This window comes from Lepidochelys kempii, chromosome 5 (assembly GCF_965140285.1).
Source record: "Lepidochelys kempii isolate rLepKem1 chromosome 5, rLepKem1.hap1, whole genome shotgun sequence".
Classification (NCBI taxonomy): domain Eukaryota; kingdom Metazoa; phylum Chordata; order Testudines; family Cheloniidae; genus Lepidochelys; species Lepidochelys kempii.
The window spans coordinates 101,733,475-101,954,018 of NC_136384.1; the positions used below are offsets into that span (position 1 = coordinate 101,733,475).

The window sequence follows — 220,544 nt, forward strand, 5'->3', positions numbered from 1 at the left end:
GGATAAATTGTGGTGTGGGGTCTTGTTTGAGTTCTTTGTAGTAGATGGTGTCAGAGAATTGTCAGTTGGCCTCGTCAATGTAGACATCGTGGTTAAGGACTGTGATGGCGCCCCCCTGTCCACTGGTTTGATCACTGTCTGGTGGTTGGATTTCAGGCACTGTATAGCTATCTTCTCACCAGTGGAGAGGTTGTTGTGGATGTGACGTTCGTTAAGGATTTCAGAGTCAATTTTTTTCTTGGGGCAACCAATGTAAGGATCGCAAGTGTAGTTTTGTCTCCTGTGGGGTGTCCAGTCAGATGACTCTTTTCTCTATTGGTGGAGACATGGTAATTGTGAGTGGTGTCATCACTGTCGTGAAAGAATTCTTTGAGGCCGAATCGGCAGAAGAATTCTTTTAATTCTCCCCATGTTAGTATGGTATCAGATATCCATCCAACATACGGGAGTCCCCATAGTCTCAAATAAAATCTTCTGCTGTATGAATTCTCACAAACAAAAGTAATCAGTGCATTTACCCCTAACATCAGTTGAACATTTTATTGTGCCTGGAAGATTAATTTCATATTATTTGCCCTCTTTGTATCTTTTTTACTGAAAAGAACGACCATTTGTTTTGATTTCTCCTGAGTTCAAGGCCAATGCAGGTGAGCTGTCTTGTATGTGAGCTTCCCCCCAGGCAAGACTTGTTTTCTCCTCTGCAGAGATAAAGGGCAGAAACAAAACACCAGTCCACTGCATTTGTGGTGTTCTCCTCCTCACAAGGGTGTTAATTTTGTTATCTCTAAAATGCTGGATTGTAAATCATGGTCAGAGACACAAAGCAAAGATTTTGATGTCCCATTTTAATTAGATTAAAATAAAGTTAACATGTACATTTATTGAATATTTTATCCTTGCTTTTCTCCTACCTACTTACAGCTTCACATTTGCATTGTGCACTACCATTTCACTAATTTTGTTCCCAAGTAAGTCTTTTCTGTATAGGCAATGTTGAAGCTTATGACAATACCAGCTTCCTCTTCTGAGGAACAACTTTTTTATTGGCTATTTGAGGCTTAATACTGATTCTCTTTGGTGCAGTTATCTTTTATCATTTTGATACTCATGAACAGCTAAGGAGCTGAAGTTAATGATCAAGTAATAAGATCTTGGAAAAAACCACAGAATCAGCGATAATTAGCATTGTATACCCAGCATTATAATCAGGCAGGCCAGTGCTGATCTGAATACTACCAGCAAAAGTCCACCCATGTAAACAATACCTGTCACTTAATCCATATGGAGCACGTGGTACAGTCCCATCGTTTCAGGTTCTTAACTACTACAGCTGATCACTAAGACCAATAAAGGACCTGCATTTCAAACACCATTGCTCAATTATATAGTCAGTAATTTTAATTGTGAAATTTCTCTTAATATAAGATTTTACTTCAGGGCAGAAAATAAAGTCCCCAACCAAACAGTTGAACTGCACTTGGAATGCCTAATTCAGACTATTACATTACAAAATAAGGAATACATCAGACTTTTAATATCATCAAATTGCTTTAATTTTAAGGGTCAAGCATCCACATTAGTCAGGGTTTATAATAACAGGCCCAAAAATTTAACAAACAAACAACCTTTTCATGTATTCACTACATAAAAACAGCTTATCACTGCATAAAAACAGATATTTTCTCTAGAAATATTGTGATAGATTTCGCAAAAAGAAAAGGAGTACTTAGAATCATAGAATCATAGAATATCAGGGTTGGAAGGGACCCCAGAAGGTCATCTAGTCCAACCCCCTGCTCGAAGCAGGACCAATTCCCAGTTAAATCATCCCAGCCAGGGCTTTGTCAAGCCTGACCTTAAAAACCTCTAAGGAAGGAGATTCTACCACCTCCCTAGGTAACGCATTCCAGTGTTTCACCACCCTCTTAGTGAAAAAGTTTTTCCTAATATCCAATCTAAACCTCCCCCACTGCAACTTGAGACCATTACTCCTCGTTCTGTCATCTGCTACCATTGAGAACAGTCTAGAGCCATTCTCTTTGGAACCCCCTTTCAGGTAGTTGAAAGCAGCTATCAAATCCCCCCTCATTCTTCTCTTCTGCAGGCTAAACAATCCCAGCTCCCTCAGCCTCTCCTCATAACTCATGTGTTCCAGTCCCCTAATCATTTTTGTTGCCCTTCGCAGGACTCTCTCCAATTTATCCACATCCTTCTTGAAGTGTGGGGCCCAAAACTGGACACAGTACTCCAGATGAGGCCTCACCAATGTCGAATAGAGGGGAATGATCACATCCCTCGATCTGCTCGCTATGCCCCTACTTACACAAACAAACAACTTGTGGCACCTTAGAGGCTAACCAATTTATTTGAGCATGAGCTTTCGTGAGCTACAGCTCACTTCATCGGATGCATACTGTGGAAACTGCAGAAGACATTATATACACAGAGATCATGAAACAATACCTCCTCCCATCCCACTCTCCTGCTGGTAATAGCTTATCTAAAGTGATCACTCTCCTTACAATGTGTATGATAATCAAGTTGGGCCATTTCCAGCCCAAATCCAGGTTTTCTCACCCTCCGCCCCCCCGCACACAAACTCACTCTCCTGCTGGTAATAGACCATCCAAAGTGACCACTCTCTTTACAATGTGTATGATAATCAAGGTGGGCCATTTCCAGCACAAATCCAGGTTTTCTCACCACCCCACCCCCTTTTCAAAAACCACACACACAAACTCACTCTCCTGCTGGTAATAGCTTATCCAAAGTGACCACTCTCCTTACAATGTGTATGAAAATCAAGGTGGGCCATTTCCAGCACAAATCCAGGTTTTCTCACCCCCCCCCCCACACACAAACTCACTCTCCTGCTGGCATCCAAACTGACCACTCTCCTTACAATGTGTATGATTATCAAGGTGGGCCATTTCCAGCATAAATCCAAGTTTAACCAGAACGTCGGGGGGGGGGGGGTAGGAGAAAACACGGGGAAATACGCTACCTTGCATAATGACTTAGCCACTCCCAGTCTCTATTTAAGCCTGAATTAATAGTATCTAATTTGCAAATGAATTCCAATTCAGCAGTTTCTCGCTGGAGTCTGGATTTGAAGTTTTTTTGTTTTAAGATAGCGACCTTCATGTCTGTGATTGTGTGACCAGAGAGATTGAAGTGTTCTCCGACTGGTTTATGAATGTTATAATTCTTGACATCTGATTTGTATCCATTTATTCTTTTACGTAGAGACTGTCCAGTTTGACCAATGTACATGGCAGAGGGGCATTGCTGGCACATGATGGCATATATCACATTGGTGAATGTGATTATTACCAGCAGGAGAGTGAGTTTGGGGGGGGGGGCGGAGGTTGAGAAAACCTGGATTTGTGCTGGAAATGGCCCAACTTGATTATTATACACATTGTAAGGAGAGTGATCACTTTAGATAAGCTATTACCAGCAGGAGAGTGGGATGGGAGGAGGTATTGTTTCATGGTCTCTGTGTATATAATGTCTTCTGCAGTTTCCACAGTATGCATCCGATGAAGTGAGTTGTAGCTCACGAAAGCTCATGCTCAAATAAATTGGTTAGTCGCTAAGGTGCCACAAGTCCTCCTTTTCTTTTTGCGAATACAGACTAACACGGCTGTTACTCTGAAACCTGTGATAGATTTGTAGGTTTGCATTAGACTGCGGACCAGGTAAGTGTGGGGAAGGGGAAACACCACCTACATAATTAAGTTATCTCACCAGCATATAAGGGAGCAAGTATTGCAAGTTTTAAGGGTGAAAGGCAGACAGAGAGAGGGGAGTTAACAGAACTACACAATTTACTCTTCCTGTCTCTAAAAACCAGATCCACCCCCAACTTCCCTCCTAGCACAGTTGCAGCCTTTTTACATGCAGATTACATCTGATGAACAGTTTAATAGCTTTTTCCAGACCAATGACAAAACAACCCCCATGTCATCTTGAAGGAATATTTAGTAAAGAATAGTATATCAGGGCTGGTGCTACATCTTCATTAACAGGCATTTGGAAGTTGAAAGCCCAACTGATTGACAGACAGATTTAGCTGGAATGTTCTCTGCAGCCTTCCCCTTTTCACAAAAGGAAGGTCTATGATCACAGATTAGGAAGGGAATAAAAAGTTTCAGCATGCATGACAATGCCTGGCGGTGCCCTTTAACAACAAACAAACACCAGGTACAACAAATAGCCTTCAGATCTCTCCTCCCAGCCCTCACCTCCCCCCCTCTCTCTGCAGGCGTGCACTGGCAGGCACAGTTAAATTCCAGCACCTTCTTCACCTACCCCCCAAACTACTATCATCGCGATTCCTACTACACAGTGCCTGTCTCTCACACTGGAGCCCGTCAGTCTTTTCTGCTCCAACCCAAACAGATGCCAACAGACCAAGCGAAGGGGAACGGTGCAGGAAACCCGGCCTGCCCCTGCACCCCTTATTGAAACAGGCACAACCAGAGGGGGGCTCTAGCATGCACATTTATAGACACACGCACGCATCGCTCGCTCTCCCTCTCTCCCCACATTCTTGTACATCTCCTCCGCCTCTGGCGGCAGGCTGAGTGACAGGCCCCAGCCACCAATGCGATCGGCCTCTCTGCCGGCGAGGCGGGAGCTCGCTGCGAGCGGAGCCAGTAGCAGCGCCGCTTCCTGAGCCGTGGTGCAGGGCTGGGGGAAGCAGGGGGAGGAGTCAGGGGGCAGGAGTTTAGGAAGAGGAGGGAATGGCTGTCATCAATGAAGTCATATTCATAATCTAGTCCCTCTCTCTCCGGTGCTGTACTCTGGGTCACTCAGAGAGGGAGAGGGGAGACCTCCAGCGCGCCACGTTTCTGGAGCAAGGTAAATATAACTTATAACTCCCCTCTGACCCCCTTTCTCCCCTGCACCCCCGCCGCCTCCTGCTAACGCACTCGGAACCTGCACCATTAGTCAGGCTCCTTGGGAAAGAATGAGTTATTATTTGATGACACGCACGCACCTAGCCACCTTCCCCCCTCCCTTAAAAAACAACAACAATAAGCATCGCTACCGCCCCCAGGGACCAGTCACGACCCCCCCCTCCCCCGTTTTCCCCCAGAGGAGAGAAATAAGTTTTGGATCAAAACAATTCGGAAATAATCATTAAAACCTTTCCTAAGCCCGGCTCCTGACTTCGGAGTCAGCTGCACCGAGAGGGAGCCTGGCGGAGGAGGGGACAGGGGACGTTGCTTGCAATCTATTGCATTTTAGAGGAGGCGACTGGAGAACCGAGCCAGCAATAAATAACAGTAATCAGCTGCTCTCGCAACCTTTGGTGGTGCTGCTGAAGCGAGCGTTTAAAAAGGCTCCGGGCAGGCAGCAGCAGAGACAGAAATAGATCCCAAGAAGCAACAGCCCCCTCCCAGGAGCAGCTCAGTGGCTGCGATGGGGTCGGTAGGCTAGGCTGGTCTTCTCTTCCTCTCCCCATTGACTGTGTTTTGGTGGCTATAAAGAGGGGGTGGGGGAAGGGAGATTTCCCCCCCTCCTTCCCCGACCCGGCAGCGGCAGGAGGGTTAGATTTGGTGCATGTGGCGAGGGCGGCTGCAGCTGAGTGGTGCATGTTGAAGTTCACTGTGTCCTGCCCTGGGGAAGGAGAGGGCAAAGCGTTGCAGTTTGTAGGTGTTTTGCAGGGGCTTTGTTGCCTGGGGGGGTCCTTTTCTTTTAATGCAAATATTTAAATAGACGTGGCGGAGGGTGGGGTGGAGGAGGAAAAAGATTGGGGGGGGGGGAAATGCTTGTTAGAGTAGCAGCGTTAACCAGCAAAGCCAAGGAGGCCATGATCCGGATAATCTCCCTGGCTGACTGTCACAAACATTACTCTCACACACACACACACACCCGGGAGAGCGGGTAGAAAAGAAGATTGGGGCCCGGACTTCACGAGCTGCGGCTGCAGGTCCTGTTGCCTTATAGTTTAGTCACAGGGTCTCTATGCCATTAGAAACAAAACATCAACGCTTTAGTCAGTCGCTCCTCTTCTGCTGAAAGGTGTCGCGATTCACTTCCTAAAATAGCTTCTCTCCCCCCCCCCTTCTTCTGCAGCCCCCCCGCCCCCCTCCTTGCAGCAGCCTAGGAAGCAGAGAGTGGCATAACATGCGCTTCCAATTTTTATAATCACCTTCAAAGCAAAAAAACATTTTATTTCCGGTATGCACAGAAAAATGTGTCAGTCATTTTTGGGGGGAGCTGGGGGTGGGGGGCGTTGTGCATGCACATTCATGTTAGCATACATTTGTGTTCGGTGGGGAGAAGGGAGCCTCCTCGCTACACCATGGGAGGGGGGATTTTTTTTGGTTACCAAAAAAAAAAAAAGTTTTCTGTTGACGATTAAGTGAAGGAGTGGGGGGGGGGGGAGCTAGCAGCAAATGTTGCAGTTTGTTCATGGTCGCTGTGCGTTTGAGTGAGTCGAGCAGGAGAAGGAGGGCAGCTTGAACTAGCTTCTCTGTGTCTGCTTGGAGAGAGGAAGAGGCGAGGTTTAGTGGTGGCTGGGGATTTCCCCCCCCCAGTGTGTGTGATCAGCAGCAGAGAATCAGGAAGTCACAGCCGCCAAATACAGACTCGCTCTCTCTCTCACACACACACAGACATGTTTGATCAGCATGACATGATGACGGAGAGAAGAAGGGGAAAGACAGGCCTAGCTTTGCCATGAAACATGCTCTCAGTCCGCGCATCTGGCTTCTAAACCCCCTTGTGCGTGCCTAGATCTGTTGTTTGGTGCCACTTCATTAAGGTAAAGGTCTCTTAACCCAGCAGGGGAAAGCTCTGACTGCAGCCATTGCTCTGTAAAGTAAGAGAAGGAAATGGGGCTGGCTCCTGCAAAATGGATTTTTAGGTCTTGTCGATCGGGTCTAAAACTTTCCAGAAAGGGAGGAGGGAAAATATGGCTCTACTAAATGTGCTTGCTAGTGCCTGTGTCTTTTCTGTGTGTGGCTTGAAGCACCGATGTGTGTTGCCAGATAGAAACTTGAGGCCTATGCAAAACTCCCGGAAGATTCACTGTGGGGTTTTAAAGGCAAAAGCTTACTATTTAATGAAGAAAACCCGAGTGAGAAAACTTGTATTCTCCAACTATCTCAAGCTCTAGGGTTCGGGGACAGTTCAGTTTGGATTCCTTTTCATATTTTTAATCAGAAGTTTGTATGTGTGTATAATGCTTGGTGCTTCTCCCCCACACTCCACGTTAGATTAACTCTTGAAAGCTTTTACTTCGCAAACAGAGAGGAGGAAATTTATAATGTTGTTGGTTTTTGTTTTTCCAAACAAAATGATAGTGTTATAACAAAGAGATGTTGGTGAATTAGGTTTTTACTACAATAAATAATTAGGTTGAAAAAAATCAATGCCACTAAATTTATTATTAAATGCATATTTTGATTAAATCTTAGTTGTTATGTAGAGTGTATTTGAGCTGGTTTTCCTTTGTGCTTGCAGTTTTACCTTTCATTTTTATGTATCAAAATTTACAAACGTTTGAGAGGGTTCCATTCTCTCATAGTTATTTTGATTAAGATTTTAGATAACTGGTTAGTAATTTGCATGAAGAGTTAGATACAAAGGTTTGAAAATTATAGCAAACTAAATAATGAGGTCATTTTTTTTTCTTAAAAAGGCATATTCCAGGTCTCTCATATACAGCATTGTTCTCCTCTGCATTAAAAAAACAACAACCCTTTACTTCAGTATCCTTTAGTTCCAGCCACTAACCCCGGAGGTCTGGAGTAGGACAATGAATGTTAAGCCAGAATTCCATTCCTTCGGTAGTATATACCAATTACACGTTAGGAGGTGGGGCAGCTTTTGCTGTGTGAGTTAGTGTATTGTTATGCAAATCAAGGCACACTTTCTCTTTGGGAACCTAATTGCCCTATTATTCTCATTGACTTTTTTTCTTTGTTAATCAAAGAAAAAAAATGATGTACCAAAAGGACAGGATTAGAGACAGGTTTTATGCCCATATGTAACAATCAGCAGTATGAGGCAAAAAGATCATACCAGTAATGAGCATTTTTAAATAAATTCAAAGTTAGGCATATCGTGAGACACATGTGGACTTGACAGAGGTGAAGGTAATGCTTTGTTAAATACAGTATCTCTCTTATGAGTTATGTCTCAGCTTCAGGACTGGCATTACTATGGTATTTCATAGAAAATATGCTCCACAAGAATGTGTTCAAAGCAGTCTTAGATCTTTTTCTTTTATTCATTTCTAAAGTGGTCTATGAGCATTTTTCGTCAAGTTTGAAAAGTGCTTTGACCAATACCTGAGCTTCAGATTGACAAGAAAGAAGTAACCCAGCTAGCACTTTTATATTGTGAATGTTGGAATTCTATTTAATATATTCTTGACAGAAGTCTAACTAAAATTAATATCCGAAAATATCTTATTTTCAGTTTTTGTTTGAAGTTAAGATCAGAAGGTGCACAGTAATAACTTAAAAAAAAATGTCTGCACTCTTTCTCAAATTATGGTCCTGATTAATAATATTGATGTGATCCCTTTTTAAAGGGGAATTGTCACTAGAGAGCAAATGAGTATGCCTGCCACAAATCATTAAACACTGTTTTTGTGTATTTTTTTGCTGCTATTGATGGGGATTGCATGAAAAGAGAGCCTCCTAGACCTCCACCCACCTCAGTGCAATTTCTTCTTTCTGATTGATTCCCCCACTGAAGTAATAAACACAGGATTGTGACATAAAGATCACTTGTCATGAAAATGGTGGCAGGCAGAAGTTTATGACTCATTAGCAAGATAAAATAGAGAATGGAACATTGTGGAGCAAGCCCTCATTTTAACACACAAGTTTGGTAGTTTGCAAACATGACATGACAATGAAATTGGGGATGTGAATGGAATTTTTTTGTCTGACACATTTAAAGTCCCCTCTTCCTCATTCAAAAGTCTCTCTCTTCCCCCTCCATCTTCTTTCTTTTTTATCCTTGTAGGGTAGAAGGGGCTATTGCAAAACCAGATTTTCAAAGCCTGGGGTATCTAACTATAATGTTAAAAATATTTGGGGGAGTACACATCACCTCAAACAGCCTATGTCTTCACTAGGAAAGAAGGTGTGTTCTTAACCTGACTCAGGTAGCTCAGTGTGTGAGTTAGATATTCATATGAAAACTACAAACTGCCTTGTCTTCACTAGGATTTTACCTTGAGTTAGATAACTTGGGTTAAGAACACACCTTTTTCCCCCCCCCCCGTGAAGACGAGGTCAATCTGTGCCCCTAAATAATACAATGATTTGTTTTTCCTCTCCCACCGCATAATGGATAGTTTGTGTTCTTCAGAATCTGACATGAAGAGGACATTCAATAACTGTGATTAATGCCTGTAGAAAAGGTCACAGTATAGTAATTTAATCCCTAACCAATCAGCAAAGCCTTGAGTCAGTCTTCAGTCCTCCTAAACAGAGTACAATCTACACGTGTAGCGCTGAAGAGTGCTACTAACTCTACATGCAGACTTGTTGGGGAGAGAACTTGATCTTATGGCACCTTAGAGACTAACAGATTTATTTGGGCATAATTTTTCCCCTTCTGTTACTCAGACCTTCTTGTCAACTGTTTGAAATGGGCCATCCTGATTATCGCTACAAAAGTTTTTTTTCTCTTGCTGATAATAGCCCACCTTAATTGATTAGTCTCGTTAGAGTTGGTATGGCAATCCGCATTTTTCATGGTGTGTGTGTGTGTGTGTGTCTCTCTCTCTCTCTTCCTGCTGTATTTTCCACTGCATGCATCTGATGAAGTGGGTTTTAGCCCACAAAAGCTTATGCCCAAATAAATGTGTTAGTCTCTAAGGTGCCACAAGTACTCCTTGTTCTTTTTGCTGATACAGACTAACACGGCTACCACTCTGAGACCTGATCTTAGTTAGCATCAGGATAGGCAGTTCAGTGGGACTTATTTCTCACTCCTCTGGTTTGTACTCCAAACTGCAAGTTGCCTTCCAAAAGTGTTCTTTATCACGAATTACTTAAATATGTGAAGCGAGATCCTGAGCTGGTGTAAATGTGTCTAGTTCCACTGACATAAATGAAAATACACTTGTTTCCATGAGTTAATGATCTGGTCCTTCACCTTTACTGGTTTGTAATGTTCTGTGTACCCTTTTTTCACAGAATTGCTCACTTGTGATTAAACAACAATATTAGTGTTCTATTAGATGTTGTCTAATGCTGTGGTATTTTATAAGAATTTAACAGATGCATAATTCACTGGAATTATTTTTAATCATGGTTCATTCATTTTATTTTGTAATGTATTACCTTCATTACTTCCTGATTTGAATTTTCGGAATTTTTTGGTTTCAGTTATACAATGTGACTTTTTTACTTACAAAAATTAAGCAAATGTTATGAAAAGTTAGTAATGTAATTCTTTTTTCCCTGTTGTCACAGAAAGGGTGCACCCCTGTTTTCTGCTTTCAGTAACAAAGTATCCTGCTTTTCTGTTGTATCTTTTAAAAGCACCTGCTGGCCATGACTTCAATCTGGAGATGGGTTGAATGGTCATTATATCCCAATAGATAACATCAGAATATTGTAACATCCTAACATTGTGAGGCACTCTGGGCTACAGTGCTGTCAGCATGCTGCTGTCATTCAGCTCTGCTTTGTCTTTCCATGAGATCCTCATGGTCCAGATACCTTGCTCTGCGTTATCTGGATGAGACCCAATCTAGGTTGACTCAGTCTGGAAAAGATCAAGGTTCTGTTTGCTGGTGAGAGGCAACAACTAGAGGGATTGAAAATATGTGTGGTTGCTTTGTCTGTTGCTAGAGTATAGCTGTCCTATGAAAAAGTGGTCTGCAGTCTCTGGGTCCTTTGGGGTGCCCAACTATTCTTGGATACCCATGTAATAGCTTTGGCATGCTCTGCTTATTTCATTTGGATCTAGCCAAGATGTTGCAACCTTTCCCTGATGTGGAACAGCAACAAGCACCCATGCCTCTGTTAACTCTAGGTGGTAATACTACGTTGTTCACTATCTATGGTTAATGTTAAAGACCACCTCAGAGCGTCACCTAGGGTAGAATATAGAAGCATGCCTTCTTTGGGCTTGTTTGCCCAGGATGTTATAACTCCCCAGGTAGACACTTATTCTGGTATGAGTGGCTTTTTCTGGTTTAGCTTACACTGCTTAGAAAGCCACATAAGCTAACCTGGAAAAATGCCCTCTTGTACAAGAATAAGTGTGTCTACCTGGGAAGGTACACCAGTATAACAACTATAGTGGTTTAAATTCATACCCTACCTTATCCCAGAATAAGTTCATGTGTAGACAAGCCCTTAGAGTGGATTGCATACTACACTTTACAAGCCCATACTACACCTCTATTCTGTGAACTATAGTAGCTTCCACTCTGCTTCTGGAGTAATTCAGTGTTGTTTCTAATAGATAAAGCCCTAAATGGTTTAGATCTGGCTACCTCAAAGGCCATCATTCCAAATGAGATCAGCAGACAGATATGTTGGGGATTTGGAGGTAGAGGCATTCTTGGCTAAGGATTTTTTTTACTTTGGTCCACCAGATTTTTTTACCTTCAGAGCATAATGAAACACCTATATGTTGGTCAACCATTTGCTTAATATGAGTAACTCCAGGTTTATGCTTGGTTAGGGCACTAGGGGGTGAGAGCTATTTGAGACATTCGGTGTGGACTATTTAACTTAATGTGGTTCTGTATGCATTCTGCAATGTGCTCAGCTGCTATCGGTGTTTAAAAATCAAACCAGTGGGCACGCAAATACCAATGAAACTTCTGCATTGTTCTTTATGTATTGTTTAGTAATATTTAGCAACCAAGAGCACTTGTAACAGGGATGACTGTGTGCCCCCCTCGTGGCTAGAGGTGCCTCTGCTGTGCCCTGCCCTTGTTTTCCCCTTCACCAGGGCTGCTGTAACAAGCTCCACGCTCTCTCTTTCAGTCAGAGGCCTTCTTAAGGCCTGGATGTTTTATTAAATTAACAAAGTTCACACGCACACACAATATCTTCCACCCAAGCTTAAGATGGGCACAGCCCCTTCATCCTGAGGAACTCTCTTTTCCTCAGGGACCACTGGAGGAGACCCTCTTTCCCTGCAGCTTCACTCTGCAGTTCTCTCACTGTAGGAACCCCCACTCCTGTGGCTTCCTGCTGACTTTTGCATTGGGATCACTTGACTCAACCTAGGTGTCCTGTAATCAGGCCAGGGGTAGTCAATAGACGGACTGCAGGCCAAATCCAGACCACTAGACAATTTTAAACAGATCCCGAAATCTTTTTATTTACTTATTATCATTATTATTCTTTTCTCTAGATCTTGACTTATACCTTGACCAAGAAATTTGGACCTTGACAAAAAATAATTGACAACCCCTGCCCTAGGCTTTCCCAGCCACCGTGTTACAAACACCTCAGTGAAGTCTTCTGGACACACACAAAGCAGTAGGGTCAAACATTTTGTGGTCAAGGTATTTATCTGGCCCTGATAACGCATTCAAATTCTACAGAATACGAGCATTCTGCACCCCATTCAACAATGACTGGTCCAGAAAAGGCTGTATGATCTTGTCACAAAACTAGCAGATCCCCAGGAGGTCTTTTGCCTTAGCTCTGGATCCCATGGGCTTTCCCTCATCTCCCATCCCCATGTAGCTTAATTGGAGCCACACTGACATGAAGTCCTTCCTGGGTCTGCCTGTGGCAGATTCAGATAATGTAATATCAGGAAGGAGGATAGCATGCTTCCCCAGGATGAGCCCAGTCACCACCTGCTCCCCCAGTATAGACTGCAGACACAGAAAAGGATCTCCTAGGCCCATATAGGTGTGGGAAAGAAAGCCAGATTGCTTTCTCCCTCGGTCCGCATACGGAGAGATGCCACATGCCATTCTATCCTCTTCCATACACAAGGGGGACTCTCTCTCCCACAAACATATGGACCCAGCAGAGCCCTTCCTGTGTCTGCAGTCCATGCAGTTTTGTGCTCTCCCTGGTAGGAATTTGAGGACCCTGATGCAAAGGTATCGTGGTTGAGTGGTTAAGGTGCTTGACCTCAATCCTGAAGGTTGTGGGTTTGTGTCTCACTCAATCTCACACTGAAAGGCCACTTCCAGTTCACATAGCTGCAAAATAGGTAACTGATCCATTAGGGTTGCCGAAGGCAGTCGGATGTGATGCTGGCCACATCACTAGCTGGTGTACTGTTGGTTATGAAACTGAAGTGCCTTACTCATTTCCACCTGATGAGCCATTGGCTCAGGGGAACTATCTCTTTGATGTAAAGGGATTCTATTAAAAAACAGATGCAAACTTTCCTTGAAGCCACTGTAATATTTTGGCTTGTGAGGACTGCAAGATTGGGCACTTAGTTCTGACTATATGGGTCAGGGGAAACGTGTTGATTTTTTAATATAATTCTTAAAACACTATTGCAAATGCTCTTCTCATTTCTGTAAGTAAGTAAATTCCCCGTCCAAACTAATTGACCAAGACTGACTATGACAGTGTTCTTTTGTTTACTTATCTAAATACACATGGCCAAATGCTAGCCAGAGATATGCTGCTGTAATCTGGACATAATTTGACCCACACTCTGCCAACATTGTAGTTGGTATCTCTTGGTGAAATTTTGCTTTTGAATTGAGTCTGAGATTTTTTCAGAGGAGTTTAAAGTTGGCCACCTAAGTCTCTTTAAGCTCCTTTGATGATCCCACTAAACATATACCCCACATATTTTTGAAACCTATTAAGCCATAATCTTTTTTACAGTTCTGCCTTATTAACAGATCCTCATTTGATAGAATAGTGTATAAACTCCTCTGGTTTATAGAGTGGCACACTGCTTTTTCATTTTGTAGACCACTTCTGACGCAGAAAATAGTTTGGACCACCACCACTATTAAATCCTGTGGACCCTCAGGCAGAACTTGCTGCTGGCTCATAGCCATAGTTATTTATTTTTTTTACATTCCTCCAAGAAGTTAGCTCTTATAATTTACTGCTTGGTATAGAAGAATTGTGTTCTTTGTAAAATAAAATCTCTGAATATAAATTGGTTTAAGAAGATTCCACAATGTTATCTTAGAAGATTGGGTGAGTTTATCCCTCTTAACAGAAATAAAACTAAAGGGCTTGATCTGGAGTAAGGCAGGCAGGATTCACCCCAGTAGTGATTGTATTTACAGCTTAGGCAGTTGGTACCTCATTAGAAATGAATCTTAAATCTTCCAAGTTCGCTTACATGAACTTTCTAATGTACATATAAATTACCTTGCCGTTTACATGAAGCTGTAACTGAGGCCTGTTAATTTTTATGAAAACTCAAAATTAAGTTTGAAATAAATGTGCATATAAAGGGAGTGTTCAATATCTCTTCTAATGAACAGGTTTAGGTACAAGTAATGCCTGAGATATTGGATTTCAGGATGTTGTGCAATGAAAATATTTATTGTACTTTCACATTGATTGCATAGTTTCTGTTAAATGCAGCCTTAATGGTGGTGATGCTGCTAGGTTTTACCTTGTTAAAATGTGTTTGACTTCCATGATATAGGGGGACAACTATAAAAGGGTCTTTGTAATGCTGCTCTACATTTCAGCATGGTAAATATCCCTTAAAAACTCTTTTTGCTGTGTGGAAATGTCTTTGATTCCAAGAACAGTCTTATTGCAGGCCTCTGAGAAGCTGTATACAGTTGCGATCATTTAAAAACATGATTCCTTTTGTGGGGATGCCAAGGGATTGCAGGGGGACTAATTAGGCCCTGTGGTGTTCTGTTGTTATCTTTTGTTTTGAAGAGTAAAGCTTCAGAGGTATCACTGTCTCATTCTGCAAGGAGTGGGCTCCCAAGATAGTTTATTTTAAGTGAGTTCAACAGCACTTGTTCCAATTTGTTGCCTTGACTAAAAGTAGAGAAATAAATAAATAATGAAACATAACAGTAGAGAGTTTATAAATAAAAGCTTGTGAAAAGTTTTTTGACTCCTGACAACACCTAGGTTAATGGGGAGAAATCAGGGAATGCTCTCAATGTAGAAGACCTTTTTCTTATTTGCAATATTTGGTTTTGTGAACACACAGCTTGTTGAAAGGAGCAAGATTGTCAATACTGTAAATTTCAAATTCCATGTGCACAGAACAGAAGCAATAGGGAACAGCCAGCAGTATATCCATCCCCATCCTGCCTTGCCTTCAGGCCTCCTGTCTAACCTAGTGGAATGACTGTAGGGTAGTTTTCTTTTTTATGTACATTCAGTCCTTGGCAACCAACTAGCAGAACCAGTAGAGAAGCCAGTTATGATGATGGTTTACACCTGTCCTCTAGTAACTGGGTCGAGATGACTTATTTCATATACATCACTGAACAGCCACTAGAGGATAATGAGGTTGTGTTATGGCTTAGTTTGCATGTCTTTGGCTCTAGATCTGGGAGATGAAAGTTTCTGTGTCCCGTTATCAGTCCCCTGACCTGTCCACTCTTTCTGCAGAACTCTGTTAACTCTACTGTATTTTGATGCCATACGGTAAAACAAGAATTATTATTTTTAAAGCACCTGATTTAGAAATAAGTAATTTTTTTTGTTGTAGTTTTAGTTAATTATTATTATTTCTTGGCAAACCATGAAAGGGAATGACCTATAATTTCCTTTCATTGACTTAGAGGACATCCATGTTCTTGCATTACATGAGTCTTTCATTGACATTGGTGAACTAAAAGTTCTAAATGTTGGACAATGACAAAACTCTTAAGTGTGAGAGAGATGAAGAATGATCCCAACTTGTATCCTGTTTCCATTTATTTTGTTAAATACACAGAAATAAATAAAATGGTTGGCTCTCCAGCGAGTTTGAGGGCTTCTAATTCATTCTCTGGGCTCTTGTCATTTTATAAGTCATATGAGCTGCATTCTCATGGTTTCTGACATCAACAGAACCCCTCAAGTGAATTACAACTCTCTTTTCACTCCAGAGCAGTCTGTCCTTTGTGTATTTCACTTGATATCACTATTGCACACTGAGGTAATAAAAGTCCTAAATTAATGTCTTGTGTGTGTGTTTTTTTTTAAATCAGTCTAATGTAAAGATTTTATATTCATAAAATCCTTAATTTTTTGTGCATTATTATTTTTATAAGTAAGAATTTCACCCCAATCACTTCTGAGGCACGTAGGGAGAGATTTTCAAAAGACACAGATGTGAGTTAGATGCCTAAGGGCTTGTACATACTAGCATTTACTTTAGTAGAACTTATGTTGCTCAGAGTTGTGAATACCCCCACCACCACCCCGCCACCAGTGATGTAAGTTACACCGACCTAAGCATGAGTGTGGCTAGTGCTGTTTCGGCGGGAGAAGCTCTCCCACCAACATAGCTACCGCTGCTCGGGGAGGTGGAGTTACTATGCCGATGGGAGAGATGTGGCGATTTTAGTATAGACGAGCCCTAAGTGTCCTTCGTGCCTTTAACAATCTTCCCTCTAACTCCATGAGATATAAATTGGTGTTAGTGATTTAAGTTACTTATATTTGTATTCTCCAGGTGTTGTTTCCTGTAGCCTATCAAATACGCTGTTCTGTGCAGGATGGAATGATTTAAGTCATTTTGATTTAAGTTACTGATTTTAATTATGATTTAAATCAGCAAGCAGGAAACATTGATTTAATTTATCAGTTTTAATTGTGTTTTGCATTTGTACTTTTCAGTTATTTTCCTAAAGGTTGATTCTTATTGGTTGATAACCGCTCAAACATGTTGATTTACAACTAAGTATGACATTACACTGAATTTAGTGCTGCTTTTTGCTAATCAGGAGGATAAATCTATATCTATACACATTTAGTTGAGCAATTATGTCACTTAACATTATATTATTTTTACAATTTTTATACTTGTTAGAAAATAGTGAATGGTGCAGTATCTAGTAAATCACTGTAAATAAAAAGGTAATCATTTTGTGTCAAGGTTTAAATTTGAATTTCCATCCAAATAATTTAAAATGCACATTTTTTTCATGACATAAAGTACCTTAAATGTGCTGGATGCATAAAAGAAAAGTTTATGAAAATGTGTTTTGCATTTAAAATTAACTGATTTATTAAATAAAACTTATCTGTAGTTTGTGAATTGAACTGATTGTTTCTAGTCACCCTGTCCTTGAAAATTTTAGAACTAGTAGATCTCATCCTTTCACACTCAGATTTTATTTATAGACTGGAAGGAGAAAACAAGTTCTCTTAATTTTTCAACTCCAAATTGGTTTCTTAACTTTGAAGAAACTAGTCATTGAACTGAACTAGTTGAATAAACTGGAGAAAATATTCTGTCTGCACCTGCAGAAGAGGCTACTGCTGTCAGAAGCTGGTTTAGCACTTCAACAAACTATGGCTCTGGGTGCTTAGCCAGTGACTTTGATCAGTTCAGTATTTTTACTTTTTTTAAATGTTGGCAGCAAACATAACCTGCTTGATATTTTTGTATTTAAATGATTGTCAATTTAAATTAAATTGTAAATAGGTTCATTTTAATAAACCTGTATTTAATTTAAATAAATAAAATCCAATTTTTAATTTAAAAAATTGCTGATTTTTATCCACCTTGCTTCTGTGAATGATTTATAAATATATCCAGAACCTGCCTGAACTGTCTCATTTTTCTAGTCTTCCAATGACCGTTCTGAAGGATGGGCAAATTGCTGCATCACACTAAGGATCATTGAAGCATTTTCTGCTGATGACAAGTCACCTGTATGTCTGATGCTAGTCAAAAAAATTGTTTTATCAAGCATACTTTCTTACTGACTATACTCCACTAATCCTCATGTTATATAAGAAATACTGTTTTGTTTCTTTTTGAAATTAGAGCTGCTCTGTTGATCGGAAAAGGGACGGAATATAGATGTCCACGCCAACAGATCCTGGCGCAATGCCTCATCCTGGCCCTTCCCCGGGGCCAGGCCCATCACCTGGACCAATTCTAGGACCTAGCCCAGGACCAGGACCCTCTCCAGGTTCAGTACACAGCATGATGGGACCGAGTCCTGGACCACCTAGTGTTCCACATTCAATGCCTAGCATGGGGCCCACTGATTATCCACAGGAGGGCATGCACCAAATGCACAAGGTAATTGTATCTGCAAGTGAGCACTATGTTTCTCAGAGTTACAGCTACTGATAAAAGCATACTTTTATATTGTCTGCAGCCCTGTATTCTATTTTGTGGCTCACCAGTGAAACTACCAACTAAATTCTGATTCCATCTTTATTACTGGAGATGATGCACAATTCAGATTGCGCAGAGCATGTTTTTATTTTTTTTTCAGACATCAGTTCAAGCCTGCGGTTGCTGGCAGTTAAACAAATAGTCACCTGACATGTAAACAGCACACATTTTGACATGGTAGAGTCCTTACTAGAGAATAAATATGGAGCATCACAAGGCCAGCCTGGCAATCTTTCTAATTATACCACACATTACATCTTAGAGCAGACTCCTTATTTAAAAGTCCATTTGGAAATGTTTTGCTTCCATAGTGCATTTTAGTGGATTTTTCTCCCTTTTTGTTTTATTATTGCAGAAGGAAACTTCATGAAAATGGAATTCTTGCCTCTTAAGGGCTTATGCTTAAAGAACTTCCACACTGATGAAAATTTTTATTTCCAAGTTAACTTACATAAACTCCAGCTCATTAAAACACTTGAATGTATGTGTAACTTAAAGCAGGTGACTAGTCTGACCTCAGTGGGGATTATGAGCTTATAGTTATACATGTGCTTAAATACCTTGCTCAATCATTGCTGTCTGAAAATATTTGTGTCTGAGATTTCTTCCTGAAACTTTCTCCTATGTGTTCCAACTTCTAATTATGCAGCGAAGTTATTATGGCATTAAGGTTCCAATAAAGCTTCACCTGTCAGGCTTAGTTTCCCATATAGAGACCCTATGTTTTGCTCCTGTAAAATGTTTTAAGTATGACTTATTTTGGTCACTCTTTCTGAGGGGAATTAGAATTGTGCTCTCAATTAGGGGTAGATAGAACAGTTTTCAAATTACAACTTAAAAAGTTACCCCTTTAAAGAAAACTTTTAATATTTTTTTTTAAATTCTCCAGAAGTGGAAACCTCTTCAGCTGCCCCAATTTCCATGTTTGGATGCTCATGACAGTGCATGTGATAGTTTTGAAGGAAAAACATTTTGAAGTGAAGTTATCAGCTTTCATGCTGACTGGATCATTGTCAGTGAGGATGCCATTTAAAGTTATCAACAAGGACATGACATTGGCTAAAATCTTTGGCATGAAAAACTGTCATTAAAACATTCATAAAACAAACACCACCTGGGGGGAGAGAAACCCCAGGGCCAGGGCCCTGTGGAGTTTAAGAGCATGGCAGGTCACCGGTTGCTGGAGCGTCCTTGATTGTAAAACCTTCTGAAATCTTCATGTTTGAAGAGGCAAGCTGATGTAGGGCTTAGTCAGTTCAGTGCTTACATTTTATGCACATAAAACTTGAAGCATTAAATTAGCTGAGCTCTAATCTGTTTCTCTCCACAAACACTGTTTACAATCTTGTGTCTGTAGTGTCAATGACTGTAGTGTCAATGTAGTGCCCCTTGCTGTCAGTGTCCTGCTGAACTCCAAAGGGCTCCTGGGCTGCTTGCCTAGCTTCCCCCCATCTCTGATTGCTGCTTGTCTCCTGAGAGGTCCTGAGGCACACAAAAGAGGGAAAGCATCTGCAGTTCAGCAGAAGAGCAGTTACAGATTCCATTTCCATCAATTTTTTTGGTTCACAATGTGTCTCTAACTTCTAAATTTGCCCCAACCCCCTCCTGGTCGCCTAGTAGTGGCTTTTTAAAATGCTGAAAGAGCATTCACCACACAAATTCCATGCTCTCCTCTTCTGTAGAGCTCAGGAACTTCACAGGAGAGGAAGGAGTTTCTGTTGTTTTTTCTCTTCTGGACCACAGTAGCAGATCTGCTGTCCCAGGCATCTTTAGGCTTGTCTTTGCTAGAAAATTTTATTGTGTGTGTGATCATGATTGTGGAGAGTCTAGATAGCTGAAACAATGGTGACTGATTGGCACAGACCAGGGGTAAAATTTTTAGAAGCATCTAAGTCTCATTTTTCAAAAGTGACTTAGGCACTTGGGAGCTGGAGAGGATGTCTAAACAGCAAAGACTGTCCTATCTGAGCTATCTTAAATCCTGCTAGCTTTGGTAACAATAGCTGTACAGACAGTACAGCATGGGCTTCAACATGGGTAGTGTAAGCCTGGTATATCTCCTGGCTACATAGTTGGCTCACTAACCTGCTCTGAAACCTTGCACTGTGTTCACTGTTACTGTTACTCATGCTGGCTAGATCTGAGCTAGCTTGGGTAGACTGCTAGCCCGTATACAGTTCTCGATTTGTGCACATACCCTGAGTCTCACTGCAAGCCAGTGAGATTTGGGCTCCTTAGGCACTTAGGACCTGGGATAAAACTTCCAAAAGAATATCATATCCAGCATTGTGCCAGCTAATTCAGCATCATGTCACCTATTTGTGATACCAGTCAGTAGTGGTTGGTATTGTGTAAGCTAACATGACTCTTCACAGTTATGATCAAATGCAACAATATGTTACTAGTGAGAAAAAGTGGCATAGAAATGTGCTGCTGGAGAACGTGTGCCTGGCCCATCCCTATGTGGAGATTAAAAAAAAAAAACTTATACACATAAAATATAAACATACAATTGCCATTTGGACACGTCATTAACTTGTGATGAATAATAGAACCCTCATACTAAATTAAAAGAACATATTAAAGCACATGTTAATATTGATCAGTTATTTAAGTTGGTGGTAATAAAGCATAACTCTTACAGTTTGTATATTTAATAACAATGCTGATATGAAAAATAACAATTATGCATTCTAACAACTAGAAATCCTGCCTACAAGAAAACTTATTCTTTCTATAAATCAATAATTTACATATAATACTTATGGTTAAGACTGATACAATAAACTAACTTCTCTGGAACAGTGGGGAAAAAATAACTTATTACTGTCAACCTTGAAGAATCAGACCTCTGGAAGAGTGAAATGGATTCTTCTTTGGCTCATATACGATCAACAAAATTGTTGGCAAAGACCCAGTGGCCAGGGCTACGTTCGCATCGCCATTGTCCTCCATTTATGCCCTCAATTATTCCAGTGCAGTTACATTGATGGCACGTATATAACTGAACAACATTTAGCCTGCAGAAAATTTATTCACTAGTGACAGTGTATAAATAGAAATAACTCAGCTTGACTCTCAGATCCCAGGCTGAGGCTGCAGGTCTGTCAGGAAAAAAAAAATTCTTCATTTGTAAACTAAGGAGATTTGATCTTCAGGTAATTGTGATGCAGTGTAACTTGTGGATTAATGTGGTTACTTAAACATACAATAAAGGCAGTGTAATTAAGACATATTACATAAGCTTAGTCATTGTCTAAAATATGAATTCTGTAAATGGGAATGTCATGTGGCCCTGCATGTAATTGAGGCCTCCCCCAGTTTTCAGAAGAACAATTTGTGACATACAGTCTGTCCCCACAAATGCTTATCCATATAGAACAATGGAAAGTGACTATGTTTAAAAAGGATCATTTAATAAAAGCCTTAAATTCTAATGCTCATTATTTTCTATGATAATTAGTGAAATATTATCTCCATCCCCAAAACGCGGAGTAGCACCATTACATTGTTATAGGATGTACTCTTTTCCTTAACAAATTCCTTGTGGAAAAAAGAGTCTTTATATAATTTAATGGGTATGGGACCAGTAGGAGTGAGGTAGGGTTAGAGATCCTTTCTGTAAGATATTTTTTTAACCATTATATGGAGTTGGTTATATTCCTGCTATGTAACTATAAAATGATTCTATAGAAAAGATATGTAACTCTACTTAACTTTTGTAGACCCCAATTGGGTTCTTCTCCTGTTACATTTTCTAGGACTTTTTCTTAAGGGTTGCTCTATAAATAGAGGCTATCAGGTTGAAAACTGTACTTAAAAGTACAAATTTCTCATTTACGTTAGGAACACCATAATTGAAACTAACCTTTTAAAAATGTTCATGCTGTTTTAATCTTAACTTCTCATAGTTTGGACAACTTAAAAAATAGACCAATCAGATTCACTGGTGTTGGTAATCAGTTTCTAGTAAATTTCACTTTCATAATGCTTGGTTTTCTTACATTCACTCAGGGCAAATCCTCTGTCATTTGTAGATTTCCCCCTGCCCTGGTGTTTAAAAGTTGTGGAAATATTTGTGTTGGCCTTAGGTTTTGTAAAAGCTTTTCTTTTACCAAAAAAAAATATAATAAAAATCTTTGGGTCACTTTACCCCAAAGCATCCTTTTAACTATGAAGTTACTTTGCAGTTCCGCAGGTGAATCCCCCACTCCGTAATTGACATAGGGGCATTCTCATTTGTATACATTTGTTTCTCCCCTGGTACCAATCCTCTCTTTCTGTGTTTTAGTACTTTTTTTTTTAATTAGGGATGGGGAGGGAACCTCTTCAAAGGGCCCTTGGTTCTGCTCTCTCTTCTTAACTGACCTTCTAACTGTCACGGAACCTTCCTCGCTGCTGCCTGTTAGCATAATACAGTGAAATCACTCGAGTCACGCCAGAGTATATGCTGTAATAGACCCAAGTGTTGCAGATGAGACCAATTTCCGGTATAAATCATGTTTTGTCCACCTGAAAAGTTGGGACTAGAGCTTTGGTTCTTCAGCATCAAAACGCTGTGGCTCAAATTCAACCACAGTGTGACTCTGACTCTAATGTAGTTGCACCAGAGATGAATTTGGCTCCAACTCTACACGGGTCAATGTAGCAACTGTATGCAACATGTGGACTACCTACAACTAGAACTGTGTCCTCTTCAATGTTGGTGAACTCTCCAAAACCAGAAGAGGGTGCCTCATAGCATGGGAAGGGGCTGCACACTTCAGAATGGAGAGGGGCTTTGTGTTTTTTTTCCCCCTCTTCTGCTAGAAACAGCCAAAAATGATTTTTAGACTTAAAGATTAGTTGAATTTTTTCCCAAGCTTTTTAATGAAAAATAGCTTTAACTACTTTTTTTTTGCAAGAGATATTTTCCTCATTCAAAATTAAGAGATTTAATTCAAAATAAAAAAAAAAATTTTTTTTCCTTCTGTCATTTTTTCCTAAAATCCCATTTTCAGGTGAGGGTTAATTATGTGAAAATGTAAGTGAAATGAAAGTGGCTTCATTTCCTTTGCATTTTTTGTGTGGAAAATATTACTACTTTTGGCCAGCTCTATTAAACACATTGTATATAAAGCAGTTTTTCTATAAAGACATGCTTACACTGTCTTTTTCTTTCCTTTTCTCTCTTTATAGATTACTGCACTTTTTTCCTACATTCTTTTTCAGTAGTCTGTTTTCCCTCAGGTTAATTTTTCTCAAATTAAAAAAAAAAATTACCCACAAATCCATATACATTTTGAGAGTTAAAAATTGCAGATGGCAAGAGCTGTGTCCAGGGTGGCTCCTACAAGAATTGCAGGAGTTCAGCCCATGAGGAAAGAGAGCCTCTCTCTCATTCCGGGAAGGTGGGGGACAGAGCAAGGTGCCAGCCTATTTGGCTGGTGAATCTTGCCCACATGCTCAGGGTTCAGCTGATCGCCATATTTGGGGTCGGGAAGGAATTTTCCTCCAGGGCAGATTGGCAATGGCCCTGGGGGTTTTTCGCCTTCCTCTGTAGCATGGGGCACAGATCACTTGCTGGAGGATTCTCTGCACCTTGAAGTGTTTAAACTATGATTTTAGGACTTCAATAGCTCAGACATAGGTGAGAGGTTTATTGCAGGAGTTGGTGGGTGAGATTCTGTGCATGGTGCAGGAGGTCAGACTAGATGATTGTAATTGCCCCTTCTGACCTTAATATCTATGAATCTCTGAAAAGGTTTGCTCACCCCAAGCCCTGCACATGCAGTTAAAGATTGGAATACATCTTTTTGACTGGTGACCTGTTTGATTTCCTGCTTTCAAATGTCTAATTTTGCTCATAAGCCCCTTATCTCTGATTTGGCCTTTCTTCCATGACATGGAGCTTAAAAAAAGAGGGATTTTTCTCCTCTATCCCCTATTACAGTCTCTCCCCTAGCATTATCTCTCTGACCCTTAGTTGACTTCCCTGTCTTGGCCAGTTTGGGATGGGGCCAGAACCCTGGCCATGCTCACCCTCCAAATACAGGTGAGAAGTGTTGTGAAGGTGAGTGAGTGACTGATTCTTGAGGGCGCCACCATTTGAAAAAAGAGGTTGCTTTCTGCAGTGGAATCTTCATGTTCAAAGAGAGACAACATTTGGGATATTCCATTACAGCAGTGACTAAAAGGAAGAGAGTGGGTTAAAATAATTAGTCTTATTCCATCCTGAGCTACAGAGTTTACTTTCATAAGTGGCCTTTGTTTCCCAGCTTTATAAGCAAGGACCACCGAGATCAACTCTCTGATTGGATGGTACCAAGTACTACTTGCCTTCAGTTTGTGGTGCTTGGAACTGCCCAGATGTCTCAATGAATACTTGAAAGGGGAAAGAGAGGTAGGGAGGGGTCTTTCAACGACCAACATCCCTGAGTTATGGTCTCTTGTCCCAAGAGGTCTACCTCTAGAATAGACTAGGGCAGGAAGAGTCCGCCTGTACCCTTTTGCAGTAAGAAGATGTAGAGGTTTTTACTCATTTTAGTCTATTTTTTATATATTTATGTAAGCTTTTAACTTCTCTTACTAGTTTGAAAGTTCATAAAGAAATATCTCTGTATAAATCTCTTTTTAATTTTGCAGTCCATTGATGGCTTGCATGAAAAAGGAATGGTTGAAGACATGCATTGTAGCTCCATGAAGAGTGCAAGTATGAGACCGCCTCACCCTGGAATGGGCCCACCACAGAGTCCAATGGATCAGCATAGCCAAGGTTGATACATGTTATTCATGTGATATGTTTTTCAGCTCCCTAGAAGACATTCAGAGCCACAACTCCCTTGTGATAGGTTTCCCAGTTTTCTTTTTGCCTGTTTTGACATGATGAATTGTGACCTTTTGAAAACTACTTAAAATTCTTGCTCCCTTGAATGTTCACCTAAGATACATACTGGGGTCCAGTGGTTAGGATACAGTCTTGGAACTTTGCAGTGGGTTCAATTCACTGTTCTGCCACAGCTTCTTGTGTGACCTTAAGCATGTCCCTAAGGCTCTGTGCCTTAGCTTCCTCTCTGTAAAGTAGGGTAGTATTACTTTCCTACCTCATGGAGATTGGGAGATCCTAAGATCCTTGGGTAATGGGTGCTGCATAATACCTGAGAGAGATATTGGAACAACTTTTAATATCTACCAGATGAAGCCAAATTCTGTCAAGAACTGGTTATAGGCAGTTGCCAGAAAATCTGTGTTCAACAACAGGCATGCAGAATGGAAGTTAGCTTCATCCAAGACCTGCAGAAGCACTGCATTATGAGTTGTGCTGGGAAAAGAGCCAAGGGACAAAAAACATGGTTGGTGTGTTTTGTACACCCACCTCTCCCTTCTAACCTGGCAGTGGTCCTACCTAAATACCCCGTAAATTGTACTTGATCAGAAAGTGGGTCCATATGTTATTGATTTTTTTATTATTATTATTATTTTTTTTTTTTTGGCAGTGCTCATGAAATTGCTTGGGGGGCCATTTTGCCTTTTGTCAGAGTTTGTCTTGGTATCGCCAACATTTGATTTTAGAGGCTGTTATGGTGGTTTCCCTCAGCCCTGCCAACTCCTCCAGCCCCATCAACTTGTAACAGAGAAAGGAGACTCTGCTTACATGTTAAAGGGGGACATATTATATAAGCAGCTGTATGCAGTGATTTAGTTGGCAACACCTGTTAGGACCGTAGCTGCTTAATAATGTGTCATACAACTACTTGTATTACAGTAGCGCCTCAAGATCAGGATTGGGGCCCCATTGTGCTAGTCAATGTACAAACATAAGAGATGGTCCCTGTGCTGAAGTGTTTATAGACCAAATGGACAAGACAAAAAAATGATTCGCTAAGTCAGACTGAATCTTCTGCTCTTTTTGGTGTATGTCACAGGGGAAACAGAATGCTGAACTTCTGGTCTTGGCAGTTTAAGCTGTTCACTCCATCTTTATTTCAGAAATCCTCTTTAAATCTGTTCTTATGAACTTCTTTAACTTTCTTTGCTTACATGTCCTCTCTCTTCACCTCCACAAAAAGAAGATTGTGGTGGTAGAAAGTGCCTCATATACATGTGGGGGAAGGATTCCAGATGGGTGACACAGTAAGATTTTTGGAAGCTAACAAGTAGCGGGGGAAGTATCTCTTTTTTTCATTGACCATTTGGCTGCAGGCTTTGAACTTAAGTAGGCAGTAAGAACATACGTATTAGCTAATAGCATTTTATCCGGAAGTTGTGTGGCAAGTAGCTGGTTAAGTTAGAATTAATTTGGTATCCTCCCAAATAGAGACCCAATCCTGAAAATCATGTTGACATTTGTTTAAGCACATGTACCACTGAAGTCAATAGGAACTATTACAACATGTGTAAGTGTTTGTTGTGGAATCTCCCCATTGGAGGTTTTTAAGAACAGGTTGGACCTGTCAAGGATGGTCTATATTTACTTAGTCCTGCCTCGGCCCAGGGGGCTGGACTTGATGACTTCTTGAGGTCCCTTCCAGTCTTACATTTCTATACTTGGTCCTAATACTGGAGAGGTTAAAGTGATCTGAAGATTGTCCATTTTCATTGTACTTTCCTCTGAGGACATTTTAAGGGTTCTGAAGCAAGTATGTCCACTTTCCTTCATTATTTTCTAGCTTTGGTCCCTGAAATACTACAGGCCACCTATTCCATACATCATGTGATCTGATGTATTGTTTTACTCAAAATGTCCATTGAAGTTAGCAGGCATTTGAGGTGTGCATGAAACTGCTTGACCAGATAACTTGCACCCAAGAGCATTAAAAATTGGCAGAGAAGCTATCTGAACCATTAATGTTGACTTCCAATAAATCTTGGAAGACTGGGGAAGTTCAAGGACTGGAAAAAAGCTAATGTCGTACTGATCTTTAAAAGAGGGCAAACAAAATGAACCCAGATAACTGTAGGCCGATTAGCCTGACACTGATCCCAGGCAAAACCATGGAAAGACTGATATGGGGTATAGTCAGTAAAGAAGTAAAGTTTTGTAGCATAATTAATGCCACTCAGCATGGTTTTATGGAAAATAGGTGTTGTCAAGCAAACTTGATGTTTTGATGAGATCAAAAGTTTGGCTTAGTTCCATGTGACACTGATTTAAAAATATCTACACAAAATAAAAATAAAAACTGACTAATTGCTAGCTCATAAATGTTAATTGTGAATGAAACCCCATGCTCTGGGTGTCCCTAGCCTCTGATTGTGAGAAGCTGGGAGTGGATGTCGGGATAGATCACACAATGATTGCCTGTTCTGTGCATCCCCTCTGAAGCACCTGGCATTGGCTTCTGTTGGAAGGCAGGATACTGGGCTAGCTGGAGCATTGATCGGACCCAGTATGGCTGTTTTAGTGGGTAGTTGTCCTCTAATGGGTTGTTTCTCGTGGGGTCCCACTCAGCCCAATGCTATTCACTATCTTCATCAATGATCTGGAAGAAAATATTATTGCTAGTAAAATTTGAAAATAGTGAAGTGATAAATAATGATGGGAAGAGGTTACTGATACAGGCCAATCTGAATTGCTTGGTAAGGTGAGCTCATTTGAACAACATGTGACCTTGCACTTGGCTGTCTAAATCAAGGAACAAAGCAGGTCAATGTAGGGGGATACAAGATGGGAGGGAGGGCGAGGCTGTATCCTGGAATAAAGCGAGAGCACCCAGTTGAAATTAAGCTCTGCTGTAGCAAAGTATAGGGCAAAAACAATCCTTGGATATATAAGCAGGGAATATAAAGAAGGAGGTATACCTTTGTATTCAACATTGGTGTGACCAATACTGTGTCCAGTTCTGAAGTCATCACTTCAAAAAGGATATTGAGAAGTTGGAAAGGGTTCAGAAAAGAGCTACAAGAATGACCTGAAGGCTGAAAAACATGCCTTTATACTTGGAAAAAAACTTAAACTACATTGTCTATGAGAAGGCTAAGAGGTGACTTGATCATAGTCTACAAGTATTTAACTGGGGAAGAGATTTCTTGTAGTCGATGGCTCTTTAATTTACCAGAAAAAAGCATAATGAGATTCAGTAGTTGAAAGCTAAAACCAAACAAATTCATACTGTAAATAGGATTGGCAGAATTCCGTTTTTTTAAAATAATTGACATATCAATGTTTATTTGTAAGCTTTTCAATTTTTTTCTCTTTTTACGATTTTGGGAAGTTATGGGGAGCTTAGTTATGTAATGGCACATGACATTCAAAAAGTAAAAGCTTTATCACCATTAAGATATAATGTGTCAATATCACAAGTCAAAATATACAAAGTAAATATTCTTAAATCAAAACTAAGTTCTTAAGCAGCATTTTTTTGCTTATCTGTAAATTTCTGTCATCAGTGGAAATGTCAGTTTGTATGTATAGAGAAGTTGAAGTTTACTGACATTTACTGATAAATCTAATTCCTCCAAGCCTTACTATAAATAAGGCACTTTTTTTTTTTTAACAGTGAGAGTAATTAGCCATTGGAAGACCTTGTGCAGGGATGTGATGGATTCTCCATTACGTAGTCTTTAAATTAAGACTTGGATGTCACTCAAAAATGTTCTGTAGCCCAAACAGAAGTCATGGGGTTGGAGAAATTATCAGATGAAGTTTTTGGTCTGTGCTATGCATGAGGTCCAACTAAAATGATCATAGTGGTCCTTTCTGGCCTTAAAATCTATAACCACAAACTGGGAGTGTAAGAGAGTAAGTGTTCAGACACAGGCATATACCACATGTTTCAGATTTTGAAAGTGGAAAATAAATAGATTTTATCCAATGTTTCCCTTCTCCGACAATTTTTGTATTTGTTGAATGTGAACAGTGACAAACACATAGGATGTGGTCCTTACCCAAAGGAGTTTACAGTCAAATCACACACAGACCATTTATTTCCAACTAGACTAGTTTAAATGTCCAAACTTCAAGTAATACAGGGGATTTTTTTTAAAGTGCATTTTGTTAGTTGAAAAGCCTTTCAGAAAATATGCCAATGGAGTATGGAGAGAAGGTCTGAATTTCAAAGATATATAATTCTGCACTGAATTATAGTATGCAATTGGTAGAATTGTGTAAATAATTAGGTATATGCAGATGCAGGAGGATGGTTAGAAACATAACAGGTTGCTTGCATGTGCAGTTGTGGCAATTACATGCCTAATGCAAGCATGTCATTGAGAGCACGGTCTTGAAATGAAGTCCAGAGTATTTATTGGCCAGCAAAGATTATTTTCAAGGCAGCTTGGTACAGTATCATGGGAGGAACATTTATTGCAATAGGAAACAAGGAAAACTGCCTTTTTTGCGTATTTTTGATGAGCAAATCAAAACCATTCTAAAAAGCTAAATCTGCAACTACTTTGTCATCCTGCTGATAAATGTCTATCCACTGTCTCAAAGGCATTTGCTCTTCTGGGGTTTTTTTTAACTAAAGATAATTACAAAAATAAGTTATGCAGCTTCATTATTTAGATTCTGTTTTTCCTTCGATTTAGTGGAATGCTAGTCATGCAGAAAAAATCTCACTAGCTGAGACAGACTGTCACATTTTTAATGCAGTCATACTGCGACAGGATGATTTTACAAAAATCTGACATTAATTTGGTGGGGAAAAAAGACTCTTGAATTGGTATCTCTTTCCCCCACAGTTCCCCCTTCCTTTCCTGCTATCTAAAGTTAAGTTTGTTTCCGTAGTATTTCAGATTGCTGATTTGCTTTTGAAGGTTTGAACTTATTGTGCTTACATGATGCTTCTGTTTAATCTCAGTAGCTTTGTTTTTGTTCTATTTGACTTATTAATATAACAGGGAAAATGCATTTATCTTGCTTCATATTAAATGAAATTATATAAACAGCTACATTTAACTGAACTTAGACTGCATTAGCAACAACATTCAGCACAGTATGTTAATGTAAGCAGACAGTATTAATATTAGCATTAGATGTACTGGATTTTGCTGTAGATTGTTAAACTGCTAAGCGGAGATATGTACAGAATCAAAATTAAGTCATCCCAATCCTACCTCTTCTCCACCCCTTCCCCCTCAGGAGTCAGGGGAAACCTGAAGACATCGAGAGGATTCAAATAATTGTGGTTTTTTGATGGGAGAGAAGTCAAAAGGCAAAGAATGGACTGAAACACCCAAACTATGCATGCCTTGGATTTTGAACACCATATACAAAATTATCCTGGTGTCAGTGAAAGCTAGGCCAGTAGAAGAGAATATTTCTCAAGTGCCCTGCTCAAAGCTGATTAAATAACTCAATTGCAAACATAAGCACTGTGACACTTTTGACATTACCCAAGGGATACAGGGTGAATCTCTACTGCTTGCTTATAGTGCAAGGGAGCCATGTCTGTGTGTACTGGAAGGAACTTGCCCAAAGATGCCAGCTGCTGACAGTATAAGGGCCCCACTCCAGACTCTGCAAGCTCCGCTCTTTCACTGTGCAGGCCAGCAGTTTGCACACCCCAGCCCTTTGGCTCCCTAAGTGAGTCCTTGGGTCAGAGCCCAGATAACCTGTGGCTAAGTTTTATGGAGCTAGTTAGCCCTTAGAGTTCTGCTCTGGCCCTGGTGCACATGTCCCTCCCGCCTGTCTGTACAGCCCACTTTTTTATGCTGGATTGCCCAGTCCCTCATCTTCTGGACACCCACACGGCACACAGATTTGCTGCCTCCATGGAAGCAGTGCTCTACAGTTCACTAGCTTCACATCAGTTCAACACTCTCCTTACCACACAGCGCTTAGTCATGTTTATCGTAACCCAAATAGAAGTTTATTTGGCAGCTCTTAAGATGAAAATAGAAGTATAAGGATTGGAAACATATGGTTACAGATAAATACAAAATGCAGTCTAGAGCCTATACTTATTAACAAGTTCCTTTCCTGTCCAATAAGGTATTTCTCAACCAATGGTCACTCCATACGGTGCTTGTACAGTCAAGAGAGCCAGGATCCACTTTTCATGACACTCATGCTGGCAGAGTATCACCTTCTTAATGGACACCACCATGTGTCCTTCATAACAAGGGTGTTTTGTTAACTTAAATTTGCCTTGACTTTTCCCCAGTTCAAGGTATTGGTCTTGGGCTCTTTTGTGCTTTGTAAAGGTCCAAGCTCATACATTGTCTAGATTATGAACACTTGACTGGGGTGGGTCAAAAGAGGTCAGTTGTTCCCACTCTTGATTGAGTTAGCTTTGAGAACCACCTCCAGCAGGTTCGTAACAATATTTTATGTTACATAAGTCTTTAAATATTTTGTGTACATACTGCAATAGTCACGACAACTAGCGAGTTCTTAGCTTTTGGCTGAGACCTCATATGGCCCCCTTCAGTGAAATACCATGAAGATGGTGATCACAGGGGAAACATACCTGTCTGGGCATGACTAGGCAAGTTCCTGGGAATAGATTTATAACTGTTTAGCCCCTGTTTGCTGCCAGCACAGGACTGCCTAGGTCACAAGCACCAAAGGGTTTTTAAGGTGCTAGGACTTAGTATCTATGTTTTTAGTCTCTACACAGAATGTGCTGGTTTTTTTGTTAACCTACATTTGGGTAGATTTAGAACAACTTAGTTCACCAAGTTACCTGCACTTCAGAGAATATTGATATTCACCTGCCCTATTCTTAAATTAGCTACATTTTTCTTTTGTGATCCTTTTGTTTCTTATATAGAGATAGGAAAAGAGCTATTAGGTCACATTATCCATCTGCCTCCCAATGTAAGATTATCCACTACATTGTATTTCTCCAGTCGTAGTTTTGAATGACTCATACACTTGGGACTTCCACCCCTGTCCTTCAGCAGTTTCACAAGAGTCAGTGTTAGCACCAGTATCCTGGCCACATTCCAGTTGGGAAAACTTATATGGTGCTGACCAAAAATTCTCCTTGTAGCTTTAGTTGGCTACGGGCATGGTTACACTTGCAGGTGTAGAGCTCTGTCAGTTAAACCCGCCTTTGGAGAGCGCAGTAGGGAAAGCGCTGCAGTCTGTCCACACTGACAGCTGCAAGCGCACTGGCGTGGCCACATTTGCGGCACTTGCAGCAGCATTGGGAGTGGTGCATTATGGGCAGCTGTCCCACAGAGCACCTCTTCCCATTCTGGCGCCGTGGCTTGTGGGAAGGGGGTGGGGGGCATTCTGGGTCCTGTCCCAATGGCTCGTGATGCATTGGTTCGCATCCCAGCAATCCCTGTGCTTCCGTCCACATTTGGCGCCATCTTTCAATGTTTTTTGTACTGCGCACTCTGTCTTCCCTTTCGGTCTGCGGGAATGGAGCCCGAACTGCTGAGGAGTATGCTGACGAGTCTCACCACCACGTCACGTTTGGTAGTCGAGTTACTCCTTATGATCCACCCTGCGGCGCAAGGACATGAGATTGAGAGCTGCCCTGCCGGTGGAGAAGTGAGTGGCTATTGCAATCTGGAAGCTGGCAACTCCAGACAGCTACCGATCAGTCGCTAACCAGTTTGGAGTGGGAAAGTCGAACATTGATGCAAGTTTGCAGGGCCATTAGTCACATACTGCTCAGAAGAACCGTGACTCTGGGTAACATGCATGACATTGTGGATGGCTTTGCACAAATGGGTTTCCCTAACTGCAGAGGGGCGATAGATGGCACGCATATTCCAATTCTGGTACCAGCCCACCTAGCCTCTGAGTACATTAATCGGAAGGGGTATTTCTCTGTGGTTCTCCAGGCGCTTGTGGATCATGGTGGGCGTTTCATTGACATGAACGCTGGCTGACCTGGAAAGGTGCATGACACATGCATCGTTCAGAACACTGGCCTGTTCAGGAAGCTGCAAGCCGGGACTTTTTTCCCAGACCAGAAGATCACCGTAGGGGAAGTTGAAATGCCCATTGTGATCCTTGGAGACCCTGCTTACCCTTTAATGCCGTGGCTCATGAAACCCTACACAAAGAGCCTTGACAGCAGCAAGGAGCAGTTCAACAACAGGCTGAGCCAGTGCAGAATGACTGTGGAGTGTGCTTTTGGCCGTTTAAAGGGCCGCTGGTGGTCTCTGTATGGGAAGCTGGACCTGGCCGATGACAGCATCCCTGCCGTTATATCCGCGTGCTGTACCCTCCGTAACATTTATGAAGGGAAGGGTGAACGATTCACTCAGGCATGGAACTTGGAGGTTCAACATCTGGAGGCTGAATTTGAACAGCCAGAGAGCAGGGCTATTAGAGGGGCCCAGTGCGGGGCTGCAAGGATTAGGGATGCCTTGAGGGAGCAATTTGAAGCTGAAAGCCACCAGTAATGTCTGGTGCCTTGCAGGGGAGTGAAGTGCAGTGGTTCCAGTGTTAGTAGGAATCTGTGTTTGCTGCACTGACTTGCAGTGCTGTTTCTTTTCTGGGCTAAGGTATCTTTTACTGCATGCAATAATAAAGAATATTTTTAAAGGCAAAAAATCCATTTATTGAAAAGAAACACAACTGCTTGGGAAACAGACAGGGCAAGGGGGTGGGGTGGGGAACGGTACAATCACAGATTTGCGTATGTCCTGTTATCATACTCAGCCTTCCTGGCTGGAGTGCTGTGCAATGAGTGCTGCACTTCAGGATGGCTACAGTGCATAGTGATGGGGGTTGAGTGCAGTGGGTAAGGGTTGTAATTTTCAGGGCTGGGTGGAGAAGCTACAGGTGTTGGAGGCAGCGGGTGGTGGTAAGAAGCCGGATGTTGGGGAAAGCGGGTTGGAGGTGACATGGGGGCACAAGGGGAAAGAGTTTTGGGACAAGGGCTGCGGGTGGGGGGGGAGCGCGGTAGTGTTCCGCCTGCATGGCTACGAGCACCTGGATCGAGTCCGCTCGGCGCTCCATTGTGGTTATCAGCTGATCCATGCTTCGCTGCCAGAGCACCGCGCTTTTGTGCCGGCGCTCCTCGTTCGGCTGGCGGATCCTCCTTTCGCTGTCCCACCACTCCTGCGCTTTTTGATTTTCATTACGTGAATGCTGGATTACTTCATGCAACATGTCTTCCTTGCCTCTACGTGGCCTCTTTCTGATTCTTCGGAGTCTTTCGGCCGGTGATAACATGGACGGCTGAGATCTCAAGGTTGCAGCTGGAAAGGCAAAATGGAACACATAACAGCGGCAGCATTGTTCACGCCAGACAGAGCAATGATTCCCCCGTACTTAAGGGCAAGCGCAGTCTACACAACAGCATAATTTGCCCGTCCCAAAGTGAGCGCTCATAACCCACAGGAGCCCCAAAATGGTGAGTAAGCACAGGGTCAAGTGTGACTGATTGTTTCACGGCTGTACTGTCCTCTGGGGATCTGTGCCTTGGGGAGAGCCAACAGCAGCAGGGGGCTCCTATACTGAACACTGTTCTCACATTTTCCACAGGAGTTGGTCCTGGAAGATATCTCACTGCTGAGGGTGACCAGGGAAGCAAGGGAGGGTCTTCTACCGCCATGCGACTTCCGCCTTGTCCCATATGCAGCTTGCCTGTGTGCAGCAGTGGTCCCCCCGCCCCCTCACGGCACAGTGGGGTGGACAAGTTAGCTTTACTGGGACAAGGACCACAGTGACTCTCCCAGGAAACCTGTGAAAGTTCTGGATGAGACCTTTGAAGAGATCACTGAGGCCGATTACCTCAATGTGAGAGAGCACATCAACGCCCTATTCCGCATCTAGGCATGCATTCAACCCTAGCCCTCCTCACCCCAAGAGCCCACACCATAACTTCCTTCCCAAAATAAAAGCCGCTTACCGGGAACCTCTCCTGGTATTTGTCCTTCCCCAAGCACCGGCCGCAGCGACTGGCTACCTTCTTCCTGGCTTGAGAACAGCTCCTGGCTGCATGCATCTAGGGATTCCTGGGTGTCTTCCTCTGCCTCAGCACCCTCGCTCCCGCATTGCTGTTCCTCCTCCTCCTTCTGCCTTGTTGAACTGGGCTCTGAAGTATCCATGGTGGTACTTTGAGTGGAGGTGGGGTCGCCCCCAAGTATCGCATCCAGCTCTTTATAGAAACGGCAGGTCACGGGGGCAGCACTGGAGGGGCAGTTTGCCTCTTGGGCTTTGTGGTAGGTATTCAGCAGCTCCTTCACTTTAACCCTGCACTGCAGTGTGTCGCAGTCATGGCCCCTTTCCATTATGTTCCTTGATATCTGCCCGAAGGTATCATAATTCCTACGGCTGGAGCGCAGCTGGGACTGGACAGGTTCCTCCCCCCAAACACTGATGAAGTCCAGCACCTCGCCATTGCTCCATACTGGGGATCACCTGGCACGTGGAGGCATGGTCATCTGGAAAGATTCGCTGAGAACACTCCACGCCTGGCTGAGCAACCGGGAAGGGGATTTTCAAAATCCCAGAGAATTTAAAGGGCGGGTCTGACGGTTGGTCACCTGAGGGCGGGGCAGTAGCATTCAAAGTGATGACCAGAATGGTTACAACAGGCATTGTGGGACACTTCTGGAGGCCGATCAGAGCGCACTAACAGACCAGGGTGTTCACACTGGTGCCATGGTGCTCCAGCGGGGGCACACCAAATGTTATTCCACTCGCCGAGGTGGAGCATCAGGAGTGCTCTAGCCACGGAGTCAGAGCGCTCTACGTGCCTTGCCAGTGTGGACGGATAGTGAGCTAGTGCGCCCCTGCCTGGCTCCTTTAATGCGCTCTAACTCACAAGTATAGCCAAGCCCTAAGGCATTCTGCACCACATGTTCTAAGCTGTTAGGTAGTATTGTTGTGTATTGTGAAACACCGGTTTTCTGCACCAAAGTGGCTGCATTTCAGTGGTGGGTGAAGTGTTATTCATTCAAAGTTAACCCTTTATTTGAGTAATCACATTACTTCCTAGAGCAACACTCCCTTTACCCTAAGCCTGATCTGCAGTGAGCTTTTTTTGTAAAAGTCTGCCATTGCTGTAGCACTGATGCAGTCCCATCAGAGATAGCCAGGATGGGAGGACTAGTGTCAGTGGCCCAGAAGCATTTTCATCACCATGTTATGTGGATGACACAGTGGTAACAATGCCTGCTCCAATGTACACTAACGTACCCACCATTGCTACAACTAGTGGAGTTGCGCAGTTGTTAGAATGACAATGGGAAACTTTAAGAAAGAACTCAATATAGACACAGCCTCAGCCCATACTGAATTCCTTCCTTCCTTTGGCATTGGCACCTTTCACATATCTGCACATATCCGTTGTATCTTGTAATCTAGATAAGCTATGTACTCAGTTCATCCAGACTTTCCTCAAAGTCCGTCTCTCTGGTCTATTACATTTATTTGTATTACTACGTTGTTGTTAATAGGATACAGGTAGGGTGCATTGATTTTAAAGTGGTGATTTAAATCGGCAAGCAGGAAATCATTGATTTTTTTTTTTTTAATCTTGTTTTGCACATTTGTACTTCAGTGATTTTCCTAAAGAATGGTTCATTCTCATTGGTATAACTATTAAAAGAGCTTGATTTGCAACCATCTATAGCCTTTACGTTAAATTTGTTTTTGATAAGCAGCAGGATAATCTACAGCCATATATAGTTATTTAAACAAAGTTTAATATGCATTTATTCAGAGTCTTAGTTCAGGGGTTGGCAGCCTTTCAGAAGTGGTGTGCCAAGTCTTCATTTATTCACTCTAGTTTAAGGGTTCACGTGCCAGTAATACATTTTAATGTTTTTAGAGGGTCTCTTTCTATAAGTCTATAATATATAACTCGATTGTTGTAAATAAGGTTTTTTAAATGTTTAAGAAGCTTCATTTAAAATTAAGTTAAAATGCAGATCTTATCGGTTTAGTGTGATCCTTGCCCTTGGTTTTCCTTGCTGAGTTTCCAGTGTCTGGCACGTATTTGCATACTTTAAGCTGCACACAGGCTTCTGAGTGATCAGTTGTTAGCTGGCTGCAAGAGGGACAGAGGACAGATTTCATGTGTGAAAATACCTGTTCACACAAGTATGTGGATCCAAATGCTGAAAGCATTGCAAACGTAATTTTCTTCAAACAGTTAAATTTCACTGGCAGGGACGTCCGGCAGGTCAGAATAGAGGCCCCGTGATCTCTCTTGGTAGCTTCAAGTGCACTCCGCAGATCTCCAAACTTTGATGCCTACAATTCTGAACTTTTTAATTGAATGAGCTTCATTTTGAAATCTTCAACACCCATCCACTGAAATACAGACAAATTCAAGTCGCTTTCATTGAACTTTTCAGGTTTAATTAGAAAAGAAAGCATTGGGCCAAATTGCTGGAAATTTTGAAATCTGTCAGAAAATTCTGATTCCAGTTCTTGGATGTACATTCTAATCTCAACGTCAAACGCAGTGCGTTGTTCCTCATGGCGTGATAGTGATGTAAGCAGCAAATCAGGACTTAAAAATATCCCAGTACAGTGGCTCTGGAACAATTTTTAAGGTGGGGGTGCTGAGCTGGGCCCCCTCTTGCCCCTGTCTGCACCCCTCACTGTCCCAGGCTGGAGGCAGTGGGCTACAGCTGGGGGTGGCTGCAGAGCCACCTGGTCTGGTGGCTGGGACCCGGGGCCGGCAGACAGAACCCTGACTGGCAGGGGGCTAGTGGCTGGGATCCGGGGCTGGCAGACAGAACCCTGACTGGCAGGGGGCTGGTGGCTGGGACCTGGGGCCGGCAGCGGAGCCCCCTGGACCAGTGGCCAGGACCTGGGCAGTGTGAGTGCCACTGAAAATCCGCTCATGTGCCGACTTCGGCATGCGTGCTATGGGTTGGCTACCTCTGGTCTTAGTTTTTATGTTTTTAAATGGTGAATGAAGCTTTTCATTTACTAGAATATTTTTTTCCTCAGGGTTTGTGTCAAGTTGCATTTGGACAGAAATTTGGAATTCATTTAAAATGTACAATATCAGCATTTTAAAATTGTTGTGTTCTTTAAATGTACTGATACATAAGAAAAAAATAAGTTTAGCAAAACCTGATTTGTATTTACAAGTAACCAATTTATTAAACGAAGGAAGTGTAGCAGTTTGACTACTTACTGCCTCCTGAGCACCCCCTCCTGGGGTCATCCCATCTTTACTTCCCTTTCCTCCAGGTCCCTTTAAGAACTCTCTCTCCATTGACCTTCTAAGCTCAAATCCTTTGATTCACTCTTCACCAGTTCTCCTCAGGGTGGCAAGAGAGTTTGTCAAAAATAGAACTCAGGAGTTCAAAACAACCATGTTTGTCTTCCCTTCTTAAACTCCCAGTCACAGGCTTTGCCTGGCTAGGGTTCTGCAAGTGCCAGACATGCTCCTCACAGCTGCTGCTTCCACCAGCTCCACACAGCCTCCTATCCTGAGCTTCCCCAACTCACTGCCAGACTGCTTGCTTCTGACAGTCTTTCTCCTCCCCTCCTCTGCTGCCTTTTATATTGTAATCACCAGATTCCTTTCATGTGGCATTTTGTAATCTGGGCTGGCCTAGCCCCAGGCATTCCTGCCCATTGGCAACTCACCCTATTACACCAAGTATTAACGGTAGTTAGAGAATTGGCAAATTGTTTCTGGTCATCATGGGCCAGATTTTCAAAGGTATTTAGGTGCCTAAAGATGCAGAGGGGAGCCTAGTGAGATTTTCAAAAGAGCATAAGCAGGGTAAGTGCTTCACTCCAATGAAATCAAACAAACTCTGCCACCCATTGTTTTACATATAGGAAAGCTGGGGTTTAGTGATACTTTTCCACTTTGCAGAGAGATGAAAATAAATAATACTTGTACAATGCAATCAAAATTCACACTGATAAACTCAGGTGGGAATAAAATACACAAGATCTGCACCTTTTCCCTAGCACTGTGCTTTTTTTTACCAGAACTTTCACAGAGCACCAACACCTCCACTGGCTTTTTCAAAAAATGTTTATGTTCAGAAATGGCTCTTACAATTTCTCCAATGTCCAGATAGTGAAGGATATTGAGTATTATTTAGTCAAACTTCAGCCACTAATCAGTATAAGGTGGCGCAATTGTAGCTAATTACTGAAGGGTGACTTAAGAACTGTCTTTTTTATAGCTTTATTTCGAAGATATTGTCAAGGAATGCCTAGAGTAATGGGCAAGTGCTTCTTTTCAGGGGAGATATGTATACATCAAAATAAATAAACTTACAATCTGGATAAACTGTGTAGTAGGCAAACTGCAAAAATCTGCCAGATGAAAATTTCCCACACCTCTTCAGTGAGCCAGTGCCCCATCATGGTGGTTGGGGTTCCCAAGCTGTTTGGAGGCACTGGGTTTAAGATGGACAGTTTGGTTTTAGATGCCTTACCCAAAAAACGTGGGAGTTATTATTTGAAAAGAACCATGATACCTGGTGCAAGATTGGTTCTGGTAGCCTTCTAGTTGTTCCAAGGAACTCCAGATCACCATTTCTGTCTTCACAAAAAATATTATTGCTATAATAACTAATGAGAAAATGTGTATGATTTGGGTCTTCATAAGAGACGTTCTGTGGCTCATAAGACTTAATTAATTGGGAAAGTAAATTTGTGATCCTCCTGACTATTCCAGGTTATATGTCTCCTCACCCATCTCCTTTGGGAGCACCAGAACATGTGTCCAGTCCAATGTCTGGAGGGGGCCCAACTCCACCCCACATGCCACCAAGTCAACCAGGACCCATGATACCAGGAGATCCACAGGTCATGAGCCAACCCAACAGAGGTCCTTCACCTTTTAGCCCTGTCCAGCTGCACCAGCTTCGGGCTCAGATTCTAGCTTACAAAATGTTAGCTAGAGGCCAGCCTTTACCTGAAAATCTGCAACTTGCTGTTCAAGGGAAGAGGACATTGCCTGGGATTCAACAGCAACAGGCTTCTGCTAACTACAGCAGACCACCTGGTAAGTAAATGTGGGCTATGAAGCATGGGTCATATTCTGCCATCAGTTACACCAATGCAAAACTTTCAGCATCAGTGGTGGTGTGTGCATGCATGTGAGGGCCAGATTTTGGCCTCAGTATGAACATCGAGCTTCAGCTTTATATAAGTTGGACTAAGAGTGGCATAAAACCACTGCATTAAAAACACACTGTAAACTTGAAATCCAGTTAATTAAAAAAAATTGAGACTAAAGTATTTTTATGTACTTCAGCTGCCCTGGGTACCCTCTACCTTTTTTGTGGTGGTAAAAAATCATCACATTTTTACTATTCTCTTTTAAGTGCTTATATCCCACCCTGTACATAAACACTGACTAACAAAAAACAGGAGAAATTGACTGTGTAAGTGAAACAGTGAAACTGGCCATATGCAGAGTACTGAGAAATGCACTAAGTAAACTGAAAAATATAAACATTTTTTTCTTTTTTTCTGTCATAGTGATCTTAGATGTTACAAGCAACATAGTAGGTAAACACTTTTTAGACAGAAGCATGCTTTTTGTTTCTTAAACTGTGAACCTTTAAACACCCTTTGCATTTTCTGAACAGGTCTTTGCTTAAAACTCCTCAAGTTTGGGGTGTGGGCTCTTTTGTTTTGTCTGTAATTCACATACAGGAAAAATGTGTGGTGATGGTCCATCATGACCACCCTTCCCATCCTCGTCCCCTGGGAAAAAAGTTTATCCATCCAAGTTTATGCGCATTTTTTCATAATAGCTGTATCCTTATGGAAGTAACCTGTATGTATTTTTAGCTATACATCACTTTTTGGGTTTAGAAGCCCTTAAGACTTGATGATGCCTTATGAAAAAGAAAATACCAAATTATTTAGAGACCGTTTTAAATATCATTTATCTATTGCTTTTGTATCTCTCTCCCTTGTTACTAGGGGCTATGAAAACTTAATCTTTGTTTTTAACACTTAATCTCCTCCTGCTGTTTATTACCCACCTTAAGAAGTAATCCTCTGTTGGTGACATCAGAGTATCTACCAAACAGAGGATTATGATTTTAAGCAGGGAATAAGCAGCAAGAACAGATTTCAAAATATGCAGTTTTTTTTAAAGAGTTAAAGATTTCCATGAACTATCTGTGGATGAAATATGTTTGTGTTTGCCTTAAGTGCTAGTCAAGTAAAACTGATCCCAAATCACTTTTCTTTAGTTAAAAATTGGGGGTTAAAATGATTCTATTTTTCTTGTTAATAACAATTTTAATAACACTGCTGGTCACTTTATTTCAATGCACATGGCTTTGTCTTCCAGTCTTTTTTTTAGTAGATTTGATTTAAATGCACTTCATTACATTTCTTTTTCACACAGCAGAAATCCACTTAAATCTGTATTTAATTGCATATATAGACTTGTGGGCTGTATTTGTATATATAGACTTGTGTGCCAGAAAGTGGAGTGATTTCTGGAGCATAGAAGTGGAGCATAGGAATGCTGCGTATTTTAATATGTTTCTTTTCTCTGTCGAGTTGCAGGTATTGGGGTACATTCAATTACTGGTCCCACAACTGGGCCAGGACCTGCTTCAGGAGTGCCAGGACATGCAGCTGCTATGACCCCTAAACCTTGGGCAGAAGGTAGAGGAGAATACAACAATAATTTTGTACTACACAGTTAAGGTTAAACTCTGTAGGCAGGGCTTTGGGAGTAGGGACAGGAAAGGAAGTGGGGAGACAAAAAGGCATAAAGAAGAAATAGCATAACCTTTACTTTGCCTCACACATAAATATGAATGAGTGTCCTACAAATGATCAGACCGTGAATGACTTGGGCAGATGAAATTATTGTTGCTGTTAGGCAGCCTGAACATGAAACCCCTCTCTACAATCAGAATTAAATATATAAGCTGTTTGAGGGACAAGCATAAAACCTAATAAATAGGTAGTTACATTCTGAGCATGTTTAATTGCAGCAAGCTGTTCTGACCATTTTTCTGGCTACTGTAAACAAAAGTTTTCACACAATGGATAAAATTAGGCTTGCTTTTTAAAAAAATATACTAAATTTTAAAGTAGAAGTTAGTCTTCAAGGATTAGAGAACAATGTTACATTGTTCTTCTAGATAATCTGCTTTATAATCCGATATTCTGGGAATACATTTAAAAACGGTTGTTGGTTTTTTGAAACTTGAACTTGGAGTAAAAGAAGCAAGGTGATAGGACGAATTAAGAATATCAGTTTAATAGTAAATGTTCCTTTGTCTGGAACATTTTTGTTCAAAGATTAATTTTTTTTTTTTAATGCAGACACTGATATGATACAGATTTCTCCTATTAAAAAGGTCCTTATTCTGTGTCAGTACTTAAAGAGAATTAAATCTTGGAGAAAATGGGGACTAAATGATGGTTCGCTATCCTAAAAAGAAATGTCGTCAGATGACATTTATCGCTCTCTTTAAAAAAGATACGAAATATCACTGTCTAATCCATTGTAGCGTTACATTCCTTTGAGTGCTCCAACAAACTGAGCCCTGAAGATGAGCCATTTTCTCCAGGTGGGTTTCGGATCCTGGATCTGAAGAAAACTGATCCTGGGATTGAGGACAGATTCTGAGATTGTGTTTCATCAATTGAATTATTATACACCAACCTCTGCACCCCTTCAAAAAATACAGTGACAGCTTTATTGTTGCAGATGTCTGTGCTGTTGTTTTCAATGTCTCTCCCCCACATCTCCATCAAATCAGTAACTATTCGTCCATGCACAGTGGCCCATAAACTGCAACTCCCTATCTATCTCTATTAGATGCTACTTTCATGTTAAGTGATGCATTAAACTTTTGAAATTAGGAGAGTGCTACAGTTCAGAAGAAAAACCAAGTACCAAATACTTGAAATATTTACTAATATTACTATCTTAATCTGGGGTAGTGTGTGTTTTTTTAAAAAATGTAATTTTACAAATATATTAAGATATTGTAGAGTATATAAAAGTGGATGTTTTAATAAAATGAATACTGCTAACTTTTTTTCTGGCAGAGCTGTGGAAAGAAGCTTGCTCTTGGAGCTGGCCAAATTCTACTCCTGGGTGTATTTTCATATTCTACATGGGGACAGTGCCCACATAAGAGAGCAGAGTTTGACCCTCTGCCTAGATCTACCCAGTGCTAGAAGTCTCTTGTTGATACAAACACTACTCTTAAACCACCCCTTCCCCCAAATTAAATGAAAATATAGCCCTAATAAACTCTGTTGCCATTACTATTTTTGGATTACTTTCTGTATATTCTATATATACTACGGTATATTGTTCCTCTATGGGAATTGAAACCAATCTCAGTGTGTATTTTTGTTAACTTTGAAAGTTTGCCTCAGGTGCCTAGCTGCAGGTTTTTATGTTCAAAATAAAGCTGCTCTGTTTTTCACATGGCCACATTACTTGTTTTGCAGGTCAAGGCCCAGATATGAATGTTGCCAGTACCCCACAAAAGCTTGCTGTACCACCTCCTAGTGGAAGGCCTTCACCTGCCCCTCCTGCTGCTCAGCCTTCTGCAGCCATGCCTGGTCCTTCTGTACCACAGCAAACCCCTGGACAGCCTTCACCTATCGTCCAGCTGCAGCAAAAACAGAACCGTATCAGCCCCATCCAGAAGCCACAAGGACTGGATCCTGTTGAAATACTCCAGGAGCGTGAATACAGGTAAAGAGGGATACATGAGACTTAAACCACACATGCTTCAGTGTTGTATTTGTGGACACTTGCTCTGGTCTCTCTTGCAATTGTGGCTCATAATGGTCATAATTAAAATCATTCTTTTGAGAGGGGCCATAGTGAAAACTAATATAGAGACATCAAACTAAAGGGTGATTCTAAAGTTTACTTTAAAGTTAAACATGTGCTCAAGTGCTTTGCTGGATCAGGACCAAAAGGACTCAGGTTGTGAAACTAAAATCCTTAGAATCAACATGGAGGCTATTTTAGCAAAGATTATCAATCACAAGAAGTATTCAGAATTATAAACAAAGGGGAAAACAGACAGCTGGAATCCAGGGGCAGAGGAGGGGGATACTTAAGTGCCAAGAACTCAAGTATATCTTCCAATAAGTGGGCATCCATCCCAAGTGATTCCAATAAAAAGGAACAAGGTTTAACAGATGAAATGTAAAATGGAAATTAGGAGGGCCAGGATGGAAATCAAAGAACAAATAGCCAAATAAAAAACAGGAAGTTTGTCCAATGTAATGTGAGTTGGCTGATCTACCAGGAAGTAAAGGGCACAAGCAAGCAAGCCAAAACAAAGATTTTAAAAAATACCAAAAATGAGGTCCTTATGCTCATATTTAGGCTCTTAAATAAAAGTGTCCTGACTAAAAAGTGCTGAGGACCCAGGAGTGTCTGTTATAATAGCATATCAACCTTCATACTTAATTATTAATATTTAATTATTTGTGTTACTGTAGCACCAACAACCCCCAGTCGTGGACCAGGACCCAGTTGTGCTAGGTTCTGTACAAATACATAATAAAAGTTGTCCCTTGCCCCGAGAGCTTACAATCTAAGACAAGAGACAACAGGTGCAGACAGACCAACATACAGGGGAGTACAAAGAAACAATGTGACAGTATTGGTCAGCGTGATAGGCAGGTGTCTGCAGGGCCTACCTAGGGTTAAGAAAAAAATTCCCCTTTGGGACAGTGGTGGTTATACAGTTGCCCATTTTATAGGGGTTTGCACCTTCTTCTTAAACCTCTCATATTGGTCACTGTCAGACTAGATGTTCCATTTGTCCAATCTGGAATGGCAGTGCCTATGTTCCAATTACTGAAAAGGTAGAGGCCTAAGGAAATAGAAATGGGAAGCAGGATCTAATGACATTTGTTTCAGGAACGTGCTCAAGCTTTACAAATTTCTGAGGGAGGATGATTGAGATGAACTTTTATAGAATATGAAATGTTTAGCAGCAGTGTGCTAGAAAGGGCGTCTAGTAAGTGGGTGAGATGTGTACAATAAAATGATTTGGACTCTAATGTTTTGCTTAGAAGAGACCATTACAGTGTAGGTAACTTAGTTTTATCCAGAGTGTCATAACTCCTCTTTTGTGATGCAGTTCCAGGATTTGCTTCGTTCCAAGCTTTGTTTTCTGAGAGACAAAATGATCAAATTCAAATAGCCCAGTTTTGGTGGGCAAGGTAGTGTGATTACAGTACCCTAAGCAAAACTAGAAAATTGTGCAGAGATGGGGAAGGTCTTACCTAGGAATACCCTGCAGAGGACAATATCTGGCATGATTCTGCATCATTGCATCTTAACTGCCTTGAAGGATGTTTAGAGGTACTTCAGTATGCTGTAAATAAGCTTCTAAGACAGAACTGCCCTGTCAACTAAGAGTTATGATGCTGCTCAAAGATCTACTTAGTATCTGTAGTACTTTGCATAATATGACACATTTGTAATGGCAAAAAGTATCTTACTAATGATTAAGAACAGGCCTAAAGGTACACTCTCTGTACTACTTTTGAAACTCTTTTTTCAGGCCCTGATCCATCAAAACAGTCAAGCTTTTGCTTCAATTAAGTGTGCAATTTGCTGGATTGAGTCCCTAGTCACTAGCATCGTTTTTACCTTAACTTGGAATGGCCTTACCTGTTTCATTGTGTACGGTTATTGTAGTTTAACAGCATTTTCAGAAAATATATATGATACACAAAGCTTAGTACAATTTAACTTTTGTTCTTATGGAAGGGGATATAGCTATGACATGAGCCAGGAATCCTATGGGCCAGTGCCACACGCACTTTCATATATGACTGATGGTGCCCCTCAGCCTTCATCTGTAACTGCTTCTTCTCTTCTAACCCTGCTTCTTCAAGGATCAGAGATTGCTATTTGTGCCGGATTGTATGGCTTAGGGATGTATACAAATGGGGACCTACAGGAGATCACATAGCTATTCTTTTTCCTGAATTAATCCAGGGTTTGAATGTGGATCTCTTAGCAGTGCATTAACAGACTGTGTCTACCTCAAGGCTAAAGTATAGTGTTCTTTGGATTCAAACCATGTCTTTAAGGCTCTGGCCTGTCTTGAAGATGCTGAGTAGTCACAGGACCCCAGCAGGACCTTAGAGAACCTCAGAGAGGCATTGTGCCTTGGGAACTCCCCAATGTGAATGGGAAGACATGAAGGGTGTGACACATTCTTCACAGCTAGTCAACAATGTTGGCTGGTAGAAGTTCGGAAGAGGGGGGCGTGATCCCATTCTCCCCCATTCACTGCCTTTGGGGTGGCTAGTGGTTCTGGCTCCACACAGGTTTTAAGCTTGGAGTGCAAGGAATATGACTGTGACTAGTCCTTGTGCAAGGATCAGAAGAGTGTCTTAGGAACCTTGAACAACTGCTTCATCTTATCCATTGTATGGCTGCTTGGTTTGAAATACCCTCACTTTGTATCTTTTGGGCAAGCTGCAAAGACATATTGTATAGGTTTTTGGAGAGGGCTGAGGGTATGCTGCCCTGAATGAGGAGAGGTTGGAAAGGATTTTTTTTTTTTTTTTGGTAGGTGGCAGGCTGGCTGAGTTGTGTTGTTTTTTTTTTCTTGACTGCTGCAGCGGATTTTGTTTTGTTGTAGTAAATTTGTTGGTACACTTTATCTAACAGTATCAAATTTATGTGCCTTTTTGCACAATGGGAGCAGGACATGACAACTATAGTTAAGGTAGTATAAGCATTCCCATCCTCAGAACCCATCGTAGTTGCTGATATGTCTCTGAAATGGTCAGGTATTTAGTTTGGTCTGTGCCTGAAGTTTAAATGTGTTGTAAATGTTTGAGTAAAAACCAGATCATCCATCTTTTTTTGGTAGTAAGAGAATGGAAAAATACTTTCCTTATCATAAAAAAGATTCTTGCCACTTCTTTACCAGTTCTACACTCCAGACATCAAGTACCAAAACTTTAAATTTGGCATATAGCCCTCATTGTAGAAAAGTATCTGAATATTTCAGTGGAACATAAGAACATAGGAATGACCATACTGGGTCAGACCAAAGGTCCATCTAGCCCAGTATCCTGTCTTCCGACAGTGGCCAACGCCAGGTACCCCAGAGGGAATCAACAGAACAGGTAATCATCAAGTGATCCATCCTCTGTCGCCCATTCCCAGCTTCTGGAAAATGGAAGCTAGGGGCACCATCCCTGCCTGTCCTGGCTAATAGCCATTGTTGAACCTATCTAGTTCTTTTTTTTTGAACGCTGTTATAGTCTTGGCCTTCACAACAGTCCCTGGCAAGGAGTTCCACAGGTTGACTGTGCATTGTGTGAAGAAATACTTCCTTTTGTTTGTTTTAAACCTGCTGCCTATTAATTTCTTGTGTTATGAGAAGGAGTAAATAACACTTCCTTATTTACTTTCTCCACACCAGTCATGATTTTGTAGACTTCTGTCATATCCCCCTTAGTCGTCTCTTTTCCAACCTGAAAAGTCCCAGTCTTATTAATCTCTCCTCATATGGCGGATGCTCCATACCTCTAATAATTTTTGTTTCCCTTTTCTGAATCTTTTCCAATTCTAGTATATCTTTTTTGAGATGGGGCGACCATATCTGCACGCGGTATTCAAGATGTGGGCATGCCATGGATTTATATAGAGGCAATATGATATTTTCTGTCTTATTATCTATCCCTTTCTTAATGATTTCCCAACATTCTGTTTGCTTTTTTGACTGCCGCGGCACATTGAGTGGATGTTTTCAGAGAACTATCCACAATGACTCCAAGATCTCTTTCTTGAGTGGTAACAGCTAATTTAGACCCCATCATTTTATATGTATAGTTGGGATTATATTTTCCAATGTGCATTACTTTGCATTTAAAAACATTGAATTTCATCTGCCATTTTGTTGCCCAGTAACCCAGTTCTGAGAGATCCTTTGGTAGCTCTTCGCTGTCTGCTTGGGACTTAACTATCTTGAGTAATTTTATATCTGCAAATTTTGCCACCTCACTGTTTACCCCTTTTCCCCAGATCATTTATGAATATGCTGAATAGGACTGGTCCTAGTACAGACCCCCTGGGGACCCCACTGTTTACCACTCTCCATTCTGAAAACTAACCATTTATTCCTACCCTTTTGTTTCCTATCTTTTAACCAGTTACCAATCCATGACTTCCCTCTTATCCCATGACAGCTTACTTTGTTTAAGAGCCTTTAGTGAGGGACCTTGTCAAAGGCTTTCTGAAAATTTAAGTACACCAAATCAACTGGATCTCCCCTGTCCACATGCTTGTTGACCTCCTCAAAGAATTCTAGTAGATTGGTGAGGCATGATTTCCCTTTACAAAAACCAGGTTGACTCTTCCCCAACAAATTATGTTCATCTATGTGTCTGACAGTTTTGTTCTTTACTATAGTTTCAACCAGTTTGCACGGTACTGAAGTCAGGCTTACTGGACTATAATTGCCAGTATCAGCTCTTGAGCCCTTTTTAAAAAGTGGCGTCACATTAGCTATCTTCCACTCATTTGGTACAGAAGCTGATTTAAATGATGTGTTACAAACTATAGTTAGTAGTCCTCCAATTTCACACTTGAGTTCCTTGAGAACTCTTGGGTGAATCCCATCTGGTCCTGATGTCTTAATACTGTTTACTTTATCAATTTGTTCCAAAACCTCCTTTAATGACACCTCAGTCTGGGACAGTTCCTCAGATATGTCACCTAAAAAGAATGGCGCAGGTTTGGGAATCTCCCTCGCATCCTCAACTGTGAAGACCGATGCAAAGAATTCGTTTAGTTTCTCCACAATGGCCTTATCGTCCTTGAGTGCTCCTTTAGCATCTCGATCATACAGTGGCCCCACTGGTTGTTTAGCAGGCTTCCTGCTTCTGATGTACTTAAAAGAAAAAATTTGCTATTACTTTTTGAGTCTTTGGCTAGCTGTTCTTCAAATTCTTTTTTGACCTTCCTAATCATATTTTTACACTTCATTTGCAAGAGTTTTTGCTCCTTTCTATTTTCCTCACTAGGATTTAACTTCCACTTTTTAAAGGATGCCTTTTTGTCTCTCACTGCTTTTTTACTTTTTTGGTTCTCTTACTATGTTTTTTAATTTGGGGGTATACATTTAAGTTGAGTTTCTATGATGGTGTCTTTAAAAAGTTTCCATGCTGCTTGCAGGGATTTCACTTTTGGCACTGTACCTTTTAATTTCCGTTTAACTAATTTCCTCATTTTTGTATAATCCCCCTTCCTGAAATTAAATGCTACAGTGTTTGCCTGCTGTGGTATTTTCCCCGCCACAGGGATGTTAAATTTAATTATAGTATCGGGGTGGCCAACCTGTGGCTCCAGAGCCACATGTGGCTCTTTGAAAGATAATATGCGGCTCCTGATAGGAGCTGACTCTGGGGAAAAATGGTGAGTGCTCAGCTCCCCCTTCTTCCCCCAGTGCCTCCCACCTGCCAGCGACCCCCCACCCCAATCAGCGCCTCCTCCTCTCTCCCCTGTGCCTCCTGCCTGCCGCGATCAGCTGTTTTTTGATATGCAGGAGGCGGGGGGGGAGGAGGGGGAGGAGGAGCGCAGGAGGCTCGTGGGGGCAGGGAGGAGTGAGGACACAGCTCACTTGGTGGAGGGGGTGGGAAGAGGCGGGGTGGAAGTGGGGACTTGGGGAAAGGAGTGAAGTAGAGAGTGGGGCCTGGGACAGAGCCAGTGGTCCAGCATCCCCTTGCCAGCCCCAGTGTCTCCTTGAATAAATCACACGGTGACTAGCTGGTGTGGAAAATTTTAATCTAAATTTTTCTTACACCATCTTACAATGGAAGGCAAGTGCAAACAGAAAAGAAAATACACAGATGAAAATTGAGCCTTCCAACAGGAGTGGGAGAATAAGTACTTTTTCGTTAAACATAATGGTAAGGTCATGTGTCTTCTTTGCCAGGCTTGTGTCTCAAAGTTCAAATCTTCAAACTTTCAGCGTCATTTCGCTTTGAGCCATGCACATATGAATCAAGAATTCCCACAAGGTTCTGAACTCTGCTCATGGTGTTCATGTTGGTAGTTGCGAAAAGCCACTTCCTTTACAGAAGCTCACTGCCATTGCAATGGATGGGGCTCCGTCCCTGGGGGAACTGCAAATGGATTAGTAGGGATTTGTAAGTCTGATGAGAGCTTTCCCGAATTTTGGACATTTCACTGTATTATTCATCGGGAGCAACTGGTGTCTAAAAATCTCTCAAATTTGATCACATCATGAAACCTGTCTTGCATATTGTGAAATTCAGTCTTTCAAATACACTCAAGCACAGACCATTTCAAAATGTAATTGAAGAATTGGATGAAGACGACTTCCCTGCCGATTTGCCATTTCACTGCGCAGTTTGATTTTTCGAGCTCCTGGAACCAGTAAAATTGTTTATGGAGGAGAAGCACAGAATATACCCGAGCTTACAGATCCTGGATGGCTTCTAGACTTGGCATTTCTTGCAGACATGCTGCTGCATTTGGATAAACTAGATGTGGATTTACAAGGAAAATTCCAGTTGCTGTCTGATCTAGTGCAAGGCATATTTGCATTCATGAACAAACTGCAGTTGTTTCCCAGACAAATGCTTGAGGGAGAGCTGACACACTTTCCCTCAATGTCACAACTTCGAGCCAGATCAAAAGAAGATGCAGCAGACCCCCTAAAATGGAGCACAACTAGGTATACGAGCGTGATTAAAGATCGTAAGCACAGTTTTGAGGAAAGATTCCAAGATTTGCTGCAGAAAAGACCTCAAATCAGATTTCTGATTGACCCTTTTAGTGCTGAAGCGGATTGTCTGAAGCCGCCTTTAGTCACTGACGAAGAAACATCCCAGATGGAAATAATAGAACTGTTAGAAGATTGAAATCTGTTCAGAAGTCAGAGGGGACCCTTACTTTCTGGAAATCTGTACCAGAGGATAAATACCCCAACATCAGAGGTGCAGCCCTAAAATTAATCTCGATGTTTGCCTCGACCTATCTTTGTGAGTCTGTTTTCTCGACACTCAAATATGTGAAATCCAAGCTCTGATCCGTTTTGGCAGACAGCCACTTAAGAGAACTGCTGTGTGTGAGCACAGCTGAATAAAAACCAAACTTCAAGGGAATTGTTGAAAGCAAAGATTGCCAGAAGTCCCACTTAGTAAAAGATTAAGTTATTATTGTTAACTATACATTATAAATGTATAATAAATATACATGATCAACTTATGTTATGATTATGTGCATGCATATATATATCTATACACACAAATACATATATGTGTATAATCAGTACATATTACTGGGGCTCTTTGGCAATGTACATTGGTAAATTCTGGCTCCTTCTCAGGCTCAGGTTGGCCACCCCTGATATTACGGTCACTATTACCAAGCAGTCCATCTATATTCACCTCTTAGACCAGATCCTGTGCTCCATTTAGGGCTAAATCAAGAATTACCTCTCCTCTGGTGGGTTCCAGGACCAGCTGCTCCAAGAAGCAGTCATTTAAGGTGTCAAGCAACTTTATCTCTGCATCCCATCCTGAGGTGACATGTACCCAGTCAGTATGCGGATAGTTGAAATCCCCCATTATTAATGAGTTTTTTATTTTAATAGCCCCTCTCATCTCCCCAAGCATTTCACAGTCACTATCACCATCCTGGTCAGATGGTCGGTAATATATTCCTACTGGATATGTTCCTGTGGTGTAACCAAGTTATAAGCTTTGAAAATCGCCTACTGTATATGTGCAATAGGCTCAGGTACGGGCTCTCCTTGCTTAGGTTGTGAAGTGTAACACTAAGGAACGTCATACTGCGCATGCATGGCTAATGTAACTGCCTAGGGAAAAGTGACCTGAAAGTATGTGTGGGTAGTGCACCTCGGCACATGTGCACCCTGTGAGAGGTTGATGGAGTGCTTTTGCAGACCTCCAAAGTTGCACAGGATAAGATGTGTACTGCTGTGCACGTCTTTCTTGTCTTAAAGGTGCAGCATGGCGTTCTTCTCCATTAGCCATTTGTTAAATGGACAACTACAGATGGAGGAGCAGTAATAGATCTAGTAACATATTGTTGAGACTGAAGAAGCCTTGGAAACTGATGACATGTCAATGGGAGACTTTCTACATTTAATAGATTTCCCCTTCCTCCCCCAAAAGCACCACATTTTGACATTAAAAAGCTTTAGCTTAAATCAACAAAAAAGCAAGAAAATTTAGAATTGATGTTGCCCCTGAATTCACTTGGTTGTGCCTCGCTGCTCTTGCAGCATATGTTGCTGTGAGATGAAATTAGGGTATAATTGTTGTTAATCCCTGTGTGACTAATGGTAGATTAAAAGAAACTTGGATATTTAAAATACTCATTGCTATAAAAAGTTTAAATTACTACTAAGTGTTGAACTTTTAAATTTGCTGTGCTACTTGATATATGGCCAAAGTGGTAAATTCATGACATGCTTTTATAAAACTCCATTTTAATACTTCCTTGGAAATAAAGTGCTACTTTAATCTTAATAAATATGTCTAAAACTAATAATGTGTAGTGTAATTTAATGTTGTTCCACTAGGTGGAATGGCTCTCCTCCCCACCAGCATTAATTAAAAAAAATGGCACTTTCCAGCATCTTTAATTTATGATTGCTGCAAACTATGTCCTTTTATTGTCTGAAAAGGGTCTCCCTTTTATAAAGCTTTCTTGCTTGCTGCCTGGTATCCGTTTCCTACAGCCTGCAGTGATCTGGCATAATTTCCACAGTTACCCTCAATTGGTGAGGGAGAGGTAAGTATCACCTACTTTGCAAGGAGATCTCTATCTTCAGTTTGTAATGCGATAGCCATGTTCTGATTAGATGAAGATAAAGTGCTGAACTGCAGAGATTAATTAAATGTTCCTTTAAATAGGGTTAGTAAGTCCTTCAAGCACTTGAAAAAGGCATTTTTCTTCTTGACCCTCTATTATCAATGAATGACTTAATAGCCTTTAGCATTTTCCCCTGAAGAGAGGAATAGTTCAACATATTTTTATCAGTTTGAGGGATTAGAAGATGAGCATGGTCCAAAAAAGTCTAAGTGTTCGATGCATTTGCTTTAGGTGAAAAGTGGCTGCCATAAAATTCTTTAAAAGTTAATATTGCAATACATGGAAAAATAATTACCATCGAACTGACACTGTTCCTTTTTTTTTCTTTTTTTCTTCATTATTCCTACGTGTTGGGAAAGGACCTGGGTATCATTGTGAACAGCTCAGTGAAAATTGCTTAAACTTCACCACATTAAGCAGATAACATTAGAATATTTAAAGAATGGGATAGAAAATTATGATGAAAATATTATAATGCCATTAATTTATATAACGGCACACTTTACCTAGAATAAGTTCAGTCTGTTCAACCTATCTAAATATACAGAATATATCAAAATAGTATCAGGCCCAGAGAGCAGCAAAGAAAGTGATCAGCAAATATCCAAAGAGCCACTCCCACCCCTTTTACATCTAGGGTGCAGCTAACAAGCCAGGCCTGGCAGAAAGAATTGGTCTGAATCAATCAGCGTCTCACTACTGTTCCAACAACCTGGTCACAAGAAAAGTCAACAGAGAAACTCTGCCAACAAGTTGCAGTTATACAAAATCATTAGCGATATACAATGACGGTAAATCAGTGTTTTTTGTTCACCCTCTCATGTAATGCAAGAACAAGGGACAGTCAATGCAGCTAAAAGAGAACAGATTTAAAACTAATAAAAGGAAATAAATTATGTACTGTGTTTTTAAAAAAAATAAACACCCCCCCAAAAAACAAACAGACAAACAAAAAGCCACCAAGAAATCCCCAGCGTGTGGAATTCATTACCACAAAATGTCAGTGAGGCCAAGAACTTAGTGGGATGCAAGAAAATGAAGATGGTATGGATAATGAAAACATTCACAGTTACATTAGATAGGATTGGTTTTTTAAAAAAAATAAAATGTATAAGAGATATATGTAAACTCTTTCTGAAGCATGTGATATTAGCCACTTTTGGAAATGGGGTACTGGACTAGATGGACCACTTGTCTGATCCAATGTGGTATTCCTGTGTCCTACTTGAGACATGGGTTACTACAGCCCTTCCAGAGAAGGTGCATTGGGAGGCATCCATTGATAACTGCTCAAACCATTTTTTGAAAAATTGTGTTTCCACCTAAGTGCACTGGCTGGCCCCATTTCTGGGTCTCACTTGTCAGAAAGCAGGGCAGTAGTCCAAATACTCAAAGATTTAGCAGATTAGTATTTACCTTTCAGTAAATTGAAGATGCATCTAGAGGTCTGGCTAAGCTGGTGCATGTAAATACTCTGTGGTATCAGTTCTCTGGTTTCCCTATTGGTTTCTGTAGTTTTAAGCTTGTGTTTTAAACTAAAAGTTAAGCATCTGGGACCTGATCCTGTAGCATCAAACTCAGTAGGAGTTTTTACATTGACTTCACTGAGCATAAGATCAAGCCTTAGCCCTCATGGCTGCAGACAACACTGTTCAGATGCCTTACTGAGTAAGTCAAAACAATAGATGTCATTGCACACATAGCAGAAGTCATATTGACTCCAAAGAGAGTAAGATTTGGCTTTAACAGTTTCATAGGTGATTGCCTCAGCAGAAACATTCCAGCTATTTTGGGACTGGGAGATTGAGAAAAATCGTAGCTATGATCTGGACTCATCATTATGAGGATAAGAACCAGGCATCTCTGAACTTCTCAGAACTATAGACCTGGTCTACACTAGGAAATTAGGTCAATATAATTATGCCATTCCTGGGTTTGAAAAATCCACACTCCTTGGCGATGCAGTTAAATTGATCTAAGCCCCGCATTAGACAGCACTAGGTTGATGGGCGAATTCTCCCATCGACCTAGCTATCATCTCTTGGGGAGGTGGATTACCTACCCGTCAATGTAGTCAGCATCTTCACTCAAGTGCTACAGTGCTGCAGCAGCTCTGTTGCAGCATTTTAAGTGTAGACAAGCCCTAAGTCTCTTTATGCATCAGTCAGCTGCTAGTCTGTGTGGATGTGCAGTAGTCAATCTAATCCTCCTTTATAAGGGCAGGAGGTAGGGAAGCCACTAGACTTCTCAAGTTGTTTTGCATCTGTAACGGCACTGAAATTCCCTCACAATCACCAAGTCCAATTAGAGATAGAGTTGTACAAAATGTGGATTTTTGTAGTGTCAGATTGTTACTTGAAAGAACAAAATCTCCCAGTGTTACTTTCTGAACAAATAACTCTCCTGTAGGAATCATAAACTTCTCCTCTGGACCTGAACAAATATCTATTGCCGTTAATGGAACTCTTTCTTGCCAGAACAGTAACTCCTCTTGATTTACTGTTCAATCTGTATGAAAAACCTGACTGACCTAATTCAGCTTCAATTTTCTGTACTCTTGAGGACACTAAATGAGTCTCCTGCAATTATGCAGTATTACAGCCTTTTTGTTGTTTCAGGAAGTTTCAAATCTTGTATCTCTTTCTCAGACTACGTATTGCATCCTATTGATGTTGAGACAAAATAGTATGTAGAGGAGCAGTGCTTAAAATACAGATCACTGTTCTAACTGGTAACTTCTTTAAGGAATGTACGTGAAGTAGTGCTTTGCACAGAGTGATTTTGCCAGGGCCAATTTAATTTCATGTGCCCTCGGTTACCATTTGTATGATTCTAGTCCATTTCATATAGAAGCAGGTATTTTGGGGTCAGCATTGCTCTTGTATATCCCAATAGCTCCAGTAATCTAACAGATTACTTGTTTTCAGGCCTTCCAAACTGAGACATCTGCCCTCCTGTTCTAATGGACAGACTACCAGGGTTGGTTCACTATACCACAGAAATGAAAGTGCAAGATTAATGGTCAGTGAACTCTGTGGATTGTGGTAATTTACTGTAACAAAAGGTAAATTTAACACCAGTCCAGTGTTCAAGGCCCTCAAAATATCTCAACTACTTCCCTATGTAATGTTAAAGTTCAGTGAGTGTCTGCCACTCTAATTTAACACAAGATACAGCAAAGGGACTAGTTAAGATCTCTTAAAGGGATTTTTTTAAAAAGAAATCTTCTCTGGTGACATATTTATGAACGGCAGCTTTGTAGCATGGTAATGCAGAACTGTACTATGAATAGATTATTCATTCTGTAAATTCACTCTTCAACAGAGAATTAATTTATATCGCCACTGTAGCTGCTTCCTTATGCAATACTGTTTTCATTGTTTCCATTTTTAAATACCATAGACGTCTACATAGCGTTGTATAGTACTACTACAATGAAAAATTGCCCAGGCAACTATTAGGTGACCAAAAAAAAAAGGTGGGAGGAGATTTACTCTGTTTTTTTTGTATTAGCACAATATTGCAATGTTTAGATTATATACACGTCAGCAGAATATTTTTTCCTTAAAAACCTTTCATCAAAAAAATTTTTTTTGTTTTGCTTTGCTTAAGTTTCATGGAAACTGGGACCTGCAGAAAATTGACCTGTCAATATGTCCAATCCTGCTCTCATTAAAATCTTTGGTAAAACTTGCACTGACTTTAGTGGTACATCAGTGTGCCTGTAAAGTATCATAGAGGAGCAGTGATAAGCAGGCCTTTTTACATCAGTGTGCCTGTAAAGTATCATACGTGGGGCTGGTTGCATCACCTGTTATGCAGCTTGCGGTCCAAAATATTTAATGACTGGATTACTTAGAATTCATTCAGAAATTCTTGCTGGTTATTGATTATAATCCATTTTTATCTAGTTCCTCTGTTTGCCAGAAGCTGGGAGTGGATGACAGGGGATGGATCACTTGATGATTGTCTGTCTTGTCCATGCCCTCTGAAGCACCTGGCATTGGCCACTGTCGGAAGACAGGATACTGGGCTAAACGGATCATTGGTCTGACTCAGGATGGCTGTTCTTATGTATTATTTTGGAGCAGAGGTGATGTGGAATAGGAATGGGTGGTGTATGTGGCTTTAAAAAGCATAAGTTACAATTGCCTTTTTAGGTATAAGCAGTTCTCTAGTTTGGTTGGTATGACATGGCCAATATCCTTAACATTTTGCTTTAACAAATTCATTTACCATGTTGCCAACTAGTCTATTAATGCTATTATCAATTTCTTACCTGTGTTATATTGTGATGGAGAGAAGATGAGTGATAGTATGGGTTTGGCTGTGAGTCTGTTATCCTTTTCAGGAGAGAGTAGGATCAGCCTTTTAATTTATGTAATCAGACTTCCCTTATAAATCTCCAGAAGTGTGTATGTCACGTGTAGCATGGGTAGACTAGATAAATTCTCATCTCCATGGCTTTGTAAAAAATGGGGACAGAAATTCTCTCCTCTGGCTCCTATTGTTGATTCACTTGCATTGCAATGCAGATCATGGCCCAAAATGTTTAACAACTGGACCACTTAGAATTCATTCAGAAATTCTCACTGGTTATTGGTTATAGTCCATTTTAATCTCGTTGTAAGAATTCCATGGTTGAAATTACACTGAAGTTAGACAGCACTGTATTTCAAAAGTACCTAAAAGCCAAAAGGAATATTAAACCACACATACATAGTGTCATTAAAAGTAGCATTTTGGGGTTCATGTTTGTTTGTCATTGACTGCCTGATCAAATATGCTGAGTTACAAGTAAAACAAAACAAAACAAAACACCAGTTTACAAAGATTATATAACTACCAGCACTACAAACTCACTTTGGAATTTGAAAGTGAAGCTGTATTCTTTCTGGCTTGTGCACCATGGTTGGTCTTAAAAGAGTTTGCAACTGGAAATTAATTTTGTGGGGGGTGAGTGAGCCAGAATAGAATCCTAATAGCTCTGCAATGCCAACAGTTTGTTTAAAGAATAAAGAAAGTGAAAACTTAAATTTTGTCAGTAGAATAAGCACGTAGGGTTTTGATCACCAACAAGAAACAGTTCCGCTAAATAAGAATATTGCATTCTTACACAATCACTATTCTGACTGCAATCACACTTTAAAGAGACCTAAAATAACACCCAGTCATTTTATAACATTTTTTATTTGTGCTTAACAAACTGGCCTGCAGACACAAAGTGCTTGAAAGCATGAGTAGAATAAATGTGCTGAGTTGCTGTTCCCATACAACTAATAGCTAAAATTAAGAGGAGGGAAGAGAGTCTTCATTGTTTGGTATCAAGGGTATTCCTGCAGAGTAAATGTAAGTCTGATTTTTTTCTCCATTCCTAGAAGTGCATGTTAATTCAGAATAGATGGGTATTAGAAATTGACTGGGTGTATGAGATCTATTGCTGATATTACCATATAATATTGATAACTACTGACAGATCTCTCCTGATATCTTTCCCACATCCTTTATCATCTTAGACTTCAGGCTCGAATTGCTCACAGAATCCAGGAACTGGAGAATTTACCTGGCTCTCTGCCTCCTGATCTGCGAACCAAAGCTACAGTCGAGCTGAAGGCACTTAGGTTACTGAATTTTCAGCGCCAGGTAATGCCTTTTGCTGCAGGGACATTTTTGCCGTGATCACAATTGAAAGTGATCTTTCTTCAGCACAGGATGTGTTAGCAATAGACATTTATGAAAGTACTGAGTTTAAAGAGGAATGTCAATATTTGAGCAAACTTAACTGAAAAACGCTATTCATAGAAAATCAAACTTACATGATCAGTATCTTTTGCGTCCTTTATTACTGAAGATGTATGTGTTCTCTCTCTCTTTCCCCCCTCCCGCTCCTTCCCTCCCCACCTCCTGTTTAATCCTGAAGTGTAGTCCTTAAAATCCAAATTTATGATCTCGTCTTTCAGGGAGATCATGGGGATGGCACAAACTGAGATAAAAAAGGAGGACAGGATAGGCTGAGAGTCCACAACCCCTTGTTCAAATACAAATACAAATCAAAAGAAGTGCCTCTTTTCTGATCGTCTCAAAACCTAGTGGGTCAAATTTTTCTAAGACCCAGTTGCATGTTCTCAGTGATCCACGTGTATGATTGTTGTGTGTTCCTCACACTGACCCCTATTATCAAAAGGCCTGTGGTAATGTGCAGGCTGTGCAGCGAGGCCCAACAAGAGCATGTCCAAGTCATAAGTTTGCTCAGATCTTGGGTGCAGGCACAGCATAAGAATTTTGCAAAGGGGCTTTGCTGTGCTGGCCTCCCTAGACCCTTGCCATTTGGGTCTCTCAGCTGGCCTGAGAGCAGCAGGGGTGTCATTTGGTTGCTCTTGACCCTGCCCCTATTGGCCAGGCAAAATTGGTTCCTGGGAGAAATCTTGGGGACTAGTACAGTTTAGTAGTACGTGTACCAGGCTAGGTGCATCCTCCTCCCCACTGCCCTAGTGATTCCTTTATGGTAGAACCTTGTCTGAAGCCAGTTCTAAGAAGCAGCATGCTATTCATGCTGTGCATTTAGAACTGGGTGGCTCTGCCCCTCTCAGCCTTAGTAATTCCCTGCTGCTTCCGCCATTCCCCAATCTGATGTTGAAAATGAATGTCCCTTGGATGTGTGTGGGGTCAACCACGTTCAACACCTGATTTAAAACAACACACAGGTCATCTTGTTCTACCATACTTTGTTAAAATGGATTTTCATCTTGGTTGGGCCCTTCCGTGCCAGCAGGACAATCATTTTGAACACCAGCTTGTGAGGGAGGAAGGATTGTGATATCTGTCATGTTTGACCCCTAATGTCAGACACACCACTTGTGGAGCTGCTTATATAAGTGGCGTTCATACCTCTGCGTAGAAAGAGGAAGATCCTACAAAGAATGAAGAGCTTTTTAGGATGATGATCACCTTCTTGCTGCAACTGAGGATTTCAGGATCCAATTTTTCAGTATCTCAATGGAAAGTGAAAGGGAGAAGCAGGATTGAAGAGCCCATGAAAAGTTAACTTTCTACCTTCGTAGGCTGTATTGATGACTAAAATTGTTCTTCTGTGTGTGTAGAATGATGGGTTTTTTAAGTTTGTCTCTTCTTGCTGGTAGCTAAGACAAGAGGTGGTGGCCTGCATGCGCCGTGACACAACACTGGAGACAGCACTGAACTCCAAAGCCTATAAGCGCAGCAAGCGCCAGACTCTGAGGGAAGCCCGCATGACAGAAAAGCTTGAGAAACAGCAGAAAATAGAACAGGAGAGAAAACGTAGACAGAAACACCAGGTATTTTAACCTCCGCTACTCCAGAATTAATGTATTCCAGATACAGAGAAATGCCATTGAGTTAAGTGGTAGACCTTGCTTTGCTTGGCCAGCTATCACTGTTTTATATTTAGGGATCCCAGATTACAAAAACATGACCTACCAGAGGCCATACAGTAAGCAAGCGGAAGAGTCCAGAATTTGGGTGTTCGTAGTTTCAAATCCTGTGTTCTGTCAGTTAGACTACGATGTCTCAGCTGATTTATTATTTTCTTTCTTTAGGAATATCTGAACAGCATATTGCAGCATGCTAAAGATTTTAAAGAATACCACCGGTCTGTGGCTGGGAAAATTCAGAAACTTTCTAAAGCTGTGGCAACTTGGCATGCCAATACTGAGCGTGAGCAGAAGAAGGAAACTGAGCGAATTGAGAAAGAAAGAATGAGAAGACTGATGGTAAGGGGTCTTTTGGTAAAATGCCAACTCTGGCATGCTCTACAGTAACAATTCTAACAATGGGAGAGTGGGGCGGTGGTAATGTGGTAGATTAAGATGTAGCATATTTTTTTATACTATTGGAAAGAGTTCAGAAAAACAAATTTGTGGGCTTCTGAGGATTAGGAAGGCTGCTGTGTAAGTTACTTTGTAACTGGGCATTGCTGATCAAACTTTGCTCTAAATACTGAATGTTGCACTCTTCAGATTTGACTGCCAAACAGCCTGTTTGCTAAGATCAAATTCAGTATCTGTTTAATACCTGATATATACTTTCAAGGACTCGTATACTTCCTTTGCATGATAAGGGCTCTCTGATCAATTAGATTTTGACTAATATGAATCTAAACATACCTGGGAGATTAGTTGTATGTGCTTTATAGTCGTGGTAGTGACATTATTTGTTTGACTTTGTTCACTTTGAGCCATATTTACTTTCGTTTGTGGTTTCAAATAATATTTGTAACTATACTGCCGCCCATGTGTATATTTGTCATTACTAGTAATCTGCTCATGATAGTATAACTGCTGTTTTGTAACCTCCATTAAATCACCTAATCTTTCTAATTTCATATTTCAAAAGTTTTTTTACAACAGTGCAGGTATATTGCAAAGTTCATTAGTATATTCACCACATGAAGACCATGGATCTTGTTCTAATGTTTTCCTTATAGTTCCAATAACTATTTATGCCTATACTTTTTTTTTTACAATACTCATCAGGAACTTAGTTTGATTATGATTTATGTGTCAAAGAATACATTTGCTGTGTAAATTATTTTTGTAGAAAAGTTAAAGGGAAAAAGGTTATTTCAGTGAATAGCAGTAACTATCTCTCCTCTCTTCACATTGTTTCTTCTGCCCAGTCTGGCTTTTTAAAATATACGTATTTAAGCAATGATGATAAATACAGTATTTTCTGCTAAGAGCAACACTAATTCCAGCTGACCATTAATCGTCGGAGTTATGGTCCAAAGAAAGCTAGCAGCAAGAGTATCTTTCTTCTTCTCTCTCTCCTCCCCACCACCTCCCAATAATACTACTTATAGTTTCTTTTGAGGGGAATGTGTGCTGGGAAGGCTTCCCATGTTACTGTGTCTCTTCAGAGTGCTGTCGAAGTGATCGGCAGGCATATCTAGATTAGGAAAATAGCTTGTGTTTTTATAACATCTTAATTAACACATTTTAACTAAGATAATTTTACATAGGACTTTGCACCAAACGTAGACAAGGCAAGTTGTATTTAGAAGTGTGTTAGCTGGTTATGGTTATCACCTTAGAGTAGGCTAATATTTTCTTTTTAGTATTAGTAGAAATCTGGTAACTTTGTGATCTAATTCTGTTTAACAGTAGGATTCACTGAGATCTACCAACAGTAAATCTAATGACTGGGAAACTAGTTATTCTCAATTTTTACAAGCATATGAGTGACACACTTTCCGTAAGGCACAACACTAGTGAAAGAGCAAGTAAATGTCTAATTTGGGTGCAGATGTGGCGCAAAGCCTAAGTGCTTGTCCAAAATCTGTCACTACCAACTATAAGGGCCAACTAGATTGGTTTTAAATCACTACATGAAAAATACAAGTACATGCAAAATACAAATGAAGGATTTGCAGAGGAAAAGAACAAATCTTTTGGCCCTGAGGCCTTTCTAAAGGTTATATACCAATCTACATTATAGAGATCCTTTAGACTAGCAGTAAGTAGAGACAATTGCCAGTAATCTAGCTGCTCAAACTGTTGCCATGTTAATTATCAGAAATAAAACATGTAGGTTTAAAAAGGTACTCTTGCTGTTTTAAAAATATTTTTACATCCTGAGGTGAATGAGCTGATGTCAGTCCAGAGTTCGTATGTTAGGAGCACGTAGGTCCAAAATCATTGCTAATAAAAGTGAGGAGCAGCATGCCATCTTGATGTACCTTCAGACATGCCCAGAACACTAATATCCACAGCTTGCTGCTGAGTTCATCTACCTGTGGACTGTGAGTTGTCATCTTTGTTTTCAAAGACAAATCACTTGAGGATCATCTTCTGTCAGATTTGCTGTCAGAGGCACTTCAGGTATTACTACCCCAGTGCTTACCAAATTCACAGTTGAATTCTTGTGAGGACACAACTGCATGTTGAGTAACTTGGACTGTGTGTGCACTACAGAGTTTGTGCTGGCATAGCTATACCGGCAAAGCTGCCTAGCATAGACTGAAGGAGTCCTGCTGGGGTAGGAAGACTACCTTCCCAAATGACGTTAGCTAGGCCAAGAGAGGCCCTCTTCTGTCAGCCTAGCTGTGGCCACACTGGGCTTTTAATCAGCATAGCTGTGTTGCTGGGGGTATGGTTTTTTTCATATCTCTGACCCATAACTATGTATATAAGTTTGTGTCCGTCAGGCCTATGCTATGTAGTTATTTCATTCCTCTAGTGAAATGTAGCCCAATTCATGTTTGTAGCCCAATGGCATGTTTGTTGCAATTTTTATTTATTTTTCACCCTATATACCAAGAAGTTTGTCTTTTGAAAAGTAAATCTGTTTAAAGATCTCTTCTCCTCTCAAAGATCATGTCTAGAATAGGAAAATGGTCATGTTTGAAAACATGCTAGCAGGAAATCCTCCTCCTAATTCATAATACCCAAAGATTATTATTTATATTGGGTGAGATTTCTAAAGGCACAGTTCAGAATTAGACATCCCGCTCTCATTACCTTTCAGTAGGAGTTGTGTACCTAAACCTAATGTGGTTTGAGCCTTTGAAAATCTTTGCAGCCTTCTATAAGGCTGTGAGTTTCCCAGGGCCTTTACCCATTCAATGTATCAAAATGTATACATTTCTTCCCTTCCTGACCCATTTCTTTTGTAGAAGGTCCTCAAGTTATCCTGCACCTCAAAAATGGGAGTCAAAGACCTTTCAAATACACTTCTATAGTTCCAGTGCTAATGGTAGTGGTTCTTCTCTGTAAGTGTCTATACCATGAATGTTGTTTTTCTGTGTTGGTAGGCTGAAGATGAAGAAGGCTACCGTAAGCTGATTGACCAGAAGAAAGACAGACGTCTGGCATACTTGCTGCAGCAGACAGATGAGTATGTGGCCAACCTGACTAATCTGGTGTGGGAGCATAAGCAAGCACAAGCTGCCAAAGAAAAGAAAAAGAGGAGGAGAAGAAAGAAGGCAAGTAGAAAACTGAGCAACAACTAATACCTTTCCCTCCCCTTAGTGTAACTGTTGGTGGGTGAGGCCAGAAGATGATCTTGTCTGATCTCCTGCATAACACAGGCCATAGAACTTCCCCAAAATAATTCCTTTTGAAATAGAGCATGTTTTAGAAAAACATTCAGTCTTGATTTAAAAATTGTCAGTGATGGAGAATCCACCACAACCCTTGGTAAATTGCTCAAATGGTTAATTACTCTCATGGTTAAAAATATACATCTTATTTTCAGTCTGAATTTGTCTGGCTTGGGCTTCTAACCATTAGATCATGTTATACCTTTTTCTACAAGATTAAGAAGCCCACTATTAAATATTTATTCCCCATATAGGTACTTATAAACTGGAATCAAGTCACCCCTGAACCTTCTCTGTTAAGCTAAACTCTGCATTGGTCTTATGCATATGAGCGTGCTTGAAATTTTATGAACTACGAAATTGCTAACATTAATTGAGTATAATTTTTTGTTCCAAAAGTCTGGCATAAGAAATCATGTGGTTTATGCTATACAAATACTGAATTAGCTCTTTAAGTGTCAGTTTAATAATCAACATGAATAATTCCATAGATTGGAAGGGACAAAAGATTAGAAAATTTCACTGGGTTATAAATTTGGTTTATTGATAAACATTCAACAAGCAAACATTAGCCAACCTACTATCAATTAGCAATAAAGTGCATGTCTCTTACATTCTGTAGATTGGGAAGGTGAGAGAAGATGCCAACAGAAATTGGTCCAATAAAAGATATTACCCTACCCACCATGTCTCTTGTAGTCACATAGGATTTGTCATAGTGTCAGGTGTCCTGGCTTTAGCAGTGGATAATGTGCATCAGAGAGAGACTGAAAACACCACCATGAAGCGCTTGCTAATTGTGCAGTGTTTAACTTGGAGGCACAAAAAGTGATTATTCCTTCTTGACACCTGCAGTCAGCCAGTTTGCCCTCCGAACAGTTATCTTGAACCTTCCAATTCTGAGCTCAGCTCAATCCTATACATAGTTGACAGGGGCAGTGGACAGAGCCAGAGAGAGATTATTTTGTTTATGCCTATTTTGTGCAAATAGAGAGAGCCTGGAAATAGTGTTGTTTTCTATCTGCATTCTTACCATTTAGTATAAGCCTTTTTAAAATTCATTTTGGATGCTATGAAACATTTCTTTGTTAGTCAGTGAGAGTATGGGTGGGAGTTAAGCAATATTATTTACTTAATAAAATAATTCTGTAAGAGAAGTCGTTAAATAATAGTTTGGTACTTTCATGACACCGCAGTTCCTTTCATATCTCGAAGGATGGGCAAGATGACCTTCTAGGTCATGTCTATCTGTAATTCTCATGGGATGAGTCTGCTTAATATGAGAGAGAAGAAATAATGGCTCAGAACTTTTTTTCGCTTGTTCTGCATAAACAAAGAGTGCACCTGCTAATTTTCCTGGCTGTTTAACCTTACAGAATTTGAAATGCTTGCTTAGGTTTCTCCACGTAGAGTAAGAGCATGTTAAGTACAGTATCAAACACCAATCTATAATAACTGGACCATGTTAAGGACGACAGACTTCAAAAGTACCCTTTCCTCTCCTCCAGCCCCCTCCAAAAAAAGTCAGCTGTGCCTCTTTAAGAATATGTTGTAATACAGAAAGGGCCAACGGTCAGTCCTCCAAAATGAGGGAGGCAATATCTTAAAAAAAATCAAAAAAAAATCTCATTTCAGGGTACTTGGCCTACAATTATGGCAAGAGCAGCATTTGATTTTAACACCCCTAATTCTCCCTACAGATATCACACAGCATCAGTGTGCTTGGCTTATACACTGGTATAAACATAATGTTTCCTCGTATTTCTGTTGACACTCTTTTGTGTCTGTGAATGAACCTATTCCAGTATTTTCTTAGTGTAAGTCTGTGCTCAGATGAGAGCATCTTCTGGTGATGTCAGTGCATGCATAAGTCTCTAATGCTGAAAAATTGTGTCCAGACAGACCATAAATATCTGATGCAATGTGTTCTGCCCCACTCAAAACGTAAGGGAAAATTAACAGTAAAATTTTGTGCTTTACCCTGATCATTTTCAGCTTCTTAATGCTAGTGAACTCTGCCATCAAGCCATTTTGTTCATCTATCAAGAGAGAGATGAGTACTAATAAATATGGCTTGTGCTTTGATTTATAACTGTGATTTCATATGTTACTTAAGTTTGACCCACAGCCACCCAGCAAGTTGTCATTGTGCTACTCAGCCATATACTTTGGATACCTCTGTTCTTGTATTACCTAATCAATTGAAAATACGGTTTAATCAATTAAAAACATAATTAAGTGTTCCATTCTTACATAGGAGCAAGACAAGAGTCCTTTAGGCTTGCTCCCAAGGGTGAACACTGATAAAGTGGATGGTGCAGAAGTACTTCTCCTTTTTAGCCTCACTATTTATAATTAGGAAATGAAGCCTATTTACCCAAGGGGCCAGACTGGTTATGAAGAATCCATTTTGTGCTCTTGGGGAAATAGGGTTTGGGATTTTTCTTCTGGCTATAATTCTGCACTTGTCTGGAATAGCTCCTTTTGAACTGCTCTGGTCTCTTGAACAAGCGCAAAACTGGGCCACTCGCTTTCAGTGGAGTTGCTTCTGATAGGAGCCCAAGATTTTTTCAAGTTCTATAGATAGTTCGTATTGTACAAGTGGTAGGAAAACAGACGGGTGACGTTCATGATGTAGTCCTTTGTTTAGGACTATAGCTGACTTTCTCAAATACTCCAAGCACATATGTAATGTAGACAGAATATGTCTTCAGTATTAAATACATGAGTGTCAGTGTTTTGCCCTCTCATATTTTTGTATGTACACAGCTTTCTATTTGTATTGTGAAGACACTAGCATGTAGAGTAGAGCCAGAATAACCAGGAGCGTAGCTAAGATGAGGCATTACTTTATGAAATAGTAAATGAGACATCTGCTCTGTAAGCACATTGATGTCTGAGATCAGCTGAGAAGCACCTCTTTATAAACAGTCCATATCACTCACTGTCAAGGATGGACATTGTTTCCAAGTCCTTCTCCTAGTCCCACTTCACCTTCTCAGCCATAGATATGAAGAAAAAAGAAAAGGAGTACTTGTGGCACCTTAGAGACTAACCAATTTATTTGAGCATAAGCTTTCGTGAGCTACAGCTCACTTCATCGGATGCATACTGTGGAAATTGCAGAAGACATTATATACACAGAGACCATGAAACAATACCTCCTCCCCCCACTCTCCTGCTGGTAATAGCTTATCTAAAGTGATCACTCTCCTTACAATGCATATGATAATCAAGGTGAGCCATTTCCAGCACAAATCCAGGTTTTCTCACCCTCCCCCCCCCCCCCCCCCCACAAACTCACTCTCCTGCTGGTAATAGCCCATCCAAAGTGACCACTCTATTTACAATGTGTATGATAATCAAGGTGGGCCATTTCCAGCACAAATCCAGGTTTTCTCCCCCCCCCCCCCTTTCAAAAACCACACACACAAACTCACTCTCCTGCTGGTAATAGCCCATCCAAAGTGACCACTCTCCTTACAATGTGTATGATAATCAAGGTGGACCATTTCCAGCATAAATCCAAGTTTAACCAGAACGTCTGAGGGGGGGAGGGTTGGGGGCTGAAGGTGACGGCTAGTGGTGTTCTGTTCCCACCTGCAGAAGTGAAGAAACAGATTGATAGAGCCAGAAGAGTTCCCAGAAGTCACCTACTACAGGACAGGCCTAACCAAGAAAATAACAGAACGCCACTAGCCGTCACCTTCAGCCCCCAACTAAAACCCCTCCAACACATTATTAAGGATCTACAACCTATCCTGAAGGATGACCCAACACTCTCACAAATCTTGGGAGACAGGCCAGTCCTTGCCTACAGACAGCCCTGCAACCTGAAGCAAATACTCACCAACAACCACATACCACACAACAGAACCAGTAACCCAGGGACCTATCCTTGCAACAAAGCTCGTTGCCATCTGTGCCCACATATCTATTCAGGGGACACCATCACAGGGCCTAGTAACATCAGCTACACTATCAGAGGCTCGTTCACCTGCACATCCACCAATGTGATATATGCCATCATGTGCCAGCAATGCCCCTCTGCCATGTACATTGGTCAAACTGGACAGTCTCTATGCAAAAGAATAAATGAACACAAATCAGATGTCAAGAATTATAACATTCATAAACCAGTCGGAGAACACTTCAATCTCTCTGATCACGCTATCTTACAACAGACATGGGGGTCGCTATCTTACAACAAAAAAACTTCAAATTCAGACTCCAGCGAGAAACTGCTGAATTGGAATTCATTTGCAAATTGGATACTATTAATTTAGGCTTAAATAGAGACTGGGAGTGGCTAAGTCATTATACAAGGTAGCCTATTTCCCCTTGTTTTTTCCTCCCCCCCCCCACCCCCAGACGTTCTGGTTAAACTTGGATTTAAATTTGGAGAGTGGTCAGTTTGGATGAGCTATTGCCAGCAGGAGAGTGAATTTGTGTGTGTATAGGGGTGAGGAGGTGAGAGAACCTGGATTTGAGCAGGAAATGGCCCACCTTGATTATCATGCACATTGTGTAGAGAGTTGTCACTTTGGATGGGCTATTACCAGCAGGAGAGTGAGTTTGTGTGTGTGTTTTTTTGGAGGGGGGTGAGGGGGTGAGAAAACCTGGATTTGTGCTGGAAATGGCCCAACTTGATGATCACTTTAGATAAGCTATTACCAGCAGGACAGTGGGGTCGGAGGAGGTATTGTTTTATGATCTTTGTGTGTATATAAAGTCTGCTGCAGTTTCCACGGTATGCATCCGATGAAGTGAGCTGTAGCTCATGAAAGCTCATGCTCAAATAAATTGGTTAGTCTCTAAGGTGCCACAAGTATTCCTTTTCTTATTGTAGGGAGAGTCGTCACTTTGGATAAGCTATTACCAGCAGGAGAGTGAGTTTGTGTGTGTGTGTTTTGGGCGGGGGGAGGGGGGGGTGAGAAAACCTGGATTTGTGCCGGAAATGGCTCACCTTGATTATCATACACATTGTAAGGAGAGTGATCGCTTTAGATAAGCTATTACCAGCAGGAGAGTGGCGTGGGAGGAGGTATTGTTTCATGGTCTCTGTGTATATAATGTCTTCTGCAGTTTCCACAGTATGCATCCGATGAAGCGAGCTGTAGCTCACGAAAGCTTATACTCAAATAAATTGGTTAGTCTCTAAGGTGCCACAAGTACTCCTTTTCTTTTTGCGAATACAGACTAACACGGCTGTTACTCTGAAATATGAAGAAAAAATATTTCAGTTCTATATAGCTGTCATCGCCCCTCAAGTAATTCTCTATTTGTCTGTGGCATAACTGAATAACCAATGTGGAATACCCTCTTTTAGGTCCATTGTTGTTTCTGTCCCTGTCTGGAGAGTTTTCTAGTTAAGTAGGCTGTAATTTATTGATCCTGAATGTGCGCATCTTTGCCATCTGATAATAGTTTGGCATGTGTTAAGTTATAATTACTGCTGCTGATTGGCTACAAGTTGTGCACACAGATAGTCTGTGCTAAAAAATCCTGTTTGTGTTACCTCATCTTGCTAGTTTGCTTGTTTCATCTACCTGTTATGTTAGACTGCAAGGTCTTGAGAGGTAGGGCTCTCATTTACTATATGTTTTTACTATGCCCACGGGGACAATGACGTGGCTGAGAATTCTAGATGCTACCACAATATAAATGTTAAATAATAGATTTGCACAGTGCTAGTAATAAAAATTTTTCTTCCAGTGCATTTGCATATTGCTTCCTCCACTCAGCATCCAAATCAATGGGAACCATTTATTGTAAATGGCTCTGCTCTCTTGTGCACAAACTACTCTTTACACAGTGTATGACGCTGAGGCTTAGTGACTGATCATTTGTTTTGCTGTGCAAGGCCTCCTGTTGGAGTTAGTGGGTCTCTTTTCATTGGCTTTAATGAGTTGATCAAGACCATATAAATATTAAAGCGTTTCTTCCTAGGTAAGATGATGGATTCCTATCTACATGTCTGCTCTTATCTCTTTTTGTTCACACTGTTCATTCCCCCCAAGCCATGCATTTAACCACCATCTTTGCCTTTCTCTCGCTCTGGTCTCCGTCTCTTTTTCCATGCAGGCACTGATGCCAGGCAACCACTCCTTGATTCTCTTTTCTCTCAGTAACTCCTTAAAACATGTCCAGAGAGACTTGTAGAGCTTGGTCCCACTTCAGACAAATGTTTCCCAGTAGTCAGTAGGAAATGTATGTAGGTTGGCAAAACTCATGTTTAACTTCACGGGGTGTCACTTTTCAGTTTATTGCATTCCATCCCTCCAATCTGTGCATTTGTCTCTTGACATTGTAGGTTCATTGGCACAGGGACCATGTCATCTTGTTGTCTGTAGAGCACTTGCAAATTTCTGGTGCTACATAAATAACATAGTCACAATTTTAAATTTTCCATTTCATTGTTTCCATCCACTCCAATCTACTGATTCATCTTCCTCACACAGTTGCCATCAAGCATTTCCACTCCAGGTGTACCCCAATACACTGTTTCAAGGGGGTGGGGGAGAACCTAGTCAACCAGTGCAGTTTGAGCAGTCCAGGTCAAACCTGTGCCTCCATGAGTCATCCTAATGCTATCATGACTCACCCTGTTCCCTGCTTTCTGTAAACTCTACTCTTTGTGCGCCGTCACCCTGTTCCCTGCTTTCTGTAAACTCTACTCTTTGTGCGCCGTTCACATTCTTCCTGTCAACACAAATAGCCACTGCCCAGGAGGGCTGAACTGAGCTCCCTCCAGACCTCTGTTAATACTGCTCTTGTCTGGTCATCAGGTATTGCTGTTGAGCCACTCACAGGGCATGACTCCTCTTCCACTGTTCTGAAAGAGACCTCCCCTTATCTTTGCCAGCTTAGGAAGGGAGGAATGAGTGACTTTTTTTAAAAAATGAAACCCTTGAGTTCCTAGGTCATCTGTGTGAAGATTAGCATATTCTGTTTGGCAGTATGCCCCTTTGGATCTGTCCTCAAGGCATGAACTTCAGAGGAGTGTGCAGCAGTGGATGTGTACAAATCTACATTTTCAAAGGCTTTGCTCTATCCCTAATTCTTTTACATAACAATCATACCCCTGGGACACAGGTTTCCAAACATCCCTGGCAATGCTTAACCAGTTCTAAAACCTTTTAGAAGTTTCTGAAGTACACTGTTCCTCAATAGAGGAAGAACTAAAATTGAGGGCGACAAAACGCTATATCCAAGGTTAGCAGCATTAGTTACAGGTATGATGGGTATATCACGGTTATAATGACAATCTTTACACTGTCCTTCCTTTACCTAATTTATTTGAGAAAGATCTGATATATGAATGAACAAATTGCTGGTTACTGCCTTTTTCAGGATAGTTTTCAGAAAAGAATTAATATCCTAAACTAGTTGGATTTAGGGGGTAGATTACTTTATACAAAATCAGTGTTAATCACCTGGTCTGTTTAAGCAACAACCGTCACAACTGACACAATTTGTTATCCTACTCACAAATCAGTCTGACAAAATGAAGCTTAGAGACACAGACACTTTACTTTGGTTGCAGCCATTCCTCACCCTCCCTCAAGTATTTTATCATACTACTTAATTAATATATGTAGGCTTGGCAGAATTCAATTTTTTTTTAAAATAATTTTGACATAACATCAGTGTATTTGTAATATTTTTTTTATCAATTTAAGAATTCACAGTTGCACAAAATTATGGGTTTTAACCGCTTTTTTCCTATTTTTATTCACTTAATTTTTCCCAGTTTCAGGAAATTATGGGTGTAAGAGGGTCAGAGAAAAGTTATTTAATGATAGTAGATGTTGAGATTCAAAAACTTAAAGCTTTATAGCTGTTAAAACACAAATTGTCAATATCATATGTTGAAATATACAAAGTAGATATCCTTATCTAAGTAGATCTACTTATCAAACTAATAAAGTTCTCAAGGAGCTTTCTTACTTTGCCTACCTGTAAATATCAGTTATCATCAGTGGAAATACTTTTTCATCAGTTTCTGTACGTGGGGTGAAATCGACATTTACTAATAAAAATCTGATCCTTCCAAGCCTAAATATATGCAAGATTCTTAGAGAATTGCCCCAATAGTTCATCTATATAAGTTTGCATTGCTACTTTCACTTTAGAGTATTTTATGTAGACATCAACTGATAAAAGTGAATCTGAAGACATTCAGATACCTTGCTGGCAGTCACAGTATGAAAAAACAAAACCCTGAAATGGTATAGAAAGATGGAGATCCAAGGGGAAAAAACTGTTTGCAGCATCCAGAAAATAAATCACCACAAAAATAGTTTGTCAGAAAGGGACACCCCCACCCCTCCGTACTTCTGCCGTATTGAGAAGAATAAAGCAATGGTATTATTTTTCTCTATGGAAAGAAGGGAGAAGAAGCTGAAGTCTAAGAAATGCATGTAGGTATGCAGAAAATGTGATTCCCACCAGTGGGTGCATATATATTTCCTTTGTCTACTGTCAACACATTGACTAGCTGGATTTAGGGGTTAGATTTTCCAGACTTAACGTACCTCAAACTAAAGTCAATGGAGTTACCTTGGCTTTACACTGGTGTGAGAGCAGAATTTGCCCCACATGGTATTAGCTAGGTATTTCTACCATTATTTCTTTCTTCGAAGTTTCTACTCCTTTGAAACACCAGAATCTGCTGAACAAACAGGCTTGATTTGAGGATACGATGGGTAAACATAGTGTTCAGAAGGATAGATAAATCTTGACTATCTTTATAATTATAGATTTCAGAGTAGCAGCCGTGTTAGTCTGTATTTGCAAAAAGAAAAGGAGTACTTGTGGCACCTTAGAGACTAAAGAAAAGTTAGCTTTTCTTGTTTTAGCCCACATTGCCATCTAAACAAACGCATTACTTAAAGTATGGTGCTAGCCTATAAAGAGTGACTGTCAAAATAGCCATTTTTACTAAAAAGACCTTCTTCCTGTACATTTTAGGTCAAATCTGCTTTCTGTAGTGATAAAAGTAAAATTATACTCCTGTTAGCAGTGCACAGCCAACATTGCAACAGGAGGGGGAGCTGGATTCTGTTTCTTCTTGCACATCATGAATAGAATTGTTAGCCAAGTTCTAAGTGCAGGGGAAAATCATGCCTTTCACTTACCCTCATGCTGCCCTGTTGCCTTTAGTTGGCATAACCTAAGGCATGATTTGACTTTCAGAATGCTTATTACTGGTGGTGATGCATGGGAAGAGTAGATTCCAGTTTGACTTGGGAATCAGTTTTTCTATCTGCTAGCCCTACAGTCTTGTTGTTGTAAACTGAGTGACTCTGATGTGGAATTATTGAGACATAATTAACAGAAACCCCACAATACCATTTCTAGTCACTTTTCAGACTGAAATAGCTCTTGCTAAGATCCCAGGATGGAAGCCAAAGCTGTTTTAGGAGCAACAAACAGCAAAACGTATGAAAATTATTTTATAGTTCATGCTTGGTTATACTCATCTTAGTTTGAATGTAACATTTTTGTCTGTGTTTTCATTTCAGAAGGCAGAAGAGAATGCAGAGGGAATGGGATCTGATCTTGGTCCTGATGGAGAGGTAAAAATTTTAAAAGCCTTTTTCTCAAAGGAGTAGATACTACTAAATAAATCACATTATTTATTGCTGGTTGGGAGCCAGATCCCAGAACCTTTACTTGCCCAAATAATCACATTAACTTCAAGGGACTAAGTACAATGGAACTACTTGCATTGGTAAGGGTCGGAGGATCAGGCTCATGTGTATTTGCAGATATAGTTTATGAATACACATTGACACAGTTTATAATATTTCACAGTATAAGTAAAGTGTGTTTGGAAGTCATACTGTAGAATTATGATGAATATGTCATCCCAGGTTATCTTTATAGAATATGATCTGGTCATTTTAAATGAACATCAAAATGTAAAATTAGCATTTATTTGAGAATTTTTAACTTATTATAAAGTAATTTGATTTCCTGTATTTTTCCCAAAGTTTGCTATGGCTCCTACTGGCAGTAATAGACTAATCGGTATTCTAGACTTGTGACCCACTCCATTCAGGTACCTGGAGCAGGGATTTTGGATGAGATAGGATGCACTGTCACTATAACTTTCTTCTTAAATTATGCCCTTCAGTGCCTAAAAAGATCCATTTTTATAACCAGGAGAAAATATATCCAGATTAACTATCCTCCCGTACAAGCCATTTTTTAAAGAGATCTGAAGCCTAGTCTTTGGAGCATTGTATATATCTCTGAGTATTCTGAAAATCCCTTTCAGCTTGTCCACATCTATGTGTAAAAGTGGATTTCTTGAGAACCAAGTCTTTGTGTAGTACACAGTTTATTTGTCAAATATGGTTGTAAGCATAGCACATTATATTATCGCATCGGTAGGAAATAAGCCTACATCGGACAAGCACATCTGTTCCCTTCCTAGTATGGGATCAAATGTGCTGTGTCATGATGGCTCCTTTGTCTGTCAGAAATAATTGTAAATGAAAACTTCTCCCATCATGTTCTTTGGACACTAAACTCTTCAGAGAAGCCAGTAAATATTTCTGGCTCCATAGTCCCCTCGTTCAGTTACACTTAATATTGGGATATGCCTTTGCTTGATACTTGTGGAGATATTGTGACCTACTGTTGGCCCAGGTGCTGACCAAGACACTTTTGCTGTGGTTTTCAGTTTCTTTGTTTTTCTTTTGAAGCTTTAACTTTGCAAACTCTTGTTTGCTGTCTTTGTCTCTGTGGGAAAGAAAGTTCAGATGTCTTACACTGTGACATTGGCTTTCACTTTTAGCCCATTGATGAGAGCAGTCAGATGAGTGACCTTCCGGTCAAAGTGACTCACACTGAAACAGGCAAAGTTCTTCTTGGACCAGAAGCTCCAAAAGCAAGTCAGCTGGATGCTTGGTTAGAAATGAATCCTGGGTAAGTAGCTAAACAAACTAACAGGATTTTTAATGACTACTTTCACTTCTGTTGATACTTATAACAAGAGAAACATTGTTTCATTACCCACCCTTATTTCATTTAATTTATTCAGCTCTTTATAAAATGATTTGGAAACATATTGAATCTGAGTGTGTTTTTTTTCTAAACGCCTATTCTTTTGTCTTCTGGACCAGCTATGAAGTTGCTCCTAGGTCTGACAGCGAGGAGGAGAGTGACTCTGAATATGAGGAGGAGGTATGTGTACTTACTTATTTCATGTCTAAGAGCATATGAGGGGGAAACCTTGTTTTTCTCTCTAGTGAGCAGAGGGGGAAAAAAAAATCTCATAAAGGAAAGGAACTACATGTGAAAACAATTGGAAGGACTGTTAAGCCAACAAGAAAAACTAGCCCTTAGTGGAATACAGGAGGAGAGAGGAGTATGTGTTCCATTTCTGGTTATTTATAATCATGATTCAGAACAAACAAGGAGATTCCTTTTGATAACAATATTCTATGACAGGAGATATGGTGACTCTGTTCTGAATAAACTGATACCTTGTATCTGTCAAATCTGTTTTATCTCCATATGCGTAGATTTGTAATTCTATTGAGAGACATACTTTCTTAATCCTTCTATTATTAAAAAGCTATCAACTTTGGGGGAGGAGGACAGAAGAGACAGATTTGCTGTTTGTGGTAATCAAGTGTTTGATTCAATAATAAGCAAAACTGTATTAAAAACATTTGGTAGAAGACATACACAGATCTTGGTTTTTGTAGCTACATGTAAGCTTTTGACAACTTAGCCCACTTTTTTTTTTTCTTGGTAATCTTTCAATGAAAGTGGTTGGCTGTGACCTTTCAGGCAACAGACTGTAAAAGGGGGCTGATTAAAGCAATGACTTGTCTGTATATGTTAATTTGTCTACCTTGTATCACCAGATCTTGGGTGTGCTCTAGGGATAAGGAGGCCAATGCGACTGCAATTACTGCAAATGGGATGATGGGAGCAGAGAGAAATTCACCTTAGAGTAGTTTTATTTATTTATTTTTTAAATTAAATACTTAAAAATAAGCCGCATGTGTTTCTGGGGGCAATTCTAAATATTTTCTTTTTAGTCTGTGGGCTGAAGCAGTGGTGAGAATGGTGGAATTTTCACTCACCACTCAGCATGTTAGTTCGAATATTGTTTTTATCCTCTTTTAATCTAGAATCAGAAAATATTGGCAGAGTCTTAAATTAAATATGTCAAGATGCAAAGATTATACTTAGTTGATATTTCTTCACATGTTGCAAATAGAATTGCATTGTGCACCTTTTAAAATAATGTATGTTTTTACAATTGATTTAACAATGCACACTAAGGTGTGGCTCCTGCAAAGGCTTGCACAACTACTTAGTTTTATGTGCTATGAGTAGTCCCACTGAAGTCACAATATGGCCAATTAAGCATGTGTGTAAGGCTTTGCTGATCGAGGCCTAATGACCTAACTCTGTGGGGTGCTGACAGTGATAACGCCTGTTGACCTTAGTAGGGTGGTAAAGGCTGTCAGCACCTTCAAATAGTGGGCCCTGAGTGTAGTGTAGTGTAGATATAGATGTAGAATTAGATAAGATCTTCTACTCTCTGTGTACAGTACTGGTACAGTTTTGTGGCAAACAGAAAGAAAGGGAGAAATCATTCTAAAAGTAGTTTGCATACAGGAGGCATAGGGATATTTGCTTTAGCTGCTAAGAATTTAAGTTGTTACAAAATAGCATTACTTCAAAGGGAACCGAGATTCTTGGAGAAACCACAATAAGATCTGAAACCCTTTCATCCATTTATCAGCATCTGCAATATTAATTGGAAAGAAGGTAAATAATAAATAAGGAACAAAAAGTTTAATCTATTTAAAGATAATTTTAATAAATCAAAACACTAAAACAGCTCAGACCTAGTGGATCTTGTCAGTTTGATTGGCTTTTTTGTATGAATAGAGTGTATGTTATGAATCTTCAGTACGTTTTGAAGAAGGGTATATATATGATCTTCTCAATGAACAGGAAAAGAAGAGCTGTTTCAAATACGATGGAATTAAAATGGGAAAATTCGTTTTCTAAGTGTTTTGCAGTTTGACCTTGGTTCACTTACATCACAGCAAGAAGGTTGCAGTTGACAGAAGAGAAGAGATGCCAATAACTCTTTCTTGTTAGGATTTCTTTCGTTGTAAAGCGGTGTCCAGTGAAAACTGTTGATAAAAACCTGAGTGAGGTCTGGCTGATGTTATGACCAAGAAAAATGTTACTATTCTATTTTTCTGTCCCCGCTCCTGTTTTTCTGTTGTCTCCTCTGTAGGATGATGATGATGAATCAAGTAGATTAGAAGCGGATGAGAAAATACTTCTGGATCCTAACAGTGAAGAGGTTTCTGAGAAGGATGCTAAGCAGATCATTGAGTGAGTATACACTAGAATGCCTTCTGTGGGGGAAGGAGGTGGATTTCTTACACCATCTTTAATTTTAGCTGCGTTACCTAATTTTATTAAGAGCACTTGAATAAAAAGTTACGGTTCAGAGCACTGAACAAATTGGTATAGTGTGAATAACATCATAACTCTTCTTTACTTATCTTCTAGGACAGCCAAACAAGATGTGGATGATGAATACAGCATGCAATATAGTGCTAGAGGGTCTCAGTCCTACTATACAGTCGCTCATGCAATTGCTGAGAGGGTGGAGAAACAGTCTGCTCTTCTTATTAATGGATCACTAAAACATTATCAAGTAAGAAACCGAGTTGGAGTTTCCTTCTCAAGCTGTAAAAACCAGTTTATGGCCAGCTATAATTCTGCAGTTTAACCCTTGCTTTATACATGACTTTTGCACTGTTGCATAATGATGGCCAGGTATTTGTATAATATACTTTTATTGAGTAAAGCATATTATAATATAATATAATATTTAAAAGTTTATGCTACGTTAGGAAGGTATGTAGGAATGAATGCTGCTTTCATCTCTGAGTGGATCAGATTTGTGTTGCACTGAATTGCAAGATCTCCATTTGGGTAGAAAATGATTGTCTGGAAAAGAAGGTTGTATTCTGCCTTCCCAATGGAAAAGTCACACATGTCACCTGTATAATAATATCAGCTCTAAGTGTACCTGTAATTGTCATCTTCATTGGAGAACAGTAGTGATCCAGTTTGGGTTTTTGCTTATTGTTTTAGTGACATACTTTTTATAAAATGCCACCCTAATATTTCAGTGCACTAACCAGTTGAATCCAGAAACCTCTTTATTCTGGATGCTGTTGGTTTGGCTATGGAGAGAATTGTGCTCTGAGGATAGGACTGGGGGGTGGGTACCTTTGCGTGGCCTGTGGCCACTCACTCCCTGTGGCCTCTGAAAAGTCATTTGTGGTTTCTTTTTTTTTTGGGGCACTGAGTATCTGTAGTTCCCTAGCAGATTACTGAGAACTGCAGGTGCTCAGCATTGTTTTCAGTCTGACCACTTGGCTCTTTCTCCAGTTTCCTTGTCTGAAAAATGGAGAATAATACTTTCTTATCGAAACAACAAGGATGATGTGAAGATACTTTTTTTTTTTTTTTAAGTGTTCATAGAACACTAGAAGGAAGGGCAACCTTAATTCTTACACATCCTAACTTTTCACCGATTGACTTTGCAACCCAAAAATTCTTTTTTTGTAGTTTTTTTAAAATGCAAACTAAAAACCCAGAAATTCTAGCATGTCAGGCTGGGGCCTAGATCCGTAGCACAGGCCTCTACTGCTTGAGTTAATGGTGTCGCTGGCTGCTGTAGCAGGCAGGGTGTTATTCTCTGTGGGGACCAGCACAAGTGGGGGATGAGGCACACTTTGCCCGTGAGTTTCACAGGGATTTGCTGACAATAGAGGAATGGTGAGACTCAGGAATCCTGGGTTCAATCCCAGGTTCTTGAGGGGAGTGTGTCTTAGTGGATATAGAGCCCTCTGCCCCAGTCCTTTCCCCTCCTCTTTTTCTCCATCTGCTCCTCTCTGTCTCTCTCCCTGAACCACTCTGCTCCTATTTCCCTCCTCCCCTGCCCTCTCCTCACCTCTCTGCATTCCAGTCAAGCTACTTCCTCTTTCTTCGTGCTGCCTGTGGGCCAGCATGGAACATTCATAACACAGGAGTGAGTCTTTCTGTTCTTTGTTCTGCTGTCACAGCAGCCACCTGCAGCTGGGCAAAGAAATTACAAAGTCCTGCTCAGACTTTGCAGCTCTTGGGCTCAGTAAAGACTGGAACTTCTGAGAATTTAGCAGTTAAACTCTACTAAGTCTCTACAGAGCATGTGTGAAGTGTGAATTTTTTTTCCCCCCCGAGACTTTTTGGTTGGCCAAATTTTGGTGAATTCTCATGGGGACAAGAAAAGATACATCCTTACACCAGGGTGACAGCCCCCATGCTATAACCAAATTTCAAGTCCTTGCTCCATCAAATTTCTAGTCCCCTCTCCAGAGTATGGAGAATGGTAGAGCTTCTCAATGAAGCAGCTGTAAGAATTTTTTATGTGGACAACACAGTATATTTTTCTGTAATCTCATTCTTACAAATATTTCAGCCTGAACAGTTCAAATTTGACTAAGTTATACATAGAATCCTGTGAAACTCTATATATTTTTCTAATTTTTCATTTTATTTTTCAGGAAATTTGTTTGATTTTGTTTTATCCATTTTAGCCATGTGGTGGGGGAGTTGGGTCCTGTCCCTGTGGAAGGAGAGCAAGAGGCCCTGTGGGTTGGTATTGCAAAATGAGCCCTCCTCACACACATGTCGCAGCAGCAGATCCTGTCCTGCAGGGCGGGGCCTGGCTTCCCACCATAGGCTCTGACTCTGTGGGTGCTCCAGCTCTGAAGCACCCATGGGAAAACATTAGTGGGTGCTTAGCACCCACCGGCAACCAGCTCCCTCCCCGCACTCCTCCCACTGCTGGTGGCCCCGCCGATCAATTCCTCTCCCTCCTTCCCCGCACCTCCTGCCTCCCACGATCAGCTGTTCCGAGGCATGCAGGAGGTGCTGGGGGGAGAGGGAGGAGCCGGGACAGGGTACGCTTGGGGGAGGGGGCAGAGTGGGAGCAGGCAGAGGAGGGGTGTAGCTTTGGGCAAAGGAGTGGAGTGGGGGCGGGGCCTGGGGCTGAGCACCCACGGGGAAAAGGAGGAAGCCAGCCCAGGCATTGTGACTTGGCACACTGGGTCTCAGTGCTGCTCAGGTTTGGCCTGACCGCCCTTGTGTCATGGTGACATAGGGGCAGCTGTACCAATTTTGGGTGCATGGCATTGTGACCTGGTGCATGCACTCACTCAGATTTGGCCCAGCTTCCCCTCTGCTATCGTGATGGAGGAGTGGCCGGGACAAACCTTGAGTAGAGCTTTGACTATGTGCTGGCTCACAACACCTGGAGTAGGGAGCCAGGCCCGCCCCACAGGGCAGCAGCTGATGCTGTAGGTGAGTTTTTCAGACTTTTTTCATATTATAGGTTTTTCTTTATTTTATGTTGTTTCATATTTGCAAAAAACACCGGATTCTAGTTGTAAGCAAATGAAAAACAGCATCTTGTAATGGAAAATATTAGGCAACTTCAACTATAGGCATTGCTACCAACTCTGCCTATAATATAAAAAATCTTCTGCTTGTACAAAACAAAACTCTGAAGCTTGGTCCATATTGGACCTAAATATCAGCCGTGACTTTCATGCAGATATGATGGGATATTATGTGCTGGTGGTTCCCAGTGCATCCACTGTTGAAGGAAACCAAGCACCAAAGCAGTAAGTGAAGTGAAAGCCTGACTTCAGTAACACTAGGATTAATTACGTGTGCAGCTCTCAGATAATTGAAGCGATTATTCTTCATTTCAGATCCAGGGCCTGGAATGGATGGTTTCACTTTATAATAACAATTTGAATGGAATTTTAGCTGATGAAATGGGGCTAGGAAAGACCATACAGACTATTGCACTCATCACTTATCTGATGGAGCACAAAAGACTCAATGGCCCCTATCTCATCATTGTTCCCCTTTCGTAAGTAAAGAAATTCATTCCACTGTTATCTTTCTATGCATTGCAAATTGGCTCATTAGCAGCACGCACTTGTTTTTCACTTAATGGTAAGATGAAGCACGCAGTGGGACTACATTGAGTATGTACTCTGAATCTAGCCTGTGATTACTTTGCCACAGTGATTGGCTGGCATTGTGAGGATGACCAGATGGATGATAAAAACACTTGGTTCCATTAGTTTTGCTGTCCACTCAGCAGGCAACTGTATAGTGTCTCTTATTCAGTGTAACTTATTCCTGACATGATTAACAAAAGAGGAAATGTACCTTTCTTTTTTTTTATATTACATGCTGCAGTTTTCCCTGTTCAATTTTTAAAGTGCTACTTGCAGCCTATTATTAGATCTTTAAAAGGCACCCCACCAAATATTAGGTAGTTGTCCTTTAACGACACTGGATTTTCTTGTAATTATAGTATAAGTAACTGTCTGATGTGGAGTTGCTTATTGTCCCTAACCATTGATCTCCAGCCTCTGCCCGGTGTATTCTTCTTTGTCTTATTTTGCCCCCTTTTCCTGCGGTTCTGCACAGCATCCCTTTTATTGTGATTTTTCTGAATGTGCTCTACCCTGGTCTCTGCAGGAATTGGTTGTTGGTTTCTTGAAACAGATTGCTTTAAAGAGACATTATCAAGTTGCCCTAAATATAAAGGGAAGGCTAACCACCTTTAAATCCCTCCTGGCCAGAGGGAAAAAACGCTTTCACCTGTAAAGGGTTAAGAAGCTAAAGATAACCTCGCTGGCACCTGACCAAGATGACCAATGAGGAGACAAGATACTTTCAAAGCTGCGGGGAGGCGGGGAGGAACAAAGGGTTCTCTCTGTCTGTGTATTGCTTTTGCCGGGACCAGAGCAGGAATGCAGGTCAGAACTTCTGTAAAGGGTTAATAAGCAATCCAGTTAGATATGCGTTAGATTCTGTTTTGCTTAAATGGCTGATAAAATAAGTTGTGCTGAATGGAATGTATGTTCCGGTTTTTGTGTCTTTTTGTAACTTAAGGTTTTGCCTAGAGGGATTCTCTATGTTTTGAATCTGATTACCCTGTAATGTATTTACCATCCTGATTTTACAGAGGTGATTCTTTTACTTTTTCTTCAATTAAAATTCTTCTTTTAAGAGCCTGATTGCTTTTTCCTTGTTCTTAAGTTCCAAGGGTTTGGGTCTGTGTTCACCTATGCAAATTGGTGAGGATTTTTATCAAGCCTTCCCCAAGAAAGGGGGGTAGGGCTTGGGGGGATTTTGGGGGGGATAGACGTTTCCAAGTGGGCTCTTTCCCGGGTTATATTTTGTTAGACGCTTGGTGGTGGCAGCAATAAAGTCCAGGGACAAAAGGTAAAATAGTTTGTACCTTGGAGAAGTTTTAACCTAAGCTGGTAAAAATAAGCTTACGGGTTTTTTCATGCAGGTCCCCACATCTGTACCCTAGAGTTCAGAGTGGGGAAGGAACCTTGACACGAGTACTGTAAAACTTCTGTAGTGTTGTTTTGTCCCTAAGTGATACATATCTTACAACTGGCTGTGGAGTGGCTTTGGCATTCTAATTAGAAGGTTGCTAAGAAAGTTACCAGTTGTTTGGGGTCTGTAGGTGTTAGCACAATATTATTATTCCTTATGTGGTCTACTTTGAAGTGCCCCACCTTCTGGCTCTGCTGCAGCAACCATTAACTAACTTCCAGAGATGTGCACAATCCTACTGACACTAGTGATGCCGGGATCAAACATAAAGAGAAATGCATGACTGGAGACCGAGCCCTGTTACTAATACAGGGTTTCCAAGGGGAAGGAAGTTGTACTATCGATTTTCAAGAGTACAATGGAGACTCGAAACGTGATGTTTTTAAAGTACTTGATATTGTCTTTTTTTAAGTTTTATAAAGGGGAGGAGCTGAGACCTGAAGTATTTTACCAGTTCCTTTCGCCTTTCTTTAAGACTATTCAGTGTGTTAGTATAGTTAAAATGAAGGTACATAAGTGGCTGACTGACACAACAGTAGTGCTGGATGCTAATAGCGCATCATCACAAGTTAACAGCACTGATACCTTTTACCTTGGGCTTTGTGGGGCTATATCTGAGAAGTTGCAAGTTGCGTCCGATGAAGTGAGCTGTAGCTCACAAAAGCTTATGCTCAAATAAATTTGTTAGTCTCTAAGGTGCCACAAGTCCTCCTTTTCTTTTTGCGGATACAGACTAACATGGCTGCTACTCTGAAACCAAGTTTTACTTGTTACAGCTGAGCAGCATGAGATGACAGATATGTCTTTTCTGTGCAGATTCATCTATTCTCACTTTTTTAGTTGGTGTGTTAACATGAACCTAAAGTTAGGCATGTGCTTAAGTGCTTTGCTGAATCAGGGCCAAAACAGATTTCTAAATAAGACTTAGACATTTTTCCCAAATCAGTTCTTCCCTCACATCTCAAATGAAGATGGCTCATATAGCGTATCAAAATCTGCAAGTTTCCTTTTTAATATTCAATCTACATGTTCAAGGCAAAGATATGGAAGTAAGTAAGAAGTTTGTTGGGGACTCAGCTTTCATTGTGAAAGAGGTATTAAGGTGACAAAGTTATAAATAATACCTTATATTTAAACATAATTAGATATGATACTAAATTGTTCATATTCTTCATTTCTTACCTAGGACTTTATCTAACTGGACATATGAATTTGACAAATGGGCTCCTTCTGTGGTGAAAATTTCTTACAAGGTTTGATTTGCTTTCTCTATTTGTATAACATTGAAAGAGTGAAAAATAGACCCTCCTCTTCCACATTTCCCAAGCTAATCTGTAAACTCTGTTTGGCTGTAAAGTTTTGTCATGTGCATCATGTACTAAACAGTGACAGTTAATCATCCCAAACAGGTTACTATAATAAACCATAATTACTTTCAAATAGTGAAATGCAGAAGAAAATTGTTAATTATCATATTGCAAGGTTTCTGATGAGAGTAATACAAATGATAAATAAGACACATTTTGTATATTGCTGAATACTTTCATGTTAGACTACTGTATTTTCAATTGTTCCTATAAAGTCAAGCAGTTACCAAGGAGACTAGATAGATTGACTGCTGCTACTTCCATATAAACAGAGCTTTGCAGTCCAGCAGCTAGTTTCCTGGTATGAGGTTACTGTAATTTTTCTCTTCTCTTCTCCCTCCCGTGGTCTTCATTGGGGAAACCATTCTGAAGGGATCTGGAATATGTCAATACATTGTTTGATTTTTGCTTTTTAGCACACTTATACAAACACCTTTTCTCTACTTCCCATGACTGTAAGAAATAGCAGAGGACTATAAACAATTATTTTTTCATTCTTTATTTTATTTTCTCTTCACTTTCAGGGGACACCTGCCATGCGTCGCTCACTTGTTCCTCAGCTTCGAAGTGGAAAATTTAATGTTCTTTTAACTACTTACGAATACATAATAAAAGACAAACACATTCTTGCTAAGGTAAAAATTAATTTCTGTCATCTCTTAACTGCAAACCCTCCTCCATGTCACCAGATTGTGTCTTGCATGAAACTTCTATTACGTTGCCCATAGAAATCATAGAAATGTAGGACTGGTCATCTAGTCCAGTCCCCTGCACTGAAGGCAGGACTAAGTGTTATCTAGACCATCCCCGATAAATGTTTGTCTCACCTGTTCTTAAAAACCTCCAATAATGGAGATTCCACAACTTCCCTAGATAATTTGTTCCAGTGCTTAATGACATGTACAGTCAGGAAGATTTTCCTAATGGCTAACCTAAATCACCCTTGCTGCAATTTAAGCCCATTACTTCTTTTCCCCTCCTCAGTGGATAAGCGGAACAATTTATCACCCTCCTCCATATAACAACCTTTTACATACTTGAAGACTGTTATCATGTGTGTGTGTCTCTCTCCCCCCGCTGTCCCCCTCAGTCTTCTCTTCTCCAGACTAAACAAACCCATATTTTTCAATCTTTCCACATAGGTCATGTTTTCTAGACCTTTAATCATTTTTGTTGCTCCCCTCTGGACTTTCACCAATTTGTCCACCTCTTTCCTGAAGTGTGGTGCCCAGAACTGGACACAGTACTCCAGTGGAGACCTTCTCAGTGCTGAATAGAGTGGGAGAATTACTTTTTGTGTCTTGCTTTCAACATTCCTGCTGATACATTGCAGAATGATGTTTGCTTTGTCCAACAGTATTACTTTGTTGACCCATATTTAGTTTGTGACCCACTATAACCCCCAGATCCTTTTCTGCAGTATGCCTTCTCAGGCAGTCATTTTCCATTTTGCATTTGTGCAATTGATTATTCCTTCTTATGTGTAGTATTTTGCATTTGTCCTTATTGAATTTCATCCTGTTTAATTTAGACCATTTCTCCAGTTTTTTTAACATCATTTGGAATTCTAATCCTGTCCTCAAAAGTGCTTGCAACCCCTCCCCGCTTGGTATTGTCAGCAGACTTTAAAAGTGTACTGTCTATGCCATTATCCAAGTCATTTATGAAAATATTGAATAGAACCAGACCCAAACCGATCCCTGCAGGACCCCACTCGATGTGCCCTTCCAGCTCAATTGTGAACCATTGCTAACTACTCTGAGTACTCTTTCCAGGTAGTTGTGCACCCACCTTATAGTAGGTTCATCTAGGCTATGTTTGTCTAGTTTTGCTTGTGAGAAGGTCATATGAGACAAATATCAAAGCCTTACTAAAAGCAAAATATATGACTTCTACCATTTGCCACCACTCACAAGGCTTGTTACCCGATCAAAGAAGGATGTTAGGTTGGTTTGACGTGATTTGTTCTTGACAAATCGGTGTTGAATGCTCCATATTTCCTTCTAGGTGCTTACAAATAGAATGTTTGATTATTTGCTCCATTATCTTTCTGGATACTGAAGTTAAAATGATTGGTCTATAATTCCCTGCATTGTCCTTATTCCTCTTTTTATAGATAAGTACTATATTTGCCCTTTTCCACTTCTTATGTCTCTCTCCCATTCTCCATGAATTCTCAAAGATAATCCCTAATGGCTCAGAGATCTCTTCAGCTAGTTCCTGAAGTATTCTAGGATGCATTTCGTGAGGCCCTGCTGACCTGAAGACTTCTAATTAGTCAAAGTAATTCTTAACTTGTTCTTTTCATGTTTTAGCCTCAGATTCTGTCCCATTTAAACTGATGTTCACTATGTTAGTTATTCAATCACTGCTATCTTTTGTGTGTGTGTGTGTGTGTGTGTGTGTCTGTGTGAAAACTGAAATAAAAGAGGCATCTAACACTTTGGCCATTGCTGCAGTTTTTTGATATTGTCCTCCATCCTCATTTGGTAATGGGACTATGCTGTCCCCAGTCTTCCTTTCGCTTCCCATGTATTTATAAAATGCTTTCTTGTTACCCTTTATATTCCTACCTAGTTTAATCTTGTTTTGTGCCTTTCTAATTTTGTCCCTACATGCTTGTGTTATTGTTTTGTATTCATCCTTTGTAATTTGACCTAATTTCCACTTTTTGTGTGTCGTCTTTTTTTGAGTTTTAGGTCATTGATAATCTCCTGGTTAAACCAGGGTGGCCTCTTACCATACTACTGTCTTTCCTACGCATTGGTATAGTTAGCTCTTGGACCCACAATAACGTCTCTTTAAAAAATTACCAACTGTCTTGAACTCTTTTTTTCCCCCGAAGGTGTGATCATATTTGTTTCTCTGTTCTGTAAAGCAGAGTCCCTGGATCTTCTCTACGCTTTTTAATAGTATTTATCCTGATCTTCAATCTGTGACCTCTGCTATTCCAGTTCTGTGTTTCTGGGCAGAGACTGACCCCTATTACAAAATTTCTGGTTGCGTGGTGGTTTTTATTTGTGGCCACATAATAACTTATGCCTTAAATTTTATATCCAGAAAATTTACATCACCTAAGGATCCAGTTTTCTTAATCTAAATGTGTCCTAAGTATTGTTGTTTAAAAACTCTCAAACAGATATGAATATTGATGCCTCAGTGGTAGTGGATGTATTTTTAAAATGTGCAGCTAAGGTATTAGTAGTACTCTCGATATACATAAGCAGACCAACAAGAGAGACCTGGTGATCTTATTGTCACTCTGTCATTCCTTTCCCTTCCTCTCACTCTTTTGTTAAGACTCTGACTTGTCATGTTCAATGTAGTTGACATGCTTTTTGGAGCGTAGATGCTGCCTGGACTCGTTTGGGGAGGCGCCTAGTACATCTCTGAATGCATGAAAAAATAATTAATACTAAATCCCAACAGTTGGTATTGTGCATGCAGTATTTTTCTCTCCTTTTTTTGCCCACCTTTGTTCCTTGTCTTCAGCTCTTCGGCTGTAGATGGCATTGGTCTCCATGTTTCAACATCTGCTCTGACTCTGCATTAAATCTTCCGTGGGGGAGCTGAAATTTCCTGGGGTGACATCCATTGCTGGCTTCCTTCATTAAGAAGTTGCAGTGCCTGAAATGGCCCTGGTTACATTGCCCTGTTTTGTTTCCTCACGCTTAAGTTAGATGGAAGGATTTGGCTGAACTAAAGGAATGTGTATTGTTGCTGTTTTATGTGCCTGTTTGAAAACGTATATTTGCTTCTTCTGAGTTTTTACTTGTGATGACTTCATTTAGAGTTCTTGGTTTTTCCTCTTCCCCTAATAACTCCTACCCTGACCCTACAGTATTAGGGTCTCGTAAGGACACCACCCGGTGAAAGATCCTAATGTGGGGAATGAGCTGTTAGCAGTTGCAGGCTCAGATAGAGTTGTACCTTAGCCTCCGTTTGTTCCTCCTCCATTACGTACAAGGTCACTTCTGCCTGGATAACACTATATTGGACTTCTATCCCTAACAAGAACTACCCTTAAAGCTAAAATAGCCAAGACCCAGCCTCTCTTTCCTGTTCAATGCGGGTGGGAAGCACTTAGCACTAATTCTGGCAGTGTCTCATCTCCATGTCAAAGGGTCGCTTTTCTGAGTTCACTAACTCGGCCAGAATTTTTTCCTGTTGTAGATTCGATGGAAGTATATGATAGTAGATGAAGGCCATCGAATGAAGAACCATCACTGCAAGCTGACTCAGGTCTTGAACACCCACTACGTGGCCCCTAGACGGATTCTGTTGACTGGGACACCACTGCAGAACAAGTTGCCTGAACTTTGGGCTCTCCTCAACTTCCTCCTCCCCACCATTTTCAAGAGCTGCAGTACCTTTGAACAGTGGTTTAATGCTCCTTTTGCCATGACTGGAGAAAGGGTACTGGAATGGTTTGCTTAAATCTAATCAGAAATAAACAATAGGATGAAAACAAAATGGAACCCATGATGTAGGAGTAGCATCTGAACTGTCCCTTGTACTCACAGAATTATAATCCTAATGTAACAGTTACCTTCATTACAACTTTACAATTCTTCACTTAAATTTCTCTTTCTGGACTCGGAGTCCTGTTTAATAATAAAATACAAGAGTACAGCATGGGGTAAATATTGCACATGTATTTGTAATGAGGTATAATCTCCCACATAGTCATAATATGACACAGTTCGCTGACTTATGTTGTAGTAACTCTTATAATTACATTTGTGAAGGTGGACTTAAACGAGGAAGAGACTATTCTGATCATCAGACGTCTCCACAAAGTGTTACGACCCTTCTTGCTGAGGAGACTGAAGAAAGAGGTTGAATCTCAACTGCCAGAAAAGGTTTGTGGGGGGAGGATTTCATGAAAAACTTGTTCCCCAGTGTCTGAAATTTTTGTACAATTGTTTTTCTTTTTTAAAAGCACCATACAATATAGCTGTTCAGGTGATCCTACAGAAGGAAACTTCCTAGAGCCACCAGTTAATTTTTAAGAAAAATCTTTAAATTAACTAAGATTTCCCTTTAAAAGAAGAAAAAGCTACAGGTGAGGACTTTGGAAGTTGGCAGAGGATTCCTGTGTGTTCAGTCATTCATCCAAATCCTGTGTTTGACAGTTTTGCTAAAACTGTCAGTACAAAAGTCCACAATATAGTTTTAGTACAGCTTAAAGCTAACTGTGTCTGCTAAAACTGGTTTACATAAAATGTTTGTTTCCGCAGTATTTATATTCAGGGCATTAATAAAAACCAGCCTGACTTATTACTGAGGGTCAGATTCTGCCGCTTTTACTCTCTTAAATAGTGCTTTTACTCTCTCTGGTAGTTGCATTGAAATAATTGAAACTCATAAAGTCCCATGTTAGTAAGGGTAACAGACTCTGATTCTGCATTAGGGAGTCAGAAACTTTCCAATACTGTCTTGTGGAGTTTTTTTAATCTTACACACAACTTTTAACCAGGTTATCATGCATCTCAGAATTTTTCAGAGCCAGATAACTAAAAAAATCCAACTTGGCTCCTTCTGCAGTTGGAAGGGTTTATTTCACATTTTACAAGAGACATATATAAACCCTATAAGTTACTTCATCTTTGTATAAATATGCAAGTGCCAAAGTTTACACCCTGTTAGAATCCCAAACTGAATTTGGAGGATACAGGAATCCAACCATTTGTGCCTTTCTGACACACCAAGTCCTTGCCAAATGCTGATCCTATTTCTGTCTTTTCAGTTATATACAGCTAAAATTTAAGCCTAAAAATAATGTATTGCAAAAGAAATCAATTACTCTTGACTTTCTCCCTTCCCCTAAACCTGTTCTATCAGTGTGAGTGGGCAGATGATTGAAATATACAACCCAAATTCTGCTCTCTGAAACACATTCAGAAGTCAAATCAATGGAGGAGAGAGATGGAGAAAAAGGAACAGCATTGCACTGATATTAAGTGAACCTTGAAAACTATTTTTTGCCATTCCTGCATTACACAAGATCAATGTGGCAGATAGCAGAGGATATGTCACAACCAAACTTCACAACAGTTAGCAATATGTGGACTACTATCTCCATTACCTTACTGAGAAGACAGAACTAACCTGGACTTAATTAGAGAGAAGCAGTTTATAGGCTGGCTTTGCTTCCTCACGTTTCTTTTAAAATACGTGAAGCTCAATTTGATTAGAACATGAATCTTAGGCTCTTACAATTAAAATACCAAGGGCATTTCAAGGTAGAGTGTAAAACCTCCGTTTACTTCCTTAGTAATGATCACACACACAGAGAAAATTAGGTAGCAATATGCGGTAGGTGGATCAAACTCCTGGAAAGCAGACAAGTCACAGGCAGTTCCTATATAAACCTTCCTACGCTATGTGCAACCTGTAAATATAGGATGTGATTCAGAAGAAATGCTGCCCTAGCAATCTGTTATACTGTGCTTGGGATGAGAGAGCTCCAGGACCTGGAAGCCAACCTTCAGGAGGACACAATATGTGCCAGGTAGCCTGGGAGCATAAGGGAGTCCTGAATTACACCCATTTTGCTCGCCGGTTCTGGCGTGACTGTCTGGCACAAGCTTCTCCAGGCCATGGTCAAGATACTAAGAGGGGTACTCCTGCCTATATTGCTTTCCAGCCTCCCAAGATGTAACTCTGTAAATATAGAGGCAAATGGATGAATTCAATCAAAACAGAACATAAAGATTTTGGAAAGGTCTTCCTGTTAATTTTCTTTGTTATTCCGCCAGCGTCTCATGTTTTAAATGTGACACAGTGGGTCCTTGCTTACTGTGGACCCAGTTCTGTTCTCACTGAAGTACATGGAAAAACTGGCAAGATTGAACTTTGATTCCCAAATAATCAGCAACAAGGAGACTTCGTATTTAGTTATGTTAGATCAATTTCTTGGCACATTTATTTCCGTACGTACTGTGTTAATTACAAGAAATAGTCAGAGCCTTTATGGATCTCTGGCTACGAAGTGAGGCTTGCCAGTGCTGTGCAAGTGTGGGGAAGATGTTTCAGTCAACCTCTTCCTCTCTGGCCTGCGACAGTCTAACGATCTCTGTCTTATCAGAACACAATGCAAACAGCACAAATGCTGAAAGATAAATAGGTGAGAACCACAGCATTCAAGTCCAAATGAAAGTTGTGCGGTAGGAGGAGTCTGGGGTTTTAGTTTGTCCCACTGTAGACAGAGGGGGCAGCTGTAAAATTCAGCTCTGGCTTCAAATATGGAGTTTGGGGGATATTTGACTCCCCAGTGAAACCCAAAACAATTAAAGGTAAGTAGTAATAGGGATATTTTGTTACATGATTTTTATTGTGATATTGTACTAACATTGATCGGGATCAGCATTTTGAAAATATAAACCAGCTCACTAGTACAATTTATTTAATGAAAGGGGCATATAATACACATCTTTAATTAAGTGTTGTGAACGTTATTGCTATTATGCCTTCCTCCCTCCCAACATACAGTGTTCATACCAGCCCCCTTTGCAACATTTTTGATTAATTTTAGCTTGGAACATACTCAGATTTGAGACTTGACTGAATTGCTACCAGTACAATCCCATTATTTACATTTTTGTTGCAGTTCAGATTTCTCCCCGTTGACTGTCAGCGAGAGCCACTGTATTCGGTAGCTTTATTAAAAAAGAGGGATTGATAAAATGCTTAACTGTGTTTGTTTAGGGGAGTTGTGGTTGTATCCCCCTATTTTTAAAAAAAAAAAAAAAGTTTTCAAGTCCAGTGTGGTGCATTGGAATTGTTGACACAAGATGGCTATTGACAGTTCCATCTTGTCTGACAGGTTCTTGGTAAGGAAGCTACTAAATGAATATTCAGTTCCCTCTCATCTGTGACCTCATCCTCCTGATCCTCTGAGCTGAAAATAATCCAATCATATTTTAATCAGTTTATTAAACGTTAGGTGGCTTGCTGATTTACTTTTAATCACATCCTGCAAGATTTCTAGCCATTAATATGGCTTTGAGTGCATATTATGATTTTTAGTCTAATTATTAAAAACACAGAGAGCATATACCAAGCCAGATTTTATGCATGAGTTATTTTGTAGAAAAGTGTGTGTGTTTAAAATTATGTAGGAAAAAAAACCTATCTGTATTACTGGCTTTGATACTGATACATGATCAGAACAAACTAAAGACGAGTTAGTTCAGCCAGTGTTACCTGAGTTGAATTTTTGGGTTTACACCACACTTTACTATAATTGCGAACAGTTCTCTCATTCTTTCCTGTCTGTTTAGAAAAGAAAATACATATTTCCATCCAAACGTTCTTAAATGGCATTATACTTAGGGCTGAATGTGAATCTCATTTGTTTTGTGACAGGTATACAACCACAACTGATCTTTTAAAAATATTTTGCAAGTGTAATAAAGAAAATTCACAAGTTATTGGCCGTTCATTTTGAGAGCCCTTATACAATTATAAAAAGAGAAAATATAAAAATCTCTCTTTTTGGCTTCTTTGCTGAACATCATTGAATTCTCATGCTCAGAGAGACCAAACAATTTACAGCAGACAGGGAACCCAAAGAAACTTTGGAGACGACCATTAAAATGAGTGGATCTGGATTCCAAGAGTGTGGGTGACCACTTTGCAATTCTCTCTTTCTCCCTGGGAGATGTAAGATGTTGCTGGGATACAGGTGTTCCTATGAGGGGAAAGACCTGCAGTTAAATCATCCTAACATTATTATAGCCTGGCAAAACTCTGTGCTCCATTTACTTACTGTTATTTTTCACACTAGGTTGAATATGTGATCAAATGCGACATGTCAGCTCTTCAGAAGATTCTCTACCGCCATATGCAAGCGAAGGGAATCCTCCTCACAGATGGCTCCGAGAAAGACAAGAAGGTACAATGGGAACTATAATACTTAACAACAATACATTATGGCGGTGTGTTTACTGAATGTATGACTGCCAACACCAGCCTGCTTATTAAAAAAATAAGTAAACTTTTTGGGATATCCTACTGCAGATGTGTCAGTTGGGAAAAGAATTTGCCCACAACTGAAATGTTTGTGCAAAACAAAAAAAGTCTTTGTTCTCCGGTCACAATGCAAAACCTAACCTTGTTTTTGATATATAATTGTAAAGATGCATTTCTGGGTGCAGTGTTACAAAACCTCTCTCAATGGCTGAAACCGAATAGGGAATCCTGAGTAAAATAACTGGGATTGTGGCACCATGGGCTGCATCAGGTTATTTATCAAAAGTGCTGAAAAGCACACCAAAAGTCCTATTCTCACTCCTCTGGAGTCTCTAAATCCTCCTGCTTCCCACCTGGTTCCCAGGCTTCTTGTCCAGTCAGTGCTATCTCCCCACTCCAATTTCCAGTACTAGTTTCCCTTCCCCACCCAAGACTCATCATCCCTTATTAGCTACTTCTAGAACATTTTAGCTTCTTAGAACCATGTGTTGTTCTTGTGGTTGACAGAGAAACAGATAGATTCAGGTAACTGCCAAAGGAAGGCACTGCAGAAATGAGAAACAGCTGAACAGAATCATGCCCTACTTGTAGGGTTTAGACATCACATAGTCTGTGGCCTCATAAATCTAGATGGCAGACAAACATTGCCTCCCAATATGACCACTGTAATTAGATACAAACCCCAGGCCCCAGTACACTTCCATGGCTTTCAGGTCTTCCATACCTTTTTCTTTTAGATCACACCCCCTCTGATAATGGAGGTTGCACATGGACTTGAGGGGACAACCAACTTCATTTTACTATATAGCTTCTTCAGGGAGTTTCCTGTGCAACTCTGACATTTCATTGCACAAGATGGCCTTCAACTTTGGTGTAGAAATATAGAATGCCCCTCTAAAAATTCAGATTTTAAACAGTCTTCAATTAACTAGCAATTCAGTTTTGCCATTTGACTTGTATTTTTTCCTCCTTTAGGGAAAAGGTGGGGCAAAAACTCTTATGAACACTATCATGCAATTGAGAAAGATATGCAATCACCCATATATGTTTCAGCATATTGAGGTAAGGCTGTCATGTTCAGTTTGCTTAGTCTTTTCTGTATAAATGGCTAATGTGATAGAAAACCAGGGTTAGAGGATTACATATGTATGAAAATCTAACCAAGGCCATATTCAAGTCTTAATTTTTATGTATTCTTTGCAATTTACTAAAGGAGGAGTGGTTCTGAAACTTTCTAAAATTTGGTACTTACTACTGAATAAATACACTCTTCTCTCTTAATTTTGAGGCATATGTGGTAGGGGAAGTCCCTGCCACTGTCACTTGTTCTGGAAGTGGCAAGTTTGGGGAATGTACTCATTTGGTTACTGCTATGGCTGGGCAGTATTTCTACAGTGTCCTTAGAGTCCTCTTAACTTTAGAGTTCTTGCAGATCTCATCGTTATTAGTTGAGAGAAATAAAAACGGTCGGGGACCTGTATGTATATGGTATATCTGCCTGGCAGGATTCAGTTTCCGAGCTCTGGCTAGTTCCTTAAAAATGTGATTGTGAAGGCCAATATATATATTACAGCCCAATTTTCACACGGTACAAAATTAAGTGCTCTTAGCCAGAGGGCCAAATGTCCATCTGTCCGCTCAATTTTTCCTCCTCTCTGGATTTCTTTTCACACATGATTGTGTAGGCATAACAGCATAGGTGGATGTGGATTCAACAGCATGCCTATCAGCAGTATAACTGGGAAGAGAGGAGTCACCAGATTTTCAGCTGCATCTTTAAATGACTTATGAGGGGCTTGTTCTTTTGGGGGCTATCATCTTCTTAGGGGGAATTTCTGTGTTCAACATGACTCCAAGACTTCATTCCATTAGTTATATGTCGTGTATATGTAAACTTGCCTAAAACATGAAATATAAATTTTGGTTTTAAATGCCCTTACTCTGGAACCTCACTAATTCTACTCTACTAATCCTTCATAAGGCACACCAAAAAAGGTGGTCTTTCCCCATTGTTTGGCAAAAATTTAATAGGCGTGCAGCAATAAGGTGTCTCATTACTGCACCTTTGTTGTTTTTACAAAACATAAATGTACTAGTACGTTATGAAGTATTATTCTAAATAACTAAAATGAAGCTACAGTTCACAAAGTAAATGAACAAAGTACATCTTGTCGATACATTATCATTTTGGGTTTTTTTGTTTGCTCACTTGCTAATTCACAAAATTCAATAATTTCCAAATGAGTCTCCCAGTAATTAGTGCAAATTAAATTCTACTGTAGTTGTAATCTGGTAAAGTGCACACTGAGGGAAATCATTCCTACAGGCCATGCATTTTAAGCAACAGTGGAAAATAACAGCGCACTTGTACCATAAGGCTGACTTCAAGGTGTGTGAGTGGTAATGAGACTTGAACCCTAGCATTCAACAGATAATTATAGTGCTGTTTTTGGATTACAGTATAATCTCAGTGTCTAATAATCCACTTATATTATTTGCAGGAGTCCTTTGCTGAACACTTGGGCTATTCAAGTGGTGTTATCAATGGGTAAATCCTTTTTTTTTTCTTCATTGTATATTTGTAATGAAGCCATTGGGCAGGATGCTGTGTTAGTTTCAATAGTCATGTTATCAAAACTAAGCAGTTTGCAAAACAAATTCAATCTTACAGTTAGAAGTAATGTATTTTATAGACCCTAATCAATTAAAAACTTTCTCTGTACTCTAAATGGTTCTTCACATCATCTGCAGTTATGCAGTCTCAGAGGCTGCTGCTTATTCCAAAGGGATGCTTCCTTCTTGGAAGCAGCAATTTAAAGCTGCTTTGGTACTCGTGTAGTAACTAGAGACTTCCCAGGCTCCAATTGGGCTTTTGTGACTATTGGGGCAGGCTCAATGTCTACTCCAACATCTAAATAAGGAGCAGGTTTTTCCTTGGCTGACTTTTTAAAGGAGCCTCGTGTTTTGCAGATAACTTCTAGTGGCTAGGTACTTGATGGAGTTTAGCCTGGCAAATGATTAAGAGGAGCGGCTCATGGCAATGAGTGTGTGTGTGATTTCCATCGACTTCAGACAAGTGATTGGGAGTAGGATCGCTTCCTCCACTAAAATCCCAAGGATTGAGTAGGGTGGAAAGGATTTCTGCTCCCTGCTGTATCTGTTTACAAACATTCTTCTTTGAGTTTGTGTCAGTCTGGATCTACTCTGGTTGTGCATATGCCTCGTGAATGTGAGATAGGAGTTTTTTGAATAGCATAGAATCATAGAATATCAGGGTTGGAAGGGACCACAGGAGGTCATCTCGTCCAACCCCCTGCTCAAAGCAGGACCAATCCCCAACTAATTCATCCCAGCCAGGGCTTTGTCAAGCCTGACCTTGAAAACCTCTAAGGAAGGAGATTCCACCACCTCCCTAGGTAACGCATTGCAGTGCTTCGCCACCCTCCTAGTGAAAAAGTTTTTCCTAACATCCAACCTAAACCTCCCCCATTGCAACTTGAGACCATTACTCCTTGTTCTGTCATCTGCTACCACTGAGAACAGTCTAGATCCGTCCTCTTTGGAACCTCCCTTCAGATAGTTGAAAGCAGCTATCAAATCCCCCCTCATTCTTCTCTTCTGCAGACTACACAATCCCAGTTCCTTCAGCCTCTCCTCATAAGTCATGTGTTCTAGACCCCTAATCATTTTTGTTGCCTTCCGCTGGACGCTTTCCAATTTTTCCACATCCTTCTTGTAGTGTGGGGCCCAAAACTGGACACAGTACTCCAGATGAGGCCTCACCAATGTCAAACAGAGGGGAATGATCACGGTCCTTGATCTGCTGGCAATGCACTTACTTATACAGCCCAAAATGCTGTTAGCCTTCTTGGGAACAAGGGCATGCTGTTAACTCGTATCGAGCTTCTCGTCCACTGTAACCCCTAAGTCCTTCTCTGCAGAACTGCTGCCTACCCATTCGGTCCCTAGTCTGTAGCAATGCATGGGATTCTTCCTCTAATTTGTCTAGGTCCCTCTGTATCCTATCCATACCCCCCAGTGTATCTACCACTCCTCCCAGTTTAGTGTCATCTGCAAACTTGCTGAGGGTGCAGTCCACGCCATCTTCCAGATCATGAATGATAAACCAGCCCCAGGACCGACCCTTGGGGCACTCCGCTTGATACCGGCTGCCAACTAGACATGGAGCCATTGATCATTACCCTTTGAGTCCAACATTCTAGCCAGCTTTTTATCCACCTTATAGTCCATTCATCCAGCCGATACTTCTTTAACTTGCTGGCAAGAATACTGTGGGAGACCGTATCAAAAGCTTTGCGTAAATCAAGGAATAACACATCCACTGCTTTCCCCTCCTCCACAGAGACAGTTATCTCGTCATAGAAGGCAATTAGGTTAGTCAGGCATGACTTGCCCTTGGTGAATCCATGCTGACTGTTCCTGATCACTTTCCTCTCCTCTAAGAGCTTCAGAACTGATTCCTTGAGGACCTGCTCCATGATTTTTCCAGGGACTGATGTGAGGCTGACTGGCCTGTAGTTTCCCCGGTTGCTCCTCCTTCCCTTTGTTAAAGATGGGTACTACATTAGCCTTTTTCCAGTCTTCCGGGACCTCCTCCGATCTCCATGAGTTTTTAAAGTCCATGTACACTGTCCCTCCTTGTGCTTCTGTATGAGAGCATGAACAGTGGGGCAGCCATAACCCTCCCTCAGTTTTCTTACCATCCATGGCAGAAAGACAGGACCTGGCAAAAGTGCAACCCACTAGTTCTTAGCTCAGGCTAAACTTCTTTGGTATCTTCCAAAGTCTTCAGAACCACTTCTAATGTACTATGTGCCACTGCCATGAACTGATCCAACCTATCTAGACCAAACTCTACTGGTCATGCCCCACTGTGCAGAGCTCCTTATTATGACCAATTTAAAACCTGCCAGCTTCAAAACTTGTCCATGCTGCAGTATCCTAATACCCCTGAGGAATGGACACGGTAGATATCTCTTCTGCCTGAGGGAATTGCATATTCTGAGCAGGTGCCTACACAGAAATCACGAGATGCGAGGTTGAAACCTCATCTTCTGGAACAATCCATGCATGTCTCATCAGACCCTGAGGAAATGAGTTCCAGAACCCTACTAGTGGAGAAGCCAGCATCATCGAATGTGCCATCGAGCTGCTAGGCAGTGTCTAATACTAGCACAGAGAAGACGACATCGAGGAATGTTCCAACATCAAAGTTGATCAACATTAATGTTGAAGCCAGAACGAACACCTCTGGTGTTGAAGTCAGTCACAGAGAGGACTGCTTAAAGCAGAAGGTTGAGAAGGAGCTCAGTATCCTTTCATAAGAGCAAATATCAAAGCCTCTGGGGAGGAGTCTACCAATCCTTGCCCGGTATTGAGGGCTCGGGGAAGGAGCAGCTTGTGATGCAGCAAACTCCAATAGTACCAATGATGCAGTCCTTAGCCTTGACCCCAGCCTCATGGAGGGGATAGGACTGCAGCTGAATGTGACCCACCAGTGGTACTGAGTCACCTGCATCCATACAGACTCTCCCACCAAGAGCACCTTACCTGTTGGAACGACCCCAGGAAGGGGTTTACTCCGCACATCACCGGGACACATTCATCCCATCATCAAGAAGAGAGCCCTCTCCCTTGAGGTCCACAACCCTGCAGGCTTCTCCTGCAGATCTCTACCTTGATCAGTCCATTGAGGTTGGCACTGACTGGCCGACACCCAGCAAATCAACCATACTCCTATGGTATGCCAGCATGGCCCTACTGTGGGGGCAGAGGGAAGGGGTAGCTTGCCATTGTAGGCATGGAGGAAAAGGAATATCTCTCTCCCTAGTGATATCCCTACCACAGGCTCCTCTCTACCAGGAAGAGCCAGATGCAGGCGCAGAGCAACATCAATGCCCCATCTCACACTGAAGTATATCTGCTCTTCATCAACAGATGGGGTGGCATCCTTGGTACCGGTGCAAGACAACTTTAAAGCATTTCATTAGCTCCTTGTGAAGTTTACTGAAACTCTGGAGATTGAGGCATGGATCATCCCGGAGAAATTTCATAAGCTGTTAGACGTCTTGTCAGCCTCTGGTCCAGCTAGGACGATCCTCCCTATTAAAGAACTGCTCGATTCAGACAGATCCTTCTGGCAGATATCAGCTGAAGTAACACCATGGTGAAATGAGTTGAGAAGAGATACCAGGTACACACTTTGAGGTTGAGTTCTACACTCATCCCAACTGGGGCTCCTTAGTTGTATTGATCATGCAAGAGAAGTCAAGGTCAAGCAAAAACACACATAAGGCAAGGAACCCTAACAATTTGATCTGTTTGAGAGGATGTTGTACTCCTCAGCTTTGCTATGGATGTATGCTAACTGCCACACCGTGTTACCTTGTCCCATGTTAGAAGTCATATTTGGCTAACATGCCTCCTCACAAAGCTCCCTCATGACAGCAGAAAGATGCTTGGACATAATTAAGGAAGGCCAGTTAGTGTCAAGATGTCTTTGCAGGTGATGATGAAAATATTGGATACCAGCCATTTCTGGTGATCATGTGCTGAGCATTGTGACTCCAAGCATTGGGCATCATGAGAGATATGTGGGCCATGATTGAGGACTTGCCTTTGGAGGGCTGACAGCTGTGAAGTGAGAGGACAGACAGTGCTCTGTATGGGCTGAAGGACTCCAAAGCTATCCTGCACTCTGGGGGTTTACACCTTGGCTCCCTGTTGCCCTTCACCTCAAATGAGACAATGCACACTGTCTTACCATCCCAAACAGACAGAATATGATGCCAAAAAGCATCTGAGATCCAAACAAGAGGTGCCAGCCTCTCTTTTCCTTGGCAACACACTTCACTACTTTGATGCATCAGCAAATTTGACAAAATGGTAGAGTGCCACATTAGTCCCAGTCGAGAGAGCATGACCTTCAGAAGCCACCTCACTCCATTCAACTGAGTGTGGTCTGCCCTGACATCACACAGATGGGTGTTAAAGATCATACACTGTCTCAGTTTCAGGACGGGAACACTTGCCTCCTTCATTCCATCTTTTGAAGCTCAAGACTGGTTTTTGGCTCTTGATTTGCAGCATGAATACTTCCACATAGCTATCCACCCTGGCCACAGGAAGTACATAAAATCATGGTTGGGTCCACTGGGAATCAGTACATGGTTCTACCCTTTGGAGTCTACACTACACTGAGAACGTTCACGAAATACCTGGCGGTAGTGGCAGTGCCTTTAAGAAGACAGGGAATCCACACCTACCCGTACCTGGATGGCTGGCTGATCAGGGCAGGTTCAGGAAACTGACAGGCTTACAGTATATATTGTCCCTGTTCTCTTAACTAGGACTCCTTGTAAACTATGATAAATTGTCTCTCACAGCATCACAGGCACTAGAGTTCATTGAGGCTTTAATAAAGTCCAGATTGGCAAGAGTCTACCTGCCAGAGGACAACCAGTGATGAACGACCTACGTACAAGTCCACTGACAGCAATAAGCTTGTGTCTGGGACTTTTAGGTCACATGTCAGCATGCACGTATGCAACACCACTTGACAGAGTTCATATAAGGACTTCACAGCTGTGACTGAGGTCTGTAGACACGCCGTTCAGACATCATGTGAACAGGAGGATCACAGTGTAGCCTCAAGTTCTGTGGGACGTTGCTTGATGGTTAGACCTGGTGAACCTGAGAAAAGGGGCATAGTTCTCAATCCCCTCCCCAACAATGACTCTTATCAGGGACTCATCAAGGACGGGCTGGGGTGTCCACCAGAACAATCTGCAGATGCAAGACACATGGTCTTGGGATGATCTGAAAACTCTTCTCCATGATGTTTCCATGTAGAGCCGTCAGACTGGCCTGCATAGCATTCCTGCGCATCTGTGAAACTCTGTGATGCAAATCTTGGCAGCACACCTGGGATGCAATATACAAACAAGGAAGGGGTGCTCGATTGTCCCCCTCTTTGCCAGGAAGTCATTAAACTTTGGGCATGGTGTCAACACAGAGTGATCCCAACAGTTCTACATCTTTCAGGGGTCAGCAATGACCTAGCAGACTTCCTGAGCGGGCATATGGCGTCCAACCACAAATGGTTGATACTGAAAACCATTCTAGACCCAGTATTACATCTGGGGCAGACTCGTGTCATAGACTTGTTCACCACAAAGCTCAATACCAAGTATCTGAACTAGGGCTGTTAAACAATAGAATATCAATTTAAATTTATTAAATTTTTTGGATGTTTTTCTACATTTTCAGATATACTGATTTCAGTTACAACACAGAATACAAAGTGTACTGTGCTCACTTTATATTATTTTTATTACACATATTTGCACTGTAAAAATGATAAAAGAAATAGTAATTTTCAATTCATCTCATACAAGTACCGTAGTGCAATCTCTTTATCATGAAAGCGCAACTTACAAATGTAGATTTTGTTGTTGTTGTTGTTACATAACTGAACTCAAAAACAGACTGATATAAAACTTTAGAACCTACAACTCCACTCAGTCCTACAGCTGTACAACTGTACAGCCAGTTGCTAAGAGAAACAAGTTTGTTTACATTTATAGGAGATAATGCTGCCCACTTCTTATTTACAATGTTACCTGAAAGTAAGAACAGATGTTCACATGGCATGGGTAGCCAGCATTGCAAGGTATTTATGTGCCAGATATGCTAAACATTTGTATGCCCCTTCATGCTTTGCCACCATTCTAGAGGACATGCTTCCATGCTGATGATGCTTGTTAAAAAAATAATGCATTAATTAATTAAATTTGTGACTGAACTCCTTGGGGGAGAATTGTATGTCTCCTGCTCTGTGTTTTACCCACATTCTGCCATATATTTCATGTTATAACGGTCTCGGATGATGACCCAGCATGTTGTTCATTTTAAGAACACTTTCACTGCAGATTTGACAAAACGCAAAGGAGGTACCAATGTGAGATTTCTAAAGATAACTACAGCACTCCACCCAAGATTTAAGAATCTGAAGTGCCTTCCAAAATCTGATCGGGATGGGGTGGTGGAGCATGCTTTCAGAAGTCTTAAAAGAGCAACAGTCAGATACGGAAACTACAGAATCTGAACCACCAAAAAAGAAAATCAACCTTCTCTGGTGACATCTGACTCAGATGATGAAAATGAACATGTGTTGCTCTGCACTGCTTTCAATCGTTATCGAGCAGAACCCATCATTAGCATGGATGCATGTCCTCTGGAATGGTGGTTGAAGCATGAAGGGACATATGAATCTAGCGCACCTGACACATAAATATCTTGGCGACGCTGGCTACAACAGTGCCATGCGAATGCCTGTTCTCACTTTCAGGTGACGTAAACACGAAGCGGGCAGCATTATCTCCTGCAAATGTAAACAAACTTGTTTGTCTGAGCGAGTGGCTGAACAAGAAGTAGACTGAGTGGACTTGTAGGCTCTAAAGTTTTACATTGTTTTATTTTTGAATGCAGTTATTTTTGTACATAACTCTACATTTGTAAGTTCAACTTTCATGATAAAGAGATTGCGCTACAGTACTTGTATTAAGTGAATTGGAAATTACTATTTTATTTTTACAGTGCAAATATTTGTAATAAAAATAAATATAAAGTGAGCACTGTACACTTTGTATTCTGTGTTGTAATTGAAATCAATATACTTTAAAATATGGAAAACATCCAAAAATATTTATATAAATGGTATTCTATTATTGTTTTACAGCGCGATTAATCGCGATAAATTTTTTTAATCATGATAAATTTTTTTAATCGCTTGACAGCCCTAGTCTGAACATCTGCCCCAGGAGAGCAGTGAACCCAGGTACACAGCCTAACCCTTCTTTCCATGGTGGTCTAGAGGACTATATATGCTTTCCTGCCAACGCCCCTGGTCCCTAAGGTAATAGCTAAGATTAGACAGTCCAAGACTTTGATCATCATGATAGCTCCATGGTGTCCAAGACAGTTTTGGCTTTCAGACCTGCTACAAATGTCCCATCTACCGCCTGGCTTTCCCAGATGTAGTATTTCAGAACCAGAGTAAGATACTTCACCCAGACCCACAATTGTTGTACCTTATGGTTTGGATGTTGGCTGGCAGACACCTAATGACAGACTATGATATCAAAATTCTTTATGGGCCTCCTTCACACTTGTCCTCTGGTCAGAGATCCAACTCCCCCATGGGTCCTCAATGCTGTCCTTTTAAAGCTCCTAGAGTCTCCCTTTGAACCACTGTCGAAGTGCTCAGCACCTTACCTTACCATCAAAACGGTCTCTCTTGTCACCATCACCTCTGCACAGTCAGCCTTTATAGCCTTACACATCCTAGGACACTAGATGGGGTGGGCTCTGTGGTACTACAGAGAATTCTTTCCCAGGTGTGTGGCTAATGGGTCTCGCCCACATGCTCGGGCTCTAACTGATCACCATATATGGGGTTGGGAAGGAATTTTCCCCCAGGTCAGATTGGCAGAGACCCTGGGTTTTTTTGGTGCCTTCCTCTGCAGTGTGGGGCATGAGTCACTTGCTGGTTTGAACTAGAGTAAATGGTGGATTCTCTGTAAGTTAAAGTCTTTAAATCAATATTTGAGGACTTCAGTATCTCTGCCGGAGGTTATGGGTCTATAACAAGAGTGGGTGGGAGAGATTCTGTGGCCTGTGATGTTCAGGAGGTCAGGCTCGATGATCATGATAGTCCCTTCTGGCCTTAGTCTATGAATAGCCCTTTATTGGGGATATGGTGGTGCTGAAATCACATCCCAAGTTCATCCCTAAGGTGGTCTTGGAAGTGCCACCTAAATCAGTTGATTACTTTGCCAAAACAGCACTGAACAATGTATAGTTTCGACAATTCCAGATCATTTCTGTGTTACCTCAATGGGCCAAGTCTTTCAGGCTGTCTCCCCACTTCTTTGTGGCCATATCTGGTGCATCAAAAGGCTAAGTTTCAGAGTAACAGCCGTGTTAGTCTGTATTTGAAAAAAGAAAAGGAGTACTTATGGCACCTTAGAGACTAACCAATTTATTTGAGCATAAGCTTTCGTGAGCTACAGCTCACTTCATCGGATGCATACTGTGGAAAGTGTAGAAGATCTTTTTATATACACACAAAGCATGAAAAAATACCTCCTCCCACCCCACTTTTTTCATGCTTTGTGTGTATATAAAAAGATCTTCTACACTTTCCACAGTATGCATCCGATGAAGTGAGCTGTAGCTCATGAAAGCTTATGCTCAAATAAATTGGTTAGTCTCTAAGGTGCCACAAGTACTCCTTTTCAAAAGGCTAAGTGATCTTGTTGCAGAGATTTTCTGCAACAAGTAGACCACACATATTTCCACCTGCTGTCAACTGGCTTGTGAACCTTTCCCTCCACACATCAAGGTGTACTCCATCAGGGCAAGAAGCAGCATCTTCAGTCTGTTTCTTGAGATCTGCAAGGCAGCTACATGGAGCAACCCACTAACTTTTGTTAAACACTTGACATGCAGCCAGGTTTCAAGACTGCACTTGCCGTGGCAGCCAGGCTGCATGCCAAATTTGGGAGAGTGGTATTTCAGTCATCGTTCAGCTAATACACTTGATGCCCACTTTCCTGAGGAGATACTTCTTGCCAGTGGGCTACAGTTGGATCTACACTGAAACATACTTGAAGAATGAATGTTTACTTACACTACTTACACTGGTTCTTCGAGATGTAATCAGTGTGGATCCCATGACCCACCCTCCATCCCTGCTTTTCAGAGTTTCCAACAACAGGGGCTTTGGATTGCCAAAGAATTGAGGGAGGATGGCATCTTTTTGCCCTTGTATAGAATCATGAGTCAGCACAGGGTGCAAGCGTGGCTCTCACAGACACTCCGATTCAAAAAAACTCCAGTTTTGTATGCAAGAGGTGCATGGGCTCCTACAGTAGGATCCACACAGAATACAATGTCACAGTGGGCTAGGATAAGTAACTGTTCTTTATCGTAACACAAAGAGTGTACTAACGTTTATGCCTGGCATATCCCCAGCAGAGGAGCAGACCCAGAACATGGTTTACTACTGCCTAAGGGTTGGGGAGCTCATTTACATTCTCCACTTGACTCCCTCCCTGTCCCAAAAAGTATGTGTGATTCCTGCTTATGCATTGAGTGACATTTGGCTTTTCCTGTCTTGCACACTGGTTTCATCTGCCTCCTAAATAGATAGGAGCTGTGCAACAGGCCAATATGCAGGCCTCAAAAGACCTGGTAACTTGTGGTCTGCATTGTAGTCTTAAAAAAGATGCAGTTCCTAATTGGAAATTTTATTTTAAAGCTATATGGCACATTTAGAGGGGAGTTGTGTATCATTTTCGTCTATCATGTGGCTGTTAACCTAAGTTAGGTTCCCTAGTTAGACTCTCACCCTCTTACTGACAAGTAGCTTAAACCCCTCTTACACAAACTCTGGATTCAGCCTGCTGAATCTGACTTGCAACTCACTTGCTGAGGGGCTTGACAAAAGGAGTCTAGTTATAAAAGGATGTTCAGGTTAAAGGAATCTGCCCCCTTTTTTAACTTACATCTTCCTCAGCCCTTTTGCAGCTCCTCTGAGTGTAAATTACACCAGTTTGGACTTATGCTTGATTACACATTGGTATGTTGCTATTAGGATGACTAAGGGAGACAGACTAATAGTACCTTACACATTGCCTGTGAATTTGACCTATGACTCCAGGCTTGTCAGTGACTGAAAGCAGATCCAGCAAGCACTTATTTACCTATAAAACTATATTACCTACTCAAGAAATGTCTCTTGCTTGAAGAAAAATTAGTTAAAGTACTGGATTTATATAAAGGAAGATACTGGATGTGACTGAAATTTTAATGAGCTTTGAATTTTTAAAAAAGGGAAACTTCTTTTTTTCTAAAAATTCACATAATTCCCCCCACTCCATTTTTTTAAAACAAATTCTAGAAAACATATATTGGAATCTCGGCATTCATTCAATAACAATTTTAGAGAGAGAAAAGTACTGTTAATTCTGCTTTGGCAGGATAAAGGAATCTCTCCAACTCAACACCTGCCAACATTATTAGAAACACAGTTTTAGAAGTCGGCTTGTTAACGTTTTTATTGTGTTTTATTTTTCTTTTAAACAGAGCCGAGCTTTATCGGGCCTCAGGGAAGTTTGAACTACTTGATCGTATTCTACCAAAGTTGCGAGCCACTAATCACCGTGTGCTTCTCTTCTGTCAAATGACATCCCTCATGACCATTATGGAGGACTATTTTGCTTTTCGAAATTTCCTTTATCTGCGCCTTGATGGTAAGCTGAGAGAGGAAACAAAGCACTGACAATAATCTGGGAGGTGGTGTGAGTCAATGGATAGGGCACTGGACTGGGATTCAGGAGACTTGGGTTCTCTACCTGGCTCTGCTACCATCTTGCTGTGTGACTTTGGGCAAATCATTTCACCACTCTGTGCTGCTTTTTCTCCTCCCATTCTTTAGTTTTATCTGTTTGGACCGTAAGCTACAGTTTGTACAGCACCCAGCACAAAAGGGCTTCAGTCTTGGCTGGCATCTCTGCTCACTAGCCTAATAATAAAAAATTAAAATACTTAGTCTGTACGCACTGAAAATACCACACTTGGAACATATTTGAGGCCATTACCAGGATGTAGTTAATCTAGTGATCCATCAGGTCTGGTCCAATTAACTGTTTTTCAGATAAGATGTAAAATGAAGGTGTGCACCATTTGTCAGAAATGAAGTCCCTGTGGCATTTTTCTCATGAGTAGGGGTGTTAACTGCACTGTTCTGGCCAAATTCCAATTGAAGAAATTACTTTCTACATTTTTAAATGCCCATTCGTATTTATCCACTGGGATTGCTGTATTTTTGTGACAGGTAAAGTGATACCTAGATAACTTTACCTTACAGGAGAGTTGGGAAGGTTAATTAGTTAATGTCTGTGAGTGTTTTATGATCCTTGAATGAAAGCTGTTACAGAAATGTAATGTAGTAGTATTAAAAGAACATAAAACTAAAAATTGCCTGTTTTATCCACTCAGAGGATGAAATGCATAATAATCAACTTAAAATTAGAAAGATGCTTTTTTTGTCAACAGCATGACAGTATTCAGGATGTTTAGAGTGACCTTCAACCTTCTGCAGAAGTAACAACCTCTGTCTCTTACTAACAAGTTGAGTGTTGGCTCTTCCTTACTTCCAGTGTCAAATGTGACAATATTTAATGCAGTGTTGTAGCCATTTTGGGCCCAGGATTTAAAGAGTGGATGGGTGATATGTAATATCTTTTGTTCTTCTCACCATTTCAATGAATGATTACTTCACCCATTTTGTGTCTCTAATATTTAATGGGACAGTGTGTTCAGTCAAATAAAATATCCATAGAAAGATAGCAATTATAGGAAAATATAACGAACAATGCCAACAATGCTCAAGTTACTTTTGGGTACTCACATTATCAAATTTTAAGTTGATTCAAAGCTTTTCATCCCTCAAGTGGGGTAAGTATTATTAATACCAAGCACTTCTTTAGTACTTTCCATCTAATGATACATTAATGAACATAGCCTCAAGATACCCTGCTGGGTAAGAAAATGTTATCTGGTTGTACAGATAGGGAAATTGAGGCACAAAAGTTGACTTGCCGAATGCATCAGAGGAAATCTGGGGCAAAGCTGGGAACAATACTCCGTTCTGTGCTTTTAACTACACGACTATCCTTTCTCTATGCAATTGACTTCAGTTTTATCTTTGACATAATAAAACCCAACAAAATACTGTGGGCATCCAAGACAGCAGACTTAGCTGTGACATTTTACATCACTGTATACTACTTACTTTAGAATTAATCCTTCCTTATGCTAGAATGTTGCTGAAAATACATACATGTGTAAATACCTCTTATTCCTGTCATTTTGCAGTGTGGTAGACAGCATATTAGAGAGACATGGTGGGAGAGGTAACATCTTTTATTACACCAACTTCTGTTGGTGAATGAGACGAGCTTTAGAGCTACACAGAACTCTTCTTCAGGTCTGGGAAGGGTGCTTAAAGTGTCACAGCTAAATACGAGGCAGAACAGGTTGTTTAGCACACACATTCTAAGGGACCTTTCAGTGCCTCGGTGGCCGGTGCAGCCACCGCCAGCGGTCCCCACGTGGCCAGTGCAGCTGGTGCCATGGCTACCCCCTCCCGGACAGCAGCAGCCCCCCAGGATGCCTCCCCCAATCCCCCCCCCCAGCAGCGACCCCTCCACTTCTCCCTGTCCCCGCAGCAGCGACCCCCACCCCCCTTAAGATTTAGTCAGGGCTATTTATAGTAAAAGTCATAGACCGGTCACAGCCTGTGAATTTTTGTGTATTGCCCGTGACTGGTCCATGACTTTTACTAAAAATACCTGTGACTAAATCGTAGCCTTACCTATATCTGGCCATGGCGTTCTTACTGAAGGAATATCTCATAGAAAACCCTCTCAAAACACTCACCACACTAAGGGCCAGCTTCCTCCAGGACATAACCAACTTCCTCCAGAAACCTGGCAACGTGAACAACCTCCCTCATAACACCTTCCTTGCCATTATGGATGTCACCTCCCTATACACCAGCATCCCTCAAAATGACAGTGTCACGGGATACTCACTCACCGCAGGTGGTGCTTCCTTCTGGCTGTTCTGGGGAATGGCTGTCTTTATTCAAGGCTAATTCAATGGTGTCCAGTTTGCAAATTAATTCCAATTCTGCAGTTTCTTGTTGGAGCCTGTTTTTGAAGTTTTTTTTTTTTTGTTGGAGAATTGACTTTTAGGTCTGAAATTGAGTGACTGGAGAGGTTGAAGTGTTCTCTGACTGGTTTGGATGGGTCATTACACAAAGTAAAAACTATTTCCCCATGCTAATTTTTCCCCCTACTGTTACTCACACCTTCTTGTCAACTGTTTGAAATGGGCCATCCTGGTTATCGCTACAAAAGGTTTTTTTTCCTCCTGCTGATAATAGCTCACCTTAATTGATTGGTCCCGTTACAGTTGGTATGGCAACACCCATTTTTTCATGTTCTCTGTGTGTATATATCTTCCTACTGTATTTTCCACTGCATGCATCCGATGAAGTGGGCTCTAGCCCACGAAAGCTTATGCCCAAATAAATTTGTTAGTCTCTAAGGCGCCATAAGTACTCCTCGTTTTTTTTTAATGTTGTTATAAACTCCAGTTTTCCTTCATTTTCAGTTCCATGGCAAAAAAATTCTTGCAGGCTAAAATATGGTTCAAAAGTAAATCTCATCTTTCCCTCCTTCCCCCCGCTCTTCCTGTATCACCTTGTTCACATCCACGTTGTGTTTCTTTATGACAAATGTTTTTGGTCAACAGTTTGTGACTTTACGAGGGACAGATTTTCTCCTCTTCATGTGTGTGTATTGGATAACTAAATAAAAATCTCTCCTCCTCTCTCTTTGGTTTCAGGCACAGAGAGAGATGTACAGGCATAAAACCAAGAGTGAAGCTTATTGAACATACAAAGTGGTCACAAGATTTACTTTGGCTTGGTGAAATTCACCTTAGTATATGCATGCTAAGCACTTAAGTGGCACATGGGGTTTCATATAGGCCTTTGGTCATGGATTGATTTTCATCCCATTGTGCACTGTTGCTTTAGACCTTGAAATTTAAACATTAGTAAACCTCAGGTATTAGTTTGGTTTTGAGGCAAACAGTGAGATTGTTAGTATAAATATGTTTATGCATTCATATGATTATATAATATTCAGATTCTAATAATGTCCAGAGGGCCTCAATCAAAATCAGGGCTCCATTGTACTAGGCATTGTAGAAAACATAGAGGTGTCCCAAAGAGCTTACAACCTAAGCTGAGCAATGTATAAAAAGTGTGGTGGAGGGAGGACAGATAAGTATGTATGATTTTGTATATGTATATTTATGTTTATCATAGCCATGAAATGCTGGCTGATTGGTTGAAGCTTCCTTTTGAAATACATTGTATAGTTAGATTCACTGCTTATTTGTGGAAACCTTTGTCCAGTAGTCTAGCACTTACGCAGCTGGCCAAAGCGCACATGTGCAGTAATGAGTCTACACAATGTGAAGTGCAGGTGGGATGGCTGAGGGCAAGTGAAGTGGTTTGCCTCCCTCAAATGATGACTTCCTCATCAGCTTATGTCTTTTGCGGATTACTTCTGTACAAGATCTGTGTCATGGGATTTCTTTGCATATCTTTTCAGGTACAACAAAATCAGAGGATCGGGCTGCTCTGCTGAAGAAGTTCAATGAGCCTGGGTCACAGTACTTTATCTTCTTGTTGAGCACAAGGGCGGGAGGCCTGGGCCTGAATCTTCAGGCTGCTGACACTGTCATTATCTTTGACAGTGATTGGAATCCTCACCAGGTTATTTTTATTTACTTATCAATGATGCAATGTACAAAGAGAATTGGAAATGCTTTTGAGGCTTCCTGTTTTACATAAGAACATAAGAATGGCCATACTGTGTCAGACCGAAGGTCCATCCAGCCCAGTATCCTGTCTGCCGACAGTGGCCAATGCCAGGTGCCGCAGATGGAGTGAACCTAACGGGTAATGATCAAGTGATCTCTCTCCTGCCATCCAGCTCCACCTTCTGACAAACAGAGGATAGGGACACCATCCCTTACCCATCCTAGCTAATAGCCATTAATGGACTTAACCTCCATGAATTTATCTAGTTCTCTTTTAAATCCTGTTATAGTCCTAGCCTTCACAACCCCTCAGGCAAGGAGTTCCACAGGTTGACTGTGTGCTGTGTGAAGAAGAACTTCCTTTTATTTATTTAAACCTTCTGCCCATTAATTTAATTTGTGGCCCCTAGTTCTTATATTATGGGAACAAATAAATAACTTTTCCTTATTCACTTCCTCCACATCACTCATGATTTTATATACCTCTGTCACAGGGGTCCCCAACACAGTACCAGTGGGCACAGTGGCGCCTGCTGGGGCAGTTGTGTGCGCCCGCAGGACACCGCGCTGCCAAAAGGCCACTGCCAACCGTGGCCGCAGGAGAACTGCCCGCCCGCCAAGAAGCACTGCCATTTCTCAGCAGCATTTTGGCGGCGGCGCTTCTTGCCGCTGCTGCTTCTTGGTGGCATTTTGGCTGCGGGGTGTCTGGCACCCACCACAGTTTTCTGGGAATAGGTATATGCTATTCCCACAGAAAGGTTGGGGACCACTGCTCTATCATATCCCCCCCTTAGTCTCCTCTTTTCCAAGCTGAAAAGTCCTAGCCTCTTTAATCTCTCCTCATATGGGACCCGTTCCAAACCCTTAATCATCTTAGTTGCCCTTCTCTGAACCTTTTCTAATGCCATTAAATTTAAATTTGCCGTTTTGTTGCCCAATCACTTAGTTTTGTGAGATCTTTTTGAACTTCTTCACAGTCTGCTTTGGTCTTAACCATCTTGAGCAATTTAGTATCATCTGCAGACTTTGCCACCTCACTGTTTACCCCTTTCTCCAGATCATTTATGAATAAATTGAATAGGATTAGTCCTAGGACTGACCCTTGAGGAACACCACTAGTTACCCCTCTCCATTCTGAAAATTTACCATTTATTCCTAACCTTTGTTCCCTGTCTTTTAACCAGCTCTCAGTCCATGAAAGGATCTTCCCTCTTATCCCATGGCAACTTAATTTACATAAGAGCCTTTGGTGAGAGACCTTGTCAAAGGCTTTCTGGAAATCTAAGTACACTGTGTCCACTTGATCCCCCTTGTCCACATGTTTGTTGACCCCTCCAAAGAACTCTAATAGATTAGTAAGACATGATTTCCCTTTACAGAAACCATGTTGACTTTTGCCCAACAAATTATGTTCTTCTATGTGTCTGACAATTTTATTCTTAACTATTGTTTCAACTAATTTGCCTGGTACTGACGTTAGACTTACTGGTCTGTAATTGCTGGGATCACCTCTAGAGCCCTTTTTAAATATTGGTGTTGCATTAGCTATCTTCCAGTCATTGGGTAGAGGAGCTGATTTAAAGGACAGGTTACAAACCATAGTTAATAGTTCCGCAATTTCACATTTGAGTTCTTTCAGAACTCTTGGGTGAATGCCATCTGGTCCAGTGACTTGTTACTGTTAAGTTTATCAGTTAATTCCAAAACCTCCTTTAATGACACTTCAATCTGTGACAGTTCCTTCAGATTTGTCACCTACAAAGGACGTCTCAAGTTTGGGAATCTCTCTAACATCCTCGGCCATGAAGACTGAAGCAGATAATTCATTTAGTTTCTCTGCAATGACTTTATCATCTTTAAGTGCTCCTTTAGTATCTCGATCATCCAGGGGCCCCACTGGTTGTTTAGCAGGCTTCCTGCTTTTAATTTGGGAAATTTGATTGTGAAACAAATAGGCTCTGTACCTCCAAATGCCACTTTGTTAAAGAATCAGTCACCAAACTACTACCTGTAAATAATGATTTGTTTTAAATCAGTAAAGTGTTATGGTTTTTTCCATCTGCCATGGAGCCCCCCATGTCAGAGCTCTGTGGATGCTGTCTCCTACTCCCACAGTGTAGCTATCTCATTCTCTTAGTCAGGGAGCTAGTAAATTTCTGCCTTTGGAGCACATGAATCCTGGTCTTTTAAACAGCTAGAAGTGTGGCAGTAGAGTGGTACAAGGCATTCCCTCTCTCAAGAGGCTAATTGCAATACTTTCACAGCAATTTTGCAGATTCATAATAAGGGTGGTGTAAAAGATTCCTCTTATGTTTTTCTCCCAGATGGCGGGAGACCCTGGTCATGTCCAGTTATTTACTCCAGGTGGCTTATACACAGGCCCCAGTTCCTTATTTCTTGCAAGAGAGACCCTTCCCTTTGTGGAGCTTCTTCAGTCCCTTCTTATAGGGGATCAAAAGGAAAGTTAAATATCCAGCCCACCTGAAAATAACTTCTTCCCAGAGCCCCTCAAAGGGGAAGAAAGGCCAGCAGTACCTTCTTTCTTCAGAGGCCATCTGCACAGCGGTTTTTGAGAAGTCATTCTGGCTGGGCTGCTGAATCAGGCTCACTTTGTCAGGCTTACGGGGAGTGCGGTGAACTCCCAGGGTAGGGTCGGGGTGGAGATCTCCGCCTGGATGGGAGTTCCCCCTTGGCTCCAGGATTTGCTCCTGAAGTCTCCTGCTCAGGATGATCTCTCTTCCCAGTTGACTGCAGTTTCCTCCTTTTTAAAGTCCGCCTCCCTACCATACGTGATTGATGTGGCCAGAGCGGTGGGACTAGCTCTGCACACAGTGCCTATCTGGCACCTTCCTCATCAGTGTGGGGTTTATACATCCTGTCACAGGTGGCCATAGTAACTAGAGATGGTAGTAGTGAGTACAGATAGAGGATGTTCAAATTAATACCTCGGGGTGGCCGAAAAAGCAAGTAGAAGCAAGTGTGTTCTGTGCTTGTCTCTTAGTGACACATTTTTAAAAAGTAGAGGCTATATGTGAATGGAATCACAAGCCTATATTTATACTTTCATAATATGTACAGCTAGCTAGTGAAGGGCCCCATGCTGAACTAAGTGGAGGGATTCCTTGAGAGAGGCTGAAAAGATCTTCTTTATTTAAAACTTTAAAACAGCACTATCACAAATGCACAAAGATTAGGATGATCAGAGACATCAAGATCCTGAACAGGAACTTGGAACAATCCATAGCTTGTGTGTGTTGGTTTGGGGTTTCTGAAAGCAATGCAAAATGTACCTTTCTCTTGTTTCACATTTCCATTGGGTTAGTTGTGTGACATTTATAGTACAGTTCACTGTATGTGCAGCACCCAGGTAGCAATATGCACAAACAGTAAATATTATTTTGCTGGAATGCCAAGTAAACAAACTGATAAATTGTGATTGCATTCAATTTCTGTTTTTCTCTTGGGGATGGAAGCAATATGTTAACTTTAATGAGGCATGTGCTAAAAGAAAGATACTAATAATATTTGTTAGAGCCAGGCATAGCACTTATAGGAATGGAAGCTTTCACTTTCCTCTTTTTGACATCCCCAGTCTATAAATGAATTGCATGAATGTGTTCATACTGTGACTTTATGTTCACTTTTGTCCACTGCTGGCTGCAAATATGCTTTTAATTCAAAACATTCTATTAATTTTAAAGTGCCCAGAGCAAAAAATGTCTAGGCAGGGCTTTGTGATTGCAATCCCGAACAGCTGGATTGAAACAGGCTGGTTTTAAAAAAACTTTTAATCCTTATTTTAAGAGGCCTACTTCATGTAAAATAACACGACATTGTGATAGTACAATGCTTGCACTTTTAGATTAACTGCCCTCCATTAGTATTGTTTGTATCTGACTCTGCTGTAGTAAGATTATGACTTCTGGAAAGCTGATAGGATTGCAGTATCTTAATAGAATTCTAAATAAATAAAATTAACCTCTACGCTTGACCTGCTGTGTTCTCTCGGGGACTGGGACTAGTGCCCATCAAAAGGCTACTTTAGAGATGCTGACAAATGTCTACTAAAAACTAAAAACATGAAATTCATGTCACTTGAGGCCAAATGTAGACAATTTGAACCCAGATTTCCAAAGGTAAAAGACTGGTGGCCTAAGCCACTGCACTACTTTAGTCATCACTGTGTTTGTTTACCAGTGCCCATACTATTGTCTCAACAGTATTCTCTCTAATATTCATGCCTGGATTTCACTCTCTCACCCTTCTGCCCTCATTTTTGCACCCAAAATTTGGGGCAGGTAAAGCGTTGTTCAGTTCAGGATTTTGGTTCAGACCCATTTCTACTAATGTATTTTATTCTTATAGATATTTTTAAAGATAATAGTTTTCTCTCTCCAGACAGCTGGTTTGCATAGCAGACAGAGGCACTGTACATAACACAGTGTATTTTTCTCAAACAGGATTTGCAGGCACAAGACAGAGCTCACCGAATTGGTCAGCAGAATGAGGTTCGAGTCCTGAGGCTGTGCACTGTAAACAGTGTGGAGGAGAAGATACTTGCTGCTGCCAAGTATAAACTGAATGTGGATCAGAAAGTTATTCAAGCCGGCATGTTCGATCAAAAATCTTCAAGCCATGAACGGAGGGCTTTCCTACAGGCTATATTGGAACATGAGGAAGAAAATGAGGTAATGTACTTGGAATATTGTTTAAGTGCTCAAAAAAGAGAAGAGGTTGTTTTCAAAGTAAATTGGCTAGAATATAAGAATATGAGACATGTTCAAAGAAACCAGGCCCAGTTTGCAAATTTGGCTTCCAAATACTGCATTTGGGTGGTCATATTATCACATGGGTACCTATAATGCTATCAGAGCACCTCAATTCAGAATTAGGTTGTAACTTACATTAATTCCCCTCCTTCATGAAGTTGGGGAAGTAGACACCCTATAACTACAGGCTACGCTTTTCAAATGTAGGTGTCTAAGGTGAGGCTCCTAAATCCATAGTTATGTGCCTAAATAGCCTGATTTTCAAAAGTGCTGAACACCTGGCAGCTTTGCATGTTCTTGAATCCAGGACCCTGCCTCTGCCCATAGCTGCTTCTGTCTCCTATGTTCCTGAACAGAATTAACAAACCCTACCTTCATGTGTTTCCAGGGTGAGCCAGCAGAATAGCTCTTCTTTTTGCAGGGCACTAGAGTGTGATACCTTGTCACATTGAAGCTTCTGTATTCCAGAGCATTTTGTAAATTTCCTTGTCAGCAGTGCCTCCACAAGGACCAATGGGTTGCTGCAAAAAGCTTCCAAAACTTTACTTTTAATGGATAGAAGTGTAATAGTAAATTAGAAGAAAGTTGCCTCTGCCCTCACCTCACCCCCTTTTGAATTGTGGCAACACAATGGAGGAAACCTTATTCCACCCTTCCCTTTAAGTAGGTTAGTAACCACTGGACACAGTAACAGAACTCTGTACAAATACTAGATCTGTGACACTTTTTCAAATAATTCCATTCTGCGGTGACTTCTTCCCCACCAAAAACAACCTCCTACGTGGTCAGAGACTGTAGGGCTCTAAAAGCCTAGACTGTCCCTTTAAATATTCTTACTAGCATCTGAGTTTGGGTTGTACTTGAGTAAAGAGCATCTCCTGTAGTCTGTGCTTTCATTAACATGCAAGTATGGTTCTCCAGGAGGCCTCATGGTTTCTCAAAGGTCAGGGAAATTACTTCTTGAATAATTAGACTTTGTTTAATAAACTGTTATCAATGGTACATTGATTATATACCACTTAGACAAGGCTAGTATGTCATTAAGTGGGAGTAGGTTTTTTGTGGGGGTTGTCAACAAACTGATTACATAACCAATATGAAAGGGGTTGCACACAACGACACTGTTTTGATTAATAATCCTTTGTTTTCTATTTTAACTCAACAGTGCAAGTATAGTTTGGTTTAACTCACAGTGAAGTAACAATATAGTAGTCACCCAGTCAACAGCATCCACCAAAGAAGCTAAAACTAATATGAGTAGAGTAGATTGAAATCAATAGAAATCTTATAGTTGGGGTTTGGCTGCATAGCTAACGTTCAGGGTTCCTGGATATGCTTCGTTTGACTGATGACCCTAACTAGTACAAGAAAATGACATTCAACAATTAATAACTTGTTTTAAAAATGATCTACCTAATATGTTATTGTGTGAAGATACTATATATCTTCTGGTTTTGCTACACTTACTTCCTTTTACTAACAGAAAATGATTCTAGTAACTAGTAATCCACCAGTGTGCCGGTTCCCGTCCATAATGGGTCTGATTCTAAAGTCCTTACTAATTCTGAAATTCGAGACAAAAGTCAGTAGGAGTTTTGTGTGTGTGTGTGTGTGTGTGTACGCACGCACGTGTTAGCTTTTTAACCATCCCACAATACATACATTTTCTCATTATGATAACTTCTCACATGTCACGCAACAGCAACTATTAACCTGTTATTTGCAACTGTTTTTAATATTACGCAAAAAGCGGCTAAGCTTAATAGTAAAATTGAGGTTTGTAAAGTACTGTGGTAGGAAATCCTGTCTGACAGCGCGGAGGCTGGAACTTCTTGAGCTCTGTTTATGTTGGGTTATAGACAGTATCGTGAGGTCAGTAAAGTCAGTCTTGCTGTGAGGTTGTATTCATTTTCCAATTTATTGGCATGTAATTTACAGTTTGAACCAATTGATCTAAAGCCAAAAGAGAGATGAAACTGTAGAGAAGTTCATTCACAAGACTATGCTTGGCTAGGTTATATAATTTTGATGGATTTTTTAAAATAATCTAGTTTATTGACAATGTAGTTACAGATATGAAGATTGCAGCTGTGTTTCTAAAGTATTTTGTTGAGTTATCTAGAATCTCTAGAACATAACTGGGTAGCCTGAAATCTTTATTAAAATCGCTCATTGACAACTCATGCCAAAGACTTCCCTCAAGTGAATTTTGTAAGATTATCCAACCTTCCCCTTTCTTGGGCTTTTTCTTGCTGCCTATGAATAAAAATTAGAGGGATAAAAATTGAATTGCAGTTTCAGTTGAAATTATTTTTGTGGTGGATGGGCAAACCTAGTAATCTCACAAAATATTGTTTGGGCCCAGAACAATATCATTATGTTGTGATGTTACTTATGTAATGAGTTTGTCTTGCAGGATAAACTTTTAAAGACTGCACCCATAGGAGGAAGGAGGCTGGAAAACAGTCATGTTCAGTTAAATAACTGCTATAGCAGTTGCCCATACAGACTTAACCCTAATGTGCTCCACTGTAGCCAAACATGTGATACATATGTGGGCATATCCTCAGCTGGTGTAAACTGTCATAATTTCGTTAGCTTCAATAGAGCTATGACAATTTAAACCAGCTGAGCATCTGCCTCGTGGACTCTTTTTTGCAAACTTACCTCCGCATGTTCTTCTGTTTTATTTTGTTCTAAATTATGATTCCCTTTCTGTAAAGAAGTTCTTCTGGATTCTGATTTTATTAATAATCACTTTGACCAGCTGTTAGGCATTAGTACTAAAAGAGTGAGGTACACACCAGCTGCCAGTCCCTCAGGGTTAGGCGTCTGGCACATAAACAGAAATCTTAGACAAATGCAGTTAGCGTGCATACACACTGTAAAATGTGTCAGTATGGCAGTCTAGCTTCATGGAAGCCTTAGAAAAAGAACTGACTGAGAAGTAGTTACCAGAGTCCATAATGTAGATATGTATGTTGTTATAATGAGAAAAATACTTGAATGAATAGTTCAGATCAATTCACAATTAAAAAAGAAGATGAAGTGGGGGGCAAAACAGTAAATTGTCTTTCCTTGTATTAACATAATTAAGAAGGAAAATGATAATCTGATGTAACAAAATATAGTCTGGCCCCTTTAAAGAATATGGGGGTCAGGTCTAGTCCATCCTGTTCCCTGACATGGGAATAGGTGTTTAAGGGATCAACAGACAAGCTGGTGAATGGTGGCTAGGTGGTGATCAGGGAGCTACCTCCTGGATATGCTAAAAACCCAGCTGCTAGTTGACTCTGGGGGAGAGAGAAGAGAAGCTCCAGGAAGCAGAGCTGGAACCTGGGTACTGTGGGCTGGGGAAGCTGGCTTGAAACATTGTACAGCCCCAGAAGGGAGGGCTGTGGAATATCTTAATGGGGGAGGAGGGTTTGGGCCCCAGGGGCCAAAGGAAACTGTATATTTATAAAGTCTCAGTGAATGGAACCCTAGGAAGGGAAATACTAGTTTAAACGCTTTTGGCTGCAAACAAGTTATTTGGGAAAAGCAAGAGGACACTGAGGTTGGCATGCCTGCAGGGCTATGCTGTGCTACGAGAAGGCATGCTCTGTGGATGCCGTCCTGCCACACTGTTACTGTAATATCTGGAAAATGTACAGGGAATGGATGTTTTAATAAGAGCCCAAACTACAGTCCAATACTTAACAGAAGTCGTTGTGCAAGTGCTTAGAACAGTGGTTTTCAACCTGTGGTCAGCGGACCCCTGGGGGTCTGCAGGCTATCTCGAAGGTGTCTGTGAAAGGTGACGTATGAAAATAAAGTTTCAGATCCCAGAAAAGACATTCCATTTTTCTAGTCAATCAAAAGTATGTGAATACCCCCACCTACAGGTCAAAACCCAGGAGTGTTGTCATTACCATAGATGCTCACAGCTTAGTGCCCTTTCTCATGCTGTGTCAAATGCTGTGCTAAGCACGTGCAACATTTATACTTAAATTCTGTCAGGTCAGTTTTCAGTCTAAGACTTCTATGGTAGGGGTCTGTGGACCACAGGCTGAATTTCCAAAGGGTCTGCACCTCCAGCTGAAATTTCTTTAGGGGGTCTACAAATGAAAAAAGATTGAAAACCACTGATTTAGAAAATAACATTTGGGTAGGACATCAACTTTAGCTTTTTCTCCTTTTAATCTGGTACTGAATGTTTCCTTGTGAGTACAAATCTCAGACCGCCCCCCAAAGTCAATACCGTGGCATAATGAATTGACTTATGTCACAGCAAGCATTAAACTTCCTGCATTTCTCAGTCAGTGTGTAATCATCTTTTAAAATATTGATCTTAACTGTATTTAATCAAATTTTAACAAGGATCATTCCCAAAATGCTACCATAAAAATATACCAAGTGACCATAAGGTTGTATCATTAAACACTCAAAAGTCAGGAAATGCTGAAGTTTATGTACGCAACTTAAAGTCTGCCACTTGTGCATATTCATTTAAGTATGGACTTGAATTATATGATTACATACTGTTTCTCAAAATTTACTAAATATATTCATACAACAACTTTCACGGTCTGAAATATATTAAACTCAATGGCACTCCTCCCATGCATAAAATTACACACATGCCTAAGTGTTGGCAGGACTGGGATGAGATGTAGTCTGAGAATTCCTAGAAACAGGGCATTGAACATCTTATCCTTGGAAAACTTCCAGCAAAATGTAGCATATGTTGGATAAGTACCATTTACTGTATATTTCTCATATAAATCACTTTCATGGATTCTTTTTCGGTCATCGCAGAATATACCTGGACCATCTTGTGGTTCTGTATATCTGTGGACATGGCGGGAGGAACTACAATAAAATTAAACAAAACTTTGAGAAATAGTATGTCATTGTAGAATTCAAAACTATTGTAACATATACATGTGGAAGCAGAGTTAAGGTTTGTCTTTGGTAGATCCTGAGTTTGAGTGCTTAACTATGCAACTTTATATTTCTCTAAACGTAGGGGTTTGTTTGTGTGTATGGTTGGGTTTTTTGTTTTGCGTTTTGTGATTTTTATTTTTTTTTCCAACTCTCAAACATCTCTTTTCTCCCCCTTCCTCCGCCACCCAAATTGCTCAGACTTTCCACTAACAGTTCCCTTTATGCAGAGAATAAGCATGGAGAACTTCAGACCAAAAGATTAAAGTTTTGGAAAGTTATGAGTGACTGCAACTGAGGTGAGAATGGAAGCTACTGGGCAACATGCACTGTATTGGTCACCATATCTCCCATTAGAACTACCTAGAAACATTTAATGAAAAAAAGACATTTTCCTATTTCAACAGAGACTACCGGTGGGGGGGAGTCTTGCATATAGATGATAGTTAACACCAGTACCATTTTGTCTTGCAGATATGGATTTGCAGACTTAATAAAATGCAAATACCGAGCAATTTCTTAATGTATTTGAGTGACCTAATTCATATTCCCAGTGCTAAGCACACTTAGCATCTATATGTGGGATCCTTTCTAAGTTGCAGCAGAAGCACTGTGCTCGGTGTGTGTGGTAATTGTCTATTAATGGTATCCCTAAATTTACCACCATAGCTATTTTGTATTTTATTTGACCCTTTACTTCTGTGGCCCTATTCACTATAGTGCATGGCTCACTTTACTGTTGATTTAAAGAACATAAATTTGAGAGATGTGGATATATAATGGCAGAAGGGATGCTTTTTATTGCCTGTTAATACTTCCTTGCTTAGGGAGGCAATTTCCATGGGCAGTGGTGCTTTTAGGTTTTGTGCCTAGAACAGGTCGGCAACCTTCGGCACACGGCCCATCAGGGTAATCCGCTGGTGGGCCGTGAGATATTTTGTTTACGTTGACTGTATGCAGGCATGCCCCCCCCCCCCCCCCCACAGCTCCCAGTGGCCACAGTTTGCAGTTCCCAGCCAATGGGAGCTGCAGGAAATATCTTAAAGCTGTTTAAGATCACGGGTTGGAATCAAACAGTATTTCCTAGCTTCGTTTTCCAATCTGTGACATTGTAGGCGAAACTAACATTCAGTACAAGTGTGTATATCTGTGCTAGTGTCCTTGTTCTGGATGTTGCAGATGGAAACTGTGACTGGAAGCGTTGTTGCTAAATGCACAGATTTTTTATAGCAATGCCATTGGATTAAACACTGCCATTTCCAAGGTCTGTGAAGGAAATTGCACCTGCTTCCTGTTGAAGGAACTATGCAGTTGTTACTAGCTCAGCCATGAAAGTGCATAAAGGTGTAAACATAGTTTTATATTTTTAAACATACCACTTTTGAAAGCTACCATGTTGACAGCTCTTGAGAATGACGTCCTTTCTCTGGAGAACAGGTATAGCTTGGGCAGGGCAGTTCAAGCTTCCGTTGCAGTGCTCTGCGAACGTTCTTCCGGCTTAACTCTGAGGCCCCATCCTCATCTGTAAGAGGGTAGTTCGGGCTCCAGGCCTGTTCAGTCTGTGGCCTCTCCTCTGAGACTGCTGTTAAAGTTGCCAGTTCTGATGTGGAGACTTGTCAGCCAGTAAGTGGACTTAGAACACCAACACCTTTCACAACAATAAATATATTTAGAGAGAAAACTGAGCACTGTAGAGCCTGATCATGCTGAAACATGTACATTCTACTGTACAGAAGCAGACCATTTTGAATGGAATACTAGATTCTAGATTTATTTTGCCAGTGAACAGTGTTTGAGGTTTTTCTGTACGTTTCTATAAAGGAACATCTTTGTCAAGTAGCAGAAGGCAAAACTTAAAGTTAGAGCTTGTGATGGGGCATTGGGTTAAAGAAACAAAGCTCGTCCAGTTCCTTTCTGTGATTAGCAGTACTGTTATGTTAGGATTCTCCTCCTTCAGCCTTGCTAAGGCAGCAAAGATAGCATGGGAGAGAAGTGGCATCTCTGGGGAGTCCATGAAGAGAATATTGTACATTAGCAAAAGGGAAATGTATACATTAACTGAAAAAATGAGCTGACGACGAGCTGTGCTTGTGATCCAGGAAAACCACAAACCAAAATTTCCTGACTGCACAATTGCTCATTTCTTCATACTACACTTATGAAGATGGTAATAAGTCCCACCTGCATCTTTGATGAAGTCAAACCTCTGTTTCCTCAGAGTGGCCTATCAGCTAGAGGCTTTCAGTTTTAGTTTTGATTTGAGTGTTTTTCATGTGTCATCCTCAGGGAGAAGGAAGGTCACGGCAGCCCTGACCTGGTGAGAACGGATGCATCAGAGCAGCCACTGCTTTTCAAGTCCATAAATCTTTTTCTCTCTGTCACTAGGAAGAAGATGAAGTTCCTGATGACGAGACTCTGAATCAGATGATTGCACGGCGTGAAGAGGAATTTGATCTCTTCATGGTAAGGGCACTCTGACAATAAGTAGTACAACTTCTTCCGTAGTCCTTTCCTGTTAACATTTTATGTGGCTAGAGCTGCTACTCTTTTGGGATTCAAACTATAGAATGGTATTGTGGGAGGGGGAGGAGCATTTGCTTATTTTGCTCCCCATTTGAAAGGGAACGTAATCTCCATTGAAAAGGGAGCAGCTTCACTGGATGACTAAAAAGGGGTAAGTCCTGAAGAGTGGTAAGGTGAAAGAGTGTCCACTGCATGCTAACTCACACACTATAGGGGAAAGAGGATTCAGAGTTGCCTTGGAAGAATTCAGTGCCTATCAGCTGGTCACTATTTCTGGCTCTGATTTTTTGATACTATACATTTTTAAATGGCTCTACTCATGTTGTGCTCTACTGGGTTTCTGCCATGGGGAAATATAGTTTAACCAATGGTATGTTAGAAGCTTATGGTGGTGCTCTTTTCTTCTATCAGAGTAGCAGCCGTGTTAGTCTGTATCCGCAAAAAGAAAAGGAGGACTTGTGGCACCTTAGAGACTAACAAATTTATTTGAGCATAAGCTTTCGTGAGCTACAGCTCACTTCATTGGATGCATACTGTGGAAAATACAGTGAGGAGATGTATATACATAGAGAACATGAAACAATGGGTATTAACATACACACTGTAACGAGAGTGATCACTTAAGGTGAGCTATTACCAGCAGGAGAGCAGTAGATGGGGGGAGCCTTTTGTAGTGATAATCAAGGTGGGCCATTTCCAGCAGTTGACAAGAACGTGTGAGGAACAGTAAGGGGGGAAATAAACATGGGGATATAGTTTTACTTTGTGTAATGACACATCCACTCCCAGTCTTTATTCAAGCCTAAGTTAATTGTATCCAGTTTACAAATTAATTCCAATTCAGCAGTCTCTCATTGGAGTCTGTTTTTGAAGTTTTTTTGTTGAAGAATTGCAACTTTTAGGTCTGTAATCGAGTGACCAGAGAGATTGAAGTGTTCTCCAACTGGTTTTTGAATGTTACAATTCTTGACGTCTGATTTGTGTCCATTTATTCTTTTACGTAGAGACTGTCCAATTTGGCCAATGTACATGGCAGAAAAGCGTTGCTGGCACATGATGGCATATATCACATTGGTAGATGTGCAGGTGAATGAGCCTCTGATAGTGTGGCTGTGATTAGGCCCTATGATGGTGTCCTCTGAATAGATATGTGGACACAGTTGGCAATTATCATTAGTTGAGGTTGCTGCGGGGTGATGTCAAGGGTCCGGTTTGCCTTGTCTGCACTGAGAAAGTTTAGCAATTCTTTAAGCAGGACTAGATAATACAGAGGTACAGCATCTGGTCTACATTAGCACTTCCATCATTGTTAGCAGTAGGGAAGCTGTGCTGCTGGGAGAATTTAAGAAGTCTGCCTAAGCACAGCTATTGGATTGGCCATTTTGTGAGCACGCAAGGCAGGGATTGCTCAAGGGAGCCTCCACACCGTCACACGCAAGGGCCTGTCACAATCCCAGACCTTATGTTCATGCAGCCCCTGGAGCACACACCCAAAAGGGGGAAGCGTGGAGGTGGAATCATTGCACTCTGCCCCTCCCGCACTGGGGGAGCAGGCCACTGCATTTTCTAAGATGTTAACAGATAGAGACACATATCCGGAAAGCTGGGAGGGACTGTAGTAGCTTGAGAGACAATCTCAGGGGTAGTATAGCTGCACACCACCTCTTGCTCAGGGATGTGTCTTAAAGCACAGTCTGTACACAAGTGTGAATTGTCACTTGTACCAAACTTCAGATGGCAGAGGCAACATTTCCCCCAGGTGGCAAAGCATCATATTGCTATTAAGCTGCCAGCCCTACTCTGCTGTGCTCTACTGAATGTTGCCTGAGAAGCATTTAAGACTTGAAAGAAGTGATATATGGGAGAATGGGTCTGTTCAGGAGTTCTGTCATTTAAACATTGCCACAATAGGAGTCAGGTGTGAAGAGTTTGGCAGGCCAGGAACCAAGAGGAGAATGTTTGATTTGCCAGCACTGCTAGTCAAGTGTATAGTTACAGACCATGGTAGTAAACTAAATGGCTCCTTCCTGATCTCCATCACAGATACACATTTTTGCACACCCGGTGCAATTTCCTGCTGCTACTGTTGTGTTCAAGCTGAGTAGTTGACTTTACAAGATACATGGTGATTGACGTGGGTGGTGTTGTATCAGAGATAAAGACTGAAATTTAAATATCTATTTTTTCACTGTGCAACACAAGTAGATTTGTTGTCTGAAACAGCTTCTTAATTCCAGCAGCCCCGAAGGAAGGAGCCAGATTGCAAGTTGAACCTCATTGTTGAATTCATGGCTAACTTCAGAAAGGTTCTGAAGCTCTCTCTATTCGGATTAAGCTTGAGCATCATCACAAAACAACCAATAAGGAGGGGATCAGGAGTCATGACAGTTTTGCCATTGTTAGTGCTTAAATCATGCTCTCTATATTAATGCATCAAAAAACCTCTAAAGGATAGTAAGGTGGGTTAATTTAAATCAAGGCTATTTAAATCACTGATTTAAATCACCAAGTGAAAAGCCTTGATTTAAATAATCAATTTTAAATCAACTTTTCCACCTGTACTTCAGTTACTTTCTAAAGAAAGGTACATTCTCATTGGTTAATATAACCGTGAAAATGTGTTCATTTACAGCTAAACATAGCTTCCATCAGTTAGCTCGGTACCGCTGCCAACTTTAGGGTTGACACAGCTTCCAACTCCAGAAGCATACTTGGTAGCATACTCGGTGCCACTGGTACGGTGTCCAACATCAGAACCAACTCCCTCATCATGCTGGGCTACGAATTAGTCAGACCAGTTGCTCACACACTCAGGGCTGGCTCCACCTTTAGGCCTTCAGGCTCCACCTGAAGGCCAGGACTCTTTGGTGTCCAGATTGGAACCATCTTCCTCTCACTCTCCATCGCCTGACCTGCATCAGGGGCTGTTCATGGAGCGCTATGGGTACCAGGATTGGTGCTTGTCTCGCGGTCGGGCTGAGGGGCCCTGGCCTGGCACCTACTGGCCACCTATGCCCTATCCATGCCAGTGGCCTCCATGAATGTGTGGGATGCTCCTTCCTGCAGAAGTCCCACTCCTCATCTTGCTTGAAGGTGAGATCATCAACCAGGTCTGTGGCAGTGACCATCAATCTGGCACTGGCCCAGGCACTGGTGAGCCTTTCCCTCGTGGAGCCACCAGAGTCATTCCTTGCAGCTCCATCAGTTCTGAAGCATGATCCAGCCCTCGTGGAGTTAACCATTTCATCTTTGTTCCCAGGCAATTCAGTAGTGCCTGGCTCTTCCTCCCCTTTGGTACTAGAGGATTTCAGGGTGTACCAGGACCTTAGCAATGTGTGGCTGCTCTCCTGGGTATTCAAGCAGAGTTCCTGCAAGAGAACACTCACAAGTTATTGGATATTCTGCAGCTGTCTGCCCTCCCTGTTAATGATGCGCTCCTTGAGCCTGCAAAAGTCCTCTGGAGCATGCCAGCTTCGTTACCACTTGCAGAAAGTTACATGGAAAACTGCTACTTCATTCCAGTGCAGGGATTTGAGGGTTTATACTCCCATCCGGCCCCAGATTCCTTGGTTGTATCTGCGGTGAACAAAGAGCCTGGCAGGGCAGTGTTCAGTCCATTCCCAAGGATAAAGACTCTAAACAAATGGACCTGATGGGCAGGAAGATTTATACTTCCTTTTCCTTGCAAAGGCGGATAGCTAACCAGCAGGCATTGCTGTCCCAAGTATGACTTTGTGAACTGGCCAGCTATCTCTAAATTTGCAGACCAGCTGCCCAAAACATCGAGAGAGGAATTTGGGGCATTTGTCACCGAAGTCTGCTTGGTGGCTAAGACTTCACTGCAGTCCATGCTGGATGTCGCAGATAGTTTGGCCAGAGCGATGGCCTTGAGAAGAGCTTCCTGGCTTTAGAATTCAGGCATTGCTCCTCATGTGCAGCAGGCCACAGAGAATTTGCCCTTCAGTGGCCCAGCACTGTTGTGGGAAAGACGGAGAAGACTCCGCATTCCGTCAAGGACTCGGACACCACCCTAGAGTCCTGTACTTGCTGGTGGTGCAGAGGCCCCACTATGGTAGTCAACAGCGACAGCAGCATGTATTTGAGGAGCCTTTCCCTCCCCGAGATAATGCGACTACCCCAGGAAAGAGCATAGATCCTCTAGGACAGGGGTTCTCGAACTGTAGGTTGGGACCCCAAAGTGGGTCGCAACCCTACTTTTCTGGGGTAGTCGCATTATCTCGGGGCGGCAGAGGCGGCTCAAATATGTGCTGCAGACGATATTCCTGCTGCTGCCGCTGCCACCACTGTTGACTACTGTCATGGGGCCTCTGCACCACCAGCGTGTGCAATCGCCAGGGCTGCTGTTAGACTTGCTGGCGCCCAGGGCCGAACCCCAAGCCCTACCACCTGGGGCCGAAGCCGAGCCAAGGGCTTCAGCCCTGGGCTGCAGGGCTCAGGTTACAGGCCTCTTGCCGGGGCTGAAGCCCTGGGCTTTGGCTTTGTCCTCCCAACCCCAGCTTGGGGTAGTGAGGCTTGAGCTTTGACTTTGTCACCCCCACCTAGGGTGGTGGGGCTCAGGCTTCGGTCCCACCTTCGGGGATTGTGTAGTAATTTTTGTTGTCAGAAGGGGGTCATGGTGCAATGAAGTTTGAGAATCACTGCTCTAGGACAAGACAGTCAGGTCCTGGGTTCGGACAGTCCACATGCCCTCCCAGCACCCATTTTGACTTGTTGGTCCAGAGCAGTATTCCAGTCACTGCTACTTTCTCCCCATCTACTCTATTTGGGCACAGGCTGGCCTGCTTTCACAATGCTTGGGGCTCACTCACCACCGACAGCAGGCTGTGCTATCCAGTTCCTCTCCATCACTCCCCTCACACTTCCACCCTGTTCCTTTTCAGGGACCCCTCTCATAAGATACTGTTCCGGGCGCAAGTTTCTCTCTACTGGCTTAGGGAGCACAGGAGGAGGTTCCACCAGTACACCAGGGTCACTTCTGGTGTCCAAATCCAAGGAAAGAGTAAGACCCATCTTGACCTTTGTGGCCTCAACAAACATCAGATACATGAGGTTCTGAGTAGTCAGTCTATTGACTATTCTCCCTATGTTGTCCAAGAAGGACTGGTTTGCTGCTCTGGACCTCCGGATACCTACTATCATGTGGCAGTTTTGCCATTTTTAGTACATGGTGCTTCCATTGGTCCTCTCTTCTGCCCCTTGGGTTTTTACTAACTACATGATCATCGTGATAGCATATCTCAGGAAGAAAGGAATCCACACCTTCCAGTATCTGGAAGGCTGGTTACTGAGGGGTAGTCACAACAAGGAAGATCTTGCTCATGTCAATGCTACACTGCCCTTGCTCGACCCTCTGGGTCTCATCTTAAACACCAGAAAGTCAGTTTTGGTTCTGACTCAGAAAACTGAGTTCATGGGGCCTTAGACTCTTTAAGTTAGAGAGCATTTCAGCCATTCTCCACCTTAGCCTCAGTGTGCAGTCTCAGCCTTAGCTCGGATATGCCTAAGGCTCTTGGTCCGTATGTACTCTTGCACACAGATGGTCCAGTTTGCACGGCTGCATCTTTGCCTACTCCAAATTTGGCTCAGGACAGTTTACTGTATGACTCTTCACCCCCTGGACAGATTGGTCTGTCTTCCTCAACTGGTCCTGGACTCCCTGCAGTGGTGGATGTGTCCAGAGCATGTTTTGCCAGGGTGTTCCCTTCGTCCGGCACTTACCTAACAGGTCTGTTGTCACTGATGCTTCCCTTATGGGTTGGGTAGCAAACTGGGGGTTGCTGATAGTTCGAGGTGGGTGGTCAGAGCAGGAGTCTTCACTGCATATCAACATGCTGGAGCACTGGGCCAATGCATACCACACTTTTCTGGACCATATTAGTGATCCATACACTTACTGACAATACCTCCATGATGTATTCTGTGAACAAGCCATGGGGAGCATGCCCCAGGATGCTCTCCCATGGCGCAATCAGTTTGTGTCAGTCCTGCATCAAGGAGAGTATCACTCCTATAGCAGACCACTTGCCTAGGGTCCAGAATCATCTTGCAGACCACCTTGGCAGGAATTTTTCCCTGAGTCACAAGTGGTCTCTGAAGACAATAATTCTCCAGGTCATTTTCACAGCTTGGGGCATGCCAACGGTCAGTTTGCTACAAGGGGCAACAGGAAAGGTCATTTGTTCTGCTCATGACAGGGCCTCAGTGTGATGCTTTCCTTTTCAGCTGGCATTCAGCTCTTGTGTATGCTTTCCCCCCCCGATCCTGATCATCCCACAGGTCATCCTCAAGCTGAAAGCAGATTGGGCCAAGTTAATTCTCATTGCCCCAGCATGTCCAAGTCCCATGCTGGTTCTCTGACTTTCTCACACTGTGAATTCAGCTTCCCATACGCTGCCTTCTCCATCCTGACCATCTCACAGAGAATCATGGTGACACCTTACATCTTATGGCGAAGCTGTTCATGGCTAAATGAGGAGGAAGAGGGTGTTCGGTGGCTGTTCAACAGATCCTACTCAACAGTAGAAAGGCCTTTACCAGAATGGCTCAGTAAGCGAAATGGAAGTGGTTTTCAGTGTGGTCACTGACCTGTGGAATTCAGCCGATGCTGGCCTCAGTGCAGGACATCTTGGAGTATCTGGTGCACCTTCAGTCATCAGGACTTGTACTTAGCTCATTGACAGTGAATTTGGCAGTGATATCGGCATTTCATCCCCCATTCATGGAAGATTGGTCTTCTCCAGGGCCACGCTAGCAAGATTCTTAGAAGGGCTTCTTTGTCTCCATCCTCCAATCTGACAGCTGATTCCTCTATAGGACCATAACTCAGTCCTAGCGGCTTTGATGGGACCTCCGCATCAGCCCTTGGCATCTTGTTCCTTTCCCTTTTGTGTCAGAAAACTGTTCCTGTTAGCAATAACATCCACAAAAGGACTGTACGAGTTGCAAATTCTTTCGCACAGTTCTCCATTTCTTGCTTCACCTCATCTGCTTGTGTCATATGCAAATCACACAAAGGGTCAAGCAGTCTCTTCAGAGATAACATCCTGTATGAAGACTGCATGTGAAATAGCTTCAGCTACACCTCCTCAGTGGGTCTGTCACAAAGGGATATACTCTGTCAGGGTGATGGTCCTTGGATTACGGGCAGTATGGCCCTAGTGGCCAGAGCCGGTAGGACCGCCCTTCCGCACAGGGCAGCAGAGCCTAGCAGCCAAGAAGAGGGTGGGCCATCACCTGGGGTGAGTTGGCAGCTGGGGTAGGGAGACCCAGCCCCTCCCAACTCCACCGGGTCCCAGCCCAGGGCCCTATCAGTAATGAGAGTTTCCACCACTGGGTCAGTGGGGATCTGTCCGAAACATGCTGACCCTGTTCCCAGTTCCATAACCAGATCAATGTCTAGTCCCCAAGAGCTACTTCCTACCTGCTCCATAATCTGTAGGCCCTCTGTTCCTCCAGGGCAGTTGGCAGGCTAAGCTCCTGAGGACTCCTTGTCCTTACGGCTTCTGTAGGTAGCCTGGTATTTGCCTGGGTCTCAGCTCACCTGACCTCTGCAGTCTGGGGCTTCAGCAGCTTGCAACAGGCAGCCTCTCTCCTCAGCAGTCAGCCCAGACTGAGCTGGGCTGCTCCCTTTTATACTGTGGTTCCAATTGGAGCATGCAAGGGTGAGGGGGCATGGCTTCCTCAGCCCACAGTATGAGGTTAACCCCTTCCAGTGCAGGGCAGATATAACCCCTCATAGGGTGCTAGCTCATTCTACGAGACTGCAAGCAACATTGATAGCATTCCTCAGTGACTTCTCAATATTGGACACTTGCAGAGGTACTGTGTAGTAATCCATCCATACATTTATGAACTATTATGCCATTACTGCATCTTCCAGGGTGGGTGCCGAGTCCCACCTCCTGGGGTGGGTACTTCTTGTGAGTCACCTTAGTGGACTCACAAGTGTCCACTGAGGAATGCTATTGATGTTGCTTGTATATAAAATTTATTTTTATTAAACAAAACAAGACCATAATATAGTATAGGACCTACTGTGCCATAAAAGCTTGACCTCAAAAGTTGAATGTTTTCCCCATATTCTTTCTTTATGTAGAAAAGGAGCCTTCTATTCAAAGTTTTTTATAGAGGCTTATGAATTCAGCATTTTTTATTATTTTAATATTTTAAGAGGTTATAATAAGTTTAGACCACCATATTTTGTATTAAATTCAGATTTCAGTTAAAGTTCATTTTTAAAAAGAAAAAAACGTATTAATTTTATTATAATGTAAATAACAAAACCAAAAAAGTGATTTCAGTAATAAAAATCAGATTCTCTTTTTCAAAAATTCATCAATTTTTATCCGCTGTGAAGGAAAGTAAGGAGCTGACACTAAGCGTTAAAAGTCTGGAAATGAAGTTAACACATCCTTCAAAACCCAAGGTGTTAAGGCAAGCATTAGTGGATAGGAAATGCTTTAATTGTTAATAAAGTAACCTATTATAGGTAGACACATTGAAATGCAGTTTTAGTCTGAAAAGTTATGGTCATATTAGCATTGGGGATGAGGGTTCCATGTTTCTCAGTAATTTTAATATCAGGTGTACTCTGTTAACAAGGAAAAAGTTGTTTGTTTTCTGTCTGCCAGCCCTGTACAGTCAGCCTTGAGATCTCAGTCAAGTTGGGAAGAAGAAGGTTTCCTTCTCATGCATCGTCACCAGTAATAAAGATTCTGCTTTCACTGATACCTGTACAATCCCGTTCCCTTCAGTGGGGTTGCACAGGTGTAAGTAGAATTTAACAAACTATTATATTGATACATAAGAAGGAATAGAATTTAATTGTCTGTCTTAGCTGAGCTAAGAGGAGTGAAAGGCAGTAATGTATTTTAGTCATGAATGTGAGCAGACTGAATAGAGATGGGAGCTGATTGATTTAGCAAGAAGGCATCATTTGTACACTCGATTTTCAGATTATAACTGTTCCTTGGTCTAGATCCTCATATGCAGCTGGAGAGCATGCAAAACCACCCAGGAAAGGATGTGCAAAAGTGGCTTTGGCTTCCCTGATTAGCGCCAATTGTGTGCCAGGCCAGCCCTCCAGCATAACTTAGAGAAACCTGAAGGGGCTGATATGACAGCTAGTGATCAGTGAGATGTAAAGAAGCTGCAGCCACATTACTTTCCTGGCCATGCCTCCTGTGCTGGCAGTGGAGCACAGGGATGTAGAAGCTACTTAGCAAACCAAATGAGCCCCCTGCATTGGTGTGATTCTCTCATAATCAGTTACGCTACAGCACATCTGTGCCAGCCACATTGCATCCCAGTATCAGGCCTTTATGTTGAAAATACTCTTTGTACTGGTATTAAGTAAGAATAGATCATAGTCTCTTAAACGTGGCATTTACAGCCAAGTCATTAGCACCAGAAAACAAGATACTTGTGTCTGAGATATTCTTAGCTTACCGTACCTTATTCATAAATACTTCTCCGTAGTATACTATCACTGTAGCAAGTCTTACAAACATTTCTGTGTGCTGTGATAATCAATGGAGTGCCTCTCCCTCTTTTTATCCCACAATTCCATCCTTTTAGAATCTTTTCAACTCCTTATTCCGCATACAGGTGACACTGCCTGCCCAGAGGCTCAGGACATGAATTCCAAACAGACTCACCTGTTGGGTCTTTCAGATTTAGTATAAGCCTCTCCACTCCACCTGGATCTCCTAGTCAGCAGCAGGAAGCACTTCCCATTTCTAGGCCAAGAAGTATTGCATTTAATCCTCCTTCAGTGTTCAGCATAAAGATTTATAGGCAGGTTTCGAGGCAAATGCTTGCTTCTTGTTGAAAGGTAGTAATAAATTGAAATTCTTTCTTGCTTTTGGGTGCTTACTTGTAATTCTGTCATACAAAGGTATTTAAAGGACTTGTACGTATGGACAAATAAAAAGAAATCCCAGCATTTTGTCAGATTTCTTTTCAGACATGGCATTAGATATTAAAGAAATTGCCTAGGGCAGTGGTTCTTAAACTGGAGTTTATGGCCAGCAAGGTGTCAGCCGGAAATCTTTTTATTTAAAATAATAATAATAATCCCAAAGTCTTGTTGCTTTTGCGTGTGTACCATTTCAATAAATAAATGGATACACACATGCAGTACTCATTGAAGGTCTGACCAGCCTTTAAGACAGGTGTCTGTGAAACTAAATGACTGGATCTCTGCATTCCCTACAGTTCTTTCCAGTTATTTAACTTTCAAAATAACTCTTTCATTCCCTCCCACCCACCCACTCACTAAAACTGCTCCTAAATCAGATCCAAACCTGCCCTGAATTTAGGGAGGAGAAACAACACAGAGGGAATGGACGTTTTCTACCTAAATTGGAATAACTCTGGCCCTATCAAATGATATCACTGGATGCGTAGTGATAGTTAACAATTGTGAATATTGTGGGCAACCCCTAACCCTCAGCTATTATTGACTTTTCTTGTGACTTGCTGCAAGTGTTAGCAACCTTATTTTCTGGTTGCACCACAACAATGAAAATTAGCTATGTCATTAAAATGTTTATTAATGTGTTGCAACAAATCTTTAACTTTTCCTGCCTTACTTGATAAACAAAATAAGGGAAAATATAAACTTGTTTCTAGTTAAAGTATAATATAAATAAAGCCGTGTCTAGTACTATTTTTTAACTAAAGTAAGGACTCCTAATCTAAAATCATCCTTTGAAATAGGATCCTAGCACCCAAAAAGTTTGAGTTGATACTTTATTTGTGCTATTTTAATTAATTCTCCTCCTCAAAACCAAAACGGCAGTATATTATTATCCTTATGCTAAAGATAAGTAGTTGTAAGCTCCAGATGAGAGCCATCCCCCTTGTTGCTCCTTTTTAGGACCAACACAGTTATAATAGAGAAGGTATAGGCTGCCTGTTTCATATGTCAGCAATACAGGATATTTTTGAAGCTGATAGTTTTAGACCCTGATCAGGCAAACAAGTACATGCTCAACTTTACTTACATGGACGTGTTTGCAGCATAGGGGCCTTAAGTCACTAGATTAGTTTCAGGCATAATCGACGTTGCTGTGGGTGCATGTGTATAACCTCTGTATAGTACCAGAGTTACAGTGAAACAAGGTAAAATCATTCATTGTTTTATCTGTCTGTCACTGACATATAGGAAGATTTGATCACAGGTATCCCAGTAATACAAGGCTTTTTATGAGTAACTTTTGGGGAAACAGAATCCAAACTTGTAATCTTTTGTAGTCAGGCTCAAGGAGAGTGGCTTAACTTTTTTCCTCTCTCATTTTCCCTCAGGAAAGAAGCATTATTAATATGCATTTTGACTTAGCCTTTCAATCCATGTCTTGCAAATAGCAAATCAAACACTTCTACAAGGGTAAAAAGTTAATTATTTAAAGGATGCTGATCTATGCAACTTATGGAAATGGTGTACTTTACTAATCCTTGCTACTAAGTAATCAAAACAGGCCTGTTGAGGCCTTTTCTCCGATTATACCTGTACATTCTTTGCCAGACCTGCCAACAGTTCAAACCCATGCTAGGTTGCCAGTTAGTTAATACAGAAATTGTCATATTTTAAAAGGGGAATAGAAAAGTCGGTGTAATATAGAATTATATTTAAAATGCATGCAATGTAAGGAGGTTCAAGACAGCAACTTGATCACTTGTGCTTTGGTTATCCTAGAGCTGTGAAAGGATGATGCTCTTCAATTTGCACTAGATATAGTACAGTGTGTAGCCACAACAGAATTAAGAATGGATTGTTTGTGAGTAAAAAGGTTTGTAACAAGTCAGTGACCACAGCTGTAGCAGCTTTCAGTGTTACAGTATCTTGGCGTTTTTAACTTTTCTTATTGTTTTTTTCAAAATATGAAGTCCACAAATTTTGCAACCACCTAATGGTCATCTACTTAGTTAATGGGAATTGGGAATCCAAATCCCATAAGCAGCTTTGAAAAATCTCAGCAGTGTACTCCATTTTATGGAATAATCACTTGTCAAGTATGAAAATAATCCAGACATCTCTTTGAGTCATAAAAACATTAGTGCTGTAACACAATCTGATACTTCTAGGATTCTTAGCTTTTTAAGTAGCATAATCTGTGGGGGTGGGGGTTAAAATGTGTATGTGGTGTTCCAGTAAACAGCTATCAACATTCCAAGTGGATAGCATTCAGGCTTTGATAACAAAGAGACAAGGTGTCCTCTGAATAGGATTGAGGTTTAGGAACTTCTTTATTCCATCTTAGAGAATTCCCTCTGCGGCTTTGGGCATAGGTTCCCCTTCAGTAAAATGGGAATAAAACCTCAAAGAGTTGTTATCAAATAATTTTAGTTTTTGTAAATCACTTATATCAGCGATAATAGACTAAAAAATATGTGCAAAAGTAGAGACAGCATTTTAAACTGTAACTATCCCACTACCGTTATGACCTGATTTTCAGGGGTGTAAAGTATCTGCTCCTCCCATTTACTTCAGTGGGAACTGTAGGTTCTCAGTACCTCAGAAATAGAAGCCACTGTGTAATAACAAACCTGAATTAAAGATTCATGACTAATTATCATGTATGGGCTATTCCTCGTTTTAAATACTCCATAGAAATATGGAGAACTGGGGACGAAATGTAGTCAGACTGATTTAAAAAGAACATTATGTAAAACTTAATACAGTATTAAATACCCAGCTTTCCCACACTGGTCTTAACAACTGTACTGACTGCCCTTGCAGCGTATGGACATGGATCGTCGCAGAGAGGATGCCCGAAACCCCAAGCGCAAGCCTCGCTTGATGGAGGAAGATGATCTGCCATCCTGGATTATTAAAGACGATGCTGAAGTGGAAAGGCTCACCTGTGAGGAAGAGGAAGAAAAAATATTTGGGAGGGGGTCCCGTCAGCGCAGAGATGTGGACTACAGCGATGCTCTCACAGAGAAACAGTGGCTCAGGGTATGTGCCACGTTTTTCCTTTCTGACAGCTGGTATTTGTGGGAGTTTGGGTTTTTTGGGGGAGGTGGGGGTTTGTCAGTGATGATTACAAAGTTGGAGTTAGAGGAATGTAGAATTAAAAATATAAGTTAAGTTGCTGGAGCCAGGCACTTTTGCTAGACCTGGAATCATTATTCCTCTCTGTGTTGCAAATATTCTATTGCCATAGATCTAGCTATTTTTTACTCACATACTGTTGTAATTTTTCAGTGATGCAGATGCTTTTTCATGTTGTCTATCAAACCACTGATTACTGTGGGATAAAACAAGACACAAAAACACACTGAGCTTAATTAGAAATCCAGAAAACTTTGGAAAAGTCTTCTCTCTCACGCTTTCATTTCCATGTGTCTGTGCATTTCCTGGTTCCAGTGAGATCAGAAAACTTCCGAAAGAGACTGTTCATGGAAAGATGTCCAGGCAAGAGAGCCTTGACTCAAGAAGCCAAACTTAGCTGGTTATTCACACCAAACTTCTGATTCTTTTGAGATTTCCCTATCATCCTGTGCACACACTAATAATCTTCAGTGCATATAGCCTTTCAGTAGGTTATTATTTGTCTGAGGGTGGTAGGAAGTTGATGTTTAATCTTCAGAAAGTGTTTCCAAAACTATGTAAGAGACTTTTAGCATTCTTTTCTCAACTAGAATTTCCAGAAAGGATTGCTAAAATGTATATTTTACTCAGCAATCTGCATATACATACCTACTGTACTTGAGTAAGTAGGTGGTGATCTATTAAAGTATCAAAATTGCACGCCTATGATGGACAAGAGCAGCAGTGGACACTGCCAGCATGAACATATATTCAGAAGCTAACCAATTAGCGTGAGTGTGTAGAGGAAAGAGAGATTGTGGTGTACAATCACTAGGTAGGTACGTGGACAGACCCAGCTGACCTACATGGCCTCCATCCTAGCATGTTGGATTTAGCTAGAGCTTGTCTCCATGAACACTTAGTTCACAGCAATCTAGGGTGTGAATCTACCCCACAGCTAGCCTGCTGTAGACTTACTGTCCATGTGGCCCCTGCTGATGCACTTGAGAGGACTAGATCAAAGCACTTCCACAAACTATTAATGTGTGTTAGCAGGGTCCATACGGACAGTCAGTCCATGGCAGGTTAGCATGGGGTAGATTCACATCCAACTTTGCAGTAAACCATTTGTTCATGTAGACAAGCCCCTAGACTTCATTGTGAGACATGAGGCTAAAGAGCAGAGCCAAATTCAGAAGTGGTGTGCAAAGAGGATGCAAGTTACAGGAGATGTTGCTAAATGAGTGTAAATCTAGGCAGTTAAGGAAATCTAATGGCAATTGCACATTGAGAGGATTAGAGGAAGATGAACATAATGTCATCTTAGCCTCCCTTTAGATTCCCCTAGATTCACCCAGATTTCATTTCATCTCAGGAGTGCATGTTGCAACCTGAAAAGTTAGGTTACAACAGGGCACACCTGGGGAAGTGAGTTACTGCAAGTATTAGAAGGCAAGGCTGACATGTAGACTCTGGTAATGATTTCATGACTATTCTGACAGACTTATGGCATAGCAAAACACCTGTGCACCTGCTGCACGGTAAGAAGACTTTGCCATCAGGTGGATATTGGGAAACTGAATCACCTGACATTTGACACATTTTATTTCTCAAGTGTTTCATTACTACAAGTTTTGATTTGACTAGTTACTATTTGTCATGTGGGGGATGGCAGGGAGAGGGGTGCGTTGTGTTCTCCACTCAGTTTTGCCTCTTACTTGAGCAATAAAGTTTTCCTACATCTGTGCATTGGAGTACCTAGGGGATTATAGATGATGAGATGACAATCTTTAAATATATACAACTACCAGAGTTTATAATTAGCTTCACCCCCAAGGCATTGCCATTGTAACATGATCACATGCACACTGGACAAAAATTTTGGATCAACCGTTTCTTGCTAATGAGAACATGTGGACAGTAAGTTGCTTTAAAGTAGCACTAAGGCTTTCCAAAAATGCTCACGATCCAGTAAATTCTAAATTAAGAAAAACATTTTGTCTTTAATTCATGGCATTCTTCCCTCTCACAGATCTGTTACAATAAATACTTCAGTCTGCTTGCAGTATGGGGGCAGAACTAGACATGTCAATCACTGGCAGCTGAAGAATACCCCATAGTTCCCTCCAGTTTATCTGCCTCACCAATGAGTGTGGCTCCCCAAGATCACCCTTGCTTTAAATCAGGCTGTGCAAGGGCTTATTTTTATGTGGGATCTTTGTATAGGTTACTTTTACATTTAGTCAGAATAAGGTATTTTTAAGGTATAATTTTATAGCCAGCGGCCAGCAGCCATTTTGTAGCCAGGGCTCTTAATTTGATTTATAGTGGTTTTGATTAGGTAATACAGTTTTGCTCAGTGGGTTATCTTCCTTATATTCATTATTCATTCCAATTTAGCCTTTCTTCTAATGGCTCTTATATTTATCTAATCTGAATATTTATCTAATCCTAATGTTTTACCCAAGCTTTGTTGGTGGTTGTGATATAGGAGATAAAAGATAGATATCTGTAAAATTGGGTAAAAGCTGTTATATGCAGAATCCTCTCACACTCTATGCATGAATCTTTTTCTGATTTCCATTCTTCCTTGTTCCTCTCTCCTTTCTAGTTCTAGAGCATAACTTTCTTTTGTATCACAAAGTTCAGTGAATTGCTGAATATCTACTTAATAGTCACATAAGTGATTATTTGCCCAGGGCACTGGAAGAAAAATGCATTCCAAACTAAATGGAGTGCTGTGAAGTACTTTATTGCATATCCGATTGAATTTAACCTTTTTACAAAAAAATTGTGTTTCAAAAATGTATCCCTCTGACCCAGCGTCCTGAATCCATGGATACCAGTTACTCCATGATAAAGGTCACTAAATCATAAGCACCAAACCTGCCTTGCTATGTAGGAATCTGAGCCTTTTGCCTGTGGGACTACAATCTGTCAGAGCAGCAGAAATTGGGTGTGAGTTACTTCCCACTGGCAGAAGGGAATATTGAATGATATGTTGAATGATCTGGTGGAGAGTACTTCAGGTCTTCTCCCATTACGGTTCTACCGATAGCAGATTGAGGAAGGAAATTAAGCTAGCCCATGGCTTGCAAGTTTTCATAAAGCCTGAATAGTTGTTTATATTACTTGTACTGAAGTCTAGCTGCAGTTGAAAGAAATTCAAGAAAATCAAAGAAAATTAGGTGTCCTGGCTGTTACTTCTAAGTTACAATGAAATTAAAACTAATGATACACTTCAGATGAAGCGAGCTTTCCTTCATTAGAAAATAGTGAGTTTGAAGCATGAATGAGAGCCAGAGAAGTTTATCCACCCAGTAGTGGCTTTTAAGCAAATAAACTGTCTGCTGGATACCTTCTGTAGTAAGTATTTTGAAGCAGTACCAAAAGTAAAAATGTTGGGACTTAACAAACAAGCCTTGAAATACTGCTTTGTATTTAAGTTGTGCTCTCAGGAAACAGATCAAGAGTCCCAGGAATTGGTTTTGTGGAGGGAAGTCTTGAAAGAGAAGTTCTGAGTGACCATTCAGGAGAAACAAAAAGCAGTAAAACATTTTATGGTTTGTTAATGGGATTTTGTTTCCATTTTCTTTTTGGTCTGTTTCTCCAAAGATTTTTAAAGAATATCTGAACAAATATGACTACAGTTTCGACTGGTGCCTTGAATACATTCTCCTCTAGGAAACATTAGGCTAATAATGTGACATAAATGTGTAATGGGGCACACAAGCCTCCATGCAAGGCAGGAAGGGGTTAATGGGCTACTGAAGGCCCAATTAATCAAAATTAAGACACCCTGGATTAGGAAGCAGGCTTCCAGGGAAGGGCTTAAAAATAGGCGACCCTCCAGCTGGAGGGGAGCAGGTGGAGAGCAGATGTGGAAGGTTTACTGGGAGAGAAGGCTGGCTAGGTCTAGGAACTTAAAAACTAGTGCCCAGCAGATCTTCCAGAGCAAGGGGAGTGTTTAAATTTGTGTTATTGTATACTTGTTTCTGACTTTGAGTGCCCCAGAAAGGGTAGAACTGTAAGAGGCCTAGCTGGAGGGCTAAATCTGTGCAAAGCCAGAGGGCACTGGAAATTGGGCAGAGCAGTGGAAGAGCAACTGGGAAACTGATGCTGAGTGGCTGCTACACTGCACAACGCCACAGGGAGGTGCTCGGGTAAGGAATGCGCAATAACAAACATCCGCTGGTATTTTTAACAACAGCATTGTGAGCAGCAACGTTGAGGACCCTTAGCCAAAATGAGCTGCATACTGTTTAGAACAAGGTTTTTAAGATGAATTTCCAAAAGCCAGCCAACGTGAACTGAAACTACAAGTTCTATGTTTCAGTGACAAGATTTTCACTGTCAGTTCTTCTCAGGCAAAATTTTGAAACCCTCAGTTATCTAAGCCTTAGGTTAAGTTACTGAGATGGTATTGCTTACACTGAAATTCAAAACAGTTACTGAAACAGTGGTAATTATTGTTAAACCTTTCCCAGACTTGCATAAAGAGAAAATCTGCGTTAAAACCTTAAAAATTACAAAGATGGAATAGTATTTGGGATCTGAGTCAGAAAAAACAAACACTTGAAAACTAGATTTGCAGAATATATGTGCAAAACTCTTCTAAAAAATATTTTAATTAGTTCATCTTTGTGCTTGTGAAAAGTGCTGGGTTTATGGCATTGGAAATTAAGATATGTCTGCAGAATAATGACAGCACAAGCAATGGCAGTGCAAGCTGCCTCACTCTGTCTGCAAATGGACCTTGATCAATACAGGAGGGCTTCCTCTTTCTCTGTATCATTGGATCTTTTGCTTCTCTGAGATTGCAAACAGTACTGATAATTATGGTGGTGGGTTTTATAATGTAATAGGATCAGAACTGTCACTACCGATTCTTAGGGTTCTGATCAGTGATTGAATAGTAATGGGTTTCCTGGGCTGGATTTGAATTTTTAACAAAGATTACATATAACCTTCCAAGCAGCTTGTCATGTGTTTTGGCCACAAATACTCATTCAGGCCTTGCCAAAAGAGATGTAGTTTTTTGTGTTGTTTTTGTTTTTCTACTCGAGGTAACTGCCACGCATGCGCTACCCCAAGATAAACAGCACTAGAAGCCTCCAGGCTTGGCCTTTCTGAGTTTATCTCATGGAAAACTGAAGTGCCTGGTCTTCTGTGTTTTTATCTCAGAGTAGCTCATGCATATTAGTTACTTGGAGGTAAAAAACTTCACTCTTTCAGCAGTGAATACAAGGCCTCAGTCTGTAGCAAAAAGAGAAACGTTCAATATTTTACTTCACCATTAGTACCAACTTCTATGGCTTTCTTTTTTTAATGGGATGAGTCTTGAAAGCAGACCAAAATAGGCAGTAGACACCCTTTATACCTTTGTTTTCCAAGCAGAACACATGGGCTCCTGACCGGGAAACGTGGGTGGGACTCTGCGCACAAGCAGAACCCTATGGACTTCAGTGAAACCTGAAAAATACAGACATTTGTAAAAGTATGCACATTCTTGAGACTTTGCAGGATCAAGGCCTTACTGGGTAATTTAAATATAAACAAGATTTTTTTTGTCCTAGTATATAACAATAAAAGAGACACAACTGGCAAACATGTATAAACACTGTTTAAAAACTGGACTCCTCAAGATGGTTTTGCCAATTGTATCCATCTGGTGGCAAGTAAAAACTGGGAGAGCTCTTAAAAATGTAACCTCTAACTCACCTTGAAGTACTGAAAATGAATAGAATGTTCTGTCTATTGTACCCTGGAAATGTGGTTTTGTTTATAAAGAATTAAAATTCTCCTCGAGTTGTTCCAAAGATCAGCAAAATTATTTTTATAATTTTATGTTGTAATTAAAATTGAGAGACTTCTAACATCTTAGAAATGGTGGAGAAATGGAAGACTAGTGTGTTGGACATTCATTTTAGTTACCTCTGGATTAAACATAATGAGACATCACAAGATGGAGCTCAAAGCGTTGGTGCTCCTTTTTGGCTGCTTAGTGCAAGGACGTTGGTGCTCCTACTGGACTTTGTCATCGCACTGTGCTCTCTGTTCCTCTGAGAAGCAACCCCGTTTAAATTCCTCATAGGCCATTGAGCCTGTGGCATCTTGGATTGCTCTGTCTGTTCTTCACCCAGCACCTGACTGGATTAACTGTAAAGTGGTAGGATCTTTTGGATACTTCTATCATTAAAGGAATAAGATCTACTGTGCCTCTCTCAGTGTTCCTTATTGAGAAACACAGCAGTAGAAAGGGCCTGGCAATGTGGAACTCGCTGTCTGACTGACAGAAAATAGCTAGGGCTGTCAATTAATCTCAGTTAACTCATGCAATTAATTCAAAAAAATTAATCGCAATTAATTGCAGTTTTAATCACACTGTTAAACACCAATTGAAGTTTATTACATTTTTTTGATGTTTTTCTACATTTTCATATATATTGTATTCTGTGTTGTAATTGAAATCAAAGTGTATATTTTTATTACAAATATTTGCACTGTAAAAATGATAAACAAAAGAACTATATTTTTCAATTCACCTCATACCTGTACTGTAGTGCAATCTTTGTCATGAAAGTGCAGCTTACAAATGTAGATTTTTTTTTGTTAATAACTGCACTCAAAAACAAAACAATGTAAAGCTTCAGAGCCTACAAGTCCACTAAGTCCTACTTCTTGTTCAGCCAATCGCTAAGACAAACAAGTTTGTTTATATTTACAGGAGATAATACTGTCCTCTTATTTACAGTATCACCTGAAAGTGAGAACAGGCATTTGCATGGCACTTTTGTAGCCAGCACTGTAAGGTATTTACGTGCCAGATATGCTAAACATTCGTATGCCTCTTCATGCTTCAGCCACCATTCCAGAGGATGTGCTTCCATGCTGATGACGCTCGTTAAAAAAAATAATGCGTTAATTAAATTTGTGACTGAACTCCTTGGGGGAGAATTGTATGTCCCCTGCTCTGCCTTACCCGCGTTCTGCCATGTATTTCATCTTATGGCATTCTCAGATGACGACTCCGCACGTGTTGTTCATTTTAAGAACACTTTCACTGCAGATTTGACAAAACGCAAAGAAGGTACCAATGTGAGATTTCTAAAGATAGCAACAACAGTCGACCCAAGGTTTAAGAATCTGAAATGCCTTCCAAAATCTGAGAGGTACGAGATGTGGAGCATGCTTTCAGAAGTCTTAAAAGAGCAACACTCTAATGCAGAAACTACAGAACCTGAACCACCAAAAAGAAAATCAACCTTCTTCTGGAGGCATCTGACTCAGATAATGAAAATGAACATGTGTCGGTCCACGCTGCTTTGCATCGTTATCAAGCAGAACCCATCATCAGCATGGATGTATGTCCCCTGGAATGGTGGTTGAAGGGACATATGAACCTTTAGCGCATCTAGTACGTAAATATCTTGCAGTGACGGCTACAACAGTGCCACAAGAACACCTGTTCTCACTTTCAGGTGACATTGGAAACAAGAAGTGAGCAGCTTTATCTCCTGAAAATGTAAACAAACTTGTTTGTCTGTACGATTGACTCAACAAGAAGTAGACTGAGTGGACTTGCAGGCTTTAAAATTTTACATTGTTTTATTTTTGAATGCAGTTTTTTATGTACCTAATTCTACATTTGTCAGTTCAATTTTCATGATAAAGATATTGCACTACAGTACTTGCAATAGGGGAATTGAAAAATACTATTTCTTTTGTTTTTACAGTGCAAATACTTGTAATAAAAATAAATATAAAGTGAGCACTGTACACTTTGTATTCTGTGTTGTAATTGAAATCAATATATTTGAAAACACCCAAACATATTTAAATAAATCGTATTTTATTATTGTTTAACAGTGCGATTAATCGCAATTAATTTTTTTAAATCGCTTGAAAGCCCTCAAAATAACTGCAGAATGTTGCAATTACGAGGTTAAATTAATTCCTCTCTTACTGTTTCCTCTTTGAGAATGAAATGGTCCACTGAGTTTAACTTTATTATTTTTAATAAGCGGTTAAAACATTTGCTTAGTTTTACGTTGACCTTATTCTTTCTCTCCAACTCGGACAAAATTTTAAATGGATATTGCATGACTCTTTCAGCTGCTAGCTCAGGGTAGAGTGATCTAAATCATGGTGAAAATCGGTGCTTAAATCACATGACTTAAAAAAAAATCAAATTAGGTTGAGCTTTGTAAAATTAACTTGAAAACTTGTGCTATTGCAATTTAAGATTAAAATTTATCATGAACTAACTTATAAATGCTGTTTATTGTGCCACAACTAATAGAGGGTTTGTTGTTTGCCGTTTACAAAACTGTTTTAGACAAAACCAAAATATTGAAAATTTAAGGCCCTGATCCTGCAACCATTTAAGTGGGTATGTAACTTTATTTATGTTAACCCCACTGATTTAATGGGATCACTCGTGCTTAAAAGTAAGCATGTGCATAAGTGTTTAGCGCACCGAGGGCTAATATTGTATCTCTGTTAAAAACTTTCTCTTCATGGTATAAAATCTTTCACTTCAAAGCAAAATGCTTCAGCGTTAATACTGAAAAGTTATTTAAACTTTCAGTACACTAATAAAGTTGTTGTGAACTTTTATGTACACACAAGACAAATTTAGGAGCCTAAAATTAGATTTTAACCCATATTTAGGCACCTGTTGGTGGAATTTTCAAAAGCAAAACAACCCAAAAAACAAACCAAAAAAACCCCAAACACAACATAGAAGCACAAGTCCTATTGTCTTGAAACTGCTAAACCTGATGGTAGAGTATAGCCTGGGTGAAGTATTTCAGCTTTCTTGACTTCTAAAAGTTCAGCATACTTGAAGAAGGTGACGTGGGTTACAGATATAGCTTATGCATTTGCTTACCAATATTGTCTTTGTAAAGGGGGAAAAAACCCTCAAACTCTTTCCTCCCCACCTACCATAGTTTTTGGAAGGAGATTTCTTAAGCAATTCCGTGATCTGGGATGTCTTTGCTCAGTTTAGCTTATCCACAAAAGGGTGGGGTCAGCAGTAGAAGCAAGAAAAGCCTAGGTTCATCCATCAAAACTTTGCTTGTGATAGAATTAAAGCAATATTGTGTTAATTTACTCCCAGCAAAATCAGTCTTACTTAGTCATTGCAGGATGCCATTCAACAATAAAGGCAACCTAGGTGAATTTCAGTTAAAATAATCCTTTCAATCCTTATATGAACTTTAGAAGTTTATTCATAGTACTAGGCAACAGCATATTTTATGTGTGTTGTGTTGTCTGGCTGTGCCTGGAATATGGTGACTTTCTGAGGTCACTACTCCCCTCATTTGATGTATTAATGTAGTGCCATATATGTAAATAGAATTTTCCAAACACTTAAGACAAGGGCACTGCCCCAAGGAGTTAACGAATTCAGAAATATACAAACAATTACATTAAGCACAGAAAAGGGTGCAGACATCATGTGGGAGAACAAGTAACAGAAGTGGATTTTAAAGAGAAGAAAGCCATTTGGCACATAAGCTGGAGGTGTCATTATATGGCATAGAGGACAACATGAACAAAGACATAAATGGAGAGGGGAAGTAGAAAGGGCCTATAGGGGAAAGAGTGGAGGTGTAGGCATTGGGAAAGCCGCACTGGGCTTGGAAGATAAGACGTGATATAAACTTGATGTGGAAAAAGAGGGTGGTCTTATATTTTGGCATAGGGCATTCCCATAGCTAGGAAACTAGCTCCTCTTCCCCTGCCACCTCTTCCAAATTGGTAATGTGAGTTCTGTTTTCTGAAGAAATAACTTCTTGTTCAGTACCTTCATGCCTGATGCTGGCATTTGTCATGCTGTTTTTGAATAAGTGTTTTAAAACCATTGTCAAAGTGCTTAGTATCTCTGTGCCAGTATTCAGATTAGCAGCTGTGTTAGTCTGTATCCGCAAAAAGAAAAGGAGTACTTGTGCCACCTTAGAAGTGAGCTGTAGCTCACGAAAGCTTATGCTGAAATTTGTTAGTCTCTAAGGTGCCACAAGTACTCCTTTTCTTCTCTGCCAGTAGGTGGTGCAATACATGGATAAGTTTCAGAGTAGCAGCCATGTCAGTCTGTATTAGCAAAAAGAAAAGGAGTACTTGTGGCACCTTAGAGACTAACAAATTGATTTGAGCATAAGCTTTCGTGAGCTACAGCTCACTTCATCGGATGCATTCAGTGGAAAATACAGTGGGGAGATTTATATACATAGAGAACATGAAACAATGGGTGTTACCATACACACTGTAACGAGAGTGATCACTTAAGGTGAGCTATTACCAGAAGGAGAGCGGGGGGGGGACCTTTTGTAGTGATAATCAAGGTGGACCATTTCCAGCGGTTGATAAGAACGTCTGAGGAACAGTGGGGGGTGGGATAAATATGGGCAAATAGTTTTACTTTGTGTAATGACCCATCCACTCCCAGTCTCTATTCAAGCCTAAGTTAATTGTATCCAGTTTGCAAATTAATTCCAATTCAGTAGTCTCTCGTTGGAGTCTGTTTTTGAAGTTTTTTTGTTGAAGAATTGCAACTTTTAGGTCTGTAATCGAATGACCAGAGAGATTGAAGTGTTCTCCAACTGGTTTTTGAATGTTATAATTCTGACGTCTGATTTGTGTCCATTTATTCTTTTACATAGAGACTGTCCAGTTTGACCAATGTACATGGCAGAGGGGCATTGCTGGCACACGATGGCATATATCACATTGGTAGATGTGCAGGTGAATGAGTCTCTGATAGTGTGACTGACGTGATTAGGCCGTAAGATGATGTCCCCTGAATAGATATGTTGACACAGTTGGCAACGGGCTTTGTTGCAAGGATAGGTTCCTGGGTTAGTGGTCCTGTTGTGTGGTTGTTGGTGAGTATTTGCTTCAGGTTGGGGGGCTGTCTGTAAGCGAGGACTGGCCTGTCTCCCAAGATCTGTGAGAGTGATGGGTCATCCTTCAGGATAGGCTGAAGATCCTTGATGATGCATTGGAGAGGTTTTAGTTGGGGGCTGAAGGTGATGGCTAGTGGCGTTCTGTTATTTTCTTTGTTGGGCCTGTCCTGTAGTAGGTGACTTCTGGGTACTCTTCTGGCTCTGTCAATCTGTTTCTTCACTTCAGCAGGTGGGTATTATAGTTGTAAGAATGCTTGATAGAGATCTTGTAGGTGTTTGTCTGTGTCTGAGGGGTTGGAGCAAATGCGGTTGTATCGTAGAGCTTGGCTGTAGACAATGGCTTGTGTGGTGGGGTCTGGATGAAAGCTGGAGGCATGTAGGTAGGAATAGCGGTCAGTAGGTTTCCGGTATAGGGTGTTTTTTATGTGACCATCGCTTATTAGCACCGTAGTGTCCAGGAAGTGGATCTCTTGTGTGGACTGCTCCAGGCTGAGGTTGATGGTGGGATGGAAATTGTTGAAATCATGGTGGAATTCCTCAAGGGCTTCTTTTCCATGGGTCCAGATGATGAAGATGTCATCAATGTAGCGCAAATAGAGTAGGGGCATTAGGGGACGAGAGCTGAGGAAGCGTTGTTCTAAGTCAGCCATAAAAATGTTGGCATACTGTGGGGCCATGTGGGTACCCAAAGCAGTGCCGCTGATTTGAAGGTATACATTGTCCCCAAATGTGAAATAGTTATGGGTGAGGACAAAGTCACAAAGTTCAGGCACCAGGTTTGCCGTGACATTATCGGGGATACTGTTCCTGATGGCTTGTAGTCCATCTTTGTGTGGAATGTTGGTGTAGAGGGCTTCTACATCCATAGTAGCCAGGATGGTGTTTTCAGGAAGATCACCGATGGATTGTAGTTTCCTCAGGAAGTCAGTGGTGTCTCGAAGGTAGCTGGGAGTGCTGGTAGCGTAGGGCCTGAGGAGGGAGTCTACATAGCCAGACAATCCTGCTGTTAGGGTGCCAATGCCTGAGATGATGGGGCGCCCAGGATTTCCAGGTTTATGGATCTTGGGTAGCAGATAGAATACTCCAGGTCGGGGTTCCAAGAGTGTGTCTGTGCGGATTTGTTCTTGTGCTTTTTCAGGGAGTTTCTTGAGCAAATGCTGTAGTTTCTTTTGGTAACCCTCAGAGGGATTAGAGAGTAATGGCTTGTAGAAAGTGGTGTTGGAGAGCTGCCTAGCAGCCTCTTGTTCATATTCTGACCTATTCATGATGATGACAGCACCTCCTTTGTCAGCCTTTTTGATTATGATGTCAGAGTTGTTTCTGAGGCTGTGGATGCCATTGTGTTCTGCACAGCTGAGGTTATGAGGCAAGTGATGCTGCTTTTCCACAATTTCAGCCCGTGCACGTCAGCGGAAGCACTCTATGTAGAAGTCCAGTCTGTCGATTCGACCTTCAGGAGGAGTCCACCTAGAATCCTTCTTTTTGTAGTCTTGGTAGGAAGGTCTCTGTGGTTTAGTATGTTGTTCAGAGGTGTGTTGGAAGTATTCCTTCATGTGCCAGCAATGCCCCTCTGCCATGTACATTGGTCAAACTGGACAGTCTCTACGTAAAAGAATAAATGGACACAAATCAGACGTCAAGAATTATAACATTCAAAAACCAGTTGGAGAACACTTCAGTCTCTCTGGTCACTCAATTACAGACGTAAAAGTTGCAACAAAAAAACTTCAAAAACAAACTCCAACGAGAGACTGCTGAATTGGAATTAATTTGCAAACTGGATACAATTAACTTAGGCTTGAATAGAGACTGGGAGTGGATGGGTCATTACACAAAGTAAAACTATTTCCCCATGTTTATCCCCCCCCCCCCCCCCCCCGTTCCTCAGATGTTCTTGTTAACCGCTGGCAATGGCCCACCTTGATTATCACTACAAAAGGTCCCCCACTCCCCCCCTCCTGCTCTCCTGCTGGTAATAGCTCACCTTAAGTGATCACTCTCTTGTTACAATGCGTATGGTAACACCTATTGTTTCATGTTCTCTATGTATATAAATCTCCCCACTGTATTTTCCACTGAATGCATCCGATGAAGTGAGCTGTAGCTCACAAAAGCTTATGCTCAAATCAATTTGTTAGTCTCTAAGGTGCCACAAGTACTCCTTTTCTTTTTACATGGATAAGGCATTCTCTGCTTTTATGAAGGATTTACCCTTTAAACTCAGACAGTTTTAAGATCCTACCTACCTCCTTTATGTTATCTGATTATTGATGTATACTTGAAATATCTATTTTGGGTACTTTCTCTGAAACACTCTTCTGACTGATGTTTCATTTACTTTCAGAATATACCAAAGTATATAATCCATGAATAGCTGATTTTTATGGATGGTATACCCTTTTATTTTGTTTTAAAATATTATAAATTAGAAAACTTAATAAGAAAAAACAGGGGAAGCCCATGAAGGGTTTCAAGTGGGATATTTCTCCATTAATATCCCACTTTCTTGTTGAACAGTCACGTCTTCAGTTTTCTCTAAGTCCCAATTCAAAACCCTAGAATTTCTTATTAATTGAAACATAGGATCATATCAGATTTCTGATGGGCCTCTGAAAAGTTTTAATTTTGGGGCTTTATTTAAAATAGTGTTCTATGAAGAGTTTCTCTAGTGTACATTGTCAGTCAACTAACACTCCGGGGGGGGGGGGGGGGTCTGTGTCCTGGCCAGCAATGGTTTACCTTGGATTAGATTGTCCTCTTAGTACCCCAGTTTACTTCCTGGCATCCTAGAGGTTGTTGGGATTATTAACAAAACCACACACAAACAAATGAGAAAAGAAGCTTTTAATGGGGTGGAAGAAAAAAAAATACCTTAAGCAGCACATTAAGACCACAGCAGAAGAGGAATCTCTAGGACCGGTCAATCATTGGCATATCGATATTTGGAAGGAAGCGTTTCCCTGTGCTTCCAGGCTAGATTTTTGGTTTTGGCCTGAGGACCTGACAGTTTTTCTGTTTTGCCTGTCCTTTGGTAAACCTTCAGTGAAGCAACAAGGAGTCTGGTGTGGCACCTTAAAGACTAACAGATTTATTTGGGCATAAGCTTTTGTGGGTAAAAAAACCCAGGTTTTTTACCCACAAAAGTCTCTGCCCAAATAAATCTGTTTGTCTCTAAGGTGCCATTGGACTCCTTGTTGTTTTTGTGCATACAGACTAACACGGTTACCCCTCTGATACTTGGCACCTTCAGTGAAAATATTTAACTGGACAACTGACGTTCTAGCATAGCAGCAGGATTTCTTTATGTGGTTTTAAGAGATGTCAGGCATTGTGTCTGGAGGGAAAGGAGCCAACTATAGCAGCATTCCTGGCAGAGACTGGTTAGGGTTAAGAGTGAATGAGAGTGGGACATTAGAAGAGATACTTGTTCCCTGCAGTTTTCTCATGTAATCCCAAAAAGGCTGCCTGATGATCAGTGTGTTCAGCATTATCAGGGAGTCTTATCACAGTGGTATTTAGCCATGACTGAAGTAGACTTTTGAAGGTTCTCACCATTTCAGATTAGGCTCATGTGTTTTTGTGCCACTTAATTTTCTAGTACCTATGCCTAATGGTGATCTCAGAGCAAAGGAAGTTACTATGTATCTTGGTCCATGACAAATCTCCTATGAGGTAGTGTCCTTTAATGATGAGAGAAAGGGATTGGAAGTCAAGCTACTGAGTTTCATACTCAACTCTGCCTTTGATTCACTGTGTGATTTCAGTCAAGTTACCTGATCTGTGCTTGACCTAAAATGAGTCTAACCACTACCTAAAATTATTGCTCTAAGTTTTAATTAATGTGTATGGTGCTTTGAGAGCCTTTCATGAATGGTGCTATGTAAATACAAAATATTTGGTATTGTCATTACCCACTTTGTTATAAGATACAACTTTTTAATTTGTTTAATGTAATATTTTTGATAGTCTCCCTATGGTGTGTGTTTGTTTTTTAAATTCTGATTTTGCCTGATGGGTGCATCTTGTTATAGCAGGATTCCCTTGAATATTATGGGGGTGACCTAAGGAAAGCATCAGGACTATATATGTTACTGGCTGTTGGTGCCATAAGACTTAAGTGAAAGCGTGCACCCGTTTTTCTCAGCACACTTCACATGTTCAGATTTTCCAGACTCTCAACTAAGTGAATGTTGAGGATACATCTATAATGTTCATATTGTCCAAAGGGATGAAACAAAATGTAAACTAGTTTGACCTTCCATATTTTGCTTGTAGGCCATTTGTGGGGGCAGGCCCACTCTTCTAGCACTCACATCTCACAGTGTTTTCTGAAGGCAACCAGACAGAAGTATCTGGCCAAACTTTCCATAAAGGACAATTTTAACTTTTTTCCCTTTCATTCACTTTCAACATCCACAACATCATATCTCCTTAGAATTCTGGTGCCTGAGCAGTCTCAGGGTCTTGGCTCCCTAACAAGGAAATGTTTCTTGCCTTGGTATAATAAGTATGCAGTGAACCGATATACTTCAGAAATGCACCGCCTGCTGTAATAAGTACATGGTTAATAACAGTGAAAGGTTTTTCCTCGGTATGAGCCCAGCTGCTGAGGTCCTCACAATTTCTATTGGCTTTGTTGAGAATTAAGAGCGCCCTGTGCCTTTCAGGAGGTGCTCAGCTCTTTGCAGCGTTGGGATCTACATGAGCTTGGTGCAGCTTTCTTTTATAATAATAGGGTCCAAGCTTAATTGTAGTCACACATCTCGTTTTCTTTAGGCAAGGAAAGTGTTAAACTCTTATTTGTACACTATTTTCCTGACTCCCTTTCTACTTAACTCACTAATCCAGAGGCAGTTGAGCATGGGAGATGTCTTTGTGCTGTGTCTTGCACTCTTGCGCAACACGTCATCAGTCAGAAACTGGGGATTTGCTTCTGGGATTTGTTTCATTACCGTGCTGGTAAAGGTTTGGAAGGGCATTCTGTTTGGTGTGGCACTCTAGCCCTGTGTAGTAAGGTTTTTTAGCACAGAACTCAGTCAGCTGCACTGGTTTAATCAATCTGTCCTCATTCATATATAATATATATTTTAAAATATTATAATATCTCTGATATTTGACTTACGTGTAGTTGTATTCAACTTTTTGGGCAGCATAAATCATAATTTTAGCTTTGAATTTTACTGTATAATCCAAGATATTAATTTACCATTTGTAAATTAAAGTTAGCTGTCACTTGTATGTTAACGACAGTATTTGACTGTTCTTAGTGTAACACTGGTTTCCTGGTGCCTGCACTACAGCTTGAAATTAAGGAAAAGAGTGTCTGAATTTACATGTCTTTGCACATGATTTTGAGAACTAATTTTAATAACATATGTCTATACATTAGTACTGAAGTAATTTTTTAATATTCATTTGCAGACTTGTGATGTACTGGCTATTAATTTGCTGTCCTTTGTCTGCTAATCACAGATTTACAGCGCATAAGACCAAATGTCAGCTGGCTTATTTGTGTTTTTATTTTTTGGTTTTGATGGGATTGAAAATGTATCTTTAAATATACTGAAATGTTCTTTTTAACGTTACCGTTTATATCGGCCCGTAAAAAGTAACAGTAGATACATTTGCGCCTTTAATTGTTGCTCAGGGTAAGTGAGGTATGTGGAGACTCTGGGATGGACGTAGTGCTTTTGTTTGGGGGGTTTTAAGAGAGGGCAGAGGGGGGGAAGGATTGGCAAGCAAAGTCCTGTTCTAGAAGCAAAATATTCATTTTTAACAAATGCCCATTTTCTAAAGCAAATTAAATTAGAATATTTACCTTGTTTTTTTTTTAAATTCAGAGTAGTTTTCATAGTAATCTGTCTCAATAACCTGAACCTATCTGTTCATAAAAGAACAATAAAATTGCATTGTGTAATAAGTACAGTTTTAAAATGCACATTGTTTTTAAATTATATATGAAATTGTTCAGTTAGCATTTTAATTATTACGAGAATCAATAACTGCCCAGCTAAAAATCTATTTGGATGCCTGGAATAATAAGGGAAAATATGATAAGTAGTTGTCAATATTAAAGCAGGCTGAAGGAAGAAGGCTTCGGGCCTTGTAGCAGGTAGAATGAAACAGCAGATTTGAGTATCCACAATTCTTTCAGTATTAAATTTTCAGTAAAATAAAATTACTTGTATATGAAAACATAGCCTTTCCCCAGCTCTCTTTTTTTTCCTGATCAGCTGATGAAGAGACTAGCAGCTCGCTGCTTTGCTGGCTTGTTAATTTTATCCCCACTAACTGTGATTTCCGATAGCCGGCCTGCTGATAGTGGTAAGGTAAATATCCTTTTTCATTGCCGTCTTGAAGATTCAGTAGAACTACATCACAGGCATGTGTAGGTGTGTAACACATCAAAAGCCGGTGTTCTCCGTATTTCTGTGTGCAACTGAGTGCTTAAGGAGAGCAATAACATTAACTGTTGACAGCCTTGCATGCTGTATTTATTATTAGCATTTCTAGCTTCCAAGATTTACGGAGAAATTTCCTTTTCGTAATCTTCGCTAGATGCAGTGGTATATAGTGGGTGTCCTGCTTTAGCCAAATGAATATTAATGAATTTGTGTGCAGATTTTTTTTCCTTCCTTTTTCTTCCTAACTCATCAGATCAAGCCTCCTTCATAATGGTTATCTGAACGCTGTGGAAGCATGATGGAAATTGTCTTTTGATTATTAAGGCCTAGTTTCAGGCTGTCCCTCAGGATTCTGTGTTCATGTTTGTTCTGTGGATTTGCACATCGGAGGATGCATAGGAAACAGATTTTGAAATCCCACTGGCGTTTTTAACATGCCAGGTTGTTTTGTGTTGTGCACCAGGTTTTGTTCACAAAACGTTTTTCAAGATACATTGTACACAAGTGAAAGAAATTATGTCTGGGCTGTAATCACTTTTTTAATATTGATTGTTATACTCACATGATCATAAATATTAGCCATGTTTGGTGCTGTGGAAAAATGAAGGTAATTGCCTTATGATTAGAGCTCTTTCAGCTACAAGAAAGAATTGATTAGCATTTGCATGTACTCAAGGCAATATTGAGAGGCAAGAGAGACAAATATCAACATCAGTTACGTTCTGAGAGAGCATTAATCCTAAAGCCTAATTTTAAGATTTTGAATATTTTTTGTAGTCTCTTTATACTTTCTTACTAATTTCAGTTTTCTTATAACCGATTTATGTTTAGATATTTTGGAGTTATTTTCCCGCTCCCCCTCTCCATTGGGGGTTTGTTTTCTGGGGGCTTTTGAGTTTTTTTCAAAAGCAAAAAAAAGTTCAGCTTGTTTTGTCACATGGATCTGTCAGTATATGAGCAGGTTCTCTTTATACCTGATTTGTTTTTGTAGACACTTTATTATCTCTCTGCATAGTGCTGCTGGCTCTGGTTAAAAGCACACATTTGCAGGTAATTGGAACTAGTGTTTATTGTTTGTGACTGTTCTTTTGTTTTTCTTTTTCCATGCCATGATACAAGTGCTCTTTACTATAAAACATCATATTGTCACCGCTTCTGCCTCCTCACTTGTTATTATACTGAATGAAAATTACACAACATTTTAGAGGTGGTTTTAATTCTTAGGAGATTTGTAAATTAATTTGAAAATTCTTTTGGAAGTGAAGGCTGAATCTAGCATGCTCCTACTTAAAAAGAATGTATAGAAAAAGCTGTGTTACTTTCTTACATTGATACCTAATGTGGACTGTCCTGTCTGCAAACACTCGCATTAAAATCTTTTTTAGAACATAACTGTTACTAAAACAAAGAAATTAATGCATGTTTTGCTGTGTACTTACTCGCGTAGTGGCATAGGCCCTCAGATATGGACTTGTAACTTGCAAGATGGAACTGAGGGTTCAGTTTAATATGAATCCATCTGTGGTAAAGGTGTTTTTATAATTACTTTTAAGTTTAATGTCTTATTGATTGCTACTCACGGATTTTTCTGTTGAACTCTTGTTTATAAATAGACTTATTGTGTTGAGTTGTCTACATCTGACTAGTCTTTTAAAATATGATTTATTTTCTTTGCATCTTTGGTTTTTTTTAAATATAATTTTTCTGAATCCATGATTGACAGGCAATCGAAGACGGCAATTTGGAAGAAATGGAAGAGGAAGTCCGTCTTAAAAAACGAAAGAGACGAAGAAATGTGGATAAGGATTCTGGCAAAGAAGATGGAGAGAAGGCAAAGAAGAGGAGAGGCAGACCTCCTGCAGAAAAATTGTCACCCAACCCACCAAAACTGACAAAACAGATGAACGCCATTATCGATACTGTGATAAACTATAAGGACAGGTGAGCTCTCAATTTTGTAGATTCGTTCTTTGTTGTTTCCCAGTCTTTTTAGGGTTGCTGACAAACCATTTCTAGGATTTCAATGGTGTGTTGTTTTTTAACTGTAAATAAAAATGATCTGACTTTGGGGCTGGTCTTCCATGTACATAACTTCCATTGGTACACACTGGGACTTGTTGAGAATTTTATTTACAAGAGAGGCATATAATCTCTTGGTTTGGAAATTCCACTGCCCTGTACAAGAGAAGTATTTCTTAGTACAATGCGCTCCATTAACCAGAAGTAGATAATCCCAGCAAAACTGCAGGGGTTTGTTTGTTTGTTTGTTTAATAATCAAATAGCACAAACCAGATACAAAATATTTTCATTTTCTATACTCCATTTGCATCCCTGACCGTCTCCCTTCTCTTAATTTTTGTTTCTCTCTTCAGTCCTAACTTCTTGACTCCTACCCAAAGCCAGGGGGTCTAAAGAAGAGTCTTCCTGATGGCTCAGACTATTCCTTTAGCCTAATGGAGCCTCTTGCCTTAATGATTTAGATATAAATCTTTCCAACACATGGCTACTGTTTTATTAGTACAGGTTCTCATGTTGGCACTTAAAACCATTCTCCAAACTCTTTAGGGATGGAATGAGGAGCACTTGAACTGACAAAGAATATGCTGTAGAAATATTATATGGTACTATAACCAACCATCAGTGAGCTTGAAGCTAGCTTCTCATTATAAGCTAGTATTCAGTATGCCATCTCTGTTAACTGCCGCAAATAACTAAAGCCCTGAAATTTCACATAACACCTCCTCCTAAGATAAGAATCACTTTTTATTCAGATTTTCAAACTAGCTTTGCCTACAGATTCCAGATTTGTATTTGTTATTTTCTTTTATATAGTGTTTTTGCAGTGAAATTACAAAGGTTTATAATAGAAATAGCTTTTTAATATAAACCGCATGCTAAAATAGGAAGAAGAGGTTAACAAAGAGTAATTGGAGCAGGGATATGAATAGAAGGCACAGAAAGGCAGAAGAGCCCTAAGGCAAAGAGGAAGTGGTTTTTTTTCTGTTTCCTATGTCTGGTTTTGGCTGAGAATTGGAAAACCAGCGATCTTGCTATATTGCTTAAAGAACCTGTGTGTTAGACAGTGTCTGTCTGAGGAAGTTGTACCAATATTTAACCAAAGGTTTTGCGATTTGGTTAAATAAGTGCAGCCCTCTTGTGTAGATGCTCTGATTTCGATTTTAATGCTTTGTATCAATTTATCTTAAATCTGTAAGGAATTTAACTTAAACTATAGCAATATAAAGCACTGTCAAATTATTTAAGAGGGCTAGATTCACAAAGGGGACTTCAACTCACTGTTGCAGTGCCTAGTATTTTGGTTCCCTGCCGCCTAATGTAATCCACAGCCCTGAGTTAGGCACTCAGCCACCCTGTTCAATGCCTGGGGAGAGTTAGGCACCTTGGAATTGGATACACAAAAACCAGCATGTTGAGCAGGGAGCTACCTACACTAGCCAATAAGAAACGCTGAGGAAAGGGCTATGAGCTAAACCCTGTCTTCGAAGGGAGTTAGGGGCCTATCTCCACTTGGGATTCACAGCCATGAATCCTCTTCTGGAGCTAAGTGTGTAAGCCCTTTCTCAGAAAAAATGAAGGAAATCCTACCACTGCACTTATAACCTTTAGCCCAGTGACTAGCTTACTCACCCAGTGTGTGGGAAACTCAGGTTCAGTCCCTCCTCTGCCTGAAATGTATTTTGAATACCTATCTCTTATCTTACAGGGCTATGGGATATTCTTGAGTGAATCTCTCCTGTTGAAGCCATTCCACTTTGTATTCAATAGTGGGCCAGAGAGTGACTCTCTAGCCTAGTTATTGGGGCAGTCCCCTCAGTTATGGAAGACAAAAGTTCAAGTCCAATGATTCTTTAATTATTTATCTGCAGTGGAACAGCTTCAACAGGAAAGATTGAGAGAAACCCATCCCAGAATATTCCATAGCCCTCTGATGTGGGCTGTCTGACCACTCTCTGGTTCCAAGATGGGATCAATTGAACACCATACCACCAACTTTGGTACCACGTGGGGGGTGACCACTGAGTCCGGTACTGACAACATTAGCACTGGCACAGGCTTCTGCATGCCATTTGCATTCCAGGCATCATTGGACTTGCTCTGCCTCTCTCTTCCTGATGCTCCAATAATTCAGGAGCATTCAGCTGCTTTGGCTTTTCTGCTGAGTCTGCCTCCTGGACTGGTCACAGAATTCTCTCTGTCATCGGCACCATCTTCCACACTGTCTAAACTTTTGAGTGCAGAATTGAAGACAGCCACCTCCTCAGTACCAAAGGGCCTGTCTGCACATGTAATACCTTTGGTACCAACGATGACTTTGGTGCAGACCACATCTGTCAGTGCCAGCAGCAGCTTTGATGTAGAGGTCTGTTCTGGTGCTGAATGGGAGTGCGATGCCCCTTCCAGTACAACCTGCCTATTGGCTTTTCAGTGAGTCTGGACATTTGCTTGCTCCTTCTGTTTTGGCAGCTTCATTGCCACTGGACAACTTGGAAGGTTTTTCAAGCTTGGGGACATCTTTCCCCTCTGTCGGTTTTGAGGGACTGCTCTTCAGTCATTGAGACATCCTGGGTATCACCACCAATACAGAGATCAGCACTGCTCCCACAGAAGGGATAGAGGCTCTTGGCCCAGTGCTTATGGGCCATCAATGCCATATCCTTATTCTCACTGGCCTCCTTGGAACCACTGGAATGTTTCTTGATCTGCAAAGTCCCAGTCCTGAGCCCAATCCTGAGGTGCTTGGCCTCAGCCTTGGGCATTCAGGCCAAGTTTGTGTGAGAGAATAAATTGGTAGACATTCTCCAGTCCTCTGCTTCTGGGAGAGTAACTCTCCCTATAATGAAGCACCTTTGGAACCTACAAAGATTTTTTGGTATACCCCAGCTTCCTTACTACTCACAGCAAAACATAATGATAAACAGTATTATGTCCCAATGTAGTGTTTTGAGAGCTTCTACTCACATCCAGTCCCAAACTCTCCCGTGGTAACCGTAACAAATGAGAGATTGTCAGGGAAAGTACAAGTCCATTCCTAAGGACAAAGAGTCTAAGAGGCTGGATTTGTTGGGGAGAAAAATGTATTCAGTTTTGTCATTACAAATGCTTATTGTGAATCAGCAGGTTCTGTTAGCCTCCCAATTTACAAAATCATATTTAGATATGACCAAATTTGTGGATAACTTGCTTCAATCCTTCAAGGAAGAGTTTAAGGCATTCATTGCAGAAGGCCGTCTTGTGGCCAAGATGCCATTGCAGTCAGCACTGAATGTGATGGACTCATCTTCCAAAGTTATGGCCTCCACTAGTACAGTAAGAGCCTCATAGTTGCAGAACTCTGGCATAGCTCCTAAAGTCCAGTGGATTATAAAGGACTTACCATTCCATGGTCAGTTTTTATTTAATGACAAAGCTCATGAGATATTACACTCATTTATGGACTGCTGGGCCACTAAAACCTCATTGGGGGTTTACACCTCAACAATAAATGACATCTCTTTTGGAGATCAGCAACAGTACCATTCCCACTGTACTTTTGACAGTCATCCTAGCCTGCTGAGCAGCAAGACTTCCCCAGGAAGGAACGTAAGTCACAGAAGAGAAGGCCTTCTCGGTCCAATTTTAAACAGCTTGCCTGTCCTTTGGCCAAGCAGCCAGTTTGATGGGCAGATCTAGAGCAGCATTCCACTTGTGAACCTCCTGGCCATATCTCCACCTTTTGGGGACAGGCTGTGCTTGGAAAATGATAACCTCAGACAAGTGGGTCCTAAGCACTGTGGGATCAGGTCATGTCATTCAATTTCTGTCTCTCTCTCCTTTCCACCCTCCTACTCTGTCCCTTCTCAGGGACCTCTCTCACAAGTCACCGCTCCTCCAACAGGTCCAGACTCTGCAGGCTTCGGGAGCTGTAGAGGATGTTCCCCTGCAGCATCAAGAAAACAGATTCTACTCACAGTATTTCTTGACCCCCACAAATCAAAGGGAAGTGTGAGGCCTCAATCATCAAGGTCTCAACAAGCACATCAGATACATGGCATTCCAGGTGATTACCCTAGCTGCTGTTCTTTCTGCTTTGAATCACAATGACTGGTTCAGATCAGAACTGTACTTACTGATGTCTTCAGAATATGTTGAGGAGCACATCTGAGAACAGAACAAGAAGCTTCCCTTCGTATCAATCTCCAGGAACTTTGAGCCATTTTTGCCAACGCTACCACTTCAGTGTATTCTGTGAACAAATGGGGAAGAGCCCACTTCAACCAGCTTTGTCAGGAGGCAATAAAATGTTGGCAGTACTGCATCAAAAAGAACAAGATTTCCACAGCTGTTCACTTGGCGGGGGTGAGGGTCCTGCTGTGAATAACTTCAGCAAGAATGTCTCACAGAATCATGAGTGGTTTCTGAAGAGCAGTGTGCTGAGCTCCATTTTTGGAGAATGGGGCATTCTGGTTATTGACCTGTTAGTAATGATAGACAACAAGAAGTGCCATCAGTTTTGCTCTTGATCAGGTCTCAGTCCAGGCTCCTTAACCAATGTGTTCTATCTGAATTGGGGATTGACGCTGATGTATGCCTTCCTCCCTCCCCCTTTCACTCTATCCTCAGGTTATTCTCAAACTGAAGCTGGATCATGACAAACTGATTCTCATTGCACCAGCTTGACGAAGACAATGTTGGCTTTCCAGCCTTCTCAGTCTGACCTCCCATATCTTCCTCTTTATCCTGATCTACTGACTCAGCACCAGAGTCAGATTTGGTATCCAGTGCTGAGCAGTCTGTATCTCACAGTGTGGATGCTGCATGGATAGATAAAGAGAAATGGTGTTCAGAAGCTGTTTGACAAGTACTACTAAATAATAGAAAGCCCTCCACTAGGACTATCTATTTGGCCAAGAGGGAATGTTTTTCAGTTTGGTTAGTAGCCAGGAAAATTCAACCAATGCTAGCCCGCATTCCAGACATTTTGGAGTATCTGTTACATCTTCAGGCCTCTGGTCTGTCTTTCAGTTCAGTGAGGGTCCACCTAATAGTGACGTTAGTGTTCAATCCTCCAATCCAAGGGAAGTCACCCCTCTCCAACTCTATGGTAGTGAGATTTCTCAGAGGATTCATTTGTCTCTTTTCACCAGTGAGAGAGGCAGTTCTTTTGTGGGACCTCTATACTGTGCTGGCTGCCCTTGTGGGACCTCCATTTGAGCCCTTGGCAACCTGTTCTCTGTCCTTCCTATGCCAAAAGATGGCCTTTCTTGTTGCTATGAAATCTGCAAAGAGCGCAACTGAGCAACCGGCCTTAATGGGCCCCAAGACTGCACCCAAAATTTTTGTCTGAAATGGTTTCACAGTTTTAACCTTAACGAAATAATGTACTTACTGGTACTCTTTCCTAAGCCACACTCAACCACAGGTGAGCGGCACCTTCATATGGTGATTGTGAGACAATGCATGTTCTATTTGGAGAGGACTAAACTATTTCATTCATTGCCTTGACTTTTTTTTTTCCCTCCTATGCAGATCAGATGAAGGGTAGGGCAGTCTTCAGGTGAATAATTTCCTACATTACAACAGCATACAGAGTAGCTCAAATCACGCCTCCACGGAGGCTACAAGCTCATTCAACATTGATCACATTCCTCAGTGTTATTTCTATGTTGAATGTTTGCAGGGCCGTTACTTGGTCTCCCTACATACTTTTACCAAACACTAAGCTCTTACGGTTGTATCTAAATCAGATGCAAAATTTGGAAAGGCAGTTCTGCCATTCTTGAAGTAGATTCTGAGCCCCACCTCCTACCAGTACAGCTTGTGAGTCACCTGAGTGGAATACATGTCTGTAACCACTCAAGAATCAAACTGTTACCTGGTTGTACGGTAACTGTTGTTCTTTGAGATGTGAGTGCAAATGTATATTCCATGATCTACCATCCATCCCCTCTGCATCAGAGTCTCAACTCTTGACATTTTTTCTGAAGGACCTGAGGTGGGATGAGGCAGCACTTCCCTTAAATGACCATGGGAGGCCCAGAAGGGCACAAGCACCTCCCCATTGGTACTTCTGAACAAAGATCTCCAGCTTCAGTGTGCTGGGTGTATGCACACCTGAGTGCAATACACGTCAGCCCCCCCATTTCAAAGAACAGCAGTTACAGTACAGGTAGGTAAGTGGTTTTTTAGAATGTTCGGCAGTGTGCGGTTAAGTTATCCAGTGAATCTCCCACTGTTTCATAATCATTCGTCACTGTCATCCTAGCTGGCTAAAGTTGTACACCTAGCTTTAATATTGTCCCCTTACATTTGCAAAAATATACGTAGAAAGGCCAGAATAAAGTACTAGGAGATTGAAAAAGTCCATTTCTTATCCAAGGGGCCCATTTTCTGTATATTATAATGCTATAGTCAAGACATTTCATAAGACCATGAGAGTCATTATTCATTAAAATATTCCTCTATTCCACTAGTACATACCATAACTTAACAGACCTTTGGACTGTATTCATTTCAAAATCTTGACTAAACATTCAGTAAACAGTGTATAAAATTATATGTATATGTCCAACAGCATATTTCCACTATGGACCAAAGAAAGGAGCAAAGTTAAGTTTGAGTGTGTGGTGTAAGTCACTAAAGATGATAATAAATGGTGAAGATTTACATGTCAGTGAGGAACTGGCTGGATCCCTTGATAGGTTATTTCTGGATAGTCTAATGTGTAGGGTTTTTTAAAGATGTAGAATTTTTGTAAAGGAAATGTGATCTAACTTTTGAGTATTAGCATGACTCATTGAAACACTATTTCAACATTAAGTCCTTTGTACATGTTTTTGTTTGTGAATATAGTAAATTAATATTTTTGGAAACATCTGGGCTACAGTGTTGTGATAAATTAAATTAACTGAATTTTTGGGGCGTCGGGTGTAGTTCTGCTTGAGTAACAATCGGACATAGTTTTAAGGTTACAGTATGGTCTCAGCTTGTTTTCCAGTGGATAAGTGTTCTCTTTAAAAAAAAAAAAAAAAAAATTACCTGTCTAGTTTGACATGCCATATCACCTTTGGCAGTTTTAGCACAGAAGAATTTGTCTGAACCTGCATCAAAGCTCTATGTATGAGAAACATGGGGTCAGAACCATTATGGGGAGAATGAGTAGTCTCCCAAATATTAAAGAATAATTGGCTGTTCCCATTAACTATTTTGAGCTATTTGTTAAAATGTGAAAATGGGTGGAAGTGGTCACAGGATTGTGTAGTAGCATTGTGCGCTCCCTTTATTTAGTTCTGTGGCAGCAGCTTTTGAGATAAGGTGTGGTGTTATGGACTTGTCTAACCAAAATGTCAGAAAAGTGTGTTCCTCTTTCTGATTTTGTCTTCATCCTACCCCCCCACCCCCAGTGGACATCTATGGTCTGTTTTGCTTTCTAAAAGAAAGCATTGGTTTCTATGGGGGATGGGCCAATTGGGCAGCTGGTTTTGTTATTAACTTCATTAGATTTTCCTGGGTTTGAGCATTCCTTGCCTTTGGGAGAAAACACTTGGACAGGGAGAAGTGGAGAAGAACTAATGCTGGAGCATCATCTAACAGAAAACCACACTGTGCACATACAGTTTTCATAATCCACATACTGCATGCATAAACTGTTGTACACGGTGAAGGAAACCCTAGATGAATGCTTGACCAGCTCCTTACTCTCTCCCCTCGGCTCATGGCCTCACTGTGGACAATGAAGGGTTACTGTCTTCCAACTAGTGAGACATCAAAATAAATGTTGCCTGTAGCCCTGTTCTTACTCCTTCCACTAATCCATACTTTCTTTTGTCCAGGGCTTAATTTGTGCCAGGGCTTGCTGCATTAATTATGAATTTAAAAAAAATTGCTTAAGCCCCGGCACCTCTTTCATTACAAATTAAGTACTGTTTTTGTCAGTCTTGTGTCTGATGGGTTGGGTTCCCCCAGACTGTGTCAGACACATCAGAGCTAGGATACAGGAATCATGTTTGCTGTCCCCCACTGCCTGGTGCTTTTTACAGCTCCTCCACCTTGCAGAGGGTTTAGGGTAAGTAAGTAAGTAGTGCCACCCCCATTCTAGGTAGGGGGGAAGAGAAGCGTGGAATGAAAAACCTTATTTCACAGACGCTGGCTTCCATTTCTGAATGTTCAGTTCTTCTCCATTTGCATGCACAAATCCATTTGGGCAAATAGTGTTTATACACCCAAACTCCATCTGCACATGCAGGGGTCAAAATAGAATTGTCTCTTTACCTCACCTGCAGGCCCTGACTCTTTTTGATTGCTTTTAGGATATTAATATACTGTATTATAAACTGATAACTGCTAATAAGAGTGTCATTCATTTAAAACGTGAAAAACAAAATCAGTTTACTTATCCCTCTGAATAAATTTGACAAGTGATAAATCCTCAACACTGGGAGTTGAAAAGTTCCATCCCAAAAAGAAAGCAAAAGGTTCACTTGGTGTAGAGCTTTCCAGGAGTGGTTTTGAAATGGACATTCTAACTACATTTTTTTATATGCCTCTTATAAAGTCAGAGAAGAGAATTGTCAGTTTGAAATCTGTAGTGCTCTTTTTTTCCGTGAAAAATTTTTCGTTTGCACCGACCCAGACTGTTCTCTGATCCTTCTCCCTCTCTTCTTGTCATTTACAATCCCTGTAGGCCAGCACTCAGCTTCAGCTCCTAACTCCAAGCCAGCTAATCGACTGCTCCACCGGCCACTTAGTTTCTCAGTTTCCCCCTTCTCTGATTCCCAGTGCCTGTGATTCAGGATTGCAGCTTAGATAGGTGAAGAGTTTGGGAGTACCTCCATTTACCAGGGTCGCAAAGCTGTTTTTATGGTATATGAGCCCTTTCTTATTCCATGGTTCAGAGAGCTCCTCTGCTATAGTCATCAGGATGAGGCCCCAGGCAGAACTTGGATAAATTTCGATATTTAAGTAATAACTACTTAAATAGTCCTTCCATTGTACACGTTGCTGGCACTTCCCTAGAACTCTAATTTGGGATTTTTATTGTTTGTTCTCTTTCAGCTATTCATCTTTATCGGTAGTTCATATCTTTTTTTAAAACAATATTTTCAAGTGGTTGAAAAATGTTTTAGATTATTAAGGCAGAATGAAAGTGATGGTGATGTTTGGCTTTTCAACATTATTAATGTCATTGAACAAGCCAAGACTGGGTGTTCCTGTGATTCATGTACACGGGGGTGGGGCAGTGAAGGGTGGGGAGGGTCAGTTTTCTGCCTTATCCACACATACATCTTTCCTTAGTGTATTTAGTGACAGTTAAGCATATGCACTGAGAGAATAAACCTGTGACTTCCTGAGAATACTTTCCATTTCAGCTATTGCTCTCTACATTAATTGGCTTCCAAGATTCCTTCCCTGATTCCCAACCTCTGCATATGTACCTACCACATTTGGAGAAAGGCTTTGTATTGTGAATAGAAGTTAGTAAGTGATATCACTGTCCTCTTCCAGGCTTCCAAGTGCAATAACTCCTTGAAGGAATGGGTGGTATTTTATAAAAGTGATTTGTTTTTTAAATAGCACATGGACTAATAACTGGTCAGCTAATTCCAGTTTCTAGCCTCAAATTGTTTTTATGGCCGAGTTCTATAAACCTGTTTTGTGAGAGGATTATAGAATGGAAATACTAACACAAATTATACCATTCACGCACTTGTAATTTCTTATGTCACTTCCCTTACTTCACCTATTGTAAATACTTAATGATGCCCTTTGGCCTCCTGTGCTTCAAACCAAATGCCCTCTTCATATTTTTCTACTGTCAGCCGTCCATTCTTGCAGGAAATGCGTTCTCCAATCTTTCTATTTGTGGGAAGAGCTTTAGCTGTTAGAAGAGCTTAATTGGAAGTAAATACAATTCTTTAAGCTGGATAATAGCCCGTTGCAGTGTATAATGCCTGTACTGCAGTAATAAAGAGACACTATCAAATGCTATTTAAATGTCAGTTTGTTTTTTAAGCTGCTCTCCATTGTTTGTAGTATCATCAACTTCTCTTTTGCATTGCTTGGTATGCACTGTTCCTTGTCTTTGGGGCGTTTATTTTAGGGTTTGGTTGTAGTTGGGTTTTCTGGTTTTTTGTTTTTTGCTCTGCCATATTCCTTTTTTTTTTTTTTTTTTTTTTTAATGAAGTTGAAGGCAGCATGCCTTTTTCCCTCCTACTTTGTTTCGGAATCAACACCTGTGATGTTTGCCTGCTTGTTCAAATGTCCTAAAAGCTAGACAGTTAAAAGGGCAGGTTAAGTGATGGTTAGAAGGAATGGAAAACCTACAGGTGAGGAGCAATTGTGTGATTCGCAGCCTCCTTACTCAGGTGGATGTCTAAGATGATTTGGTAAGGACTAGGAGAAATTAAATCTGTGATAAATTCTCTTTTCTCTTATTATACACCTTCTTAAAGTCAGTATCTAGGACATCTCAAAGCAAAACTTACCCCAGACTTAACACAGCAAGCCGCGAGAGGCACTTTGGAGGATGGTAGAACAACTCACTTGAGGGCGGCGTACTGAGCCTTCTTCACAAAGGTATCCTGAGAAGTTTGCACACTAAACTGGGAGACTGAGCTTGCTACCATGCAAATGTCCAGTGGGGATGTTCATCTCCTTTCTGCCCATGATGTAACTGTTGCTCTGGTAATATGAGCATTGGCCCTTATGGCAAAGGGAAGGGTTTCATCTTTAAGCCTCACTAATGCACTCCTTTACCCACCTAGCAATATAGGCGTTTCCCCTTTTTTGAGTTCCCTGTTGGGGCAGAAGAAATGATCAGTTCTTCTGACCTATAGGAACCCTTCTCATATCTAGAATATAGAGTAACGATTCATTATTTCCAAGAGAAGGAATACAGGGACAGAAGCATCCCACCATCTCCTGTTTCAAGGTCCTGGTGACATCATTTTGATTTGTTTTGTTTTTGTTAACCCATCAAAGGACCACAAAACACACAAAGTGTTTAGTGGAAGTCATAGGCAAATGTTTGTATGAATTCTTTGTTTTAGAAAGTACTAGATTTAAATAATAATAATTAATCACAAAACCTGGAAAAATTTCAACACAGTAAATCCTGTTTTGAACTTTAATATCTATTAAGGGTGTCTATAAATTATTTTACATTATCCAAGCCTAGTCATGGCACTTAAGCAGGAAATAACCAGAGCAGGCAGCAACCTAACTACCCAAGATAATCCAAGGAATCAGTTGCTTTTCCCTTTCTCTGCCTCTTTAATCACCCCATTCTCCCTAAAATAAGCTGCTGTTTTCATCTTCAGTGTTGGTTTAACTACATAGACAATAGGGAGCAGCGCTAAGGAAGAGAAGTGACACCAGAGAATACACAGGTTATCATAATTTCCATGTCCCATTACATGCACCCTCACTAAGTTAACTGTCCAGCCAATACCCAATAAATCCCAGTTGTGTTATCGGGGCTGTATAAATACAGATTTTAGAATCTTGGATGAGAGTGCTGTCAAGTTTTGCCTGCTGCCTTCACAGGGATTGAGTTGCAAGTAGCACAACCTCTGTAAAGCTAGCTGTTGAGCATGCATGTCCATTGAGTTATCTCTAATGTGTTCTGGGCTTTCTGACCATTACCATCTTATCTGAAACCCTGTTTTTTCAAAGAGAACTGCATGTCTCCCAAATCCTCTATGTAAGTAAGGCTGTACTGTAACAGACTGCAGTATTTGTTATCTAAAATAGTTTCCCATTTGGAGTAATCTGAACTTTAAAATAGTTAGAAAAATATTGGCAGATATTCAACAATACAGATATGGATGATGTACATTTTCAGGTACGTGTTCTCAGTGTTTTTGCTGCTCAGACCCACTAAGCCCCATGCTCTTCACTATGGATACAGGATTTAATATCTCTAATTATTATTTCCTTTGGATATAAATGGCTTCCAGTTGCCATGAACTGTGTCATCCCAGAAGTGAATCAATGGCAACTGCCTTCACTGTACGTTCTGCCAAACCAAAATAAGAGTAGCAGGACTGAGAATTTGAACATCTTAATTACAGCGATGAGTGATGTGAGTAGTGCACAAATACTCCCCTCTGGCTTTATGCATAATAAAATTCTAATAATGTTATTGGTCCCCTGACAGAGTATTAAAAAACAGATCTCTTATCCAGTGGAGTTTGCTAAAGATGTAATAGGAGGCTAGCAGTGCTCTGGGTTATTTTGAAGCCTTTGAATACAAACCCCCTAATATATTGTGTAGTTGTATTTTGAATAAATGAAGCCAACTTTTCCTTAAAATTGTTGTCTGGGTCCAGTTGGCATAAAAAGAAATGAAATGTGAGGTAGCTTTTGTTTCTCTTGTGGTGTTCTTGCTTTAAGAATTTGTATATCTCTTCTCTCCCATCACAGCCCCCCCACACACACAATATTATTATTTCTTTAAATTGGCATTGTTACAGAAATGTCATATTTGAGTTGTCCTGTGCTTGTGTGTGCACATGTGTGAGAGTCAAATTTCAGCTAGTATAACTGCACTAAAGTCAGTGTAGTTAAGTTTGAGCAAATTTGTTTCTGCTGGTTTTTAAAGTACTGTGAAGTAAGAAAGGTAAGTTCCCAACCCCCATCCCCTTTTTTTAACACTACTATGGCAAATTACAGTTCGAGTTGGAAACCCTGCTTGGACATAGTTGTCAGTGAAGACTAGTGCCTTTATATGATTGGGAACAGATTGAAGGGAACAACTAAAAAATAGTTATAGGTTATTTAGAAATCACTTCTGAACACGCTTTATGGGAATCTATGATGAATATCAGTTAATAAATTCCTACTCCTTTTATGACATCATCTTGGTCCACTGTGCCTAGCATGAGCAGTGGCTAGGCAGACTCAGAGCACTGCTCTCAAGCTACTGCTGGGGCAGTTTGCACGAAGGAGATTCTCAGTGAAATGTGCACAATGAAATCCACTAAAAATATTGGGACAGGTAATAAAATAAACCGTCTGTCCTGCAATTGTGGGGTCTGCTGGCAATTTTCACTGCATTGTACCATATTCTGCAAATTCTAAACTTCCATTTAGAGAGAATTTTTCCCCTCTCCTTTGCAAATATATAGATATCAAGTGTAACACCAACCCCTTGCCAGGCTTCCACGCTTCTTGACCCCAAGCAGAGGCCTGAGATGTGAAGAGGGTGGCTCCTTTGGCCCGCCGTCAAGGCTCCTGGGGCTCCCATGCCCCTTGCAGGTTTCTGAAGGGTGAAGAGAGGTTCTTTTGGCACCTCCACTATGATCCCTCTACTCTTCAGCCCTTTTCATGGAACAATTCCTGATACCACCCTCCCCCCCTCCCCCTCACCCCACCCAATCCCATGCTGGGGCTCAGCGAAAAAGACTCCTTCCCACACCCAAACTTGGACACCGCTGCCACGCTACTGCTTTGTTATTTGTAAATATCCTCTTTCAGGGCTTGGGGAAGAGTGTATGTGAGAGGGACGCTAACATGCTAGTGCTCGAGTCAGGATGTGCAACTGACCACCTGCAGTGAATCTTGCACAAGTGCTGTCAAGTGCACAAACTGAAAAACACAGTGAATAAAACTAGTTTATTTCAGTTGCAATAACGATAGAGGGTATTTGTGATAATAGTAGGTATATAATTTCCTTTGGAAATGTGTTGTCACACTGGCTGGTGTCCAGTTTTCACGTGGTTGAAGCTTGGCCGGACTCTGAACAGCAGCCCAGGCACTGGTGTTGTCTGTCTGCAGATGTGGAAAGATAGCACTGGACTGGTTTCTGCTCTTTTCACGTTTGAAATGTTTTCTTGCAACCATAAGGGCTAGAAGTTTTTGTGTTGGGTTTTGGTTTTTTTTAATTGAAAGTGTTCTGCAGAGTGGATGACACTCACCAAGGGAAGCTTTCTACTTGCTATGGGCAAGTGGATTTTTCAAGCAGTGGGCCATGAGGCAAACTTTTTTCACTTAGGCCTCATCCTCTTTGCCACTTGTGACTTACATACCTGTGAAAGGCTGATCCTTGAGCTCATCTATCCTTTGATGAAGGATTATGTGTGTAAAATGTTTAGTTTTTAGTGTTACAGAGGGAAGTGGGGGCGATGGGGGAGGATTCTGCTTTGTTGTACCAGTTAACTGGTAGTAGGACAACTGTAATAGTTGAGATACTCCATATTTACACTGGTATTAATGAGAGAAGAATTTTTCCGTCGTGTCTGTTAAAACTTTTGAAAACGAGGACATCATGGTCCATGACAGGTACTGTCTGGACTGGAACACTCTCCTGTTCTAGCAATGACCCTGCCTGAATGAAGACTGCCAGTTTTTCTGAATTATGTAGAAACATGTGATGTAGGTGAATGGAAAGTAGGCTATCCTTATCATTGCTGTTTATAACTATTATTAATACATGTCTACTTTTTTCTTTTTACCTGCTACTTAAAACGAGTTAAACCATGATTTTCATAATTGAAAAATGAATGCTGTAACTCACTGCCACACTGCCTTAAGTGGCTAAGAGTTGGTCTCATCTGTTACTAGCTTATGTAACTTACATGTGTGCCTGAAGTGGCGATCCATTACAGAAAGTGTGTATAAAATCTCACAAATGTATTGTCACCAAGAAGTAGCTACAGCTTCAGAGCAATTTTTCTCCCTTTTTTTCCTACATTGGCAAGGCAATGGCAAAGGTTGCAGAGTTCTGTGTATTAACAAACAAAAAATATGAGAATCTGAAACTCTCCCCTGGGCTATTTTATATTTTAATGATGAGCTTGTTATTGACATTGACTGTCCTTGAAGAAAAACAGGCCCTTTTACAAGCCCATGTTACAGACAAATTAACTTTTGGAGGGGTTTGCTAAGGACATCAGATGTTTTGTTTCTTCTGCTTTTGTGTTAGATTGTATCAGGGTGTTTTGTTTACTTAGTGGTTGGGACAGAAAAACTGTGTGACAGAAACTGTGTGTTAGCAGCCGCATGTTAGAGAAGAAGAGTCATAGAAAACAGGGATGGATTCTTACCAGAGCTTGCCACAGTACACATCCATTGTATAAAGTAGTGGGCTCCTGTGATTGATGATCAGCCTGTGCAGTTCAGGTGGAAGTGAGTGCAGGGCTGTAGTTGGCAGTTTCATAGTGCTTCCTTCTCTCCGCAGAGGGTTATTAACCACATTTACCAAGACTGATATGAAAGTTGGAGGGTAGGGTCTCTCTACACTACCCATGGTTCCTGCTTGTGCTGGGGACTCTTCCTGTGTTTGGTACCTGGTAAACATTTTAGCACTGCCGCTTTTTATTTTAAAAAATTTAAAATATTTGCTAGTGCTTTTAGCACACCAGTTTTAGCAAGACTCAGCTTTGGGAGAAAAGAAACTTTTGTATTTAAATTGAAAGACTTTATGCATGTTGCTTCAGAAGTTTCCTTGTATTACCTGTTTTGAGTGAATTTTAGCTGTTTTGTACTGTGAACAGCCTATCAGAATCAACCACACTGGATTCTGAAGTTTTCAAATACACAACCCAAACCACTTTGTCTGCTCTTCTGACCAAGATTGTGGTCCAAATATTCAAATGACAACAATGGAAATGAATAGAAATTATGTTCTTAGGTTCTTAAATCTTACTTCCTGCTTCAGCAATAGATGAAAGCACACTGTTTATTGGAAAAAGTCAAAGTCTGCAAGGAAATAATTAAAACATATTTCACAAAAATGCATAGTCTATCTATTTCTCTGGACTAATGCATGGAGTTTATAAAATACAGAGGAGCGCTCTTACCATGAAGTATTATTTTTATAAGAACAGTTTCTCTATAAGCAGAGCTACACTTGAAAGGCAACTATAATTAGCACATTGTGCTGCGTGTTGAGGTCTTCCAGGGTACAATGCAAGCATTCAGGACTCCTTATTCTGCCAACTATAAACAGAATGTCATTGTTGTCCTGTTCTGTCAGGACAACACGTGTGAAATTCTCCAAAGAAATATGAGCAGTTTCAACTTTTTTGTTTTCCTGTCTGGTTTCCTCAACTTCAGATATCTGAAACGATGAGGAATTTGATAGGTCAATACCTTATCATTTCTATCTCTCATGTCAAGGAAGGGAGATTGTCAAAAAGAACAGGCAACGTACTGCCACGAGAAATAAACTGGCACAATATATGCGTACAAATAGGACCTAATCCTTCCTTGATGTAACTCCATTGAGGATAACTTTGCAAACATAAACATACAAACACCTCTCTAACCAAATTAAAAAATGAAGGGAGGTTAGTCTCCTCCTAAGGTAAATGGAAATAAAACAACCAGTGAGCAGAAAGACTTTTTTTCTTTTTTTAAAGCCAAAGTTTAATCTCAAACTGTGGGTCGGGACCCCATTGTAATGGGGTCACCAGGGCTGGCATGAGACTTGGTGGGGCCCAGGGCTGAAGCCAAAGCCGGAGCCCCATTGCCCGGGACTCAAGCCCAAGCCACACCACCCAGGGCTAAAGCCTGAGAGCTTTAGCCTTGGGCGGCAGGGCTCAGATTACAGGCCCCCACACCCCGGCGGTAAATCCATTCGTCTTTGGGCCCCCTGCCTGGGGCAGCTTGGCTTGGGCGGGCTCGGGCTTTGGTCCCCTCCCAAGGGGTCATGTACTATTGTTTGTTGTCAGAAGGGGGTTGCGATTCAATGAAGTTTGAGAACCGCTGCTTTAATGATACATGATCTGTATCTGCATGCGTGCCCACATGGACAAAAATGGGTGGCCTAGTGCAGTAGTAGTGAACTTATCACTCCTCTTTCTGTCACAGTCAATTCTGTTAATGTATGCAGGTCCCTCTTCCTCTTCAGCATGTATCCTGCTAGTTGCTAGGCAACCAGGAGTGATTTACTGCACAGGCTTTCTATGAGGACGCTGTCGTGGTTATTATTTTTAATTATAAAAGTGGGGGGATATGGATTAAAACAGGAGTCTGTCGTTCATAATTAACAGTTTTCTTCCAACATACCCACAGCATGGCCATTTGAGGCTTCTCTAGAAAAGAAGTGTTTTGTAATATATTCTAAACCTGTCCATTTATGGTATGGATATATTTGCACAAAGGGAATAGGAGACGGAATCCTTCTGTGAGAGGAGATTCAGTAAAAAATGGTAAAACTCTGTGCTCTCATTGATCTAAATAGACTAAGTCATTTGTATCTGCTGCATATTTCAATCCTTAATGCTTTTTCCTGTTCATGGCTTTAAATAATTTTCAGTAATGAGTTGTGCCAAATTGCAAAGGAATTCATTGTTTGTGTTGCATTTTTAGCCTGATAAATAGAATCTATGACCAAAGCCATAGATAAAATTCTGCCCTGGTTTATTTTTCAAAATGCTGGATTTTACTTTATTACTATTTAGTTTCATAATTAGAAAATATAAGGCCGTCTATGTATATACTTATGTAGCCATGACATACAAAAGCTACACAGACATCAAGGGGCTTTTCTTATGTACAGTAGTGAGAGAGAAGCTTGAGTGGTTTAAAATGTGAACAGAACACAGATTATTCAGTAGTTTTTTGCTTTATATTTAAAGGATATCACTACAAATTGTTTTTAATTGCTGTCAGAATCTGAAGTACAGTGGGGGCCAATCCACTATGAAAACAGCTTTTGTTTCACTTTGAACTCGGGACTGCATTGCTTCTGCTCAAATAGACTTTTTTCTATTGAAGCTTCTAAAATTTCAAACGTAGCAGTGAGACTCACTCCTTCTGGGGAGCTCATCCAGGATGTCAGTTTTGAGGAGTGGTAGGAGTTGTGAATTTGGTTTGCCATACCTTTTAAATTACAGAACAGCAGGTATGCTTTGCTAGCAATAATAGCTGTTTAGGTTTTTTCAGCACTTTAAAAGACAGTATTTCACTGTATGATGTAATTGTGTGGCTGTGGTGACATCTGATGCTAAAGCTATTAACTTTTTATCATTATTTTGCAACAAGGAATCTGGCCCTCTCTCTCCCTCTCTCTCATATATGTATTGTGTATGTGTAAGTAATTAAGTGAAAAGGCTAGATTTTTAAACAAGAATATAACAAGTATGTCTGTAAAATGGCGCACATTTGTTAACTTGTGAAAACGCACAGTTGTTTACACAAAATAAGTAATTTTGTACATATAACTGCAGGTTTCTGTTTGCTTTTTATCTGGTCTACGTGCCATTTTGCAAGCAACTTGTTGCATCCTCTGAAAATTAGCCTACTGTGCAGTATATGTATATTTTACACACACATACAGGCATGTGCCAGTATTAAGGCTGCCTGTGCAACTTTAATTGAGCCCCTTTTGCATATGCATTATAATAGTCTTTGATTATGTAATCACATACTATTTTTTTCTTCCGCACAGGATGGATTATGCTCAATTAATGAGCTAGCTATTCAGTATTTTTTCTCCTCATTGTTTAATGTCTGGCCTTAGGACTTATTTACTGCACTCTATTCAAACCCTGCTTTGAGGACAGAATTCTTAATTTCTTCATGAGCTTTTCTGTGCTGCTCATCACTGTAGTATCTTAGTGCTTCACAAACCATAATGGATTTTCACAGCACTTCTATGAGAAGAGTGACATTATCCTATTTTACAGTTCGGGAACTTTGGCACAGATTGATTACGGTCAAAAGTATGTACTAATTTGGGGTGCTCAATTTGAGATATTAGGACGGGGTAGTCAATAGGTGGACCACGGTCCAAATCCGGCTGCCAGGTGCTTTTGATTGGGCCCTAAAATACTTCTATTTACTTATCATTTTTGCAATTTTTTTATTATTATTTTCTCTGGCGTCTGGACCTTGACTATACCTTGACCAAGAAATTTGGACCTTAACAAAAAATAATTGACTGTCTCTGCACTAGGTCATGATTTTTCATGATTTAGCATTATATAGCATTTTATATGTTCAAAGCTCAGGTCCTATTAATTTCATTTGCAGCTTTGAGTGCTTAGCACTTTTATTAATCAGACACCAGGATTTTAAGTCAAGCACCCAAAAAAATGAGGAATACACTTTTTGTGGCCACTTGTAAAGATTTCGTAGGTTTTAGTGTGTGTAACCTCCTAGGTGTATAAAAACAAACTGGAAAAACTATAAATTCTATCATGTGGTATCACAATGACACCTCCATGGGACATCAGCAGGGTGGGAACCTTTAGGTCCTTCACATAGACCTGTACCACTTGAGCTAAAGGAGTAACAGAGTAACTTATGGCACTAGTAGTTTGTCATTCTCTATATGGACCAGCTGCAGAGGGAATGAGTCACTTTGCCTGTGGAGTACACAAATACTTGCTCACAGCAGAGGACTGGTGAGACTCAGGAATCTTGGATTCCGTTCTAGGCTCTGGAGGGGAGTGTGCTTTAGGGAGCACAGACTCTTACCATTCTCCCTCAAGCTTTGACCCCTTTTGCCCTGTCTTGTCCAACCTGTCTCAGTCTCCTTCCCCAGCCAGTATCAGTTCCTCCTCCAAGCACCTTTTCCACGCTCTTTCCCTTTCCCCATGATGGCTCCCAGTGTCCCTCCCTGCGCTCCTCATCAAATCTGTCTCTCCCATTCCCCCTCCCTCTTCCTGGCTCCTTGTCCCAGTTTCTTTGCCTCGCCATTTCCAGTCTCTCCCCTCAGGCCATCTCCTTGTCCAATGTCAGTGTGTTATCCCCCCAGGCATCTAGTTCCATGTCCAGCCTCCTTGCCAAACCAGCCTGCCTTCCATGCCAGCTCCAATCTCCTTGCCCAGCTAATGTCAGTTTCCCTACATCCCAAACTCCCAGTTGCCGTTTCCATTCCTCCACCACCATCGACACCAATCCACTTCCCAGTCTCTGTAGACTCCTTGTCCCAATCTACTCCTTTCTTTCCCCGCTGGTCCTGCATTTGAATCTTGTTATTGTTGCCTCCTCCATGCTGCCTGGGAGCCTGCAGGAAGGTCATTGAGAGCACAGAAGGGACAGGCTCCCTGCATTCAGTTCCAGCACCCAGCCCAGAGCAGCTGTTACAGGGAATGTCCTTATGCACCCCCATACCGCTGGGCTGGAGCATGTTCCATCACTCTGTGGGGATGGTGCATGTATTGTCTGGTCAATACTAGGAACTATGAGAGGCTCAAGTATGCTCAATGAGGACAGACTCTTTCAAGGTTTCTAGCTAGTAAGCTCCGGCAAGTGTCTACTGAGCAGGTACAAACTATGATTTTTCCCCAAAAAGTTTATAACCTGGCCAAATTGGGTTGGATATTTATGGGGACAGTAAAGGTACCTCTGACACAAAGGCCACCCCCTACCAAATTTTGAAGAAAAGCACTTCAAAGAAGAGATTGCCAGAATATTTTTTAACATGGGCAAAAACAACATAGCCTTTCCTATCCTCAGTCTCAAACAGTTGAACCGTTTCGGCTGAACTATAGGTGGCGCTACTAGTGCTGCCCATAATATGCACGTACAGCCTGTCCCAGGCCCTCTAAGGGATCCTCACCAGGGTCTTATACATGTATATAAATAATTGTAAATTAATTGTATTACATCATATTATTTCATGAGAACGTAGTAGTAACCCCACAGTAAGGCATCAGTCAAGCTTTTATTACAATCTCTCTAACTTTGCCTCCAAAAAAATCCTTACACATAACCTAAAAGGTATTTTTTGTTTGGTTGCTTTTTTGTTGGTAGGTGCATTTTTACCCCCTTTGTCCTCATCAAAGAAGTCAGCTTTCATTGGATGGATCCATAGGTGGCTGCAACACATAGAGGATTTATGTTCATAACCCTTATAAATGTATGTAATTCTTCCTCCCATCCTGAGTATCACAGTGAGACTAGTACCCTTTAGCATGCAGCTGCTAAATACAGTTCACTGTTGTTCTCGCAAAGTCAAAACAAGCCTTTGGAATAGAATTATCTCTCTGTCCATTAAGATTTTCTGTAGTGCCTGTCATTGTAGTATTTAAGTGCTTCTCAGGTAAATTAGGTCTGCTTGGTAAAGTTCCTGATAGACTTGGTGGAGTCTTGGGCTCTTTTCTCTTCCATGGTATGAGAAGTTGTGCTTGGAATATCTCTTATTTTTTTCTTTCTATCAAATTCAGCATATAAAAGGGGAGGGGTGTCACAGTCGAACAATATAAGAGCATTAAGTGTGAGGAAAGCAAACTGTGATTAAGAAATCTGGGACCATGTGGGAAAAGTAAGCAGAGGTGAGAAACTGTTTACTCTTCATCATTCCCTTAGAACATGAGGTCCCTAGCCAACAGATTCTATCCTCTGACCCCCAAAACCACAGATATCTAGATGTTCAGATATCTGTATTGGTTACAGGGCATCAAAGGAGGACCGGGCCCTGCTATCTCTTCCCCTTCCCCCCAGCTGTCCTGCTCCCTGGGTCGCTTCCCCAGCTCCATGACAGAATAACTTGCAGTGGACTTGTTTGAGAGATATAGCTTTAGGTTTAGCAGAAGACTGTCCTATGAAGACTAGCTGCTACACCCTGACCTCACTATCAAATAACTACAGAAGCGTAATAGATAGTAGTGATGACTTGCAGCTTTGCTGCTCAAGTTTCTGGCTTTCTGGAAAATAGGAGTGAGGGTGGGTGGGAGGGTGAGAGATGCTGGGAGATAGTGTTGATTTGCGTGGGTGGTGAATGGTGGGTGTGTGCTATGGCAAAGGGCTACATGTATTTAGGATATTTTATGTTGCATGGGTGAGGCAGATGAGCCAAGTAATAATCTACCATCTGTGTAGTCTCCCTCATACAGCAAATTAAATTGTTTCATTAGCTGTAGAGTAAAAGTGGTGATTGGTTGAGTCACCTCTAACATCACAATGGGCAGGGACTCTTGTAATTGTAAAGTGACAATGGCTGAGAACATAAAAATGGGATAGTAACAGATTACGAATCCATGATGATTGAACTTGGTGATTATTCTGAACAGAACTGATCCTTGATCCTTTGAAAGAAAAGTAAGCATGCTTATTTTTTATGGTTGGTGATCGCTATTGTGTACATTTTTCTTTCACTACAAAGCTACAGTAATTGTCTGCTTTGTGTCTTTGTTTTTCTCAACAGTTCAGGACGGCAACTAAGTGAAGTCTTCATTCAGCTCCCATCTAGGAAAGAATTGCCAGAATATTATGAGTTAATTAGGAAGCCAGTGGACTTCAAAAAAATAAAGGTAGGCATCTTAATTGGGAGACGGCATTTCTTCATACCTTTTCATTCTGGTCGTAGAAATATTGGGGCTGTCCATTTAATCGCCACCAAATTGTGATCTGTTTGGACATTACAAATTTGCATATGTTCTGAAGCCTAGATTTTAAACACGGAATTACCATCTAATGCATGGCCAAAACCTGAGTGCCCAAAATCTTGTGGCCAACGGTTGCTCTGCAGCACCCTTCCTCAGTTTCCCCCCTCTTCCTTGGGCACCAAAGATCCACCTCACCCTTGTTTCAGGGGCCAATTGAGGTGACTTTGTTCTTCACCATACATGACATACCAGGGCTGCTTCTCAGATGAACAAGCACTCATGGCTATGTCTGGTCGCCTATATGTAGGTTTATTTGTCCAACCATAAGCATATTAGAGACAAAAACAGTTCCTCAGGTCACCCTTTGTCCTAGGGTTTCACAGCTTTTCCTCTCAGGGTTCTCTGGTAATCCCGCTTCTTGTAGCTTCGCAGTCTCAGCCAGCAGCCCTTCTTAATCAGCTATCTCTGTTCCTCTTGTGGAACACTGGCAACCTTCTGGAATATCATCCTTCTAAATCTGAATCAACTTCTGGAGTAGCCGGGCTACATCCAGATACTGTTAGGTATGTGGGGAGATAGTGTAAGCAATCCATTGAACCTCTGTGGCCAGGAGGATCCATGCTGTATCCATATACTGTATCCATGCCCCTGGCACTCCCACAAATTCCCTCCCCATTTCCCATCTCCCTAGTGAGCTGAAGATACCTGGTATTAATCTCTTTTCTTACACACAGCAGTGCAGATTCTCTGCTGGTTTTGTCCCTTCAGCTCCACACAGCAGTTGCATAACTTTACTTTGCTTTTTGTCCTTACACGGCTTAGAACTGTGTCCTATTTTAGACATTTCTTTCTAAAAAAATAAATAAAATCAGGCAATATCTGTCACTCCACATAGTTATGACATTTCTAGTAGAGGTTTCTAATATTAATGCATTCATATTTGTATTCAAGATTACAATGCAGTGTTAACCAACTGTCCTGTCTTTTTCTTGTCTCTTTTTCTTCCCCTTTAAAAAAAAAAAAAAAAAAAAAAAACAATAGGAAAGAATTCGTAACCATAAGTACCGTAGCCTTGGTGACTTGGAAAAAGATGTCATGTTGCTGTGTCACAATGCTCAGACATTCAACTTGGAGGGATCGCAGGTCTGATTGAAATCACATATGCATTTGTGTTAAAATTAAGCATACATGTATTTTTCATTTATTTTCCATTGTGTTTAGTGCTTTATCTGTGAATTTCTGTTGTTGCTCAGTGATAACTCTGTGTATAAGACCTCTGTTAAAATTCTGTTTGAATTGTGATAGACGCAAAGGCCCAAATGCTCTTCTGCATATAGTATGCACTGGACACAATTGGAGGAAAAGGGCCACAAAGGAGCTGGTTGTAGTTCCCCGATTCTGGGTACAGTTCTGTGCTGGCCCTGGCATAGTTTAGAACAGTCACAGGCCTGTTCTAATGTACACTAAATGGCTGTGGCCCTAAGGATCCTTTTATCACCTTGGGATCACTAGAGTGCAGCGAGGATGCAGAGGAATTGTACAGCAGCTGATTCATTGCCAGCTGGGCACTACATCCCCCGCCCCTCTAGTGGAAGAATCTTCTGCTGAGGAAAACCAGTTTATGGCCACTTAGTGCCATTGGAGATATGTGCTTTGTGGTCTCTGTACATTGCAGTCCATTTGTGCTGTGAAGATATTCCCTTACTGGTATTGCTGGTTGATGAAGGACATCCATTTTGAAAGACTGTATTAATGAATTCCCCCTGAATTGCTAAAGTCCAGAGAATGGATCACTTATGTCAATTCTATAGGTCTCTCATCTCAGGCAGGTGTAGTATGTAGGATTTGGCTGGGTATGGATTTATGCATAGGTCTGTGTTCTGCCAATGAATGCAAGACATAAAGGTAAATGGTGATCCTAGTAGAAAGAATACAGAAAGTCTGGGTGACAGATGAGAAGACTGAAATACTCCATTAATTCTATGTGAAATTCACTTATAAAACAATAAGGGCCCAATCTTCTAGGGGATAAGGCTTGCTAGAATAGTCAGGAGGGCATTAAACAAATAACAAAGGGGAAGATGGGGGTAAGAGATGAGCACTTGTTTAGAACAATTTCAAGATCTTGAGAAGAGAATTAATCCAGGCACCAAGAGACATGAAGAGAAGAAAATTTTTAATTGCCTATACACTGACTGTAGGGTCCTGGGTAAGAGACAAGAGGAATTGGAATTACTCATTTGTGAGCATAAATTCGACCTAGTTAGTATTATTGAAACTAGCGGCAAGAGTTTCATGACTGAAATGTTAATCACTGACTATTTCCTATTTAGGAAGGATCAGATGGGCAGAAAAGGAGACCAAAAGGCATTCTATCAAAATAGCATTACCTGTTTCCAAGTCACTGACAACTCGGAAGCCAATTATCTTGCATGCTTGTGGATCAGTTTCCTAATAGATAAGGCACAATATGGGGTACAAGTTGGTGTCTGCTGCGGCCACCAATTCGCACTGGCTCCTTAAACGTTTATCTATAACAGTGGTAGGCAACCTGCAGCCCACAGGCCGCCAGACAGTTTGTTTACGTTTGCACGGCCGCCCGCAGCTCCCAGTGGCCGCGGTTCACCGTTTCCTGCCAATGGGAGCTGCGGGAAGCGGCGCAGGCTGCAGGGACGTGCTGGCCGCCACTTCCCGCAGCTCTCTTTGGCTGGGAACAGCCAACCATGGGCACTGGGTGGTGCAGGCGGCCGAGCAAATGTGAACAAACTGTCTCGTGACCTGCCAGTGGATTACCCTGACGGGCCACAGGTTGCCCACCACTGATAAAGCTGCATTGTTATGGGGGATTACAATGTGAGGGTCTAATGTTCGATGTCTTGTGTTGTCAGCACTAAAATGTCCCTGGAATTTCTGAAAATTATAACAATTTCCTTACTCAGAAGTGTTGCATCCAATACTGGGAAATTCTGTCTTAGGTTTATTCTTGACAGATTAAGAGGAATTGATCTCAGATCTATACATTAGTGGTGCTTAGATGCTAGTGATCATGACTTGTTTACATTTGTTTTGTGCAAACAGAATAAAGTCCAAACCGGTAAAATATATATATGTAAAAGGCCAGTTTCACAAAGCTAACAACGGATTTGAGCCAAATTGTCTGGAAGAAAGAATCTAAAGAGAAAAATGTGAAAATTGGGAATGGTTCAGGAATATTTTACTAGAGGCCCAAAAAACCATAATTAAGGAAGAAGGCTACTCTGTTAAAAAGTCATCCCGGCTTAGAGGAAGAGTTAAAGCAACTATAAATTTATATATATATTTTTGTTTATATATAACAACAAATGGAAAAAAGGACACAAGGAAGACTCAGTGACTAGCACAGTTAAAGACAATAAGGAGGAGTTTAAATATATTGGGAATGAACAAAATCCTAACAATGGTATTGGTCCATAAATAGATGGAAATGGTAGAAATGTCCATAATAAATAATGCAGAAAAAGAGAAAAGGTGCTCAGTAAATATTTCTGTTCTGTATTTGGGCAAAAAGTAGGATGTATTCATGTCATGATGATGATTAAATACTCTCCATTTCAACAATAACTCAGGAGAATGTTAAACAGCAGCTTCTAAAGATAGATATTTTTAAATCACCAGGTCCATATAATTGGCATACAAGAGTTTTTAAAAGAGCTGTCCAAGGAGCTTCCTGGACTGTTAATGTTGACTTTCAATAAATCTTGGAAAATTGGGGAAGTTCTAGAGAACTGAAAGAAAATTATTATGCCAGTATTTTACAGGGTAGACAGGGGTGACCTTTATAATTAAAGGCCTGTCAGCCTGACATCAATTTTGGGCAAAATAATGAAACTGCTGATACAGGATTCAACTAATAAAAGTATTAAAGAAGTATAATATAATAAATGCAAATCAGTATGGGTTTATGGAAAATAGATCTTGTCAAACTAACCTGATACGTTTTTGATGAGATTCCAAATTTGGCTGATAAGGTGAATAGTATTGATGAAATACACTTAGGGCATGTCTTCACTAGCACCGTTAAAGTGCTGCCGCGGCAATGCTTTAACGTGGCTTGTGCAGTCGTGGCAGAGTGCTGGGAGAGAGCTCTCCCAGCGAGCTAGAAAAACCCACCTCCACGAGGGGAATAGCTACCACTCCCAGCGCTGGTGCACTGTCTACACTGGCGCTTCACAGCGCTGAAAGTTGCAGGGCTCAGGGGGGTGTTTTTTCACTCTCCTGAGCGAGAAAGGTGCAGCGCTGTAAAGTGCCAGTGTAGACAAGCCCTTAGACTTCTCGTAGGCATTTGACTTGGTACTGTCTAACCTGGCACACTTTAAATGGATTCAAAACTGGCTACCTGACGGGTCTCAAAATGTAATTGTAAATGTGTAATCACCACTGAGCAGATATGTTTCTAGTGGGGGGGTCCCGCAGGGATCAGTTCTTGGCCCTATACTAGTTAATATTTTTATCAGTGATGTGGAAGAAAACATAAAAGCATCACTGACAAAATTTGCGGATGACCCAAAGTTTCGGGGAGTGGTAAATAATGAAGAGGGAAGGTCACTGAAGAGGGAAGGTCACTGATGCAGAGCGATCTAGTCACTTGGTAAACTGGGCATAAGCAAACAATATACATTTCCATACAGCCAAATGTAAAGTGTTAAATCTAGACACAAATAACGCAGGCCATACTTACAGATTGGGGCAGAGGTGGGCAAACTACGGTCTGCGGGCCACGTCAGGCCCACGGGACCCTCTTGCCCAGCCCTTGACCTTGGCCTGGGAGGCTCGCCCCCTCCCCCGCAGCTTCAGCATGCCGCGCCACGCTCTGGGCGGCCGGGCAGCGCAGTTGCAGAGCCGCGGCCTGACCCAGTGTTCTGGGTGGTGCGGCTGTAACGCCAACAGCCACCAGCGCTCCAGGCAGCGTGGTAAGGGGACTCTATCCTGGGAAGCAGTAACTGAAAAATACTTGAGGGTCATGGGAATCAGCTGAACATGAGCTCCCACTGCAACACTGTGGCTAAGAGGACTAATGAGATCCTTGGATGTATTAACAGGGGAATATTGAGAAGGGGTAGAAAGGTTATGTAATTTCTGTATTTAGCACTGGTGTCAACAGTTCTGTGTCCAGTTCTGGTATCAACAGTTCAAGAAAGATGTTGATAAATTGGATAGAGGGTCCAGAGAAGGGCCACAAAAATTATTTAAAGTATTGGAAAACATACCTTATAATGATAGACCCAAGGAGCTCAGCCAAGAGATGGGTAAAGGGTGATTGGTCAGCCTGTAACCACCTACGTGGGGAATAGAAATTTGATAATAGAAGGCTCTTTAATCTAGGAGACACAGGTCTAAACTAAATCAAATGGCTGGATATTGAAGCTAGACATATTCAAACTCGAAATAGGTCACACATTTTGAACAGCGAGGACAACTGTTGGAACAACTGTGGTGGATGCTACATCACTGGAAATATTTAAATTGGATCTTTTGCTAAAGATACGTTCTAGTTCCAACACAAATTAATTCAGGGAAGTCCTATGGCCTGTGTTATACAAGAGGGCAGACTAGATGATCACATTGGTCACTTCTGGCTTTATAATCAGTTAATCTGGTTCCTCTCTCCCTGGGAGTTTTGCCATTGACTTTAGGGGATTTAGAATTTGGCCCAAAGGTAGTAATTTGTTTTGAAGCAAGGTTAATTTTATCTTTCCATATAACAGATTATGATCCAGGCTGTCCTTACCACTTGGCATCAGAACCATTTGAGGCATCAGAGGAGAATTCTGTAGCTTTGGTGATCTTTTGTGTAATGATGCAGTTCATAAACAGTGGGGGTTGTGATAGCTGCCAAAGTCTGCTCTTTGTCTTGCTCACAAACTGTCTATGTCCAATAAAGAGGGACTTGTTAAATAATACAGTGAACTAGTAATAGTGCTAAGGCTCTCAATCATTATGATTAGTAAACCCAATACACCCCACGATACGTTTGTATATATAATCTTATAGTAATTGGTATTAAGTTTGGTCGGGATAAATTTGTTTGTGATTCTAAAGTACCTTTGAGCTATCTGAATAATCCAAGCTAGTGTAGAAATATACATTCAGTTATATACATCACTCCTAAGTTCTGTGTAGCAGCATATACGAGTTCATTTGCAAAGATGATTATGAAGTTTCAGTGCTTCTTTTGCAAGCCATTTAGACTGATATTTTTGTTGTTACTCTGATAAATATATTACAAGTAAGATGTACTCCTCTCTTTCATCGACAAGGTTAAGATGAACACTGATGGACCAAAGTTGCTTAGCAGTCTCAGAAATGTTAATAAAGGAGCGTTTTTATGAATAAGCATTGATGTTTTAGCCTTTTTGTATCCAGTCGGAAGGAGTAAACTGCTTAGCACAGATTCTTTCTATTAGTAATGGACTTCTTAACCATTAAAGATCATTAGTATCAGGATGGTACATTTGTCACTATTAAATATATTGTTAGACTATAATCCGGATCATAGTTATGAAGCTTGTCTTTGAAGGCTCATTCTGAATGCTTCCAAAATAGTTATGATCTAATGGAAATATACTATAGTAGAGCAGTAATGATAATACACAATCAAAAGAAAAATGGATGCGTACTAGGATGGACTTTTTTCCCTCTAATTGGACATTTAAAAGTTAATACATTGAGGGACTTGTATTTTGTGATGCACTGTCGGCAGGTTTCTTCATTTGGATCATGAAAAATTCAGCGTTGGCATTTCTTGTAAAATTCATGCAACGAGCTTCGTTACTCGTCATGAGAAAAAAAAAGGGCCACTCTCTCTGTGGGTTTGCATAGAAAATAATGTTCCATGCTGTGAATTTTTGGTGAAGCTTGGCATTCAGTTCTGACACAGGTTTGCTTTCATGTTGCAGATTTATGAGGATTCTATTGTTCTCCAGTCAGTCTTCAAGAGTGCCCGACAGAAGATTGCCAAAGAGGATGAGAGCGAGGATGAAAGCAACGACGATGAGGAAGATGAGGAGGAAGATGAGTCAGAGTCAGAATGTAAGTCCCCTGTTCAAATCTGAGAGAGGGAAGGAGGTTTCACTTGGTATTCAGTCGTTCCAGTTTGTATGTGGAAACTGGTTACAGGCTTTCGTTCTTCCATTGGCCATTTTAATGCAAACAGTTCGTTACCAAATTTGCTGTATTGGTTCTCTCAACCCTGACTTCGTTGGCTGGCTGCTCTGTTCTGGCCACATCTCTTAGAACTGTGCCAAAGACTTCAAGCATCTCTAGGCCAAAAAAAAAACCCAACTCAAAACCCACAAAAATTACAGAAATGTTCATTTTTCCTACCTGCCCAGAGAGGACTTACCCATACTGTGAACCAGCTTGCCACTGACTAACTACCTTGTAGTATTTCTTGTGTGCTCTTCTTTCTCTGTTTACATTGGTTGTAAACATATGCTCCTTGCCAGAACTTCTGTTGGAAGACCCAAGCAGAGTTGAAACTCTCAGCAGAAATACTTTTGGATGACTTCCAAAATGATTAGTGAACTGCCAGCTTCTGGTGGAGACCATTTTAATGGCATGTCCCTGTGGCTACTGCTTGCATACAAACCTCTTCTCACATCTTCTGATCACAGCTCTGCTAACCATAGAGAACCCTTATTACTTAGAACACATTGCCTTTAGCAACAACCAGTTACTTTACAGTACATAAAAGGAGATGATTCAGCTGTTTGGAAATAAGTTGATCTTTTGGAATCAGACCCTAGTGCTCTATTCAGAAAGCCACCTACCTGACGATGGCCAATTACCCTATCTGGTATTTGTGTAATTTAAAGCAGCACTACCTGGCTTTAACTAAAAGCAGATACTTTCTATCCACAGACAAGAAAAAATATTTTAAAAATAAAATGCATTCTCTTGCACAGGAGTTTCTCAGAGAGGGATCCCAGAACCAAATGCAGCCTGCAGCTACCCCACTCCCTTTAATTGCATAGTGAGGATGAAGCTTATCAGCTCAAGGAAATGCCATTCTTTATTGAACTACCCAGAAAAATACAAGTACAAGCAAATATCTCTACTTCAGATATTCTAAAGGCATGATAAAGAACACAGAGGGGAAGGGATCTTTTCAGGCTGTTACAGGAAGAGAATGTTCATTAACAGAGAGATTGTGTTAAGAAGCTGTGTAGTGGTCCTAGACAACTAATTTCTGTATTTTGAATGAGAAACGGGAGAGAGAAGAAAATACAGTAGAACGTCAGAGTTATCAATGCCTCGGGAATGGGGTTGTTCATAACTCTGAACAAAACGTTATGGTTGTTCTTTCAAAAGTTTACTACGGAACATTGACTTAATACAGCTTTGAAACTTTACTATGTAGAATAAAATGGTACTTTTAACCATCTTAAATTGAATGAAAAAGCACAGAAACAGATTCCTTACTTTTGTCAAATTTTTTTTTTTAAACTTCACCTGATTGCGTACTTTCAATTCCAAATGAGGTTCATAACTCCAGTGTTCACAACTCTGAGATTCTACTGTAATAACAGCGGTTACATTCATGTCAATTTTTGCAGCAAAATCTGTGAAAGTGAAAATCAAACTGAATAAGAAGGATGAGAAAAGCCGGGACAAAGGGAAAGGCAAAAAGCGGCAAAGCCGGGTAAAAGCCAAGCCTGTCGTGAGTGATGATGACAGTGATGAAGATCAAGATGAAAATGTAAGTTTTAATCACTAAGGCAGTGGAAATAGTTGCAGCTATCGCTCTTCTCCCCCATTCTACCCATTATTACGACTTTCGATTCTTTGTATATAGAAATATTAAGCAAACTTGTGCATCAAAGTTTGCTTGAGAGAGATTGGGCCCCCTGAATTCTAAAAAGACTTGAAAGAAATCCACAAAGAACTTACACTCTTATACAAAACCTCTGTAGTGGGGAAAAGAACTTTGCTGTGAATCTTGCAAAGGAGACCTTTACAACTTTTCTTTTAACCAGCCTTTGGAAATAGGAGTTAGTGTTAAATAATGAAGGCACAGAAGTGTCTTAACACAGGCAGTTTTGGAGCTTGTTTTTCAGATGTTCAGGCTTTCCTTTGCACTTCTGAAATTCAAAAATGGGGCACACAAGATTTGCTCACTTTCACCCGTATCTCCAAAATGCTAAGTATCATGAATTTACCATAGATGTTTCCATTCATTCCAAGACACTAGGGCAACATTTGCCAAACTTTTTTAACAAGTTTGCTGGGCAGACAGAAAGGAACTAATGTTTCCTGACACTGTGTTTTCTCCAGTTCTTCCCTCCTCTGAAGAGACTCACAGCAATGAGCATGAAATGTCATGGAGCAGAAATATACACACTGTGGCACCTTTCCTAAGGCAATCCTGATTTGTCAATTTAACTATTGTTTTTCTTCTTCCTATTGTATCACAATCCAAAGAATCGCTGGCAAAAAATCTCTGACCTTTTTTTTGTCTCTTACTTGCAGGACCAGTCAGAAGCAAGTGGAAGTGACGATGAGTGATCCATAGGGTTTAATCTCTTCCCCCCCGCCCCCCATTCCCTTCTGTCATTTTATACCCAGTGAATTCATTTTGTCAGATAGACATTGGGTTGTTTCTGTAGTCTCATCTTCTATAAACTAGCTTTAGGATAGTGCCAGACAAACAAGGATATCATGGTGTAAAAAAGGAAAAAAAATTGTAACATATTGTGACCAAATGGGCCTCAAAAGATTTAAAAAAAAAAAAGAAAGGAAAAAAAAAAGCTTTTGATGGAAAAATGTCGGTTGATAGTATATTTCTATGGGTTTGGGTTTAGCTTGGTAATGGTTTGATTGTGCCTGGTTTTATCATTTGATGAGATGCTTTTGAATGGCATCAAAAAGACGAAAAAATGTCTTTTGTAGCATTGATAACCAGGAGAAACCATGAAAAGCTGCTGGTTATTTTATTTTTCATCAGGCAGTTTTCAAGGTTTTTATTTGTTCTGTTTTTTTTTTCTACACTGTGGTACATATATGCAACATTGTTTAAAAGCTTATAAATGTACAATAGTTAGCCTCCACCCCACCCTGTCCGTATGCATTTTTTCCACCTTATGCTCTATCTCGAGAAAAAAATGCTTTTCAAATTCTATAAAATTTATGTCTATTGTAAACTTTGCTTTTCTCTCTCTCTCTCTCTCTCTCTCGATTTTAAAAAAAGTTGGATTGAAAAATGCTATTGAATATTGCAATCTATGTAGTGTAATGGATGGCTTCTTTCATCAAACTGACCTTTTATGTTACCAATGTGGATTATCACCTTTTCCCTAAAGTGTACTTAATCTTTGCTTTCTTTGCACAATGTCTTTGGTTGCAAGTCATAAGCCTGAGGCAAATAAAATTCCAGTAATTTTGAAGAATGTGGTGTTGGTGCTTTCATAATAAAGAAATAATTTAGCTCTGTAAATATGTGCCTTGTGTTATGAGTGCAGGAGACCATAAAAATACCTTTTTACTATGGTTGCATGAGTGTTCCCAGTATTTAGACCTAAGCTACTCTGTTCTAAACAGGTAACAATAAGAGAGCTTATTTGCATTAGGCAGAAATATCTGTATAAAGAAATACAGTATATTAAAAAACATAACGTAAAACATCAGTGTAATTCAAAACGCTAACCAGGACTCAAGCGACAAAGCTTGTCGTGATAATGCCCAATAAAATAAACACGCTGTTTCCTTTCTTCTAAAAAATGTCCATGTCTAGTGGAAGCAAATAGAATTCGCTGATTTCCTAAGAAATCAATCCAGCCATTGATGTCTCTTCATTTTCTTCACCATATGTCACCTGGAGATTTCAGCTATAGATTTTGAGTTTAAAGATTGTATGTCGAACTCTGGGAAGGACTGAAACCTTTACCTCACGGGAGGATATTTTTGCCTTACCCTGTCCACGCACTCCTTATCTGTCAGGCCTGATCCTCCTCAGAGATGTTTCAACACCAGACTAAGGGTATGTCTTCACTACAGAATTAGGTCAATTTTATAGAAGTATATTTTTAGAAATCGATTTTATACAGTCGATTGTGTATGTCCCCACTAAGCGCATTAAGTCGGTGGAGTACATCCTCACTACCGTGGCTAGCGTCAACTCACGGAGTGGTGCACTGTGGGTAGCTATCCCACAGTTCTTGCAGTCGCCGCTGCCCATTGGAATTCTGTGTTAAGCTCCTAATGCCTGATGGGGCAAAAACATTGTTGCAGGTGGTTTTGGGTACATGTCATCAGTCTCCCCTCCCTCCTTCCCTCTGTGAAAGCAACTGAAGACAATCATTTCTCACCTTTTTCCCTGGGTTACCTGTGCAGACGCCATAGCACAGCAAGCATGGAGCCCACTCAGCTCACCGCTGCTGTTGGGAGCATTGTAAACACCTCGCGCATTATACTGCAGTATGTGCAGAACCTGGCTAAGAGATGCCAGCACAAGGATGATTGTGATGAGGACATGGACACAGACGTTCCTGAAAGCACGGACTGTGGCAATTGGGACATCATGGCGGCAGTGGGGCTGGTTGATACAGTGGAACACCGATTCTGGGCCCGGCAACAAGCACAGACTGGTGGGACTGCATAGTCTTGTAGGTATGGGATGATTCCAGGTGGCTGCGAAACTTTCGCATGCATAAGGCCACTTTCCTGGAAATCTGTGAGTTGCTTTCCCCCACCCTGAAGTGCAGGAATACCAAGATGAGAGCTGCCCTGACAGTTGAGAAGCAAGTGGCGATAGCCCTGTGGAAGCTTGCAACACCTGATTGCTACCAGTCAGTCGGGAATCAATTTGGAGTGAGCAAATCTACTGTGGGGACTGCTGTGATTCAAGTAGCCAATGCAATCACTGACATTCTGCTATCAAAGGTAGTCACTCTGGGAAATGTGCAGGTCATAGTGGATGCTTTGCTGCAATGGGTTTCCCTAACTGTAGTGGGGCAATAGACGAAATGCATATCCCTATCTTGGCACCGGACCACCTTGCCAACCAGTACATAAACCACAAGGGGTACTTCTCAATGGTGCTGCAAGCACTGGTGGATCACAAGGGACGTTTCACTGACATCAGCATGGGATGGCCAGGAAAGGTGCATGATGCTCACATCTTTAGGAACTCCAGAGCAGCTGCAGGAAGGGACTTACGGTACTTCCCAGACCAGAAAATTACTGTTGGGGATGTTGAAATACCAATAGTTATCGTTGGAGACCCAGCCTACCCCTTGCTTCCATGGCTCATGAAGCCATACACCTGGACAGTAGTAAGGAGCAGTTCAACTATAGGCTGAGCAAGTGCAGAATGGTGGTAGAATTTGCCTTTGGACATATAAAAGCACGCTGGTGCTGTTTCCTGACTAGGTTAGACCTCAGTGCAACCAATATTCCCATTGTTATTACTGCTTGCTGTGTGCTACATAATATCTGTGAGAGTAAGTGGGAGACGTTTATGGTGGGGTGGGAGGTTGAGGCAAATCACCTGGCTGCCAATTTTGAACAGCCAGACACCAGGGCGATTAGAAGAGCACAGGTAGGCACACTGCGCATCAGAGAGACTTTGAAAACCAGTTTCATGACTGGGCAGGCTATGGTGTGACAGTTGTGTGTGTTTCTCCTTGATGCAAACCCCGCCCCCTTTGTTGATTTTAATTCCCTGTAAGCCAACCACCACCACCCCTTTGATCACAGCTAGCAAAGGAAATAAAGTAACTATTGTTTTGAAACCATGCATTCTTTCTCTATTCATTTTTTAAAAAGTGAGATAACTGACAAGGTAGCCCGGGTGAGGTAGGGTGGGGTGGGGGAGGAGGGAATGACAAGGGCACATTGCTTATTGTAGCCACACTACAAATCAAAACTGTTTGAATGATAGCCTTCTGTTGCTTGGGCCATCCTCTGAAGTGGAGTAGCTGGGTGCCCGGAGCCTCCCTGCCCCCCCACATCCTTGGGCATTGGGGTTAGGAGGATATGGAACTGGCGGGAGAGGGTAGGCGGTTGTACAGTGGATGCAGTGGCGGTCTGTGCTCTTGTTGGCTTTCCTGCAGCTCCACCAGACACCTGAGCATGTCCGTTTGCTCCCCCATTAGCCTCAGCATTGCATCCTGCCTCTTCTCATCACGCTCACTTAATGCTTTCCTGGACTCTTCCACTGAATGCCTCCCTGCATTCAGTTGTTCCCAATCAGTGCAGGAGAACTGCATGAGCTCGGAAAACATGTCATCGCAAGTGCATTTCTTTCATCTTCTAATCTGCAATAACCTCGGGGACGGAGATGATACAGGGCGCATAGAAACATTTGCACCTGCAGGGGGATAAAAAAGGAGAGTAAAATTTAAGAGGATACATTTCTGAGAACAAATGAATGAAGTAATTCACAGCAGACAGCACATGTGCTTTAGGTACAAGGTCACATTTTGCCTTTTATATTGAGCGCCTGCTGGTATGGTGACACATCACACATGGCTGGGCAACAGAATTCAGTTTCCAGACAGCCATGGTAAGCCAAAGGGTACGTGGGTTTGGCTTCTAATGCCTTCATAACATGTGGGAATGTTTTCAAACTGCAGCGTCCTCCTTTCCCATAGCAAGCAATGCCAGTTGAGTTTGCCATTTAAAAGGAGAGGCTGCGGTTTTCGGGTGGATGTGGAGCACACACCTCCCCACACCCTTCCGCATGGCTATTTGGGATGATCCCTTCACCTCTCCCGCCGCTGCGTGGCTATGGGATGATCCCTTTTAGCCAAGTGCAAACAGCCCAGCATGAACGGTGTCCTTTTACTGTTCCCTTACAAAAATTCCCCTATTTCAACCAGGTGACCATGAATGATATCACTCTCCTGAGGCTAACACAGAAAGATAAAGACCGAATGTTGCTTGAATGCGACCAAAACTCAGGACCATTCACTGCCGTGCTTTGTGCTGCAATGATTCCAGACTGCTTGCTACTGGCTTGGCGTGGTAAAGTGTCCTACTGTAGAGGACGAAATAAGGCAGCCCTCCCCAGAAATCTTCTGCAAAGGCTTTCAGAGTACCTCCTGGAGAGCTTCATAGAGATGTCCCTGGAGAATTCCCGCTCCATTCCCAGACACGTTAACAGACTTTTCCAGCAGCTGTACTGGCCGCGAATGCTTCCCAAATCTTCAGGGCAAATCAAACATTAAACACTTTTAAACCCTTTTAAACCCTGTACTGTAGTTACAAATGTACACTCACCAGAGGTGCCTTCTCTGGCTTCAGGGTCGGGGATCCCACCTTGGGAGGGTATTGGCTCCAGGGTGATGAAAAGGTCCTGGCTGCCGGGGAGAATGGATTCACCGCTTGCCTGCTGCGCATTCTCCTCCTCCTCTTCCTCATCCACAAAATCCTCCTCCATGTTGCATGAGACTCCCCCCTTGCAGGGGTCCATGGATAGTAGTGGGGTAGTGGTAGGGTCCCCCCTAGCATGCCATGCAGCTGATCATAGAAGTGGCATGTATGGGGCTCTGACCCAGAGCGACCCTTTGCCTCCTTTGCCTTTTGGTAGGCTTGCCTGAGCTCCTTCACTTTCACGTGGCACAGCTGTATGTCCCTGTCGTAGCCTATGTCCATCATGCCCTGTGCGATTTTGGCATATATATTAGCATTTCTTCTTTTTGATTGGAGTTCTGCCTGCACAGATTCTTCTCCCCATACAGCAATCAGATCCAGTATCTCCCATTCGCTCCATGCTGGAGCTCGTTTGCTATTCTGGGAGGACTGCATGGTCACCTGTGCTGCTGAGCTTGCCACGCTGACCAAACAGGAAATGAAATGCAAAAGATCCCAGGGCTTTTCCTGTGTACCTGGCTAATGCATCCGAGTTAAAAGTGCTGTCCAGAGCCGTCACATTGGAGCACTCTGGGATAGCTCCCAGAGGCCAATACCATCGAATTTGACCCAGCAAGGTTGATTTTAGCGCTACTCCCCTCGCCGGGGAGGAGTACAGAAGTCAATTTTAAGAACCCTTTAGGTCGACGGAACGGGGTTGCTTGTGTAGATGCATTCATTATAAAATCGACCTAACGTGGCTAAATTTGACCTATAGTGTAGACCAGGGCTCAAACACATCAAGAAGAAGAAGAGGATCTTCTTCTACAACATCCACAAGCTAGAGCATTCTTTCACTAGTACTGGTGCTGCTGGCAAATAAAAAACAAAACAAAAATGAGCTTACCTTCTCGTCAGACAAAACCAATGCTTCAGACAAGGCTTCTCCCCCAAGGAGGAGAAGCCCAGACAGATCCCATAGGAGGCCTAGGAGCTGCTTCCCTTTTACCCAGGGGACTGTTGCAGGGCAAGGCATTGGGTACCAAGATGTCTGATCCTTTCTACTGGGCTCCATGGGATCTGTAAATATGACTCCCAGATCTGTGCAGGAATTGGAGCAGTTCTCTTCTCCCAAGTGATACCAACTGGCTCCGTCAGAGCTTGCAGAGGAGGAATTTGAGCCAGCTTCAAGGTTTCTGTCAGGTGTATCATCCTCATCACTTGATGATGCAGTTTCTCCTCCATCGTTTCAGCACCTCATGACCCCAGGCAGTACCAGTCACTTTTGCAGAGGGTGGCAGCAGACCTTCAGAGTCCATAATGCGCAATATAGTCTTCTGGATATTTTTCAATCCTCTGGCCCTAATAGGGTGGTTCTTCCAGTGAATAAGGACATTTTGGAACCCACCAGTATTAGGTTTCAGAGTGGTTGCCAATTTGTCTGTATCAGCAAAACGAGGAGTCCTTGTGGCACCTTAGAGACTAATAAATTTATTTGGGCATAAGCTTTCGTGGGCTATAACCCACTTCATCAGATGCATGGAGTGAAAAATACTGTAGGAAGGTATAAATATACAGCACATGAAAAGATGGGAGTTGCCTTACCAAGTGGGGGTGTGGTCAGTGCTAACGAGGCCAATTCAATCAGTGTGGATATTGCCCATTCCAAACAGTTGACAAGAAGGCGTGAGTATCAACAGAGGGAAACCTTGTCTACTCTCACCTTCTTGTCAACTGTTTGGAATGGGCCACATCCACCCTGATTGAATTGGCCTCGTTAGCACGACAAAAAGTAATTTTCCCTCTGTTGATAGTCACCCCTTCTTGTCAACTGCTGGGACTGGGCCACATCCACCCTGACTGAATTGGCCCCATCCACCTGACTTTTTTACCACCAGTGCCCTTACAAACTCCCATGAAAACAACAAAGGATGCAAAGACCCATTTATGCAGCTTCCTCCATCCCTGCTGCTGCTCAACCCCACCCCACACCCAGTGGTTTCTTTTGATGGGATTCTCAAGAACCATATGCCAGTTTTGATGCAGTGCTGTACTGCCCTCCAAATTTTTGGTGGCCATCTTGCCCACTTTGCACACAACTGCAGGGCAATAACAGACAAGTGGGTACTAGAGATTATCCGTTCTAGCTACACAATCAAGTTTATCTCATCTCCTCACCACAAACCCCCTTCCTGGTCCTTTCTCAGGGACTACTCTCATGAGGAAATCTTTCATCAAGAGGTGGACTCTCCGTCAGTGAGTGGCCATAGCATGAGTGCCATCCCAACATCAAGGGAAGGGATTTTACTCCCCATATTTCATAGTTCCCAAGAAAAACAGAGATCGAAGATCAATTCTTTATCTACACCAACTAAATATCTTTATTCACAAAGTAAATTTTTGCCTAGTGACACTGGCATCAATAATTCCCTCCCTGGAGGAGAGCACATGGTTTGCAGCTCTCGACATTAAAGATGCCCACTTTTCTGTGGATAGTCCCCAGTCACACACAAGGTTTCCCAGATTCGAGGTAAGACAAGAGCACAACCAGGTCAGAGTACTCCCATTCGGCTGGTGAAGCACCCAGGGCCTTCACAAAGATCGTCACAGTGGTGTCGGGCCAGGTGAGATGCAACAGCTACACTGTCTTTCCATATCTGGTTTGACCTGCCCTTTGTCCAGTTAGTGACCCTATTCTTACTCCACCATGACATAACTGGGGATCTGTGTAAACAATGAAAAGTCCACTTTTCCAGTTTTGACTGCTACCAAAATTATACATTTCATAAACATGATGTTAGGCTTTTGCTGAGGAGGAGTCTATCTTCTTATGGACAGATTTCAGTCCATAAGTCACCTTCAGACCTTGCACAACAGTCCAGGTCTGTCTTTCTCTTGTAGGCCACATGGCTTCATATATTTATGTAACGCTGTTCACTGGCTTCGTCTCCATTGCCTGCAAGGCTGGCTCCAGTCTATCTACTCAGTAGACAGGGACAATATGAATACCAAAGTAACAATTCCCCAAAAGGTCAGGCTCTCTCTCATATGGTGGACAAAACCAGAAAAGGTGCAAGCCAAAAGCCCTTTCCTTCCACCCATACGCAGCATAACCATCTTTATGGCTGCATCCCTCATAAGATCGGGAGCCCTCATGGACAATCACAGTGCACAAGACACTTGGTCTCCCAGGAGGCCAGAATGCATATCAGTCTCCTGGAGCTTACCCATATACAGTTCTGTCATATCCACATAATTCCAGATATAACAACCATCTCTTATGTAAACAAACAGAGTGGAGTGAAATCTCTTCCTCTGTGCAAAGAGGCAGTGAATTTATGGAACTGGTACATCAGAAACCACATACGCTCCTGGCAACATACTTACCAGGAATGCAGAATACTCTAGCAGACTATCTCAGCAGGCACCACTCCAGAGATGGCGAGTGAGAAATACAAAATTCAGTCTTGAATGAAATTTCACAGGGTGGAGAACACCGTCTTGGGACCTGTTGGCCTCCAAAGCAAACAAGAAATTCAATTTCTAACTCCAGAGCAGCATTAGGCCAAGACTTTTGTTATCCTGGACAGACCACCTGAGGTATGCCTTTCCTCCCATCCCCCTGCTACCTCAGATTCTGCGGAAAATTTGCCATAACAGGGCCAAGGCACCCAACTGGCCCAGGCAATTTTGGTTTCCAGACCTATGAATGTCATCCTATCCTCTCATCAATATATCACCTTTTCTGGATCTGTTAACTCAAAAGAATGGCAGGATCAGACAACCCAACCCAGGCCCTCGTCCTCTCACAGCTTGTTATTTGGATGGGCATTAGACCTAGAATGGTCATATGTCCTTAATCAGAGGCAGGAAAGTCTCCACCAGGAAATGCTATCTAGCTAAATAGAGGCATTTCTGTGCCTGAACACAACAGAAACGGTTATCAGAATTGGCAGGCTTGCCTGCTATTTTAAACTATCTCCTGTCCTCAAGACATCAGGATGTAGTTCACTGCAGGTTCATCTGGCAGCAGTCAGTGCCTTCCATCCCACAGTGAAAGGTCACTCTGTCTTTACTCACCCAATCACAGTTTGTTTCCTGAACGATCTCGTTAGGAGCTTCCCACAAATAGCGAAATCCACTCAACAATGGGACCTGGTACTCTTAGTTCTTACCAGACCACCCTTTGAACTGATGGCCATATGTTCCATGTCCTATCCCTCCATAAAGGTTGCCTTCTAGGTCCTCATCACATTAGCCAGGTGAGTGAATGAACTGGGAGCTATCATGGCAGACCTGCCGTACATCCTGTTTCATTAAGAAAAAGTCTCCCTTTGCCTCCATCTAAAATTCATCCCCACGGTAATTTCTGAGTTTCACATAAACCAATTTGTCACTATAGCTGAGTGATCTCGTGGACAAACATCATCTGCCCAGAGACTTTCTTAGTAGATCTCTGGATGTATCATTCTCTGAGAGCGCCAGCAACCTCTACAGCAGTCATCCCCAAACCTTTCCTCTCGCACTCCCCTTTACCAGTAAAGGAATGTGTCTGTTTTCTGCCCACCACCCGCCCTGTGTCCAAGGCTGGGAGCAGAACTGCAGCTGGGGCTGGTGGCTGGAGCAATGGCTGGGAGCAGGTCCAGGAGCTGAGCCAGGGCGGCCAGGGTCTGGGGCCGGGCTTGAGCAGAGTTGGGGGCAGAGTGGAGCTGGGTGGCTCTCCCTCCCTGCCCCTCATGAGGTTGGCCCGGGTCCTGCCATGTCCTCCATGCCCCCCTAGGAGGGCATGCCCCACAGTTTGGGGACCACTGCTCTACATCAATGGTTCTCAGTCAGGGGTCTGGGGACCCCTGGGGGGCCGTGAGCAGGTTTCATGGGACCCACCAGTGTTAGACTCGCTGGGGCCCAGGGCAGAAAGATGAAGTCCCACTGCATGGAGTTGAAGCCTGGGGTCCTAAGCCCTGCCCCATGGGGCTGAAGCAGAAGCCTGAATCACCACAAAGAGAAGAAGCTAGAGAGGCCACCCCTGGTTCAGAGCACAAGGAGGGCAATTGCGCAGGCCCAGACCAATTGACACTTTGCGACAAAACTCTGGTCTCAGGCACATGGAGGACATGCATACCCACATGTGGAATACAGATAGGGACCACACATCTCAAAGAACTTCCCGTTACAAGTAAGTAATCTCCATTTCACACACTCGGGAGTTTGAAGAAAACCCTATAATTATTGCTGGCAGGTTAAACTAGTAGAATATCCCCTTTAGGGTTGGTCTTGTTCATTCTTCTGGGGACTCGAGATCGTGCTTTCCCCAGCACTGGTTTTTTTCTCTCACGTTACCTCTCCATTTTTCTATGCAAGCCCCATTATCTTTATTCAGCTCCTGACCTTTTCTCTATAATCTTCTATTCATATCAGTAAATTAAATATTAAATGAGTTTCCCCAGCTTTTCCTAGGGATAGCGCAATCAAACATTACATTCCTTGTTCTTTATAGAAAAGGGAGGAGGAAAAACTGATTTGTGTATGTTGTAAACAAAAACTCATGCTGAACGTGTCAGTGTCTATAATATTCCTTTGCCAATACGAAATCAAGACATGTAAAGCATCCAGAACACAGTTGCTTCCACAGATGATAGCCGATAAAGGCAGGAAGTTAGCTGATTTCCTGCCTGAATTACCATGTCTAACATATGAAACAAACCTTTTTAATAAAACTGGAAGCAGTTTGGCTTGGGCATTGTAGGAGGCAAGCAAAGTGAAAGAACTGCTAGGAGATTGGCTGTTTGCATCTGCCTCTCCTGGGAGCTAGATAGTGTTGTAAGTGGGTCAGATGAATAATGTTTCTAAGGCTTTAATATATTTCAGAATCTAGATTAATATTCCTCCTCCTTTCTGTCACACCTTCTCAAAGAAACAAAGAATATGCAAAACCACTTGCTTTAATGCATGTAAACAGATTTCTTTTTAAATGTGTCCAGCCACCTATGCAATGTCTTGATTATTTTTCAGACTTGTGTGTGCATTTTCATACCTATTTGCTACAATCATTTTCTGTCATTATATCCTTTTTTTTTTAAGACTACAAGGATTCCCACCTCCCCAAAGTATAATCTCCACTCACTGCTCCCTGACTGTAACTGGCAATATATATTGTTGTTTAGGCGGTGAGACATAACAGGGTGTGTCACAGTGAATACTGTGACAGCTTGCATACACTATGAAGTACAAGACACAGCTGATACAGCAATAAGCCACAAAATGGTGTGCAATTAGTAGGCTATTGATGCATGCTTCTGATGCCTTTGCTTCAGGCTGTCAACTGCCTGAGAAGTGCACCAATGGCTTTATTCTACTGAAACCTTTATTCACATTGTATACTCAGGTGGGATTTACTGCTAGTAGGGTATGGCTCATTCATGGGGAAAAAAATTAAAATCTTCTCAACAATTGTGTGGTAAGGAAGGGAGTTATGTAATGCACCCTTCTGCTGCACAGAATAGTTAAGGCCCTTTGGTTTTGGTTTTTATTTTGTTTAAAATCTCCCAGCGCTTTCATTGTCTAAAAAAAAATATTGAAAATCGGTGACAACTGACAACAAAGGACCAGCGGGTGGAGGGGGAAGGTGAGGGGTGCCCAGTACTCGCAGCAGGGGGGCGAGGAGAGCCTTCTGCTCCCTGTGGGCCTGACACTGCAGCAGTTGAGTGGTCTCCCTGACCATCTCACTCCCCTACTGTGCAGGGGAAGTGGACGGGGCGGTGCTGAAGAGCCAGGGTCAGGAGAGGGCTCTCTCCTGTAGGGAAAGCAGATGAGGGCTATCACCTGGCTCCCAGTCAACTGGGTGAAGGGAGAGTGGAATGGGCAGAGAGTCCCTCTCATATGCCAGAACCCAGCTCCCAGCCTGTCTCGCTCCCACACTGTGCAGCAGCAGCTGCGACCAACCAGCAGTTATCCACAGGTGCACTGTGCTGTCCAGCAGAGACCGTGAGCAGGGAGCTGAGTTTGGAGAATTTCAGCTCTTGCAAAATTCAGCTTAAAATTGGCAAACCCCAAATACCTGCTCTCTCAAAAGCTGGCAATTTGGGAGAGAAATTTGATAAAAACTGAAAACCAAGGGGCTTAAAAATGGTTCCTAACAGAAGGATCAGAGCAAACAGGAAAAGGTTCATAGGAGGGATTTTAAAGCTGTGTTTCTCCCTCCCCACTGTGCATCCTCTGCTGACCTAATTTCTGAAATTCCTAAAAAATGTAAACCACCTCCCAGTTCAGGTCCCTAGCATTTACTGTAAGGGCCTACGTTCACACTGCTTTAAGGCTCCCATGTCAGAATCTTTCAAATTCAGAAGAGCGGCAGGAAGTGTGTGTGTGTGCGTGTGCACACAAGTTCATTGGGGGGGGCGGGGGTTGACTTTGCAGCCAAAGCCTGTAGCACTTGAAAAGCCGCCCACTCAGAAACTCATTATTAGATGGAAATAGAAAGGGAAATAAGTGAGAAGAAAGATGTAGCTAAAAGGCAATGATTTGGGACTAATTAAAACACGGGACAGTTGACTTTTCCTCTTTACAGTGAAGAGGTGAGAGCTGGGCACCACAGTAAGCAGGAGAACCTGGACAGCCAGAATTCACACCCTAGTCTTTATACATTAAGGGTACTATTCATACTCAGTGTAATGTCATTGAAGATGACTATTCTCTCACTACAAATGCCCCATGAAAGTTTGCCTTGCAGAGGTAACAAGCAAGGAATCATTAATTTGAAACTGTACCTCTCTGCTTGTTCCCAGGAAGCAGACAGCAGCCACAGAGTTAGCAGGAGAGGAGGAAACCAGTGCTTGCAGCCTAGGTTGTCTGGCCCGCTGGCACCACCCAGTCGTGGGGAATAAAGACTCCTGAGATCCTGATGCATGCCCAGTACAGCAGGTATTGTGCTGGATCCATTTGACCATCCATCTTCATGTGGGTTTTGTATTTGTTCCAGCAAACTAAGCAGTTGCTTGGGAGCCTGGAGTCCTCCTCTTTCTTGGTCCCTGTTCAGTTTTCCCTCAGGACAGTGGATTGCTTTTTTTGCCTCTGTCTTCACTAACAAGGTCAGCTCCCAGACTGCTGCGCTGGGCATCACAAAATGGGGAAGAGATGGCCAGCCCTCTGTGGAGATAGAGGTGGTTAGGGACTATTTAGAAAAGCTGGACGTGCACAAGTCCATGGGGCCGGACGAGTTGCATCCGAGAGTGCTGAAGGAATTGGCGGCTGTGATTGCAGAGCCACTGGCCATTATCTTTGAAAACTCGTGGCGAACGGGGGAAGTTCCGGATGACTGGAAAAAGGCTAATGTAGTGCCAATCTTTAAAAAAGGGAAGAAGGAGGATCCTGGGAACTACAGGCCAGTCAGCCTCACCTCAGTCCCTGGAAAAATCATGGAGCAGGTTCTCAAAGAATCAATCCTGAAGCACTTGCATGAGAGGAAAGTGATCAGGAACAGCCAGCATGGATTCACCAAGGGAAGGTCATGCCTGACTAATCTAATCGCCTTTTATGATGAGATTACTGGTTCTGTGGATGAAGGGAAAGCAGTGGATGTATTGTTTCTTGACTTTAGGAAAGCTTTTGACACAGTCTCCCACAGTATTCTTGTCAGCAAGTTAAGGAAGTATGGGCTGGATGAATGCACTATAAGGTGGGTAGAAAGCTGGCTAGATTGTCGGGCTCAACGGGTAGTGATCAATGGCTCCATGTCTAGTTGGCAGCCGGTGTCAAGTGGAGTGCCCCAGGGGTCGGTCCTGGGGCCGGTTTTGTTCAATATCTTCATAAATGATCTGGAGGATGGTGTAGATTGCACTCTCAGCAAATTTGTGGATGATACTAAACTGGGAGGAGTGGTAGATACGCTGGAGGGGAGTGATAGGATACAGAAGGACCTAGACAAATTGGAGGATTGGGCCAAAAGAAATCTGATGAGGTTCAATAAGGATAAGTGCAGGGTCCTGCACTTAGGACGGAAGAATCCAATGCACCGCTACAGACTAGGGGCCGAATGGCTAGGCAGCAGTTCTGCGGAAAAGGACCTAGGGGTGACAGTGGATGAGAAGCTGGATATGAGTCAGCAGTGTGCCCTTGTTGCCAAGAAGGCCAATGGCATTTTGGGATGTATAAGTAGGGGCATAGCGAGCAGATCGAGGGATGTGATCGTTCCCCTCTATTCGACATTGGTGAGGCCTCATCTGGAGTACTGTGTCCAGTTTTGGGCCCCACGCTACAAGAAGGATGTGGATAAATTGGAGAGAGTCCAGCGAAGGGCAACAAAAATGATTAGGGGTCTAGAACACATGACTTATGAGGAGAGGCTGAGGGAGCTGGGATTGTTTAGCCTGCAGAAGAGAAGAATGAGGGGGGATTTGATAGCTGCTTTCAACTACCTGAAAGGGGGATTCCAAAGAGGATGGCTCTAGACTGTTCTCAGTGGTAGCAGATGACAGAACGAGGAGTAATGGTCTCAAGTTGCAGTGGGGGAGGTTTAGATTGGATATTAGGAAAAACTTTTTCACTATGAGGGTGGTGAAACACTGGAATGCGTTACCTAGGGAGGTGGTAGAATCTCCTTCCTTAGAGGTTTTTAAGGTCAGGCTTGACAAAGCCCTGGCTGGGATGATTTAACTGGGAATTGGTCCTGCTTCGAGCAGGGGGTTGGACTAGATGACCTTCTGGGGTCCCTTCCAACCCTGATATTCTATGATTCTATGATTCTATTGTGCCAGAATACAGTGCTGACTCCTAGCCAAGAGAGGGCAGAGTCACTTCAGGAACTTCCCTCTAGTTCTCCCTTCCCCATTCTTAAGCTGCTTTTGTTTGACACGTTCTCAAGGAGCTGACTGAGGAGATATCTGAGCCATTAGCGATTACCTTTGAAAAGTCATGAAAGACCGGAGAGATTCCAGAAGACTGGAAAAGGGCAAATATAGTGGCCATCTATAAAAAGCGAAATAAGGACAAGACAGGGAATTACAGCTACAGCTCACTTCATCACGAAAGCTTATGCTCAAATAAATTGGTTAGTCTCTAAGGGGCCACAAGTACTCCTTTTTTTTGCAAATACAGACTAACGCGGCTGCTACTCTGAAACCTGTACCCGGAAAGATAATGGAGCAAATAATTAAGCAATCAATTTGCAAACATCTAGAAGATAATAAGGTGGTAAGTAACAGTCAGCCTGGATTTGTCAAGAACAAATTGTGTCAAACCAACCTTATAGCTTTCTTTGACAGGATAACAAGCCTTGTGGATGGGGGGAAGCAGTAGACATGATATATCCTAACTTTGGTAAAGCTTTTGATACTGTCTTGCATGCCCTTCTCATAAACAAACTAGGGAAATGCAACCTAGATGGAGCTACAATAAGATGGGTGCAAAACCGGTTGGAAAACCATTTCCAGAGTGTAGTTATCAGTGGTTCACAATCATGCCAGAAGGACATAACGAGTGTGGTCCCACAGGGATCAGTTCTGGTTCCGGTTCTGTTCTATATCTTCATCAGTTATTTAGATAATGATGTAGAGAGTACATTTACAAAGTTTGCAGATGATACCAAGCTGGGAGGGGTTGCAAGTGCTTTGGAGGATAGGATTAATATTCAAAATGATCTGAAGAAATGGTCTGAAGTAAATAGGATGAAATTCAAGAAGGACAAATGCAAAATACTCCATTTAGGAAGGAAATGATCAGTTGCACACATACAAAATGGGAAATGACTGCCTCGGAAGGAGTACTGCAGAAAGGGTTGGGTGGGCATAATGGACCATAAGCTAACTATGAATCAACAGTGTAATGCTGTTGCAAAAAAAGCGAACATCCTTCTGGGATGTATTAGCAGGAATGTAGTAAGCAAGACAAGAGAAGTAATTCTTCTGCTCTACTCCGTGCTGATTAGGCCTCACCTGGAGTATTGTGTCCAGTTCTGGATGCCACATTTCAGGAAGGATGTGGACAAATTGGAGAGAGTCCAGAGAAGAGCAAAAAAAAAATTGATTAAAGGTCTAGAAAACATGACCTGTGAGGGAAGATTGAAAAAATTGCATTTGTTTAGTCTGGAAAAGAGAAGACTGAGAGGGGACATAACAGTTTTCAAAAACAACGAGGAGTCCTTGTGGCACCTTAGAGACTAACAAATTTATTTGGTCATAAGCTTTCATGGGCTAGAACCCACTTCATCAGATGCATGGAGTGGAAAATACAGGAACAGGTATAAATACATGAAAAGATTGGAGTTGCCTTACCAAGTTTGAGGTCATTCTAATGAGACATTCAATTAACAGTAGGATATCAAGGGAGGAAAAATAACATTTTTCCCCGCCCCACTTGGTAAGGCAACTCCCATCTTTTCATGTGCTGTATATTTATACCTTCCTACTGTATTTTTCACTCCATGCATCTGATGAAGCGGGTTATAGCCCATGAAAGCTTATGCCCAAATAAATTTGTTAGTCTCTAAGGTGCCACAAGGACTCCTCATTGTTTTTGCTGATACAGACTAACACAGCTACCACTCTGAAACAGTTTTCAAGTACATAAAAGGATGTTACAAGGAGGAGGGAGAAAATTTGTTTTTCTTAACCTTGGAGGACAGGACAAGAAGCAATGGGCTTAAATTGAAGCAAGGGAGGTTGAGGTTGGACCTTAGGATAAATTTCCTAAGTGAGCTGTAGCTCACGAAAGCTTACGCTCAAATAAATTGGTTAGTCTCTAAGGTGCCACAAGTACTCCTTTTCTTTTTGCTAAATGTCAGGGTGGTTAAGAACTGGAATAAATTGCCTAGGGAGATTGTGGAATCTCCATCATTGGAGATTTTTAAGAGCAGGTTAGACAAACACCTGTCAGGAATGGTTTAGATAATATTTCATCCTGCCATAAGTACAGAGGACTGGACTAGATGACCTCTTGAGGTCCATTCCAGTCCTTTGATTCTATGTTTCTGAGTTGACAGTGTGCTGCTGAGCAATCTGTCCTGGGCTGCCTCCTCTCTTTCCATCCCTGATGTTGCTGCCCACCCACTGCTCCATAGTTAGACCCTTCCTGCTCAGACTCCCTTCCTGCATGCTCTGTGACTTCTGCTAGCCAAACCTTCCATCACCTCCAAGAGATCTGCTTTACCATTCAGCACCTCCACATAGGCTGTATTCTAGTGCGAAAGGTCTCTGGTCATAGGCAGTTAAATCCGAACTTCCCAGATCCGGATTTTCCTGAGACTTTTGTGACTCAGAAGTCGTAGAACCTGAGCATGAGCAGGTTTCATATTCTGAACCTTTGCAGTCATTTGGCTCATACTCAACAAAGAGATTCAAGAATTTTTCCACTTCTATGGCCCTAAGACGGGATACAGGCTCCAAGATGTTGAGGATCAATGGGGCCAAAGACCATATTAATCAAGTACACAAACAGCCTGCAGAATCACCTTTCTGGTTATCAGAGGACACACTGTGAGGGGTATGAACACCTCACAGGCAGGGAGGGCTGTGGCAGCAACTGAAACATGAGTGTTGACACTTGAACCTCTCCTATTTCTTCCTCAACGACTGCTGGACAGAGCTGTCACTCATGTTGCAAGAGGATTTAATCCAGATGCTGCTGCACTCTGTGCCCCAGGTAAACGGCATCTTCCCTTTTCTGTCCTACTGCTTGCCCTACTGGCTGTCTCTGTCCATTTAATTGTAGGATGTAGTAACAGTGGCAGCCTTCTTCTATCCTCCCTTCTGTATCTCCTGCCTCTTTTCTTACATATATGTTTGTTGGGTTTTTGATTAGCTGAGCCAGAAGGGGAGGAGCTAGGGTTTACAAATAAACTACTGTCTTTGCTTCCTTGCTTCCATTAGGTGAAGTCATAACTCTTTGTGTCTCTTCCATTGCAGGGTGAGAGAAGACCACGATACATTCAATTGCCAGTTAATAATTTCCCTGCTTTGATAAATTTTTCCATAGCTGACCTAGCCTAAAGCACTTTGTTATGAGAACATATTTTGAATAATCTATTTACATATTCCAGTGATACTGCTTTTTGGAGCTAAGTAGGAGTCGGACCAGAACATAATGTCCATTATACTGTGGCGCACACACAGACATATTCCAGCCGGCTGAGTTTTGGACGAGGAACAAGGTGCAGCAGAATTCTTAGCCTGGCTCTGACACTGTTGATGGGTAAGATAATTTATCTTGTGCCTCACGTTCTCTGTTAAAGGGGCTCAGAATGCCAACCTCATAGGTTTGTTGGGAGTATTAATTAGTTATTGCATTATTATTATTTTATCAATTAACTATTTGATCTATGGGTCCACATACCTGAGATGATATGAACAGAATTCTGCTCAGCTTGAAGATCGCAAATTATTTTGTCACACAGCCTGATACTATGCGTGCTGGAGAAGAATGACCCACAAGGAGCACATGTAGGAATCCTGCAGCCCTCAAAGGAATCAAAGGGTCTGTTTGGAAAACCACAGCTTGAAGGAATAGATTTCTATGATAACTTGTTCCAGACCTGGACAGCTGGTGCCTTAATATGCATTGGATATTCAAGGATACCATTCATACAGTGTCAGGTGCCTTTCAGTATACCCTCTCTGTTGCTGCTTTATTGTATCTACTGTTGTACTTGGCCCTCCCAAATTATCTGCTATGTAGCATTTTCTCTCACATCTAAATGTGACAGTTCAGACAGTAGGTGTTATATCCTCCAACCAACAGATGGAGATAAGAAAACAAACACACATTATGACTAGGATGGCTCCCCAATATGTCAGCATCTTTCTGGGCCACCTTGAGGAAGAATCTCTGGAAAAATGTACCACAAAGCCAACAATATACCTGACGTACATTTGATGATATTTTCATCTTCTGGACAGATTATTTAAACTTCCTCTTAGATTCCCACCGCAACTTCAACAACCCCCACCCCTCCATGAAACTCTTTCTAGAACATTCCAGAATCAACTTCCTGGACACCATGATTAGCTTCAATAATGGAACCTTACAAATGACTACTTACAAAAATAGCCATGGATCACAACACTTAACTTCACAGATCCAGCAATCACCCCAGACATACCAAAAAAATCTGTTATCTATAGCCAGGCATTCAGCTACCACAGAATATGCTCCATAAAGAATGTCCAAGATACACACCTTACACACTTAAAATCACCTGGACGCTAAAAACCATGGACTTAACAAAGACACTGATCTTTATGGCTCATTACAACAATTTGTAACCTACTGCCTGCTAACACTTAGTGCCCACTTATTTTAAGTGGTCCCGTATGGTATGTGTGAACCCCTTATGCTCGAAAAACTCTCCCACTATGTTCTTAGATTAGGTATACTGGTTGCCTTCTCCAGACCTGAGGAAGAGCTCTGTGAAACTCTAAAGCAGGTGTAGGCAACCTATGGCATGCATGCCGAAGGCAGCACGTGAGCTGATTTTCAGTGGCACTCACACTGTCCGGGTCCTGGCCACCGGTCCCAGGGGCTCCGCTGCTGGCCTGAGGTACCAGCCACTGGCCCCCTGCCAGCTGAGGTTCTGTCCGCCAGCCTCGCTCAGCCCGCTGACGGCCCCGGGTCCTGGCCACTGGTCCTGGGGGCTCCGCTGCCAGCCAGGGGTACCGGCTGCCAGGCCCTGCCAGCCGGGGTTCTGCCACATGGAACAGTGCACTGCATTTGACGTTGAGATTAGAATGTACATCCAAGAACTGGAATCAGAATTTTCTGACAGATTTCAAAATTTCCAGCGATTTGGCCCAATGCTTTCTTTTCTAATTAAACCTGAAAAGTTCAACGAAAGCGACTTGGATTTGTCTGTATTTCAGTGGATGGGTGTTGAAGATTTCGAAATGCAGCTCATTCAGTTAAAAAGCTCAGAATTGTAGGCATCAAAGTTTGGAGATCTGCGGAGTGCACTTGAAGCTACCGAGAGAGATCACGGGGCCTCTATTCTGACCTGCTGGACGTCCCTACCAGTGAAATTTAATTGTTTGAAGAAAATTGTGTTTGCAATGCTTTCAGCATTTGGATCCATATACCTGTGTGAACAGGTATTTTCACACATGAAATCTGTCCTCTGTCCCTCTTGCAGCCAGTTAACAACTGATCACTCAGAAGCCTGTGTGCAGCTTAAATTATATAAATACATGCCAGACATTGGAAATTCAGCAAGGAAAATCAAGGGCAAGGATCACACTAAACTGATAAGATCTGCATTTTAATTTAATTTTAAATGAAGCTCCTTAAACATTTTAAATACCTTATTTACCTTACATACAACAATAGTTTAGTTATATATTATAGACTTGTAGAAAGATACCTTCTAAAAACATTAAAATGTATTACGGCGCACAAAACCTTAAATTAGAGTGACTAAATGGAGTCTCGGCACACCACCTTTGAAAGTTTGCCGACCCCTGAGCTATATTTATCATAACTGGGGTGGGGATGGGGAGGAGTAAATCCAACATCCTATGGAACAGGCAGATCAGGTAGCACATGCTGTTGGATAGCGCAGCATGAATTCCAAAGCCTGTGGGACTCCAAGCTGAGAGACTGGCGGACAAAATTAATGCAAAATAAAATCTAGGGACATGTTTATTCAGGTGTTAGTAGTGTGTGCATAGATTACTGAAAAGAAAAAAAATGCAGACAATGTATTTGCTTGTGTAAGATGCCAGACTGACTTGAAATCTTGTTTATACACTGGCAAATACAGCCCAGGTAGTCAAGAAACCAGCTTCTCCATATCACTTTACGAAAGAGTCTGAAATCTGACCAGGAGAAACCACACCCATAGGATAAAAGAGTAGAACATCCTTTGTGCCCCTTCAGCCTCTGGTCTTTTTAGACTGCTAAGGCTGTCTCAATCAGTGATCAGGATACTTGTTCGCTAGAAGCTGCAATTATGCTGCAAGTTAGGTCATGTAGCTGATAAAACAGATATCTGGTAGGACCAACTCTTGTCTGTATTGCCTGAGCTCAACTTTTATCCCTTCTAACTTGAGCTAAATTTGAACTGGCAACCTATAGGTCATGGATTTCATAGCTTATTGCCAATCCTCTGAGCTACCTAGTCTCCTGTTTTAGTATTTACTGAACAATGGTTTCCTCCAGTTCTCAGCCTAATGGCTGCTTCCACACTGACATCACTAGTAATGTTGCATGGCAGAGTCTGGACTTCAACAACACAACTGGAAAGACTTCTGCAGTACTGGCAGCAATAAGAATTAGATCTAATGGCAGGCTTGAGATAGATCAATGGAGGGCTGCTTAAGCTAATGTTGGAAAAGAAGAAAGATGGAATACTGTGACGGGTTGGATCACAGAAAACCCCTTGGGAACTGCCAACTGATGTGTTGAGACTACTTTCCAGGTTTGTTTCCCTGGCAGCTTGGGACTTCAGTGCCCTGCCTGGTTTGAGCCAGACATGCTAGCTGGCTGCAAACCCAGACCCAGGTCTGAACCACATCTCCTAACAGCTGCAGGCTTAACTGAAAGCAGTTTAGGAAGTGTTCCTCTCTCTAACACTCAGATGCCCAGCTCCCAGTGGGCTCCAAACCCCAAGTAAATCCATTTTACCCTGTATAAAGCTTATACAGGGTAAACTCATAAATTGTTCATTCTCTATAACACTGATAGAGAGACATGCACAGCTGTTTGCCCCTCCCCACCCCCCAGGTATTACTACATACGCTGGGTTAATTAATAAATAAAAAGTGATTTTATTAAATACAAAAAGTAGGATTTAAGTAGTTCCAAGTAGTAACACAACAAAGTGAATTACCAAGCAAAATAAAATAGAACACGTAAATCTATGCCTAATATAGTAAGAAAACTGAATACAGATAAAACCTCACCCTCAGAGGTGTTCCAGTAAGCTGCCTTTTACAGACTAGACTCCTTTTAGTCTGGGTACAGCAATCACTCACACCCCCATAGTTACTGTCCTTTGTTCCAGTTTCTTTCAGTTATTCTTTGGGGGAGGAGAGGCTATCTCTTGAGCCAGCTGAAAACAAAATGGAGGGTGTATCGGTGCCCCCCATAAGGCTTTATAGAAATATACATATGAATGTATATAGGACATAACTAGAATGTATTTTATGTTACATATGCCACGTAACATATCTCTGTAAAGGTTATGATCTACTGAATCTATTCATCCTATTTGTATGCATGTATCATTTTTGTATTCAAAGTTATGAATATTGGCTGTATGCTTGTTTGATTCTAAGTAAGTATTAGTGAAGCAGCTGGTCAGCTTCCTGAGAAAAGACTATTCTCAGTAAGTACCCAATCAAGAAGCCCTTAAGCCAACAATGAACTTGGAGATGCCAATCCACATCTGGGTTTTCCCAGGAATGTGGCTTGGCTGGTAAGGAACTCAGTCATGCATGGACATGTGACTTGCCCAGGTGACGACTCCAAAACACCATTTTGTAGCTGGACTTTGCATAGGAGAGAGGAAGGGGTCTCCACCTCTTAAACCCCTTGGAGATCCCTCCATTTTGTCTTCAGCTGGCTAAAGAGAGAGCCTCTCCACGCCCAAGGATACCTGAAAGAAACTGGAACAAAAGACAGTAACTACAGGGGGTGTGAGTGATTGCTGGACCCAGACTAAAAGGAAACTAGTCTGTAAAAGGAAGCTTACTGGGTGAGGATTTTATCTGTATTCAGTTTTATTACTGTACTAGACTTAGACTTGCGTGTTTTATTTTAGTTTGCTTGGTAATTCACTTTGTTCTGTCTGTTACTACTTGGAACCACTAAAATCCCACTTTCTGTATTTAATAAAATCACTTTTTACTTATTAATTAACCCAGAATATGTATTAATACCTGGGGTGGGGGGCAAACAGCTGTGCATATCTCTCTATCAGTGTTATAGAGGGTGAACAATTTATGAGTTTACCCTTTATACAGGGTAAAACAGATTTATTTGGGGTTCAGACCCCATTGGGAATTGGGTATCTGAGTGTTAAAGGCAGGAAAACTTCTTAAGTTACTTTTAGCTAAGTCTGCAGCTTTGGGGCACGTGATTCAGGCCCTCGGTCTGTGTTGGAGCAGACTGGTGTGTCTGGCTCAGCAAGACAGGGTGCTGGAGTCTCAAGCTGGCAGAGAAAGCAGGAGCAGAAGTAGTCATGCACATCAGGTGGCAGCCTCAAGGGGGTTTCTGTGATCCAACCTGTCACAGAGGGGTTTCCCAGGGGTTTAAATCGACTTTCTCTTGTGGGTAGACACCCCTTCCTCCCCCTGTGTAGAATCCCAGCTACAAAATGGAGTTTTGGAGTCACATGGGCAAGTCACATGTCCATGAATGACTCAGAACTTACAGGTAGCAGCCATGGTTCGCATGCTACCTTGAACGTCCTCAAGTAGGCTTCTTATGTGGATTGGAGCCTTCCAAGATCCATTGTCTGTTAAGTGTTTCTTGATTGGGCACTTAACTTGCAAATTCCTTTCTAAAGAAGCTCCCCAAATGCCTTACTAAGGCTACTTAAAATCTAACCAGTACACAGCCAATATTCATAACTTTGAATACAAAAATGATACATGCATACAAATAGGATGAATAGATTCTGTAGATCATAACCTTTACAGATATATGTTACATGGCATATGTAGCATAAAACATATTCTATTTATGTCATATATATATATTCATAAGCATATTTCCATAAAGCCTTATGGGGTGAAACATCACAGAATACATTCAAATCCTTTCTGAAAATGTACTTCTTCCATGAAGCCCACCAACTATAGTCCTCCAACATATGTACTATAACATTAAAGAGATTTCTGCAACTTTTAGACATTGCTATAGCTGAATCTCTGATTTACATCTTTATGTTAAACTTTTGACCCTTTGTTAGGTTTGCACAGTGGTCTTAGACAAACAACACAGCAGAATTGTCTACCTATCAAGATGTAGAAGTGGAGCTACTAGTTCTTTGAATCACATCACATCTGAGCAGCTATGCCAGGTATGTTTTTTTTTCTTTCTTTACATTGTGTAAAGAGTTGTCACTTTGGATGGGCTATCACCAGCAGGAGAGTGAATTTGTGTGGGGGGGTGGAGGGTGAGAAAACCTGGATTTGTGCTGGAAATGGCCCAACCTGATGATCACTTTAGATAAGCTATTACCAGCAGGACAGTGGGGTAGGAGGAGGTATTGTTTCATATTCTCTGTGTGTATATAAAGTCTGCTGCAGTTTCCACGGTATGCATCCGATGAAGTGAGCTGTAGCTCACAAAAGCTCATGCTCAAATAAATTGGTTAGTCTCTAAGGTGCCACAAGTACTCCTTTTCTTTTTGTGAATACAGACTAACACGGCTGTTACTCTGAAACCTTTTCTTTCTTTGGGATTTATCATTTGTTTATAGCCCCAGATATAAAGCTTTTAAACCAACTGTGTTTACACAAGGTTCAGACTTTTGGCCTAACTCAATTCTAACAGTTTGGCCAGCCAAACCATACCAGAACTGTACTCCAAAACACAGTTCTGATTAACCCAAAACCTTACTGAACACTCACCCAGCATTGGAAGTAGTTCATATCAGGATCCATATTTTGCAATTGGCTTCTGTTTCTGAAATAGTCTGGTCCAAAACTCTAGTTCTGCACATGTCCAAAGTTTGTTCAACATTTGAAAGCATTAACAGGATTTTTCAGAGGGTTACAAAAAGCATTCATGGAAAAGCACTGCTCTCCGGCCACTTTTGGAAGGAACAAAATGAGGAAATTATTATAATTTTGACAGGAAAATATAAACTACATTTCGTACATAGAAAGCTGGCTTACTTGTTTGCCTAAAGATACTTTAAGATTCCCCTTCTCATGTCTACTAGATTATAGAATCATTCTGCTGCATCGTGGATCTCTTTTAAGGAGATATAGTCCTTTTTTGGTTCCCCTTTCATTTTTTTCTCCCACCCATTGCTCTCCTTTAATTTCCTTTCTCATGCTCCCGTATACTTTTTACAAATGTCAAAATATTGGTTAATGCTGTTTATTGATCTGCTTTCCTCTCTCACCTGTATGAGCCAGTTGGTAAGGTAACAAGGTGCTGGTTCAGTGTGTCAGGTTTTCCCAAGCAGCCAGAAATTCTTTGCGGCTCCATAGCCCAGGATGATCTGATACAGAGATCAATAGGGTAGACAGTTCAGTTTCTTAATGCAATAATATTAAAGCCCTGAAGTCAGCTTACTAGGCACTATCAGCGGTGAAGAGAAAATAGTAGAATCATGGCAGAACTGCAAAAACATGAAGGGAATGAACACTAGAAAATGTGGAATAAACCACAAGTGTTAGCCTGTGAGCAAAGAAAAGATATTTACAGTTCAGTTACTTTATATGCACTGGAAAACAACCAAGATGTTTTCTGTCACCCCCCTGAGCATTTCACTTGTATGTTTTACCCACTTCCCTCACCCTTCATCTGTTTTTTAACTGTTTTATGTTGTGCATTCTGCAGACCAGGGAATGTTTCTTCTGACATGTTTGTACGGCACTTAGCACTGGGGGGGCACTCCTGATTGGGTGTTACCATAATATAAATAATAAACACTAGAAACACATTTTACCTGCAGTTAGCTGCCATTGACTCTCTGGGGCAGGGACTCTCTTTTTGTTTTGCATTTGTACAGCACCTAGCACAATGGAATCTTGATCCTTATTAGGGCTTGTAGGTGCTATACTAATACAAATAATAATTGCCATTTGCAAATCTCCCCTACAATGTATAACAAAACATCCTAACTAAAGCCCTTCTCTGGAAGCTCCATACTGTGCCATTTTCTTTATCCCATTACTGAGTTCTGTGCGCGTGCGCACACCCTTGCAGTGGTAATTGAGTGATTTCTTACTGTTTGAGTGCGTGAAAGTATGATAGCGTAATCTGAATCCCAGTATACCTCAGCACCTGGAAACAGCAATAACCTCAACAAGAGATTAAATAAATAATTGTTATTGTGTAAGAAGGCATTTGATTAGCTGAAACGGATTCCCACTCTACTGATATCCAGTATAACATTTAGAGGTTGGAACTCTTTTTCTCCTTTTAAATCATTAAACTCATAATAAACCTCAGTATGTGTGTTTTCATTTTCCTCACCTCTGAACATATGGTACTACTGAATCTTGGTATTGCAGGTGTGGCATTGGAGGTGTTGGCTGTCTAAAATCAGCAAGGAAGGAAAGGAAGACAGCAGTCTGTTCTAAGTATAAAGAGAGGGAGACTTTATTTAAAAACCTTATTAATTTGATTTATAAAGTTCCAGTAACAAAAGATAGGTACAGGAACTCCTCACTTAAAGTCATCGCGGTTAACGTTGTTGTTACATTGCTGATCAATTAGTTAACATGCTAGTTTAAAATTGTGCAATGCTCCCTTCTAAGTCATTTGGCAGCTGCCTGCTTTGTCCACTGCTTCCAGGACAAGCAGCCTTTTGCAACTAGCTGGTGGGTGGTTGGAACCAGGAGCCCCACTGTCAGCTCCCTGCTCCCTTAATTTCCCCCACTGCCATGTGCTGCTTCTGCCCTCTACCTTGGAGCTGCTCCCTGAGACTCCTGCTTGCTGTGTGGGGGGGAGGGGAAGGAACTACCACCAACAACCTCCCCTGTAAACCAGAACAACAAAGCAGAGTTGACACAAACAAAAAACAAAGAAATAGTGGGCCGTTTCCACACCTCAATGAGAAGTTCCAGTGCTTCATTATTGTCACTAGCTGGTGCAGAATGAGGATATAAATATCAACACTCCCAAGCCTTTGCTTTCTCATTCATGACTTAAAATGGAGATCCCCAGTGAACAGTGCTGACTTCTTCTGGGTTCAAAGAAAACTGAGGCAAGATAAGGAAGTGCCCAGGTCTCTACTTTCTGAAATAAGAAGATTAATAAATCCTGCATTTGGGGTCTCCTTCCCTTTTTTAACTTGGGACTTTTTAAAATTAAAATACTTTTTGACATTAAGACTTTCATAGCTCTCTCCCTTGGGCACTCACATCCTCAGTGGTGGTTTGCTCTTGTTGGAGTAATTATAATTAAGAGTCCAGAAGTAAGGGAAGACAAAACTGAGTTTAATAAGTTTAATTGAACTGCACAGGCGGGAGGGTATTTGAGTTTCAAGAGAAAGCAAACTCCCCACAGGCTATCATGTGTCAACACATTACACCAGTGAAACAAGCAGGAAGTAATTATGCATTATCAGAATTTGTGATAACGAACTCTCATTGGCTGATCATGCGTTGAGGTCTGACACTTTCTAACAGCTTAATGATAGCTGCCTTTTTCTAATGAACTCTTTAATGAATGCCAAAGAGACTTAACTACAGACTGCATTTTAGAAGCTAGCATTTTCACAGCTACACAGGTAGATGAATCTGATAGCAGAGAGCTTTGTATTCAGCTATTTCCTTTCTGCAAAATTAGGTAAGCGAGCACTGTTTTTAATACATCAGCTTTGAGAAGCCCTTACTTTATTTTCACCGATTTAGTTTCTGTTTCTATGGAAATACAGACAGGAAAAAGGTGGGCAGTAGGGAGCTGCCCGAGTCCCAAAATCCAGTCTTTGGCTACAGGCCAAATTTTGGAACCTGTGTCATTTGGGAGGCATTCTGCCTGTATCAACCATAGCCTAGTCTCAGACTACTGCTAGCTGCTTTCTCTGGGCGTGGCTGATACGTTTGGGATTAATATGGCTAGGCTGCTACTGGATGCCTCTGCTTATTTCACATCACATAATGTGTAGCTTTGTTGGTGTTGTGCCCACAGGCCCCAATCAGAATTGGGGCTGGGTTGCACTATGTGCTGTGCAACCACATATGAAGACACAGTTCCTGTCCTGAAGAGAACACAATTGTCTAAGGTCACAGCTGTGCCAGTGGATCCATGCAGGCAGACTCGTGCATTCCCACCGAGCCTCATTTAGTGTTAAGTTATTTTTAGGGTTAATCAGGTATAATAAAATGGCCTTGCCGTTCAGCTCCTGGAATAGTTTGCTGACACTGGGAAGGGAGCCCTCCTTTTTCTTGAATTGGTCTTTATTGGAAAGAAATAGATCCATTCTTTTTCTTTGGTTTTCCTGGTTGCATCAAGTCACTGTGGCTTGTTTTGTCCATCCCTTAGTGCCTGCTAAAGTCTTCCTTAGAGGTCTGTAGGTTCTTTCCATGTAAAGCTGGCCTTAGGTGTTTAGAGAGCCTTAGGTATTAGCTGATTAAGAAAAGCAGTTAAGTATTTGCTCTCCAGCTCATCTGGGGCCCACAGTAGCACTATATTTTTACTGCAAGCTTGGTTTTCCAATTCAGTTTTATAGGTAGGGGCTTGGTTTTCTTACTAATGAGCATTCAGTTATTTAGTTCAGTTATAAGCAATTATTTTCCCTCCCTGCTCCTTAGACTCAATTCTAACCTGCCCTAACTCCAACTCTGATGTATCCGTGTGGTTTTTCTAAGAGGTCTTAGGGATCAAGTCATCTCATGTGGCATCTTTGGCCAGCGTAGCATTTGGTGACCAATCAGGCTTCATACTCAGCTCTCCAAGGAGCTGGTGAATGCTATCACCAGACTTTTCCACATTGCAGAGCACTGCCTCTGAGTCAGTCCTGCGAGATGGAATAATCCCTCCACTGTGGCAAATTCAAACAGTCTTACACTGCTAGATTTCTATTTTTTGACATTTTCAGTTGTTCCACAATCTTCACAATGTTTTATCTCTGCTACCTAGGGGAGTTTGGCAGTGTCTGAAAAGTCCTTTTTAGGATTTTAAGATTAAAATAGCATGGGTTAGAAGTGCTATCTTCCAATTGGCTGGTTAGATTCACCCAAGTTTCTTTTAAACATTCTATAGAATTTAATGTAGAATTATATCTCCATTTGAATTTTGTAGGATGGCTCAGTAATCTATTAAACTCCATATGTTCTTAGTCTTCATCCCTATTGCATTTTGTCAGTCTATTCCATAAGGCCATGGTAGCCTTCCTGTCCTGAGGAAGGCATGTAGGATAGAGGGAAGATAACCTCCAAGAAAGGCAGGGATTTCTGGTCCAAGTCAAACCAAATTCTGGTCCCATAGAAATCAGTGGAACAGGAGTTTAGCCCCTACTGAATGCCAAATTGATCAGGTTACATTATTTTTTGAGATACACCAATTTCCTGACTCCCTTACAACTGATGTGTTACTTATATTATTGTTTCCAACATGACTAATGTTGAATCCAGGATTTCAACAGGCATTACACTTGTTCATTTGTGTTTGCATTGGATGAATTTGACCCAATGTCTCTGCTGTCTCTAGACTATTTCCATATCCTCTGGTCCTTCTAAGCATTCTCTCCAATTCTGTTGATTTTTTTTTTAAATGAGGGCAAAATTACCCGTTTTATGCCATCTGTCCCAGAGTCCAACCCCAATGGAAGGTTGAAAGAAGAGGTCCCCTATGTCTGCAAGTTCACTGTCAGCCCAAACCCAACAATGCATGTAGCTCCCAACTAATCAGATCAGATGTAAAGGTGAGCTTACAGTCTAGGCTGGATGTGGCATGATAAAGATAACCCTCCCCTATCCCAAAGCAGGCTTACACTAAACATTCTGCAGTTGTTTTTGCAAGGTTCATATATTTTTTTTAAATTATTATTACTAAAATGTTGTTAGGCTGGTATAAGCATGTAAGTCACTGTTGAAGGGAATGGGAGATTGAATGACATTATTGGATTAGGGAGGACGTCCCAGGCACGGGGAACGATGCAGGAAAGCACAGAGATGCTTGTGGGAGTTGAACTCCTAAGGTCAGATTTGTTACTTCTATGTAAATCTGGAATTGAATCATTAAATTGAAATTGTATTGGTGTGAATGAGATCTGTCAGGCCCTCTCCTCAGGGTTCCTATAGAACTTTACCAGATTCCATGCTTACTCTGGTTCCTGATTCTGGTTAATTCCTGTACATGGCTGTTTCAGCCATTTCTGGAGCTCCAAGAAAGCCCCTCTAGTTGAGTATCAAACCATGTAAAAACAATGAGGAGTCCTCGTGGCACTTAGAGACTAACAAATTTATTTATGCCCAAATAAATTTGTTAGTCTCTAAGGTGCCAAGAGGACTCCTCGTTGTTTTTGCTGATACAGACTAACATGGCTACCACTCTAAAACCATGTAAAGTATCACTGGGTCAGCTACATTACAAGCATGGGCATGCTTTGTATGTATGCATGTACTGAGGAAAGAGAGAAGCTGGAAAAGAATCGCTCAAAACATTGACCCAAGAAAGTTAGACCAAATTCGACTTCTCCTGTATGTAATAGATTCAAGAAGTGTTTATTTCACATGAGTGTTTTGAAGCCTAATTGTGCAATTTATACACCGACTTTGACAGCTACATAGCATCTACATGGTAGATGAAAGTACAGAAATTCTGCCATGCTTTGTGTTTGTTACTTATTCTGGTGGTACATTTCCATTAGCATTTGTGGAGGAGCAGATGTCTTGAATGGGATTTTTAGAAGTGCTTAGGCAGGTTACACACCTAGCACCTTTGAAATCAATGAGGAATGCTTAGGCGCCTCAATTCCTTTGACAACCTGGCCCTTAATGCCTGATTCGGAGGCCCCGTCTACATTACCCGCCGGATCGGCAGGTAGTGATCAATCTATCGGGGATCGATTTATCGCATCTAGTGTAGACGTGATAAATCGATCCCCGATCACTCTGCTGTCGACTCCAGAACTCCACCAGGGTGAGAGGCGGAAGCGGAGTCGACAGGGGAGCGGCAGCCATCGATTCTACGTCACGAGGATGCAAAGTAAGTGATTCTAATTCGATCTAAGATATGTTGACTTCAGCTATGCTATTCTCGATCGATCAATCCGCCCCACTAGTGTAGACCAGGTCTGAGAGATGCTGGATGCTACCAACACCAGCCAAAGTCTGTGGGAGCTGCAGGTGCCCAGTACCTAAGAAAATCAGGCTGCAGGTGTCTAAAGTTGGGGACCCAGAAACTGAGGATTCCAAAATTAGTGGCCTCTTTTGAAAATTTGGCCTCACCATGCTTTTCTAAAGCCTTTCTTTGTAATCATCACAGTGGTAAGGCCAACATATACATGCTCCTCAGGCATACGGAGATCCCTACTCCTCAGTAACTGTTTTCATCACACCTCTGTTTGCAAGCTGAAGGTCACCGGTCATGCTGAAAACACATTAACTTGATGCATTTTATGTTTATAGGTGGTTTGGGTCCAATTTATAAATCAAGTTAATTCAAATGCTGGCAAGTGCATTTATCTCTACGACATATCCAGGTAAATGAGTCAGGCAGGGGAGCTCATATCCTTCTCTTAGAATCCCTGGTCCAGTGATGGCAATGCTAACATCACATACTCGTATACTATATTTATTTAGGTACCATGAATGGTCTTTACAGGTCACAAATAAAAAACAGTTCCTGCCTTCCACAGCTTACAGTCTTCAGGATAGACCCAGATAAATCAAGATTCATGGCAGGGACCTAGAGGAAGAGGTTCAGCTTTGACATTTTTGTTTGTCTTTTTCTCTTCTCTGATGTTAGGACACAGAAGGCATTTGGCCAATGTGGATTGGTGCTTGTGGGCCTTGTGCGAGAAATGGCTTTTTGGTAGCTATCCAAGGGCTTTCATATTTGTGTGGGGTTTTTTTCTTTCAACCCAGAAGGGACCATTAGATCATTTAGTCTGATCTCCTGTAAATCACAGGCCATAGAATTTCATCCAGTTATCCTTGTATTGAGCCCAATAATTTGTGTTTGACTAAATATGTCTTCCAGAAAGGCATCCAGTCTTGATCTGAAGACCACTTCTCTTGGTAGTCTGTTCCAATGGTCAGTCACACTCACTGTTACAAATGTGTGCCTTGTTTCCAGTTTGAACTTACTGGCCTTAACTTGTAGCCATGGGTTCTTGTTATGCCTTTCTCTGCTAGATTAAGGAGCCCTTTAGTACATGGCATTTTCTCTTTGTGAAAGTACTTATACACAGTAAATCAGATCACCTTTTTTTTTTTTTTTAAATTTGATAAGCTAAACATCCCCCACTCTGAACTCTAGGGTACAGATGTGGGGACCTGCATGAAAAACCTCCTAAGCTTATCTTTACCAGCTTAGGTCAAAACTTCCCCAAGGTACAAAATATTCCACCCGTTGTCCTTGGACTGGCCGCTACCACCACCAAACTAATACTGGTTACTGGGGAAGAGCTGTTTGGACACGTCTTTCCCCCCAAAATACTTCCCAAAACCTTGCACCCCACTTCCTGGACAAGGTTTGGTAAAAAGCCTCACCAATTTGCCTAGGTGACTACAGACCCAGACCCTTGGATCTTAAGAACAATGAACAATCCTCCCAACACTTGCACCCCCCCTTTCCTGGGAAATGTTGGATAAAAAGCCTCACCAATTTGCATAGGTGACCACAGACCCAAACCCTTGGATCTGAGAACAATGAAAAAGCATTCAGTTTTCTTACAAGAAGACTTTTAATAAAAATAGAAGTAAATAGAAATAAAGAAATCCCCCCTGTAAAATCAGGATGGTAGATATCTTACAGGGTAATTAGATTCAAAAACATAGAGAACCCCTCTAGGCAAAACCTTAAGTTACAAAAAAGATACACAGACAGAAATAGTTATTCTATTCAGCACAGTTCTTTTCTCAGCCATTTAAAGAAATCATAATCTAACACGTACCTAGCTAGATTACTTACTAAAAGTTCTAAGACTCCATTCCTGGTCTATCCCCGGCCAAGACCCAGCATACAGACAGACACACAGACCCTTTGTTTCTCTCCCTCCTCCCAGCTTTTGAAAGTATCTTGTCTCCTCATTGGTCATTTTGGTCAGGTGCCAGCGAGGTTACCTTTAGCTTCTTAACCCTTTACAGGTGAGAGGAGCTTTCCCCTGGCCAGGAGGGATTTCAAAGGGGTTTACCCTTCCCTTTATATTTATGACAACACAGTAAATCAGATCACCACTTTTTTTTTTTTTTTTTTTAAATTTGATAAGCTAAACAGAGTCTTTCACTGTCAGGCTCCCCCTGCCCTGCCCCTGGAATAATTTTTGTGGCTCTTCTTTGCGCACACTTTCCATTTTTCATATTTTTTTCCCAAAAACTATGTGCCACCAGAACTATGTGCAGTATTTCAGTATTGATCTCACCAATGCTATATAGGTAACATCATCTCTCCCCTCCTAGTGGCTATTCCCCTGTTTATACTTCCAAAGATTGCATTAGCTCCTTTTTGCCACCAGATCACATCTGGGAGCTCTTGTTTAGTTTTGTCCATTATGACCTCTAAATGCTTTTCAGAGTCACTACTTTGCAGGATACTTTCCTGCATTCTGTAGGTATGGTCTGCATTCTTTGTTCCTAGATGATCTTGCATTCATCTGTATTGAAATGCATTTTGTTTGAATGGGCCTGGTTTATCAGGTGATCCAGATCACTCTGTATCAGTGACCGATGCTGCTCATTCTTTACCACGCCACCAAACTTTGTGTTATCTGCTGAATTTATCAGTAGTGTTTTTTTATATTTGCTCCCAGATCATTGATGGGAAATGTTGAATAGTGTCAGGCATAGAACCAATTCCTGTAGAACCCATTAGAAAAACTCCAGTTTGATGATGATTGATTCCCCAATACTTTTTGAGATCTGTCAGTGAGTCAGTTCTTAATCCATTTAACATGCTTTACTTTCACCATCATAAACAAAATGAAAAGGAGCACCAAAATAATTTCATTCTATTTTCATTAAGCCATACCTTCCCCCCCCCCCGTCTTCTAAATATGCATTTTGAGAAGTGGAGATAAATATTAGACCAGATTCTTTGCTGACATATAACTCCACTGGAACCAGCTGAAATAGGCTCACAGAGTTCAATGCACACCCAGAGCATCATATGCTACCATCTCACAGAACAGTGGATGGAGGAATAGCTAGTTCAGTACTAACTAATTTATGGAATTGCCATTAGTGGATGGT

General features: G+C 41.3%; 1 protein-coding gene and 1 long non-coding RNA gene across 8 annotated transcripts; both read left to right on the forward strand.

Moving 5' to 3' along the window:
* The first annotated feature begins 4,716 nt into the window (after positions 1-4,716).
* SMARCA2 (SWI/SNF related BAF chromatin remodeling complex subunit ATPase 2) lies at positions 4,717-187,666 on the forward strand. Of its 7 annotated transcripts, XM_073345222.2 has the most exons (36): positions 4,717-4,866; positions 6,630-6,778; positions 17,902-18,162; positions 24,886-25,015; positions 39,762-40,091; positions 40,571-40,600; positions 41,618-41,719; positions 43,532-43,781; positions 58,463-58,589; positions 60,086-60,259; positions 60,521-60,694; positions 63,733-63,903; positions 73,548-73,601; positions 74,828-74,958; positions 75,156-75,216; positions 77,303-77,403; positions 77,584-77,731; positions 80,844-81,007; positions 83,687-83,753; positions 84,392-84,502; positions 88,041-88,283; positions 88,616-88,729; positions 92,659-92,766; positions 93,819-93,905; positions 95,345-95,391; positions 106,014-106,180; positions 110,120-110,283; positions 114,791-115,018; positions 122,408-122,485; positions 135,309-135,527; positions 154,640-154,857; positions 177,015-177,120; positions 178,237-178,338; positions 184,131-184,263; positions 185,790-185,932; positions 186,703-187,666. In XM_073345222.2, exons 3-36 carry the CDS (start codon positions 17,938-17,940, stop codon positions 186,736-186,738), a joined length of 4,743 nt encoding a protein of 1,580 aa, XP_073201323.1. In that variant the 5' UTR covers positions 4,717-4,866; positions 6,630-6,778; positions 17,902-17,937; the 3' UTR covers positions 186,739-187,666. The 7 variants fall into 7 exon arrangements, with proteins under 7 accessions (XP_073201323.1, XP_073201322.1, XP_073201326.1 ...); XM_073345221.2 differs by lacking the exon at positions 6,630-6,778; XM_078852888.1 differs by lacking the exon at positions 4,717-4,866 and having other exon boundaries at positions 6,390-6,778.
* On the forward strand, positions 135,542-140,857 carry LOC140911690 (uncharacterized). Its single transcript, XR_012159091.1, has 2 exons — positions 135,542-136,524; positions 136,703-140,857. It is a non-coding gene; the product is annotated as an uncharacterized LOC140911690 (long non-coding RNA).
* Positions 187,667-220,544: the final 32,878 nt, after the last annotated feature.

Coding starts and splice junctions, on each gene's coding strand:
- SMARCA2 (XM_073345222.2), top strand. CDS start 17,938: ATGTCCACGCCAACAGATCCTGGCGCAATGCCTCATCCTGGCCCTTCC. Junction 40,601..41,617: donor TGTTACAAGCAACATAGTAG/GTAAACACTTTT, acceptor GTCGAGTTGCAG/GTATTGGGGTACATTCAATT. Junction 84,503..88,040: donor ACAAACACATTCTTGCTAAG/GTAAAAATTAAT, acceptor TTCCTGTTGTAG/ATTCGATGGAAGTATATGAT.